The following is a 288,358-nucleotide window of genomic DNA, read 5'->3' as shown; positions in this document are numbered from 1 at the left end:
AACTACGATGACCCCTGTTGTTTATGGACGCCAGGAGGGGCGTTTCCCACTTATCGTTGTGCGCGGCCATGGGCCCAGCCTGTTGGGTCGGGACTGGTTGCGCCATTTGCGGTTACAATGGCAATACATCCTCCAAACAGCTTCAGGAGGGTTGACTGAGATGCTAGGACGATACCCAGATGTATTCCAGCCCGGTTTGGGGAAAATAAAAGGGGCCGTAGCTCGTATCCAAGTCGAACCAGGAGCCACGCCGCGCTATTTTCGGGCGCGCCCGTTGCCTTACGCCTTGCTCGAGAAGGTAGAAGGGGAGCTCACTCGTTTGGAAACTTTGGGTATTATCAGGCCTGTCCCTTTCGCTGACTGGGCAGCACCAATTGTACCTGTAATGAAGCCAGATGCCACAGTTCGCTTGTGCGGCGACTATAAACTTACAGTGAATATGGCTTCCCGACTCGACTGATATCGAATGCCTCGCATAGAGGATCTCTACACAAAGCTTGCAGGTGGACTCTCGTTCACAAAATTAGATATGAGTCACGCCTACCTACAGTTGGAGCTGGACCCTGCCTCCCGACCATATGTAACGATTAATACACATCGGGGCCTGTATGAATATACACGTTTGCCCTTTGGAGTATCCTCTGCCTGCGCTATTTTTCAATGCGTTATGGAGGACATTTTGAGAGGTTTACCGTGTGTCGCTGTCTACTTAGATGACGTTTTGGTCACAGGGACGTCGGAGCAGGAACATTTGGAAAATCTGGAGGCTGTCCTTAGACGCTTTTCGGAGGCTGGAATCCGTTTATGTCGCACAAAGTGTGTCTTTCAGGCGCACCTGGGTTATCGGGTGGACCGCGCAGGTTTGCACCCCGTTGCAGAGAAGGTGCGCGCGATTCAACAGGCCCCCGCCCCGACTGACACTTCACATCTTCGTTCTTTTCTCGGCCTCGTAAACTATTGCGGGAAGTTCCTCCCCAATCTGACAACTACGCTGGCCCCATTGCATCTTCTGCTAAAGAAAAATCACACCTGAGTTTGGGGTCAGCCGCAAGAAACCGCATTCCGGCGGGTAAAACGACAATTGTCGTCGTCTGGGTTACTAACCCACTATGATCCTGGAAAGCTTTTTCTCGTCACATGTGATGCATCCCCGTATGGTATTGGGGCCGTCCTGTCCCATAAGATGGAGAATGGGGCCGAGTGGCCGATAGCTCTCGCCTCCTGCACATTGACTGCAGCGGGAAAAAAGTATGCGCAGATCGAGAAGGAGGGCCTGGCAGTGGTCTTTGCGGTGAAACGTTTCCACCAGTACGTGTACGGCCGCCATTTCACGATCGTGACTAATCATAAGCCTCTGCTGGGACTTTTCAGAGAGGAAAAGCCAATACCGCCCATTGCTTCCGCACGGATCCAGCGCTGGGCTTTGTTGCTCGCTGCATACGAGTCTTCTCTGGAACACAAACCAGGTACGCAGATAGCAAATGCCGACGCACTGAGCCGATTGCCTTTATCGACCGGCCCCATGTCGACCCCCACGACCGGTGAGGTAGTTGCAACCCTAAATTTTATGGACACCTTGCCTGTCACTGCATCACAGATCCCTGAGTGGACCCAGTCGGAGCCAGTCCTGTCAAAGGTTCGACACATAGTCCTGTATGGTGGGCAGCATAGACAGCTCCCAGGCGAGTTGCGGGCATTTTCCTCCAAGCTGTCAGAATTCAGCGTGGAAGACGGCATCCTCTTGTGGGGGACGCGTGTGATTGTCCCGGAAAAAGGACAGGAGTTGATACTAAGAGACTTGCACAATGGGCATCCAGCTGTGACCAAAATGAAAATGTTGGCCCGGAGTTATGTTTGGTGGCCAGGCCTCGACGCCGACATTGAGAAGGTGGCCCAAAACTGCTCCATTTGTCAGGAGCATCAGAAGCTTCCTCCGGCCACGCCCCTACATCACTGGGAATGGCCAGGGCGGCCTTGGGCGCGCTTGCATGCGGATTACGCCGGCCCTTTTCAAGGATCCATGTTCCTTTTATTAATCGACGCCCAGTCTAAATGGCTAGAGGTGCATAAGATGCAGGGGACAACGTCCTGCACAACAATTGAGAAGATGCGTTTGTCTTTTAGTACGCATGGCCTCCCCGAGGTACTGGTCACGGATAACGGCACTCCATTCACCAGTGAGGAGTTTGCGAGGTTCATGAAGATGAATGGCATATGCAATATCCGCACTGCCCCTTACCACCCGGCTTCAAATTGGTTGGCGGAACGCGCAGTGCAGACATTCAAACGAGGCCTAAAGAAGCAGTCTTCCGGGTCAATGGACATGAGACTGGCTCGCTTTTTGTTTTCGGAGAGGACCACCCACCATGCGGTGACTGGGGTAGCTCCCGCAGAACTCCTAATGGGCTGGAGACTTCACACCCGCCTTAGTATGGTTTTCCCGGACATTGGCGCAAAAGTACGCCGCACACAAGAACGGCAGGGACAGGGTTTTTCTCGGCATCGGCCGATTCGGCAGTTTGTGCCCGGTGACCCGGTGTTCGTTCACAATTTTGCTGGTGGTGCCCAGTGGGTCCCTGGCATAATCGTTCGCCAAACGGGCCCTCTATCTTACCAGGTGCAAGCCCAGGGTCGTCTCCAGCGCAAACATGTAGACTACGTTCGGTCCAGAAGACTATCCCGCCCAAAGATTCCCCGTCCCCGGATCTCATTTCTACAGCCGCAGAGACCAGAGACAAGGGAAAGTAGTCCTCACAATCTTCCTCTGGTGCCTCACTCGAAGCCTGCGCAGGTCGTTACAGAACCGTGTGGAGATAGAGACGCCGAGATGACAGAGGCAGCAGACTCTGACTCCGAGATGGAGACACAGGACGCAGCAGAGGGGGAATCCTCGAGCCCACAGGCCGTGGATGCACAACCGTTAAGCCGTTCATCACGAGAGTGCCGGTCTCCGTCTCGTTACACGCCGCCCGATCCAGCGCCGCGTGCAAATGGTGTCCGGCATGCGGCAAAACGAGTCCGACGCCCTCCTTCGCCAGGGTCTTCGGTGGATTCCTTGGACTTTGGGGGGGAGGGATGTTATAACCTGCCTGCTTACCATTGGCTGGGGACTAATGACAATCCCACAATCCTGTGGGAGTATGAGCTTCCCCAATGAGGTGGGCGGAGAAATCATTAGCAGACTCCTAGTATAAATAAAGCTGGCCAGTTTGGAACCAGCAGGAAGGACTAAGCAGCAAGCGAGGTTGCAGCTGCTGTTGTATATATATATATGTTATTGTAATAAATGTTATTTCTTTGTATCCTTGAAACTCGTGCTGGATTCTTCGTGGCCCTCACAAAAACTACCTTAAATTGTATCAGGCTAAACCTGGCACACGATGAGGAGGTATTAAACCTGCTTAGGGCATCCGCCTACAGACCCACCTCTATCTCTCCTCCTAGCTCGTCCTCCCACTTGCCCTTAAGCTCCTCCACCGGAGTTTCCTCCGCCTCCGAAAGCTCCTGGTTAATATCTGAAACCTTCCCCTCTCCCACCCAGGTACTGGAAACTACTCTATCCTGTATCCCCCGTGGCGGCAGCAGCGGAAAGGCCAGAACCTGTTTTCTCAGGAAGTCTCGCACCTGCAAATACCTAAAACCATTCCCTGCTGGCAATTAAAATTTATCCTCCAAAGTTTCCAAGCTGGGAAAGCTCCCATCTATAAATAGATCACCCATCCTTCTAATTCATACCCTCTGCCAACTCCGGAACCCACCATGTAGCCTACCCGGTACAAACATGTGGTTGTTATAAATCGGGGTCCAAATCGACACTCCCTCCACTCTCTTATATCTCCTCCACTGCCCCCAGATCCTCAGAGCTGCCACTACCACCGGACTTGTGGCGTATCGGTCCGGCGAGAACGGCAGAGGTGCCGATATCAGTGCTCCCAAACTTGTGTATTTACATGACGCCATCTCCATCCGCTCCCATGCCTCCCCCTCTCCCACGACCCACTTCCTAATCATGGCTATATTAGCCGCCCAGTAGTAGTTCCAGAAGTTTGGCAGCGCCAACCCACCCTCCCACCGACTGCGCTCCAGCAACACTTTCTTCACTCACGGGGTTTTACTCGCGCACACAAACCCCAAAATAATCTTATTCACCCGCTTGATGAAGGCCTTAGGGATGAAGATGGGGAGGCACGGAAAGACAAACAGAAATCTGCGGAGGACCATCATTTTCACGGTCTGTACCCTCCCCGCCAGTGATAGCGGGAGCATGTCCCATCTCTTAAAGTCACCTTCCATTTGTTCTTCCAACCAGGATAGGTTTAACTTGTGCAGTGCCTCCCATTCCCGGGCCACCTGGATTCCCAGATATTGAAAGCTCTTCCCTACCATTCCAAGCGGCAGCTCTCCCAGTCTCTTCTCCTGTCCTCTCGCTTTTCCCCATGTTCAATTTATACCCCGAAGATTCGCATTACTTCCCCCATCCCCTCCAGCGGGTGTGAAATGTACAAGACCAGGTCATCTGCGTAGAACGAGACCCGGTGCTCCACCCCACCCCGAACCAGCCCTTTCCAGTTCCTAGAAGCTCTTAACGCCAATGGCTCTAAGGCCCGAGCAAACAGTAACGGGGAGAGGGGGCACCCTTGCCTCGTCCCTCGGTGTAGTTTAAAATACCCCAACCTCAGCCGGTTCGTATGCACACTCGCTACTGGTGCCTGATAGAGCAACCGCACCCAGTCAATGAAGCCCTCACCAAACCCAAACCTTCCCAGCGCCTCCCACAGGTAATCCCACTCCACCCGATCAAAAGCCTTCTCCGCATCCACCGCTACCACCACCTCCACCTCCTCTCATTCTGAGGGCATCATAATAACTTTTAGAAACCTTTCAACATTGGCCTTGAGTTGCCTGCCCTTTACAAATCCCGTCTGGTCTTCCCCCATCACCCCCAGGACACAGTCCTCTATCCTTGTGGCCAGTATCTTAGCCAGCAGTTTGGCATCCACATTCAGTAGAGAAATTGGCCTGTATTGCTCCGACTGCTTTCCCTGTGGTCAACAGCCCAAACTCAGGCTGTAACCTTCACCGCTCCCTCAGTAGCCCCGCGGCTGGGGCCTCCGAGTATCTCCTGTCCACCTGGAGTATCTCCTCCACTAACCTGTCCCACTCAGCCCGTTCCGCCTTTTTTCTGTGGGCCCGTATCGAGATTAATTCCCCTCTGACCACTGCCTTCAAAGCTTCCCAGACCGGAGCTGCAGAGAGCTTCCCCGTATTATTTGTTTCCAGGTGGTTCTGGATGGACTTGTTAACCCGCCCACAGCTCGCTTCGTCCGCCAACAACCCCACATTCATTCTCCAAAACGTTGCCCTCTCTCTACACTAGCCGGTAGATCCACCCAATGTGGGGCATGATCCAACACTGCGATTGCCGAGTACTCAGTGTCCACCACCTTCGGTATTAGCGCCCTACTCAGAACAAAAAAGTCGGTGCGAGAGTATACCTTGTGGACATGTGACTCCTTCGTCCTCGGTCTTGCAAACCTCCACGGGTCTACTCCCCCCATCTGTTCCATAAAACCCTTCAATTTCTTTGCTGCAGCCGGCCTCCTCCCTGTCCTGCATTTTGACCGGACCAATTCCGGCTCAATGACTGTATTGAAGTCCCCTCCCATGATCAGGTTATGTGATTCTAAGTCTGGGATCTTACCTAACACCCGCCTCATAAATTCCACGTCATCCCAATTCGGAGCATATATGTTCACAAGTACCACTCGCACCCCCTCCAGCTTCCCGCTCACCATTATGTACCTACCCCCCCTTGTCTGACACGATTCTCCCTGCCTCGAATGCCACTTGTTTGCTGATCAAGATCGCTACTCCCCTGGTCTTTGAGTCCAGTCCTGAGTGGAACACTTGGCTAACCCACCCCTTTCTCAATCTCGTCTGGTCTGTAACCTTCAGGTGTGTCTCTTGCAGCATTGCCACGTCCGCCTTCAGCCCCCTCAAATGTGCAAACACGCGAGCCCTCTTGACCGGCCCATTCAGTTCTCTAACGTTCCATGTGATCAGACTGGTCGGGGGGGGGGGTGTTCTAACCGCCCTCCCTCCCACTGCCGACTAGCCATCACCCTTTTAAGGCCAGCCTCGAGATCGTGTCCCCACTCGGGCAGTCGCCGTTCCTCACCTCCCATTTGTCCACTAGCAACAGTTCCTCCCCTGTCAGCAAAGCAGCTCCCCCCCTCCCCTCTGAGCAACAACACTAGAAACCCAATCCCCCAAGTCAAGCTCCAGCTTAACACCTGCTCGCCCCCCACGGAGCTTCCGAGTCAGCTGACCCATGCTGACTTGATAGCGCCCTGCCCTGGCACCAAGCAGTCTGTCTCCCTATTGTTCTCTCCCCTCTCCCCCCACATGAATAAACATTTTAAAAGCATCACATTCCCCAGTAAACAAACATCAGAAAGAAAATAGTGAAGAAATAGTCACTTTAGAAAAATAATCACCCAAAAGGCAGAACAAATTCAAAGCCCATTCCTCCCTCTAACCAGCTCCCTGCAAGACAAAGCAACCTTTACCCATCCACACAGCCCCTTATTTCACATAGCGCTACTCAATTTTATACAATCCAGCACAACAAATCGCCACCACAGTACTTCTCCAAGGCTTCAGTGTCTTTTAATTCGCCTCCAGCTTAATTCCTTCAATAAAAGTCCATACTTCATCTGGTGTTTCAAAGTAGAAGTCCCGTTCCTCATGTGTGACCCACAGATGGGCTGGGTACAGCTTCCCGAACTTCACCCCCTTCTTAAAGAAGATCGTTTTTGCCCGATTGAACCCAGCTTGCCTCTTGGTCAAATCCGCCCCCAGGTCCTGATAGATGTGCAACTCACAGTTCTCCCACTTGCTGCTCCGTTCTTTCTTGGCCCATCCTTTTTAAAAAAGTTTTTAAAGTTTTCTTTTCAGAGTTCTGTTTTTGCAAAAGTTATTTTTTCCTTCCTTCTCCCTCACTCACACAGGTCAAGAGAGAGAGAGAGTGGCTTCTGGTCCGGAATCCCTCTTTGTTCCTGCCTCGTGGTGGTCGCCGCCGGGGGGGGGGGGGGGGGGGGGGGGTCGGACAGTCCCTGCTTCGTTCCCCACTGCTGTCCCCGCTGCTCGGTCCGGGCTGCCACTCGTCGCACCCTGCGCTCTCCTGCTGTCTTTTTTCACTTTTCTCACCCAAAACAAGTTCACCTGAGAAGAATTTTATAAAAGAGGGAAAAATAAAGTGGGAAAGGAGAGAAGGGAGGGGAGAAGAAAAAGGGAAGTGGGGGGGGGAGAAAAAGGGGGGGGGGAAATGCCAGAAGGGAGTCAAAGCAGAGGGAGAAGGGGCACCAAAGGCAGACGGGGCAATGGGCGGGCCAGTTCAGATGAGCCAATCAGCGAGCAAAGCGGCAGAACGGAAGTATCGCCGCATCAAGAAGAGCTGGGCAGACAGGTGCAGTCCCCCCGGGACCAGGGGGAAGCTGGAACTGGAAGGCAGCCTTTGCTGATGCGCTGAGGGAACATCAGCAGGTAAACAAGGCAGAGGCTAGGGCAGACATAGAGGGCGCAGTGCAGGCAGCAATGGCCAAGGTCCTGGCAGAGATGCAGCAGGCCCTGGGCAGAGCAGAGGAGAAATTGGACGCCGAAGGGAAGAAACTGGAAGCCCAAGAGGCGACCATTAAGGAGCTGGAGAAAGCGGCGACTGACATGAACGACCGAATCACGGCCCTGGAGAAGGAGGTGGTGAGACTGGGCAGAACACAAGGGAGCCTGAAGGGCAGCATGGACGACCAGGAAAACCGCTCGAGGAGGCAAAATGTCAGGATAGTGGGCTTACCAGAGGGGATCGAGGGTAGAAACCCCACGGCATACGTGGCCGTGATGCTGGGCAACTTTAGTGGGGGAAAAAACCTTTCCCAGCCCACCAGAAATGGACAGAGCACACCGGTCGCTGCGCCCGAAGCCCAAAGCAGGGGAACACCCGAGAGCAGTTATAGCTAAACTGCACCGGTACCAAGATAGGGAAACAATCCGACGCTGGGCCAGGAAAAACAGAATCTGCAAATGGGAAGGACATGCCATTAGGATTTACGGGGACATTGGGGCAGACCTAGCCAGGAGACGGGCCGAGTTCAATAGAGCAAACGTAGCTCTTCACAAGAGCAACGTGCGTTTTGGTATGCTGTACCCAGCGAAACTCTGGGTCACATACCAAGAAAGAGAATATTTCTTTAGAGCCCCTGCTGAAGCAAACAAGTTTGTCGAGGAACACGGGCTGGAAAACCACCAGCGAAGGTAGCAATGAGGGGCCCCTGGCAGGCGCCAACTGGGGGGAGGGAGGGGTGAGGCAACGCCAGGCCCCCCCGCCCCCGCCACGGCGAGCGCACCCTGAACAAAGACCAAACCACTGCCCAAGGGACCGCTTCAGGTGGGAGGCCAGGCCCCAGAACGAGAGAACAAGAGTAGCGGAGAAGGGAGAGCAAGCAAGAGGAGTGCAGGGTAGGATAGGGGAAGAGCGGGCAGAAAACCGTAGAGGCCGGGCAGGGGAGAAGCGAGACAGTAACTCCCGAGAGGGGGGCCACCATACTAGCGGGAAAGCTAGCGCCGGGGGCATGCAACAAAGCAGGGCCGCAGCGCGCCCCCAACAGGGGTGAAGGCGCCAGGCTGGAGGGGGGGGGGACCACTCAACAGAGACAGGAGAGCAAACTGGGACAGGAACAGGGGAAAGAGGGACAAAGGGGGGGTACAAGGGAGAGGGGGGAAAGGGGAGAGACTGGGAGGGGGGGGACACAGGGAAGGAGAGACCGGGAGGGGCGACACAGGGAAGGAGGGACAAACAGGGATGGAAAAGGAATTGGGCTACAAAGTGCCACAACCAAGGGCTCGAAACAAGGAATCGCTGCAAGCTCCCACCCAGTACGGTCTCTGGTCGAAGGGAGACCCCAGAGTGCAGGGGACTACCCGCATGGCGGACGCACAGTGGGCGGCCATGTCGGGTGCCCCCGGGACAAAGGGAAACCCCGGAGCGCAGGGACCCGGCCGCATGGAGAGAGCAGTGACAACGGCCATCCTGGACGGCCCCCTAACAAAGGGAAACCCCGGAGGGCAGGGGCGCGTCCACCAGGTAAGTATAGTTAATCCCACAGGAGCGAGGGGGCAGAACCTCCCCACCAGGATAGTCACCTGGAACGTAAGGGGACTCAACGGCCCAGTGAAGAGATCCAGAGTCCACACCTACCGAAGAAATATGAGGGCCGACATAGTCTTCCTCCAAGAGACACACCTGAGAGAGCAGGACCGACTGCCGGTAAGAAAGGGCTGGGTGGGACAAACCTACCATTCCTGCTATGGAACAAGGGCCGGGGGTGTGGAGATATTGATCGGCAAGAGGACGATGTTTAGGGCGACAAAGACGGTTACGGACCCAGGGGGTTGGTATGTCATGGTCAGCGAGGCCCTGGATGGGGCACCGGTAGTACTGGTTCACGTGTACGCACCCAACTGGGACGACACGAGCTTCATCAAGAAGACCATGGCAAAAATCCCTGACATAGAGACGCATCGACTAATCATGGGTGGGGGGGGGGGGACTTCAACTGTGTACAGGATCCAAAGACAGACAGATCAAACCCCAAAACGGGGAAATCCTCAAGCATGGCAAGGGAACTCAGTCACTTTATGGAAGAGATGGGAGCGGTGAACTCCTGGAGGTTCGCCCACCCAGGGGAGAAGGAGTTCTCCTTCTTCTCCCCAGTACACAACGTATACACCAGAATTGACTTCTTTGTGGTAGGGAAAACGGTGCTTCCGGGGATAGATAAGGTGGGATACTCCGCAATTGTGATATCAGACCACGCTCCACACTACATGGACGTGAGGCTGGAGACGGGCAGGGCCCAACGCCCCACATGGAGGTTGGATGTCGCCCTACTAGCGGACAAGGCCTTCAACGAAAGGTTATCACTGGCCATTGCAGAGTACACAGAGAACAACCAGAACGGGGAGGTCTCACCCTCCACATTCTGGGAAGCACTAAAGGCCGTACTAAGAGGGGAAATCATCGCTTTCAAAGTGCAAAGGGATAGGGAGGAAAGGGTGACGAGGCAGCAGCTGGTTGACTCCATACTGGAGGTAGACCATAAATACTCCGAGGCCCCGACCATGGAGCTCCTGGCGGAGAGGAAAGAGCTACAAAGGAACTTTGACCTGCTCTCCACCAGGAAAGCAGTGCACCAACTCCGCCAGGCACGTGGGACCCTATACGAACACGGAGCCAAAGCCAGCCGCCTGTTGGCACGCCAGCTGAGAAAGCAGGCAGCCAGCAGAGAAATTGCACAAACCAGGGATACCAGAGGCACGCTAGAAACAGAACCAGAAAAGATCAACAAAACCTTCAAGGCCTTCTATCAAGGGCTGTACAACTCAGAGCCCCCAATGGGGGAGTCTGGGATGCAACGGTTCCTTGATGGACTGGACATTCCAGTTGTGGGGGAGGGCAAAAAGCAGGGCCTGGAAGCACCACTAGCACTGGGAGAGATCATGGACAGCATTAGCTCCATGCAGGCGGGGAAGGTGCCGGGACCCGACGGGTTCCCGGCGGACTTCTACAAACAATTTGCAACAGCACTGGCCCCACACCTGCAGGAGATGTTCACAGACTCACTAGCGAGGGGCACACTGCCGCCCACGGTAGCAGAGGCCTCAATCTCGCTGATACCTAAGAAAGACAAAGACCCAACGGAATGTGGGTCATACAGACCCATCTCACTGCTGAATGCAGACGCCAAAATACTGGCCAAAATCCTAGCTAAAAGGTTAGAAGACTGTGTACCAGAGGTGGTCGCAGAGGACCAGACGGACTTTGTCAAAGGTAGGCAGCTTACCTCGAGCATCAGGCGCCTGCTGAACGTGATAATGACCCCCTCCAGGGAGAGAACACCAGAGGTGATCGTCTCCCTAGACGCAGAAAAGGCTTTTGACAGGGTCGAATGGAAATACCTCATAGAGGTACTGGAGCGGTTCGGGCTTGGAACAGGGTTCACCTCCTGCGTAAAGCTCTTATACAACGCTCCCATGGCGAGCGTACGGACCAACAATACCAACTCCCGATACTTCCAGCTGCACAGGGGCAGATGCCCAATGTCCCCGCTGCTGTTCGCTCCAGCGATCGAACCACTAGCAATCACGCTCAGAGCAGCAAAAAGCTGGAGGGGGATCTGAAGGGGAGGCAGAGAGCACAGAGTCTCACTCTATGCCGATGACCTGCTCCTCTTCATTTCGGATCCACAAAGCAGCATGGACGGAATCAGCGCGCTCCTGAAAGTGTTTGGCGCCTTCTCGGGCTACAAACTCAACATGAGCAAAAGCGAGATCTTCCCGGTACACCCACAAGTGTGTGTTGGGTGGGTGGGTCGGGGGGGGGGGGGGGGGGGTGGTGCAGCCCTAACGGGACTGCCGCTTAAACAAGCCCCACACAAATTCCGCTACCTGAAGATCCAAATATCCCATGACTGGAAAGGGATCCACAAATGGAACCTCACCAGTCTGACAGAGGAAATAAAAAGATGGAACACACTCCCACTCTCCCTCGCGGGGAGAGTCCAGACGATCAAAATGAACGTGCTGCCCAGGTACCTCTTCCTATTCAGATCCATCCCGATCTACATCCCCAAGGCCGTTTTCAAAGCACTCGACAAACTAATCATGGCGTTCGTATGGGGGGGGGGGGGGGGGGGGGGGGGAGAATGCTAGGATCCTAAAGAAGGTCTTACAAAAAACAAAATCAAGGGGAGGGCTAGCCCTCCCAAACCTACAACTTTACCGCTGGGCTGCGATGGCCGAGCGGATAAGGGGATGGATCAAGGAGCCAGAAGCCGAATGGGTGCGCGCGGAGTGGGCCTCCTGCAGGGGAACCTCCCTCTGGGCCCTCACCACGGTGGTGCTCCCATCCCCATCCCCACCCAAAAAACACTCCAGCAGCCCGGTGGTCATAGCCACCCTCCAGTCCTGGAACCAACTACGGCAACAATTTGGCCTGACCAGAATGTCGGGTAAAGCTCCCATCTGCAACAACCATAGGTTCACACCAGCGCTGACTGACGCCACCTTCAAAAGGTGAGGACAGGACAGAGGGACACTGACAGTCAGGGACCTATACACGGACGACAGGATCGCAACACTGGGCGAACTGACAGAGAAATTCCAGCTAGCCTGGGGGAACAAGCTAAGGCACCTGCAACTAAAAAACTTCCTACGAAAGAAGACAGGGACATACCCACAACCACCACGACAGACACTACTGGAAGAGTTACTGGACGCAAGCATACTAGATAAAGGAAACTGTAGTGACATGTATGACCGACTGGAAGAAGGGGCCGACACCGTATTGGACGCAACAAGAATGAAGTGGGAGGAGGACCTGGGGATCGAAATAGGGTGGGGACTCTGGAGCGAAGCACTGCATAGGGTCAACTCCACCTCCACGTGCGCAAGGCTCAGCCTGACGCAACTAAACGTGGTACATCGAACCCACTTAACAAGAACCCGTATGAGTAGGGTCTTCCCAGAGGTAAAGGACAGATGTGAACGGTGCTAAGGAGGCCCAGCCAACCATACTCACATGTTCTGGTCCTGCCCCAGACTTGTGGAGTACTGGACAGCCTTCTTCGAGGCAATGTCCAAGGTGGTGGGGGCGAGGGTGGAGCCATGCCAAACGTGGCGGTCTTCGGGGTTTCAGACCAGCCAGATCTATTCCTGGGGAGGAGGGCGGACGCCCTTGCCTTTGCCTCCCTGATCGCCCGCTGTAGAATCCTGTTCGGCTGGCGGTCAGCAGCACCACCCAAAGCTGCAGACTGGCTGTCCGACCTCTCGGAATCTCTCCAAATGGAGAAAATCAAATTCACCATCCGAAGGTCAGACGACTGTGGTGATGTGCATCACTGTAAATACATGTAAGCTAGCCAGACACTAGAGGGAGCACCAGAAGCATCACACACACACTCAACCAATAGATGAGTTAGATAGGAGGCGACCAATGGACATTCACGATACACAAGGAGGTGACACGACCACAGGGGGGCATTACATCAACCCATATATAAAGGACACCGCACACATGATCTGCCCTTTGGCCAGTGGAGACAGTCAGTGAGGAGAGGCACAGGGTTGATTCAATATTACACCCACCACGTGGAAGACAGCAGCTGGTTTGTCAGTTTAGGTAGCTATAATAGGATTAGCAGTAGTGTCAAACTCAAGTTATAAAAGTGTACATAGTGTAAATAAATGTGTTGAAGTTATCTACTCGTCTCGACCTTCCTTTGACAAATGCAACACAAGGAAGCCTTTTATGTTACAAAGGAAACATAACAAAACAACGACGGCTTCCACAGAACGTGGGAGCCATTCACCCAATTGTTCCGAGACCTGTTTGTGGTCAACAAACAAGCAGAAGAATAGCCAGGTAGCCAAGAATCAGGGGAGAGTAGCCAAAGCTTGAGAGGGAGAGGTAGACCGGGAGAGCGGGGGGGTGGGGGGGGGGGGGGGGGGACAGCTAAATCTAAGAGGAAGGAGAGGCGAGCCACAGGGGGGGGGGGCAAGAGCAGGGAGACGAGGGGTAGAAGGAAGAGACGGAACAATAGAGGAGAGCCAGAAAGGGGGGGGGGGGGGACAGGCAGGAAAACGTTAACAAACTTAACGTCCCCATGAACGGAGAAAACGGGTAAGACGGGAGGGTCGCAGAAGCGGAAGTGCGCAGAAGCGGAATGAGACGACAACGGCAGCGAACTCCGTCTGGGAGAAGCAAGGGACGACAACACCACGAACAGATGCCTACTTATGTGTGTAAATAATTTTGCCAAGTGTACAGAGCTGCTGCTGTTGAGCGGGGGCATAATACCGTCCAATGGCTTCTCAGGGAAAATTAAAACGTCAGCAGCAGCAGCGACCAAGTGGCAAAAATTAGTGGGAGACTAGAGGACTGGGAAGTCTTTAGGGGACAACAGAAAGCTACTAAAAAAGCTATAAAGAAGAGGAAGGTAGACTATGAAAGTAAACTGGCTCAGAACATAAAAGCAGATAGTAAAAGCTTCTACAAATATATAAGACAAAAAAGAGTGGCTAAGGTAAATATTGTTCCTTTGGAAGATGAGAAGGGAGATTTAATAATAGGAGACGGGGAAATGGCTGAGGAGCTGAACAGGTTTTTTGGGTCAGTCTTCACAGTGGAAGACACAAATAACATGCCAGTGACTGATGGAAATAAAGATATGATAGGTGAGGACCTTGAGATGATTGTAATCACTCAGGAGGCAGTATTGGGCAAGCTAATGGGGCTAAAGGTAGACAAGTCTCCTGGCCCTGATGGGATGCATCCCAGAGTGTTAAAAGAGATGGCTAGGGAAATTGTAAACGCACTAGTGATAATTTATCAAAATTCACTAGACTCTGGGGTGGTCCCAGAGGATTGGAAAGTAGCAAACGTGACACCACTGTTTAAAAAAGGAGGTCGGCAGAAAGCGGGTAATTATAGGCCGGTAAGCTTAACTTCGGTTGTAGGGAAAATGCTGGAATCTATCATGAAGGAGGAAATAGCGAGGCACCTGGAGGGAAATTGTCCCATTGGGCAGACGCAGCATGGGTTCATAAAGGGTAGGTCGTGTCTGACTAATTTGGTAGAATCTTTTGAGGACGTTACCAGTGCAGTAGATAACGGGGAGCCAATGGATGTGGTATATCTGGATTTCCAGAAAGCTTTTGACAAGGTGCCACACAAAAGGTTGCTGCATAAACTAAAGATGCATGGCATTGAGGGTAAAGTGGTAGCATGGGTAGAGGATTGGTTAACTAACAGATAGCAGAGAGTGGGGATAAATGGGTGTTTCTCTGGTTGGCAACCTGTAACTAGTGGGGTCCCTCAAGGATCAGTGTTGAGCCTGCAGTTGTTCACAATTTACATAGATGATTTGGACCAAGTGCAATGTGGCAAAGTTTGCAGACGACACTAAGATGAAATGAAATGAAATGAAAATCGCTTATTGACACAAGTCGGCTTCAATGAAGTTACTGTGAAAAGCCCCTAGTCGCCACATTCCGGCACCTGTACGGGGAGGCTGTTACGGGAATTGAACCGTGCTGCTGGCCTGCCTTGGTCTGCTTTCAAAGCCAGCGATTTAGAGTAGTAAAGCAAAAAGTGCAGAGGATACCGGAAGTCTGCAGAAGGATTTAGATAGGTTAGGTGAATGGGCTAGGGTCTGGCAGATGGAACTCAATGTTGCCAAGTGTGAGGCTATCCATTTTGGGAGGAATAACAGCAGAATGGATTATTATTTAAATGGTAAGATGTTAAAACATGCTGCTGTGCAGAGGGACCTGGGTGTGCTGGTGCACGAGTCGCAAAAATTTGGTGTGCAGGTGCAACAGTTGATTAAGAAGGCTAATCGAGTTTTGTCTTTCCTTGCTAGAGGGATGGAGTTCAAGACTAGGGAGGTTATGCTGCAATTGTATAAGGTGTTGGTGAGGCCACATCTGGAGTATTGTGTTCAGTTTTGGTCTCCTTACCTGAGAAAGGACATATTGGCACTGGAGGGAGTGCAGAGGAGATTCACTAGGTTGATCCCAGAGTTGAGGGGATTAGATTATGACGAGAGGTTGAGTAGACTGGGACTGTACTCATTGGAGTTTAGAAGGATGCGGAGGAATCTTATTGAAACATATAAAATTATGAAGGGAATAGATAGGATAGATGCGGGCAGGTTGTTTCCACTGGTCGGGGAAAGCAGAACTAGGGGGCATAGCCTCAAAATAAGGGGAAGTAGGTTTAGGACCGAGTTTAGGAGGAATTTCTTCACCCAAAGGGTTGTGAATCTCTGGAATTCCTTGCCCAGTGAAGCAGTTGAGGCTCCTTCTTTAAATGTTTTTAAGAAAAAGATAGATACCTTTCTAAAGAATAAAGGGATTCGGGGATATGGTGTAAGGGCCGGAGAGTGGAGCTGAGTCCACAAAGATCAGCCATGATCTCATTGAATGGCGGAGCAGGCTCGAGGGGCCAGATGGCCTACTCCTGTTCCTAGTTCTTATGTTCTTATGACCCATAAGGGAGTGGGGGTGAGTGCTCCGTTGGGCGGGTGTGGGAAGACTGAGGTGCGTGGGGTCACGTCTAGTCAATTGCTATTGTATATTCTCTTTTTGCACTATGTTAATGTTCACTCTATTTTGCTGTGTTCGGATTATTACTATTTATTATGAAAAACTTTGCAAAACTTTAATTTTAAAAATATTTTTTAAAAAAAAGAAGGTGCCAGATGGATTTAAAGAATTTACTAGTGTGGGTAAAGTTTACTCATGTGTATCAGGAGGAGCAGGTAAAGAAGTCACAATTTAAGAGATACAGGGGCTCGTCAATTTTTAATGATAAGAGATGAGGAATTATGTAGTTTGGGAAGAATGTTGCCAGAAAAGGTGGTGATATGTTGAATTCAGTGTGATAGGAGTAGCGTTCCATTGTACAAGGTAAGGTTGGAAAGTCCAGTGAAGTGTGGTGAAGTGGTAGTAGGAGTAATAGATAAACTATCTTGTCCAGCAATACAGTTTATCTTGGGTAATGATAAGCTGGATCGCAGGTGGGAGTGATGCTGACTGTGGTTGATAAGCCAGTGGAAAATCAGTCAACTGAAGGGTTGAAGGACGAATATCCTGGGATTTTGCCGGATTGTGTAGTCACAAGGTTGCAAAGTCACAGGTTAAGACAAGAGGAGAAATCAAAGAGTGAAGATGAAGTTGAAGTGCAATTATCAGAAATGATTTTTGATCAGATGGTTGAAAAAGAACAAGAACAGGTGGAGGATGAGGCGGATATTTTTAATTCGGGAAAATTGGCGGAGTTAAAACAGAAAGATGTAGAAATAAAACGGATATATCCGAAAGCATATACGGAAGAGGAATCTGAGAGTATACCAGAGTGTTATTACCGTAAAAATGATGTCTTGATGAGAAAATGGAGATCTGTACATATGCAGGCGGATGAAAAGTGGGAGGCGTTCATCAAGTAGTATTGCCGATAGGGTATAGAAAGGAAGTGTTGCGAGTTGCACATGAGGTACCAGTGGGAGGTCATTTGGGAAAACTCAAGCTAAAATCCAGAAACATTTTTATTGGCCTGGACTACATAAAGATGTAGTTAAATTTTGTCAATCATGCCACACATGTCAAGTGATAGAGAAACCTCAAGCAGTGATAAAACCAGTGCCCTTAATACCCATTCCAGCATTTGAGGAACCTTTAACAAGGGTCCTAATCGATTGTGTAGGACCGCTTCCTAAAACAAAAAGTGGGAATCAATATCTTTTGACTGTAATGGATGTGTCTACTAGGTTTCCAGAGGCCATTCCAGTACGTAATATTACAGCTAAAGATTGTGGAGGAGTTACTTAAATTCTTTACTAGATATGGACTACCCACAGAAATTCAATCTGATGACTTCCGGGTGCGGCGATGACCAGCTGAGTCGCACGTTTCGGCAGCTCCCGGTGGAACGGACTTTTGGGCTCTTGATAGGAGCCCCAACGGCAATTTTAACGGCTGAAAACACCGTGCGGTAAACCAGAAGGGTGTTCCCCCTGGACACGGATGGAAAAAGGAGAGGAAAGTGGCCGGATTGCAGCGGATCCTTTGGAACAACGGCAAGGAAGGCAAGCAGAAACCAAGATGGCGTCGGAAGGTGGCAGTTTCATATGGGGCCCTGAACAACAAGAGTTTTTGAAACGCTGCATGGAGGAGATAAAAAAGGAAATGAAGAAAGAGTTGTTGGCCCCGATATTACAGGCGATTGAAGGGCTGAAAGAGGAACAAAAGACCCAGGAGCAGGAGCTTCGGGTCGTGAAGGCGAAAGCAGCAGAGAATGAAAACGATATACAGGGCCTGGTGGTGAAGTCGGAGATACAGGAGGCACACCAGAAACGATCTGTGGAGAGGTTGGAGGCACTGGAAAACAACGCAAGGAGGAACAACTTGAGGATTCTTGGCCTTCCTGAAGGTGTGGAGGGGGCGGACGTCGGGGCATATGTGAGCACGATGCTGCACTCGTTAATGGGAGTGGAGGCCCCGACGGGTCCGTTGGAGGTGGAGGGAGCATACCGAGTTATGGTGCGAGGATCGAGAGCAGGAGAAGCTCCCAGAGCCATAGTGGTGAGATTTCTCCGTTTTAAGGATAGAGAAATGGTCCTTAGATGGGCGAAGAAAACTCGGTGTAGTAAATGGGAGAACGCGGTGATCCGCGTCTATCAAGATTGGAGTGCGGAGGTGGCGAGAAGGAGGGCGAGCTTTAATCGGGCCAAAGCGGTACTTCACAAAAAAAAAAGATAAAGTTTGGAATGCTGCAACTGGCAAGACTGTGGGTCACATATCAAGGGAGGCACCACTACTTTGAGACGGCGGATGAAGCGTGGACTTTTATTGTAGAAGAAAAATTGGAATGATTGGACTACGAAAATGAACGTTTGGACAAAGTGGTGGGACGAGTGGGGGGGGGGGCGAAGAGGGATTGTATGATTAATCCTGCGGTATGGTAACTTTTCTTTCTCCCACAGGTGGTGATGGGGGGAGGTGGGGAGGGAGAGGAGATGGGGCGTTGGCCATGGGAGGCGAGGCCGAGGGAGAGGCGCGGGCTTGGTTCCCGCGCTATGATAATTATGGCGGGAATAGAGAAGCAGGAAGGAGGGGGCGCCGCACGGGGCGAGCCGTGATCACGGGGGGAAGCCGAGGTCAGCCAGAGTTTGCTGACTTCTGGGAGCAACATGGGGGGAGTAATTACGCTAGCGGGGGGTCTAGCGGGGGGGGGGGGAGGGGGGAGTTACTGGGTTGCTGCTGCTGGGGAAAGGGGGGAGTGGGTACGGGAAAGGATGGGCGGGGGGGCACCGTCTGGGAGAAATACAGCTGCGTGGGAACTGGGCTAGAAGCTGGAAAAAGATGATGGCTAACCGGCAGGGGGGGGGGGGGGGGGGTGGGAAGCCCCCCAACTCGGCTGATCACGTGGAACGTGAGGGGGCTTAACGGGCCGATAAAGAGGGCACGAGTACTCGCACACCTTAAGAAACTTAAAGCAGATGTGGTCATGTTACAGGAAACGCACCTGAAACTGATAGATCAGGTTAGGTTGCGCAAAGGATGGGTAGGGCAGGTGTTCCATTCGGGGCTGGATGCGAAAAACAGGGGGGTGGCTATATTAGTGGGGAAGCGGGTAATGTTCGAGGCAAAGACTATAGTGGCGGATAACGGGGGCAGATACGTGATGGTGAGTGGCAAAGTACAGGGAGAGATGGTGGTGTTGGTAAACGTGTATGCCCCGAATTGGGACGATGCCAATTTTATGAGGCGAATGCTAGGACGCATCCCAGACCTAGAGACCGGAAAGCTGATAATGGGGGGAGGCTTCAACACGGTGTTGGAACCAAGGCTGGATAGGTCGAAGTCCAGGACTGGTAGGAGGCCGGCAGCAGCCAAGGTGCTTAAGGATTTTATGGAGCAGATGGGAGGGGTGGACTCGTGGAGATTCAGTAGACCGAGGAGTAAGGAGTTCTCGTTTTTCTCCTATGTCCATAAAGTCTATTCACGCATAGACTTTTTTGTGTTGGGTAGGGCATTGATCCCGAGGGTGAGGGGAACGGAATATACGGCTATAGCCATTTCGGATCATGCCCCACACTGGGTAGACTTGGAGATAGGGGAGGAAACAAGAGGGCGTCCACCCTGGAGAATGGACATGGGACTAATGGCGGATGAGGGGGTGTGCTTAAGGGTGAGGGGATGCATTGAAAAGTACTTGGAACTCAATGACAATGGGGAGGTTCAGGTGGGAGTGGTGTGGGAGGCGTTGAAGGCGGTGGTTAGGGGGGAGCTGATATCAATAAGGACACATAAAGGGAAGCAGGAGAGTAAGGAACGGGAGCGGTTGCTGCAAGAACTTTTGAGGGTGGACAGACAGTATGCGGAAGCACCGGAGGAGGGACTGTATAGGGAAAGGCAAAGGCTGCATGTGGAATTTGACTTGCTGACCACAGGCACTGCAGAGGCACAGTGGAGGAAGGCGCAGGGTGTACAGTATGAATATGGAGAGAAGGCGAGCAGACTGCTGGCACACCAATTGAGGAAAAGGGGAGCAGCGAGGGAAATAGGGGGGGTGAGAGACGAAGATGGAGAGACGGAGCGGGGAGCGGAGAGAGTGAATGAAGTGTTTAAGACATTTTATAAAAAATTGTATGAAGCTCAACCCCCGGATGGGAGGGAGAGAATGATGGAGTTTTTGGATCGGCTGGAAATTCCCAAGGTGGAAGAGCAGGAAAGGATGGGATTGGGAGCACAGATCACGGTAGAAGAAGTGGTGAAAGGAATTAGGAACATGCAGACGGGAAAGGCCCCGGGACCGGACGGATTCCCATTTGAATTTTACAGAAAATATTTGGACTTGCTCGCCCCGCTACTGACGAGGACCTTTAACGAGGCAAAGGAAAGGGGACAACTACCCCCGACTATGTCAGAAGCAACGATATCGCTTCTTTTAAAGAAGGAAAAGGATCCGCTACAATGCGGGTCCTACAGACCAATCTCCCTCCTCAATGTAGATGCCAAGGTCTTGGCCAAGGAAAAAAAAAAAAGAAAAAAAAAAAAAAAGAAATTCAATCTGATCAAGGAACGAATTGTACTTCAAAGTTATTCAAATAAGTTATGGATAGCTTAGGAATAAAACAATTTAAATCAACTGCTTACCATCCAGAATCGCAAGGAGCGTCAGAAAGGTGGCATCAGACATTAAAGACAATGTTGAGGTCGTATTGTCAAGATTATTCGTATTGTTTGCAATTAGGGATGCACCTAATGAGTCTACCAAATTTAGTCCTTTTGAACTAATTTTTGGGCATGAGGTAAGAGGACCACTTAAATTGATTATGGAAAAATTGGTGGGTGAGAAATCGGAAATTACACTATTGGATTACGTGTCAAATTTTAGGGAATGATTAAATAGAGCAGGTGAATTGGCTAGACAACATCTAAAAGTTGCACCAAATGTGGTGAACCGGGTAGCGGACAAGAAATCCAAAGTTCGTAGTTTTGCCAGTGGGGATAAAGTTTTAGTGTTGTTACCAGTGTAGGGGAGCCTTTAAAAGCTAGGTTTTGTGGACCGTAACAGATTGAAAGGAAATTAAGTGAGGTGAATTATGTGGTAAACACACCAGATAGAAGGAAGACTTACCGAGTGTGTCATGTGAATATGCTTAAAAGGTACTTTGAAAGGGAAGGAGAGAAAAAGGAGGTTTTAATGATTCTAACTCAACGTGACGAAACAGATCCAGATGACTGTGAATTTGACATACCTCAAATTAAATTGGAAAATGAGGATGTTCTTAACAATTGGGATGAATTGTTAAGTTACCTTCCAGAGGAAAAACGCACTGACCTGAAAGAGTTATTGATATCACATGGGCAAGTTTGTAGAGATAAATTGGGAAGTACTAAAATGGTTATACATGATGTAGATGTGGGAAATACTGTTCCTATCAAACAACATCCATATAGACTTATCCTTTAAAATTGGCACAGGTTAACAGAGAGATTGAGGGAGTGCTGAAGAATGGCATAACTGAAGTCGGTTGCAGCCAATGGAGCTCACCCATAGTGATGGTACCTAAACCAGACGGTACCCAACGGTTGTGTGTGGACTATCGAAAGGTGAATGCAGTTACAAGAATGGACTCTTATCCTATCCCACGTTTGGAGGAAGTGGGACAATCCGCTTTTATTTCCAAATTGGATTTACTGAAAGGTTACTGGCAAGTCCCTTTATCTGAAAGGGCAAAAGAGATTTCAGCTTTTGTGACTCCAGATGGTATATACCAGTTCAAAGTTATGCCATTTGGCATGAAAAACGCCCCAGCAACATTTCAACGGTTAACTAATACAGTCGTTTCTGGATTACCCAATTGTGCGTTATACATTGACGATCTGGTAGTTTTCAGCCAGACATGGAAAGAACATTTAAAACACCTGATGGAGTTATTCGATCGACTTCAGGAGGCTGGTTTGGTGATAAAACTAGCCAAAAGTGAATTTGGAAAAGCCCAAGTCACTTTCCTTGGCCATACAATCGGACAGGGTCGACTGGCCCCACGGGATGTGAAAACGAACGTTATTGGTGAGTTTCCGATACCCTCGACACGATGGGAAATATCGCAATTTCTTGGTATGAGTGGATTTTACCAGAAATTTGTACCAAATTTTAGCAGTGTGGTTGTTCCACTGATGGACTTGTTCAAGAAGCGTAACAAATTCCAGTTGACAGCGGAGTATCAACAGGCAATTGACGGCCTGAAGGCTGTGTTAACCACTGCTCCTGTGTTAGTCATCCCAAATTATACCAAATCTTTCAAAGTGGCTGTTGATGCGAGTGATGTGGGTGTAGGTGCGGTGCTTCTACAAGTCAACGATGAAGGGCTAGAGCGGCCTGTTGGTTATTTTTCAAAGAAATTGAATTCTCACCAGAAAAAGTATTCGACGATTGAGAAGGAGACTTTGAGTTTGGTGCTGGCTTTTCAACATTTTCACATTTATGTGACCAGCAATCCATCTGACACCATTATACATATGGATCATAATCCTTTGACGTTTTTGGAGCGATTCCGGAATAACAATGCAAGGCTGTTTCGCTGGAGTTTGTTGTTACAGCCATTTCATTTAAAAATAGTACATGTGGCAGGGCGGGAAAATGTGATAGCCGATGCTTTGTCACGAATATGATGAATCAAAAAGGATTTTGGTTGGAGGAAGAAGAACAAAGAAAAATGGACTATATTATTATACCTGTTTGCGTGTGTTGTTTTCTTTAAATGAAAATGTATATTTACTGTGTGCATTTCTTCGTGGATGGTGCAAAAGTGAAAAATGAAACCATCTTGAAGTTGATGGTTTATTTTTTTTTCTTGGGGGGAGGTGTCATATCAATCTGGGAAGCAACTAATGTGCAGCCAGCACAGATGGTTTTATATCACACATGTTACAGGTGTTGAAAAACAGACCAAACCAGCACTGAAAAGAATGGGAAACCTGCATCTCAATAGCGCCTTTCATGACTTGAGGACATCCCAAATCATTTTGTAGCCAATGAAATACTTTTAATATGCGGCCCCTTTTTGTGTTGTGGAATACATGGGAGGCAGTTTGAGCACAGCAAACTCTCACAAACATAAGCAATGAAATAAAGTGATCAGATAATCAGTTTCACGTTCAAGTTGAAGAATAAATAGTGGTCAGGTCACCAGGAGAAGTGTCCCATTCTTCTTCGCAAAGTACCGTTATATCTTTTAACTGCACCCGAGAAGGCAGGCTGGGCCTTGGTGTAATGGCTCAGCTGAAAGATGGTACCTCCAACAGTTGCGTTGTGCAGGTTGGTGTTTTGACATGTTTCACAGTCGAGAATAAGAGTTGTGATGACTTTGTTGATACCTGGCCAGTAGACTGTTTGTCTCACTTTTCATTTGCATTTTTCTATGCCTAGATGACTTTCATGTAGAAGGTCGTAGAATCATGGGTCTAAGTGAAATGAAATGAAAATGAAATGAAAATCGCTTATTGTCACGAGTAGGCTTCAATGAAGTTACTGTGAAAAGCCCCTAGTCGCCACATTCCGGCGCCTGTTCAGGGAGGCTGGTACGGGAATTGAACTGTGCTGCTGGTCTGCCTTGGTCTGCTTTAAAAGCCAGCGATTTAGCCCAGTGAGACATAGGAATCACTATGCAATCGAGTCGGAGTAATAATCCATCAAGAACTGTGAGTTCAGCTTGTATGTTTCTATATTTGGAACTATGTCCTTTCGGCCAACCATTGTTTAAATGGTCTATGACACGTTGCAACATCGAATCTTTGTTGGTAACATCACGGATGACTTTAAGTTTGTTGTCTGAGACAGGTAAAGTTTCAGCTCGAAGCTGCACTTGAGCTTCTAGATGCTGAATAAATTCTGGTGGTCGTTCTTCTGAGTTGACAGAGCGAGATAACGCGTCAGCAATTATCAATTCCTTGCCTGGAGTATATACAAGTAGGATGGGAATAGAGGGATACGGACCACATAGGTGTAGAAGATTTTAGTTGAGATGGGCAGCATGGTCGGCGCAGGCTTGGAGGGCCGAAGGGCCTGTTCCTGTGCTGTACTTTTCTTTGTTCGTTGTTCTTTGTTCTTTGTTCTTTGTTCCTTTGTTCTTTGAAAACCATATCTACCTAACTTCATAAGGAAACGCTGTAACCTTGGTGTCATGTCATTCAAATCCTTCAGAATGATGAGAACAAGTGGTCGGTGATCAGTCCCGACCCTGAATGTAGGTAGGCCACATACATAGTCGTGAAACTTGAGAATTCCAGTTAGGACACCTAAACATTCCTTTTCTATCTGGGCATACCTTTGTTCAGTAGGTGCCATTGCTCTTGAAGCATAAGCAACTGGTGTCCACAAAGAATTGTCATCTCTTTGTAGAAGAATTGCTCCAATTCCACTTTGACTTGCATCCGTTGAGATTTTTGTTTCTCTGTCGGGGTCAAGGAAAGAAAGAATAGGTGCAGTAGCCAATTGTGACTTCAGATCGTTTTTGAAGATTCTTTTTGATGATGTCAGTCCATGAAAATGTGGTAGACTTTTTGATGAGATGTCGTAGTTCTGGACGAGAGGATAGGAATAAACTTTCCAAAAAAGTTAACAACTCCTAGGAATCTCAACACAGCTTTCTTGTCCTCTGGGACTGTCATTTTCTGTATGGCAGCAATCTTGTCGTCGCCAGGTCGTTCACCATGTAGCAAAATTTGATCTCCCAGGAACTTTAAAATTGAGATACCAAAATTACATTTGGCTCTGTTCAATTTTAAACCAAAGTTATATACTCATTGGAAGACTTTCAACAGCCTTGCATTGTGCTCTTCACGTGTAGATGACCAGACAATGATATCATCCACGGAAACTCGTACTCCTTCAATACCTTCAGTCATTTGTTCCATCACTCGAGGAAATATCTTCTCCGATGCTGAAATAATACCAAACGGCATTCTGTTGAAACAATATCGACCAAACGGTGTGTTCAAAGTACACAATTTCTTGCCTGTGTGATGTAACTGCATTTGCCAAAATCCTCTGGAGGCATCCAGTTTGGAAAAAATGTTAGCTTCGCCATCTCACTGGGGATTTCTTCACGCTTGGGTATTGGGTAGTTCTCTCGCCTAATATCTTTATTAAGATCTTCTGGATTGATGCATGTCATTAATTCCCCAGAAGGTTTCTTTACACACACCATTGAACTGACCCAGTCAATCGGTGCTGTTATTTTGGATATTATGCCAAGATTTTGCATATGTGCAAGTTCTTGCTTTAATCTTTCACAAAGCGATGCAGGTACTCATTGCGGAGGGTGTACCAGCATGGGCAGCACGGTAGCACAAGTGATTAGCATTGTGGCTTCACAGCGCCAAAGGTCCCAGGTTCGATTCCCTGCTGGGTCACTGTCTGTGCGGAGTCTGCACGTTCTCCCCGTGTCTGCGTGGGTTTCCTCCGGGTACTCTGGTTTCCTCCCACAATCCAAAGACGTGCAGGTTAGGTGGATTGGCCATGATAAATTGCCCTTAGTGACCAAAAAACGTTAGGAGGAGTTATTGGGTTACGGGGTTAGGGTAGAAGTGAGGGCTTAAGTGGGTCGGTGCAGTCTCGATGGGCCGAATGGCTTCCTTCTGCACTGTATGTTCTATGTATGTAACCACTGGTTTGGCATCTGGCTTCAATTGAATTTTATATTGAGAGGGAAGAGTACCCATGCCTTCAAAGACGTGAGAAGCGATCAAGAATTCCTTGTATGTCTTACCGAAGAATCGCCGGGGGGGTGCCGCTGCCAACGGCCCCCGACCGGCGCGATGCAATTCCCGCCTCCGCCGAAAAACCGGTGCCGGAGAATCTGGCAGCCGGCGTCGGGGCGGGATTCACGCCGTTCCCCGGCGATTCTCCGTCCCAGCGGGGGGTCGGAGAATCCCGCCCCCTATCTCTGATCAGATTTTTGGCCATCTCTTCATTGTCAAATTTTGTTTGATTTCGGCCCTGTGAAATGTGATTTGCCACATTGAAAGCGGTATATAAATGCAAGTTGTTGTCACTAAACAATTTCTGCTGAATATAAATTAATTGCATTAAGTTTACAATATTTCCTGCTCGCTGTGTAACCTTTACACTGTGTCCTCTTGCCTGAAGTTGTGCAGACATCTATTCGATAAAACAAGAGAGCAATTTGCTGAATTACAGGTTCTGCAGCATTGAGATTCCATGCAAGTTCCATTTACCAGCTACCATGGGGCATGTCAGAGGGCTCAGCCAGTCATCTCCGGTCAGATGCTAGATCAGCACAAAAATAAACTTGTGCTTTGTGTATTTGCTCCCCTGAATGATTTCATTTATCAGCTTGGAGAAAGTGCAACTTGCTGCAGCGTTAACAAGTATTACATTAAATCTTGTCCAGGAATTAAGATACCTTTTGTAACCACTGCATTCATATCCCAATGTAGTATTCCATCCCAAACAGCATTGTAAACAACAGCACTTGCATTTATATAACAACTTGTCACGTAGTAAAATGTCCCAAGATACTTCTCATCACTTATCAGACAAAATGTGACGGTGGAAATTTGTCACTTAAGTACATATTAGGACAGTTAAGCATGAAGCTTGCTGAAAAAGATAGGTTTTAAGGCACGTTATAAAGGAGTGGAGAGGTAGGTAGTATAGTATAGAACATAGAACATAGAACATACAGTGCAGAAGGAGGCCATCGAGTCTGTACCGACCCACTTAAGCCCTCACTTCCACCCCAGCCCGTATCTTCAAAGACTGGCAACCACCAAGTAGATTAATGATTAAAGTTTATTAAGGCAAATAACTATTTACAGAGTGTGAGATAAAGACTACTGTATTCCCTGACTCCTATCTCCTAACAGGAAAACCCTTGCTCAGGATTCGCGCACTCCAGCCCGATTGGCCCTTCGGGTCACATGACCCTCCGAGAACTCACCCCCTTCAAGGCGAACACTACCACATCTCTCCCTCTATACGTCCCTGATCGAAACATTACAACAACAACTACTTACAATATTATGCAACAAATGGATTTCAGTGCGGTAACTGATAGTGTAAGTCAGTTCGGAGACTTCCTGATCCTTTGGGAGCATTGTAAGTCACCAGCGGCTGCTACCACAGTAGTGGTAACTTTGGTGTGAACCTCAATGGGTTGACTCTCGGCTTGCCATTGTGTATCCGTGCAGACAATCTTCCGAGTTCCCCCTGGAACATTATTGGGCTCTTCCTCGGAGTAGCTTGCTGTCACATTACTTTCATCCGTAGCAATATCACTGACAGGCATACTGTCCCACTGGATCAGTGTGTAATTCTCTCCTTCTCAAATGTCCTGATGTTTCTTCACCTTTTTCCTTGGACATCTATCTCGCACAACACTGGACCTGCTCTCGCTATGACCGTTCCAAGGATCCAATTTGGATATGTGGTAGCGTGGCCTCTTTAAGGAGGCTGGTTTGGCTGACCAGCTGACTGGCTCAGGGTTAACCGTGCAGGAGCATGCAAACCCCGGCCAATAGTGAGTTAGCACACAGCCCTGGGAGTAGGGGCCCAGGCAGTGTGGACCCCAGAGCCAAAGAGACCAAACCCATCCTATTGTGTCTGTACCTGTATATAACCCAGCCTTTGCCTTTTATTAATAAACCACGTTGTTACTACTGGAAACCTTCAGACTGTTACTCGAGCCACCACAGACCAGCAACAAAATTCTTCACATAGACCAAGTCGTCCACCTCAAATGTTCTCTCAGGTTTTCTCAAGACGTGATACTTCTTCTGTGCATTCTACCTCCACCCTCCCTGCCAAATATCAGATCCAACCGTGTTCTAATGAGTCTGCCCATCAGCAACGCAGGAGGTGTAATGCCTGTTGGGACATGAGGTATTGTTCCATAGGCGATCAGGGAACAGGCCAGTTTGGTTTGTAGTGAGGTTGATGACTGTTTCTTCATGGCGGCTTTGAATGTTTGGACGGCTCTCTCAGCTAGTCCATTTGAAGCAGGGTGGTAGGGAGTGGTTCTATATTGAACGTTTGTGGTTCTCATGAAATATTGGAACTCTTCACTCGTAAAAGTAGTCGCATTATCTGAGACCAGCACCTCGGGCAACCCGTGGGTGGCGAATGTTTGTCGCAATTTTTCCACCATTGCTGATGAGGTCGTGGACTTCATTTCTTGTATGCCCAATCACTTGGAGGCAACATCTATGATGAGCAAGAACAGGGAGTCTATGAACGGGCCCGCAAAATCGCTGTGTTGTCGCACCCGTGGTTGACCTGATCCGAGGGTCGACTAAGGCCGCAGACCGACAGTTTTGCTGCCTTTGACACTGGTTGCATTGTTTGACCAGATTCTCTATGTCATTATCCATCCCGGGCCACCACACATAAATAACAATGTGTGAGCATTTTCTTCTTTGTCATCCCAGAATGGACACAGCTCTTCAATAATAGCTATCCAGTGGGAGTGGGAATGACCACCCCTGCTCCACATAATAATACGCCGCCTTCACAATTTAACTCGTCTTTTCTTATCTGATAGAGTTGGAACTTCTCAGACCTGTTATCATGATGCCAGCTGTGGAAGACCATGTGCTTGACTCGAGATGTTGCGCCAAGTCTGGCAACGTTTTGAGAATGTTTAAAGAAAGAACGATTTCCTATGGTACTGGCGGAGGTGGTTTACTTTCGGGTAGGGGAAGGCAGCTCAAAACGGCCATGTTTGAAATGTGTGTGCCCGGCCTATGTTGAAATGTATACTCATAGGCCGCCAACGATAGAGCCCAGCGTTGGACCCTAGCTGAAGCTATGGGGGAAATGGCCTTATGATCCCCAAGTAGGCCCTACAGGAGTTTGTGGTCATTAACTCCTATGAAATGTTGTCCATAGACATATTTGTCGTGTTGGGTGTTCCGAGACACAAACGAACCAACACGGTTGTAGATGGTACAACTCTGTTTTATTATTCTGTACAATAATAACTATTAACTTCTGGCTGTGATTCGTACTTCACCAGCTAACCTGTGGACCCAGCCCGAGCACAATCTTAGTGAGGCACTCAGCACATGGTGTATGTCTGAGTGGCACGCTGTGAGCTCTGTGCTCTGAGCTATCTCCTGTTAGAATGAGCGGGAACTTTATCGGCATCCGGACGCACCCCTGACCGGGATATGTGGTCCCCCAGAAACTTTAGCTCAGTTTGGCCAAAAGAACACTTGGCTCGGTTGAGGCGCAGGCCGTGATCTTGTATCCGTGCAAAGACACGCTGGAGATGACTGATGTACTCCTGTGGTGTGGTGGACCAGGTGATGACGTCGTCAACATAGATGCGCACCCCTTCGATGCCCTCCATCATCTGTTCCATGATGCGATGAAACACCTCGGATGCCGAGATGATGCCAAACGGCATCCTATTGTAGCAGTATCTGCCAAAGGGAGTGTTGAAGGTATACAGCTTCCTGCTGGACTGATCCAGTTGAATCTGCCAAATACCCTTTGAGGCATCAAGCTTGGTAAAAATTCTAGCCCGGGCCATTTCGCTCGTGATTTCTTCCCGTTTGGGGTATGGGGTAGTGTTCCCTCCTGATGTTATTGTTCAGGTCTTTCGGGTCGATGCAGATCCGGAGCTCTCCAGAGGGCTTTTTTACGTACACCATGGAGCTGATCCATGGCGTTGGCTCCGTGACCCGGGAAAGCACTCCCTGGTCCTGCAGATCCTGTAGCTGCTGCTTGAGGCGGTCTTTGAGTGGTGCTGGGACTCTACGAGGTGCGTGAATGACCGGGGTGGTGTCTGGTTTGAGCCGTACTCTGTAAGTGTAGGGCAGGGTGCCCATGCCCTCGAAAACCTCCTGGTTGTGGGCGAGGAACGAGTGGAGCTGCGCCCTAAAGTCTGCATCCGGGAAATCGGACGTGCCTTCTGGAGACAGAGCGTGTACCCGCTGAACAAGGTGGAGGATCTTGCACTCCTGTGCGCCTAACAGAGAGTCCTTCGAGGATCCAACTATCTCAAAAGACAGTGTGGCTGTGTATGAATTGTGTGCAACTTCAAGCTGGCAGGATCCCATGGCTGGGATAACATTACCGTTGTAATCAACCAGCTGACAGTGGGATGGCCGAATCGATGGTTTGACCTTCAAGGTGTAGAAGGCTGACCATGCAATGAGATTGGCGGAGGCACCAGTGTCTAAGCGGAACGTGATTGGTGATCGGTTGACCGTTAGGGTGGCACACCATTCATCGCCCGGATTAATGCTGTGCACTGGCATCGGCTGGTGGGTCCTACTTGGGGGCATCCGGTTCCTGTCTATTACCGCAATGCGGAAGGGTTCCCGGTCATCGGTGTCACCGGTCTGCACGTCGTCAGGGTATGACTCAGTGTATGTGGGCTGAATGGCCCGCACGTCCCTGCAAGGCTGGCAGAATTGCTGAGGGTTGGTGGGTTGAGCTGCTCGACAGCAGGCAGCGTAGTGGCCCATCCTGCCACAGCGGAGGAATTGTCGCGTTCTAGCTGGACATTGCCGCTTTAAGTGTGCGGAACCACAGTTGCCGCACATCGTGATGTCATGGCGTTCGTTGCGCCACCTCACGTGCGCGGTGCGGTCCTGCATAGAGCGCGCCTGCGCATCATGTCCCTCTGCGTTGACGTCCCCTCTTTTGGCGCGTACAAACGAGAGAGGCCTCAGAAAGCGCGCACAATGGCCACCCTCGTCCAGGCCGCGGGCCGGGAGGAACTCGATTGATTGGACCCGCTCGGCCTCGTCGGACCCCTGCCGTGCCGATTCGGCCGCCTGGAATTGGGAGTACCGGCTGGTCGCGTTTTCGTGGAGGCCGCAGGTTTCGATGGCGGTGGCTAGGGTGAGGCGCTTTATTTTGAGGAGCAGCTGGTGTAGGGTGTCCGAGGTGACCCCAAAAACTATCTGATCCCGAATCATGGAGACGGAGGTGGCCTCATAGCCGCAGGACTGCGCGAGGATACGGAGGTGTGTCAGATAAGATTGAAAAGGCTCATCCTTACCCTGCAGGCGCTGCTGGAAGAGGTACCTAGATCAACTTAATATAGATCATAGAATTTACAGTACAGAAGGAGGCCATTTGGCCCATCGAGTCTGCACTGGCTCTTGGAAAGAGCACCCAACCCAAGCCCACACCTCCACCCTATCCCCATTAGCCAGTAACCCCACCCAACACGAAGGTCAATTTTGGACACTAAGGACAATTTATCATGGCCAATCCACCTAACCCGCACATCTTTGGACTGTGGGAGGAAACCGGAGCACCCGGTGGAAACCCATGCACACACGGGGAGAACGTGCAGACTCCGCACAGACAGTGACCCAAGCCGGGAATCGAACCTGGGACCCTGGAGCTGTGAAGCAATTGTGCTAACCACAATGCTACCGTGCTGCCCCTGTACCTCTCGAAGCTCTCATTAACTTCCACGCTGAAGTGTTCCTCAAATTTTAGAAGACCGTCTTGTACTTCGTCTTGTCCTCGCCTTCCGCGAATGCCAGGGAGTTGTAGATGTGGGTGGCGTGTTGCCCTGCCGTGGAAAGGAGGAGGGCGATCTTCCTGGTGTCCGATGCATTCTCCCTGTCTGTGGCTTCTAGGAAGAGCTGGAAGCGCTGTTTAAACAGCTTCCAGTTGACGCCGAGATTTCCAGCGATTTGGAAATGGTGTCCATGGCGCAGGATGGTGGATCTCTGAAGAGGTGCAGGTAGGTCTCACAGTCGCTGGCGAGTTTCCAGTCCTGGTATCATGTCATGTTGGGTGTTCCAATACACAAACAAACCAACACGATTGTAGATGGTACAACTCTGTTTATTATTCTGTACAATAATAACTATTAACTTCTGGCTGTGGTTCGTACTTCACCAGCTAACCTGTGGACCCAGCCCTAGCTCAATCTTAGTGAGGCACTCAGCACATGGTGTATGTCTGAGTGGCATGCTGTGAGCTCTGAGCTATCTCCTGTTAGAATGAGCGGGAACTGTGGTTGTTCCCTGTTTTATAGTGCGTGTCCATCAACCTGTCCATCAGTGTGTGTGTGATTGCACCATGATATGTTAATGTGGATATCATGACAATATTAATAAAACTTTTTTACTCCAAAGATTATGGCTAGTCCCTCTTTTTCGATTTATGAGTAAGCTTGTTCTGCCAGAATCCTCAAGGCACAGGCAATAAGACCTTCTGCAGCATCTTCCATCTTGTGCACTAAATTTGCTCCGATTCCAGAAGGAGACCCATCACAGGTAAGAATGATCTCTTTTGAAGGGTCCAAATGAACCAGAAGACTGGATGACTGAAAAGCTAGTTTGATGTGTTCAAAGGTGCCTTTCTGATGCTCTCTCCAATACCACCTCTGGTGTGTCGGGGTGCCAACACTGTAGACAGATTGTGAATAAACCTTTCATAATAATTCACCATTCCTAAAAAGGATTTCAACTCTGACATATTTTGGGGGGTCGATGCTTCCTTAATTGATTTTATTGTCTCCTCCGTAGGAGCCCTTTGGCGTCTACCCTAAATCCAAAGTGTGATAACCCACATGAGGATCATGAAGAATCACTCATTGATCTACAAGTTTCCATGGTAATGGGCTGAGGCCCATCCAGCTTTATCAAGCCTTTTAAATATCGCTGCAGGCCCTGACTGGGAGATCCTGTCAGTTCCGGGCTGGGACACGAGTGTTATATGCGGAGGATGTGGCTTTATCCTTGAGTTAAAATAAATTTGGTTTCATCATTATCTTCGCATCTCCTGGATTACTACACTAAGTATGAGCTAGGAACGTACATTTTTCTCTTTTCAGCCTTCTTAAAAACTTTTTTGAGATTTTCTAGGTGCTACTTATCAGATGCTCCTGTAATCAGTACATCATCTCAAGAGACAACCACCTTGGATTGGTCCTGTAGTAACTTTTAACATGCGTTGGAAAATCACACATGCTGATGAGATTCTGATGGGTAGTCGAGTATACTTGAATAGGCCTTTGTTGGTATTTGTAGTGATAAATTCTCGAGAAGCCTTGTCTAATTCCAATTGCTGGTACACATGACTTGTAGTAAGTTTAGTGTAAGTTAAACCTTCTGTTAATTTAATGTTTAAATCTTCAATTCTTGGTATTGGGCATCGATCCAATTTTACCACCTGATTCACAGTTAATTTGTAGTCTCCATGTATCCTCATGGTTTCATCTGATTTATCCACTGGTATGATGGGATCTGGCTGTTCAGGCTTGGTGATGCCTAATTCTTTTAGCCGCTCGAGTTCAGATTTAACCTCCTCATATAAGGCATAGGGCACGGGTCAGGCTCTGTAAAACTTGGGTGTGGCCTCAGGATCCACATAAATCTTTGCTTTCAGGCCCTGTTTCTTGCCTAACTCGTCTTGGACAACCTTGTGGTATTTTTTTAAGACATCATAAAAGCCTCCTTCATACATTTTGAAAATTTCTCGCCAATTTAATCTAATTTGGCAAAACCAATCTTGGCCTACCAGACTTGGTTCTTGGCCCCTCACTATTATTAGAGGCAGGTTAGCTGACTGGTGCCAATAACGCACATGTATTATGGTTGTTCCCAGGATCCTTAAAGCTTCCCTAGTATGCATGGCTAGCCTGGTCGTCGTCCATCTTCACTTCAGGGGCTAGATTCCACCTTGTAAATAACAATACATTTGCTCGCCTACAATTGTAGCAGAAGTCCCCCAGTGTCCACCTTCATTCTTAGTGGCTGAACATTTGCCATTAACACAATTGTAATTACAAAGAACAAAGAACAAAGAAAAGTACAGCAAAGGTACAGGCCCTTCGACCCTCCAAGCCTGCGCTGACCCTGCTGCCCTTTCGAGCCTAAAACCTACATTTCAGATGTCCCTAACCCTCCATTCCCATCTTATTCATGTATTTGTCAAGATGCCCCTTAAACGTCACTATCGTACCTGCTACCACCACCTCCTCCGGCAGCGAATTCCAGGCGCCCACTACCCTCTGTGGAAAAAACTTCCCTCGTGCACCTCCTCCAAACTTTGCCCCTCGCACCTTAAACCTATGTCCCTAAGCAATTGACTCTTCCACCCTGGGAAGAAGCTTCTGACTATCCACTCTGTCTATGCCCCTCATAATTTTGTAGACCTCTATCAAGTCACCCCTCAACCTCCATCATTCCAGTGAGAACAAATCCAATTGATCCAACCTCTCCTCATAGCTAATGCCCTCCATACCAGGCAACATTCTGGTAAATCTCTTCTGCATCCTCTCCAAAACCTCCACATCCTTCTGGTAGTGTGGCAACCAGAATTGAACACTATACTCAAGTGTGGCCTAACTAAGGTTCTATACAGCTGCAGCATGACTTGCCAATTTTTATACTCAATGCACTATATGATCCTTCCTTTTAAAAACAAAAATATTTTATTAAGGCATGTATAATTTTAACAATTTTCAAGAGGAAAAAAACCAACAAAAACAACTAACACCCACCCAACCAACAACCAAACCCAGCCAACGTGGCTTACACACATAGTTCCCCAATCCCGCTTTCCCACTAACTAATTCCTACCTCAACCAGCCCCCCATGCCTCCCTCTTTCCCTTTACCCCCGCCTTTTATCTGCTGTCAGCGTAATTTCCCCAAAGAAGTCGATACCTCCGGGCGAACCCTAGCATTAATCCTCTCAGGGCAGACTTGACCTTCAAAAGCCTGAGAAACCCGGCCATGTCACTGACCCATACCCCAGATTTCAGGGGTTCCAAGTCCATCCACGCCAATAAGATCCGACTCCGGGCTACCAGGGAGGCAAAGGCCAAAACGTCAGCCTCTCTCGCCCCCTGGACTCCTGGGTCTTCCGACACACCAAACATCACCACCTCTGGACACGGAACCACCTGTGCCTTCAATACTGTGGACATGACATCGACAAATTCTTGCCAAAATCCCCTAAGCTTCGGACATGCCCAAAACATGTGGACATAATTTGCGAGCCCTCCCGTACACTGCCCACACCTATCCTCCATCCCTTCAAAGAAACTGCTCATACGGGCCACAGTCATATGTGCCCTGTGAACCACCTTGGAATTGTATCAGGCTAAGCCTGGCACACAGCGACGTGGTGACCTTACTCAGGGTGTCCTCCCACAGCCCCGCATCTAACTCCTTAGCCCAGTAGTAGTTCCTGAAATTCAGTAGGGTCAACCAGCACGGGCCCCAGCACACTGAAAACCTTTTATAGAACTCCACTGGGTACCCTCCGGCCCTGGGGCCTTGCCCAACTGCATCACCTCCAGCCCCTTCACCACTTCAAACAGCCTAATTGGGTCCCATTGGCCCTCCACCTGCTCTTCATCCACCCTCCGAAACTCCAATCCCACCAAAAACCGCCTCATCCCCTCCACCCCGGCTGGGGGCTCCGACTCGTGTAACCTGCTGTACAAGTCCCTAAACAACCCGTTCACCCCCACCGGGTCCAAGATCGTATTCCCCCTTCTGTTGTTCATTTTCCCAATCTTCCTCGCCGCATCCCATTTCCTTAACTGGTATGCTAGAATCATGCTAGCCTTCTCCCCCTATTCATACACCGTCCCTCTCGCCTTTTCCAACTGCTCCACCGCCTTCCCTGTAGATAGCAACCCAAACACCATCTTCAGCTTCTGCCGCTCCTTCAACAACCCCATCTCCGGGGCCTCTGAGTAGCTCCTGTCTACCTGGAGAATCTCCCTCACTAATCTATCCATCTCTGCCCGCTCCGCCTTCTCCCTATGTGCCCATATCGAGATAAACTCCCCTCTCACCACTGCCTGCAATGCCTCCCATACCGGAGCCGCCGAAACCTCCTCTACATACGTCCAAATGGCCTCCCTCACCCGCACACACACCTCCTCCTCCGCTAATATTCCTATATCTAACCTCCAGTGCGGGCGCTGGCCCGCCTCCTTACTCACCAGTAAGTCCACCCAGTGCGGGGCATGATCCGACACCACTGTCGCCGAGTACTCAATGCCCACCCCCCCTGCCAACAACGTCCTATCCATAATTGAAAAGTCAATTTGGGAGTACACTTTGTGTACATGGGAAAAGAATGAGTACTCTTTCGCTCTCGGCCAACCAAACCTCCACAGATCCACCCACCCCATCTGTTCCATAAACCCCTTTAGTTCCTTCACAGTCGCCAACACCCTCCCTGTCCTCGAACACGACCGATCCAGCCTTGGATCTATAACCGTATTAAAATCCCCCCCTTATAATCAGCCGATGCGAGTCCAGATCAGGGATCTTCCCCAATACCCGCCTCATGAACTCTACGTCATCCCAGTTCGGTGCATAAATGTTCACCAGCATCACTGGCATCCCCTCCAGCTTCCCGCTCACCATAACGTAGTTGTCCCCCCGAGTCCACCACTATACTTCCCACTTCAAACATCATCCGCTTATTAATCAGAATCGCCACTCCCCTTGTTTTGGAATCTAGCCCTGAATGGAATACTGCCCTACCCACCCTTTCCTAAGCCTAGTCTGATCCACCAACCTCAGGTGCATCTCCTGTATCATTGTCACGTCCGCCTTTAAGCTTTTCAGATGTGCGAACACATGGGCCCTCTTGACTGGCCCATTCAACCCTCTCACATTCCATGTGATCAGCCTCACCATGTCACCCTTCAGCAACCCCTCCCCGGTCAGCCGTCTTCTACCCCCCTCCCTTCCCTCCCTACCACATGACAAAATAACAATCCCAACCACCATCAACACACTAACAACCTGCTCATCCCCCACTGCGCTTCAGTGAACCAGCCCGCTCAGCTAGCCCTCACCCATGGCACCTAGCATCCTACCCCCAGTTAATTCCCCTTCCCCCCGCTCAACCATCCTCCCAGGGCAAACTTTACAATCCCCACCCAATACATAGAAAGAGCAACCCACAATCCCCCATCAAAAATAAACAAACGCAAAACAAATCAATGGCCCCAAGCACAGTGCAAAAGTAGTTCATACATTAAACATAGAACATAAGAACATAAGAACTAGGAGCAGGAGTAGGCCATCTGGCCCCCCGAGCCTGCTCCACCATTCAATGAGATCATGGCTGATCTTTTGTGGACTCAGCTTCATTTCCGGCCCATAACCCATAACCCTTAATCCCTTTATTCTTCAAAAAACTATCTATCTTTATCTTAAAAACATTTAATGAAGGAGCCTCTACTGCTTCACTGGGCAAGGAATTCCATAAATTCACAACCCTTTGGGTGAAGAAGTTCCTCCTAAACTCAGTCCTAAATCTACTTCCCCTTATTTTGAGGCTATGCCCCCTAGTTCTGCTTTCACCTGCCAGTGGAAACAACCTGCCCGCATCTATCCTATCTATTCCCTTCATAATTTCTAATGTTTCTATAAGATCCCCCCTCATCCTTCTAAATTCCAACGAGTACAGTCCCAGTCTACTCAACCTCTCCTCATAATCCAACCCCTTCAGCTCTGGGATTAACCTAGTGAATCTCCTCTGCACACCCTCCAGTGCCAGTACGTCCTTTCTCAAGTAAGGAGACCAAAACTGAACACAGTATTCCAGGTGTGGCCTCACTAACACCTTATACAATTGCAGCATAACCTCCCTAGTCTTAAACTCCATCCCTCTAGCAATGAAGGACAAAATTCCATTTGCCTTCTTAATCACCTGTTGCACCTGTAAACCAACTTTTTGCGACTCATGCACTCGCGCACCCAGGTCTCTCTGCACAGCAGCATGTTTTAATATTTTATCATTTAAATAATAATTCCTTTTGCTGTTATTCCTACCAAAATGGATAACCTCACATTTGTCAACATTGTATTCCACCTGCCAGACCCTAGTCCATTCACTTAGCCTATCCAAATCCCTCTGCAGACTTCCAGTATCCTCTGCACTTTTTGCTTTACCACTCATCTTAGTGTCGTCAGCAAACTTGGACACATTGCCCTTGGTCCCCAACTCCAAATCATGTATGTAAATTGTGAACAATTGTGGGCCCAACACTAACCCCTGAGGGACACCACTAGCTACTGATTGCCAACCAGAGAAACACCCATTAATCCCCACTCTTTGCTTTCTATTAATTAACCAATCCTCTATCCATGCTACTACTTTCCCCTTAATGCCATGCATCTTTGTCTTATGCAGCAACCTTTTGTGTGGCACCTTTTCAAAGGCTTTCTGGAAATCCAGATATACCACATCCATTGGCTCCCCGTTATCTACCGCACTGGTAATGTCCTCAAAAAATTCCACTCAATTAGTTAGGCACGACCTGCCCTTTATGAACCCATGCTGCCTCTGCCCAATGGGACAATTTCCATCCAGATGCCTCGCTATTTCTTCCTTGATGATAGATTCCAGCATCTTCCCTACTACCAAAGTTAAGCTCACTGGCCTATAATTACCTGCTTTCTGCCTACCTCCTTTTTTAAACAGTGGTGTCACGTTTGCTAATTTCCAATCCGCCGGGACCACCCCAGAATCTAGTGAATTTTGGTAAATTATCACTAGTGCATTTGCAATTTCCCTAGCCATCTCTTTTAGCACTCTGGGATGCATTCCATCAGGGCCAGGAGACTTATCTACCTTTAGCCGCATTAGCTTGCCCATCACTACCTCCTGAATGATAACAACCATCTCAAGGTCCTCACCTGTCATAGCCTCATTTCCATCAGTCACTGGCATGTTATTTGTGTCTTCCACTGTGAAGACCAGCCCAAAAAACCTGTTCAGTTCCTCAGCCATTTCCTCATCTCCCATTATTAAATCTCCCTTCTCTTCCTCTAGAGGACCAATATTTACCTTAGCCACTCTTTATGGTTTTATATATTTGTAGAAACTTTTACTATCTGTTTTTATATTCTGAGCAAGTTTACTCTCATAATCTATCTTACTCTTCTTTATAGCTTTTTTAGTAGCTTTCTGTTGCCCCCTAAAGATTTCCCAGTCCTCTAGTCTCCCACTAATCTTTGCTACTTTGTATGCTTTTTCCTTCAATTTGATACTCTCCCTTATTTCCTTAGATATCCACGGTCGATTTTCCCTCTTTCTACCGCCTTTCCTTTTTGTTGGTATAAACCTTTGCTGAGCACTGTGAAAAATCGCTTGGAAGGTTCTCCACTGTTCCTCAACTGTTTCACCATAAAGTCTTTGTTCCCAGTCTACCTTAGCTAGTTCTTCTCTCATCCCATTGTAATCTCCTTTGTTTAAGCACAAAACACTAGTGTTTGATTTTACCTTCTCACCCTCCATCTGTATTTTAAATTCCCCCATACTGTGATCGCTCCTTCCGAGAGGATCCCTAACTATGAGATCATGAATCAATTCTGTCTCATTACACAGGACCAGATCTAGGACCGCTTGTTCCCTCATAGGTTCCATTACATACTGCTCTAGGAAACTATCGCGGATACATTCTGTAAACTCTTCCTCAAGGCTACCTTGACTGACCTGGTTAAACCAATCAACATGTAGATTAAAATCCCCCATGATAACTGCTGTACTATTTCTACATACTTCAGTTATTTCTTTGTTTATTGCCTGCCCCACCGTAATGTTGCTATTTGGTGGCCTATAGACTACTCCTATCAGTGACTTTTTCGCCTTACTATTCCTGATTTCTACCCAAATGGATTCAACCTTATCCTCTATAGCACCGATGTCATCCCTTACTATTGCCCGGATGTCATCCTTAAATAACAGAGCTACACCACCTCCCTTACCATCCACTCTGTCCTTCCGAAAGGTTTGATACCCTCGGATATTTAACTCCCAGTCGTGACCATCCTTTAACCATGTTTCAGTATTGGCCACTAAATCATAGTCATTCACGATGATTTGAGCCATCAACTCATTTACCTTATTCCGAATACTGCGAGCATTCAGGTAAAGTACACTTATGTTGACTTTTTTTTAACCTCTGTTCTGAATCTTAACAGCTCGATCAGTAACCTCTCCTAAGTTATATTTCCTCTTAACTTTTCTCCTAATTTTCCTTGTCGTTGAACCCATATCTTCATATAACAACCTGCCGCGTCACTTACCATTAATGTTTTTACTTCCCATTTTATTCCTTTTAGTATTACTGGTCCTATTCACTGAGCTCCCCTCAGTCACTGTACCTTGTACTGTCGCCCTTTTTGATTTTTGACTATGGCTTCTCTGCCTTACACTTTCCCCCTTACTGCCTTTTGTTTCTGTCCCTGTTTTACTACCTTCCAACTTCCCGCATCGGTTCCCATCCCCCTGCCACATTAGTTTAAACTCTCCCCTCAGCTCTAGCAAACACCCCTCCTAAGACATTGGTTCCAGTCCTGCCCAGGTGCAGACCGTCCGGTTTGTACTGGTCCCACCTCCCCCAGAACCGGTTCTAATGCCCCAGGAATTTGAATCCCTCCCTCTTGCACCATCTCTCGAGCCACGCATTCATCCTATCTATCCTGACATTCCTACTCTGACTAGCTCATGGCACTGGTAGCAATCCTGAGATTACTACCTTTGAGGTCCTACTTTTAATTTAACTCCTAACTCCCTGAATTCAGCTTGTAGGACTCGTCCCGTTTTTTTACCTATATCGTTGGTGCCTAGACAGCTGGCTTTCACCTGCGGTGTGACCAACTCGCTAAACGTGCTATCCACGACATCCTCAGAATGGCGGACGCTCCAAAATGAGTCCATCCGCAGCTCCAGAGCCATCAAGCGGTCTAACAGGAGCTCCAACTGGACACACTTCTTGCACGTGAAGGAACATACAGTGCAGAAGGAGGCCATTCGGCCCATCGAGTCTGCACCGACCCACTTAAGCACTATCCCCGTAACCCAATAACCCCTCCTAACCTTTTTGGTCACGAAGGGCAATTTAGCATGGCCAATCCACCTAACCTGCACGTCTTTGGACTGTGGGAGGAAACCGGAGCACCCGGAGGAAACCCACGCAGACACGGGGAGAACGTGCAGACTCCGCACAGGCAGTAACCCAGCGGGGAATCAATCCTGCGACCCTGGCACTGTGAAATCACAGTGCTAATCACTTGTGATACCGTGCTGCCCGGCAGACAAACCAGAAGAAAAACAAAATACCATGCCGAACTTCACCCCCTTCTTAAAGAGGGCCGGCTTCACCTTGTTGACGTTCGCCCTCCTTTTGGCCAGCTCTGCACCCAGGTCCTGATAGGCACGCAGCTCGCTGCCTTCCCATGTACAGCGCCTCGTCTGCCTGACCCACGTCAAAATCTGTTCCTCATCCAGGAACCGGTGCAGTTGCACCTCCATCGCCCTCGGTGGCTCGTTCCCTTGCGGTTTCCTCATTAGCGCTCTGTCCACCTTCAGGGGCTGAACAAATGCCCCTTCGCCCAGTAGTTTTCGAACATCTGCACCACATATGCGCCAGCATCCGCTCCCTCACTGCCCTCCGGCAGGTCCACGATCCTCAAGTTCTGCCTGCACGATCTAGTCTCCAGATCCTCCACATTCTCCTACAGCCTCCTTTGTTGATTTACCATCAATCCCATCTCCTCAGCCATCGAGGCAAGCTGCTCCTCGTGCTCCCCCACCGTCTCCTCCACCTTCTGGCCCTGGGCCTCTAACCACATCTCCATGCGGTCGATCCCCGCCTTTATCGGATCCACCACCCTAGCCAGGTCCTCCAAGTTCACCTTCCTCTGCTGGGCAAAATTCTTATGGAGGAAGCTGATCCGTCGACCACTGTGCCGGCCAGCTTGGACCCTGACCCTCCGCCATCTTCCACTGTGTTGCACGCTCCTCACCAGCTTTCAACAATTGTTCCCTTTTTAGACCACTTCTGATCCACGAATCCATACACCGGTGGGACACTCAGTTTTTCCACACCTCCTGCACTTTTTACAATCACTCAGCTCCTCCGTTAGCTGGGGAAAAGGTCCAAAAAGGACCACCACGAGAGGGAGCCACCAAATGTGCGACCACTCCCACCATGGCTGCCACCGGAAGTCTGTCGTATGCCTTCTTGACTACTTTCTCCACCGGCCTTGACACTTTCAGTGACCTGTGGACCTGTACGCCCAGATCCCTCTGCCTGTCAATTCCCTTAAGGGTTCTGCCATTTAAGGGGAAATTTAGCGTGGCCGATTCAGCTACCCTGCACATCTTTGGGTTGTGGGCGTGAGGCCCACGCAGACACGGGGAGAATGTGCAAACTCCACATGGACAGTGACCTGGGCTGGGATCGAACCCGGGACCTCAGCGCCGTGAGGCAGCAGTGCTCAAAGAGATTGAGGGAGGTGCAGAGGTTGAGGGAGATGCAGAGGTTGAGGGAGGGGCAGATGTTGAGGGAGGTGCAGAGGTTGAGGGGGATTCAGAGGTCGAGGGGGATTCAGAGGTTGAAGGAAGTGCAGAGGTTAAGGGAGGTGCAGAGGTTGAGGGGGATTCAGAGGTTGAGGGAGGTGCAGAGGTTGAGGGGGATTCAGAGGTTGAGGGGGATTCAGAGGTTGAAGGAAGTGCAGAGGTTGAGGGAGGTGTAGAGGTTGAGGGCGATTCAGAGGTGGAGGGAGAGGCAGAGATTGAGGGAAGTGCAGAGATTGAGGGAGATTCAGAGGTTCAGGGAGGTGCAGAGGGTGACGGAGGTGTGGACGTTGAGGGAGACTCAGAGGTTCAGGGAGGTTCAGAGGTTGAGGGAGGTGCAGAGGTTGAGGGATGAGCAGAGGTTGACGGAAGTGCAGAGATTGAGGGAAATTCAGAGTTTGAGGGAGGTGCAGAGGTTGAGGGAGGTGTGGAGGTTGAGGAAATTAAGAGTTTGAGGGAGATGCAGAGGTATAGGGAGATTCAGAGGTTGGGGGAAATGCTGAGGTTGAAGGAGGGGCAGAGGTTGAGGGAGGGGCAGAGGTTTGGGGAGGGGCAGAGGTTGAGGTAGGGGCAGAGGTTGAGGGAGATTCAGAGGCTGAGGCGGGACAGAGGTTGAGGGAGGTGCAAAGATTGAGGGAAGTGCAGAGGTTGAGGTAGATGCTGAGGTTGAGAGAGGTGCAATAGTTGAGGGATATGGGGAAGTTTAGGGAGATGCTGAGATTGAGGGAGGTGCAGTGGGTGAGCGAGGGAAAGAGATTGAGGGAGATGCAGAAGTTGAGGGGGATTCAGAGGCTGAGGTAGATGCAGAGGTTGAGGGAGAGGCAGAGATTGAGGGAAGTGCAGAGATTGAGGGAGATTCCAAGGTTGAGGGAGGTACAGAGGGTGACGGAGGTGCAGGGGTTGAGGGAGGTGAAGAGGTTGAGGGAAATGGGAAGGTTTAGGGAAATGCCGAGGTTGAGGGAGGAGCAGAGGTTGAGGGAGGTGCAGTGGTGGAGCGAGCTGCTGAGGTTGAGGGGCGTGCAGTGTTCGAGGGAGATGGGGAGGTTGAGGGAGGTGCTGAGGTTGAGGGAGGTGCTGAGGTTGAGGGAGATGGGGAGGTAGAAGGAGGCATAAATATCCTGGCCGCGAGGTTTGCTAGTGTCACATGGGAGGGTTTAAAGTATTATGGCAGGGGGGTGGGCATGGGAGCAATAGGTCAGAAGGTGAGAGCATTGAGGGAGAACTAGGGAATAGGGACAGTGTGGCTCTGAGGCAGAGCAGACAGGGAGAAGTTGCTGAACACAGCGGGTCTGGTGGCCTGAAGTGCATATGTTTTAATGCAAGAAGTATTACGGGTAAGGCAGATGAACTTAGAGCTTGGATTAGTACTTGGAACTATGATGTTGTTGCCATTACAGAGATCTGGTTGAGGGAAGGGCAGGATTGGCAGCTAAACGTTCCAGGATTTAGATGTTTCAGGCGGGATAGAGGGAGATGTAAAAGGAGTGGCGGAGTTGCGCTACTGGTTAGGGAGGATATCACATCTGTACTATGGGAGGACACCTCAGAGGGCAGTGAGTCTATATGGGTAGAGATCAGGAATAAGAAGGGTGCAGTCACAATGTTGGGGGTTTACTACAGGCCTCCCAACAGCCAGCGGGAGATAGAGGAGTAGATAGGTAGACAGATTTTGGAAAAGAGTAAAAACAACAGGGTTGTGGTGATGGGAGACTTCAATTTCCCCAATATTGACTTGGACTCACTTAGTGCCAGGGGCTTAGACGGGGCAGAGTTTGTAAGGAGCATCCAGGAATGCTTCTTAAAACAATATGTAGACAACTAGGGAAGGGGCGGTACTGGACCTGGTATTGGGGAATGAGCCCGGCCAGGTGGTAGAAGTTTCAGTAGGGGAGCATTTCGGGAACAGTGACCACAATTCAGTAAGTTTTAAAGTGCTGGTGGACAAGGATAAGAGTGGTCCTAGGGTGAATGTGCTAAATTGGGGGAAGGCTAATTATAACAATATTAGGCGGGAACTGAAGAACCTAGATTGGGGGCGGATGTTTGAGGACAAATCAACATCTGACATGTGGGAGGCTTTCAAGTGTCAGTTGAAAGGAATTCAGGACCGGCATGTTCCTGTGAGGAAGAAGGATAAATACGGCAATTTTCGGGAACCTTGGATAACGAGAGATATTGTAGGCCTTGTCAAAAGAAAAAGGAGACATTTGTCAGGGCTAAAAGGCTGGGAACAGACGAAGCCTGTGTGGAATATAAGGAAAGTAGGAAGGAACTTAAGCAAGGAGTCAGGAGGGCTAGAAGGGGTCACGAAAAGTCATTGGCAAATAGGATTAAGGAAAATCCCAAGAGTTTTTACACGTACATAAAAAGCAAGAGGGTAGCCAGGGAAAGGGTTGGCCCACTGAAGGATAGGCAAGGGAATCTATGTGTGGAGCCAGAGGAAATGGGCGAGGTACTAAATGAATACTTTGCATCAAAGAGAAGGAATTGGTCGATGTTGAGTCTGGAGAAGGGTGTGTAGATAGTCTGGGTCACATTGAGATCCAAAAAGACGAGATGTTGGGTGTCTTAAAAAATATTACGGTAGATAAGTCCCCAGGGCCTGATGGGATCTACCCCAGAATACTGAAGCAGGCTGGAGAGGAAATTGCTGAGGCCTTGACAGAAATATTTGGATCCTCACTGTCTTTAGGTGATGTCCCGGAGGACTGGAGAATAGCCAATGTTGTTCCTCTGTTTAAGAAGGGTAGCAAGGATAATCCAGGGAACTACAGGTCGGTGAGCCTTACTTCAGTGGTAGGGAAATTACTGGAGAGAATTCTTCGAGACAGGATCTACTCCCATTTGGAAGCCAATGGACGTATTAGTGAGAGGCAGCATGGTTTTGTGAAGGGGAGGTCGTGTCTCACTAACTTGATAGAGTTTTTCGAGGAGGTCACAAAGATGATTGATGCAGGTAGGGCAGTGGATGTTGTCTATATGGACTTCAGTAAGGCCTTTGACAAGGTCCCTCATGGTAGACTAGTACAAAAGGTGAAGTCACACGGGATCAGGGGTGAGCTGGCAAGGTGGATACAGAACTGACTAGGTCATAGAAGGCAGAGAGTAGCAATGGAAGGATGCTTTTCTAATTGGAGGGCTGTGACCAGTGGTGTTCCGCAGGGATCAGTGCTGGGACCTTTGCTGTTTGTAGTATATTTCAATAATTTGGAGGAAAATGTAACTGGTCTGATTAGTAAGTTTGCAGACGACACAAAGGTTGGTGGAATTTCGGATAGCGATGAGGACTGTCAGAGGATACAGCAGGGTTTAGATTGTTTGGAGACTTGGGCGGAGAGATGGCAGATGGAGTTTAATCCGGACAAATGTGAGGTAATGCATTTTGGAAGGTCTAATGCAGGTAGGGAATATACAGTGAATGGTAGAACCCTCAAGAGTATTGAAAGTCAGAGAGATCTAGGTGTACAGGTCCACAGGTCACTGAAAGGGGCAACACAGGTGGAGAAGGTAGTCAAGAAGGCATACGGCATGCTTGCCTTCATTGGCCGGGGCATTGAGCATAAGAATCGGCAAGTCATGTTGCAGCTGTATAGAACCTTAGTTAGGCCACACTTTGAGTATAGTGTTCAATTCTGGTCGCCACACTACCAGAAGGATGTGGAGGCTTTAGAGAAGGTGCAGAAGAGATTTACCAGAATGTTGCCTATTATTAGCTATGAGGATCGGTTGAATAAACTCGGTTTGTTCTCACTGGAACGACGGAGGTTGAGGGGCGACCTGATAGAGGTCTACAAAATTATGAGGGGCATAGACAGAGTGGATAGTCAGAGGCTATTCCCCAGGGTAGAGGGGTCAATTACTAGGGGGCATAGGTTTAAGGTGAGAGGGGCAAGGTTTAGAGTAGATGTACGAGGCAAGTTTTTTACACAGAGGGTAGTGGGTGCCTGGAACTCGCTACCGGACGAGGTGGTGGAAGCAGGGACGATAGTGACATTTAAGGGGCATCTTGACAAATACATGAATAGGATGGGAATAGAGGGATATGGACCCAGGAAGTATAGAAGATTGTAGTTTAGCCGGGCAGCATGGTCGGCACGGGCTTGGAGGGCCAAAGGGCCTGTTCCCGTGCTGTACATTTCTTTGTTCTTTGAGGTGCTGAGGTTGAAGGAGGTGCTGAGGTTGAGGGAGGTGCTGAGGTTGAGGGAGGTGCTGAGGTTGAGGAGGTGCTGAGGTTGAGGGAGGTGCAGAGGTTGGTGGAGATTCAGAAGTTGAGGGAGGTGCAGAGGTTGATGGAGATTCAGAGGTTGAGGGAGATGGGGAGGTTGAGGGAGGTGCAGTGGTTGAGGGAGATGGGGAGGTTTAGGGAGGTGCAGTTGTTGAGGGAGATGGGGAGGTTTAGGGAGATGCTGATGTTGAAGGAGGTGCTGAGGTTGAGGGAGATTCAGAGTTTGAGGGAGGTGCTGAGGTTGAGGGAGATTCAGAGGTTGAGGGAGGTGCAGAGGCTTAGGGAGAGAATTCAAGAGCTTAGGACTTTGGCACCTGTTACCTCTAGAGCTACATTTTGTTTTTTACCTGTTCGATCAATATCCCCTTTTGACTTGTCCAACTATCCTTTCTGTCATTCAGTCTCACCTGCATTCTAAGCCTCTCACAGATGTTCCCCTTCTTTGTTTCCTCCATTCTGTCACATTCCCTTTCGACTGTTTCTGCGCTGCTTCATGTTCCCGCCTGGACAGGGAAACATTTATTAATTTCATTCCAATTTCCACCTCGCTATCACCTTCACATGTTCCATCTCTGACACTTTCCATTCCTTTCCTGACCTCACTATTTCCATTTCTGGGGATAGCCTGTCCACTAGTATCCATTACAAGCTCACTGACTCCCATGCTACGTCGACACCAGCTCTCCACACCCCACATCCTGTAAGGACTCCATCCCATTCTCCCAGTTCCTTCACATCTGTCGCATCTGTTCCGATGTTGCCATTTTCCAAACAGGTGCTGCTGACATGTCTTCCTTCTTTCTTAATTGTGGTTTCCCACAGTCTGAGATCAACAGGGTTCTCAACCATGTCCAAACCATCTCCCTCACCTCTGCAGAATAACAGGAAGACTGAGTACTGGGCTAATGGTCAGATTCTTGGCAGTGTGGATAAGCAGAGAGATCTCGGTGTTCATGTACATAGATCCCTGAAAGTTGCCACCCAGGTTGAGAGGGTTGTTAAGAAGGCGTACGGTGTGTTAGCTTTTATTGGTAGAGGGATTGAGTTTAAGAGCCATGAGGTCATATTGCAGCTGTACAAAACTCTGGTGCGGCCACATTTGGAGTATTGCATGCAATTCTGGTCGCCACATTATAGGAAGGATGTGGAAGCATTGGAAAGGGTGCAGAGGAGATTTACCAGAATGTTGCCCGGTATGGAGGGAAGATCTTGGGCGAAATTCTCCCCCAACGGCGCGATGTCTGCCGACTGGCGCCCAAAACGGCGCCAATCAGACGGGCATCGCGCCGCCCCAAAGGTGCGGAATGCTCCGCATCTTTGGGGGCCGAGCCCCAACATTGAGGGGCTAGGCCGACGCCGGAGGGATTTCCGCCCCGCCAGCTGGCGGAAACGGCGTTTGTTGCCCCGCCAGCTGGCGCGGAAATGACATCCCTGGGCGGCGCATGCGCGGGAGTGTCAGCGGCCGCTGACAGTTTCCCGCGCATGCGCAGTGGAGGGAGTCTCTTCCGCCTCCGCCATGGTGGAGATAGTGGCGAATGGCGGAAGGCAAAGAGTGCCCCCACGGCACAGGCCCGCCCGCGGATTGGTGGGCCCCGATCGCGGGCCAGGCCACCGTGGGGGCAGCCCCCCGGGGTCAGATCGCCCCGCGCCCCCCCCAGGACCCCGGAGACCACCCACGCCGCCTTGTCCCGCCGGTAAATACCTACTTTAATTTACACCGGCGGGACAGGCAATTTCTCGGCGGGACTTCGGCCCATCCAGGCCGGAGAATTGAGCGGGGGGGCCTGCCAACTGGCGCGGCGCGATTCCCGCCCCCGCCCAATCTCCGGTACCGGAGACTTCGGCAACCGGCGGGGGCGGGATTCACGGCGGCCAACGGCCATTCTCCGACCCGCGGCGGGGTCGGAGAATGACGCCCCTTATGAGGAAAGGCTGAGGGACTTGAGGCTGTTTTCGTTAGAGAGAAGAAGGTTAAGAGGTGACTTAATTGAGGCATACAAGATGATCCGAGGATTAGATAGGGTGGACAGTGAGAGCCTTTTTCCTTGGATGGTGACGTCTAGCACAAGGGGACATACCTTTAAATTGAGGGGAGATAGATACAGGACAGATGTCAGAGGTAGGTTCTTTACTCAGAGAGTAGTAAGGGTGTGGAATGCCCTGCCTGCAACAGTAGTGGACTCGCCAACACTAAGGACATCCAAATGGTCATTGGATAGACATCTGGACAATAAGGGAATAGTGTAGATGGGCTTTAGAGCGGTTTCACAGGTCGGCGCAACATCGATGGCCGAAGGGCCTGTACTGCGCTGTCATGTTCTATGTTCTATGTTCTCCCAGAACCAGGATAGGGTCCCCCTTGTCCTCACATTTCACCCCACCATCCTCCGCATTCAAAGAATCATCCTCCAGCAGTTCAGCCAACTCCAACATGATGCCACCACTAAACACATCTTCCCCTCACTCCCCCTGTCAGCATTCCGCAGAGACTGTTCCCGCCGGGATACCCTGGTCCACTCCTCCATCGCCCCAACACCTCATCCCCTTCCCACAGCACCTTCCCATGCAATCGCAGAATGTGTAACACCTGCCCGTTTACCTCCTGCCTGCTCATCATCCCAGGGCCTGAACATTCTTTTCAGGTGAGGCAGCGCTTCACGTGCACCTCCGTCAATCTGGTCTATTGCATTGGCTACTCCTAATGCTGTCTACTCTACATTGGAGAGACTAAACGCAGACTAGGTGACCGCTTTGTGGAACACCTCTGGTCCGTCTGCAAGCAGGATCCAGACCTTCCTGTCACTTGCTATTTCGATTCACCGTCCTGTCCTCGCCCCCATGTCTGTTCTTGCCCTGATGCAATGTTCCAGTGAAGCCCAGCGCAAAATGGAGGAACAGCAACTCATCTTCCGATCAGGCACGGTATAGCCTTCCGGACTTAACATTGTGTCCAACAACTTCCAGCTGTGAACTCTCTCCTCCACCTTCACCACATTTTGTTTCATTTTCATTTCTTCCATCGATTCGGTTTTGCCTCACAATTGCCCCCCCTCCAGTGTAAGGCAGTCTGACACATGCAGCCGAGGGGTGGGTAGCTGGTGGTTTCAGTGATGGCAACCGAATGGTGCCGGCATGTGGTGCAGGTTGGGGATTCGGACACCCGCCGGGTAGGGGGGTGTTATGGGTATGTAGGACAGGCGTTGGTGCCGGGGCACAGTGCTGCCGACTCACCTTGAGGAGATTGTGGTTTCTTACGGCACTGTTAGTCGGTTCAGATGGTGTTCCTCATGGCTCTTACATCCTCTGCCACCTGCGCCCAGGCACAGCGAATGGCAGTGGCTGGCAGCCTCCTTCTCGGGCCAGGGTACAGGGCCGACCGCCTCTCCTCCACTATGTCCAGGGGGGTCTCAAGCTCGGCATTCGTGAATCTTGGGGCCGCGTGTCTTACTGCCACCTTGTTGGCTGGGATGTTTTGTGTGGCAAGTAAAGTGTGTATATGCGGCTGCAGCTTGTCAGCCTCCTGAGTGTTAATCCCGATCCCAGCGAATTCCGCACCGTTTCTCATTGGAATAGATTGTGTTCCACGTGGTGCCGGTGCGAGCCCCTTAACAGCCGCTGAATCCGTCCAGGTGCGGCACCAATTTTGCTGTCATGGAAGTCCACGAATCCTGCCCTAGCAGCAATACTTAGGGCTGGGACTTCCGGTTGCGGCTATGCAGAGCTAAGCCGCACGATTCGGCAGCTCCCGCTACCACGGACGTTCGGGCTCGCTAGAGGAGCCCCAACGGAACCTTTTTTTGATGCAACCCGTGGGGAAGGGAAGAGAGAGGTCCCCCTCCAACTTCTATGAAACGGACCAGAAGTGCAACGGCCAAAAAAGCGGCACTGGAGCAACGGGAGAAGCGAGGGAAAAAAAACAAAATGGCGGCGGCCAGGGACAAAGGGGAGCTGCAGGAGTTCATCAAGCGCTGCTTCGAGGAGCAGCGCGAGGAGATGCGCAAGGAGATGCTGGCACCTATGCTTTCGGCAATTGAAGGACTCGGGATCACCCAGAAGGCCCACGAAGTTAAGATCCAGGAGGTACAGAAAAGAGTCAGTCAGAACGAGGACGAGCTCGCGGGCCTGGCGGTGAGAGTGGAGCAGAACGAGGCACTACACAAGAGGTGAGCGGGAAGACTCGAAGACCTGGAGAACAGGTCGAGGAGAAAGAATCTGCGGATCCTGGGTCTCCCTGAAGGAGTGGAGGGGGCCGATGCCGGGGCATACTCGAGCACGATGCTCGAGGCGATGATGGGCACGAAGGCCCCTTCGAGGCCGCTGGAGTTGGACGGGGCACATCGGGTGCTGGTGAGGAAGCCCCAGGCAAATGAGCCGCCAAGGGCGATGGTGGTGAGGTTTCACCGGTTCATGGACAGAGAGTGGGTCCTGAAATGAGCCAAGAAGGAGCGGAGCAGTAAGTGGGACAATGCAGAGATCCGAATATACCCGGACTGGAGCACGGAGGTTGCAAAGCGGAGAGCGGGTTTCAACCGGGCCAAAGCGGCATTGTACCGGAAAGAAGTGAAATTCGGAATGCTGCAGCCAGTGCGACTGTGGGTCACATACAAGGGCCAACACTATTACTTCGAAACGCCTGAAGAGGCGTGGACCTTTATACAAACCGAAAAGTTGGGGGGGGTGAGAGCCCCTCCAATCCGGATGATAACTTGGAACGTGAGGGGCCTGAATGGGCCGGTGAAAAGGGCTCGAGTGTTCGCGCACTTAAAGGGACTGAAGGCGGACGTGGTCATGCTCCAAGAGACACACCTGAAGGTGGCGGACCAGGTCAGGTTAAGAAAGGGATGGGTAGGACAGGTATTCCACTCGGGACTGGACGCGAAGAATAGAGGGGTGGCAATATTGGTGGGAAAGCGGGTGTCATTTGAGGCCAAGACTATTGTAGTGGACAATGGAGGGCGATATGTAATGGTGAGCGGTAGGCTGCAAGGGACGTGGGTGATGTTGGTAAACGTATACGCCCCGAACTGGGATGATGCAGGATTCATGAAGCGCATGTTGGGGCGCATTCCGGACCTGGAGATAGGAGGCCTGATAATGGGAGGGGACTTCAATACAGTGTTGGATCCAGCACTGGACCGCTCCAAATCAAGGACTGGAAAAAGGCGGGCAGCGGCCAAGGTACTTAGGGGGTTTATGGATCAGATGGGGGGAGTGGACCCATGGCGGTTTGCAAGGCCGCAGGCCAGGGAATTTTCTTTCTTCGCCCATGTACACAAGCCTACTCCCGGATAGATTGTTTTGTTCTGGGTAGGGTGCTCATCCCGAGGGTGGAGGGGACGGAGTATTCGGCCATAGCCATTTCGGACCATACCCCGCACTGGGTGGAACTGGAGCTGGGAGAGGAGAGGGACCAACGCCCGTTGTGGCGGCTGGATGTGGGACTGCTGGCGGACGAGGTGGTGTGTGGGAAGGTGAGGGGGTGTCTCGAAAGGTACTTGGAGGCCAACGACAACGGGGAGGTGCGGGTGGGGGTGGTATGGGAGGCTTTGAAGGCGGTGATCAGTGGAGTGCTAATCTCCATTAGGGCTCATCGGGAGAAGACATAGGGTATGGAAAGGGAGAGGTTAGTGGGGGAGATTTTGAGAGTGGACAGGAGATACGCAGAGGCCCCGGAGGAAAGATTACTTTAGGAAAGACGACGGCTCCAGATGGAGTTTGACCTGTTGACCACAGGGAAGGCGGAGGCACAGTGGAGGAAAGCGCATGGGGCGACCTACGAGTATGGGGAAAAGGCTAGTCGGATGCTGGCACACCAGCTCCGTAAGAGGATGGCAGCGAGGGAAATAGGGGGATTCAAAGATGGAAGGGGAGCCACGGTTCGGAGGGCGACGAAAATAAACGAGGTATTTAAGGCCTTTTATGAAGAGCTGTACAGATCCCAGCCCCCATCGGGGGAAGAGGAGATGAGACGATTCCTAGATCAACTGAGATTCCCGAGGGTGGAGGAGCAAGAGGTGGCTGGTTTGGGGGCACCAATTGGGTTGGAGGAGCTGAGCAAAGGTTTGGGGAGTATGCAGGCGGGGAAGGCCCCGGGACCGGACGGATTCCCGGTGGAGTTCTACAGGAAGTACGTAGACCTGTTGGCCCCGCTACTGGTGAGGACCTTTAATGAGGCAAGAGAGGAGGGGACCCTGCCCCCGACAATGTCGGAAGCGAAAATTTCTTTGATCCGAAAGCGGGACAAGGACCCACTGCAATGTGGATTGTACAGGCCGATCTCGATCCTCAATGTGGATGCGAAGTTGCTGGCAAAAGTGCTGGCCACGAGGATCGAGGACTGTGTCCCGGGGGTGATCCATGAAGACCAGACAGGATTCGTAAAGGGCAGGCAATCAAACACTAACGTGCAGCGGCTCTTAAACGTGACAATGATGCCATCGGAGGAGGGAGAGGCGGAGATAGTGGCAGCTATGGACGTGGAGAAGGCCTTTGACCGAGTCGAGTGGGAGTACCTCTGGGAGGTGCTGCATAGGTTTGGGTTCGGGGGAAGGTTTATCAGTTGGGTTACGCTCCTTTACAGAGCCCCGATGGCGAGTGTAGTGACGAACTGGCGGAGGTCGGAGTATTTTCGACTGGACCGGGGGACGAGTAACCCTGTCCCCCCTGTTGTTCGCATTGGCGATTGAACCCTTGGCCATGTCATTGAGGGAGTCTAATAAATGGAGGGGGGTGGTCCGAGGGGGAGAAGAGCATCGGGTGTCGCTATATGCGGATGACCTGTTGCTGCACGTGGCGGATCCAATGGAGGGGATGGTGGAGGTCATGCAGACTCTAAGGGAGTTTGGGGAGTTTTCAGGCCATAAGCTCAATGTAGGGAAGAGTGAGCTCTTTGTATTACAGGCAGGGGACCAAGAAAGAGGGATGGGGACCTACCGCTGAGGAGGGCGGAGGGGAGCTTTCGGTATCTGGGGATCCAGATAGCCAGGAGTAGGGGGACCCTACATAAACTGAATCTGACGAGGTTGGTGGAGCAAATGGAGGAGGATTTCAAAAGATGGGACATGTTACCGCTCTCGCTGGCGGGTAGAGTGCAGTCGGTCAAAATGGTCCTCCTTCCGAGGTTTCTGCTTGTGTTTCAGTGCCTTCCCATCGTGATCACTAAGGCCTTTTTTAAGAGAGTAGGTAGGAGTATTATGGCGTTTGTGTGGGCGAATAAGACCCCGAGACTAAGGAGAGGGTTCCTGGAACGCAGTAGGGACCGAGGGGGGTTGGCGCTGCCAAACCTGGGGAGCTACTACTGGGCAGCAAATGTGGTGATGATCCGCAAGTAGGTTATGGAGGGAGAGGGGGCGGCATGGAAGAGGATGGAGATGGCGTCCTGTAAAGGAACGAGCCTGGGGGCGTTGGTGACGGCACCGCTGCCGCTCTCGCCGACAAAGTATACCACGAGCCCGGTGGTGGCGGCAACGCTAAGGATCTGGGGCCAGTGGAGACGGCACCGGGGTGCAATGGAAGCATCGGTGTGGTCCTCGATCAGGGGTAACCACCGGTTTGTCCCGGGGAAGATGGACGGGGGGGTTCCAGAGCTGGCATCGGGCGGGGATTGGAAGAATGGGGGACCTGTTCATCGACGGGACGTTTGCGAACCTAGGGGCACTGGAGGAGAAGTTCGAGTTACACCCGGGAAATGCCTTTAGATATATGCAGGTGAGGGCTTTTGTGAGGCGACAGGTGAGGGAATTCCCATTGCTCCCGGCACAAGAAGTTCAAGATGGGGTGATCTTGGGTGTATGGGTCGGGGAGGGCAAGGTGTCAGAAATACACCAGGAGTTGAAAGAAGAGGGGGAAGCGCTGGTAGAAGAGTTGAAGGGTAAATGGGAGGAGGAGCTGGGGGAGGAGATCGAGGAAGGTCTGTGGGCTGATGCCCTAGGTAGGGTTAATTCCTCCTCCTCGTGTGCCAGGCTCAGCCTGATACAATTTAAAGTGGTGCACATAGCGCACTTGACAGGGGCGAGGTTGAGTAGTTTCTTTGGGATGGAGGACAGATGTGGAAGGTGCTCAGGGAGCCCGGCAAACCATGTCCATATGTTTTGGTCATGCCGGGCACTGGAGGGGTTCTGGAGGGGAGTTGCGGGAATAGTACCTCAGGTGGTGAAAGTCCGGGTCAAGCCAAGCTGTGGGCTAGCAATATTTGGAGTAGTGGACGAACCGGGAGTGCAGGAGGCGAAAGAGGCCGGCATTCTGGCCTTTGCGTCCCTAGTAACCCGGCGAAGGATCTTGCTAATGTGGAAGGAGGCGAAGCCCCCCAGCGTGGAGGCCTGGATAAATGATATGGCAGGGTTTATCAAGTTGGAGAGGATAAAGTTTGCCTTGCGAGGGTCTGCGCAGGGGTTCTACAGGCGGTGGCAACCGTTCCTAGACTATCTCGCGGAGCGTTAGAGGAAGGTCGGTCAGCAGCAGCAGCAACCTGCGGGGGGGGGGACGGGGGACGGGGACGGGGGGGACGTCCTGGGAGGGTGGGGGGGGGGGGAAGGGGGGACTGCCTGGGAGGATGGATGAGCAAGAGATAACATGAAGGGTTGGGGAAACTGGCACGTACGGGAGAGGGCCAGTGTACAAAGCTGTGTAAATATATCATTTTGCCATGTATATATCTTGCTCTGCGCGGCTTCTCGTTCTTTTTGTTACGGGGGGGGTTATTGTTTGTAAGGGAGAAAAATTGTGTTAAAAAACTTTAATAAATATACTTTTAAAAAAAAATACTTAGGGCTGGATTCTCCGTGGGAAAATGCCGAAATCGCGAAACGCGATCGGCCAGAGAATCGGCTCCGACTCCAGAATCGGGCCCGACTCTGGTTTCATGCCGAATCGGCGTTTGCGGACTCCCAAAATTGCCGAAGTCGATGCGCCCGCCGCGCGGCCCGAAAGTACAGTATGCACTTCATTCTCCGGGGCCTCAGCGATTCTGTGCATCGGATGGGCCTAATTCCCGACGGCGTGTTTCTAATGTGGTAGAGAAAATCGTGAACCTGTTGTGCTGGCTGAGGGGGCTGAGAGAGGAGGTAGGAGATGGCGTGGGGGGACTGCGGATCCAGGATCGGACACCGGCCTGATTTCTGTGGGGAGGGGGGAGGGGACAGGCCAACCAGCCGGGGAGCCCCCGATAGGACAGGGGCGGTGCCCTGGCACTGACCGCCATTACGGCGGCCGTCTTGCTGGCCACCCATCCCGGCCCCTGGGTGGACGCAGAAAAAACGGCCGTATGTGTGGGTGCCCTTGCCCCGCACCCACCCCACATAACCGGCGACACCCACTGGGGGACCATCTAGGGCCACGTCGACGGAAGCCCCCAGTGAGGGCAGTGCCATCAAATGGTGCTCCTGGCAGCAGAGACAGGCTCCAGGCTTGGGGGCACTGATGGGGACGGGGTGCGGGGGTGGGGGTGATGCGGGGCACTGATGGGGACGGGGTGCGGGGGTGGGGGTGATGCGGGGCACTGATGGGGACGGGGTGCGCGGGTGGGGGTGATGCGTGACGGGGGCATGCGGAGACAACCGGGGCCACCGTGCAGCTCATGGTACCTGATTGTGCGCAGGTTTATATGCCATGATGACATGTTTTCCCATCACCCCTTGCAGGTAATCATGGCATTCGGTCATCAACCAGCGATGTTGGCTGCCGTGGCGGCGACGGCTGCCCTGCATGCAGCCCTTTGGCAGCATGAGGGGGGGCGGCTCAGAGAGAAGGCGGAGGCTGCAGAAAGGAACGGGCTGCAGAGGGACAGGTGGCAGCCGCTCAGGTTGGAGGGCTGGCCATCCAACAGGACGAGGAGGAGGTGCAGGTGGTGCCAAGGAGACAACGGATGAAGACACGTGTCTACCGCGACCACATGTCCTTTGAGGACCTTAAGGACCAGGAATGCAGGAGGAGACTGCAGATTAGCAGAGGGACAGTGAGACACATCTGCCGCATGATTCACATCTGGCACCGCATGGGAATGGTGGAGGACACCCGCGACCAGTGGCCGTCAAAGTGACGGTGACCCTCAACTTCTGCGTGATGGGGTCTTTCCAATCGCCGAGTGGGGACCTGTCTGGCATCTCCAAGACATCGGCGCACAGGTGCATCCTTGCCGTCACGGGCGTCCTGTATGCCCTGGCGGACCGGTACATCTAGTCCCCAGTGGACCACACCCACCAGGATGCCCAGACAGCAGGCTTCACTGCCATCGCCGGGATGCCCCGGGTCCAGGGGGTAATCGATGGGGTGCATGTCACCTTATGGCCTCCGGTGGATAACAGGCCGATGTTCACGAACAGGAAGGGGTACCACTCCATGAACGTTCAGGCGCTCTGTGACCATCAGATGCGGATCCTGCACGTTTGCTCCCGGTACCCGGGCAGTGTACATGACTCATTCATATTGGCACAATCGGTGATCCCCGACATGTTCGAAGGACACACCCCGTGACTCCCCCCCCTTAGCTGCGGGGCTGGTTGCTGGCCGACAGGGGTTACCTTTTGTGGCCGTGGCTGATGATGCCTATGCGGAGGCCACAGACCACCGCGGAGATCCGCTACAATGACGCCCATACAGTGACCAGGGGTGTGGCCGAGAGGTACTTCGGGGTCCTGAAGACGTGCTTCAGGTGCCTGGACCGCTCTCTAGTACGAAGCCAGGAGGGTCGGCCGCATCGTGGTACTCTGCTGCATCCTCCACAATATAGCTCAGCAGAGGGGCGATGTGCTGGAGGAGGATGAGGAGGAGGGCAGGCCTCGTCAGACGAGCAGGATGAGGGTGAGGAGGACCTGGGGGCTGGCCAGGCACTGGAGGCGCACAACGGAACCGCTAGGGCCAGCGCGCATGGGACACATTAATCGGGGCACGTTTCACCAACTAGGCGGGAGGGGGATTGCTGGGCAGTGGCACGGACATCACAATACCACACCCCCTCACAACCAGACACCCTCACCTCCCACACCACCGAACACCCTCACCTCCCACACCACCGAACACCCTCACCTCCCACACCACCGAACACCCTCACCTCCCACACCACAAACACCCTCACCTCCCACACCACCGAACACCCTCATCTCCCACAGCACAAACACCCTCACCTTCCACACCACCGAACACCCTCACCTCCCACACCACCGACCCGCTCACCTCCCACACCACAAACACCCTCATCTCCCACACCACAAACACCCTCACATCACACACCACCGAACACCCTCACCTCCCACACCACAAACACCCTCACATCACACACCACCGAACACCCTCACCTCCCACACCACTGAACACCCTCACCTCCCACACCACCGACCCGCTCACCTCCCACACCACAAACACCCTCACCTCCCACACCACCGAACACCCTCATCTCCCACACCACAAACACCCTCATCTCCCACACCACCGAACACCCTCGTCTCCCACACCACAAACACCCTCACCTCCCACACCACCGAACACCCTCATCTCCCACACCATCCAACACCCTCACCTCCCACACCACCGAACATCGTCACCTCCCACACCACAAACACCCTCATCTCCCACACCACAAACACCCACACCTCCCACACCACAAACACCCTCACCTCCCACACCACCGAACACCCTCATCTCCCACACCACAAGCACCCTCACATCACACACCACAAACACCTTCAACTCCCACACCACAAACACCCTCATCTTCCACACCACAAACACTCTCACATCCCACACCACCGAACACCCTCATCTCCCACACCACAAACACCCTCACCTCCCACACCACCGAACATCGTCACCTCCCACACCACCGAACACCCTCATCTCCCACACCAGAAGCACCCTCACCTCCCACACCACCGAACACCCTCATCTCCCACACCACAAACACCCTCACCTCCCACACCACCGAACACCCTCATCTCCCACACCACAAACACCCTCACCTCCCACAACACCGAACATCGTCACCTCCCACACCACTAACACCCTCACCTCCCACACCACCGAGCACCCTCACCTCCCACACCACCGAACACCCTCACCTCCCACACCACCGAACACCCTCACCTCCCACACCACCGAACACCCTCACCTCCCACACCACCGAACACCCTCACCTCCCACACCACCGAACACCCTCACCTCCCACACCACCGAACACCCTCACCTCCCACACCACCGAACACCCTCACCTCCCACACCACAAACACCCTCACCTCCCACACCACCGAACACCCTCATCTCCCACACCACAAACACCCTCACCTCCCACAACACCGAACATCGTCACCTCCCACACCACCGAACACCCTCACCTCCCACACCACCGAACACCCTCATCTCCCACACCACCAACACCCTCACCTCCCACACCACCGAACACCCTCACCTCCCACACCACCGAACACCCTCACCTCCCACACCACCGAACACCGTCACCTCCTACACCACCGAACACCCTCATCTCCCACACCACAAACACCCTCACCTCCCACACCACCGAACAGCCTCATCTCCCACACCACAAACACCCTCACCTCCCACACCACCGAACACCCACATCTCCCACACCAACGAACATCGTCACCTCCCACACCACCGAACACCCTCATCTCCCACACCACCAACACCCTCATCTCCCACACCACCAACACCCTCACCTCCCACACCACCGAACACCCTCACCTCCCACACCACCGAACACCCTCACCTCCCACACCACCGAACATCGTCACCTCCCACACCACCGAACACCCTCATCTCCCACACCACAAACACCCTCACCTCCCACACCACCGAACACCCTCACCTCCCACACCACAAACACCCTCACCTCCCACACCACCGAACACCCTCATCTCCCACACCACAAACACCCTCACCTCCCACACCACCGAACACCCTCATCTCCCACACCACAAACACCCTCACCTCCCACACCACCGAACACCCTCATCTCCCACACCACCGAACACCCTCACCTCCCACACCACCGAACACCCTCACCTCCCACACCACAAACACCCTCACCTCCCACACCACAAACACCCTCACCTCCCACACCACCGAACACCCTCATCTCCCACACCACCGAACACCCTCACCTCCCACACCATCGACCATCCTCACCTCCCACACCACATACACCCTCACCTCCCACACCACCAAACACCCTCACCTCCCACACCACAAACACCCTCACCTCCCACACCACAAACACCCTCACCTCCCACACCACAAACACCCTCACCTCCCACACCACAAACACCCTCACCTCCCACACCACAAACACCCTCACCTCCCACACCACAAACACGCTCACCTCCCACACCACCGAACACCCTCACCTCCCACACCACCGAACACCCTCACCTCCCACACCACAAACACCCTCACCTCCCACACCACAAACACCCTCACCTCCCACACCACAAACACCCTCACCTCCCACACCACCAACACCCTCACCTCCCACACCACCGAACACCCTCACCTCCCACACCACAAACACCCTCACCTCCCACACTACAAACACCCTCACCTCCCACACCACCGAACACCCTCACCTCCCACACCACAAACACCCTCACCTCCCACACCACCGAACACCCTCACCTCCCACACCACCGAACACCCTCACCTCCCACACCGCAAACACCCTCATCTCCCACACCACCGAACACCCTCACCTCCCACACCACCGAACATCGTCACCTCCCACACCACCGAACACCCTCATCTCCCACACCAGAAACACCCTCATCTCCCACACCACCGAACACCCTCATCTCCCACACCACAAACACCCTCACCTCCCACATCACAAACACCCTCACGTCCAACACCATCCAACACCCTCACCTCCCACACCACAAACACCCTCATCTCCCACACCATCCTACACCCTCACCTCCCACACCACAAACACCCTCACCTCCCACACCACCAACACCCTCACCTCCCACACCACCGAACACCCTCACCTCCCACACCACAAACACCCTCACCTCCCACACTACAAACACCCTCACCTCCCACACCACCGAACACCCTCACCTCCCACACCACAAACACCCTCACCTCCCACACCACCGAACACCCTCACCTCCCCCACCACAAACACGCTCACCTCCCACACCACCGAACACCCTCACCTCCCACACCACCGAACACCCTCACCTCCCACACCACAAACACCCTCACCTCCCACACCACCGAACACCCTCACCTCCCACACCACCGAACACCCTCACCTCCCACACCGCAAACACCCTCATCTCCCACACCACCGAACACCCTCACCTCCCACACCACCGAACATCGTCACCTCCCACACCACCGAACACCCTCATCTCCCACACCAGAAACACCCTCATCTCCCACACCACCGAACACCCTCATCTCCCACACCATCCTACACCCTCACCTCCCACACCACAAACACCCTCACCTCCCACACCACCAACACCCTCACCTCCCACACCACCGAACACCCTCACCTCCCACACCACAAACACCCTCACCTCCCACACTACAAACACCCTCACCTCCCACACCACCGAACACCCTCACCTCCCACACCACAAACACCCTCACCTCCCACACCACCGAACACCCTCACCTCCCCCACCACAAACACGCTCACCTCCCACACCACCGAACACCCTCACCTCCCACACCACCGAACACCCTCACCTCCCACACCACAAACACCCTCACCTCCCACACCACCGAACACCCTCACCTCCCACACCACCGAACACCCTCACCTCCCACACCGCAAACACCCTCATCTCCCACACCACCGAACACCCTCACCTCCCACACCACCGAACATCGTCACCTCCCACACCACCGAACACCCTCATCTCCCACACCAGAAACACCCTCATCTCCCACACCACCGAACACCCTCATCTCCCACACCACAAACACCCTCACCTCCCACATCACAAACACCCTCACGTCCAACACCATCCAACACCCTCACCTCCCACACCACAAACACCCTCATCTCCCACACCATCCAACACCCTCACCTCCCACACCACCAAAACACACGCATGCGTTATATATACCTGCGGCACGATGAGCCGGGGGCACTGGGTTGGCAGTGACAGCAGGTCTGGTCCATCGGATGGAGGATGATGACAGCCCACTCTGCGATGAGCTCCATGATCAACATCGTTAGACAATGTCTGGCTCATGCCCACCTGGGTGATCTCTGCATGTGAGCTGGCCAGTCAATCACACAGCCTTGTCGAATAGCTGGGGAGGGGGTTCTGGGGACTGTCGGGGGGTGGGTGGGGGGGAGGGGGATAGAGGAGTTACACGGCCTCACCGTTCACCACTCCCACTCCCAGTGGCCAGCACTGACCGCCCCACCCCCACACCCATCAGACAGAGCACCAAGGCTGGTTTTAACGGTGTGAACATGTGTTTATTCTGTACAATAACATACAGTCTGTGCCCTAGTCCCTATATCTAAGCTGTGCCCTGCACTGGTGCCAACTCAACTGGTGTCTAACTTTCTGACCTTACGGGCCCTACCACTACGCCTCTGTGGTTCCCCAGGCGGTACAGCAGCAGTGGAGGTGGCCTGCTGTGACTCCTGCCCTGCGACAAGGGTCCCCGTTGGCACACGTCTCCTGGGACGACCCGACCTGGATGGGCTTGGCTGCTCCTCAGGCGTCCTGGGTGGCATGGTGCCGCTCTTTTCTGCCCGCTGCCCACCAGATTCAGCGGGGGGGGTTCAGGTGGACATTTGTCGTGAGGACCCGCAACCAGGCAGGGGGTCTCACTTTGTCGCGCGCTGACGACCTCCGTGTCAGTGACCTCCCTCTCCTCCGGGCCGCCGACCACGTCCAATGCCCTCTGCTCTGCCATGGTTTGGGGTCGCAGGTCTGGTGGACCCCCTCCGGTCTTCTCCCGCTCCTGGCGGTTGTGCGTGGCCTTGTCCTGGGGGGTGGGGGGGCAAAGACAAACAACGACAGTGTTAGACAGTGCGGCAATGACCACTTTGCGGCCATGTTGGAGGTCGGTGGCGCTGCGACGCTTGTGTGAGGGAGGTGGAGAATGCCTTATGTCCAGCCGCGGCGGTGTGTCAATCCATTCCCAAAGTTGGCGTTCCTTGTTACGCTAGTGTGGTGAATGTATTACTGCTACCATTCACCATTGTATTGCATTACATTGTATTGTATTATGTTGATGCCCTTGTAGGCTCCGCCTATGGCTCCGCCCCCTCGGGGGAGGTATATAGATCTGCAGCCTGTAGGCGACACTCAGTACAGGGAAGTTGCAGGCAGGCACAGATCTAGCTGATTAAAACCACTGTTCACTTCTCCTCAACGTCTCTTGTGAATTGGTGGTCGCATCAGCTAGCCCCTTGGGAGCGGTTGAATTGCTGCAGCTGTGGACATGATTTCGCTGTCGTGAAACTCCACAGTTTTCATGTCAGCATCAACACTTCGTCTCCAGAATGGAGAATCCAGCCCTTAGTCTCAGGAATGGAGAATTCCGTTGCTAATCTCTCAAACGGAGAATCCAGTTCCTTGTGTCACGCAACAAACTTTTTAATGATTATATTTCAATGTTAATCTGCATTCTGAAGAACAGGTGATGTGTAATATATCCTCTGACTATACCTAATGGTTAATTAAAAATGTATCAGACGTGGCTCAATAGGTAGCTCTCTTACCTCTGAGTTATGGTCTCAAGCTCCACTCTAGAAATTTGTGTGTAAAATTACAGCTGACATTCCGGTGCGGTACTGTGGGAGTTCAGCACAATCTGCTGTTTTTTTTGGATGAGACATTAAATTAAGGCCCCTCTGCGTTTTTGGGTGGCTGCATAAAATCCTGCAACATAGTTTTGAAAAAACAACATTTTATTAAGGCATTTATGATTTTATAACAACAAATACAAATGTAAACATAACTCAGTAAATAAAACTCCCACAACCAAGAACCATACCCAGCCCACATGGCTTATACACACAATTCCCCTCCTCCTCCTCTCGTTGATCTCGCCTAAACTAAACTAAACTAACTCCTCCCTACCCCCGGCCCATTCCCTAACCCTCGCCCCCCCCCCCCGTTGTATCTGCTAACAGTTTATTGTCCCCGAAGAAGTCGATAAACGGCTGCCACCTCCAGAAGAACCCTTACGTTGGTCCTCTTAGGGAAAATTTGATTTTCTCAAGCCTGAGAAACCCTGCCATGTCGCTAACCCATACCCCCATTTCGGGGGCTCCGAGTCCCTCCATGCCAATAAGATCCGCCTCCGCCTCAAGGAGGCAAAAGCCAAAATGTCAACCTCTCTCGTCCCCTGGACTCTCGGGTCTTCCAACACTCCAAAAATCGCCACCTCTGGACTCGGTGCCACCCTTGTCTTTAACACCGTGGACATGACGTCTGCAAATCCCTGCCAGAATCCCTGAGCTTCGGACATGCCCAAAACATGTGGACATGGTTTGCAGGCCCTCCCGCACACCGCCCACACTTATCCTCCACCCCTTCAAAGAACCTGCTCATCCAGGCCACTGCCATGTGTGCCCTGTGGACCACCTTAAATTGTATCAGGCTGAGCCTGGCACATGATGTGGATGTGTTGACTCTACTCAGAGCATCCTCCCACAGATCTGCCTCTAGCTCCTTACCCAGCTCACCCCCCACTTATGCTTAACCTAACATATCTGGGTTCCCTCCCACTCCATGAGCTCTTAAAAAATTTCAGAGACCTTCCCCTCCCACACTCCCGTTTTTGAAACTACCTTGTCCTGTATCGGAAAGGTCGAAACCTGCCTTTGTACAAAGTCCCTCACCTGCAGATAGCTAAACCCATTCCCTCCCGGCAGTTCGTAGTCCTCCCCCAAATCCTCCAAACATGGGAAGCACCCATCAATGAATAGGTCCCCCAGCCTCTCAATCCCTGCTCTCTGCCACCTCCGAAACCCCCCATCCAACCTCCTTGGGAGAAACCGGTGGTTCCCACAAATTGGAGCCCACACCGACGCTCCCTCCACTCCCATATGTCTCCGCCACTCTCTCAGTGTTGCCACTACCACCGGGCTTGTGGAGTACCGCGCCGGTGAGAATGGCAGAGGCGCCATTACCAGTGCCCCTCAGCTTGTGCCCCTACATGATGCCGCCTCCACCAACTCTCATACCTACCCCGCCCTTATTACCCACTTGCTAATCATGGCTATAATTGCCACTCAGTAGGAATTCCTAATGTTCGGTAAGGCCAGCACCCCCCCCCCCCCCATTCGGCTCCGCTCCAACAGCACCTTCCTTACTTCCTTAAGGGTTTTACCCGCCCACACAAACCCAGAGATCACCGCATTAACCAGCTTAAAAAAAGCTTTCGGGATAAAAATAGGGGGACACTGGAAAATAAACAAAAATCTCGGGAGAACCGTCATCTATATGGTCTGTACCCTCCCCGCCAGTGACAACGGGAGCATGTCCCACCTCCAAAAGTCCTCCTTCATTTGCTCAACTAAATGGGCCAGATTTAATTTATGTAGCTGCTCCCATCCCCGTGCCACCTGGATTCCCAAGTATCGAAAACTCCCTCCCACCACTTTAAACAGCAACTCCCCCAGTCACCACTCCTGCCCCCTCGCCTGGATCACAAAAACCTGGCTCTTACCCATGTTCGATTCGTACCCCGAGAACCAGACAAATTCCCCTAAGATCCACATAATCTCTCCCACCCCTCCTAATGGATCAGAAATATACAGTAGTAGGCCTTCTGCATATAATGAGACCCTGTGCTCCACCCCCCCCCCCCCCCCGCCTCCCCCGGACTAGCCCCTTCCAGTCCTTTGACCCACTCAGTGCTAAAGCAAACGGTTCTATGGCCAAAGCAAACAACAGTGGGGAGAATGGACATCCCTGCCTTGTTCACCGATGCAGTCTAAAATACTCCGAGCTCCCTCGGTTCGTCCGCACACTCGCCACCGGTGCTTGGTACAGCAACTGAACCCAGTCCACAAAACCCTGCCCAAACCCAAACCGCCCCAGGACCTCCCACAAATAATTCCACTCCACCCGGTCAAAAGCCTTTTCCGCATCCATAGCGACCACTACCTCCACCTCCCTACCCTCGGAGGGCATCATGATAGCATTCAGGAGCCTTCTAATGTTGGCCGTTAACTGCCTTCCTTTGACAAATCCCATCTGGTCTTCCCCTATCTCCCCAGGGACACAATCCTCTATTCTTAAAGCCAAAATCTTGGCCAGCAATTTGGCATCTGCATTCAGTAGGGAGATTGGCCTGTATGACCCACATTGTTCTGGGTCCTTTTCCCTCTTCAGAATCAAGGAGATCAAAGGCTGTGACATTGTTGGGGATTGTAATGGAAGGACACCTCGCTCTCTAGCCTCATTAAATGCCCCAAACTCGACTGATCCAGCCTCGGATCTATAACCGTATTAAAGTCTCCCCCCCATGATCAGCCGATGCGAGTCCAGATCCGGAATCTTCCCTAACACCTGCCTCATGAACTCCCAGTTTGGTGCATAAATGTTCCCACCCACCATAACACATCTACCCCTTGAGTCCAGCACTATGCTCCCCACTTCAAATGACACCCCCTTATTGATCAAAATTGCTACCCCCCTTGCCCCGAATGAAACACATGCCCCACCCATCTCTTCCTCAGCCTCGTCTGATCCACCAGCCTCGGGTGTGTCTCCTGTAGCGTTGTCACGTCCGCCTTTAAACTCTTCCGATGCGTGAACACGCGAGCCCTCTTGACCGGCCCATTCAGCTTTCTCATGCTCCATGTGATCAGTCTGGTCGGGCCCCCCCCCCTACCGATTAACCATAAACCTTCTTAGGCCAGCCTCCAGTCTGCGTCCTGCGCCTCTTCAAGCCCGCCCCTATGTGCCCACCATCATCGATCCCCATTCTGTCGCCAAACGCCAGTCCCTCCCCTGTCAGCAGATCAATGCCCCCTTCCCTCTCTCTCCCCTCCATAACAAAAGAACAATCCCAACCCTCTTCAACAAACTTATCACCAGCTCGCCTCCCCACTGCGCTTCCCTGAGCTAACCCGCCCAGCTAGCCTGGTAGCCCCCACCCATGGCGTCAAGCATCCTACGCCCCACTGGTCCCCTTCCCTTCCGCTCGACCAACTTATGTACATACGCGAACATTACAATCCCCAACAAACACAAAAAAGAAAATTCCACCCCCTGTCCCCAATGAAGAACAAAGTTAACCCGCAAATAAAACTGAGCAATGGCCAAACTTACATTCAAAACCAGAAGAAAAAGAAGTTTAACAGCAGTTCAAAAACACAACTACTTGCCCCGAAGTTCAATGTCCTCCATTAGCTGCCAGTCCCTTGTCCCTGACAAAGTTCATCGCCTCTTGTGATGATCCGAAATAAAGTTCCTGGCTCTCATTAGTGACCCACAAACAAGCTGGGTACAGCATGCTGAACTTCACCCCCTTCTTAAAGAGGGTCGATTTCACTTTATTAAAACTTGCCCTTCTTTCGGCCAGTTCCGCACCCAGGTCCTGATAGACATGCAGCTCATTGCCTTCCCACAAGCAGCTCCTCGTCTGCCTGGCCCAACTCAAGATCTGTTCCTGGTCTAGGAACCGGTGCATTCATACCGTCATCGCCCTCGTCGGCTCGTTCCTTAGCAGCTTCCTCATCAGTGCCCCTGTCCATCGCCAAGGGCTGAGCAAACGCACCTTCTCCCAGAAACATGTGCACCTGCATCCGATCCCTCACTTGCCCCCCGGCAGGCTGACAATCCTCAGATTCTGCCGGTGGGATCTATTCTCCAGATCCTCCACCTTATCCTGCAGCCTCTTATGGTGGTCCTTCATCAGCCCCATCTCCACTGCCAACGTGGCTAGCTAATCGTTGTGCTCAGCCACTGCCTCTTCCACCTTCTGGATCGCCTGGCCCTGGGTTTCCCGTCTCTGCTCCATACGATCAAACCCCGTCTTTATCGGATCCACCACCCTGGCCAGGTCTTCCAGATATTCCTTTCTATGCAGAGCAAATTTCTCATGGAGAAAGGCCACAAGTTGTTCGGTTGATCACTGGGTTGGCAGTTTCGGTCCCTGACCTTCTGCCATATTCCCCTGTGTCGCAGGTTCCACTCCCGTCTTCGACTAACATTCTCTTCTTTTCAGATCATTTCTGGTCCACGAATCCATACACTGGTGGGGAATCCGCCTCTTCTACTTCATCAGCCCCTTGTTTAATCGATCAAATTCACCGTAAATCGGAGGAAAAGGGCCAAAAAGTCCACCATGAGCGGGAGATACCAAATGTGCAACCACTCACACCATGGTCACCACTGGAAGTTCCAGTTTCTTTTTTGAATAATAATCTTTATTGTCACAAGTAGTTAACATTAACACTGCAATGAATTTACTGTGAAAAGACCCTCGTCGCCACATTCCGGCACCTGTTCGGGTCACAGAGAAGAGAAGGTAAGTTCTCCCTTGGCTGGTGGCCAATATTTATCCCTCAGCCAACACCTCGAAAACAAGTAATCTGGTTATTTTCGATGTGTTGTTTGTGGGACCCTTGCCGTTATGGAGTGTTACAGTAAGCATCTTCCTCTTTGATTATGTATACGGATGTCTTTAGCATGCGCAAGTGACACCATCAATGGCAACGGCTTGCGCAGGTTTTAGTATTGCCATGAGAAGCTTGTATATAGTCGTGCATAGCTGCTGCTGGTTTCTGAATCCATGCTGTACTGTTATTTCAATATTTTTGTAAGTAAAGACTGAACTTTCACAACTCATTCAACTGCCTTTTTGTGGTCCAGTTCCCTCACTTGACATCTGCAAATTGCCTGCCCGATTTTCCACATTACAATAGTGACTGCACTTCAGATAGCACTTTATTGGCTGTAAAGTGCTTTGGGACATTGTGAGGTTTTGAAAGGAGCTACAGAAATGCAAGTCTTGCCTTTTTCAGTCCTTAATCCGTTTAGCTTCAACACCCACCGGCAATAATTTGTTCCATATTTTACCAACAGCTTGCAGGGGAAAAAAATAGCAACTGAACACATGCTTTAACATACTGGACAGGAAGATAGTTGCGTTAAATCCAAAGAATGATGTGCAATAAAAGAATCCCGATGCAGTTGTCAAAGAGTTACAGATTATCTCCTTATTTCATGGTCAAAAGATCTGCACATGCACAATAAAAGAAAATCCAAAGTTACACAGGAGCTTTTCGCTGGAGAGGCGCGCTTCACATATTGGTCTGGCATTCATCAATTTTAGCTTGGCATTGACATTTTACTAACCATTATCTTTCGCACAACAACAGGGAATGCGTGAAAGTTCAAGTTCACGGGTTGTGGTTTTTATGACATGATTTTTTTTTAAACCACGTTAAAGAAATCCAGTTTTATGCATTGCAATTACTGAAGCACATCAAGTGGTTATAGCAGGGAATTCATCATCTTCACGAGGAGTCACTTTCACTTGTATATAAAAGATGTGGCGGATATTCCAAATACAATTTACAGCTGGATAACCATTATTTTATATTTACGATACCCAGGAAATTAATTTGATTTTCACCGTAAACCCTGAAGATATTTTGATTAAAGAGGTGTAACTTTCTGAAAAATGTTTAACAATTCCTTTTCTGTGTGCCAATGTATTAGTGTTTAAAACAATATGGATAGGTATAACTCTTCCAGCTTTTCCATTCTTTGGGCCGAATAAGACACTCGCAAAACAGGAGTGATTTCCGCATTGGAAAAGGTGATATTGGATGTAATGCAGTCGGGCAGCGTTTCTGTCATCCTCACGCCAGTTTTGAGTCATACGGTAGATGGGGCGGGATTCTGTGATCATGAGGCTAAGTGTTGACGGCGTCGGAAACTCTGTCGCGTTTTCGACAGCGTCAACACGGCCTCAGGATCAGCAATTCTGGCCCCTATAGGGGGCCCGCACGGCACTGGAGCGGTTGACGCCGTCAACTGGGCGCCGCGGGATCCGCGCATGCGCAGTGGCACCGGCGCCAACGCGTGCATGCGCAGTGGCTCCCTTCAACGCGCTGGCCCTGACGCAACATGGCGGAGGGCTACAGGGGCCGGCATGGAAGAAAGGAGGCCCCCAGCCAGAGAGGCTGGCCCGCCGAGGCCTCCCCCGGGGTCGGACCCCCCCTTCCCCCCCACAGGCTGCCCCCCGACCCTTCCATGCCGGGTTCCCACCAGCTGAGAGCAGGTGTGGACGGTGCTGGCGGGACTGGGCTTTTTTACGACAGCTGCATGGCCCATCCCGGGCCGAGAATTGGCGCGGGGGGGGGGGTGGCATTTAGAGCGGCCCCCAACCGGCGCCGCGCCAATGGCGCCGATTCTCCGCAGATTCGTGCCGGTTGTGGGGAATCTCCGGCCCCAGGCTGAGAGAATCCCGTCCATGATGTGGTAAAATTCAGAACCCGCGCTATGCTGATCTCCATCAAAGGTGTCATTGAGGTTGTTCATAACTGCTGTCCTGTTCTATGAAGGCAATGATACGTTTTTTGAGCCAGAATCACACCATGTGGGGAATCCGTTTTACCATGGTATTTTTATATTCGAGGGGTGACACCCCTTTACCGGGGAAATTCATATTCCCCGGAGGGCACAGGAAACTGATGGTTCCTATCCCGTGAGCTCGCTGGGGTTATAACAGAACCCATTCACTTCAGTTATACCAATGGTATTATTGTGTCAGTTAGCAATGTTAGAAACTGGGGAAACATTTGTGCCTTCACAAACAACTTTTGTTGATTGGCCCTGTGGACTTATTTAGACTGAAATCTAATGGTAGTTGTTTCATCAAATCACATCAATAGCTTTAAATTCCAGCTCCGTAGTTTAACGGCACCATTGGTGCTATTTTGGTATCAAAATAGAGTCTGCGTTCCCTGTGCATGTTTCCAGCACTATTTGCAGCAAACACCATCTTGGTGAGGGCATTACATGGGTGTTAGGAGGGGATCTGCAGAATAGGTAGATTGTGATACCAGTCACTGCGAAATTGATTTGATGCCAGACCGGCCATTTAACACCCTCTCTGAAATAGGCACATTTGATGTGTATTTAGTGGCAGGAAGGACTCCTCCCCATGCTACTTAAAGGGATCAGCTGTTATACCAGGGGCAAGTTTCTCCCTTTCCCAGCGGCGATTTCGTAAACAGCCATCGGGCGAAGAATCCACTTATACGACTGGATCGGGGGCGGCGCCTGTTTTACGCAGGTTACGCATGCTCCGCCCCCTCTGAAACTGCGTCATCGCGGGACGCGCCGCACGCTGTTGGGACGGCCTCAGGACGTCACCTGAAGGTCCTACCCTGTTGCTCCACACCCGATGGGCTGAGTTCACGACCGCGCAGTTCACTCATGGTCCCAGCTGCACAGGAACCTGGTACGGTGGCTGCGGACTGTGCCCAGCGCCGCCACAGTCGGGCGGGAGCCGTGTTGCTGGCCAGGAGGGGGGGGGGGGTGCTTCCGTGAGGGCTGGGGGGACTGCTGGGGGTGGCCAGGGGGTGTCGAGGGTGGAACTATTGGCAGGTCGGGTCGGTGGCTTGAGTCGCGAAAGTTGGTCGGTGAGGGTCACGAAGATTGGCTAGCATGGATTCCGAGGATCAGCTGGTTGGCAAAAGTGGGTTCCAGAGGAAAAAGTTTGAAAAATTCTCTGTTATACCCCTGCTAGCCAGTTGGTGAAGGAAGAAACGTGTAAAGATGCACTTTCACAGACTTCATTAATGAACACAAAGAACAAAGAACAATACAGCACAGGAACAGGCCCTTCGGCCCTCCAAGCCTGTACCGGTCATGATACCACCCTTGGCCAAAACCCTCAGCACTTCCTAGTGCCGTATCCCACTATACCCATGCTATCCATGTATTTGTCGAGATGCCTGTTGAACACTGTTAATGTATCTGCTTTCACAACCTCCCCTGGCAACGCGTTCCAGGAACTCACCACCTTCTGTGTAAAAAACCTGTCTCGTACACCTCCTCTAAACTTTGCCCACGAACCTAAGCCTATGCCCTCTGGTGACTGACCCCTCCACCCTGGGAAAGAGTGCCTGCCCATCCACTCTATCCATGCCCTTCATAATCTTGTAGACCTCTATCAGATCGCTCCTCATCTCTGTCGTTCTAATGAAAACAGTCCAAGTCTATTCAGCCTCTCCACATAGCTAACACCCTCCAGACCAGGCAACATCCCGGTAAATCTCCTCTGCACCCTCTCCAAAGCCTCCACATCCTTCTGGTAGTGTGGCGACCAGAATTGTGCGCAATATTCCAAGTGCGACACTGCCAAGGTTCTATAAACTGTAGCATGACTTGCCAGTTTTTATACCCGATGCCCCGTCCAATGAAGGCAAGCATTCCGTTTGCTTTCTTGACTACCTTGTCCACTTGTGTTGCCACTTTCAAAGACCTGTGGACCTGTACACCCAGATCGCTCCGACTTTCTATATTCCTCAGAGTTTTGCCATTTACTATATATTTTCCCTCTATGTTAGACCTACCAAAATGCATTACCTCACATTTATCTGGATTAAACGCCATTTGTCATATCTCTGCCCAAGTCTCCAACCTATCTATGTCCTGTTGTATCCTCTGACACTCCTCAACACTATCTGCCACGCCACCAACTTTGGTGTCATCTGCGAACTTACTAATCAGACCAGCTACACAGGCGCTGGAATGTGGCGACTAGGGGCTTTTCACAGTAACTTCATTGAAGCCTACTTGTGACAATAAAGTGATTATTATTATTAGTCGTAGTACATTTTCCTCCAAATCATTTATGTATACTACAAACAACAGAAGCCCCAGCATTATTTATCACTAAGAAGAGTACAGCTGCCTCCTGGCTATAGCTAACTTCCAAAATGTCTCTATGTCTAGGAGCCTCTCTCACCATGGGGATGATTCCACACTCTGAGTCCCCATTAGTCACATAGGTCATGTGACCCTTACTCTGCTGTGTAGCCCTTAAAGGGACAATCGCCACAAAATCAAAGCCGGTCTTTAATTGAGAAAGATTTATTCACACAGTTAAACAATACAGGTATCTCCACTCAACTCTTGTCACAGTCAGCGTTTCTTTGTACTCTTACAAAATAAAACAAAAATCAATAAATTAAACGAGAGGGGTGACAGTCCCTGGTGGAGAACTGTAACTAAAGCAAAACTGTAACTTTAACCAAACAAAAATGCCCTTTCCAGGAGTGATGATACACCCCAGCCCCAAAGGTGCCCACCGGTCACGGAAGAATGTTTATTTATATGTGCTCGAGTAACCGGCCAACCAATGTCTTCCAGCGGTCTCTACTGAACCTCAATTAATACATTTTACATTGTCAGCTACTTTCAGAGCTCTGGGTTTTCTGGTGGTGGTGTGTCACAGTTCACTCAGGAGTCCACACTAATTACATGCATGTTGACGTCTGGAGCTATGGACAGTGATGGGGAGGCTGCAACTTCCTTCCCATCACACGGCTGACCAGGAATCTCTCCCACTCTTACCATCTGCCATCAATGTTTGTTGGGCAGATTTGCAGACTGGCTCAGCAGTAGGGTCACATCAACTACACCACAAGAGCTCCTCATGGGCTTTCTACTGCTGTTTAAAGTTGGTGAAGTTGATGGGGGTGTGAAGCTGCATACGGAGGAGGTCATGGTTCTGACATTAGGGGTTCTGATCTTCTCACTTGGTCTTAGGCATGGATACTGCAGTTTATATTCCCCCTTTGGCTGTAGCATGAAAGGTAGACTGGGCAGGGGTAGAACAGAGAAGGACAAGCTGCTCACAGAGGGACAAGGAAGAGGATATCCTCAAAGAGCATTTCTTTTTCCCCAACTTAAGCCAGGAACAATGTGCTTATCACTTTAATTTTATAAAGGAAGCACTCACAGATATCACAGAATCCCTACAGTGCAGAAGGAGGCCATTCAGCCCATCAAGTCTGCACCGACCCTCTGAAAGAGCACACCATCCAAGCCCACTTCCCCACCCTATCCCAATAACCAAACCTACACATTCTGGACGCTAAGGGGCTATTTAGAATGGTCAATCCACCTAATCTGCTCATCTTCGGTCTGAGGGAGGAAACCGGAGGAAACCCACGCAGACACGGGGAGAAAGTACAAACTCCACACAGACAGTCACCTGAGGCTTGAATTGAACCCGGGCCCCTGGAGCTGTGAGGCAGCAGTGCTAACCACTGTGCCACCGTGCCACCCCATATCTGTCACCTCGTGCAAGTAGAGCTCAGAGAAAGGCAAGGGTGGTGCTGCCTGTGGCTGAGAAGATGACTGAGGCCATGAAGTTTTAATTTTAGGATCCATCCAGGCTGGAGCAAGCACCATCTTTAACATAACCCACTTTGCAGACCTCGGCTGGATAAGGGAGGTGACGAACACTCCTTATGCCAGGAGAGATAAGTATAGTGTTGTTTCCTCTGACCAGAGAGAAGTAGGCAGAGCATGCACATGCCTTTGCCAGGATAACAGAGTTCACCATGGGGCAAGGAAGCATCGACTGCACATACATGAAGTGTTGGGTACTCTGATAGACAGACAAACCAACACGGTTGCGAATGGTACAACGCAGTTTTATTTCAATGAACTATTAACATATTAAACTCTGGTATTCAGCACAGGTTGAACCTCTGAGTAGCTGGCAATGAGGTCTGTGCCCTGAGCCCTCTCCTGCTCGAGTGCCCAAGAGGTGTCGTGTTCCCTGCTTTGTACTGTGTATGCTCTTGTCCGTGATTGGATGTCGTGTTTTGTGTGTTGATTGGTCCGTTGATCTGTCCATCAGTATGTATATATGCATGTGCTGTGATGTTCACCTGAATATCATGACATCCCTTCTTTTTTACAGGATTATGTGCCTACGTGTTTATAAATAGAGATGTGTACTGAGTGCAGCTGGATGTGTGTGTGCAATATCTACAGCATGTACATGTGGCTTAACTATATACAAGGTGCGATGTCGGGTGTGACATAACAACGAGGTTGTACCATAACAAAGAACGGGGAAATGTTGAACGATAAAACAAATTCCTGTAACGATAAGAACATAAACATATTAACAAAGTGGTTGCATGAGTTCAATGTATAAACAGTCTCATAAGTCCAGTCTAGTAGCTGGGCGACGAATTCGGGTTGACCGCCTCAAGAGTAGGTCTGGAATCACCGGCTGAGGAACGGGCCTGGCCACGGGCGACGACGGAAGGGGCATGGTGGCAGGCAGCTCCACAAAGTCGAAATCAGGAACAACGGGAGGGCACGGTGTCGGTGTAAGGCCTCGTAGTGAGCGTGGAAGCAGGCGAAGAACCCGGCGATTGCGCCTACGAACGGATCCATCAGGCATGCGAACCAGGAACGAGCGGGGAGCCATGCGTCGGAGAACTTCGGCAGGTGCTGACCAGCCACCTTCTGGTAGGTGGATGCGGACCTCGTCTCCAGGGGCCAGAGCGGGAAGATCAGTTGCCCGTGTGTCATATGACCTCTTCTGGCGACCGCGCTGCAGTTGCATCCTGTGCAGTACCGGAGCATGGTCGATTGTGGGCGCCAGAATGGAAGGCACAGTGGTCCTGAGGGCGCGACCCATCAACAGCTGGGCTGGTGAGAGACCAGTGGCTAGTGGGGCCGAGCGATAGGCCAGCAGGGCGAGGCAGAAATCCGATCCGGCAGCAGCAGCCTTGCAGAGGAGCCGCTTTACAATGTGAACGCCCTTCTCCGCCTTTCCGTTGGACTGGGGGTGCAGAGGGCTGGACGTCACGTGTGTGAAGCCATACGAGGCAGCAAACGATGACCATTCCTGGCTGGCGAAACAGGGCCCATTGTCCGACATGACAGTCATCGGAATGCCGTGGCGAGCGAAGGTGTCTTTGCAGGCCCTGATGACAGTGGACGACGTCAAACCGTGCAGGCGTATGACCTCTGGGTAGTTGGAGAAGTAGTCAATGGCGATGACATAGTCCCTGCCGAGCGCGTGAAAGACGTCCACACCCACCTTCGCCCAAGGGCACGTCACCAGCTCATGGGGCAGAAGCGTTTCAGGAGGTTGTGCCGGCTGAAACATTTGGCAGGTTGGGCAGTTGAGCACCATATTGGCAATGTCAACACTGATGCCCGGCCAGTATACCGCCTCTCGGGCCCTCCTTCTGCACTTCTCGACCCCCAGATGGCCTTCATGTAGTTGGTCGAGAACCAGCTTGTGCATGCTGTGCGGAATCACAATCCGGTTCAGCTTCAGAAGGACCCATCAAAGTCGTCTCGGACATTGTAGAACTGCGGGCACTGCCCTTTGAGCCACCCTCCCGTCATGTGGCGCATCACACGTTGTAGAAGGGGGTCGGCCACAGTCTCTCGGCGAATACGGGCCAGACTGGAGTCGTCAGCTGGCAGATTTGCCGATGTGAAGGCCCCCTGCGCCTCGACCTGACATATGAACCCCTCCGAATCTGGCGGCGTGCTCACTGCTCTCGATAGGGCATCCGCGATGATAAGGTCCTTCCCTAGGGTGTAGACCAGTTGGAAGTCATACCTCCTGAGTTTAAGTAGGATGCGCTGGAGGCGAGGGGTCATCTCGTTCAGGTCCTTGTTTATGATGCTGACCAGGGGGCGGTGGTCAGTTTCAACAGTGAACCGGAGAAGACCATACACATAATCATGGAACTTGTCTCAATCGGTTAGCAAGCCCAGACACTCCTTTGCGATCTGCGCGTAGCGCTGCTCTGCGGGGGTCATGGCCCGCGAGGCATAGGCGACCGGGGCCCATGACGCAGTGTCATCCCGCTGCAGGAGCACTGCCCCAATGCCGGACTGGCTGGCATCAGTCGAGATTTTAGTGGCACGAGACGTGTCGAAAAACGCCAGTACCGGTGCAGTGGTGAGCTTGAGTTTGAGCTCCTCCCATTCCTGGTGGTGTGTGTGCTGCCACTGGAACTCCGTGGACTTTTTGACTAGGTGGTGCAGAGCTGTCGTGTGGGAGGCAAGGTTGGGAATGAACTTCCCCAGGAAGTTGACCATGCCTAGGAAGCGTAGCACTGCTTTCTTGTCTGCCGGCTGGGGCATGGCTGTGATGGCGCTCACCTTGTCTGCATCCGGACGGACACCTGACCGGGAAATGTGGTCCCCCAGGAACTTCAGCTCGGTTTGGCCGAAAGAACACTTGGCTCGGTTGAGGCGCATGCCGTTTTCACGTATGCGTGCAAAGACGCGTTGGAGACGATAGATGTGCTCCTGTGGTGTGGTGGACCAGATGATGACGTCGTCCACGTAGACGCGCACCCCTTCGATGCCTTCCATCATCTGCTCCATGATCCTATGAAAGACCTCGGATGCCGAGATGATGCCAAATGGCATTTGGTTGTAGCAGAACCTGCCGAAAGGGGTGTTGAAAGTGCACAGCTTTCGGCTGGACGGATCCAGTTGGATCTGCCAAAAGCCTTTAGAGGAATCCAGTTTGGTAAATATTTTCGCCTGGGCCATTTCACTCGTGATCTCTTCCCGTTTGGATATGGGGTAATGTTCCCTCATAATATTGTTCTTGAGGTCTTTTGGGTCAATACAGATGCGAGCTCGCCGGAGGGCTTCTTGACACACACCATGGAGCTGACCCACGGCGTGGGCTCCGTGACCCTGGATAGGACCCCTTGGTCCTGGAGATCCTGCAGCTGCTGCTTGAGGAGGTCTTTGAGTGGCGCAGGGACCCTGCGAGGTGCGTGAATGACCGGGGTGGCGTCTGGTTTGAGCCGAATTCTATAGGTGTATGGCAGTGTTCCCATGCCCTCGAATGCCTCCTGGTTGTGGGCGAGGAGCGATTGGAGCTGTGCGTTAAACTCTGCATCCGGGAAGTCAGACGTTCCGTCTGGAGAGAGAGAGTGGACTCGTTGCACGAGGTGGAGAGCCTTGCATGCCTGTGCGCCCAGCAGGGAGTCCTTCGATGAGCCGACTATCTCGAATGAGAGTGTGGCCGTGTGTGTGTTGTGTGTCACCTGGAGCTGGCAGGATCCCATAGCCGGGATAACGTTCCCGTTGTAGTCAACCATCCTGCACCAGGACGGCCGAATTGGTGGTCTGACCTTCATGGCGTAGAAGGCTGACCATGCTATGAGGTTGGCGGAGGCGCCAGTGTCCAGGCGGAAAGTTATCGGTGATTGGTTGACCGTCAGGGTGGCACACCATTCATCACCCGGATTGATCGTGTTAACTCGGTTCCCATCAATGACTACAACCCGGAAGGCGTCTCGGTTATCTGTGTCACCGGTCTGGATGTCGTCTGGGCAAGATTCGTAATGGGGAGGCTGAATGGTCCGCACGTCCCTGCGAGGTTGTCGGAGTTGTGGAAGATTGACAGGTTGAGCTGCTCGACAGTAAGCAGCGTAGTGGCCCACCTTGCCACAGCGTAGGCATTGTCGGGTTCTTGCGGGACATTGCCGCTTTAAATGTGCAGCTCCACAGTTGCCGCACGTCGTGATGTCATGACCTTCTTTGCGCCACTGCGCACGCGCAGTTCGGTCTTGCGTCGGGCGCGCCTGCGCATCACCTCCCTCAGTGTTGCCGTAAGTTTTGGCGCGCACAAGCGCGGGAGGCCCCGAAAAGCGCGCAAAATGGCCGACGTCTTCCGGGCCGGGAGGAACTCGATCGCCTGGACCCGTTCGGCCTCGTGGGGTACCTGGCTCGCCGATCCGGCCGTGTAGGACCCCCGCCGCGAAATCGCGCTCGGCACAGGGACGGAGAATGTGGCGTCAGATCCGTGATCGGGTCCGACGCCTTCCCGCGATTCTCCATGGACCGGAGAATCGTTGCTAGTCGCACGAGCACGGTCGACGCAGCGCCGGTCGGGGGGGCGATTCTCTACCAGGAGCTGGCCGAGTTCCCACCGGCGTGGTTCTAACATGTTTCCACCCGGCGGGCACTCGGAGTGGCGGCTGCCGTGGCCGCCCTGGTGGGGGGCGGGGGGAGATCCGTCACAGGAGGGGTCCTCCGTGACGTCCAGGGCTCCGATTGGGGCCACCGATCTGCTGGCGCGCGTGATCTGCGGGGGGGGGGGGGGGGCCTATATTGTTGGGGCTGGCTTGCTGTGTGGGTCCGCATGGTTCGCCGGGCTGCTGCCTCAGGCGGCCGCATCGCACATGCGCGGACCCGTGGCCGGAAGTGTAGGGCCTCGTATCGGCAGCCGGAGCTGCGTTGAGCACTCAGGCGCCCTGCTGGCCCCCTTCAGCTAAGTGAATCGCTGGGCCAAACGGCCCATTGACGCCGTCGTGAAACGCTCCGGTTAGCCACCATTTCGGAGAATCCCGGCCAGAGACTTTCTTCACATCCCTCTTTCCCGTCTGTGTTTGATTGTCTTGTGTGTGTGTAGAGGGTGGGGTGAATTAAAGAAGGGGGGGTAAGGAATTAGATAATAGTTAAGCAGTTGTATTTGCTGCCTGTTTCATTATAGTTGTTGTTCTTAATATAAATTAAATGTCTTTACATTTACAAACTTGGTGACTGTAATTATTGGACAGCGAAAGACCATGGGCGAGATTCTCCACTCCCGCGCCGGTTGGGAGAATCGCCTGGTCTGCCAAAATTTCCCGGGACGCCGGTCCGATGCCCTCCTGCGATTCTCCCAAGCGGCGGGAACAGCCTGGTCGAGTTCCGCGGGCCGCAGAATCGCTGGAGACCCCCAAAATGGCGATTCTCCGGCACCCCCGCTATTCGCAGGCCCGTATGGGCCGAACGGCCAGGCCAAAACGGCGGGTTCCCCCCGGCGCCATCCACACCTGGTCACGCTGCTGCGTGAACGCTGGGGGGGGGGCCTGCGGGGGGAGGGGGGATCCTGCACTGGGAGGTACCTCAAATGTGGGGTGGCCCGCAATCGGTGCCCACGGATCGTCGGGCCATCCTCTCTGAAAGAGGACCTCCTTCCTTCCACGGCCCCGCAAGATCCGTCCGCCATCTTCTTGCGGGGCGGACTTAGAGAGGACGGCAACCATGCATGCGCGGATGACGCCCGTTATGCAGCGCTGGCCGCGTCATCTATGCAGCGCCGCCTTTACGCAGGCGACAAGGCCTGGCGCGTGTAGATGACGTGGCCCCGATCCTAGCCCATTGTCAGGGCCTGAATCGGTCAGGACCGGGGCCGTTTCGCGCCGTCGTGAACCTCGACGGCGTTCAAGACGGCGCGGCTACTTCGGCGCGGGAGTGGAGAATCCCGCCCCAGGGACTTTGGATATTTTCGAAGAACATAGAACATACAGTGCAGAAGGAGGCCATTCGGCTCATCGAGTCTGCACCGACCCACTTAATCCCTTACTTCCACCCTATCCCTGTAACCCAATAACCCCTCCTAACTTTTTTGGGTCACTAAGGGCAATTTATCATGGCCAATCCACCTAACCTGCACGTCTTTGGACTGTGGGAAGAAACCGGAGCACCCGGAGGAAACCCACGCACACACGGGGAGAACGTGCAGACTCCGCACAGACAGTGACCCAGCGGGGAATCGAACCTGGGACCCTGGCACTGTGAAACCACAGTGCTATCCACTTGTGCTACCGTGCTGCCCAATTAATTGTCAATTTCAATTGTGTTGCGACTCCAGGTCAAGTGGGGCTGGAACTGACCTTGCACTAATCCAGAGGGTTGTAACAATTCATTGTGGTCAGCTACTTGCCGTACAATCCCACCTTCATGCAGACACAACCCTTGCCAGTGGGGATAAGGTGAGCAGCTAAAGAGAGGAAAAAGAGGACAAGTGGGAGGAAGGGATGAGGAAACCAACACGTTGCTTTTTGAGCCAGGGTGTCCATGATTGTTTCATCAATCTATGGTTTCAGTAAACACAACCCAAGTCCCCATTCTACAGCAGTTACATACGTTCCCTTCCCGATGTTAGTGACCGTCACCGTGTCGAGGCTGAAATAAAACCAGCACAAAATAAGATTCCAAACCACTTTTATCGAAGAGACTATCCAATATTCCGTACAAAATTCAAATAATGACCATGGTGCAGGTGCCTTCGCCTGGTCCAGTGCTCCTATTCAGAGCTACTCCAGTGACTGCTGCAATGTTGTAAGAACCTGTTGGTCTTTATAATAATAATAATCCTTTATTGTCACAAGTATGAAGTTACTGTGAAAAGCCCCTAGTCGCCACAATCCAGCGCCGATTCGGGTAAGCTGGTACGGGAATTGAAAACGCACTGCTGGCCTTGTTCTGCATCGCAAACCAGCTGTCGAGCCCACTGAGCTAATCCAGCCCATAAGGAGACGACAGGTAGGTTTGGAGGACAGCCTAGACTAGATCTGAGCCTAGAGGGCCTGGACTTGGACTTTCCCATCTCATAAGTGCTAGCACTTTGGACTGGTGGGCCAACAGACAACAACAACAGCAGGGGCACTGGTGGAATGGCAGTGGTAGGAGCACAAATATTGTCACCCTCAGATAGGCCAACAGGTTTGTGTTCGTAAGGAGCCATTGAAGTTCCCCAAGACAGTGTCTCAGCAATTCTAATAATCTGCTGGAGCACAGATTGCTCTGAGGGCCTGCAATCCCTTTTGAGCACTGGTAGCGGAGGCCATGATTGCATTGTACAAAATGCACTTGCACAGCAACAGATTTAGTGGTGCCTCACTCTGAGCTTCCACTGGCGCAATCAGTCATTATGTGACTTTGACCTGGACTACAATGGAAGCAGAGACATTGGCCCCTAAATAATTGAGTCCCCAAGTATTCGCATGGAGTTGGTTGTGTCCTGGAAGTGATGGGCTCCGAGTTCTTTGCCAAGTTCGAGCCTGACTCTTCCATGCTCTTTGTGGCAGGCCTGACAATGCACAGAGCATCTCTGTGTGCATGCCCAGCAGCTTTTTCTTTCAGCTCAGCCTCAATGAAATCCTCATCTGAATCCCGTGCGACTGAACCCATGTGTGTCAGCTTGCACCCTGGGGATTGGCACCTGTGAAACCCTTTCTTCCTGCCTTGGCTGCAGGACACTCCTGCCCAATGACTCATGTTATGGGTCAGGGTTTAGAGAACCCCAAAGTGTATCATGGAGTTCACCTGACCCACAACTTTTACCAGATTGTGGTATGGGGAGCACACGGCCCACTCTACAGGTGTGGTACAGCAGAAATGGAAAAGTATTTTTTAAAGCAAAATAATGTTTATTCTATGAACTCAAGTTAACCTTTTTAAAACATACAGTGAACATCCTAGCAACTATTAATTCAAATACAACCCCCAAAGAATACAACACTAAGTAATCCTTAAGCTGTCCTTTTAACATCCATAAGACTTACAAAAAAAACCCTTTAAACAGAAGCACATCTGGTTAAAGTCGCTACTCAGAGCAGTTATTTGTTTTAAATCACCAAACAAAGAACAAAGAACAAAGAAATGTACAGCACAGGAACAGGCCCTTCGGCCCTCCAAGCCCGTGCCGACCATACTGCCCGACTAAACTACAATCTTCTACACTTCCTGGGTCCGTATCCTTCTATTCCCATCCTATTCATATATTTGTCAAGATGCCCCTTAAATGTCCCTATCGTCCCTGCTTCCACTACCTCCTCCGGTAGCGAGTTCCAGGCACCCACTACCCTCTGCGTAAAAAACTTGCCTCGTACATCTACTCTAAACCTTGCCCCTCTCACCTTAAACCTATGCCCCCTAGTAATTGACCCCTCTACCCTGGGGAAAAGCCTCTGACTATCCACTCTGTCTATGCCCCTCATAATTTTGTATACCTCTATCAGGTCGCCCCTCAACCTCCTTCGTTCCAGTGAGAACAAACCGAGTTTATTCAATCGCTCCTCATAGCTTATGCCCTCCATACCAGGCAACATTCTGGTAAATCTCTTCTGCACCCTCTCTAAAGCCTCCACATCCTTCTGGTAGTGTGGCGACCAGAATGGAACACTATACTCCAAGTGTGGCCTAACTAAGGTTCTATACAGCTACAACATGACTTGCCAATTCTTATACTCAATGCCCCGGCCAATGAAGGCAAGCATGCCGTATGCCTTCTTGACTACCTTCTCCACCTGTGTTGCCCCTTTCAATGACCTGTGGACCTGTACTCCTAGATCTCTTTGACTTTCAATACTCTTGAGCGTTCTACCATTCACTGTATATTCCCTACCTGCATTAGCCCTTCCAAAATGCATTACCTCACATTTGTCCGGATTAAACTCCATCTGCCATCTCTCCGCCCAAGTCTCCAGACAATCTAAATCCTGCTGTATCCTCAGACAGTCCTCATCGCTATCCGCAATTCCACCAACCTTTGTGTCGTCTGCAAACTTACTAATCAGACCAGTTACATTTTCCTCCAAATCATTTATATATACTACAAACAGCAAAGGTCCCAACACTGATCCCTGTGGAACACCACTGGTCACAGCCCCCCAATTAGAAAAGCATCCCTCCATTGCTACCCTCTGCCTTCTATGGCCTAGCCAGTTCTGTATCCACCTTGCCAGTTCACCCCTGATCCCGTGTGACTTCACCTTTTGTACTAGTCTACCATGAGGGACCTTGTCAAAGGCTTAACTGAAGTCCATATAGACAACATCTACTGCCCTACCTGCATCAATAATCTTAGTGACCTCCTTGAAAAACTCTATCAAGTTAGTGAGACACGACCTCCCCTTCACAAAACCGTGCTGCCTCTCACTAATACGTCCATTTGCTTCCAAATGGGAGTAGATCCTGTCTCGAAGAATTCTCTCCAGTAATTTCCCTACCACTGAAGTAAGGCTCACCGGCCTGTAGTTCCCGGGATTATCCTTGCTACCCTTCTTAAACAGAGGAACAACATTGGCTATTCTCCAGTCCTCCGGGACATCCCCTGAAGACAGCGAGGATCCAAAGATTTCTGTCAAGGCCTCAGCAATTTCCTCTCCAGCCTCCTTCAGTATTCTGGGGTAGATCCCATCAGGCCCTGGGGACTTATCTACCTTAATATTTTTTAAGACACCCAACACCTCGTCTTTTTGGATCACAATGTGACCCAGGCTATCTACACCCACTTCTCCAGACTCAACATCTACCAATTCCTTCTCTTTGGTGAATACTGATGCAAAGTATTCATTTAGTACCTCGCCCATTTCCTCTGGCTCCGCACATAGATTCCCTTGCCTATCCTTCAGTGGGCCAACCCTTTCCCTGGCTACCCTCTTGCTTTTTATGTACGTGTAAAAAGCCTTGGGATTTTCCTTAACCCTATTTGCCAATGACTTTTCATGACCCCTTCTAGCCCTCCTGACTCCTTTCTTAAGTTCCTTCCTACTTTCCTTATATGCCACACAGGCTTCGTCTGTTCCCAGCCTTTTAGCCCTGACAAATGCCTCCTTTTTCTTTTTGACGAGGCCTACAATATCACTCGTCATCCAAGGTTCCCGAAAATTGCCGTATTTATCGTTCTTCCTCACAGGAACATGCCTGTCCTGTATTCCTTTCAACTGACACTTGAAAGCCTCCCACATGTCAGATGTTGATTTGCCCTCAAACATCCGCCCCCAATCTATGTTCTTCAGTTCTCGCCTAATATTGTTATAATTAGCCTTCCCCCAATTTAGCACATTCATCCTCGGACCACTCTTATCCTTGTCCACCAGTACTTTAAAACTTACTGAATTGTGGTCACTGTTACCAAAATGCTCCCCTACTGAAACATCTACCACCTGGCCGGGCTCATTCCCCAATACCAGGTCCAGTACCGCCCCTTCCCTAGTTGGACTGTTTACATATTGTTTTAAGAAGCCCTCCTGGATGGTTTACAGTTTTTAGATTACAGAGAGAGAGACTAATACCCCTTGTGGCTGTGACTGCAGCTATCCAGCTCTGAAAACGAAACTAAAACACACCCTGCAGCAAACAGCCTAAAACGAAAGTAAAAAACTGACAGACAGCCCAGCTCCACTCACACTCTGACATCACTGATAAACATCCATTTCTTAAAGGTACATTTCTTAAACACCCATTTCTTAAAGGTACTCTCACATGACACTCACCATGTGCAATTTCCGACTCTACACTATCCTCTAAAGAATGCATAGTGGCGGTACCTAGGCTGGTGGCTGCAATTGTGAAATTGCGTCATGGTGTTGCAGCACCATCAGTTTTTTCTTCCTCTTGGGTTTCATGCTCCTGCGATGCTGCTTGATCAGGTGGCACAGCCTGAAAAGCGAAATGCACAATAGTAGGACTGTGGAGCGGGTGGCACGAGGTGCATGATTACTCTTCCTGCAGCTTGTAAATCAGGAGAGATTGTGGGATGAAGTGGAATGTGTGACAAGGCAGTGTGCCGCCTACAGCACAATGAACAGGCTGGGTTAATAGTGATGGGCCATTAATCCCCACAGCATTTTCTGGCCATGCCCAATATTGCCCCTAAAACTTTAATGTACCATGACCTCTGCATGAATTTATGGGGCATTAAATTGGTTAGCATGTTTATAAATCTACCGGATATATTCTGCCATCAATAAATACATAGATGAGTGAATTTCAAGAGTTTGGAGATTTGTAAAATTAAAGTTATAGGATGTTATCTTCCCGAGATCTGGGAACTAAATCTTTACAAGCTTTTCAAATCTTTAAATTAATTGGTTTAATCTCTCCTGCGAAAACGTATAGTGCAATTTTAGAATATGCGGAAACCCCCCATTGTAGCGGGTGGCAAAAAACTTGATCACTAGAGCAAAGCAAAGGCTAGGTTTTAGTTATGATCATGGGCAGTGTCTTTTTATTACACACTGAACCAAATAGTGCAGCTCTTGCCAGAGCAAAAGACAAAAGTTTGTTCTGCATCAGGCTGCAGTTTAAAGTCATTTTCACTTCCACTTCATGGCAGGTGCCCATTATTTTGCTTCATTTATGCGAGAGATAGCTTTCCTGTCTGCATTTGACAGCCAGACATTCATTCTGCTGATACTCAGTACGTTAGCAGCTGCGATGAGGCAAACAGCAACACAGGGGGATAGGAAGTCTGATCAGCACCTTCCTGATGTTTGCCAACAAATATTACAATTAAAACCAGCTTAAATTGCATACTGTAGTGAGAATATTCACACAGCTAATGTTCATTACAAAGTAAACATGCAGACAGACACTCAATATCTTTCCAGCTATAAATTAAAATGAAAGAGTAAAGAAAAGTTAAAGTTCAGCATGAATTTATTTTTATTAATCACCCGTGTTGTGATCCATTATATTTGCCAGTGTCTAGAATAAATGGCTGACTATATTAATGATGGCTATTATATATTGTGTCTTTGCCTGAATTTCTATGGGCATGCACCTTAAATGCAATGAAACACCCCAAAGCCCTGCACAGGAGTGATTGCCATAGAAAATTTGATACAGCCATATAAAGAGATTTTCGGCTTGCTTAGGCAAAAGGGTACATTTCATAAGAACATAAGAACATAAGAACTAGGAGCAGGAGTAGGCCATCTGGCCCCTCGAGCCTGTTCCGCCATTCAATGAGATCATGGCTGATCTTTTGTGGACTCAGCTCCACTTTCCGGCCCGAACACCATAACCCTTAATCCCTTTATTCTTCAAAAAATGATCTATCTTTATCTTAAAAACATTTAATGAAGGAGCCTCTACTGCTTCACTGGGCAAGGAATTCCATAGATTCACAACCCTTTGGGTGAAGAAGTTCCTCCTAAACTCAGTCCTAAATCTACTTCCCCTTATTTTGAGGCTATGCCCCCTAGTTCTGCTTTCACCCGCCAGTGGAAACAACCTGCCCGCATCTATCCTATCTATTCCCTTCATAATCTTATATGTTTCTATAAGATCCCCCCTCATCCTTCTAAATTCCAACGAGTACAGTCCCAGTCTACTCAACCTCTCCTCGTAATCCAACCCCTTCAGCTCTGGGATTAACCTAGTGAATCTCCTCTGCACACCCTCCAGTGCCAGTACGTCCTTTCTCAAGTAAGGAGACCAAAACTGAACACAATACTCCAGGTGTGGCCTCACTAACACCTTATACAATTGCAGCATAACCTCCCTAGTCTTAAACTCCATCCCTCTAGCAATGAAGGACAAAATTCCATTTGCCTTCTTAATCACCTGTTGCACCTGAAAACCAACTTTCTGCGACTCATGCACTAGCACACCCAGGTCTCTCTGCACAGCAGCATGTTTTAATTTTTTATCATTTAAATAATAATCCCTTTTGCCGTTATTCTTCCCAAAATGGATAACCTCACATTTGTCAACATTGTATTCCATCTGCCAGACCCTAGCCCATTCACTTAGCCTGTCCAAATCCCTTTGCAGACTTCCAGTATCCTCTGCACTTTTTGCTTTACCACTTATCTTAGTGTCGTCTGCAAACTTGGACACATTGCCCTTGGTCCCCAACTCCAAATCATCTATGTAAATTGTGAACAGTTGTGGGCCCAACACTGATCCCTGAGGGACACCACTAGCTACTGATTGCCAACCAGAGAAACACCCATTAATCCCCACTCTTTGCTTTCTATTAATTAACCAATCCTCTATCCATGCTCCTACTTTCCCCTTAATGCCATGCATCTTTATCTTATGCAACAACCTTTTGTGTGGCACCTTGTCACTCCACTTCATGGAGTGGTTTAAGGGAGCAGAAGGAGGTGGAGGCAGAGGAAAGTTAATGGAAGAATTTCGAGAGCTTGGGGCCTCGGCAGCTGAAGCCCCGGATGCCCCCCACACCCCCACTGAACAGTGCAGAGGAGGAAATTGGGATGCGCACACGAGCTCTGAGAGTTGCAGGGCTGGAGGAGGTGTTTTTTAATTTGCTCACGGGATGTGAATATCACTGGCTGGACCAGCATTCACTGCCCATCGCTGACGGCATTTAAGAGTCAACCACTTTGCTGTGGGTCTGGAGTCACATGTAGGCCAGACCAGGGAAGGATGACAAATTTCCTTCCCTAAGCCAGAAGGGTTTTTACAACAACCGACAATGGTTTTATGCGCATCATTAGACTTTTAATGCCACGTATTTTATTGAATTCAAATGACACCACCTGCCTTGGTGGGATTCGAACTCGGGGCGATAGAACATTATCCTGGGATTACTAGTCCAGCGACAATGCCACTACGCCACTGCCTCCCCTACAGATGTACAAACCTTACATAAGAATAGCTGGTGCTTGAATGCCGATTGCAAGGCAGTAAGATGCTGAAGAGATTTAGGTGACATCAATAACAACAAGAGCAAATCTCCAGTGATTCATATAACTATCTGAACCCTGGCATCATTTTTCACCACATACTCAAGTTTCACCTCAGCAACTTCCCAGAGTTGTTTTCTTCGTGAGACCTCGATTATCAACAGAAATCTTCGCCGTAATGTTGGCAGATTTCCCAGGCTGCTCTGCCTCATGACAGGAAGAAAGATCTGCTCATTATATTAGAACATTGCACAATACCTGCAGTTTGGTTAGCTGATTGTTACAGGGAGAGCAATAAAACACTCCCTTTCGCACCTCTCTGCTTTCCATAACTCCTCATGAAAGCATTTAGCTCCTGCTTCTGGTCTTCAAGTCCCCCTGCAGACATTTGAGCATAAGAATCCAGGCTGACACTCGCAGTGCAGTACTGAGGGGAGTGCTGCACTTTTGGAGGTGCCTGGACATTAAATTGAAGCACCACGTCCTTGTTTGGGTGGATCTTAAAGATCTATGGCGCCCGGGGAAGGCACCGGGACCCGACGGGTTCCTGGCGGACTTCTACAAAAAATTTGTACCAGTCCTGGCCCCATACCAAAGGGGCATGTTCGCAGACTCAATAGCAAGGGCACCCTGCCCCCCACGCTAGCACAGGCCACATTCTCACTGATACCCAAAAAAGATAAAGACCTGACAGAATGTGGATCATACAGACCCATTTCACTGCTGAACGTGGATGCGGAAATACTCGCAAACGTCCTGGCCAAAAGGCTACATTTTCCAAATGTACCAAAGGTGGTCGCAGAGGACCAAACGGGCTTTGTCAAGGGTAGGCAGCTCACAGCAGACATCAGGCGGCTGCTGAATGTGATAATGCCACCCCCCCCCCCCACCCCCCCGGAGAGAGAACACCAGAGGTGATTGTGATAGTCACCACTGTTGTATTATATTGTATATACTGCACTGCATACGAGGGTATTATGGTAAAGCCCCTGTACTACAGGTCCGGGGGCAGATCCCTGCCTGCTGGCTCCGCCCAGTAGGCGGGGTATAAATGTGTGTGCTCTCCGAACTGCAGCCATTTCAGCAGCAGCTGTAGGAGGCCACACATCTCTGTGTAATAAAGCCTCGATTACTCTCTACTCTCGTCTCGTCGTAATTGATAGTGCATCAATTTATTACACAGAGATTTTACAAAGATGGATCTCCGCATCAAGCCGGATCGCCTGCAGCTGCATTCTCAAGCAGACAACGCCAAAAAGGACTTTGCACATTGGCAAGCTTGCTTTGAAGCATACATTGGATCAGCGACAGACCCAATCCCAGAAGCACAGAAGTTCCAGATTCTATACACGCGGCTGAGCTCCGATGTCTTTCCCCTCATCTGGGACGCGCCTACCTACGCAGAGGCCATGGCACTACTGAAGGAGAACTACGCTCAGCAGACCAACAAGATCTACGCCAGGCACCTCCTGTCCACGCGGCACCAAATTCCCGGTGAGTCTGTGGAAGATTTCTGGCGTGCTCTGCTCGCCCTGGTGAGAGACTATGATTGCCAGGCCATTTCGGCCGCTGAACATTCTAACCTGCTAATGAGAGACGTGTTCATTATGGGCATATGGTCAGCCTACATCTGCCAGCGCCTCTTAGAAGGGGCTATGCTTGACCTCACGGCGACCAAGAAACTAGCGCTCTTGCTCACAGTCGCCTCACGCAACGTACAGGGCACAAGCGGGAACCCCATTGTGGACCCTTCCGCGACCGTCCCCAACCAACCCCATGCCTGCGCGCGCGGCAGCCAACCAACCCCGGGGGACTCAAGTGCTACTTCTGCGGACAGACAAAACACCCCCGGCAGCGCTGCCCGGCGCGGAGCGCGCTCTGCAAGGCCTGCGGCAAGAAAGGACATTTCGCTGCAGTGTGCCAGGCCCGCTCAATCGCCGCTATTGTCCCTGCACCCTCCGCATGTGGCCAGTGGGCGCCGTCATCTTCCTCGCCTCAGAACACATGCGGCCCGTGGGCGCCACCATCTTGCTCCCCTCACAACACGTGCGGCCCGTGGGCGCTGCCATCTTCCCCGCCTCAGGACCCCTGCCGCACCTCATCGGGCCGCTCATCGCCTGCAACCGCCGATGACCAGCCGCGTCTCACCTCCGTCACGATCGACCAGTCCCGACTGCACAACCACGCGACCACGTCGACAAAGGTGAAGGTCGACGGGCATGAGATCTCCTGCCTTCTGGACTCCGGGAGCACTGAGAGCTTCATCCACCCCGATACGGTAAGGCGCTGCTCCCTCGCGGTACACCCCATTACCCAAAGAATCTCCCTGGCCTCCGGATCCCACTCCGTGGCGATCCGGGGGCACTGCATCGCCACCCTCACCGTCCAGGGCGTAGAGTTCAGTGGCTTCCGGCTCTACGTCCTCCCCAACCTCTGCGTTGCCTTGCTACTCGGCCTGGACTTCCAGTGCAACTTCCAGAGCCTAACCCTGAAATTCGGCGGGCCCCTACCACCCCTTACTGTATGCGGCCTCACGACCCTTAAGGTCGATCCGCCTTCTCTGTTTGCAAACCTCACCCCGAATTGCAAACCCGTCGCCACCAGGAGCAGACGGTACAGCACCCAGGACAGGACCTTCATCAGGTCTGAGGTCCGGCGGCTGCTGCGAGAAGGTTTCATCGAGGCCAGCAACAGCCCCTGGAGAGCCCAAGTGCTGGTGGTGAAAACGGAGGAGAAAAACAGGATGGTCGTTGACTACAGTCAGACCATCAATCGGTACATGCAGCTCGACGCGTACACCGTCCCACGCATATCTGATATGGTCAATCAGATTGCACAGTACCGGGTCTTCTCGACAGTGGACCTGAAATCTGCCTACCATCAACTCCCCATTTGCAAGGCCTGTACACCGCGTTTGAAGCAGACGGCCGCCTTTACCATTACCTTAGGGTTCCCTTTGGCGTCACTAACGGGGTCTAGGTCTTCCAACGGGAGATGGACCGAATGGTTGACTGGTACGGACTGCGGGCCACTTTCCCGTACCTGGATGATGTGACCATCTGCGGCCATGACCAGCAGGACCACGACGCTAACCTTTCCAAATTTCTCCACACCACCAAACTCCTCAACCTAACCAACAACAAGGAGAAGTGCGTGTTCAGCACGAACCGATTAGCCATCCTCGGCTATGTGGTTCAGAACGGAATTCTAGGGCCCGACCCTGATCGCATGCACCCCCTCATGGATCTCCCCTTTCCCCACTGCCCCAAGGCCCTCAAACGATGCCTGGGGTTCTTTTCGTACTAAGCCCATTGGGGTCCCTAACTATGCGGACAAGGCCCGCCCACTCATCCACTCCACCAGTTTCCCACTGACGGCCGAGGCTCACCAGGCCTTCAACTGTATCAAGGCCGATATCGCCAAGGCCGTGACGCACGCAGTCGATGAGACGCTCCCCGTCCAAGTCGAGAGCGATGCATCAGACGTCGCTCTGGCCGCCATCCTCAACCAGGCAGGCAGGCTCGTGGCATTATTTTCCCGCACCCTCCATGTCTCCGAAATTTGGCACTCCTCCGTCGAAAAGGAGGCCCAAGCTATCGTTGAAGCAGTGCGGCACTGGAGGCAGGAGATTCACTCTCCTCACAGACCAACGGTCGGTTGCCTTCATGTTTAACAACACACAGCGGGGTAAGATCAAAAGTAATAAGATCTTGCGGTGGAGGATCGAGCTCTCCACCTTTAATTACGAGATTTTGTATCGCCCCGGTTAGCTCAACGAGCCACCCGATGCCCTGTCCCGAGGTACATGTGCCAGCGCACAAGTGGACCGACTCCGGACCCTGCACGACGATCTCTGTCACCCAGGGGTCACCCGCTTTTATCACTTTATTAAGGCCCGCAATCTGCCCTACTCCATCGAGGAAGTCAGGGCTGTCACCAGAGACTGCCAGGTCTGTGCGAAGTGTAAACCGCACTTCTACCGGACAGACCGTGCATGCCTGGTGAAGGCCTCCCGCCCCTTTGAACGCCTCAGCGTAGACTTCAAAGGGCCTCTCCCCTCCACCGACCGCAACACGTGTATTTTCTCATTGTGGTCGACGAATATTCCAGATTCCCCTTCGCCGTCCCATGCCCCGATATGACGTCTGCCACCGTTATCAAAGCCCTCAACACCATCTTCGCTCTGTTCGGTTTCCCCGCCTACGTCCACAGCGATCGGGGATCCTCATTTATGAGCAATGAGCTGCGCCAGTACCTGCTCAACAGGGGCATTGCCTCGAGCAGGACGACCAGCTACAACCCCCGGGGAAACGGGCAGGTGGAGCGGGAGAATGGGACGGTTTGGAGGGCCGTCCAGCTGGCCCAACGGTCCAGAAATCTCCCGGCCTCCCGCTGGCAGGAGGTCCTCCCCGATGCACTTCACTCCATTCGGTCACTCCTGTGCACGGCAACTAACGAAACCCCCCATGAACGTCTCTTTGTCTTCCCCAGGAAGTCCACCTCCGGGGTTTCGCTCCCAACATGGCTGGCAGCTCCAGGACCCGTTCTCCTCCGTAGACACGTGCGACTCCACAAGGCAGACCCGATGGTTGAGAGGGTACAGCTACTCCAGGCAAACCCGCAGTACGCCTACGTAGCATACCCCGATGGCGCCAAGACACAGACTCCCTCAGGGACTTGGCACCAGCTGGGTCCCCACAACCCCCCCCCCCCCCTCCCTCTGCCCTGGTGCCACGCTCCCTTCCCCCAGCGCACCCCACCACAGCCCCCACTCCAGGACAATCCGCCCTCCCCTTGGTCCCACCCGGGGATGAAGAGGATGTCGACACGCTCCCGGAGTCACCGACGACCGAGCCGCGCCTGACTCGTCACCAGCACTGCGGCGCTCTCAACTATGGATCAAGGCGCCCGACCGTCTAAATTTGTAACCTTCTCTGAAATTTTAATAACAACCTGTATGTAAATAGTTTTCCACCACCCCCGCTGGACTCATTTTTAACAGGGGGTGAATGTGGTAGTCACCACTGTTGTATTATATTGTATATACTGCACTGCATACGAGGGTATTACGGGAAGGCCCCTGCACTACAGGTACGGGGGTAGATCCCTGCCTGCTGGCTCAGCCCAGTAGGTGGAATATAAATGTGTGTGCTCTCCGAACTGCAGCCATTTTGGCAGCTGCTGTAGGAGGCCACACATCTCTGTGTAATAAAGCCCCGATTACTCTCTACTCTCACCTCGTCGTAATTGATAGTGCATCAGTGACCATCTCCCTGGACGCAGAAAAGGCCTTCGACAGAGTCAAATGGAACTACCTCCTCGAGGTACTGGAATGGTTTGGGCTAGGAGCAGGATTCACCGCCTGGGTGAGGCTCCTGTACAACACTCCCAAAGCGAGTGTCCGAACTAACACCACCAGCTCTGAATACTTCCAGCTACAGCGAGGAACAAGACAGGGCTGCCCCCTGTCTCCACTCTTGTTCGCGCTAGCGATCGAACCCCTGGCGATAGCCCTGCAGGACGTGAAAAGCTGGAAGGGAATCCGGAGAGGAGACAGAGAGCACAGAGTCTCACTCTTTGCAGATGACCTGCTCCTCTATGTCTCGAAGCCACAGGAGGGACTGAAGGCAATACTGCAAATCCTGAAAGGGTTTGGAACCTTCTCAGGCTACAAACTTAACCTGGGCAAAAGCGAGACATTCCCAGTGAACCCAAAAGGGGGAGGGACAGAGCTGGAGGGGCTCCCATTCAAAACAGCCCAGAACAGATTCCGTTACCTGGGAATCCAGATAGCCAGAAACTGGATACAGATCCACAAGTGGAACCTGACCAGCCTGATGGAATAAGTAAGAAAAGACCTTCAACGGTGAGGCTCACTCCCACTCTCACTGGCGGGAAGAGTGCAGACGATCAAGATGAACGTACTGCCAAGGTTCCTCTTCCTATTTAGATCCATTCCGATCTTCATCCCTGAGGCCTTTTTCCAAAACATAGACAGTCCAATCTGGGAGGCTAGAAGTACAATTGGCACAGGGAAATGATTGGTGTGGTGTGGAAGTTAAGGTGAGACACAATGTCGGGGCAGCGATGAGAGAGTTTTGCTTTGTTATAATCTACTTCCTTGTCAACAGAGTGAAGCATTAAAAAGGACCTGTGTTCAGGCATGGACAAAACCGGAGCAGATAATTCATGGAGCAAACTCAAATCCATTCATAAATCTAGAACTTCTGGAACATCTGGTGGAAGTAAAGAAGCCAGAAAATCGAGAGGAAAACCTTTGCTGCGAAGTGAGTGTGAATTAGTTCAGGGGCTAATTTGGGGGATTCATCCATAAGTAAGAAGGAAATTCTCTTGCCAACAAATTTGAGTGATTCATTTATCGACTTGTCTCAGGACTGTATTAACAAATGTACAAATCCTTGGCTTGTAGAAGTATTAATCGCACAGAGACAGGCCAAAAGTCCACCTCAGCCTCCTCCCAACTCTTTTCATTGAACCCCATCAATATATTCCTCTATTCCTCTCTCCCTTCTGTTCTTATCTACCTATGTTATTCGTCTCAATTAAAAAAAAATAATCTTTATTGTCACAAGTAGGCTTAGATTAACACTGCAATGAAGTTACAGTGAAAAGTCCCGAGTTGACACATTCCGGCTCCTGTTTGGGTACACTGAGGGAGAATTCAGAATGTCCAAATTACCTAATCGCTCCCTGTGGTTGTGAGTTTTTTAATCTCACTAATCTCAGGGTGAAGAAGTTTCTCCTGAATTCCCTAATGGATTCATTAGTTGAGTTAGGAAGGAACATAGAAAATAGGAGCAGGAGTAGGCCATTCGGCCCCTCAAGTCTGATCTACCATTCGCTGTGATCATGGTTACTCCCACTCTCTTCTCATAACCCTTGGCACCATTAATGTCTGGAAAACTACCTGTTTTCTTCTTAAATATATTCAATGTCTTGGCCTCCACAGACTTCTGTGGAAGAGAATTCCACTAGTTCACCACCCGCTGAGTGAAGATATTTCTACTCATCTCAGTCCAAAATGGCCTACCCCATATCCTGAGTCTGAGCCCTTGTTCTAGACCCCCAGCCAGAGGAAACATCATCCCTGAGTCCAGTCTGTCCAACCCTGTCAGAAATTTATATGTTTCAATGAGAACCCTTCTCATTCTTCGAACTTTCAGTGCATATAGGAACGGTCAACCCACCTCTCCTCATAGAAATCAAAAGAAATCATTTCAGTGGGGCAAGGACAGACTGAAAGGATGGGCCCACTGATAATTTGTTTGTGGAATTTGGGAGGGGGATAGAAGACGGCTGTCCTGATTTGGGGGATTACAAGGTTAGAGGCTATGGAAGGAAGACCTCCAGAGGAGATGACTGTCAGTGACTGTTGGAGAAACGATGGCTTGATCTTTAGTGATGAGGTTACGGTCTGCGGGATGTAAGAAGAGGTGTCAAAGATTTGACACTCAGCTTCGGCAAGGTATATGTTGGTTCATCAAACAAAAATCTCCATTCTGGAGATACCAGCTTCCACTCCAGAGTTCCTGACATGCCTTCCAGGAGGACCACCTATGCCGTAAGAAGGTTAATGACCTCCACCGGGCTGCACAGGTGAGTTGGCACCGGACCCCAAACCCCCCTCCCCACAAGTATACGCATGGTACTGTCCCCCCCCAGCACCGTTCCGTGGTCTAGCCCACCCATGTCCAGCAGTGTTGCTCATACCTTTCCCCCCCGCAAACTCCCCATTCCCTGCCCCCAATCAGGCCATCACCCCAACCCTCCCACCCCCATATGGGCCATCTCCCCAACTGCCCCCCTCCCGATACAGGCCATCGCTCCAATCCCCCCTGACCCTCACCCCCTCAGCACCGAATCCACCCTCTCGATGATCGACGCATGCGGCTAACGATGTATTCTCTGTGTCCCTGCAGGCGAAGTTGGCCCACAATAGATGGGAGAGGGCCCAGACGGGCTGTGGGATGATGGACATCAGCATCCCCACCCCCTATAAGGGCCCTGGAGGTCGCGGAGGTGGTCGAGGTCAGATCTGTAACCAACGTAGAGGTTGGCGTATGACACAGAGATGAGGATCCACCAGCCCCCACCCAGAGGACTTGTCACGAGTGTGTTATTAATGCCATATAGACTGAGCCAACCTTCCAACTGACCACATGTCCATTCTCCTGCAGAATCTCCATCCAACGGCGCCAGCCCATCCAGTTGGTCCCCCCCCCCCCCGCGCCCCCCAGCCTGCCTCCCATGAGAACACCTCAGAGGAGAGCTCCGAGGATGCCATCGACAAAGTGTCACAGCTGTCATCCCCACCCTCCACCACACCTTGGTGGTGGACAGGCTTTTGGAGCACAATCTGGTGAGCACCAGACTGTTGCAGATGCACATCGGGTGGAGGCAGGAACGCCAAGGGGAGACAGCAGTCGGAGGTCTGCTGGCCCCCAGGGCCCAGCTGGGTCCCAGTCAGATGCTGGCCCTTTGGACCAGGTTTACTGGGAGTTGATGCAGATGCTAGGGTGCGGCTGGGATATCCAGAGGGGGATGTCAGCAACCCTCCAGCAGGACCATAGCCGATTGGAGGAGTCCCAGAGGCTACAGCTACAGGAGATATTGCTGGCAATGCATGGCACTTAGGCCAACACTGCTCGGGCCGCGATTGCAGTGGAGAGCCTGGTGCATGACATCGGCACCATGAGTGGAGGTGTCCGAGGCATGGCTCAGTCAGTGACCTCCATGGCTGGGTGCCTCTACAGTGTGTCCCAGTCGCTGGGGGACGTGACCCAGTACTAGGTGGACCTTGATGAGGTACTGCGGAGCATGTCCCAGTCTCAGGTGGGCATTGCCGAGGCTCTCCAGAGCACTTCCCGGTCGCTAGGGGAGGCCTCTCAGTCCCATGTAGGGATAATCAAGGCGCTGCAGAGCATGTCCCAGTCACTGAGGCACGTGTCCCTGGCGCAGGTGGGCATTGTCAGGGTGCTCCAGAGCATTTCCCAGTCTCAGAGGAGCATCGGCAAGAATGTAAACGTTGTGCTGCACACATTGGGGAGCCTCCAGGGCTGGTAGAGCCAGATAGTGCAGGGTCAGCCAGGGCTCGATCCAGCCACTCCTTCGTCCCGAGGTGAACTCCAGGGCTCTATGGGTACTGACCGGGAGGAGGGGGTGCTAGCTGCCAACCTGGACCCACCCTATGGAGTGGCGACAATGGCCACCGGCTCCCCCGAGACCCACCCCACTGACGACGGCGCCTCTCGGAGTGAGCAACCGGAACAGGGTGGCACGGCGGGGTATGTGCTGCTGACAAGTGCTCCGGCCCCAGAGCCCCCAGAGGATGCCCACCAGCGGCACCGAAGGCCACTAGACGTAGTAGACAGAAGGCTGCCTCCACCTCTGATGTGCATCCTGGGGACCACAGCTAGACGCAGCGGTAAGGCGAAGAAGGCTAAGCAGGTCGAGGATCACTGAGTGGGCACGGGGGCCAGGGGTGGGGGGAGGATGATAGGGATGGGGCCGAACTCTGTGCTCTTGGCCTGGGATCAAGAATTCAGGCCTAATTCTGTTTCTCTCTCTGTGCAGCTTTACCTGCTGCCTGAGCATTCCCTGAGTTTTCTACTTTCCTTTCAGATTTACAGCACCTGAATTAAACCCTTTCACAATGTAGTCAGGGAGCACAGAGAAGATGGGATGGCAAGACGTTGTATAAGTTAGGATCTGGGCCAGATAGTTTGAATGAGCTGAAGGTTGTGAAGGGCAGAAGGAGGGGGACCGGCCAGGAATGCATTGGAATAGTCAAGTCTAGAAGTACCAGTGCAGCACGGTGGCGCAGTGGGTTAGCACTGCTGCCTCACGGTGCCGAGGTCGCATGTTCGATCCCGGCTCTGGGTCACTGTCCTTGTGGAGTTTGCACATTCTCCCCGTGTTTGCGTGGGTTTCGCCCCCACAACCCAAAGATGTGCAGGGTAGGTGGATTGCACACGCTAAATTGCCCCTTAATTGGAAAAAAATGAATTGGATACTCTAAATCTATTTTTTTTAAAGTCTAGAAGTACCGAAGGCATAAATGAGGGTTTCAGCAGCCAATGAGCTGAGGCATGAGCAGAATCAGGTGGTGTTACGGAGCTGAAAATGGCTGACCTTAGTGTCGGCGTTGACACGAGGTAGCAGGATCATCTCAAAGTCAGATCTAACTACAATTGAGCACAGTCTAATTCTGCCTCAAGGAGCACTACCTGTGTCAGTTAAGGTCAACTCAGGTTTATGCCACAGGCACCCTTCAGGCTTAAGCAGTCGGCATCAGTGACATCTCCTGCTCCACCGCTCTATCCAGGGAAAGAACCGAAGCACCTGCACTACATCTTCTTCCCAAGGCAGAACAAAGCAGGCCAGAGAGCAGACAGTACATGAAGGAGCCACTGTGCGTCAGTGATGGAAAGGGTAGATACCGAGATCAAGGAATGTCAGGAAAGATGGCAGGCAGGTCAGCCCATCTGATCACAGCCCGCACAATGGCACGTCCAGCGCAATGAGGGATTTAAATCAGTGCAGCAGAGTAGCTGACTCAGAATTCTGATGTGAGCCCTCAGTGTCATTGTTTAACAGCAGGGAGAGAGAGAGAGAGAGAGAGAGTGAGGGAGAGAGAGCCATGCTAACAATGCTTTGATGGCTTTAGAGCCGCCACTTTTATTTCCAAATTCCACAATACTGAGATGGCACAATAACTTCAAATAAATCATTAATTCAAAAAGGCTTTGGACTCCAGAGAAGAGGCTGGAAATGTTTAACAGTCATTAATTGAAGACTAATAACATTCTCAACACTTTAATCATACAAAGAAAATCAAAATATTCTTTGTCTGCCTCCAAGCTGAACAAAATTTGTTGTGGGATCCCAGTGTGACCTCAGGTCAGGTAATCTCAAAAACACGAAAAACAGAATTGAAAATCAAACAGTTGTTCAATTTTAACTTTGATCCAAAGAATTCATGGTGTGAATTCATGCTCAGAGATGCATACAATAATGCACGGGCTAGATTCTCCATTCCTGAATGTTGACGCGGGCACAGGATTCATGGAATTCCACGACAGCCAAACTGGCGCCGCACCTGGACCAATTCAGCGACCGTTAAGGGGCTAACACCGTCACCATGTGGAACACAATCAATTCCAATGAGAAATGGTGCCGGATTCGCGGGTTCGTGATTGACACTCAGGAGGCTGACAAGCTGCAGCTGCATATACACACTTCAGTCCCCACACACAACATCCCAGCTAACAAGATGGCAGTGAGGAGAGCGGCCCCATGATTCACCAACGCTGAGCTGCAGAGCCTCCTGGACGCGGTTGAGGAGAGGCTGGTGACCCTGTACCCACCCGCCATTCGCTGTGCCTGGGCGCACGGGGCAGAGGCAGTCAGTGCCACGAGCAACACTGGATAAAAGCAAATTACTGCGGATGCTGGAATCTGAAACCAAAACAGAAAATGCTGGAAAATCTCAGCAGGTCTGACAGCATCTGTAGGTAGAGAAAAGAGCGAACGTTTCAAATCCAGGTGTCCTTGTGTCAAAGCTAAAAGGCAGAGAGAATGTTTTTGAATGCGTGCGGAGAAGACTTGCAAATCATTCAATAGCTTTCGTACTGACCTTAAGTTGAAAGTGCAGACGTGCAACTTCGCGACTCTGAAATCCTCCATGGTTAAAGATCAAATTGTTTTTGGATTGCATGATACTAAGGTGCGAGAGCATCTTTTACGAGAAAATGAGTTTCAATTAGAAAATGCCATAAAAATTTGCCATGCTAGCTGATGCGCGATCAATTACACTCAAGACGAAGTGATTTCATAACTGAAGGCTTTAATCTACCAGAACTTGTTCCCCAGCAGCTTCGATACAGAAAGTGAAGGCTGCTGGGTCGGCACCATCTCTTATACTCCACCTGTCAGGGAGGAGCTACTTAACAACTGCCAATGGTAGACTCCTGGGTCTAACCAATGGTCATCAGTCTCTTAGGTACCGCAATAGCTGGTACTACCACACTCGCCAACTAGCTATGCAACATGTTAATACGTTTAATGTAAGAAGTTTTGCCATGAATATTGCAAGCGATGCAGCCGCCATTGGTTTCATGACTCACTTAGAAATGTGGGGCGGGATTCTCCGACCTCCCGCGCGACGCTGCTCCGACGCCGGGACGCCATGTCTGCGGGCGGTATGGGGGAGGCCACCGGGTGTGGGGGCGGGGTGGTCCCACACATCCGCTGCCGGGGCTGGGGGGGGGGGGGCACACATCCGGGGATGGGGGTGGGGGTGGGGGGGTGGTCCCACACAGCCGGGGGTAGGGGTGCCCACACATCCGGGGGTGGGGGGGGTCCCACACATCCGGGGGTGGGGAAGGAGCGGTGGGGGCGACAAAGGCTGTGGGCGGCCACGGCCCGCCATGGCAGGGCGGATCCAACGGCCAGACCCCATGACGGCAGACACGCGGCTGTCCACACAACTCGTTCGCTGTCACGGCGCAGGCGGCCCGGCCGTCCTGACGTGTGCCAGACCCCTCCACACCCCCCCACCAAACAGGCGGCACCCACCAGCGGGTAGGTCCAGGGCGGCACACATGGCAGTGAGGGCAGTGCCACCAGACTGTGGCCCTGGCAGGGGGGACGGCCGACAGGTCTCAGGGCACCGAGGGGGCAGGGGTGGCGCGCATGCTGGCAACTGGGCCGGCCATGTAGCCCATGGCACCTGGTTGTGGAGGGGGGGTTTTCCAATGCTGAAACCCTGTCTACTCCCACCCCTTACAGATAGTACAATGTTCAGCCATCTCCCAGCGTTGTTGGCAGCCATGGCGGGGGCTGCTGCCCTGCATGGGGCCCAGTGGGAGCTGGAGCACGGGCGTGAGGGGGAGGTGGCAGAGCCTGTTGTAGAGCAGCAGGCTGCAGTGGGGCACGTGCAGGCCAACCAGGCCGCAGTACCGCGCGCCCGAGAGGCGCAGGAGGAGCATCACGACGTGCGGGAGCCGCAGTACGGGGATGCCGAGGGGGAGGAGGAGGAGGAGGAGGTGGAGGAGGAGGAGGAGGGGGTGCCACGGCCACGGAGGTGTCCGATGCGACAACGTGTCTACCGGCCCCACATGTCCTTCGAGGACCTCCCGGACAGGGCGTGCAGGAGGAGACTCCGGCTGGGCCGGGAGACCGTCGCCCACATCTGCCACCTGATGGCACACCTGGCACCACGTGGGACCGGGGGTGGACATGCCTGATGACGCCTAAATGGAGGCCATAGACCGACGCGGAGCGCCACTCCAATGATGCCCATGCAGCGACCAGGACTGCATTTATACATTTTCCAGCTCCTCAATTACAGCTCCTCTTCCAGCTCCGCTCCTCATTTCTGTCCCAAGCCTTCTACCTTCACGAATGCCTTAGCCGCCTCCACCGTTTCGAAATAAAAATCTTTGGTGTTGTACGTAACCCTCAGCTTTGCCGGGTATACCATACCAAATCGCAATCCCTTGTTGTACAGTGCCGTCTTCAATCGGCCGAACGCCACTCGTCTCTTCGCCAACTCCACCGTCAAGTCCTGATAGATCCGAACTCCAGCACCGTCCCACTGCACCTCGTGCTTCTGCTTCGCCCAGCTTAACACCTTCTCCTTATGGAAGCAGATAATTACTGCTCTCGGCGGCTCATTCACCTTGGGCTTCGGCCTTAACGACCTCGGTCCAGTTCGTAGCAGAAGGGGTCTCCACCCTCCCCCATCAACTCCGCCAGCATCTTAGCAAAGTACTCTGTTGGCCATGAGCCCTCTGCACCTTCAGACAAGCCCACAAACCTCAGATTGTGCCGCCCTAGAGCGGTTCTCCATGTCCTCAAGCATTGCTCGGAGCCCTCTGTTGACTTCCACCACCGTCTGCAGCTTGTCCCCCATCGAGGTGAGGAAGCATTGTGCTGCCACATGGTCTCGTCCACTTCCTTCATCTTTTCACCCTGTTCTCTCACCTCGGCCGATGTCTTTGCCTCAGCTACCCTCACCGGGGCAATTGCCTCCTCCACCAATGACTTCAATGCAACCGCCATCTCCTTCCTCAACACCTCCATGTGCTTCCAAACTGCTTCTCCAGCTCGACAGCCATCACTTTGGTCATCTTTTCCACCGTAAGTGGTGCCACCAATGCTGTCTGGCATCTGCCATCTTGTCAGCCTTTTTGCTGGTCCTCTCATTTGACGGTGAACCCAGGTTTCCTCCCTTCCCAGCTGCTATTCGCATCCTTTAACGACTTTTGTTCTTTCTTCTTTCTTCAATTCTAAAATAAATAAATAAATATTATTTTTTTCCAAAATCAAAAAATCGCTTCCCCCGGGACCTGACTTCAAACTTCTCAAAAATCCATTTTCAGCGGGAGCCACCCGATGTGCTCTCCTCCCCCTCTACATCGCGTCCTGGATTCGGGCCTGCCACCTCGACTGCCTCGCCTCGTGTCAAGCTCTGCCCCCGCTGCTCACTTCGGACTCGATGCCCCCGCTCCGGCCGCCGGACACTCCCGCGGGGCTCCTCACCGGCTCCAAGCCGGCCCGACCCGGCGCTCGTCCCTCAGGCCCCAAAGGCCAAAGAAATTCGAAGAGAAAGAACAACTGGGAAACCTCCGAAAATGTCTGAAATATTGCGGACCAGCGGGAGCCTCTTCTCGACGTGGCCACTCGGCTCGCGAGCGCCACCGGAAGTCATCGTGAAAAAGAAGAATAACGACCTCAGGATTTGTATGGATCCCAAGGATTTAAACGCAAACATTAAAAGGGAGCATTATCAAACTCCAAAGAGGGAGGAGATCACAAGTGAGATGTCTTGTGCAAATTTTTTACCAAACTCTATGCATCGCAGGGATTCTGGCAGTTTAAGTTTGATAAAGCAGGTATCAAGTTCTGCACATTCAACATTCCTTTTGGCAGATATTGCTTGATTCGCATGACCTTTGGCATTATATCTGCGTCCGGGATATTCCACTGAACTATGGGACATTTCATTGAGGGGATCCAGGTCTATGTAAACGACATTATGCCATGGGGTTCCACCTTAGAGGAACACAATGACAGACTGATCAGGTGTCACAAAGCATCAGGCAGAATGGGCTGAGGCTCAATAAGGCCAAATGCCAGTTTTGACTACAGGAGATTACATTCCTCGGCAACAAGCTTTCTGTTCACAGAATAGAGCCAGATAAAATGAAGATTAATGCCATACTAAACACAGATAAAGTAGGAGTACTACGAGTAATGGGCATGATCAATTTCATAGGGAAGCATTGTGGAAGCATGTGGGCAGCACGGTAGCATTGTGGATAGCACAATTGCTTCACAGCTCCACGGTCCCAGGTTCGATTCCGGCTTGGGTCACTGTCTGTGCGGAGTCTGCACATCCTCCCCGTGTGTGCGTGGGTTTCCTCCGGGTGCTCCGGTTTCCTCCCACAGTCCAAAGATGTGCAGGTTAGGTGGATTGGCCATGATAAATTGCCCTTAGTGTCCAAAAAATTGCCCTTAGTGTTGGGTGGGGTTACTGGGTTATGGGGATAGGGTGGAGGTGCTGACCTTGGGTAGGGTGCTCTTTCCAAGAGCCGGTGCAGACTCGATGGGCCGAATGGCCTCCTTCTGCACTGTAAATTCTATGAAAAAAAAAAAATTCTATGAAGTTTATTCCCAATCTCTCAGCCAAAACAGGGAAGTGAATGATTTCACTTGGGCAGAGCATCATGAGCAGGAGTGGCTCCAGCTAAAGAAAGCTCTTACACCCACAGCCGTGCTGATGTCCTTTGATCCAACAAGAAACATAAAAAATATCTCCTGACGCATCTAAAGTTGATATAGGTGCAGTCTTGTTGCAACAAGATGATGGAAACAATTGGAAACCTGTGGCATGTGCTTCACGGTCAATGATGGAGTCTGAGTGCAGATATACACAGATTGAAAAAGACTGCCTAGGACTGGTAGTTGGCTTGGAAATATTCCATATATATATGGCCTACTTATATTTACAGTTGAGACGGATCATCGGCCACTGGTTGTAATCATTAAAAAGAATCTCAACAAAATGTCTTCACGAATACAGCATCTCATGATGAAGCTTCAAAGATACAACTTTAAGTTGATGTACACACCTGGCAAACATAGTGGTCGCAGATATGTTATCCAGAGCTCCAACAGCACACAATGTCAGCTTTACTGGAGAAGATGTACAGGCTCACTTAGAGATGATCACTGATGCACTGCCAGTATCAGACCCAAAGTCGAAACAAATTGTCAAAGAGACAGCAAAAGATGAGATGTTGCAGATGGTAATACAAAACCTTAAAAATTGTTGGCCGAAAGTTTCATGCACAAAATATCATGAAATCAGATCTGAGCTAAGTGTAGTAAAGGGGCTACCATTAAGGCAAGAAAGAATTGTGATTCCGCAGTCTCTACGGAGCGATTTGCTGAAACAAATTCAGGAGGGTCACCTCGGGATTGAGAAGTGCAAATGGAGAGCCAGAGATATTTTCTATTGGCCTGGTATAAACAAGGATGTACAAGACATGATAGAGAAATGTGAAACATGTCAAAAGTATCACCATGGCAAGCGAAAGAACCAATGAACATAGCTGAAATACCATCAGCTCCGTGGCAAAAAGTTGTAACGGATTTATTCTACCTCAATGGCAAGGAATATCTGATAGTTGTTGACTATTATTCGAATTTTCCAGAAGTAGCCCTTCTGTCAAGCTCCTCGGCAAGTTGTGTCACAATGCATACAATGTCGACGTTTGCAAGGCATATCATATCTAAAAGTGCGGTGAGTGATAATGACCCATGTTTTAATTGCAAAGAATGGCAAGAGTTTGTGATGCAGTATGATTTTGAACACATTACTTCAAGTCCATTATACCCACAATCAAATGGTAAAGCGGAGAAGGGAGTTCAAATAATAAAGCAGCTATTAAAAAAGGCTATGAACAGCAAAACTGATCCGTATCTAGCTTTACTGAGTTATAGAACATTCACCTTTAAGCTGTCACCTGCAGAGTTTCTGATGAATTGCAAGCTACATACCACATTGCCACTCCACACAAAAACAAGGCAAAACGAAAAGTGAAGACGTAAGCTGGAACCTCAGAAGATGACAGATGACAGGCCTCTCTGCATAAACCGAAAGGAGTTAGAACATAGAACATACAGTGCAGAAGGAAGCCATTCAGCCCATTGAGTCTGCACCGACCCACTTTAAGCCCTCACTTCCACCCTATCTCCATAACTCAACAACTCCTCCTAACCTTTTTTGGACAGTAAGGGCAATTTAGCATGGCCAATCCAACTAACCTGCACATCTTTGGACTGTGGGAGGAAACCAGAGCTCCCGGAGGAAACCCACGGAGACACGGGGAGAACGTTTCCTTCCACAAGTCCTGAAAGACATGCTTGGACATCCTGAATTCTCCCTTAGTGTAACCGAACAGGCACCGGAGTGTGGCGACTAGGGGATTTTCACAGTAACCTCATTGCAGTGCTAATGTGAGCCTACTTGTGACAATAATTAAGATTATTATTATTTCCAGGTGGTTCCAGGTACGCCATGATCTGGCAGAAATGTTGCATGCCCGGTCCGGCAGGTCCTTGAATGACAGGTGCTGCCAGAACACATGAGGCCTCATGTGGTGCCTCGTTTGCTCCTCCTCCTCCTCGGCCTGTTGGGCAGCTGGCTCCCCATCCTCACCAGCTGCCTCCTGTTCCTCTGGGGCACGCTCCTCTGCTGCAGCTTCCTCCTCCTCCAGCAGTGCCAGCTCGTACAGCTGCAGGGCATCCCCCAGGGCTGCGGTGACTAGCAGGAAGGCCACCATCGCTGGTTGAATTCCAATATCCATTATCTGCAGGGGGTGAAAGGCCGACATGTTGGCATGGTGGCCCCGATTGGCACTGCTGGCTCTATCCCCGCATGCTCTCCCCATCTCTGCACCCCTGGCCCCGTCGGTGCCTGGCACCCTGAGAGCCTCTGGCGCCCATCCCTGATATCAGGGGTACCATCAGCTGGTGCGGTCCTTTCCAGCACTGGCCCCTGCCCGGTGCCCCCGTAGGGGGCTACAATGGCCATTGTTTTTGAGTGGGCCGCATGATACCCCGCCGGCAGGTGGTGGCCGGTTGGAGGTTTGGGGGTGTGGCGGAGGGTGGGGTGCAGGGGTGGGAGCTGGGGTGCAGGAGTGGAGGCACCCAAAAGGTCAGCATCACTCTGCAGAACCAAGGGCCAAGGTGGGTGGTTAGGGGGATGCACAGCAAGATGGGTGCCTTGCAGTCCGCTGTAATGGTGATCCGTGGCTGGGTACCATCCCTGTCCCGTGGGGGTGGGGGTGGGGGTGGGGGGGGGTCACCCCGCTCATTCGGCCCGTTCCCCCGTCACCTCACCCCCCCGGCCCTGGCAGGGCCCACCCCACCCCGACCAGCCCAGCCAGTGTCTGGGCAGCAGCCCACAGTCGCACCTCCCTGAGCCCTGCCTTCTCTCTCTTTCCCTCAGCTGTCACGATGCCGGTTTCACAATATTTAAAAGCACAGTGAACCGCGCCGTCGGGAATTCAGCCCATCGGAGGCCCCGGAGAATACCGGGTCAGGCCCGTTAATGATATGTAAACGATTCTCCGCCCAATCGCGTTTCTCGATTTCAGTGTCGGCCGCCGGAGAATCCCGTCCCATATCTTGAAACCTTGATCCTCAATTTACCTTCAGAAGATTTATTTTTTATTTGAGAGTCATAGAGTCATAGAGCGCAGAAAGGGCCCTTCGGCCAATCAAGTCTACGCCGGTCACAAACAACCACCTAACTATTCTAATCCCATTTCCCAGCACTTAACCCATAGCCTTGTGCTTTGGCATCGCAAGTGCACATCTAAATACTTCTTAAATGTTATGAGGGTCTCTGTCTCCACCACCCTTTCAGGCATCGAATTCCAAACTCCCACCACCCTCTGGGGAAAAATATTTTTCCTCACATCCCCTCTCAACCTCCTTCCCCTTACCTTAAAACTATGCCCCCTGGTCATTGAGCCCTCCACCAAGGGGAAAAGTTCCTTCCTGTCTACTCTATCTATGTCCCTTATAATTTTAGACATCTCAATTATGTCCCCCCTCAGTATCCTCTGGTCCAAGGAAAACAATTCACATCTATCTAACCTCTCTTCATAACTAAAACTCTCCAGCCCAGGCAACATCTTGGTAAATCGCCTCTGCACCCTTTCCAATGCTATCACATCCCTCCCAAAATGTGGATTCCAGAACTGCACACAACACTCTAGCTGCGGCCTAACTAACGTTTCTCCCTTGTCGCCCCTGAAGGTGATGTGGAGCACGAAAGATGGTTGCCATGGGTAACATGTGGCCTTCAGCACCTTACCGGTGTGATTATTTGTCATGTTAAAGTCATGTAGCATGTCTGATTATAACTTGGGTCTCTCCGGTAGAAAGCGGGGCAGGTAGCAAGGTTAAATCCGCAGCACAGCACTTGTTGACCCCAATATGTTAGCAACCCTGCCAGCTTATTTTCAGAGGCCCTACTCACACGTAAACCAGAGTTCTGTGACAAAAATAGGACACCTCGTTACCATTTTCGGACTGAATTAAGCAGAGCTGTTGTGCACCTTAACCCAAGAAAAGTAAGTTCTCAATTATTTTTGTGGAACCTGGAGAGGCAGAAGTGCTGCTTGGGACCCCTCCCTCCCAGAATGTTATGACGGCAGCTTTCAGAACAATCATCTCACATTTTTCTATTCTTTTAGGCAATGTTGCTGGCTCGGCCAGTGTTTATTACCCATCATTAATTGCCCTAGAGCAGGTGGTGGTGAGATGCCTTCTTGAGCTGCTGCAGTCCGTGAGGTGTAGGTACACCCACAGCGCTGTTAGGGAAGGAGTTCCAGGATTTTGACCCAGTGACAGTGAAAGAACGGGCAAAGTATTTCCAAGCCAGGATAGTGAATGGCCTGGAGGAGACCTTGTAGGTGATGGTGTTCCAATGCACTTGTCCTTCCAGGTGGTGGAAGCCACAGGTTGGGAAGTTGCAGTCGAAGGAGCCTCAGTGAAGATTTCCTCCCATTTGCACCCCGCCACCTTTTTTACAGCAAGTGGTGAGGATGTGGAATTCACTTCCAGGGATAGTGGTTGAAATGGGAACTGTGTCAACATTCAAGATCAGGTTGAATCGGTGAATGAAGGGAAAGGGGTTCACAAGAAGTGAGAACAGGGTAAGTAAATGTGATTAAGATGATTTACTCACTGATTGGTTGGACAGTTGGGCCATGTCTATGTATTTCTATGCACAAAATGTTATGATTCCAGTTGATGTTCTAACTGGACGGGAACACTGGCTCAAAAGACTAACTTTTAACTTTTTTTATAGAACGGGGATGAACAGAGTCACAGGACCATTAATTAGTTTTAACAAGGACAAAAGTTATTAAACATGAAAAGTTGAATTATTATACAATACATCTTCATAATACTCTTTTACGCACCCCCCCCCCCCCCCCACCACCACTTAGTTTCCCAATTACACACAGGTTTTAGGCTTAACACAGATTACAAATTACACCTTAATCTACACCGGTCTCATTAAGACAAAGTCCCTTTTATGCACACAAAATGACTGTGAGCAAACACACTCTCTACTGTGAACCCCAAGTGAATGTTTGTAGATGTTTCCTCAGAGATCTCACTCGATGATTGTCACATGCGAGTTTCCAAATTCCACTCCCAAAATCGTGCTTTAAAATCTTGTCTCATAATTAAACTGTTTGCATTCCAAAATCCAGACCAGGTGTTCCAAATGACACTTTTTAAACAACATGTCCGCTCCATGTTTAACAGAAAATCCAGTCCAGGATTTTACACCAACCCCTTTAGTGTTTCTTTGACTGTTGTGCAAACTGCTCACAATTATTCTAACTCTCGATTCCCAGACTGTATTAAAATGATATCAAAACATTCCATTTACCTATGAAGCCTACTGTCCCACTTTCAATCTAGTTACTGCAATTTTCTCTTTAACTTTGTTTACTCTTCCTTGAATTCTTCTGAACAATACTTTGGTCTCTGTTCTCTTAACTTCAGTCATTTTCACACCTGAGAGAGCAGGACCGACTGCGGGTAAGAAAGGGTTGGGTAGGGCAGACCTATCACTCCTGCTATGGGACGAGGGCCAGGGGGGTGGCAATACTGATCGGCAAGAAGACAATGTTTAGGGCGACGAAGACGGTTACGGATCCAGGGGGACGGTACATCATGGTCAGTGGGGGCCTGGATGGGGCACCGGTAGTACTAGTTAACGTGTACGCCCCCAACTGGGACAATACAAGCTTCATCAAAAAGACCATGGCAGAAATCCCCGACACAGCGACGCACCGATTAATCATGTGTCGACTAATCACCGACTTCAACTGTGTACAGGACCCAATGACTGACAGATCAAGCTCGAAAACCGGGAAAACTTCAAGCATGGCAAGGGAACTCAGTCACTTTATGGAGCAGATGGGAGTGGTGAACCCCTGGAGGTTCACCCACCCAGGGGAGAAGGAGTTCCCCTCCTTCTCCCCAGTGCACAACGTATCCACCAGAATTGACTTCTTTGTGGTGGGGAAAACGGTGCTTCCGGGGATAGACAAGGTGGAATACTCCGCAATTGTGGTATCCAACCAAGCTCCACACTATATGGACGTGAGGCTGGAGACGGGCAGGGCCCAACGCCCCACATGGCGGTTGGACATTGCTTGACTAGCAGACAAGGCCTTCAACAAAAAGATATCACTGGCCATAGCAGAGTACACGGAGAACAACCAAAATGGGGAGGTCTCACCCTCCACATTCTGGGAAGCGCTAAAGGCCGTAGTAAGAGAGGAAATTATTGCTTTCAAAGCTCGAAGAGGTAGGGCGGAAAGGGCGGCTAGGCAGCAGCTAGTCGACTCCATACTGGAGGTAGACCGTAAATACTCCGAGGCACAACCGTAGAGCTCCTGGTGGAGAGGAAAGAGCTACAAAGGAACTTTGATCTGCTCTCCACCAGGAAAGCAATGCACCAACTCCGCCAGGCACGGGGGACCCTATACGAACACGGAGACAAAGCCAGCCGCCTGTTGGCACACCAGCTGAGAAAACAGGTAGACACCAGAGAAATTGCACAAATCAGGGATACTAGAGGCACATTAGAAACAGAACCAGAAAAGATCAACAAAACCTTCAAGGCCTTCTACCAAGGGCTGTACACCTCAGAGCCCCCAATGGGGGAGTCTGGGATGAAACGGCTCCTTGATGGACTGGACATACCAGTCGTGGGGGAGAGCAGAAAACAGGGCCTGGAAGCAGCACTAGCACTGGGAGAGATCATGGACAGCATTAGCTCCATGCAGGCGGGGAAGGTGCCGGGACCAGACGGATTCCCGGCAGACATCTACAAACAATTTGCGACAGCACTGGCCCCGCATCTGCGAGAGATGTTCACAGACTCGCTAGCCAGGGGCATACTGCCACCTACGCTAGCACAGGCCTCAATTTTGCTGATACCTAAGAAAGATAATGATCCAACGGAATGTGGGTCATACAGACCCATCTCACTGCTGAATGCAGACGCCAAAATACTGGCCAAAATCCTAGCTAAAAGGCTAGAAGACTGTGTACCAGAGGTGGTGGCAGAGGACCAGATGGGTTTTGTCAAAGGTAGGCAGCTAACCTTGAACATCAGGTACCTGCTGAACATGATAATGACCCCCTCCAGGGAGAGAACACCAGAGGTGATCGTCTCCCTAGACGCAGAAAAGGCTTTCGACAGGGTCGAATGGAAATACCTCATAGAGGTACTGGAGTGGTTCGGGCTTGGAACAGGGTTCACCTCCTGGGTAAAGCTCCTATACAACGCTCCCATGGCGAGCGTACGGACCAACAATACCAACTCCCGATACTTCCAGCTGCACAGGGGCACCAGACAAGGATGCCCACTGTTCCCGCTGCTGTTCGCTCCAGCGATCGAGCCACTAGCAATTGCTCTCAGAGCAGCAAAAAGCTGGAGGGGGATCCAAAGGGACGGCAGAGAGCACAGAGTCTCACTCTATGCAGATGACCTGCTCCTCTACATTTCAGATCCACAGAGCAGCATGGATGGAATCAGCGCGCTCCTGAAAGAGTTTGGCGCCTTCTCGGGCTACAAACTCAACATGAGCAAAAGCGAGATCTTCCCGGGACTGCCGTTTTAACAAGCCCGACACAAATTCCGCTACCTGGGGATCCAAATAGCCCATGACTGGAAAGGGATCCACAAATGGAACCTCACCAGACTGACAGAGGAAGTAAAAAAGGACCTGCAAAGATGGAACGTACTCCCACTCTCCCTCGCGGGGAGAGTCCAGACGATCAAAATGAACGTGCTGCCCAGGTACCTCTTCTTATTCAGATCCATCCCGATCTACATCCCCAAGGCCTTTTTCAAAGCACTATACAAACTAATCATGGCGTACATATGGGGGGGGGGAGGGGGGGAAGAATGTTAGGATCCCAAAGACGGTCTTACAAAAAACAAAATCAAGGGGAGGGCTAGCCCTCCCAAACCTACAATTCTACCACTGGGCGGCGACGGCCGAGTGAATAAGGGGATGGATCAAGGAGCCAGAAGCCGAGTGGGTGCGCGCGGAAGAGGCCTCCTGCATGGGGACATCCCTCCGGGCCCTCGCCACGGCAGCACTCCCATCCCCACCCAAAAATCATTCCGATAGCCACCATCCAATCCTGGAACCAACTACGGCAGCAATTTGGCCTGACCAAAATGTCGGGTAAAGCTCCCATCTGCAACAACCATAGGTTCACGCCAGCGCTGACTGATGCCACCTTCAAAAGGTAGGGACAGGACGGAGGGCTACTGACAGTCAGGGACCTATACACGGGCGGCAGCGTCGCAACAATGGACGAACTGACAGAGAAATTCCAGCTAGCCAGGGGGAACGAGCTAAGGTACATGCAACTCAAAAACTTTCTACGAAAGGAGACAAGGACGTATCCACAACCACCACGACAGACACTACTGGAAGAGTTACTGAACGCAGGCATCCTAGATAAAGGGAACCGTAGCGACATGTATGACCGACTGGTAGAAGGGGCCGACACCGTACTGGACGCAACAAGAAAGAAGTGGGAGGAGGACCTGGGGATTGAAATAGGGTGGGGACTCTGGAGCGAAGCACTGCATAGGGTCAACTCCACTTCCACGTGCGCAAGGCTCAGCCTGACACAACTAAAAGTGGTACATAGAGCCCACTTAACAAGAACCCGTATGAGTAGGTTCTTCCCGGAGGTGGAGGATAGATGTGAACGGTGCCAAGGAGGCCCGGCCAACCACGCCCACATGTTCTGGTCTTGCCCCAGACTTGTGGAGTACTGGACAGCCTTCTTTGAGGCAATGTCCAAAGTGGTGGGGATGAGGGTGGAGCCATGCCCGAAAGTGGCGGTCTTCGGGGTATCAGACCAGCCAGATCTATTCCTGGGGAGGAAGGCAAATGCCCTTGCCTTTGCCTCCCTGATCGCCCGCCGCAGAATCCTGTTTGGCTGGCGGTCAGCAGCACCACCCAAAGCTGCAGACTGGCTGTCCGACCTCTCGGAATCTCTCCAAATGAAGAAAATCAAATTCGCCACCCGAGGGTCAGACGACGGCTTCCACAGAACGTGGGAGCCATTCACCCAATTGTTCCGAGACCTGTTTGTGGCCAACAAACAAGCAGAAGAATAGCCAGGTAGCCAAGAATCAGTGGAAAGTAGCCGAGGCGAGGGAAGGAGGGATAGACCGGGGGCGGGGGTTGTATAGCAGCTAAACCTAAGAGAAAAGAAAGGCGAACCACAGGAGAAGGGGAAGGGGAGGGGAGGGGGTGGTAGAGGGAGGAGACAGGGAACAATAGAGGAGAACTGTGAGGTGGGGGGGAGGCAAGGGAATGACAGCCGGAAGGAGGACACAGGAAACAATAACAAACTTGGCATCTACAGGAGCAGAGAACAAGGAAAATCTGGGACGAACGGCTGAAGCGGAGGCGATCGCGAGACGACAATGGCAACGAAAACCGTCCGGGATAAGCAAGCGACAACACCAACACCAGATCCATTAGCGTATTGCCCTCTGTAATTGTTCTGTATTTGTTTCCCCGGCACCCAAATGTATATGTACCCCCCAGTTCCCCCCCCCCACAAACAGATGCCTACTTATGTGCTAAAAACAATACTACCAATTGTACAGAGCTGCTGTTGTCGAGCTAGCACATCATACCCTACCAGATATTTTATTGTACCTTCTTAAAAAAAATTGTGCGTGTTCCCTTCTCTTCTATGTATATATATATATCTATATGTATTCTATTTTGTGTACATAATGGTAAATATACTTTATTCAAAAACCCAATAAAAAACATTTTTTAAAAACTTCAGTCATCTTGAGAAATTCTTTCAGTCCCAATTCCCTGGTTATCTGGATTGTATCTTGTTCCTTAGGAAGCTTGAATATTTTTTTAATTTGTTCATGGGATGTGGGCATCTCAGGCTGGGCTAGCATTTATTGCTCATCCCTAATTGCCCTTGAGGGGGCAGATAAGAGTCAACCACATTGCTGTGGGTCTGGAGTCACATGTAGGCCAAACCAGGTAAGAATGGCAGATTTCCTTCCTTAAAGAACATTAGTGAACTAAATGTTTTTTTTACAACAACCAACAATGATTCCATGGTCATCATTAGACTTTTAACTCTAGATTTTTATTGAAATCAAATTTCACCATCTTGATTTGAAACTGGATCCCCAGAGCATTACGCTTGGTCTCTGGTTTTCTACTCCAGTGACAATATCACTATGCCACCACCTCCCCATGCAGCTCCCTTGTCCTGTGCAGCTTCCCGTGGCCAAGTTGAGAGCTGTTCACTCCCCAGTGTCCTGTCTCCAACTGCAATCAAATTAGCTAAACTAAAATTTGAAAGCTTCTCGATCCTACAAGGGCCTAGTTGCTAAGTAACACTGGCATACCTCTGCTAGTCTATTTACTCTTCATGCCGTAACCCTGTCTAAGCACAATAGAACACAGTTGGAACTTAGCCAACCCCCACAGATACAAACACCTTTTTCCAGCAAGAATCTAACTAAAGGTTTTACTCTTCCAGGCACAGGAACATTACATTGATTGAACCTACTTAAAACGATACCTTATTTCTAATGTTTACCAATGCAAATATAAATCCCTTAAAACTTTGTGTTCCAAACAAAAGACAAGGCTGATGAAACAGTAAGGAGAAAAATGTCCTAACTGGGATTTTTCATTGTTTTGTAGCGCATTTCTTCAAGGTCAACAGACGATTTATGCTATCATATCTGCTTGCTAACTGGATTGTATATCTGTAGCTCGACTGGGGTGGGATTGTACTGGGCATAATCTTTGGAATAACTGCATTAAATGAACCAGTTCACTGGCATCACATTGTTGATACAAAAGCAAGTGGAAAGGTAAATAGACCTGATGCCGCTTGGTGTACAGTCATGCAAAGCCAAGCGCTAATTCCACAGTATTTATGGCTCTGTGTACATAAATACAGCAGCTCATAATTCAGTGACAGCCCATTCATGACTGCTGCAGAATTTGCATAGCTCATCTTCCCTTTGGCGGAATTAGTGAATACCAGCAATAAAAGACACAAAAAATTAAATCACAGTAACTACAGGGATTAAATTAATCTTCCATCCTGAGATAAAATGCATAAATTGCAAACACATCACAGTATAAAGACAGGCTTGCATTTATATATATCATTTTCATGACCTCAGGACATCCAGTTTTGCAGACAAACAAGTACTTTCTGAAGTATAGTTTTGATATTTTGTGATGTCGGAAATGTGGCAGCCAATTTGCAAATGACAGGGTCCAACAAACGTGATAATGAGCAAATAATTTGTTTCAGTGATGTTAATTGAAAGATAAATCTTGGCCAGAACACTAGGGAGAACTATACAATTATTCTTTGAAAAAATGGCACAGGGTCTTTTGCATACATCTGAAAGGGGTGATGTGGTGCCTCATCCAAGTGACAGCACCTCCAACAGTGCAGTATTCCCTCATACCTTTCCTGGATTGCCACCTTTCTGTGGTGGAGCGGCTTGAATGAACTGTTGATCCTGAGAGCAATGCTGTTGGGTGTCTTAAACTCCTGGCAGGGTCACCCATCACGGTAAGGTCGTAACGGAGGAAACAGACAAGGCACAATCCAAAACGAGTCCTCACCGGTAGATCAGATGGAAGATACTTGTATGGTATCAACCAATGTGATGGCGGATGAAAGCTACAGCAGGAGGGAGATCCCCAGTCGGCGAGGTTTCCTTGCCACTGGAACTGGATCTACCCTCTGTCAAGGACCATCGGCAGGATTCTCTGTCGGCTGACGCAGAATCAGGAAACGCAATTGGGCAGACAATCGGTTGCAACACCAAAATCGTTGCGGGCGCCGATTTCACGCCAAATTGCCATTGTCCATCTGATTAGCAGCTGCGTCAATGCGTTCCACTCTGCACATACAGTAAATTCAATGATCGAAACACTGTTGGCATATCATTAACAGGCCTCACCCGGCATTCTCCGGGGCCTCCTCGGAATTCCAGTAGGAATTCCTACAGGGAGGAATTCCCGATGGCGAGGTTCACTTGTGCTTGTAAAAAGCGAGAAACAGGTGCCATGTCTGATAAGGGGGAGAGAGGAGGTAGGACACGGAAAGTCTCTAACCTGGGCTGCCGGTCCTGACGATGGCCGTGCTTGGCTCTGTCAGGGTCGGGAGGCGGGTTTTATGGGGGGATGGGCCATGGGGCCAGGGTGACCCCCATGGGACTGGGGCAGTGTCCAGGCACGCACCTCCATTGCCGCAGCCTGCGAGGCAGCCATCTTGCCGCGCACCCCACCTTGGCCCCTGCAGAGTTCCACCAGCCGTATGGGCGCCGCCCAACACCTCAGCCCCCATTCTCCCACTCCAACACACCCGCACACCATACCACCCCCCCAAACAGGCCGCCACCCAGCAGTGGGGCATCACACAGCTCACCCAAGGGCAACGCTCACAGTAGCCCTACGGGGGGGGACCGGACAGGGGCTGCGGAGCATACCGCAGGCATGGGTAATGCCAGCCGACAGTACCCCTGGTGGCAGGGATGAGCGCCAGGGCCAGAGTCCCCAGAGTGCCGGGCACCAATGTGGCTAGGTGTGCACGGATGGGAAGGGGGACAGGCGGGGCAGAGTTCGCAGTGCCAACCAATGCCACCATGTAGCCCGGTGGACCTGGTTGGGCATGGGGGTACGCACCAGAAGACAATAAGAGCAGAATTAGGCCACTCGGACCATCAAGTTTGCTCCGCCATTCAATCATGGTTGATATTTTTCTCATCCCCATTCTCCTGCCTTCTTCCTATAATCTCTGATCCCTTATTAATCAAAAACCTATCTATCTCTGTCTTTAAGATACTCAGTGATTTGGCCTCCATAGACTTCTGTGGCAAAGAATTCCACAGATTCACCACCCTCTGGCTGAAGAAATTCCTCCTCATCTCTGTTTTAAAGGATCGTCCTTTTAGTCTGAGATGGTGTCCTCTAGAACATAGAACATTACAGCGCAGTCCAGGCCCTTCGGCCCTTGATGTTGCGCCGACCTGTGAAATCACTCTAAAGCCCATCTACACTATTCCCTTATCATCCATATGTTTATCCAATGACCATTTAAATGCCCTTAATGTTGGCGAGTCCACTACTGTTGCAGGCAGGGCATTCCACGCCCTTACTACTCTCTGAGTAAAGAACCTACCTCTGACATCTGTCCTTTATCTATCTCCCCTCAATTTAAAGCCATGTCCCCTCATGCTAGCCATCACCATCTGAGGAAAAAGGCTCTCACTGTCCACCCTATCTAATCTTCTGATCATCTTGTATGCCTCAATTAAGTCACCTCTTAACCTTCTTCTCTCCAACGAAAACAGCCTGAAGTCCCTCAGCCTTTCCTCATAAGATCTTCCCTCCATACCAGGCAACATCCTGGTAAATCTCCTCTGCACCCTTTCCAATGCTTCCACATCCTTCCTATAATGCGGCGACCAGAACTGCACGCAATACTCCAAATGCGGCCGCACCAGAGTTTTGTACAACTGCAACATGACCTCATGGCTCCGGAACTCAATCCCTCTACCAATAAAAGGTAACACACCGTACGCCTTCTTAGCAACCCTATCAACCTGGGTGGCAGCTTTCAGGGATCTATGTACATGGACACAGATCTCTCTGCTCATCCACACTACCAAGAATCTTACCATTAGCCCAGTACGCTGTATTCCTGTTACTCCTTCCAAAATGAATCACCTCACACTTTTCTGCATTAAACTCCATTTGCCACCTCTCAGCCCAGTTTTGCAGCTTATCTATGTCCCTCTGTAACCTGCAACATCCTTCCGCACTGTCCACAACTCCACTGACTTTAGTGTCATCTGCACATTTACTCACCCACCCTTCTACGCCCTCCTCCAGGTCATTTATAAAAATGACAAACAGCAGTGACCCCTAAACAGATCCTTGTGGTACACCACTAGTAACTGAACTCCAGGCTGAACATTTCCCATCAACCACCACCCTCTGTCTTCTTGCAGTTCGCCATTTTTTGATCCAAACTGCTAAATCACCCTGAATCCCATGCCTCCGTATTTTCCACAATAGCCTACCGTGGGGAACCTTTTCAAATGCTTTACTGAAATCCATATACACCACATCAACTGCTTTACCCTCATCCATCTGTTTGGTCACCTTCTCAAAGAACTCAATAAGATTTGTGAGGCACGACCTACCCTTCACAAAACCATGTTGACTATCGCTAATCAAATTATTCCTTTCTAGATGATTATAAATCCTATCTCTTAGGAACCTTTCCAATACTTTGCCCACAACAGAAGTAAGGCTCACTGGTCTATAGTTACCGGGGTTGTCTCTACTCCCCTTCTTGAACAAGGGGACAACATTTGCTGTCCTCCAGTCTTCTGGCACTATTCCTGTAGACAATGATGACATAAAGATCAAAGCCAAAGGTTCAGCAATCTCCTCCCTAGCTTCCCAGAGAATCCTAGGATAAATCCCATCTGGCCCAGGGGATCCGGTCCAGAATTGCTAACACCTCCGCCTTATGAACCTCAAGCCCGTCTAGTCTAGTAGCCTGTATCTCAGTATTCTCCTCGACAACAATGTCTTTTTCCTGTGTGAATCCTGACAAAAAATATTCATTTAGCACCTCTCCTATCTCCTCGGACTCCACGCACAACTTCCCACTGCTGTCCTTGACTGGCCCTACTCTTACCCTAGTCATTCTTTTATTCCTGACATATCTATAGAAAGCTTTAGGGTTATCCTTGATCCTACCTGCCAAAGACTTCTCATGTCCCCTCCTGGCTCTTCTTAGCTCTCTCTTTAGGTCCTTCCTAGTTAATTTTTTTTTTGTGAAATTTTTTTATTCTCCTCCTTTTTCACATTTTCTCCCACATTTACATCCATCAACAATAAACAATAATCAGCAAGATATGTTCTGCCAGGCTCCGATGGCCGCAGCCCCTCCCCTCACCTCACTCCCGTTCACTGGCCGGCTTAAACCGGCCAGCATGGAGGCCCCCGCCCGGGTCCCTTTCCCACTTGCCCGGCCCTAGGAAAGCCCAGAGAACCACTTTTAGCACACAAACCCCGCATATCCACCTACACCCCAAAGAACCCTCATTTCGAGTGAAAGTCCCATCCCTTCCCTTGTCCAAATATATACCACCTTGGCTCCTTTAGTCTCTACACCCGCCGCAGTGATACAAAAAAGAAGAAAATACAGTCATGGGGTTACATCGGCTCATGGCCATTCCTCAATTTGTCAGTTCTGCCACAGTCCTTCTGCTTTCGCAAACTCCTCCGCTGCTTCCGCCGTTCCAAAATAAAAGTCCTTGAGCTTGTAAGTCACCCTCAGCTTCGCTGGATATACAATGCCGCACCGCACCTTGCTAATGTACAGTGCCCTCTTCACCCGGTTGAAGGCAGCCCGCCTCCTTGCCAGCTCCACCATAAAGTCCTGGTATACACGTATACCAGCTCCAGCCCACTGCACCACCCGCTTCTGCTTGGCCCAGCTCAGGACCTTCTCCTTCACACTGTACCTACGGAAGCACAGAGTCACGACCCTTGGCGGCTCACTCGCCTTTGGTACAGGCCTCCACGACCGATGAGCCCGATCCAGTTCGTATCGGGAGGATCCTCCCCCTCCCCCAATAGTTTTGCCAGCATCGCGGCAAAATACTCAGTCGGCTTCGGTCCTTCAACTCCTTCGGGCAGCCCCACAATCCTCAAATTCTGTCGCCTGGATCTGTTTTCCAGGTCTTCCATTTTTCCTCGCAGATCCTTGTTAGTGTCCATCACCTTCCGCATCTCTTTCCCCATCGAGGCAAGTTGATCACCGTGCTGCAATAACGTCTCCTCCACTTCCTTCAGCGCCTCCCCTTGCTCTCGCACCTCCGCCACTGCGCTCGCCACCTCCGTCCTCACCGGGGAAACCGCCTCCTCCACCAGCACACTCAAAACCTCCCTCATCTCCTTCCTCACTGTCTCCATGCATTTCGCAATCTGCGCCAACTGTTTTTCAAATTCTGCAGCCATCACCTTAGTTATTTCTTCAGCCGTAAGCAATGCGGCCTTCCCTGGTGCTCCAGCCTTCATTTTCCTTGGTGACCCCGCGGTGACCTTTCCACTCCCCGACGGACCTTCAGCTGGTTTTTTTTCGGCCGTTTTTATGCTCACCCGCGACATTTTTCTTTGTTTTTTTTCTCCTCCTGTGTCTTCACTGTGCCTCCTCCGTGCCTTCTCTATGCTTCTGCCGCCTCCGTGGACCCTGGGACCGGGCTTAAAGCCCCAGAAATGCCGTTCCCGAACGGGAGCCCTCCATTGTGTGGCCGCCTCCCGCCCGCCGTCACCGGAAGTCCCTTCCTAGCTAACTTATAACTCTCGAGCGCCCTAACTGAACCTTCACGTCTCATCTTTACATCAGCCTCCTTCTTCCTCTTGACATGTGATTCAACTACTTTAGTAAACCACGGTTGCCTCGCTCGACCACTTCCTCCCTGCCTGACAGGTACATACTTATCAAGGACACGCAGTAGCTGTTCCTTGAACAAACTCCACATTTCAATTGTGCCCATCCCCTGCAGTTTCATTCCCCATCCTATGCATCCTAAGTCTTGCCTCATCGCATCATAATTGCCTTTCCCCCAGCTATAACTCTTGCCCTGCGGTATATACCTATCCCTTTCCATCGCTAAAGTAAACATAACCGAATTGTGGTCACTATCACCAAAGTGCTCACCTACCTCCAAATCTAACACCTGGCCCAGTACCAAATGCAATGTGGCCTCACCTCTTGTTGGCCTATCTACATACTGTGTCAGGAAACCCTCCTGCACACATTGGACAAAAATGGACCCATCTAAAGTACTCAAACTATAGCCTTTCCAGTCAATATTTGGAAAGTTAAAGTCCCCGATAACAACTACCCTGTTACTTTCGCTTCTGTCCAGAATCATCTTTGCAATCCTTTCCTCTACATCTCTGGAACTCTTCGGAGGCCTATAGAAAACTCCCTTTCCTGTTTCTAACCTCAGCCCATACTACCTCAGTAGACGAGTCCTCATCAAACGTCCTTTCTGCCACCGTAATACTGTCCTTGACTAACAATGCCACCCCTCCCCCTCTTTTACCACCTTCCCTGAGTTTACTGAAATATCTAAACCCCGGAACCTGCAACAACCATTCCTGTCCCTGCTCTATCCATGTCTCCGAAATGGCCACAATATCAACCCATGCTGCAAGTTCATCCACCTTATTCCGGATGCTCCTGGCATTGAAGTAGACACACTTTAAACCACCTTCCTGCCTGCCTCTGGTTCTAGTTTTTCCAACAACTGGAAACATCTTCTCCACATCCACTCTATCCAGGCCTCGCAGTATCCTGTAAGTTTCAATAAGATCCCCCCTCATCCTTCTAAACTCCAACGAGTACAGACCCAGAGTCCTCAACCGTTCCTCATATGACAAGCTCTTCATTCCAGGGATCATTCTTGTGAACCTCCTCTGGACCCTTTCCAAGGCCAGCACATCCTTCCTTAGATACAGGGCCCAAAACTGCTCACAATGCTCCAAATGCTAACATCCACCATGGTAACATGTCGGCCTTTCACCCCCTAAAGACAATGGATATTGGAATTCAACCAGCAATGATGGGTTTCCTGCGAATCGCCGCAGCCCTGGGGGATACACTGGAGCTGTACAAGCTGGAGCTGCTTGAGGAGGAGGAAGCTGCAGCAGCGGAGCCTGCTCGAGAGGAACAGGAGGCAGCCGCTGAGGATGCAGACCCGGCTGCCCAATAGGCCGAGGCAGAGGAGGAGGTGCAAAGGAGGTGCCTCAGTGTGACATATCTGTCAGATCATGGCGTACCTGGCACCGCGGGGGAATGGAGGAGGGCACCTGCTCCCGGTGGCCGTCAAGGTGATGGTCGCCCTGAACCTCTATGCAAGGGGTCCTTTCAGGCATCGAGTGGGGACCCTGTCCGGGATCTCAAATAGCTTGGTGCACAGGTGTACCTGTGCCATCACGGAGGCCCGATATGTCCAGTTAGTCCAATACACCCATTTCAATGTGAACCTAGCCCACCAGGATGCCCAGGCAGCAGGATTCGCCGCCCTCACCGAGATGTCCAGGGGGTGATCGATGGGATGCATGTTGCCCCACGAGCACAAGATGACAGGCCGCTCTGCGCAAACTGAAAGGGGTTCCACTTAATGAACGTGCAGCTGGTGTGTGACCATCAGATGCACATCATGCACGTCTGTATCCTGTGGGGGAAAGTGGGGTTACGGAGTTGGACGATCAGCCATGGTCATAATGAATGGCGGAGTGAGCTTGAAGTGCGAAAGGCCTCCTGCTTCTATTTTTTCTATGTTTCTTTACCTGGACAGCTTGTTTCTTTAGCTTGGCACACTCGACGGTTCCTGACCTGTTTGAGGCACAGCCCCGGCTGGGGGCTTGACTCCTGAGCGATAGAGGTTATCCGTTGAGGCCGTGGCTGATGGCACCTATCCGGAGGCCACAGACAGCCGCAGAGACCCGCTACAGTGACACTCATGCTGCGACCAGGGGTGATCAAGCGGTGCTTCGGCATCCAGAAGCTGCGGTTCAGATGCCTGGACTGCTCTGAAGGGGCCCTCCAGTATGGCACTGGTAGGGTCGCCCGCATCATGGCGGCCTGCTGCATCCTCCACAACATCGCGCAAGCAGAGGGGCGACGTGCTGGAGGAGGCGAATGAACACCTGCTGTCGTCCGAGAAGGATGATGCGCTGGAGGGTGAGGACCGGCAGGACATGGCGCCCTGGCAGGCATGAAAGGCCGCACAACGTGTGCATCAGGGCCAACTCTGTTCGGATATCATCTGTGTTTCCTTTTAAAGCCCGTCCTGATCAAACGTCTTGGGGTAGCTGCTACAAAGTCACTGCACCCTATGGAATTTCTGTTTAAATTGTTGTTTTTGGATACTGGAAAAACTCCCCCTGTTCTGATGGGCTGGTCCAAAAACATCCCCTTTAGGTTCTAAGGCAGAATCTGTGATAGTGTTTGATTGACTTGGCAAGCAGCCAGTTGGTGTGTGAGGAATTTTTAATCTTCTCCTATCGGGGTCTGTGGTTGGTGAAACCAGTCAGAAACCTTCAGGAAAGATACCATGTCTTCTGGAGAGTGCCATCTTTTGTTCAGATGTGTGGAAAGCTGGCGAACAAGGACACCGAAGACTTCCTCTCTCCTTCTCTCTCTGTGCTGGATGATTTTAAGAATCATTATAGCCAAATCTGTGAAGACCTTCCTGTTTAAAGGAGCTCAGACAGCCTTCAGGACTGGCAAAGAGATCTTGGGCTGGATTCTCCGCACCCGACGCTGCAATCGTGGCCAGCGCCGGGGCGGAGAATCCAGTTTGTCGCCAAAATCCAGCTTGCCGCTGGTTCGGCGGTTCACCGGGCACTAAAACGTGGCGTCACCGGGGAGGACTGCTGGGAGCCATTGCCAGAGACCGGCTCCGACATTCTCCACCCCCGACCCGCCGAATTCCCGAGGGCGTGGAACTAACCTGATATTGCCGGTTGAGAAACTCGCGTGGCGGCTTCGGACTCAGTCCGTGGCTGCCCTGGTCGGGAGGTCGGGGTGTCTTATAGGGGGTCGGGGAATGATTGTGCGGGGTTTGAGGGTCGGGCGTGCGGCGGATCGGGGGGTCTCTTTCTTGGGTCTGGCTCCACGGTCCGAGTCCGCCATGGAGCGTGGAGCAGCCGCTGGAGGTCGCCGCCGTGTGCATGTGCAGCCTCTGACCCGGAAGTGCGGGGACCCGTATCTGCAGCAAAAACTGCGAGATTTACTCCAAGTCCTTGCTAGCCCCCTGCAGGACTATGAATTCGTGTCACTTTTTTCCAGGATTTTCAGGAGTAAAACTCCACTGTTTTGATGCCGGCTTGGGGACATAGTCCCAATAATGGAGAATCCAGCCCCTTGATTGTGATAGTTTTCCCAAAGGTCACTCACCTTTGAACTGTGTGTCAGGGGCTGGGAAGAGCTGAAAAATTGTACAACACCATCTGGTGACCGGCAGCGAGAACTGCACTGATCTGAACACCCCGGACCTAACTCCGTCTGGTGGCCGACGGGCCGAATCGCACCGACATGGAATTCTTGGGTGAAACACCATCTGGTGGTCGAAGGACGGAATTGCGCCACCCCAAACCTCTTGAATAAATCTATTTCCCAAAGGCTGCAACCACAGTAGGTCTGCCTGGCTGGGCCCAAGGCCCAGAAACAAAAGTCTCATCGGGCCCACAAATCGAGCTCCCAGGCCCACAGGCCCCGCAACGCGGCTGCACGCCGGCTGCCAGGCCCCCTTCTGACGCGTCGTCAGCCTCGTGCGAGTCATGGGGGTGGCCATCTTGGCAGCGGCCATCTTCAAAATCCGAGACGTGCGACCAACGGCGGCGGCCATTTTGTGACTCCGGGCGGACATTTTGTGAGTCCGACTCGGCTGAGGACTCTGACTACCCGCAAGTGGGAGCGATCACCCTCAACCAATCATGGCCGAAGCACCTGCGGAAACCATGATGCAGGTCCAAATCAATGGGCGCGACACTCCCTGCCTCTTCTACTCCGGGAGCACGGAGAGCTTTATCCACCCAGAAATGGTAAGGCGCTGCTCCTATCCCGCCTTCCAAACTATCGCCCTCGCCTCCAGGTCCCACTCGGTCCAAATCACGGGGTATTGTGTCGCGAACCTCGCGATCCAGGGCGGCGAATACGCCCGTTTCAAACTTTATATCCTCCCTCACCTCTGCGCCCCCCTGCTGCTTGGTCTGGACTTTCAGTGTAGCCACCGAAGCCTGACACTGAAGTTTGGCAGACCACTGCCCCCCATCACGGTATGTAGCCTGGCAACACTTAAAGTTGCACCACCCCCCCTCTTCGCGAACCTCACCCCTGACTGTAAGCCCGTCGCCACCAGGAGTCAGTGGTAAGTGCCCAAGATATGACTTTTATCAAGTCAGAGGTTCAGCGGTTGCTGAAAGAAGGGCTCATTGAGGCTAGCAACAGCCCCTGGAGAGCACAAGTATTGGTGGTCCGGACTGGGGAAAAGAAACGGATGGTGGTGGACTATAGTCAAACCATAAACCATTTTACGCAGCTCGATGCGTACCCACTTCCCCGCATAGCAGAAATGGTTAACCAGATCGCCCAGTACCGGGTATTCTCCACGGTTGACCTAAAATCCGCCTACCATCAGCTCCCTATCTGCCCGGAGGATCGGCTCTACACGGCCTTTGAAGCAGCCGGTCGGCTTTTTCACTTCCTCAGGATCCCTTTTGGCATCACAAATGGGGTCTCCATTTTTCAAAGGGCGATGAACCAAATGGTGGACCAGTACGGCTTACGGGCTACTTACCCATACTTGGACAATGTCACCTGATGTGTTAGGCAGGTCGGTTCGGTGTGGACTGTACTTGATGCAGCGATGCGAGAAACAGACCTCGAACACTGTAGAAGATCCAACACGGTTTTATTGAACAATAGAACTAACCTACATATTTAACTGTGGGTCGACACTAAACTGAACTGACTGGAGACCTTGTAGTAGCCTGACCAGACTCACTAGCTACCGCAAGGTGTTTGCACTGTGGTATCTCGTGGACTCTGACTGTCTCAGTGGCTGGGTCCAGAGAGAGCGGGAAACCTAGTGCCCTCTGGCTTTAAAGTGGTGGTGTCCTGTCTGGTGATTGGCTGCACTGTGCTGTGTGCTTACTGGTCATCCTGTGTGTCAATCACTGTCTGTCTGCATCTCATTATGTACATGCGTGGATATTATGACATCTCCCCCCTTTTTAAAAAATAAATACTGAGGTGTGGATGCTTATATATATACCTGACTATATACAGAAAGATGTCTAAACGAACGTATATACATAGGAAGGTTGCGATAGTACAGATACATGGCAAACAAAATGATAGTTACAGAGGTCCAATTGGTGAAGTCACAAAAATGTACAAAAGCTCAGTCTGTAGATTTAGTCTGTGTGGTGGGTGATGAATTCTTGTTGATCGCCGCAGAGGCGGATTAGGAGCCGCCTGCGCTTGGAGAGGTGGGATCGCTGGAATCGCGGTGGGTGCGTGGACCGGCAGGATTGCTGGTAGATCGGTGGCCTCGTAGTAGGGTACGTCCGGAGGAGACATCGTAGGTGGCGGGGCACGCCGGTCAGGTATCGGGCGTGGAACTCTCCGCAGTGCCCGTCTGTTGCGCCGTAGCAGGGAGCCATCAGCCATGCGGACAAGGAATGATCTTGGGGCCACTTGTTTGAGAACAACAGCTGCGGCTGTCCAGCCGCCCTCAGGCAACTGTACGCGAACATGATCAGTTGGGGCCAGCGCGGGCAGATCCGTGGCATGGGCATCGAATGTGGCTTTCTGTTGGGCTCGTGACTGCTGCATTTTCTGTAGGATCGTGAGGTGGTCAAGGTCGGAACGTGGATGGCTGGAACTGTGGTCCTCAGAGTGCGATTCATGAGCATCTGGGCTGGGGACAATCCAGTGGACAGTGGAGTCGCCCTGTATGCCAGCATCGCCAGTGTAGCACACAATGACTTACGAGAGACGGGGGTTGCTGAGCTGCTGGGGACAAGCATCGCTTAATAAATTGTAGCGCACAATGACTTACGAGAGACGAGAAGTGATGAACTCGATCCACGCTTTATTAAGCGATGCTTGTCCCCAGCAGCTCAGCAACAGAATGAAGCTGCAGGGAGAAGCTCGGGTTCTTATACTCCGCCTTCAGGGCGGAGCCAGAAGTCGACAGCCAACCAGGACCCGGGATCTGTCAGCCAATAGCATCTCGGCTTCACAGTCCCACATGACCCCTAATATATACCACCACAGCCAGGTTAAAATCGGAGCCTGAATCTGCAGCTTTGCACAGCATGCGCTTTACAATGTGGACCCCTTTTTCAGCCTTCCTGTTTGACTGCGGGTAGTGGGGACTGGAGATAACGTGACGGAAGTTGTAGGACTGTGTGAAGTCAGACCATTCCTGGCTGTAAAAGCAAGGACCGTTGTCGCTCATTACCGTGAGTGGTATCCCATGCCTGGCGAACGTTTCTTTGCAGGCTTTGATTACCGCCTTCGACGTGAGGTCGGACAGTTTCACTACTTCTGGGTAACTGGAGAAGTAGTCGACCAGGAGAACGTAGTCATGCCCCTTGATGTGTAAAAGGTCTACACGGCTTTGGACCACGGAGAGGTCACAATCTTGTGCTGCTGCAACGTTTCTTTGGGTTGAGCTGGCTGAAACTTCTGACAGGTAGGGCAATTGAGGACTGTGTTGGCAATGTCCTGGCTGATGCCCGGCCAATAGACCGCCTCCCGAACTCTGCGTCGGCATTTCTCAACCCCAAGGTGACCCTCATGGAGTTGGCCCAGCACCACAGCCCGCATGCTCTGAGGAATTACGATCCTGTCGAGTTTCAGAAGGATTCCCTCCACCACCGTCAGGTCGTCTTTTACGTTATAGAACTGGGGACATTGTCCCTTCTGGCAGCCATTGCTGAGGTGCTGCATCACACGCTGCAGCAGAGGATCCTTGGCTGTCTCCTTACGAATTTGGACCACCCGTTTGTCGGAGGCCGGAAGGTTTGAGGCACACAACTGCACTTGGGCTTCTATGTGGCAGATGAAGTCACTTTGTTCATGAGGTGTGGTAATGGACCTGGACAGGGTACCTGCAACGATCAGCTCTTTACCTGGCGTGTAGACCAGTTCGAAGTCGTAGCGGCGTAGCTTTAGAAGAATACGCTGTAACCGAGGTGTCATGTCATTTAAATCCTTCTGGATTATGTGGACTAGAGGCCTGTGGTCCGTCTCTACCGTGAATTTCGGCAGGCCATAAACATAGTTGTGGAACTCGACTATCTCTGTTAGGAGGCCCAGACACTCCTTGTCAATCTGAGCGTACCATTGCCCAGTGGGCGTCATGGCCCTGGAGGCATACACCACTGGAGCCCAGGACACGGAGTCATCCTGCTGAAGGAGCACCGCCCCAATGCCGTCCTGGCTTGCATCAGTTGATATCTTGGTTTCCTTGGTTGGGTCGAAGAACGCTAGGACTGGGGCTGTCGTGAGTTTTGCTTTCAGCTCACGCCATTCCTCTTCATGCGTGGGTTGCCACTGGAATTCCGTCGACTTTTTGACGAGATGGCAGAGGACCGTGGTGTCGGATGCCACATTGTGAATGAATTTCCCGAGGAAGTTGATCATTCCGAGCAAGCGGAGGACCACCTTTTTGTCCTCCGGGGTCTTCATGGCGTTGATCGCCGAGACCTTGTCGGCATCTGGCCGTACGCCCTGCTGCGAGATGTAGTCACCTCGGAATTTGATCTCCGATTGACCAAATGAGGAGTTGGCCCTGTTGAGCTGAAGACCATGTTCATGAATTCTTAGGAATACCTTCTTGAGGCGAGCGATGTGTTCCTGGGGCGTTGTGGACCAGATAATGACATTATCAACATTCACTCGCACCCCCTCGATGCCCTCTATCATCTGTTCCATGATGCAATGAAATACTTCGGAGGCAGATATGATCCCAAAAGGCATCCGGTTGTAGCAGTAGCGACCGAACGGGGTGTTGAACGTGCACAGTTTGCGACTGGACGTGTCCAGCTATATTTGCCAAAAACCCTTGGAGGCGTCGAGCTTAGTAAAGAATTTGGCATGAGGCATCTCACTGGTCAACTCTTCACGTTTTGGTATCGGGTAATGCTCCCTCATGATGTTTCGGTTTAGATCCTTAGGGTCAATGCAAATGTGAAGCTCCCCTGACGGCTTCTTGACGCAGACCATGGAGCTGACCCAGTCTGTGGGCTCTGTGACCTTCGATATGATGCCCTGGTCTTGGAGGTCCTGTAATTGCTTCTTCAGACGATCTTTGAGGGGCGCTGGCACTCGGCGAGCTGCATGAATTACAGGGGTGGCGTTTGGCTTGAGCAGGATTTTATATCGGTATGGGAGCGTGCCCATTCCGTCGAACACGCTGTGGTACTGCGTGATGATGTCATCTATGTCGGCTTGCAAGTTACCATCAGGCGAGGCCGTCGCCGGTGATGATGACATGGTGTGGACGCGCTGAACCAGGTTCGGGAGCTTGCAGGCTCTAGCACCGAGCAGGGATGCTCTGTCAGGCCCGACGATTTCAAACCGCAGCGTTGCCTTGATCACCTTGTTGGATACCGCTAGTTGACACGAGCCACTGGCAGCTATGGCACTGCCATTGTAGTCAAGGAGTTGGCAGGCCGATGGAATAATGTTTGGTCTGGCGCGGATGGTGTCGAGGTCGGATTTTGAGATGAGGTTCGCCGATGCGCCGGTGTCCAGTTTGAACCGGATGCGGGCCTTGTTAACTGTGAGGACAGCACACCACCCGTCGTTGGGATCCACACTGAGGATTGATAGACGTTGCGCCGTTGTGATGGAAGGCAGCGCATGTGTAGTTATGATGCCCACCCGGTGCGGGGACTTGAGACACTCAGCATCAGGGTCTGTTGGGCTGTCGGGATCGGAATCTGGCATGCCTTGTTGTATTGAGCGGACACTTCTGCGCCGCAGCTGGGATCGCTGGCTGCTGAGCGGTGGAGCAGATCTGCAAAGGGCTGCATAGTGGCCAAGCTTGCCACACTGTAGACACCGCCGTCCTTTTGCCAGACATTGCCGCTTTAAATGCGCGGAGCCACAATTCAGACACGTCATGACGCTGACGTCAGCGCGTTCCGTGCACCATCGCGCATGCGCAGTGTGGTCGGTCGACGTATGCACCTGCGCAGTCGGGTTGTCGGGCTCGTCGTCCACTCGGTCGTGGCGTGCATGTGCAGGGACCCGGGAGAAGCGCGCGAAATGGCCACTTTCCTCGATGCTCAGGCCCTGCATTTGTGCAATGGCCTGCACCTGTTCTGCCTCGTGGTAGGCCAGCTTTGCAGTTTCTGCCGCCCTGATGTGGGAGTAACGATTCTTGGCATGCTTATGGACAACGCATGTCTCGGTAGCGACAGAGAGGGTCAACTGTTTGACTTACAGGAGCTGCTGCCGAAGGGAGTCGGAGTGTACCCCGAAAACGATCTGATCCCGGATCATGGAATCAGCCGTCGAGTCATAGTTACATGACTGCGCTAGGATGGCGGAGATGGGTGATGAAGGACTGAAAAGGTTCATCCTTACCCTGAAGCCTCTGCTGGAAAATTCTGTTTTGAATTTCATTTTGTCTTCACCGTCAGCGAACATGAGGGAGTTGTAGATGTGGATGGTGTGGTTCCCCGCGGTGGAGAGAAATGGCGCGATCTTCCTGGCATCCGATGCTGCTTTGAGGTCGGAGGCCTCGATGTACCAGAAGAACTTTTACTTGAAGATTTTCCAATTGGCGCCGAGGTTGCCGGCGATGCGGAGCTGCGGAGGAGGCTGGATGTTTTACATGTCACCAGATGGCTGCTTGCTGGTCAATGCTGATTCACTCGAGGTAGGTCCGTCAATTTTCAGTATCACTCCGTGGTATCATGATGTGTTAGGCAGGTCGGTTCGGTGTGGACTGCACTTGATGCAGCGATGCGAGAAACAGACCTCGAACACTGTAGAAGATCCAACACGGTTTTATTGAACAATAGAACTAACCTACATATTTAACTGTGGGTCGACACTAAACTGAACTGACTGGAGACCTTGTATTAGCCTGACCAGACTTACTAGCTACCGCATGGTGTTTGCACTGTGCTAGCTCGTGGACTCTGACTGTCTCAGTGGCTGGGTCCCGAGAGAGCGGGAAACCTAGTGCCCTCTGGCTTTATAGTGGTGGTGTCCTGTCTGGTGATTGGCTGCACTGTGCTGTGTGCTTACTGGTCATCCTGTGTGTCAATCACTGCCTGTCTGCACTTCATTATATACATGTGTGGATATTATGACATCACCATCTGCGGCCATGTCCAGCAGGACCACAATGCAAACCTAAAAAAGTTCCTCCAGTGTGCCCGGGCCCTCAATCTAACGTACAACAAAGAGAAATGCATTTTCCACACAACCCGACTAGCCATCCTCGGCTACATCATGGAAAACGGGGTCCTAGACCCAGACCCTGACCTCATGCGCCCCCTTAAGGAACTTCCCCTTCCCCGTAGCGTCAAAGCACTTAAACGGTGCTTAGGGCTCTTTTCCTATTATGCCCAGTGGGTCCCCAGATATGCGGACAAAGCCCGACCACTCATTAAGACCACGGTTTTTCCCCTCACGGCTGAGGCCTGGTCGGCCTTCAGTCGTATCAAGGTGGATATCATCAAGGCCGCCATGCACGCGGTGGACGAAACCATCCCCTTTCAGGTAGAAAGCGATGCATCAAACGTCGCCCTGGCTGCTACCCTCAACCAGGCAGGCAGGCCAGTAGCAATTTTCTCCCGTACCCTCACCGCCTCGGATATTCGGCACTCTGCAGTCGAGAAGGAGGCACAAACCATTGTGGAGGCTGTGCGGCACTGGAGGCACTACCTAGCCGGTAGGAGGTTCACCCTCGTCACCAACCAACGGTGGGTAGCCTTTGTGTTTGATAACGCACAACGGGGCAAAATACAAAATGATAAAATTTTGAGGTGGAGGATCAAACTCTCCACCTACACGTACGATATTACAAGCACAACGAGTCCCCAGATGCCCTGTGCCGCAGCACATGCGCCAACGCGCAGAAAGAGTGTCTGATCGCCATCCACGATGACCTCTGTCACCCGGGGGTCACCCGGCTTGCTCATTTTATCAAGTCCCGCAATCTACCTTACTTCACCGAGGAGATCAAGGCCATGACCAAGGCTTGCCAGATCTGTGCGGAGTGCAAACCGCACTTCTATCGACCAGACAAGGCTCGCCTGCTGAAAGCCTCTGGGCCCTTTGAGCGACTAAGCGTGGACTTCAAAGGGCCCCTCCCGTCCACCAACCGCAACTCCTACTTTCTCACTGTCATCGACGAATTCTCCCGCTTCCCATTCGCCGTTCCCTGTCCCGACATGACCTCACCCACCGTAATCCAAGGCACTGTACAGCATCTTCACCCTGTTTGGTTTCCCCGCTTATATCCACAGTGACTGGGGTACATCGTTCATGAGCGATGAGCTGCGTCAGTATCTGCTCAACAAGGGCATCGCCTCGAAGAGAACGACCAGCTATAACCCGCGGGGAAAGGGGCAGGTGGAGAGGGAGAAGGTGACAGTTTGGAAGGCTGTCCTTCTAGTCCTATGGTCAAGTCTTCCAACCACCTGCTGGCAGGAGGCCCTACCCGATGCCCTACACTCCATTAGGTCGCTCCTCTGCACGGCCACGAACGAGACCCTTCACAACCGTTTGTTTGTCTTTCCCAGGAAGTACACCTCTGGGGTCTCGCTTCCACCTTGGCTGACGACTCCGGGACCAGTTCTACTCCGGAGGCACGCGAGGAGCCATAAGATGGACCCTCTAGTCGAGAGGGTCCAGCTGCTGCATGCGAACCCCCAATACGCCTACGTCGAGCACCTCGATGGAAGGCAAGACACAGTTTCCCTGCGAAACCTGGTACCCGCTGGCTCTCCCACCGTCGCCCCCCCCCCTCTACAGACGCTCCCCTCCCCACACCGTCTACTGGCACCAACAGCGCCCCCCCTCTAGCCCCCCTCACCCCCCCCCCCCCCCCCCCCCCCCACCGCCGGCGCCGGCACCAATCACCCTAGTTACCCCAGATACACCGTGCTCCACCACGGGCAAAGGCTCAGACCACCGTGCTCCTGGATATACCCCCACTGAAGACGCCCGTGTCCACCGCACCACCGCCAGAGCTGAGAAGGTCAACAAGGACAATCAGACCACCCAAAAGATTGGACATGTAATTCCACTTCACCCCCAACGGACTCTGTGTTTTCTTTTAAAACAGGGGTGAATGTGATGAATGGTTACTGCACCTTTAATGTAATGATCCCTTTAAGACAGGGTTTGGAACCCTGGTGGACTCTACCTCCGGCTCCACCCCCCAGGGAGCCATATATAAGATAATGTCCAGTGGGCAGTGTGCAGTGAGCACACTTCTCGGTAGCTGACTGGTTCTCTGCTAATTAAAGCCTTTGTATTACCAATCATCTCTCTCGAGTTGTAATTGAGGGTATCCCACCGCTGTTACTGCCAATCCAGGGTCCGCACCCCATAGTGTGGCAGGTATGTATCACGGAGGGAGTTGCAGGTGGGAGGGTCGCTGGGATGGGGGAGAATGAGAGGGAGTGGGGGGTGGGATGCCGTGTCTGTGCCCCTGGCCAGTCTTCCCCCCTCGTTGGTGAACCTCGAGGTGATCAGAGCGTCCCGTGCACATTGGCCCTGGCGCACACGTCCTGCGGACCCCTGGGCTTGCCTGGGCCTTATATCCTGCCCATGCTCCCCCTCCCCCACATCCTCCTCATTGGACAAGGCCTGGTGTCCCTCATCCTCCTCCTCCTCCAGCACACGGTGGCCCCGGTTGGCACTGCAGGCTCATACCCCGTATGTCCCCACCTCCATCTCCACACCCCTGGCCCTGACGTTGCCCAGCATCGTGGGGGCCTCTGGCCCTTGCGCCCATCCCTGCTGCCAGGGGTACTGTCGACTGGTGCTGCCATTGCCTGCGGTATGCTCCGTGGCAACCTCCCGCCGCCCCGTAGGTATAGTGGACCTTGCCCTTGGGTGAGCTATGTGATGCCCTGCTGACAAGTGGTGGCCGGGTGGAGGGCTATGGTGGAGTGTGGGGTGCGGCTGTGTGTTGGGGTGGGGGGTGGGGCACTCCATACACCCATATCTCTTTGCAGAACCAGGGGTCAAGGTGGGCGGTCAGTGGGGTTCGCAGCAAGATGGCTGCCTTGCAGGCGGTGGCAATAGCGGTCAATGCCTGGATACGGCCCTAGTCCCGTGGGGGTCACCCCGGCCGCATGGCCCATTCCCTAGTCATACCCCCCTCTCCCACAGCCCTGGTAGGCCCCCACCCCCATCCCAGCCAGCCCAGCCGGTGTCCGGCCTGGCAGCCCATGGTCACGCCTCTCCTTGTCTACCCCCCTCTCTCTCCCTCATCAGCCACCATGTTGGTTTCACAATTTTTAAAAGCACCGCGGCATTGGGAACTCGGCCCGTCGGAGACGGAGCATCGTGGAGAACACCGGGTCAAACCAGCTGATTATATGCAAACGATGTTTACTGTACTTGCGTTCCAGAAAGCATTGACTTTGCTGTTGAGGTGACGGAGAATTGCGATTTGGCGTCAAATCGGTGCCCGCCACGATTTCCGCATCGGAACCGATTCTCCCCCAGAATGCATTTCCCGATTTTGGCGTCGGCTAACGGAGAATCCCGTGCTCAATATTTATAGCTCCCAGTTTTGGTTTGCCCCACAAGTGGAAACATCATTTCTAAGTCTGCCCTATTAAACCCCTTCATAAACATGTCTGTGCATTCGCCCCTCTCCTTTCTCTTTCAGTGCAGGAGGGAGCCGCTTGCTCTTTAATCTTTCCTGATAGCTGTAACCTCTCAATTCTGCATTATCCTTCATCCCCATTGCCTCCATATCCTTCTTAAATTATGGAAACCAGAACTGTTCACAATAACCAAAATGTGGTTAATCCAGGCTGACAAGTGAGTGCAGATGATCTGATCATTCTGTCCTTGCTGTTTGTGGGAGCTTGTCACAAGCGGATTGGCTGTTGTGCAACCTATGGTGATTGCAGGGCACACGTACTTCTTTCGTGGCATCCTGGAGGCATGGGGGTGCTACATGTCCACAGGAAGTGGTTCAGATGATTTCAAAAGTGTGATGAACGGTTACTGCCTTATCATCATGTAAGGTGATGTCCCCTTTAAGACCGGGCTTGGAACCCTGGGGACTCCGCCTCTGGCTCCGCCCATCTGTGAGCCATATATAAAGGGCTGCCTCATGGGCTGTGTAGCAGTCAGCACTTGTCTCAGCTCTAACATAGTTCTTAGTCTAATAAAGCCTTCTTTACAGTTTAATCTCTAAGCTTCGTTATTGAGGGTACCTCAAAAAGAAAGCTGGATGAGAACCCGAGAGAAAAGGGAGTATAAAGATCTACTCGGAGGCTGGAATGAGGTAAACGAGACGGGAGAAGGACTTGAGTGGAACGTGAACACCAGCCGTCGTCTGTTTCTATGTGGTGTATCCTATGTATTTCCACTATTTTAAATGCAAACTTTCTTCTGTTTGTATAGTTTTCACGGTGACACACCTGTGTCTTACAACCTTTTCCTCACTAGTTCATGCAAGCACTCTCTTCTTCTGGTCAATTCTGACATCCTATCCCCTAACTCCCACCCCCTCCCATCCCATCACCACCCCACCCCCACCCCCTGACCACCCTGCTCCGAACATCAGCGCCGCTGCTAGACCGGGGCTGCTTTTCATCTATGATAACGTGGAGAAACGTGCAAGAGGAAATTAAATTGCCCAATGCTCGCTATTACTTGTAGTGCGAAACATAAAGTACAATTGTTCCACATCAGGTGCAGCTCTGCAGGATTTAGCTCCTGTGCATCCCAATGGAAAACCAGGAGCATCGTCTCATCATTTACAGCTCCATACCATGATAAATTTATAGAAATATAAATAATGTAATATTGGAAACATAAAAATGTTCTTTTTAATGTACCTCTGGCTGTCTATAAATTTGCATTCTTTCCCACAATCGTTCCCATGACAACCTGGCAGCCACCAATTCACAAGCATGGTCCAGCAATAATTAATATGCTATTTCTTTTGCCATTTGCTTATTGCTATTCAATATCTCGGCATTTAAAGGGCTTTTGTGTGTTTTGCTTTGGATTCCGTCAATGAACTGCCAGATCTCTCCAGAAGGGAATTCTCAGAGTTGTTACCACAGTCGTTTCCTATCAAAGTCTTTAATGAGCTTCCAGTACTGACGCTCTGGAGGGCGAGGCTTCCTTGGGCCTTGCTTTTCCTTGGTAGCTAGCTTTACCCTCAGTCATGAGGTGCCAGTAGCTCTTAAAGGGCCAACGCTCTTGACTCAGTTTTGAAATGGGAGGCTGTGGGTCCAAGTTCTACTACGGCACTTAATCTAGGTTGATGTTACCTATTGAGTTAAATGCAAAATTAAGGGCCGCATGTCTACCTCCTTAGCTGCATGTAAGTGATCCCATGGTAGTATTTTGACAGGAGTTCTCACTGTTGTCCTGATTCAATATTTATCCCTCACCCTACATCTTAAAAAAAAGATTATTTCATTTCTGTTTGCGGGATCTTGCTATGCACAGGTTGGTTGCTATTTTCCTACATTACATATGTTGAAAGTACTCTACAGGCTGCCAATACTTTCAAACTTTTTGCGAGAAGCGCTAGATGACTGCAAGTTTTCCTTTCAATAATTTATTTATATCTAAGCAACAGGTTCAATATGAACAAACAAAAAACCATTGTTTGAGAATAAGGCTACGTGACCTCCACAGATACAAACTTCCCTGGTAATGGGGCAGGGCTTCCCCTTTAATAAGGGAAGCCCTAACAGTATAAAAACCCTGACCTGGATGCAGATAGAGGAGGGTGACCCATCAGGAAACAGTGGGCTAAACAGCTGGCTTGTAATGCGGAACAAGGCCAGCAGCGCGGGTTCAATTCCCGTACCGGCCTCCCCGAACAGGCGCTGGAATGTGGCAACTAGGGGCTTTTCACAGTAACTTCATTGAAGCCTACTTGTTACAATAAGCAATTATTATTATTATTATTGTTGTTAATAAAAGAGTATCGAACTTCTGGTGGTGGCTATGAGGGAGTAAGTTGCACATTTGGTGGCTCTTGATCCGGTCGGACTTTTGGACCTTTTCCCTGACTTTTTTGTACTTTTGAGCGCTGGATCTGAAGGCATAGGCACTCAGGCACTGACTCCAGATATAGGTGTATGGAATTAAGAAGCAGAAAGAATGGTAAACAGTTGAAGAAGTGGGCAAACAAGGGCAGTGGAGAAGCTGCTGCTGAGGACAATATGGCCGATGTCCGGACCCCGGTGCAGACAGCCCAGCCAACAACGGAGCATCTGCTGAAGGTCATCCAAGAGGGCTTCACCGCGCTGAAACGGGACAGTTTAGACCCGATCCAGAAATCAATCGAGCGCCTGGAGCATGTGGTGAACCACTGTAATAGGAGATGTAAGGTAGGTCCTGCACTACAGGTTCGCCGGTAGCTCCTGCCGGCTGGCTCCGCCCAGGGAGAACTGTATAAATATGCATGACCTCCAGTGCCCAGCCATTTCGCCAGCTGCAGCAGGAGGCCACACATCTGACTGTAATAAAGCCACAGTTGTACCCAACTTTAGTCTTTGTGCAATTGATCGTGCATCAATTTATTACAGTCAGATTTTCCACAGAATGGATATCCGAATTAAGCCCGATCGCCTGCAGCTGGATCCACAGTCGCCCGACGCCAGGAAAGACTTTGAAATGAAATTAAAATCGCTTATTGTCACAAGTAGACTTCAATGAAGTTACTGTGAAAAGCCCCTAGTCGCCACATTCCGGTGCCTGTTCAGGGAGGCTGGTACGGGAATTGAACCGTCCTGCTGGCCTGCCTTGGTCTGCTTTCAAAGCCAGTGATTTAACCCAGTGTGCTGAACCAGCCCCTGGTTTACTCACTGGCTAGCATGATTTGAGGCCTACATCAACGCGGCGGACCCCGCGCCAACGGAGGCTCAGAAGATAAACATCCTGTACTCCAGACGGAGCTCCAGCGTGTTCCCGTTGATCCAAGACGCCATGCATTACACAAAAGCAATGGAACTCCTCAAGGAACACTACGCGCAGAAGGCGAACACGCTCTTTGCCAGGCATGTACTCGCCACCCGCTCGCAGCTACCTGGTGAATCCATCAAAGACTTCTGGCGGGCCCTAATTCCACTCGTCCGGGACTGTGACTGTCAGGCCGTTACGGCCGCCGAACACGCGAATCTCCTCATGCGCGATGCCTTCGTGACGGGGATTGCATCAGATTGCATCCAAGAACGATTACTGGAAGAGGCCACGCTCGAACTGGCGGAGCAAAAACCTTGGTGCTCTCCATGACGGTCGCATCCCGTAACGTACAATCGTACCCCTTCCGCCGTGCTGCCCACCTTTCTACTCCTTCCTACCCCTCCTGGTCCCCACCGACGACATCCTCAGCCGGGGCCCTGCCTTCCCAATACGCCTGCGCCGCACGCCGATCCGCGCACCCTAGGGGTCCCCGCTGCTACTTCTGCGGTCAGCAGAAGCACCCCCGCCAACACTGCCCGTCCCGCACTGCAGTTTGTAAAGCCTGCAGTAAAAGGGCCACTTCGTGGCTGTGTGCCAGGCCCGCGCAGTCGCCCCCTCCCCCACGCCAGATGCACAATGGAAGCCACCATCCTGTCCCCTTTCGGCCACGTGCGCCCCATGGGTACCGCCACCTTGTCCCAATCCCGTAATGTGCGCACCATGGGTGCCGCCATCATGTCCCGACCCCGCAATGTGCGCACCATTGGCACCGCCATCTTGTCCCCCACAGGGTCTCCGGATATCCCGACATCGGAACTGCACTCGCTCGCCACCCGAAGCATCCGATGGCTACCCGCAGCTTGCTTTGATGACGCTGGACCAATCTCGCCCGCACAACCTGGCCACTGCGTCGACGACGGTTAAAATCAACGGCCACGCGACCTCGTGCCTGCTGGACTCCGGGAGCACCGAAAGCTTCGTTCACCCAGATACGGTAAGGCGCTGCTCCCTCGTGGTCCACCCTGCCAATCAAAGGATCTCCCTAGCCTCCGGATCCCACTCCGTCCTGATCCGAGGCTTTTGTACAGTCACCCTCACGGTCCAGGGCATAGAATTTAGTATCTTCCGCCTCTATGTCCTTCCTAATCTCTGCGCTGCAGTCCTGTTGGGCCAGGACTTCCAATGCAACCTCCAGAGCCTCGCCCTCAAATTCGGCGGGCCCTTGCCCCCCCACCTTACCGTTTGCGGCCTCACAACCCTCAAGGTCGATCCTCCCTCCGTTTTTGCCAATCTAACTGTGGATTGCAAGCCCGTTTCCACTAGGAGCAGACAGTACAGCACCCAGGACCTTCATCAGGCCCGAAGTCCAGCGGCTGCTTAAGGAGGGTATTATCGAGGCCAGCAACAGCCCCTGGAGAGCCCAAGTGGTAGTGGTTAAAACTGAGGAGAAACACAGGATGGTCGTGGACTACAGCCAGACCATCAATCGGTACACGCAGCTCGACGCGTACCCCCTCCCACGCATATCTGATATGGTCAATCAGATTGCGCAGTACCGGGTCTTCTCAACAATTGACCTGAAATCCGCCTACCACCAGCTCCCTATCCGGAAGTCGGACCGGCCATACACTGCCTTCGAGGCGGACGGTCACCTCTACCACTTCCTTAGTGTCATGATATTCAGGTAAACATCATAGTACAAACATACATACATACATACTGATGGACAGATCAATGGACCAATCAACACACACAACACCACAGCCAATCACAAGCAAGAACATACACAGTACAAAACAGGGAACACGACACTTCCTGGGGATTCCAGCAGGAGACAGCTCAGGGCACAGAGCTCACAGCAAGCCACTCCGACATCCACCATGTGCTGAGTGCCGCTCCAAGATAGTATTAGGAATAGGTCCACAGATTCTAGGGTTATGATCGAACCTCAGTAACCAGTTTACCACTGTAAATAAATGTTAGTAATAAAACTGAGTTGTACCATTCGCAACCGTGTTGGTTCGTCTGTGTAGCAGAGTACCCAACACATCACTTAGGGTCCCTTTCGGTGTCACAAATGGGGTCTCGGTCTTCCAAAGAGAGATGGACCGAATGGTCGACCAGTACGGTTTGCGGGCCACCTTTCCATACTTAGATAACGTCACCATCTGCGGCCATGACCAGCAGGACCACGCTGCCAACCTTGATAAATTTCTCCGCACTGCCACTCTTCTCAACCTGACCTACAACAAAGAGAAGTGTGTGTTCAGTACGACCCGGTTAGCCATTCTCGGCTATATAGTCCAAAACGGACTTCTCGGGCCCAACCCCGACCACATGTGCCCCCTCATGGAACTTCCCTTCCCCCCACTGCCCCAAGGCCCTCAAACGCTGCCTGGGGTTCTTTTCCTACTACGCTCAGTGGGTCCCAAACTGTGCGGACAAGGCCCGCCCACTCATCCAGTCCACCCAATTCCCCCTCGCTGCCGAGGCACAACACGCTTTCGCTCGTATCAGAGCAGACATCGCCAAGGCCGGGATGCGCGCAGTGGACGAGTCACTGCCTTTCCAAGTAGAAAACGACGCTTCAGACGTCGCCCTTGCCGTCACTCTAAACCAGGCAGGCAGACCTGTGGCATTCTTGTCTCGCACCCTTCATGCCTCTGAAATTCGACACTCATCCGTCGAAAAGGAGGCCCAAGCTATCGTTGAAGCTGTGCAGCATTGGAGGAGGTTCATTGGGTGGATAAATACGGCCATAGACTAAATAGCTGTTTTCAATGCTGTAAATTCCGTATCATTCGATACAGTCTTTCTACACAAACCTGAATCAAATCTTAATTTTAGCCTACTTATCTTGATTAAGATGCAAATCAATGAAAAGTATTCAATATTCAGTGTTGTTTTACTGGTCTCCTCTAAGTCATAGAACCATAGAATTTACAGTGCAGAAGGAGGCCATTTGGCCCATCGGGTCTGCACTGGCCCTTGGAAAGAGCACCCTACTTAATCCTGTGCCTCAACCCTATCCCCGTAATGCAGAAACTTCTCCGAACATTTTGGACACTAAGGGGCAGTTTAGCATGGCCAATCCACCTAACCTGCACATCTTTGGATTGTGGGAGGAAACCGGAGCACCAGGAGGAAACCCAAGCAGACACAGGGCGCCCTTAAGTGATGAAGTTCAGCTGATATCCCTGCTGATAGGTCTATTTGAAACTCCAGCTTGCATATGACCCTGCATGATTAAACATCGCATCATAGGCCACAATGTAGATTTCAAAAAGACGAAGATGGTCACTTTCCTCTTATCGCACTTCTTTTCCCATGACTCTGGACCTCATCCACTCCCATCTCCCGCTATCTATCCCACATGTGATCATTCTGTGTGATCTCTGCCCATCAATCTCATTTAATTGATTTAATTCTCACCGAACCTGCTGCCCCCTCATGTCACCGTCATCATTCAACTTCGAGCAGCATTTCCAATCGATTTTCCAATACCAGTCAGTATTGCGCAGAAACAAAGGGAGGGGTTTTCTGACCCTTCATGCTGGCAGAATCTAATGGCGAGTCGCCATCGCTGGTGAAAAACCCTGCCGCGGGATGGGGGGGTGGGGGGGGGGGGGGTGCAGAAAATCCCAGCCGAAGACTTGCATTTATATGGCGCCTTCCACAATCTTGGTAAGTGATAAAGCACTTCACAGCTAATTAGGAACTTTTGAGGTGTGGTCACTGTTATATTGTAAGAAACAATGGCAGCCAATTTGCACAGGGCAAGGTCCCACAAACTGCAGTGAAATAAAAGGCCAAAATTGTGGGGTAATTCTTCCCACCCCGCCAGTCACCTAATCGACATGGACGGGATGGGAACTTTGATGGACCATTGAAAGGGTCCATTGACTTTCTTATCTCGGGCTGGACACCAGTGGAAAGTCCCACCCAATCTGATTTAGTGATGTTGGTTGAATGATACATGTTTATCAGAGTACAGGAGAACACTCCCCTACACATCTTCAACATGGTGCCGTGGGACCACATACATTGGCCATGGTTTGATGTCTCATCTGAAAGCAGGCATCTTCGACAGTGCCAGAAGTTGGTTTATGGGGCTATTTCGGACGGTTTACGGGGCTATTTTGGAAGAGGAGAAGATGCCGCTGGAAGGGATCAAGGCAAAGTTGGAGGAAGAGTTGGGAGAGTGTATGGAGGAGGGGTTCTGGTGTGAGGTGCTCAGGCGGGTGAACGTCTCCACCTCGTGTGCGAGGTTGGGGCTGATACAGCTGAAGGTGATGTATAGAGCACACCTTATAAGGGCAAGGATGATCCGGCTCTTTGAGGGGGTAGAATATGTGGGTGAACGTTGCGGGGGAGGCCCCGCAAACCACGTTCATATGTTTTAGTCCTGTCCAATGTTGGAGGATTACTGGAAGGAGGGTTTTAGGGTAATCTCTAAAGTGTTGCATGTGAAACTGGACCCGGGCCCTCGAGAGGCCATATTCGGGGTGTTGGACCAGCTAGGGTTGGAAACGGGCGCGGAAGCAGATGTTCTAGCCTTCGCCTCGTTGATCGCCCGATGGCGGATCCTGTTAGGGTGGAAATCAACCTCTCCACCCAGTGCCCTGGCGTGGCGGGGGGGACCTGCTGGAATTCTTAATGCTTGAAAAGGTCAAATTTGAACTGCGGGGAAGGATGGAGGGGTTCTACAATTCATGGGCGTTATTCATTATGCACTTTCGAGAATTGGATTACATCGAATATTAGTGGGTGGGGAGCGTGGCTGGGAAGGTTGGGGGGGAGGGGGACTGTATGTGTTAATGGTGACTATGGGTGATTCCTGATTCCTTTTTGTCATTTGTTGATGTCATTTGTTGATGTTAACATGCGGGCCAATGTTTGGGGGTTTGGTGGGAGGATGGGAATGCTATTATTGACATGGGGATTGACATTGCATTCGTTACTGATTATTGTTTATTGTGAGTGTAGATTTTGGAGAAAATGTGGAAAAAAGAAGAGTCTAAAAATATATATTTTTTAAAAACTGTGCTGAAGTGTTGGTCTGGATTATGGGTTCAAGTCTCTGACTGAGAAACTACAGTGTTAAGGACAGAACAACAGCTGACAGATAAATCTAAGTAGCACCATTGCCAACAGTTGTCCAATTTATTCTTTTGGCAGAAATTACAAATACTAAAAAGGGTCAGAGAAGGACAAGATGAAGTAGAAAAGCACTGGTTTTATTTATTACTCAAGTTTGCAACTTCGCTGTTGAAAGATGCTCGCAATAGTCAATCATTGAGCTGGCAGGAACAGTTCTGCGCCATTTTGGGCTGCATTACCAGAGGATCACCCTGAAATGGTCTCCTTCATGGCACCATCCAGGACAAAGCTTCAGGCTTGGTTGGCAGCCCATCAACTCTCTCCACCACCAGCTCATCAAGACTGCACAGTGTCCTCTCTCAACCCGTCAACTCACCAAGGTTTCTTCAACAACACCTCCCAAACCCAGGACCAACATCACCTAGAAAGCAGATGCATTGGAACACCTTTGCCTCCAAATGTCCCTCCAAATTACGCACCACCCCAGCTTGGATATATTTTCAAAGTGGATCAAAATCCTGGAACTACCCACTGAGCTTCATTGTGGATTCACTTGCAATGCAGTTATTTAAGAAAGGGTTATGACCACCTTGTCAAGGATAACTAAGACAATAACCGCTGGCCTTGCTGACAACACTCGTATTTCAAGAACTGTTTTTAACTTAACTTTCATTATTTAGTAAAGGATAGTCGACACCATAAAATACACCACTGCTGGTCAGGGGCTATATCACACTAGAAGATACAGCGATGAATATGAGATCTCTTTCAGTATAAATTAAACCATCGTGTTTGGCGCTCACCAGAACCTACGTGCCATTGACTCCGTCAAGAACTCTGGCTACTCAACTGGATTGAGCCCTTCTTTGCAACGCCTCTATATCCAGTCAGCACACCTCCATTGGATTAATCGGCAAGACAATCTTCTTCTTTCACCAAATTGTTGCCCTTTTAAAAAAAGTTTTCACAGGATGTTTGCATTGCTGGCTAGGCCAGCATTTATTGTCCATCCTTAATTGCCTTTGAGAAGTCAGTGGTGAGCTGCCTTCTGGGACCACTGCAGTCCATGTGGTGTAGTTAGACCCACTGTGCTGTTCGGGAGGGAGTTTCAGGATTTTGACCCAGTGACATTGACGGGATGGTGATATATTTCCAAGTCAGGATGGTGAATGACTTGGAGGGAGCTTCCAGGTGGTGGTATTCCCAGGTATCTGCTGCCCTTGTCCTTCTAGAAGGTAGTGGTCATGGGTTTGGAATGTGCTGCCTATAGAGCCTTGGTGAATTCTTGCTGTGCATCTTGTAGCTGGTACAAATGGCTGCTACTGTGCGTCGATAGTGGAGGGAGCACAGGGCGTCAATGAAGCAGACTGCTTTGCCTTGGATGGTGTCAAGCTTCTTGAGTGTTGATGGAGCTGCACTCATCAAGGCAAGTGGACAGTATTTAATCACATGCCTGACTTGTGCCTTGTAGATGGTGGATGGGCTTTGGGGAGTTAGGAGATGAGTTACTCGCCGCAGAATTCCTAGTCTTTGACCTGCTTTGGTAGCGATAGTATTTATATGGCGAATCCAGTTCAGCTTCCGGTCATTGGTAACCTCCCAGGGTGTTGATAGTGGGGGATTTAGCAATGGTAATGCTATTAAATTGCTTCTCTATCGGAGGAGTTGTGAATGGTGCTAAATATTGTGTAATGATCAGCGAACATCCCTATTTCTGTCTTATGTTGGAGGGTAGGTCACTGATGAAGCAATTGAAGATGTTTGGGTCTTGGACACTAGCCTGAGGAACTCCTGTTGTGATGTCCTGGGACTGAGATGATCGACTTCCAACCACCACAACCATTTTCTTTGTGCCAGGTATGACTCCAACCAGCGGAGAGTTTTCCCCCTGATTCCCATTGACTCCAGTTTAGCTAGGGCTTCTTGATGCCATACTCGGTCAAATGCTGCCTTGATGTCAGCTCTTTTGTCCATGTTTGAACCAAGGCTCTAATGAGGTCAGGGACTGAGTGGCCGTGGCAGAACCCAAACTAAGCTTGGATGATGAAACTGCCACCCATACCTTTCTCATCTCAAATGTTTTGTTTGGTCATCTCCCCTCATTCCCCTTCCATTCCAATGTAAATTTCAGCTGAACCATAACTTTGAGCATTCCTGGTAAATATACTGCACGACCATCATTCCAACGATCCCCCAGTTCCATTGTCTCACTGTTGCCCAGTTAATGGACACCTTCAATGTAAATCCCTTCCAATTTCTTCACTCTTATCTCAGTAACTGGGCCTTTGTGTCAGGGTAACTGATCCATTGTAGCTTTTGCTGAGCCATTCTGCATTTGTTCTCTGGGACCCTCTCCTCAAATAGTTTTGCCATGCCACCTCTTCAGAAATCCCCCTTAATCCCTGCACCTCTCACTTGAGGCTGGCTTCCTAACCACATGCTCAATGCCTACCGCTCCTCTTGTCAAATGCTGCGAAACATTTTGTTACACGTGGAGTGCAAGCTCTAATGTTATCCTGTGAGGTTTGTGGGATATCAGGTTGTGTGCTAAATAAAAATGGGAGGAGATTTTGTGTTTTCCATCATTATAATGGGGGAAAGGTGTGCACTCCAGCATGGAGGTTTCCGGATTTATTTTTAAGACTTAATTAAGAATTCTCTCTTAGGCCGTTCGTTTGCTTTGGTGGTTTTTTTATCCCCCTATTTTTTGCAAGCACTCAGTACAAAAACAATAGAACAGATTCCATAGCCTTTTTGCTTATGTGATGTGATTAGCAGGAAAGTCCATGAATCAAACTTGATGGAGTGTTGCGAGCAGATGCACAAATATCTGTCAAGGAAGCCTGCCTTCATTGTGTTTCAGGACGCTGCTGCAGTACTGCAACTGTTATTGCGAGCAAACCTTTTATGTTCCAGTTTCCAGATTTGATATGCAGATTTGCACATTTCATTGTGCGTACAATTTAAATTGGTTAATCTTGCTGCTAACACAGGGTAAATCACATCACTATTGGGTGCATCCTGCTCATCACACATTAAGGGTGTCAGCCTTGGTTTAGTGGGTGGCACTGTGATCTTTGAGTCAGAGGATTTTGGTTGCAAATATAGATTCAAGCACAAAATCTAACTTTACATTCCCACTGCAATACTGAGGGATGCTGCACAGTCAGAGGTGTTATCTTTTAGATGGGCCGGTAAGCCTAAGCCCTACCTACACCCTCCATAAACAACAACACGGCACTATTTAAAGAAAAATTTCCCCGGTGTCCTGTTCAATATTTATCTCTCAACCAGTATCACCAATGCAGATTATCTGGTCGTTATTGCATTGCTGTTTGTGGGAGCTTGCAGTATACAAATGAACTGCTGTGGTTTGTACATTACATCTCAAAAATATTTCATTGGTTGTAAAATGCATTGGGATGTCCGTGAGGTTGTGAAAGGCATTTAAATGCCAATTCTGTTTTTCTGAAAAGCCAGAGTTTTTTTATGACAGTATTCCATCACACTCCTGATTTGTGCCTTGCGGACACTTGCGGAGTCAGCAAGTGGGTAACTCCCATAGAATTTTCAGTCTCAAACCTTAAAGGGTCGCTCCCAAAAGACTCCTGGTCAATGGTAGCATCCAGAAATCCATAGAATCCCTACAGTGTAGAAGGAGGTCATTTGGCCCATCAAGACTGCACCGACCCTCCGAAAGAGCACCCTACCTAGACCCCTCCCGTGCCTCATCCCCGCAACCCCACCTAACCTGCACATCTTTGGACACTAAAGGGCAATTTAGCATGGCCAATCCACCTAACCTGCAGATCTTTGGACCGTGGGAGGAAACCGGAGCACCCGCAGGAAACCCAAGCAGACACGGGGAGAAGGTGCGGCTGTCTCCAAGCCCAGAATTGAACCCAGGTCCATGGCACTGTGAGGCTGCAGTGCTGACCACTGTGCTACCATGCCACCCAGAATGTTGATTTTCGGCTATTTAGCAATGTTAGTGCTGTTTAACATTAAGGGTTAGATTCTCTCTTGTTCGCGATGGTCATTGCCTGGCTATTGTGTGATGTGCTTGTTACTTATCAAGCCAAGCTTGAATCTTGTCCAGGTCTTGCTGCATGTGGGCATAGGCTGTTTCAGTACCTGAGGGGCTGTAAATGATGCTGCATGCTGTGCTATCATCAACAAGTATCTCCACTTCTGACCTAATGTTGTGGGAAAGCCATTTATGAAGCAACTGAAGATGGTTGGGCCAAGGTCACTACCCTGAGGAACCCTTGCAGTTATGCCCTGAGGCTGAGATGATTGACCTCAAACCACCACAATCTTCCTTTGTGCCAGGTATGACTCCAACTAGTGGAGAGTTTTCCCCCTGATTCCCATTGACTTTAATTTTGCTGGATGCCACATTTGGTCAAATGCTGCCTTGATGTTATTGTCAGTCACTCTTGCCTCACCGCTGGGTTCGCTTCTTTTGTCTATATTTGGACCAAGGTTGCAATGAGGTCTTGAGCAGAATGGCCTTAGTAGAACCAAAATTGAGCATCTCGGCCTTTTGGCTAAGGTGAGCGTGAGGTCAGGTGTAATGCCTGGATCTGGTATGTCTCTCTTGTGGGGGCCATGAATTGGATTCAATTTGAATTGTTTTTTGGAGCAGGCAAGGTAGCTGGATTAGGAGTTCGCCCCTGTCCACACTCTGAGCTCTTGCTTTGTAACTCTGATAAAGTAATTTAAAAATGTATTTTTTAAAAGTACCAAAATTGAGCATTGATGAGTGTTAGTGATGCTTGATAGCACTGTCAACAACACTTCCCATCACTTTGCTGATGATTGAGATTAGACTGATGGATGACAGTAGACCAGGTCAGATGTAGTCCTGCTTTCTGTAGACAGGACATTCTGTAGACGGGGCAATTTTCCGCATTGTTGGGCAGCGTCCTATGCTGCACTGAATGAGTTGCCGATAGGAGCACAGTTAGTTCTGGGGCTCAAGTCTTCAGCACTACAGCTGGGATGTTTTGGGGGCCTTTGCTGTTTCCAGTGCCTTCTGGTATTTCTCGATATCACGAGGAGTGAGTTGCATTATCCAAAGACTGGCATCTGTGGTGAAGACATCAGGAGGAGGCAGAGATGAATCATCTGCTTGCCATTTCTGGCAGAAGATAGTTGCAAGTGCTTAAGCCTTGTCTTTTGCACTGACATAGAGCCATACCATAGAACTATAGAATTCCTACAGTGCAGAAGGAAGCCATTTGGCCCATTGAGTCTGCACCGACCCTGTGAAAGAGCCCCACACTTTGCCCTTAACCCAATCTAACATTTTGTACACCAGGGACAATTTAACATAGCTAATCCACGAACCAGCACATCTTTGGGCTGTGGGAGGAAACCGGAGCACTCGGAGGAAACCCACACAGGCACAGGGAGAACGTGCAAACTCCACATAGGCAGTCACCCAAGGTCGGAATTGAACCTGGGTCCCTGGCACTGTGAGGCAGCAGTGCCGTGCCGTGATATGTTGGCCGGAATTCTCCGGCCACTTGCTGGCGACGGGATTCCCTGGTCCCACCTGCAGTGCACCCCTGCCCGTAGGTTTCCCGACCATGTGGGGTGGTTTCAATGGGAATTCCTATTGATAGTAGTGGGAGCGGAGAATCCCGCCACCAGTGAACAGCGCGCTGCCTCACGCTGCTGAGAATCATGTGGCTGGGGGGGCTGGAGAATCCTGCCCGCTTGGTTTCTCAGTCAGTAAGGAAGGGGATATTTGTGAAGCCTCCTCCTCCAGTTGATTGTGTAATTAACCACCACTATTCACAACTGGATGTGACAAGACTAGAGAGGTTTGGTCTGGTGAGAGTGGAGGTCGTTTGAGAATCACAAAGCTGAGAATGATAGATTATGATAGGGAAATGTATTAAAGGATATGGAACCTGGGATGGTAAATGGAAGTAAGATAGAAATCAACTATGATAACTGAATGTTGGAACAATCTCAAGGGGCTGAATGTCCTCCTCCTAGTTCTGTGTTGTCAAGTGTTGATCCTTCCATCATGTAGGATCTTAATCTCTTAACCTAATTCTTAAAGACCCCATGATTCCTTGTGAAAATTTCCTCTACACTTCAACAGATCTTGCTACAACGGTACAGGGTGTTGGTAAGGCCGCACCCACTACATACAGATTTGGTCTCCATGTTTAAGGAAATATATATTCACACTGGTGGCAGTTCATGGAAGGGTTACTAGTTTGGGATGTAAGGGTTATTTTATGAGGAAAGTTTGAGTAGGTTAGGCCTACATACATTAGTTTAAAAGAATGCGAGGTGATCTTATAGAAATATATAACATTCTGAGGGATGTAAAAGGGTAATAGCTGAGAAGGTGATTTGCCTCATGGAGATCCAGGCAACGGGGTCATAGTTCCAAAATAAGAGGTCCCCCATTTAAGATGGAGATGAGGAGGAATTTTATCTTCCAGACAGTCATTAATTTTTTGAATTCTCAACCCCAGAGAGCCGTGGACACTGGGTCATTGAATATATTCAACGCTGAGATAGACAGTTGTTATTACCCCTATGAGACCCATGGGGTCGGCCCGATTAATCTCCCTGTGAGCCTTATCTTTTCTTGACAAATATATGAATAGGATGGGAATAGAAGGATACGGACCCAGGAAGTGTAGAAGATTGTAGTTTAGTCGGGCAGTATGGTCGGCACGGGCTTGGAGGGCCGAAGGGCCTGTTCCTGTGCTGTACATTTCTTTGTTCTTTGTTCTTTGAGCCTCGGGGAGTACGAGCTCCCCGCCGAAGGGTGGAGGACCATCAGTGGGCTCGTTGATTCATCGCCATAAAAGCTGGCTCTGGTAGGAGCCAGACTGCAGAAATGGCCCGACTGGGACTGTTACTTGTAAATACTTTCCTTTTGGAAGTCAACCATTTTTTTGACTCTCTGTTCCGGACTCCTCTATTACTAGCAAAACAGGTTTCAGAAACATGGGAGAGTAGAGGGTAATGGGGAACAGGGAGGAAAGTAGAGTTAAAGCCACTGTCAGATTACCCATGACCTTAATGAATGGCAGAGCAGGTTCGAGCGGCCAAGTGGACGAGTTCTGCTCCTATTTCTTATGTTCTTATTCAAGGCACCAATCTGAGGGGATGGCTGGTTTGTACAGTTTCTGTATTTGCTTTCATCAATTTTGACTGTAGCCCGGCCTGCAGGTTTAGACTCTCAGCCAGAGAATTACATGGAGTATTTAGTAGAAATTAGAAAAGGCTTTTCAATAACTGAAGTAGAGAAAGAGGAGCTAAACTTAATCAAACCAGATTGTCATGTTTTCCTGTGTGATTCTCGATTCTCTCTGTGAATGAAGGCTCCTGTGATGTATGGAGGAATTTCAGATGTATTGTATTATAGGTATTTGGTGCAGTAAGGGTTAAAAACCTGGGGTAGTGTGTGACTGCTGCAGTCACAATTTTAACAGAAATTCTGGTTTGAAAGACAACAAAGATTTTGGGAGCCAGAAGTGCAATTGAAGCCTCATAAAAAGCTTGGGCTAATGGAATGTTGTTCGGATTAAGGAAATTCCCTGTGGAGTTAATTAGATTTCAGCCTGGTAAGATGATGTAATTACTGGGATGAGCCACAGATTCAGGCATTTTGCAGAAAAGCAGATTTTAGTTTGAGTGTTAGTTGGAGATGTGAGCAGAAGTCAAGCATTTCAGGTCAGTTAAAAGGTATGTCTGTAGCTAAATTAGCTGTTTATTTCCAGGCAGTTCAGAGGAGTGGGATTAGAAGAAGCTTTTGATGAAATACAGCCAGAGTTTCTGCATGGTTCTGACAGCATTCAGATCTTTTCTTTAAAGCAGTGTCAAAAGATTTTTCTTTCTCAAAGGACATCTCTGTAAAGCAGGTATTGCTGAGGGCTAACTGTATTTAACAGTGGATTTAGAGCTGAGATGGCTTTTCTTGCTGTTTGAGTGGGAATAAAGGTAGCAGTTAAGGGTCACTGTATTCACTGTATTAAGTGGCATTGTTTGATGGATAATTGTAAGCTATTTTCTGCTGTGATTAAAGATATTTTAAAACTGTGTTAATAATTAGGTTTGTTTTAATATATCAAATCCCTATTTCTTCATGCAATCACTCCTGGAGCAAAGTATCCTTTCCTCAGTCATACAAAATTAAAATAAAAGATTGGGGTTTCTGTCCAGAATCCTAGCCATGATTGGGGGTCTGGTCCGGGATTGTAATAGGCCTGACTTATATGTGCTGCATCCCTCTCACTGACAGGGTAGCCACTATTTTCGCATGATATATGTTTTTGCTATCCAACCAAAGTCCCAATCCATTCACAACACTGCATCAGTGTGGTGGCTTGAAACATACACTGGAGGCTCCCCATAGTTAACAAAGGGGTTTATTGATGAAAGGCAGAGGCAGTTAAGTAACAGGCACAGGACACTATACAACAAGTCTTAACACTTCAGCTCCCTGGTCCACCCTGCCCTAGGTTCTGCTCCCAGGGCCCTGCGCAACCTCACTTCAAGCCAGGGTTCGTGCATTCCCATGCAATTGGCACCGAGCTCGTTACATAGTCCTGGAAACCCGCCCCCTTAAAAGGGCTGTCCTCCCACTGATAGCTCTCAGCAATACCTGCTTTACAGAGATATTTGAAAAACTACAACAATTACATCAGCCAAGCCCAGGAACCAATTTAATAATAACATTAGTGAGAGAATTCCAAACAACACACCATAGTACTGGCAGTGTTCTTGCAATGATACCATATATGCTTGCTGATCTACTTTGGCTACTTGTCGACCAACACCTTGACTTTAAACTTGCTCCCCCTTGTTCACATAATTTAACAGCCACACCCCCGTTACCTCTATAACTTCCTGCAGCCCTACACCCCTCTGAGATCTCTGGTTTCTTCCAACTCTCATCTTTCGTGTATTTTTTTCATTCCATCACTTGTGGGCATGCCCTCAGTCCTAAATTCTGGAATTGCCTCTCTGCTCCTTCAAACCTTCCTTTTTTAGTAAGATTTTGGCCACCTCTTATGTGGCCCGTTGTTAAATATTGTCTGGTAAGTCTCCTGTGAAGTGCTTTGTGATATTTTAATCTGTTAAAAGAGCTGTATTGATGCAAGTTGTTGTTCTTAGGACAGACCAAAAACTCTGAATGTGTCAGTTTTATAACCCTCACCCACTACATCCTAGGGAAAGGTAATAAATCTGGGGTTAAAATTGCCATGTGCACTATTACGAATGAATGCCTTTACTAACACAAGGCAAGATTCGGTTTCCCTGCGGGATCTGGCACCCGTTGGTTCCCCTACTGATGCTCCCCCCCTCGACCAATGGTCCCCCTTGCACCCCCACAACGCCTGTCGCAACCAACTGCGCCCCCCCTCGCGCCTCCCCCTCCTTCCTCCACGCCGGCGATGTCACCGCCACCCCCAGCTACCCTCCCTCCCCCCCCCCCCCCAACCACCACCCCCAGCTACCCTCCCTACTCCCCAACCCCCGACCACTGTGCTCCCGGATGTACCCTCATCGAAGACGTCCGTGTCCGCCGTACCACCGCCTGAGCTGAGAAAGTCGACAAGGACGATCAAGCCTCCAAAGAGAATGGACATGTAATCGCACTTCACCCCCGACGGACTATACTGCACTATACTGCCACAGACATTAGTCTGTGCTTACAATCCTCTGTCCTGTTAAGGCTACAAAATACAGCAGATGATAATTCCAGACTATCAGACTGGTGGCAAGGGAAGCCTCCAGGTTGGCAGGCGTTAGAGAAATTTGGGATCCTGGTTAGCGGAAACCAGCGTAAAATGAATGCCTTCCTCTCCCTTTTTCTCTTTACTTTTGTCATTGTGAGATGTGGGCCGAATTCTCCGGCCATTTGCTGGTGGCGTGATTCTCTGGTCCCCCTTGCAGAACACCCCCACACGGGGGTTTCACGGTAGCGTAGGGTGGTTTCAATGGGAATTCCCATTGACAGCCGTGGGAACAGCGAATTTCGTCACCAGTGAACAGTGTGCCGCCTCCCACTGCCGAGAAACACGCGGCTGGGAGGCCAGCGAATGCAGCCCCATGATGTCTGGAGAATGAAACACATACACTAAGCACAGAATCATATTATTTGGTACTTCCAATTGAAAGGTGTCCCTCTCAACAATCTATACAACTTCACTATTTCCCCCCCCCCCCTCATTCCTATACTTAGAGGCCTCCCACCCATAATCAGAACGTTCACTTCTGCCCAACATAGACCTATTCCTATGTTATTGTCTAAGTCTGAATAAAGATTGTAGACTTCCAGTTAACACAAATACTTTATTCAGCAGGTTCGTTCTGTTTCCAGAGCTTAACTAGATATAATACAGTCAAGAGGTATGACCAGTGAAGCTAAGGTAAACTGCCTATGCTGAGCTGTCTCTGTCTGCTGCTGCTGCTCACTAGCCCTGTGCTTCTGAAAGAGGCGGATCCTACCTTGGGCTGGACCCTTTATACCCGTCTCTGATGCTGCCCTCTAGTGATGCTGTGGCTGTTACATCTGTCTGCAGTCCCTGGTGTATGTGCAGATGTATGTACAGATGTACAGATCACTACATTCCCCCCCCTTTTATTGGACATGTTTTCTAGACTGGCCTCAAGAAAACTGTACATAACAAGTGATGAGAATATGCAAATCTACACACTGTGAAATGATAAAAGTAATACAGAAACAATTAACTGTGTTGTGAGTCCATCGTGAGAAATGTTCATATTCGTCTTGTGCATGTGTTGAAGTGTCGTTACAAATCTAGCCGGTCGGGTGCCTTACGGCTTCTGCTGGAGCGTCTTAACGGCGGTAGTAGGGATGATGGTTTGATGTCATCAAGAGTACTGTCTGGCGTTGTGTGGCGAGGAACGTCCTGTGGACAAATGGACTCGGTCAAGTACAGTGTGGGAAATACTGGCGTTGTAGATCGAATCTCTAATAGATCCCGGCGGTTACGGTGAAGAAGTACTCCCGCAGAAGATTTGACAATGTTGGACCGCGATGCCTCCTGCCTGATCGCCGTAGCTGACTCAGACCATCCGCCTTCTGGGTCCCTGATTCTGATGGCATCACCTATTGTCAGTGGCTTGAGTGGGATTGCATGTTGATCGTAGTATCGTTTTTGTTTGGAGCATAGTGCCAGTATGTCATTGAGAATCAGTGCATTGCTGGGGTCTCGGAATTGCTTTGCCGGTAGGGTTATCCGGATGTCTCTGCCGAAGAGCATTTGCGCCGGCGACAGTCCAGAGCTCAATGGGGCTGCTCGGTACGATAACAGAGCGAGGTTGATGGCGGAACGTGACTCGGCTGCTTTGCTGATGAGTCGTTTAATGATGTGGACACTTTTCCCCCAGTTCCATTTGATTGCGGGTAGCAATTCTGTGTCACACCATTGTCTGACCTCGACTTTTTCCTGTGTTTGTGGTATTGATTCTGGATGTCAACGTTCGTGAAAGCTGTTTTGCTTGTTTGTTCTGGAGCAGATGTGAATTTGTGAGATTCTTTATCATGCCATGGCATGTTTGTAGTCTTGTCATTGTTTCGCAGTGTGCTGTGGCATTATCCTTCACGTGCAGAGTTGTACCATGTTGTACAGGTCGTTGTTTCATTGTTGTTTTTTCTGTCGTTTCTATCTTTGTTGTTTTCGTTGGCGTTCTTGTTGTTGTCATTCTTGGTGTTCTTTTTGTCGTGCTTGTTGATTCTGTTTTCGTTGTTTTCGCTTTTATTCTTGTTCTTTTTCTTGTCGTGCTTGTTGTTTCTGGGATGCTTCTTGTTGCTTTTGTCGTTCTTGTTGCGCTGCATATTGTTTTTGTGTTGCTGTTGTTGTTCTTGTTTCTGCTGTGCTTCTTGCGGTTTTTGTTGTTCTTGTTGCGCTCAAAGAGTGTGCCATGTGGATGATTTGAGTCATTGTCACAGTTATTGGTGTCAGTGTCCTTTGTGGTATCTGCTGCATTGAGCGTGTCTTCTTGAGAATTGTGATAATGATCTGATGTTGCATTGATGTTGGTGACATCAGTCATTTGTGGTGGATTCGATTCCTCTTCTAGAGTCATTTCTGGTTCACTTGAATCATCATTGAGTTCTAGGTGCTCCTCTTTTGGAATCATTTCAGGTTCATTTGAATCATCTGTGATCACTTTGTGCTCCTTTTCTGGAGTCAAAATCTCAAGATTTCAATTGACGTGGTCTCTCTGGACTCATGGGTGGCCGTCCTCTGATTATTGAGTCCTTCTGTGCAGACGAGCTGAGGTATGTCAGTCTCGCTGTGATCCTGCACATCCTGTATGGGAATTGTGATTTCTTCGCCACTTGTCTCACATACAGTGGGTAGACATTCAGTGTCTTCATCTGGTGGCTCAAATAAGCTTGTCTACAAAATTATGAGGGACATAGACAGAGTGGATAGACAGAGGCTTTTCCTCAGGATAGAGGGGTCAATTACTAGGGGGCATAGGTTTAAGGTGCGAGGGGCAAGGTTTAGAGTAGATGTCTGAGGCAGTGGGTGCCTGGAATTCGCTGCCGGAGGAGGTGGTGGAAGCAGGGATGATAGTGACATTTAAGGGGCATCTTGACAAATACATGAATAGGATGGGAATAGAGGGATACAGACCCAGGAAGTGTAGAAGATTTTGCTTTAGTCAGGCAGCATGGTCAGCACGGGCTTGGAGGGCCGAAGGGCCTGTTCTGTGCTGTACATTTCTTTGTTCTTTGTTAAGCTTGATGGATCTTCATGGTCTTGTACATGCATGGCGTTCGCTATGGAGTATTTGCTTGCTTCTATTTTTGATTTTGTCACCGAGCTGTCTGTGGAGGCTTGCGTCACACTTTTTGTGGAGGCTTGCATCGCTCTCTTTGTGGAGTCATTCATCGCTCTATCTGTGGAGTCGTGCAGTGTTCTCACTGTAGAGTCGATCTGTGGTCTCTCAACTGAGTCTTTCTGTGCTCTCTGTGTGGCGTCGTCTTTGTCTTGGGTATTGCTGTCATCCCATGTATCGACGATCTGCCATGGCACCATGGTATTGGATTCATCAACCATGAGAAGAGTCGTATTGAGCTTTTCAACCGTGTTGCTGATGCTGTGATCAGGATCTCAGAATAACTCAGCCATGTCTGAGCAGTATTGTGTGTATTGTTCGATAGACAAATCATCACTTTTTGTTTCGGAGTTGTGATCGTTCTCTTCATGTTCAATGAACAAATCATCTTCTTCTGTGGAAGCTGGGACCCTCCGTGGTGCGTGGACCACTCTCTGTTTCTTGGCATCAGGCCGCAGCATAATCCTGCACTCACGAGTCGGGATGTCATATGCTGGGCTGAAGATTCCCCAATCCGAAGAACTCATCGTCGGGATTTCACGGTACAACCTCTAGTTGTGGTTCAGATTTGATACTGGGGTAGCCATCTCCCAAGATGAAATCTTCATCTCAGTCGTAGTCTACAAGGACCATATCATCTTCTCGGGCGGTGCTAACTGCTTGTTCCAGGGTGTTGTGAAAGTTATTTTCAACTGCTGGTGTAAGTTCGGGCATTGTTCTGTCTTTTGAGGCAAGAAAATTGGGTTTTGCAGCTTTAAATTTCTTTTTGTTCATTTTCGTGCATTTCCCTTTTCAGTGGGCGTGGTCCTGGTCCTCTGACAGCATGACGCTCGTGACATCATGCGTAGGACTCGATTGCCCATGCGCACTCCGAGTTTCCTGTACTGTGTGCTTTTTTCGAAACTGCGCATGTGCGGCTCCTTTCTCAAGATGGCTGCCGCTCAGAACCTCCGTCTTCCTCCACCACGCTGCCTCCGCCTCGTGGTGAGTGTTCACGCCATTTTCACTGATTTTGTTTTCTAAATGGTGATTCTGTGTTTGTAGAGACTTGAAGTATTGATTTTGTTTTTGTTCATAAGCAAGGCAATTTTGAATAGCGATTTCGAGAGTTAGATACTTATTTTGTGAAAGTTCATCCCTCAGATTTTTATCAGATAGTCCAGAAATTAATTGATGCATTATCACAGGATCTCTGAAATCAGCATAATCACAGCCTTGTGGTATTAACTTGAGATTTGTAATAAAATCAAAGATGGGCCCTCCGTTTCTCTGACAAGAGTTAAATCTTTCCAGCATCTCACCAGCCTGACTGTTACAGCGTTCATCAAATTTCTTTGAGTATAACTTCTAATTTGGTGTTTTCCTCGCCTTCTAAGTAATTAAAGCAATTATAGATTTATCTAGCTTCATGCCCTCCTGTTGAGAGTAGTAGGGCTATTTTTGTTGCATCAGAGGCAGTGCTTAAATCATTAGCTGTGATAAATATTTGGAACAGCTGTTCAAACATTTTCCAGTTGTAACTTAAATTAATTCCAGCTGCCATGGAGTTCCAACAAGTTCCATCAAATCAGTTAGTCGTCAAGGATCCATTTGCTGCGAAGTCTTCCACAATCAAATCCGGTTTAAGTTTTTCTTCTCATGCTGGTGTCTAGCCAGCTTTGTGAAATAACTCCTGGTATCATATGTTATTCTCTAAGTCTGAATAAAGATTGTTGACTTCCAGTTAACACAAATACTTTATTCAGTAGGTTTGTCCTGTTTCCAGAGCTTAACTAGATATAATACAGTCAGGAGGTATGACCAGTGAAGCTAAGGTAAACTGCCTATGCTGAGCTGTCTCTGTCTGCTGCTGCTGCTCACTAGCCCTGTGCTTCTGATAGAGGCGGATCCTACCTTGGGCTGGACCCTTTATACCCGTCTCTGATGCTGCCCTCTAGTGATGCTGTGGCTGTTACATCTGTCTGCAGTCCTTGGTGTATGTGCAGATGTATGTACAGATGTACAGATCACTACAATTTCCACAAGGAACAGTGGATTCCGGGAGCTCACACCGTGTGGTGGGTTTGCTGTCAGCTTTGACTCACTTGGGAGCCACTCTCATCGCCCAGCTGGGGGGTTCCCACTCCAGACACTCATCACAATATCTAGACTGATGATAGCCCAGTGTAGTTGGGAGCCTGTTTAGCTCAGTTGGCTAGACAGCTGGTTTGTGATGCAAAGGAAGACCAGCAGTGGGTTTAATTCCCTTACCACTTCTCAACCTTGACCCACACCTGAGGTGTGGTGATTCTCAGTTTGAATCACTACCAGTCAGCTCTCCCTCTCTAAAGGGAAAGCAGCACCTATGGTCATTTGGGACTATGGCGACTTTACTTTACTGAGAGAGAGCTGCCCTGTTGGAGGTGCCATGCATTTAAAAGATGAGGCCTTGTCTGCCATTGTTAATCGGTATGGAAGATCAAATGAGGCCGTTTTGAGGAAGAGCAGGATCAACCTCCCCTCCCCTCCCCTCCCTTTTAAAAAAATAAATAAAAATATTTTTTATTGCCAATTCTCATATTTATAAACAGTTGTGTGTGTATATACATCACATTTTTCTTACCCGCGTTAATTTACTTTATTGTAGGGTGGCGCAGTGGTCCCAGGTACGATCCCGGCTCTGGGTCACTGTCCGTGTGGAGTTTGCACATTCTCCTCGTGTTTGCGTGGGTTTTAGCCCCACAACCCAAAGATGTGCAGGGTAGGTGGATTGGACATGCTAAATTGCCCCTTAATTGATAAAAAATGACTTGGGTACTCTAAATTTATTTTTTTTAAATTTACTTTATTGTACAGAAGAGGTTTATTTTGTCTTTCGTTTAATTGGTCCTATATACATTTTGCCGTCCTCTGGATCGGTCTATGGTCCCTCCCCCCCCTCCTGTTTCTCCCCCCCCCCCCGCCCTCCCTTGCATACTCCTCCTGTCCCTCCCCTGCTCCCCCCCCCCCCCGTGTTCTGACCAACCTTTATGCCTCAGCCACCGTACTCAGAACAAATCTGGTGATTATCACAATGCTTCTGGGATCGTACTGTGTGCAAATTGGCAGCTGCATTTCCTACATTACAACAGGAGCACTTCAAAAACAGAGCTCCCAGCAGCGACCCAGGTGCTGATGGGCAGGTTGACGGGCTTCATCACCTCCGGGCTCCAGAGACAGAGGGAGGAGATGAGGAGAGACCTCCTGACAGCCGCCGAGGCGGCAGTTGGAGCCGCAATGGCCCCCATGAGGGAGGCAATGGACAATATGGAGCAGAGGTTAGAGGCCCAGGAGACCACAACAAGGGACCTGGAAAAAGTCGCCATGGACCAAGGGAACCGGATCGTAGCACTCAAGGCCAAGGTACCGAGCCTGGTCAAGACCCAGAAGGGGCTGAAGGACAAAGCCGACGACCAGGGGAACCAATCACGTCGGCAGTATCTGAGAATCTTGGGGCTGGCAGAGTTAACGGAGGGGAGAAACCTCACGGAATATAGAGCAGCGAGTACGGGACGCTGGTCGGTGAGGAGGGCTTCACCAGGCCCCAGGAGGTAGACTGCGCCCACAGGTTGCTTTAGCAGCGGCCCAGGGCTGAGGACTACAGCAGGTGATAATCGTAAAGCTCCACAGATACCAGGACAAAGAGTGGTTCCTGAGGTGGGCGAAGAGCGCAAAAGGGTGCAAGTGGGAGGACATTCCATCCGTTGTACCAGGACATTGATGGTAACCTGGCCAAGCACCGGGCAGAATTCAAAGGTGCTAAATCTGTGCTGTACAAAAGTGGGGTGCGGTTTGGCATGCAATACCCTACCAAGCTATGGGTCACATATCAGGGTAAAAAACATTTCTTTAAGATCCCAGAAGAAGCCAACATATTTGTCCAGAAAAATAGACTGGGTAGGTAACGATAGGGGCAGAGGCCAGAACGCGTGCTGCAAGAGGTCAAGTGGGGCAGGGGTGAACACAGACAGAAGCATGGAGAGTGCGGGTGTAGGGGGGAGAGAGGTAGTCGGGGGTTAAATAGGGGAACCTGACTGTTAGGGGAGCCACTACACTAATGAGCAGGCTGGCGTACGGGAGTATAGCAAAGGAGGAGGCCGCTGCACGCCTCCCGGGAGGGAGGGAGCACTTGGCAGAGGGGAAAGGAAAGACAGAGCTTCAGGGGAAACGAAGGGCGAAAAGGGGAAGATCAGGGAGGCAGAGAAGGGGTAAAGCCAAGTGGGGAGGGGGGAACTAGGAGGGGGGAGCACAAGGTTAGGGGTGTACAGGGGAAGAAACAGAGGGGGTAGAGGAGGGGGGGGGTGGTTAGAGCGCTGGTTGCAACAGGTCGCACTGCAAAATGAGGAAGTAGTTGGTGGCCATCTTGAATGGCCCATGATCAAGGGCAGGCCCAGACGAACAGGGCCAGGCCCACAAGATGAGTATGGTTGACCCCACAGGACCGGCCCCCACCCCCCAATCTGGATTATAACATGGCACTCAACAGGCCAGTGAAGAGATCCACAGTTCTCGCCCATCTCAAGAGTCTGAGGGTGGATGTAGCCTTCCTACAGGAGACACACCGAAGAGAGAGAGACCGATTACGAGTAAGGAAGGGTGAGACAAACGCTTAATTCATGTTTCGACACCAGTACGATAGGGGTGACCATATTAGTTAGCAGGACAGGGGTGGCTCGGTGGCAGAGTGGTTAGCACTGCTGCCTCACAGCGGTAAGGACCTGGGTTCGATCCCGGCCCCGGGTCACTGTGGAGTTTGCACATTCTCCTTGTGTCTGTGTGGGTCTCATCCCCACAACCCAAAGATGTGCAGGGTAAGTGGATTTACCATGCTATTTTGCCCCTTAATTGGAAAAAGCAATTGGGTATTCTAAATTTTTTTTTTTAAAAAGCAGGACAATTTCATTCACGGTGGCGAGCACAATGATGGACCCGGGGTTGGGGGGGTGGGGGAGGTTACGTTACGGTCAGTGGTACCCCGGAAGGGGCTCCGGTAGCCTTGGTAAACATATACAGAATATGTCATAAAATGATGGCTGAAATCCCTGACCATGGGGAAGGGTCTCTAACTGTGTACAGGACCCACCAATGGACAGGTCCATCTCCAGGACTGGAACCGTGTCAGGTAGCCTTTGATCGAGTAGAATGGATGTACCTCATGAAGGTATTTGAATGGTTTGGGTTTGGAGCAGGGTTCACCATGGGTGAAGCTCCTGTACAGCGCTCGTACAGCGAGTATATGGACAAATGCACCAGCTCCAATTACTTTCAACTGTACAGGGGAACGAGGCAGGTGTGCCCACTAACCTCGCTCCTATTTGCACTGGCAATTGAACCACTGGTCGTCATCCTTAGATCGGCTGAGTGGTGGACAGGCAAACGGAGAGGGGGCAGAGAGCACAGAGTCTCGCTCTAAGCGGATGCCTTGCTCCTCTATGTGTCGAATCTCCTAGCCGGCATGGGAAAGATAACAAGACTCCTCAGGGAGTTTGGTGCTTTCCCAGGTTACAAACTCAACCTGGGAAAGAACAAATTCTTCCCGGTGAACCCCCAAAAGGGAGGAACGGAGCTGGAAGAACTACCATTTAAAGTGACCCAAATGAAGTTCAGGTCCCTGGGTATCCAAGTGTCCCACATCTGGAGGTGGCTCCACAAATGGAACCTGGCCAGCCTGGTGGAGAAGCTGAGAGGAACCTGCAAAGATTGGACTCACTCCCTCTTCCGCTAGCGAGAAGAGTACAGAAGATTAAAATGAACGTGTTGCCCAGGTTCCTCTTCGTATTCAGATCACTCCCGATCTTCATCCCCAAATCCTTCTTCACTAGGATCGACAAGTTCATCATGGCCTTCGTCTGGGGGGGCTGGGGGTGGAGGGTCCCCTAGGGTACGCGAGACCATCTTACAATGAAGGGTGACACGTGGGAGGCCTGGCCCTCCCAAACCTCCTATACTACTACTGGGCAACAAATGCGGAGAGGGGAGGGGGTGGCCAAAGAAACTGGAGGTGGACTGGATCCGAATGGAAGTGGCCTCCTGCATGAGGCATCTTTTGTGGTGCAGGCCACCGCTCCGCTCCCAGCCCCCTCCCACACACACTCTACCAACCCAGTGATAGGGCCACACGAAGGAGATGGAATCAGTTCAGGCGCCATTTCAAGCTTGGCGAGATGTCTATTTCATTTTGTTTCATTTATAGAGGCCCCCATCTTCAACAACGATAGATTTGTACCTTTGAGGATAGACACCACATTTGAGACATTGAGGGAGAAAAGAGGGTCATTGAGAGTGAAGGACATGTAAGTGGACGATAGATGGGCGACACTGGGGTATCTCTCGGAGAGACTCCAACCACTGAAAGAGAACGAGCTCAGGTACCTGCAGCTGTGCAACATTTTCCACAAGGAGACAAAAGCGTTCCCCCGGAGACCCAGACACACATTTCTGGACACAATGGTAGGGCTGGACTGGCTCTGGAATGACAAATGTGGCGACATTTACAGATGACTCAAGGAAAAGGTCAGGACCCCACTGGACAAGACAAGATGGAAATAGGAGGAGGAGCTGGTGTTGCTAACTTGCTGTTGTCTCTTAATTTGGCGCTGTTTAATTACATTTGCTCGAGTCGCCAGGTATCTTTCGACACTGCCACAAGGTTCAAAACCGAATACTGATCAAAGACTCGATACACCAGTTAGTAAGTTCAAAAGCAATGCTCATTTATTTACACACAGTCAAATCTACTCATGCATAAACTCTACAACCTAAACTACCACTATTACTAAAAGCCTACACTTAGCTTCGGGCGCCCACTCAGTCAGAGGAACAATGGCCGTTGCTCGGTTCTGAGGCTGCTGGGTTGATCTGTTTACAGAATAGCAACTAGGGGCGTCTGTCTCGTAGCGTGCGTTGACTTGGAACTTACTTGGTCTGGCGTAGCTGCTAGGCAGGTCTCTCCTCGCTGAGAGCCAAGGCCGAGAGAGATCCTCTCTTGGGGGGTCCTTTTTACACCCCAAAAGGGCTTTGTGTGCTTTTGGGTGGGCCTTGAACTTGGCCCCAATTAATTGGGCCATTCCCCAATTTACCTTATCGATTTTCCTCCAAAAGAGGGGTGGGTTCCCTGGTTGCTGGGCGTGTCCTAGGTGGCCGTTGGTTTGCTTTGTTTTAGTCTCCTCTGGCGCCGGGATGTCTGGCTTAGCATTGTTTACCTAAATGTTGCCTTTTGTTCCCGGGGATGGCTCACGAGTATGTAGATGGCTTAGCAGTACCGGTCCTGTCTGAGAGCTATGGCTCTAATCAACAGACAGACCTTGCACCTGCTTGCTTTTTCGGTATTGTCCAATTTTCCCTGCATTCTTTGCAAGTGTCCATTTTGTAATCGGGACGTGGCCATCCCAGATGGCTACACTGGGCATGATGATAGGGGGAGGTCTCTGGATCGAGGCACTGCACAGAATGAACTCTACCTCATCTTGCGCCGGGCTAAGTTTGATGCAGATCAAGGTGGTGCACAGAGCGCACCTTACTAAGACATGAATGTGTGGGTTCTTCCCAGAGGTGGAGGATAGGTGTGAGCGGTGTCAGGGGAGTCTGGCCAACCACACCCATGTGTTCTGGTGCTGCCCCAGACCAGGGAGTTCAGGACTGCCTTTTTCTAGGCCATGCCCAAGATGGTGGGGTCGAGATGGAGCAGTGCCCATCTGTGGCTATCTTCGGGGTGTCAGTGTCTCCAGAGCTCTGGACAGGGAAGGGGGCGGATGCCCTGGCCTTCACCTCACTGATCAACAGGTGGGAGACCTCTGCCAAGCTGGAAGTCAGAAACACCACCGAGGGCCTCGGAGTGGCTCTCAGGCCCGGCCGAGTTTCTGCAAATAGAAAAAATAAAATTCTCGATAATGGGGTCCGAGGAGAAATTCATTGACATGCGGAAGAAGTTCATAAATCGCTTTACAGACCTGTTCGCAACTGGCAACTTACTGGGGGCGGGGCGGGGTGGGGCGGGAGGGGTGTGGAATAGATAGGAAAAATGGGGGGGTAGGAACAGGGGGTAGAAAGTGGGGGGCAGGGAACACAGCCTGGATGAAAGGGAGCTTGCATATAGCAGCGAAGGAACAGGGAGGCCATTCGCAGGAGGGGACACAGATCCCTCCCACACAGGCCAAACCTGGAGGACAGACCTGTCTAACCTCCCCCGAGAACTCCAGGGAGGAACAGGATTTCCCTCCTCAGCAAAACAAATGTAATTGTAATGATAGTTATTAATTATGAACGATGTAAAGAGTCCTTGCATTATAAATACATATGTAAATTTGTGTGTAACATGTATCACTAAATGTTAAGAGTCCTGATAAGAACATTTCTAAAAAAAACTACAAGATACACACTAATGTAAATCAAGTAGGGAAATGATAGAACTGGGACCACTGTCACAGATGCCGGGACAGCCTGTGGTACCAGTATTGATGTTGTTACTGTGTTGATTATTATTGTCGCTTCGCTTGTTTCAAAGTTTGGATATTAAGTGTAAAATGGCAACAAAAAATACTTTTCAGAAAAAGAAATACATCCACACAACAGTTTATTATATATGCGCAATTCATGTTCAAGTCTCCTGCAGTTTTTTTGTCCATTAACCTTAGTGGATGTAAAATTGTGGGGAATGCAAATGAAATGGGGTCAAGGCTCCATACCTTGGGTCCCTATTCTTAGCGTTTACTCTGGTTGGTCACACTCTTGCGGTAGTGCGCATAGGGAGGTGAGCGCAAGTTCAGTTTTGATTCAAGCAGGCTTTGAGGTTTTTAACATAACTAGATAAGATTCCACACAGGAGGTTAGTGAGCAAAATTACAGCACAAGGTACAGAAGTCCAGAAGATGGCGCCGGAGCGAGGCGACTCTCTGCGAGCTCTCCCCAACAGATCCACTTTTTACTTAACTTATACTCATTCTAATCTTTTAAAATTTAATTCTAAGACTCCCTATTATGTATTTTCTTTTCTTCCCTTTTCCTCCTCTGTACTGAATGATCTGTTGAGCTGCTCGCAGAAAAATACTTTTCACTGTACCTCGGTACACGTGACAATAAACAAATCCAATCCAATCCAATCCACAAGGGAATATAATGACAGGAATCGAGGATTGATTAACAAACAGAAAACAGCAAGTAGGAATAGATAGGTCATTCTCTAGTTGGCAGGCTGTGACTAGTGGAATACCGCACAAATCAGTGCTTGGGCTCCAGCTATTGGCAATCTATATTAATGATTTGGATGTGTCACATTTACTGGTGACATAAACTAAGTAGAATGTAAATTGTGAGGAGTATGCTAGGAGGTTTCAAGGGATTCAGCCAGACTTAGAGAGTGGACAAATACATTGCAGATGGAATTTTACGTGGAAAACTGTAACGTTATCAAATTTGGTGGAAAAACAGATTTAAAAACGAGTGAATGATGACACGGCTATGAAAGAGGTCACGAGGCGGGAGTTATCCCCGAGAGCCTGAAAAGAGCACAAGTGTTGAAATATCTGCAGAGTTAGTGAATAAATTACCTTGTTGAAACTCCTTGTTGTCAGTGATTCAGGGAACACACAACATTTACATGGTGTCAGAGGTTGGCAAAAATGGTGCAATGACTTCACCACATCGATTCACTTGCCTTTGAAGAAAGTATTGCAGAGAGTTGGTAAAAGTTCCAAAAGGAGTTATATTTACTGCGGTGCTGCACTCTCTGACAAGTCAAAAAAAGTACAGGCCTTTGCCCTATTAAATCCCGTGGGCCCTTAGGCCATTGAAAATTTTGAGTTGTTTGTTTTCCAGACAGAGGAGGAAAAAGAAAACCTTGGGATTATCAGGATATAATCCGTGTCATGAATCTTCCTGAACATCACAAAGGAGACCCCCACCCGATTGGCCACGCGCCCGACCCTCAAACCCCACACATTAATTCCCCGGCTGCATGTAAGGCTCCCCCAGCCTCCGATCTGCCCGCCCCCGACCAGGGCGGCCATGGACTGAGTCACGCGAGCATCCTGACCGGCACTAGCAGGTTAGCTCCATGCCGTTGGGAACTCGGCCGGTCGGGGGCTGAACCGGCCTCTGGCAATGGCCCCTGCCGGCGGGGCACACCCCGGTGACGCCGATTTTCGATGCCCGGCGAATCGCCGAACCAGCGCCGGTCCCGATTACAGCGTCAAACTGGACTCTTCGCTCCCGCCGCCGGCCGCGATTTCGGTGTCTGGGTGCGAAGAATCCAGCCCAGCATATATATGTTTGGGAAGATCAATGAGATATACATATGTTAATGTATCGTCAAGGACGCTGATAGGACCAGACTGCGAAATACACAGAAGGCATAATCAAAGAGGAAAAAATGTATAATTGGCTGGACAATCAGAAGCCAGACAGGCCAGTTAACATCTATCAGGCTCAAGAAGCAGAATGTGCATGGCTGCAATGCATGCTGCTAAAGTTGCAACATTACAAATTCAGCGTTGCTTACAAATGTGGCAAGGCGTTGTACTTGGCTGATGCGCTCACCAAATCAGACCAATCGTGAGGAAACCAAAGACATTATGGCAATAGAGGTGCTATCCTCTCGTCCAAACAGACCTTACAAATGGACATCACATGCAGGCATCTGCACAACATAATCATGAGAGGCTGGCCAGAGTTTCTAACCCAAGGCAGCTTCCCCATGAGTTCTGCATATTTGTTGCTGTCAGACATGAACGAACCATACAGGAAGGACTGATACTGCGTGGACAGTGATTTGTCATTCCTACTGCCCTTCAGAGGTACTGCACATAACTGCACCAGGGGTACCTGAGGCTGGAAACATCCAGATGCAAGGCCAAGGGACTACTGCTCTGGCCTTCCATGTATGCAGATATGGAAATGGAAATCTCAGATGAACACCATGGATTGCACTTAAGCCGCAACAAGAAACGGAACGGTTGCATTTGTACGAGGTCCCAGACCTTTCACTTCTTCGAGTAGAATGGTAAACAATATTTAGTCTTAATTCATATTCTCGGTAGTTTGAACTCGACGACCGGCCAAGCTTTGACAAAGGGTCATCTGGACTCGAAACTTTAGCTCTTTTCTCTCCCGACAGATGCTGCCAAACCTGCTGAGATTTTCCAGCATTTTCTCTTTTGTATGACGAGTAACAACAGTCCTCATCAAGCTTAAGAAACCCTTCGACACACATGGCAGCTCACAGAGACTCATGGCCGACAATGCTCACCAATTCGTCTCCACTCAGTTTTGCAACTTTGCCCACACATGGGATTATGCTAGGTTTATCACCAAACCCGTCTCCTGAAGTCGATCGAATAACTCCATCAGATGTTTTAAATATTCTTTCCATGTCTGGGTGAAAATTACATGTTCGTCGAAGCATACTGCACAATTGGGTAATCCTGAAACGACTTTGTTAGTTAACCATTGAGATGTGGCTGGGACGTTTTTCATGCCAAATGGCATAACTTTGAATTGGTATATACCACCTGGAGTCACAAAAGCTGAAATCTCCTTTGCCCTTTTGGATAAAGGGACCTGCCAGTAACCTTTAAGTAAATCCAGTTTGGAAATAAAAGCTGATTGTCCTACTTTCTCAATGCAATCCGTCAAACGTGGGATAGGAGAAGAGTCCATTCTTGTAACTGCATTAACCTTTCTATAGTCCACACACAACCATTGGGTACTGTCCGGTTTAGGTACCATCACTATGTGTGAGCTCCATTGGCTGCAACCCACTTCAATTATGCCATTTGTATGCATACTCTCAATCTCTTTGTTAGCCTGCACCATTTTAAAGGGTTAAGTCTGTATGGATGTTGTTTGATTGGAACAGCATTTCCCACTTCTACATCATGTATAGCCATTTTAGTACTCACCAATTTATCTCCACAAACTTGCCCATGTGATAGCAATAATTCTTTCAGGTCAGTTTGTTTTTCCTCTGGAAGGTAACTCAACAATTTATCCCAATTTTTAAGAACATCCTCGTTTTCCAATTTAATTTGAGGTATGTCAAATTCACAGTCATCTGGACTTGGTTTGTCACTTTGAGTTAGGATCATTAAAACCTCCTCCTTTTTCTCTCCTTCCCTTTCAAAGTACCTTTTAAGCATATTCACATGACACACTCGGTGAGTTTTCCTTCTATCCGGCGTTTTTACCACATAATTCACCTCACTTAATTTCCTTTCAATCTGATAAGGTCCACAAAAACTTTCTTTTAAAGGTTCACCTATCGCTGGTAACAATACTAAAACTTTATCTCCACCGTCAAAACTACGAACTTTGGATTTCTACCCGTTTATTCACATTTTGTGCAACTTTTAAATGTTGTCTTGCCAATTCACCTGCTCTATTTAATCATTCCCTAAAATTTGACACGTAATCTAATAATGTAATTTCTGATTTCTCACTCACCAATTTTTCCTTAATCAATTTAAGTGGTCCTCTTACCTCATGACCAAAAATTAGTTCAAAAGGACTAAATTTGGTTGACTCATTGGGTGCATCCTTAATTGCAAACAGTACGAATGGAATTCCTTTATCCCAATCATCTGGATAATCGTGACAATAAGCCCTCAACATTGTCTTTAATGTCTGATGCCATCTTTCTAACACTCCCTGCGATTCTGGATGGTACGCAATTGATTTAAATTGTTTTATTCCTAAGCTATCCATAACTTTTTTGAATAACCTTGAGGTAAAATTTGATCCTTAATCCGATTGTATTTCTGTGGGTAGTCCATATCTTGTAAAGAATTTAAGTAACTCCTCCACAATCTTTTTAGTTGTAATATTACGTACTGGAATGGCCACTGGAAACCGAGTAGAACATCCATTATAGTCAAAAGATATTGATTCCCACTTTTCATTTTAGGCTGTACAATCTTTTGCACCTCCTTCGCTTCACTTGGGCTTTCCTTTACCACTTTAACAAACCCCACTGTCTTATCCTGTTTTACCACATCAGCCTTCCCAGTGCTTTTCTTCAACCACCAACACTGTGACTTTACATGGCCTAGTTTATTACAATGGAAACATTTGAAATTTTTCATGTCTCTTCCACCCTCTTGGATTTCTTTTTTAATCTGAGGTACACTCTCCTTATTATCTCCCATCAGATCACCTTTACCTTTACCACTTGAATATTTCTCATGTCCCCAGTTTCTATCCCTCACCGGCTGAAACTGATGTCAGAAACCAAGCATCGATTTATGAACTAATTCATAATTATCTGCCATTTCTGCTGCTAATCTCACAGTTTTAACCCTCTGCTCTCCCACAGGAGTTGTCACTACATCAGGAATTGAATTTTGAAACTCCTCCAAAAGTATTTCTCTGAGAGCTTCATACGTTTGGTCTATTTTCAAAGCCCTTCTCCACCAATCAAAATTACTCTGTTTGATCCTTTCAAACTCCATGTATGTTTGACCAAATTCTTTCCTTAAATTTCTAAACCTTTGTCTGTAGGCTTCAGGCACTAGTTCATATGCACCAAAGATGGATTTTTTCGCCTCCTCATATGTGCCAGATAACTCCTCCGGTAGTGATGCAAACACTTCACTAGCCCCACCTACCAGCTTTGTTTGAATCAGCAATACCCACATGTCCTGTGGCCATTTCATTTGTTTAGCTACCTTATCAAATGAAATGAAAAAGGCTTCTACCTCCTTCTCATCAAACCTTGGCAATGCTTGGACATATTTAAATAGATCCCCACCAAGCCTTCGACTATGACGCACTTTCTCACTATCCTCATCATAGAATCATAGAATTTACAGTACAGAAGGAGGCCATTCGGCCCATCGAGTCTGCACTGGCTCTTGGAAAGAGCACCCTACCCAGGCCCACATCTCCACCCTATCCCCATAACCCAGTAAGCCCACACAACACTAAGGGCAATTTAGCATGGCCTATCCACCTAACCTGCACATCTTTGGACTGTGGGAGGAAACCGGAGCACCCGGAGGAAACCCACACACAGGGAGAACATGCAGACTCTGCATAGACAGTGCCCCAAGCTGGGAATCGAACCTGGGACCCTGGAGCTGTGAAGCAATTGTGCTAACCACTATGCTACCGTGCTGCCCAGATGTCCTGTAGCCATTTCATTTGTTTAGCTACCTTTCCAAATGAAATGAAAAAGGCTTCTACCTCCTTCTCATCAAACCTGGGCAATGTTTGGGCATATTTAAATAGATCCCCACCACGCCTTTGACTATGACACTCTTTCTCACTGTCCTCATCACTATCATCCAACTGTACGTTTCCCTTTACGCCTGACAATTTTAACTGACTGTCATGTTTCATGGCCATTTTCTAAGTTCAAACTCTCTCTCTTTATCTTTTTCCCTGATCTGTATCTCACTTTCTCTTCCTTTTTCCTCTCTATGTCTTTCATATTCCTCTCACGTACCATTTGTTTAATTTGTAACTGAATTTTTGCCATTTCCAATGAGTCAAACTGTATCTCAGGCAACTTTAAATGCTTAGCCACCTCAATAATGACCTCATCTTTTCGCATTTTGTGAGGTAATGTTAACTGCAATGTTTTTGCCAAATCTAACAGTCTGCTTTTAGTCTCTGTCCGTAAGGTACTGCGTGTGACCGTCTCCACCCCCAGAGCCTCTGAAAGAGCCATTGTCCACAACACCCTACCTACTTAAACTAAAATACTACACCTGAAAAGCAACCACAATATGCTCACTCCTCACTGTCTTTAAGTTCACTAAGCCACTCCAATAGTTAGACTGTTATCCCGGATGAGCCCCCAATTTGTTATGGGCCATGAAGAAACCTTTCACATCTTTTGTCCTCTCTGGGGACTGCCATTAACACTCTTTACCCTTGGTTTCTGTGGCCATTAGCACCCGGTTTCCCTGGGTTTCTGTGGCTATGACTCATCTTTCATTCTCACTCCACGGTATAAATATTTCCCACTTTCTCTGTCTTTGACAAAGTGTCATTGGACTCGAAATGTTAGCTCTTTTCTCTCCCTATAGATGCTGCCTGATGCACGATCAATTACTCAAAGGCGAGAGTAAGATGGAATCGAGGCTTTATTACACTGAGATGTGTGGCCTCCTACAGCAGCTGACGAAATGGCTGCTGTACTGGGAGCACACATATTTATACTCCGCCTACTGGGCGGAGGCAGCAGGCAGGGATCTACCCCCGTACTTGTAGTACAGGGGCCTTACCGTAAAGCACCTATATCAACAGACTATATATACAATATATACATCAGTGGTGACTACCACATTCACCCCCTGTTAACAAAAATGAGTCCAGCGGAGGTGGTGGAGAACTATATACAGAAAGTTGTGTTTTAAAAGTACAGATAATATTACAAATTCAGGCGGTCCGGTGCCTTGATCTGTCGTTGAGAGCGCCGCAGTGCTGATGGCGACTTCCGGCGGCAGCTTGGTCTTCGGTGACTCCGGGAACGTGTCGAAATCCTCTTCATCCCTGGGTGTGGGCAAGGGGAGGACGGATTGTCCCGGAGCAGGGGCTGCGGTGGGGTGCGCCGGGGGAGGGGAGGGTGGCGCCGGGGCAGGAGGGGTGTGTGTGTGGAAACAGCTGGTGCCAGGTTCCTGAGGGAGACTGTGTCTTGGCGGTCGTCGGGGTACGCTACGTAGGCGTACTGCGGGTTAGCGTGAAGTAGCTGTACCCTCTCAACCAACGGGTCCGCCTTGTGGAGTCGAAAGTGTCTACGGAGGAGAACGGGTCCTGGAGCTGCCAGCCATGTCAGGAGTGAAACCCCGGAGGTGGACTTCCTGGGGAAGGCAAAGAGACGTTCATGGGGGGTTTCACTAGTCACGGTGCACAGGAGCGACCGAATGGAGTGAAGTGCGTCGGGGAGGACCTCCTGCCAGCGGGAGGCCGGGAGATTTCTGGACCGTAGGGCCAGCTGGACGGCCCTCCAGACCGTCCCATTCTCCCTCTCCACCTGCCCGCTTCCCCTGGGGTTGTAGCTGGTCGTCCTGCTCAAGGCAATGCCCCTGTTGAGCAGGTACTGCCGCAGCTCATCGCTCGTAAATGAAGATCCCCGGTCGCTGTGGACGTAGGCGAGGAAGCCGAACAGAGCAAAGATGGTGTTGAGGGCTTTGATGACGGTGGCAGACGTCATGTCGGGGCATGGGATGGCAAAGGGGAATCGGGAATATTCATCGACCACAGTGAGAAAGTACGTGTTGCGGTCGGTGGAGGGGAGGGGCCCTTTGAAGTCCACGCTGAGGCGTTCAAAGGGGTGGAAGGCCTTCACCAGACGCGCACGGTCTGGCCGGTAGAAGTGCGGTTTACACTCCGCGCAGACCTGGCAGTCTCTGGTGATCGCCCGGACTTCCTCGATGGAGTAGGGCAGGTTGCGGGCCTTAATGAAATGGTAAAAATGTGTGACCCCTGGGTGACAGAGGTTGTCGTGCAGGATCCAGAGTCGGTCCACTTGTGCGCTGGCACATGTGCCTCGGGATAGAGCATTGGGGGGCTTGTTGAGCTTACCGGGGCGTTACAAAATCTCGTAATTGTAGGTGGAGAGCTCGATCCTCCACCTCAAGATTTTATCGTTTCTGATCTTGCCCCGCTGTGTGTTATTAAACATGAAGGCAACCGACCGTTGGTCAGTGAGGAGAGTGAATCTCCTGCCGGCCAGGTAATGCCTCCAGTACCACACAGCTTCAACGATGGCTTGGGCCTCTTTTCCGACGGAAGAGTGCCGAATTTCGGAGGCATGGAGGGTGCGGGCAAAGAATGCCACGGGCCTGCCTGCCTGGTTGAGGGTGGCGGCCAGAGCGAAGTCTGATGCATCACTCTCGACTTGGACGGGGAGCGTCTCGTCGATCGCATGCATCGAGGGCTTGGCGATGCTGGCCTTGATACAGTTAAAGGCCTGGTGAGCCTTGGCCGTCAGAGGAAGAACAGTGGATTGAATGAGTGGGCGGGCCTTGTCCGCAAAGTTTGTGACCCACTGGGCGTAATACAAAAAGAACCCCAGGCCGTTTGAGGGCCTTGGGGCAGTGGGGGAGGGGGAGTTCCATGAGGGGGCGATGCGATCGGGGTCAGGCCCCAGAACTTCGTTCTGGACCACATAGCCCAGGATGGCTAAGCGGTTCATGCTGAACACGCACTTCTCCTTGTTATACGTGAGGTTGAGGAGAGTGGCGGTGTGGAGAAATTTGGCAAGGTGGGTGTCATGGTCCTGCTGATTGTGGCCGCAGATGGTGACATTGTCCATGTACGGGAAAGTGGCCCGCAGTCTGTACCGGTCAACAATTCTGTCCATCTCCCGTTGGAAGATCGAGACCGCGTTGCTGACTTCGAAGAGAACCCTGAGAAAGTGGTAAAGGTGGCCGTCTGCCTCGAACGCTGTGTATTGGCGGTCCGCCTTGCGGATGGGGAGCTGGTGGTAAGCAGATTTCAGGTCTACTGTTGAGAAGACACGGTGCTGTACAATCTGATTGATCATAACAGATATGCGTGGGAGGGGGTACGCGTCGAGCTGCGTGTACCGATTGATGGTCTGACTGTAGTCAACGACCATTCTGTTTTCTCCCCAGTTTTGAACACTACCAATTTGGCTCTCCAGGGGCTGTTGCTGGCCTCGATATGCCTTCCCGAAGCAGCAGCTGGATGTCAGACCTGATGAAGGTCCTGTCCTGGGCGCTGTACCATCTGCTCCTGGTGGCGACTGGTTTGCAATCCGGGGTTAGGTTTGCAAAAAGGGAAGGTGGGTCGACCTTAAGGGTCGCGAGGCCGCACACAGTAAGGGGTGGTAGGGGCCCGCCGAATTTCAGGGTTAGACTCTGGAGGTTGCACTGGAAGTCCAGGCCGAGTAGCAAGGCAGCGCAGAGTTTGGGGAGGACTTAGAGGTGGAAGCCGCTGAACTCCATGCCCTGGACAGTGAGAGTGGCGATGTAGTGCCCCCGGATCACCACGGAGTGGGACCCGGAGGTCAGGGAGATTCTCTGGTTAGCGGGGTGTACCGCGAGGGAGCAGTGCCTTACCGTATCAGGGTGAATGAAGCTCTCAGTACTCCCGGAGTCCAGCAGGCAGGAGATTTTGTGCCCGTTGACCTTCACTTTAGCTGAAGCAGTCGCGAGGTTGTGTGGTCGAGACTGGTCAATCGTGACCGAGGCGAGAAGCGGCTGAACGTTGGCGGTTGCAGGCGATGAGCGGCCGGATGAGGTGCTCGACGGGCATGGGTCCTGAGTCGGGTAAGATGGTGGCGCCCACGGGCCGCACGTGTCGTGGGGAAAGCAAGATGGCGGCGCCCATTGGTCCTGGGATGAACAAGATGGCGGCGCCCACGGGCCGCACGTGTTGCGAGTCAAGCAAGGTGGCAGCGTCCACTGGCCGCATGTGGTCCTCGGAGGGGAAGATTGTGGCGCCCACTGGCTGCACGTGGGGACTGCCGGGACAATAGCGGCGATTGAGCGGGCCTGACACACTGTAGTGAAATGTCCCTTCTTGCCACAGGCCTTGTAGAGGGCGCTCCGCATCGGCCAGTGCTGTTGGGGGTGTTTTGACTGCCCACAGGAGTAGCATTTGGGTCCCCCGGGGTTGGTTGGCTGCCAGGCGGCACAGGCGTGGGATTGGCTGAGGGCGGTCGCTGATGGGGTCCACGATGGGGCAGCCGTCTACGGAGTCCACGATGCACTGGGGGTGTGGGCCGCGCGGTCGGGGGCATAGGCCTAAATGTTGCGTGATGCAACCATAAGTGAAAGCGCTAGATTTTTTGTCGCTGCGAGGTCGGGTGTGGCCCCCTCTAAGAGACGCTGGCGGATGTAGTTAGAACCTATGCCTGTAACAAATGCGTCTCTCATTAGCAAACCCGAGTGTTCCGTGGCCAAAATGGCCTGACAGTCACAGTCTCTAACCAGGGGGAGCAGGGCGCGCCAGAAATCTTCCACCGACTCACCGGGAAATTGACGCTGTGTGGAGAGGAGGTGCCTGGCGTAGAGTGTGTTAGTCCGCTGAGCGTAGCTTTCCTTCAGTAGCGTCATGGCCTCTGCGTAGGTCAGTGCGTCCTGGACAAGTGGAAAGACGTTGGAGCTCAGCCGCGTGTAAAGGATCTGGAGCTTCTGTGCTGGAATTCCGTCTGCCGCAGACCCGATGTACGCTTCGAAACAGGCTAGCCAATGTTCAACGTCCTTTTTGCCGTTGTCTGCTTGCGGATGCAGCTGCAGGCGATCCGGCTTGATGCAGAGATCCATCTTCTGAAAAACTCAGTGTAATAAATTGATGCACGATCAATTACACAAAGACGAGAGTGGGATGTAATCAAGGCTTTATTGCACAGAGATGTGTCGCCTCCTACAGCAGCTGACGAAATGGTTGCTGTACTGGGAGCACACATATTTATACTCTGCCTACTGGGTGGAGCCAGCAGGCAGGGATCTACCCCCGTACCTGTAGTACAGGGGCCTCACCGTAAAGCACCTATATCAACATCCTATATATACAATATATACATCAATGGTGACTACCACACTGCCAGACTTGCTGAGATTTTCCAGCATTTTCTTTTTAGGTTCAGGTATTCAACCTTGCGCATTTCATGCGGCAGTTCCAGGAACCTTGGGAAACTGTGGAAGGTCAGTGCCATTCAAAACATTTTTGAAGATCTGCAGAATATGCAAGTATTAGAAGCCGACAAGTTTAACATCAATATATTTATAACAGGAGCATTTCTACAACAGAATTTCAACATTGACAAACATATAGCAGAGACCTCCAACTAAATGTGAACAGTGATAAATATATACCAGGAACCCTGGATTCCCCAGAATGATACGAAGGCTAAAAAGGTTCAGAACAGGTTGAATAGATTCTGGATGCGATTCTCCAGCCACGTTGTGCTCTCGCTTAAGCGCAACGCAGCTGGAGAATCTTGGCAGTAGCTTCCAGCGAGCCTTCCAAGATTTTCCAAAGTCCCGGGAGACGTTGGAGTCAGAACACCGCCCAAATGGGCGTGATCAAACGTTGCTCCCGGATGTAGGTCATAAACCTACCTACGACCTACCTGCACAGGATCCACTGGCTTCCTTTGATTCTTCGGCCTCCCCAGGGAGGCTGCAGCTGGGCGCCAATTAGTGCAGGAATGGCACCTGGGGGCCTCCATGGCCATCGGAGACCCCTAGGCGTTCAGGGTAAGATGGCTCCCTGGCCTCCCCCCGGGAATGCAGGCACATTGGCACTGCCCAACAGGAACCTTGGCACTGCCACCCTGGTACTGCCAAGGTGCCCAGATGGCGCTGTCAAGCCAAAAGGAGCACTATCTAGGTGCCAGGGTGGTAGTTCACGGGTGCCCGACTGCCAGGGTGGCACTACCAAGGGCCAAGGGGTGAGGAGGTCATGCCATGAAATGAGGCTGGTTGCATCTCAAACAGTTTGGCGCCTTACACGGATCTCGAATTTGGCCTTTCCAGCTATTCAGCGGCCTCGTTTCGCTTGAGCAAGAGAGTAACGAGGCCGCAAGATCGCGCTCAAACTATTTCCTCTGGTGGGGGTGTCCAGAACAAGCGGGTATAATCTTAGAGCCATGCTGTTCCGGGGTGCTGTTGGGAAGCACTCCTTCACACAAAGGGGAGCGGAAATCTGGAATTCTCCTCTCCCCCAAAGAGCTGTGGAGACTCTGGGCGCGATCCACCAGCCATGTTGCACTCTCACTTGAGCGCGAAGCAGCCGGTGATTGCCGGGAGAGCCTTCTCAGTGGTTTCTCGACAGTCGTCACGCCTTGCAGGATTCAGCCAAGTCCCGCGAGGCATTTGAACCTGAAACACGCCCACAAGGGGCGTCACCAAACAGCACATGCCGAAGCCAGGGCATACATCGGGCTCCTTCGATTCTCCAGCCTCCCCAGAGAAGCCGCAGCCGGGCACCGTTCAGCACTGGTCTACATAAACGTGCACCAGGTGGAACGGCACCCAGGGTTCTCCTGGGCCATTGGAAACCCCTGGGTGGTCAGGGTCAGTGCAGGGTGGCTCCCTGGCCCTCCCCCTGGAACATGGCACTACCAAGGTGTATGGGTAGCACTGCCAAGCTGGCAGGAGTATATCCTGAGTGCCGTGGTGGCAGTGCAACGGTGCCCAAGTGCCAGGGTGGCCATGCCCATGAAAGGAGGGTGAGTGGGGTTTTGAAGGCTTTGGGTGTGCAGTGCAGGTATGTTTGGATTTGGATTTTGTTTATTGTCACGTGTACTGAGGTACAGTGAAAAGTATTTTTCTGCGAGCAGCTCAACAGATCATTAAGTACATGAAAAGAAAATACATAATCGTGCAACACAAAGTAAACAATGTAAATACATAACACCGGCATCAGGTGAAGCATACAGAGGTGTAGTGTTAATCAGGTCAGTCTAGGGGCTCTGGGAGTTTCGAAGGGTGATGGGTGGGGCTCCTAGAAGGGAAGGGGTGCTGTTAGGGGGGTTGGGGGTGCCTGAAGAGGGGGGAACCCCAGGGACCCCATAGCGGGGTGACCTCACTTGGGGATGTGAGGTAGTGCCTGATATGTTTAGGGGTGGGGGGTGAAATTGCCCATGGGTGGGGGTGTGGGAGACCCACAAGCTCACATAGAGATCAGGGCACTCTTTCAGAATGGCCCCTTGATCGCTGGGTTCAGCTCCCCAGTGCTAAAAAAAAATTCTCTATGTGTGGGCTGAACCAGTGAGAAATTCCCCAGGGCTCAAAAAGTGACTTAAGTTAAATTACGGTGGGAAACTCCCTGAATAAACCGCCACAAATTAACTTCGCACTTTTTGGGGAGAATCGCGCCCTCGGGGTCAAATGAAAATTTCAAAAGTCAGAATGGTAGATTTTTTGCGAGGTAAGGGTATTAAAGAACTTGAAACCAAAAGCTGGTGAACGGTGTTAAGATTCAGGTCAACCATAAACTAACTGAATGGCAGGAGAGGGGCGAGGGGCCTCCTCTTATTCCTATCTTCCTGAAAGAACCACGAACAGATGTGTGATGGTGATGGTGGGGGGTGCAGAGTGAGCCAGGCAGATGCAGGAAGAGAAGGTGCACAGGGGAAGACCCAGAAAGAAGTCATAGAGTCATAGAATCCCAACAATATAGAAGGAGACCATCTGGAACATCGAGTCTGCACCAACCCCCTCCAAAAACGCACCCAACCTCGGCCCGATCCTTGCAATCCCACCTAACCTTTGGACACTAAGGGGCAATCGATCATGGCCAATCCAACTAACCTGCACATCTTTGGACTGAGAGGAAACTGGAGCACCCGGAGGAAACCCACGCAGAGACGGGGAGAACGAGCAAATTCCGCACAGTCGTCCATGGCCGTAATTGAACCCGGGTCCCTGGCACTGTGAGGCAGCAGAGCTAACCACTGTGCCACCGTGCCACCCATAATTGCCGAAAATCAGATTCGAAATACTCAACTCTTTCAGCCGAGCTTGTAAATCTCAGGGGCGGAATTCTCCATTTGCTGACGGCCAAATTGTGAAACGCGATTGTGTGGCGAATAGGTTTCAACGCCAAAACTGCGGCGGAGACAGAGGAGTCAATGCATACCGGAACGCACGTACAGTGGATACCATTTGTACGTCATTAGCATGCCTGACCCAGTATTCTCCGGGGCCTTTGCGATTCTCCTCCTCTGATGGGCCGAGTTCCCAACAGTGCGGTTCACTTGTGCTTTTAAAAATCCTGAAACCGGCGTGGCAGCTGCTGAGGGAGAGACAGGGGGTACGGAAAGTGTACAACATCGGTATAGTTTGCTGACAGTTGTGCCGCTGGCCGGAGGGCTTCTGCCAGGGCTGGGGTTGTAGCGGGGTGTGGTCAGAAGGTGGGCTGCGGGGTCTGGGTTGACGTGAAAATAACACCATTGCAGCAGACGGCAAGGCGGCCTTGCAGCTGCGCATCCCGTTGACAGTCCACTGTGAACTTAGGGCCACGGGTCATATAGCTGTGCCCTCTGGCCCCAGCCGACCCATCAGCTGTATGGGTGCGCTCCAGTGCATCCTGTTGGCTGGGATGAGTGTGTGTGGGGTTTGTAATGTGTATATGTGGCTGCAGCTTGTCAGGCTCCCGAGTTTCAATCATGGACCCGGCGAATCCCGCACTGTACTCCATTGGAATCGGTTGTGTTCCACGTGGTGGCAGTGCTAGCCCCTCCACAGTAACGGAATCAGTCCAGCTGCGGCACCAGTTTTGCTGTTGTGGAAGTCCACGTATTCTGCGTCAACACTTAGCCTCAGGAAGGGAGAATCCCGCCGCAGGTCTGTGGCACTGCTGTGTCAATGAATTTAAGTGCACGCTTCCAGTGGCGGCTGAAATGTCACTGGCAATTTAAAATATGATTTTGGGACATGTGAGGTACCTGCACTATAATTTCTTAATACATGGCAGTTGAATAATATGGAACTCATGTTTTCTGAAAGGAAAATTGGCGTCACGCTGACTGACTCGGAATCTCATTTCAATAAAGTAAAATTACAATCGGTAATTTTAAAATTCTGATCCAGTAAATGACAAACTGAGGCAAGTCTGGACATACCAGCAGTGGTTAACGGTACCGCTCTGCTAAATTATATATCTAATACTTAATTTTCTAGTTGTTTAGATTAGCAATGTCAGAATTGTTAAAATGCATCTTTCACAAGCAAGAGCGCCCCCTGCTGTACTGGTGTGATTTTATTTTGATGCCTGTATGAAACAGGATATTGGATAGCTCAGTTAGCTGGACGGCTGCTTCATGGTGTGAACCAACAGTATAGGTTCAATTCCCATACTGGCTAAGGTTATTCATGAAGTCTCAACCTTGCCCCTGGCCTCAGGTGTGGCAAACCTCCGGTTACATCACCGCTAGGCCTTAAAGGAGAGAGCAACCTCTGTGACTGTGGTGATGTTTGCATTTATATCAGGACCCTGGGATGGGGTAGGCCGTTCAGGCTTGATCCACCATTCAATTTTCTTCAGCGATCACTTGCTAACAAGTATGACTGTCCATCCACCTAAGAAACTTGGCATTACAGTTCTGTGGGTTCTCAAGTGGCTGATGTGCCTGATCCTAGAGCTGCATCTTTGACCGCACACTCGGGAGGTGGGACTGGTCCTTGGACCCTAGGGGTGGGATTCTCCATCCCGTTTTCTGGTGCGGTGTGCCCCCATCAGCAGCTAGCCAATGGGGGGGGGGGGGGGAGGGGGCTCCCTCATGCTGTTGGGGATTTGGGAGGATTCTTTTTACAACGCATTCCTGTGATCTCGACTGCACTATCTTAAAGGTTATGTTATGGGCCAGGGTTTAGAAAACTCCAAAGTATATCATGGAGTTCACCTGACCGACAACTGTTTATTGATTTTGGTTACGATGAGCACAAGGGCCTGCCTTTCAGATGTTATTCAACAGAGGCCTTCAGCACTTTTAATCAAAAACAATGTTTATTCTACAAATTCAGTTAACATTTTTATAAACACACACAGGAAGCATTTTTATCAACTACAAATATAAATACCCCACACAGCTGCAGTAATCTATATATCACCCTCAATACATTTCCCTTCAGCTGTTCCAATTTAATAACAAGATCCCATAAACCAGTATCTCCTTTTCAAAGGTGTAGCCCAGCCCACAGCGCTCAAGACCTTGTATTGATGCTCTTGTTTTCTTTTCAAAACAGCAGGTTTGAATTCCATCCAAAAAACAGTTATCACTTTTAAATTATCAAGTGATCTGGAGACACCTTTTAACATGCAGAGAGAGAGAGAGAGAGACAAGCCAAGACTTCTCTGTCTGAATCCAGCTTCCAAATGTGAAAACAAAAGCAGAAAAACTCAGAGCTACACAGCAGCTTCCAGCTCATAAATGAAAGTAAAACCCAGAGCCACAGCCCAGCTCCACTCACACAATGACATCACTGAAGCCATTTGATAAGACAAAACATTTCTAAAAGGGACACTCCCATGACAGTTGGTAAAAGTTTAGCACACTGGGCTAAATCGCTGGCTTTTAAAGCAGACCAAGGCAGGCCAGCAGCACGGTTCGATTCCCATACCAGCCTCCCCGAACAGGCGCCGGAATGTGGCAACTAGGGGCTTTTCACAGTAACTTCATTTGAAGCCTACTTGTGACAATAAGCGATTTTCATTTCATAAAAGCAGGTTCAATAGTCACTTTTGAAAGGGAAAGTTTATAAAGGAGAGGGCTACAGGAAGGAACTGTGGCTTGGGATGAATTGGATAGGTCTATCAAAGAGCCAGAAAAGCAGGATGGGCGAAGGTCTCCTTCTATGCTGTGTGATTCTATCTGGAATGAATGCTTTGGAAAGCATTACATTGGTCATTCCACTAGTTGTTAATTTTAGTAAGAACAATGTAGATGTGAGTAAAAAGAGCGATGTAAAGTCTGGTGACATCAGTCATGGGCTATTCCCTCTGTTGCTATGGTTGCAACTGTTGTTTTCAGAGTCAATGCCTACTGTGACCAGGATGGCAATGTCTTGAGTGCCAACTGATTGTTCCTGTGTTTTGTACGGCACTTTACTTTCTCCCTCGGTACTGCCATGTTTTGTGACTGATCAATAGCCCTATTTGTCAAGCAACTAGTAGTCTCTTACATTTTGTCTCTCTGGCAAAGACACTTTGGGAATGCAAGACTTGCCAGATCAACACAACTTGTTGTCAGCAGACACCTAGAACTGGCTGTTACTCATGGTCGGAAGGACACCAGATTTCCTGGGTCATATAACCGAGAACTAGTGCCTTAGGTTGATGCTTCTTCAGAACACTCGACAAGTATTCTTTGTTGGTGGTGTAGTGGTAATTTCACTGGACTAGTAATCCTGGAGGCCCTGGCTGCTACTCTGGGGACATGGGTTCAAATCCCATCATGGCAGTTGATGCAGTTTAAATTGAAATTAATCAAATTTGGGATTGAAAACTAATCGCAATTATGGTAACTGCAAAACTATCATTGATAGTTGTAAAAAAACATCTGATTCACGCCAAAGGAATTCTGCTGGCCTGGCCTACATCTGACTCCAGGCCCACAGTAAGGTGGTTGACTCTTAACTACCCTCTGAAATGACCCAGCAAGCCACTCAATATGATGGTAATTAGGGATGGGCAACAAATACCACTCTACCCAGCGACGCTCATATCCCATCAATGAACTTTTTAAAAGTTGCAATGTTACTATCTATAATCAGGTAGAGCATGTTTACCCTTAAAGCAGCACGATGGCGCAATGGGTTAGCCTTGCTGCCTCACGGCACCGAGATCCCAGGTTTGATCCCGGCTCTGGGTCACTGTCCATGTGGAGTTTGCACATTCTCCCCGTGTCTGTGGGTTTTGCCCCCACAACCCAAAGATATGCAGGGTAGGTGGATTGGCCACGCTAAATTGCCTCTAAAATTGGAAAAAAAATAATTGGGTACGCTAAATTTTTATTTTTTTAAACGAGCCCGTTTACCCTTTAAACCATGCGGGAAGGTAAACTAAAAGCGGGTTTTAGCCAGTGGAAGGAAATGACCATGGCAAAAATTATCCCCATCTGAACTCATTCCAGCCGGTGTTCATCAGCCTACATTGACTCCTAGTGCACCAGCTTGTACGTTTTTCTTATGAGTTTGTTTGGTGTCTCATTGATGAGATCTTGAGGCTTGTAGACTTAAACATGAACACTTTATTGGTAGTCTTTAACCATGTGCAGATCCCAGTTACTGCCATGTATGATGTTACTCCCATGCAAGTTGTTTCTTTCTAACCTGTCCTTCTATCGCCATGTGACTCTATGCATCATACCATTATCCAGTCCCATGTTAACTATGCCAAACACCTTTACATTACAATAGCATGCAGGCACACGCAACAACATGAATTATAAAATTCCCATACTAATTTTTGAATTCTTCCATAGCCTCACCCCTCCACATATCTGTGACTTCCTCCAGCCCTGCAATCTCTGCAAAATTTGCATTCCTCCACTCTGGCGACTTGCACAACCCCAACTTCCTCAGCAGAGAAAAGAAGCTGCTTGACCACAGCCAGTTGCAGGAGGGCGATGGTCTCCAGTTGAAGAGACATGTGCAACAGCCACCTGAGCATTCTGGGAGATTTGTTCTGTGCGTGGATAGGAGGAAGTGGAATCATTGGAACAGGTGGTGCTGGATTTTAGGAACTCTCCAAAAAATTGAGGAAAGTGCCTGGAGCTGGTCATTCAAAGTTACTACTCAGCAAAGGTGGGGTTGGGGGGGGGGGGGGGGGGGCGGGGAGGCGTGCAACAGGAACACTCTGGGAGCTGGGAGCAACTGTGTACTGTCTGCTACAAGGGCTGTAATTCTGTGCAGAATGCAATTAGTACACAAGGAGATGTTCCCCTCTGTAATTTTAGGTGTCTAGAAAAATAAAAATGTTTAGTCAATTTTAGTACAATTAAGAATCTGTAGCAGCGATAAAGTATTGAGTATTCCTGCCTGACCCCATCCACCTCATGCATCTCTAAAAATGGATGAGCAACAGAGGAAGGTTAAACCTTGAGGCATAAGGGCTCAATGAGAAAAGGAAAAGCACAGATGGTCAGAAATAAATTGTCCTGAAACATGCTGTGAGTTGCAAGTAATGTTTTTTCTTCAGACCTGAGCATAGCTGGTCCTCCTCTCCCCCTTGCATTGTGAGTCCGGATCAAAAGCCATTTTAACCTGAGGATCTCCAGTATGGATTCTACCTAACGCTCTGCCATTTGAAAGCTTTTAATGTAACCCTTCTACCTGACTGTTGTTTCCATTGTTTAATTCCAACTATTATGCAAATGCTGAAAAAAATGAGCCATTTTTGTCAAAGTGTTTCATCTTTCACTCATCAGACTACTCTGCAAGAACACAAATCCAAGAGAGACAATTTTGTATGAGAAGAGATTTCAAACAATGCTTTGCAGCGAACTGTCAGTCACCATCAACTGGTGTATTTTCCGTGGCAATGCCTCTACCAATCAGAGTCCACTTTCCAACCAATCAGCACTCTCTTCTCACACATTTGTCTCCCTTGGATTTGTATTCTTGCAAAATATCCTGATGAGTACAAGAAGAAAAGCTTTGACAAAATGTCTCTTTTTTTCCAGCAACACTCAAGTTCTGTGCTACCAAATGACTGTTTGTATTTTACAATTGATCGCATATTGATTTGTATTTCCTGTTATCAACCAAGTCAGAAAATAACAGAAAATAGAAGCCGTGGTGCTAAGCACATTGCGGCTGGACTGGCTTTTTGAAAGAGCTAATTTAGGCTAATTCTCTTTCATCTTTCACTTGCAGCACGGTGGCACAGTGGTTAGCACTGTTGCTTCACAGCTCCAGGGACCCAGGTTCGATTCCCGGCTTGGGTCACTGTCTGTGCGGAGTCTGCACATCCTCCCCGTGTCTGCGTGGGTTTCCTCCGGGTGCTCCGGTTTCCTCCCACAAGTCGAAAGATGGGCAGGTTAGGTGGATTGGCCATGATAAATTGCCCTTAGTGTCCAAAAAGGTTAGGTGGGGTTACTGGGTTAGGGGAGAGGGTGGATGGTGATCTTTCCAAGGGCTGGTGCAGACTCGATAGGCCGAATGGCCTCCTTTTGCACTATAGATTCTATGATTGTTCCCATTCTTTGACACGAGTGCAATGCTCTGTGGTGTACCTGGCAGCCCACCACAATCAAACCCACGGAGAGCTGCATTGTCCGACAGCAACCATGAGCCATGGCAACTGAGGAATAAAAAACAGCAGCAGGTCCACCAGAACAATGAACTACTAAGGTCTTTATACACATAGAACCACAACTTGAAACAATAGTTTGCTACGTTCAGTTGGCTGGACAGCTGGTTTGTGATGCAAAGCGAGGCCAACAACGTGGGTTCAATTCCCGTACCGGCTGAAGTTATTCATGAAGGCCGTGTCTTCTCAACCTTGCCCCTTACCCTGAGATGTGGTGACCCTCAGGCTAAATCACCACTCATCAACTCTCCCACTCAAAGGGGAAAGCAGCCTATGGTCATCTGGGACTATGTCAACTTTTACTTTACTTATGTTATGATCAAAAGGGGAGGCTGCTGAAGTGACAAGACCTCCTTTTCTTGAACTTCAATTTTTCTTCATGCAGGTGCTGACCTGCGAATTTGCTAAGCATCTACAAATAAGAGAGAAAGTGCCCAGTCCAATTAAGAAAAATATCCACTGTAACATTCAGCAAAATAAGTAAGAAAGGATTTGTTTTTCAAAGCCTCAGAGCACTCCACTTTTCACCGAATGAAGGACTTTGTAAAAAGGTGTCACTGATGTAATATAGGAAATGTGACAGCCAATTTATACACAGGAAGTTCATGGAATCATCGAAGTCTATGGTCCAACGAGGTCCAGCTAGCCTGTTGCACAACAACCAGCTAATCTTCTGTTTTGGATCCTGGTGGAAGGACAGCTATCGGTAAGGATCCCAGGGAGAATTCTCCGCCTCTTCCTGCAACAGTGTTGTAGCATCTTTTACATTGACCAGAGAGAGCCGTTGATCTTGGTTCAGTGTCTTCCCTGGATGATGGCTCCTCAGTAGTGCATTGGGAATATTAGCCCCAATGAAATGCTCGGGTTCCTGCTGCAGGATTTGAACCGACGACCGTCTGACCCAGACAAGAGTGCTAGCCACTGAGCCAGGGCTGACGCAAGGATTTAATCTTTAACTCGCCACGACAAATGGACAGATCAGGTGGGCTGAGCAATGGCAAATGGATTCAACGTGGAAAAATGTGAGGTAATGCACTTGGGAAGGGCCAACAAGGCAAAGGTTTACACTATGAATGGCAGCACCCTGGAAAACGCAGGTTAGGCCACAACTGGAGTACAGTTCTTGTCACCCCATTATAGGAATGATGTGACTGCAATGGAGATCTGTAGAGAGATTTATCAGAATGCTACCTGAGCTAGGTGGTCTTGGCTATGGGAAAGATTGGATAGGCTGGGGCTGTTTTCCTTCAACTAGCGAAGGTGGAGAGGGGATCTGATAGAGGTGTATAAGATTATGAGGGACACAGATAGGGTGTACAGGAAGGCATTTGTTCCATTAGTAGAAGGGTCAATAACCAAGGGGCTCAGATTTAAGGGAAGAGGTAGAAGACGGAGAGCAGAGTTGAGGAGAAACCTTTCCACCCAGAGGATGGTTGGAGTTCGGAACTCACTGCCTGAAAGGGTGGTAGAGTCAGAAACGCTTGTAACAGTTAAGAAGCATTTAGATATTCACTTGCACTACCATAACCTTGGCTAAGGACCAAGCGCTGGAGAATGGGATTTGTGTAGTCAGATCTTTGTAGATCAGTGTAGACACAATGTGCCGAATGGTCTCCTTCAGTGCTGTAAACATCAATAAATCTATGAATTTTTAAAATGTGCGCATATGCATGCGATATACAGGACTCTTTATTGCATGATTTTACTTATAGCCCATGAGGAAATGAATAAACAATTTCAAATCATCTGAAACATTTAGAAATTGGTGTCTTGGCCAGCAGTGGTATAGCAGAGGGCCTCTCCTGAGGGAGTTGCTCCCACTCTCCTCTGAAGCCCCTTGTTTAGGGAAGTTAACCCAGGGCCATTTGTACACCCCAGCTTGCTTCAGTTAACCTGCTCATGCCTCCATGTCCCAGAAGTGATTTGCAGTGGCTTAAAACATTCAAGCCTGGAGCAGGAATAGACAACGACCCTCATTTGACTCACCATTTCCAGAGGGCCCACAAGTTATTCTATATGTAGTACCATACCTATGCAATCATTATATTAACTTCATTCCATCTGTTTGCTTACTCCCTCTAATTAAAACAATTAAATATTTTTTTTAAAACAATATTTTTGCTAATACATTTGTGTTTGATGCAGATTACGGCAAACGGATTCTGTTGGGACCATATGGTTTGACAGCGGACCATATGGCAGTAAAGTGTTTGGAATGAAGCAGCAATGCTTAGCAAAAGACTCTTAAAAAGCAATTAAAATGTTCCAACTGAATGGGACTCATTTTTCAATGCGTACAGCAGTTTGCAAACTTCCTTGTGTTACAGCATCTTAACAAATAGCTGCAATTTTCAGTAAATTAGTATTTTTAATTCAAGGTATTGATGAATTATCTTGAGATTCGCAGCGCAAGGGGCCAGTGCACGTTTACTTTGAGGTGTGACATCTACTTTTAAATTCATACCCTCCAGTCATTTTTATCTCAGCCCCCACTCTATTTGTTAGCCTGATCAATTTTTTTAATACCAAAGCTGCTGTGGTCTCTGTGGTACAAAAGAAAGCGCAGATAATTATTTACAGGAATGATATCAGAACCAGTGGTTATAAATATCAGGAAAGACGGGATAGCAAAAATATTTTATTTTTCTGCAAAAGTGAAGGACACGAGGTGCGGGATTCTGTGCAAATCGTCGGGGCGGGAATAAACGGCACAAACCCTGGCGGGAACCACTCCGGCGTCGAGCCGCCCCAAAGGTACGGAATCCTGCGCACCTTCGGGGACTAGGACGGTGCCGGAGTGGTTTGCGCCACGCCGGCCGGTGGGAAGGGGCTTGGCGCCACACCAACCGGCGCCGAAGGGCCTCCGCCGGCCTGCGCAAGTTGGCGCATGTGCGGGAGCACCAGCATTAGCTGGCGTCATCCCCGCGCATGCGCAGGGGGGGTTCATCTCCGCGTCGGCCATCGCGGATCGGCACAAGTCTGACGCGGAGGAATAGAGTGCCCCCACGGCACAGGCCCGCCCGCGGATCGGTGGGCCCCTATCGCGGGCCAGGCCACCATGGGGGCACCTCCCGGGGCCAGATCGCCCCGTGCCCCTCTGAGGACCCCGGAGGCCACCCACGGAGCTGGGTCCCGCCGGTAGGGACTAACTTTGATTTATGCCGGCGAGACCCTCGTTAAACGGGCGGGACTTCGGCCCATCGCGGCCCGGAGAATTTGGGCGGCCCCGGGGCCCATTGAGTCACGCCGGTCCCCGCCATTCTCCGAAGCAGGTGGCGCGATTCACGTCGGGGCGATTTTTGGGGGGCTGGAGAATTCGGAGGATGACGGGGGCAGGATTCACGCCGACCCCCGGCGATTCTCCGACCCGGTGGGGGGTCGGAGAATCACGCCCAAGGTGTCCGATAGAGGTCTTCAAAATTATGAAGGGATTTGATCGGGTAGAAACAGAAAACTTGTTTCCCCTTATGAGAGTGACCAAACCGAGGGATCATAAATATCTGGGCCAGAATTCTCCAGCTGTTGTGATTCACAGCATACCCCCATCCAAGAGTTTCCCGGTCACTTGGGGGGCTTCAATGGGTACTCCGATTGACAAGCGGTGGAAAGAGAGAATCCCGCTGCCAGTGAACAGCGTGCCACCGAGGAACATACGGCTGGGAGAACCGAGGTTCCCGCCCAAGATTGTCACTCATAAAACCACTATGAAATTCAAGAGAAACGTCTGTGCCCAGAGGTTTAGAAGTCACTGCCCTATGGAGCAGTTGAGGTGATGAGCACGGTTTAGCTCAGTTGGCTGGACAGTTGGTTCATGATGCAGAGTGAGGCCAACAGCGTGGATTCACTTGGGGAGCCGGTTAATTCCCGGGAGGCTGTTAGATTGGGCTTCCAATCTCACTAATGAAATGGAGATTGCTCTTAATTGGTGTCAATTGGCGCCTCGTCATGTCTGGGCGAGACCCGGAACCCGCCACCGGGAGCGGGTCAGTTAGATCACGAACTGATTCGTGCCCGGCGCGGCTCCCGGTTTCCCGCGATTTAACTGCGTGGCTGGATCCGTGCCTGGCACAATGCCGCCGTTAAATCATGCCCTAAATAAGGATACTTGGTTTCCACGGACAGGAGGGTTGGCAACCAGAGGAAACAGACTTAAGGTACAGGTAAATGGTAAAAGAACCAGATATGAGATGAGAAGAATATCTTTACACGGCGAGTTGTTGTGATCCGGAATGCACCTGCCTGAGGGGGTGGTGGGAACGGATTCAATTGTAACTTTCCAAAGTGGATTAAGATATATTTTTGAAAAGGGGAAAAGAAAATTGCTCGGCTATTGAGAAGGGGGGGGGGCGGTGGATCAGATGAACAGCTCTTTCAGAGAGCTGGCACATCACAATGGGCCATCAGTGTCAGATAGCAAACAAGAAATGCAATGAGTAATTCAGGAGCAGCTTCCTCACCCAGAGAGTGCTGAGAATATGGAAATCGCTGCCGCTGGAAGTACGTGTGATGAATTGTGCAGGTGCATCGACAGGGAAGCTGGATAGCATGTGAAGGAGAAAGGAATAGAGCAGTAATGGGCAACCTGTGCTAGTGAGTGAGCCGCATGAGTGGCCCTCTTTAATTTCAGTGGGCCACAAGATTGAAATCGGGTTTGTTCACTAACCATGATCCATGAATAAGATTAAATAGATTGAATACACGCCAAATATTTCATAACAAGTTAGAGAACACGCTACATCTTTTTTATATTAATAGAACTTCCGGTGGTGGCCATGGAGCGAGAGGTCGCTTATTTGGTAGCTCCCATTCGTGGTGGACCTTTGGGACCATTTCCCCCCGACTTATGGTGGATTTCATCGGTAAAATTGGAGACTGGTGAGGTAGAGGAGAAGAATCCCCCACCAGTTTATGGAGTCATGGAGCAGAAGTGGTCTGAACAGGAGAGATTGTTGGGCAAAGAAGGGAATGGAGTCTGCAGCATAGGAAAACATGGCAGAGGCTCAGGGACTGGGATTGCCAGCCATGTGGTCATTGAGCTTCGCCAAGCAAAAACAAGAGTACCTGGACCTGATTAAGACAGGGACAAATACATGAATAGGATGGGAATAGAGGGATACGGACCCTGGAAGTGTAGAAGATTTTAGTTTAGACGGGCAGCATGGTCGGCGCAGGCTTGGAGGGCCGAATGGCCTGTTCCTGTGCTGTACTTTTCTTTGTTCTTTGATCGGGTGGAGCAGAGATTGGAAGTCCAGGGCCAGGCGATCCAGAAGGTGGAAGAGGCGGTTGCTGAGCACGAGGACCAGCTAACCGCGATGGCGGCGGAAATGGGGCTGATGAGGGACCACCTTAAAAGGCTGCAAGAGAAGGCGGAGGGTCTGGAGAACAGGTCGCGCAGGCAGAATTTGAGGATCGTTGGCCTCCTGGAGGATAGCGAGGGATCGGACGTAGGCGCATACGTGGTGCGTATGTTCGAGAAGCTGCTGGGCGAAGGTGCGTTTACTCGTCCCTTGGAAGTAGACAGGGTGCACAGACGCTTATGAGGAAGCCCCGGATGAATGAGCTGCCGAGGGCAATGGTAGTATGAATGCACCGGTTTCTGGATAAGAAACTGATCTTGAGGTGGGCCAGGCAGACGAGGAACTGTAAATGGGAAAATAACGAGCTGCGCATTTACCAGGACTTGGGTGTGGATGTGGCCAAAAGAAGGGCGAGTTTCAACAAAGTTAAATTGTCCCTCTTCAAGAAGGGGGTGAAGTTCGACATGTACCCAGCTTGTTTGTGGGTCACTTACGAGGGCCAAAAACTTTATTTCGGATCGCCGGGTGAGGCGATGAACTTTGTTAAGGACAGGGGACTGGCAGGTGATGGAGGCCATTGAACTTGGGGGTGAGTAATTCTGTGCCTATGCTGCTACATTTATTTTCTTTTGGGCTGTGTATGTAGTGTTTTTGTACCAATTTTGGGGCCATTGCTCAGTTTTGCATGCAGTTTAGCTTTGTTCTTGTGGGGGATGGAGGGTGGAATTTTCTTCTTTGTGTTTGTTGCCGATTGTTATGTTTTGCATATGTATGTTCGAGCGGGTGGGAGGGAGGGGCTACCAGGCTAGCTGGGCAGGCTAGCTCATGGAAGCGCAGTGGGGGTGAGCAGGTGTCTAGTTTTATATGGGATGTGGGTTGGGAGGGGGGGAATTGTTCTGCTGACCGGGGAGGGACTGGCGTTGGGAGACAAATTGGAGGTCAAGAATGGTGGGCACCCGAGAGCGGGCCTGAGGAGACGCGGGGCACGAGCTGGAGGCTGGCCTAAGAAGAAAGGTGACGGTTGATCAGCGGGGGAGAGGGGGGTCCCCCCCCCCCCCCCCCCCCCCCCCCCCACTGAACCAGGCTGATCACATGATCTCATGGAACGTGAGAAGGCTGAATGGGCCGGTCAAGAGGGCTCGCGTATTCGCACATTTGAAGAGGTTGAAGGTGGACGTGGCAATTTTACAAGAGACACACCTGAGGGTAGTGGATCAGACTAGGCTGAGGAAGGGGTGGGTCGGACAGGTATTTCATTCGGGGCTAGGGGGGGTAGCGATCCTGGTCAACAAGCGGGTGTCATTTGAGGTAGGGAATATAGTGGCGAACTCAGGAGGTAGGTATGTCATGGCGAGTGGGAAGCTGGAGGGGATGCCGGTGGTATTAGCGAATATTTAAGCACCAAACTGGGACGATGTGGAGTTTATGAGGCGGGTGTTAGGGAAGATTCAGACCTGGACTCGCATAAGCTGATCATGGCGGGGGGGGACTTCAATACAGTTATAGATCCGAGGCTGGTCGAGTTCGAGGACAGGGAGGGTGCCAGCCGTGGGCAAGGAGCTAAAGGAGTTATGGAGCAGATGGGGGGTGCAGACCTGTGGAGGTTCGGACGGCCAAGAGCGAAGGAGTTTTCTTTTTTCTCCCATGTACACAAAGTGTACTCCCGGGTTGATTTTTTCATTTCAAACAGGGCTTTGCTGGGCGGGGGTGATGAATGCCGAGTATTCGGCGATTGTTGTGTTGGACCATGCCCCACACTGGGTGGATTTACGGGTGAGCAAGGAGGGGGGCCAGCGACCGCAATGGAGATTGGATGTAGGACTGTTAGCGGATGAGGAAGTATGCGGGCGGGTGAGGGAGGCCATCCAAAATTATTTGGAGATAAATGACACAGGGGAGGTTCCGGCAGCAACGGTATGGGAGGCATGAAGGCAGTGGTTAGGGAGGAGCTAATTTTGATACAGGCTCATAGGGAGAAGGCGGAACGGGTTGAGATGGATAGGCTGATTAGGGAGATACTCCAGGTAGATAGAAGGTACTCGGAAGCTCCGGAGGCGGGGCTGTTGAAGGAGCAGTAGAAGCTGCAGATGGAGTTTGGTCTGATATCCACAGGGAAGGCAGTGGGGCAGTTAAGGAAGGCGAGAGGGGTGGTATATGAGTATGGGGAGAAGGCCAGTAGGATGCTAGCGCACTAGCTAAGGAAAAGGGAGGTGGCCAGGGAGATAGGAAGAGTGAAGGACAGAGGGGGGATCACGGTCTTGGGCCCAACGGGGGTGAATGGGGTGTTCAAGGAATTTTACAGTCGGTTGTATGAGTCGGAACCTCCAGCTGGGGTGGAGGGGATGAGAGCAGCTTTTGGAAGGGTTGAGTTTCTGAAGATGGAGGAAGTGTTGGTGTAGGGGTTGGAAGCCCCGATCAGGATTGTAGAAGTAATAGAGGGATTGGAGGCCATGCAGTTGGTCAAGGCCCCGGGACCAGACAGCTACCCAGTGGAATTTAACAAGACATTTTCTGGGATGCTGGGTCCGCTGCTGGTAAGGGCATTTAATGAGGCTAGGGAGCTGGGTGTTCTTCCCCTGACAATGTCACAGGCTTCGATCTCATTGACCCTGAAGGGGGAGAAGGATCCAGAGTAATGTGGGTCATACAGACCAATCTACCTACTAAATGTTGACGCCAAATCGCTGGCCGAAATTTTGGCCTCAAGGTTAGGGGGTGGTAGGGGGAAGACCAGACGGGTTTGTTAAGGGCAGGCAGCTAATGGCCAACATTAGAAGGATCCTAAATGTGATCATGATGCCCTCTGAGGGGAGGGAGGTGGAGGTAATGGTCGCTATGGACACGGAGAAGGCCTTCGACTGTGTGGAATGGAATTATTTGTGGGAGGTCCTTGGACAGTTTGGGTTTGGGCAGGGCTTTATTGACTGGGTTTGGTTGCTATACCAGGCACCTGTGTCGAGTGTACGGACGAACCGGGTGAGTTCGGACTACTTTAGGCTGCACCAGGGGACAAGGTAGGGATGTCCCCTCTCCCCCACTGTTGTTTGCCTTGGTTTAAACAGCTATTGACGATGGCGCTGAGAGCGTGAAAGGACTGGAAGGGGCTAGTCCGGGAGGGGGGGTGCGGTGGAGCACAGGGTCCTGTTATATGCAGACGACCTACTCCCATATATTTCTGACCCGTTTGGGGGGGATGGGGAGATTATGCGGATCTTTGGGGAATTTGGCCGGTTCTCGGGCTACAAATTGAACACGGGGAAGAGCGAGGTTTTGTGATCCAGGTGAGGGGGCAGGAGAGGAGACTGGGGAAGTTGCTGTTTAATGTGGTGGGAGGGAGCTTTCGCTATTTGGGAATCCAGGTGGCATGGGGATGGGAGTAGTTGCATAAATTAAATCTGGCCCAGTTAGTTGAACAAGCGAAGGAGGACTTTTGGAGGTGGGACATGCTCCCGTTGTCACTGGCGGGGAGGATACAGACCATATAGATGACGGTTCTTCCAAGATTTTTGTTTATTTTCTAGTGTCTCCCTATTTTTATACCAAAGTCCTTTTTTAAGCGGCTGAATAGGGTGATCTCTGGGTTTGTGTGGGGGGTAAAACCCCGAGAGTAAGGAAAGTGCTGCTGGAGTGGAGCCGAGTGGGGGAGGGTTGGCACTGCCGAACTTTAGGAACTGTTACTGGCCGGCAAATATAGCCATGATTAGGAAGTGGGTAGTGGGGGAGGGCTCAGTGTGGGAGCGGGGAGAGGCGGCCCTCATGTAAAGGCACAAGTTTGGGGGCATTGGTAACGGCTCCTCTGCCATTCTCGCTGGCCCGGTACTCCACAAGCCCGGTGGTAGTGGCTGCCCTGATAGTTTGGGGGCAGTGGCGGAAGCATAGGGGAGTGGAGGGAGCATCGGTGTGGCCTCCAATTTGTGGTAATCACCGGTTTGTCCCGGGGAGGTTAGATGGGGTTTCGGAGATGGTAGAGAGCAGGGATTGAGAGGCTGGGGGATATATTTATTGATGGGAGCTATCCCTGTTTGCAGGATCTGGAAGAGGAGTATGAAATGCCGGGTGGGAATGAGTTTCGCTATCTGCATGTAAGGGATTTTGCGCGAAGGGAGGTTTCGACTGTTTCACTTCTACCGCCACAGGGGATACAGGACAAGGTAGTTTCTAGAACGGTGGTGGGGGAGGGGAAGGTATCGGAAATCTATAAAGAACTTATGGAGTGGGAGGAAACCCAGATAGGTGAGTAAAGCATAAATGGGAAGTTGAGTTGGGTAAGGAGGTAGAGGCGGGTCTGTGGGATGATACTTGAGCAGAGTCAACACATCCTCATCATGTGCCAGACTCAGCCTGATACAATTCAAGGCGGTTTACTGGGAGCACATGACAGTGGCCCGGATGAGCAGGTTTTTTGGGGTGGAGGACAGGTGTGTGAGGTGTGCAGGTGGGCCTGCAAACCATGTCCACATGTTTTGGGCATGTCCGAAGCTCAGGGATTCTGGCAGGGATTTGCCGATGTCATGTCCACGGTGCTAAAAACAAGGGTGGCACCGAGTCCAGAGATGGCGATCTTTGGAGTGTCGGGAGACCCAGGAGTCCAGGGGGCGAGAGAGGCTGACGTTTTGGCCTTTGCCTCCTTGGCAGCCTGGAGACGGATATTACCAGTGTGGAGGGACTCGAAGGCCCCAAAATCAGGGGCTTGGGTCAGCAAACTGGTTGGGTTTTCTTAGACTTGAGAAAATTAAGTTCGCCCTGAGAGGATCAACGTTAGGGTTCATTCGGAGGTGGCAGCCTTTTATCGACCTCTTTGGAGAAAACTAAACTGTCAGCAGATTCAATTCAATAAGGGGTAGGAGGGGGGACCCTGATTGGATTATTTGCCTTTAGATAGCACGCACCATGTATGTGCTTTGTTGCACACAGCTAATTGGCATGTGTGTGCACATGTGTGTGATTGTGTTCGTGCCTGCTGTGCACATATGTCTGTGTTTATGTGCGAACGCATGAACTAGGAGCAGAAGTAGATCCCTCGGGCCTGCTCCACTTTGATAAAAATCAGCCCATCGAGTCTTTGCCGACCCTTTGAAAGAGCACCTTACCTAGGCCCATGCCCCATCCTATCCCTGTAACCTAGCAATCCCACCTAACCTTTTGGACACTAAGGGGCAATTTCAGCATGACCAATCCACTTGGACTGTGGGAGGAAACTGGAGCTCCCTGGGGAAACTCACACGGATACAGGGAGAAAGTGCAAACTCCACACAGAGGGTCACCCAAGGCCGGGTTCCTGACACTGTGATGTGACCATCAATTCACTCAAAGACACAAGTAGAAGTAAACCGTGGTTTTAATCAGCTTAGAACAGTGCCTGCCTGCGACTGGTACAATACTGTGAACCGCCTACAGGTCAACTGCTCTTTATACTTCCTTTCAAGGGGAGGAGCCATGGCGGAGCCCGTACATGCCCCAACATATCCCCCTGTGGGTGAAGCCACACAATGGCCCATAGGTGGAGCCCACAAGTTCAACAACATAACATAGCTGTAACACAATGGCAGAACATGATACTAATACACTGGTGAATTACTAGTACTATACATTCACCACACACTGTGAGGCAACAGTGCTAACCACTGTGCCACCGTGCTGCCCCTATCCTGGGTGATCTGATTGTGACCCAAACTCCACTTTCCTGTCTGTCCCCTAAGCCCTTGATTGTCAATCAAAAATCTAACAAGAGCTTGATTGTATTGAACAACCCAGCCTCCATTGCTCTCTGGGGGAGGGACCTCCACAGACTAATGACCCTCTGAGAGAAAACACATTTGCCTCTTCTCAGTTTTAAGTGATGTGGAGATGCCGGCATTGGACTGGGGTGGGCACAGTAAGAAGTCTTGCATCACTAGCTTTCGGAGCACAGCTTCTTCCTCAGGTGAGTCTCACCTGAGGAAGGAGCTGCGCTCCGAAAGCTAGCGATTCGAAACAAACCTGTTGGACTTTAACCTTGTGTTGTAAGACTTCTTACTCAGTTTTAAATGACAGATCCCTAATTTTTAAACGGTGTCCACTAGTTCTAGTCTGTTCCACAAGTGGAGCAATCCTTTCAGCACCCACCCTGTCAAGTCCCCTCAGGATCTTAAAAATTTCAATAAGATCACCTCTCACTCTTCCAAACTCCAATGGGTACAGGCCCAACCTGCTCAACCTTCCCTCATCTGATAACCCCTTCATCCCAGGAATCCGACGTGTGAACTTTCTCTGAACTGCTTCGAATGCTTTTATTTGGGAAGGAGAGTACATCTGCACGCAGAGAGTGGAATTTTTCAATTTCTTTTGCAGGGTTTTGCAGCAGCAGGAAAAGCGATGTTGAAGCCGCCTGCCCCAATGGCGGCTTTCTCTGCCGTATTGTCGGGCACTTCGCTTAAAATGGTGGAGGGGGCAAGTCCCGCAATTTACCGCTGGCAGGGTGGGTTCTGACAGAGCCTTCCCTGCCAGCAACCTCGCCTATTAAAGATTGGGGTACCCTTTTTAAAGGCCGCCCTGATACAAAAAGGGAAAAGCTGAACATCACCCACCCTCGAACATACCCCCACCCAGAACAACACCCCCAGAGCACACATCCCCAGAACATCTCCCCCCCCCCCCCCCCCCCCCCCACCCCCCCCCCACCCCCCCGCCCACTGAATCTGGTGATGGGGATGTGCTGAGTAGTCACACATCAGGTGGCTCTCCTCCTACAAACCCGAAAATAGGCTCTTTCGCCCGGAATAGCCCGCTCACAACAGGGAACAAAAACATCCCGTTCCTCACCAACATCAGCGTGAAGGAGATGCTGAACAACGGCCACTCCAGAAGCCGCGTAGAAACAAGAGGTGGCAAAGCTCCAGGAGAAGCAAATGGCTGAGCCGGCGGATGCATATGACGCGAAACTCGTGCCTCGCCAGAGCGAGAAGGACCGACCCGCCCCCGCACAAGGAGCACTCCCCCACCACCCCACCAGATGTAGTTGGAGAGAACTGAGAGAACACTGAGACGAGACGAAAACCGATATCCAGGCTGCGGTCATGGTGACAGTCGCGGAGGCTCTGGCGACAATGCGGAGAGGCAATTGGAAGCGCAGAAAAGCACCATAATCGAGTTAGAGAAGGCCTCAACAGACCAGGGCAACCAGATTCCCTAGGATACCCAAAAAGTGCGGCAGAGAACGAGAGCCATAGGGAGCCTAGCCTCCCAAACCTGCAATATTACCACTGTGCGGAAACTGCGTAGAGGGTAAAGGGGTGGATAAAAAAGCCAGAAGCCGAGTGGATGCGAATGGAGGAGGGCTTCTGCACGGGGACCTCCATTCAGGCTCTTGCCACAGCTGCGCTCCTATCCCTACCGAATAAACACTCAACGGGCCCAGTGGTGACTGCAACGCTCCAGTCGTGGAACCAGTCGTGGAAGATGAAGTGTGAAGTTTCGGTTGGGGCGATGGATAGTTACAAGGTAGCGAGGAAGGATCTAAAGAGAGAGCTAAGACGAGCAAGGAGGGGACATGAGAAGTATTTGGCAGGAAGGATCAAGGAAAACCCAAAAGCTTTCTATAGGTATGTCAGGAATAAGCGAATGACTAGGGAAAGAGTAGGACCAGTCAAGGACAGGGATGGGAAATTGTGTGTGGAGTCTGAAGAGATAGGCGAGATACTAAATGAATATTTTTCGTCAGTATTCACTCAGGAAAAAGATAATGTTGTGGAGGAGAATGCTGAGCCCCAGGCTAATAGAATAGATGGCATTGAGGTACGTAGGGAAGAGGTGTTGGCAATTCTGGACAGGCTGAAAATAGATAAGTCCCCGGGACCTGATGGGATTTATCCTAGGATTCTATGGGAGGCCAGGGAAGAGATTGCTGGACCTTTGGCTTTGATTTTTATGTCATCATTGGCTACAGGAATAGTGCCAGAGGACTGGAGGACAGCAAATGTGGTCCCTTTGTTCAAAAAGGGGAGCAGAGACAACCCCGGCAACTATAGACCGGTGAGCCTCACGTCTGTAGTGGGTAAAGTCTTGGAGGGGATTATAAGGGACAAGATTTATAATCATCTAGATAGGAATGATATGATCAGGGATAGTCAGCATGGCTTTGTGAAGGGTAGGTCATGCCTCACAAACCTTATTGAGTTCTTTGAGAAGGTGACTGAACAGGTAGACGAGGGTAGAGCAGTTGATGTGGTGTATATGGATTTCAGCAAAGCGTTTGATAAGGTTCCCCACGGTAGGCTATTGCAAAAAATACGGAGGCTGGGGATTAAGGGTGATTTAGAGATGTGGATCAGAAATTGGCTAGCTGAAAGAAGACAGAGGGTGGTGGTTGATGGGAAATGTTCAGAATGGAGTACAGTCACAAGTGGAGTACCACAAGGATCTGTTCTGGGGCCGTTGCTGTTTGTCATTTTTATCAATGACCTAGAGGAAGGCACAGAAGGGTGGGTGAGTAAATTTGCAGATGATACTAAAGTCGGTGGTGTTGTCGATAGTGTGGAAGGATGTAGCAGGTTACAGAGGGATATAGATAAGCTGCAGAGCTGGGCTGAGAGGTGGCAAATGGAGTTTAATGTAGAGAAGTGTGAGGTGATTCACTTTGGAAGGAATAACAGGAATGCGGAATATTTGGCTAATGGTAAAGTTCTTGAAAGTGTGGCTGAGCAGAGGGATCTAGGTGTCCATGTACATAGATCCCTGAAAGTTGCCACCCAGGTTGATAGGGTTGTGAAGAAGGCCTATGGAGTGTTGGCCTTTATTGGTAGAGGGATTGAGTTCCGGAGTCGGGAGGTCATGTTGCAGCTGTACAGAACTCTGGTCCGGCCGCATTTGGAGTATTGCGTACAGTTCTGGTCACCGCATTATAGGAAGGACGTGGAGGCTTTGGAGCGGGTGCAGAGGAGATTTACCAGGATGTTGCCTGGTATGGAGGGAAAATCTTATGAGGAAAGGCTGACGGACTTGAGGTTGTTTTCGTTGGAGAGAAGAAGGTTAAGAGGAGACTTAATAGAGGCATACAAAATGATCAGGGGGTTGGATAGGGTGGACAGTGAGAGCCTTCTCCCGCGGATGGATATGGCTGGCACGAGGGGACATAACTTTAAACTGAGGGGTAATAGATATAGGACAGAGGTCAGAGGTAGGTTCTTTACGCAAAGAGTAGTGAGGCCGTGGAATGCCCTACCTGCTACAGTAGTGAACTCGCCAACATTGAGGGCATTTAAAAGTTTATTGGATAAACATATGGATGATAATGGCATAGTGTAGGTTAGATGGCTTTTGTTTCGGTGCAACATCGTGGGCCGAAGGGCCTGTACTGCGCTGTATTGTTCTATGTTCTATGTTCTATGTTCTAACTGCGACAGCATTTCAGACTAACCAAAATGTCCGTTAAGGTCCCCATCCACAATAACCATAGTGACAATGCACACCACCTTTAAAAGGTGGAGGCAAGACTGTGGAGGACACTGACAGTTAGGGACTTCTACACAGACAGCAGACTGGCAACACCCAAAGAACTAACAGAGAAGTTCCAGCCGATAGGGGGGAATGAGCTAAGATATAAACGTCTTACGTAGGGAAATGAGGGCATACCCACAACCACCGCAACAATCGTTAGAGTACTGTCATGGATGTTTAAGCAATATACCTTTAAGAAAACAGTGATGTCAGAGAGTGGGTGGAGCTGGGCTTTAGATCAGCCATTTTGCAGTTTTAAGTGTCAGTTTGAAAAAGTAGCTTGTGTGTGTCTGTGTGTTTCCAGAGAGCTGCAGTTTGTTTGAAAAGAGCTTGGGAGTGTCCGTGTTTGCAGTGAGCTGGATCTCTGCCATGAAAGACTATCTCTGGATCATTTGGGTGATTTAAACTCATAATAGTAAAGCCTTTAACCTGATGTGATTCTGTTTAAAGGTGTTAAGTCTCTTGGAAGTTTGAAGGAACATTTTGAGGAATTATTTACTGTTGCAATATTTTCTGAGTTATCTTTGAAGTAATGGGTGTTAAGAGATCCAATGTTTATTTAAGATGTTAAGTTGAGTTCATGGAATAGACAGTGTTTTTTGTTTAAAAACCTACTTGTCCATAATTGTAATCCCACACCTAGGGACAAGCCGTGTGCTCGGAAAAGCAACAAATACATTAAAGGGAGAGGTTGGTTGAACTCCATGATACATTTTGGGGTTCTGAAAACACCTCCCCCATAACAATTGGGGGCTCGAGGGGGATAAAAGTCTATCTATTGGATTGGCTTTTGTGAACTTAAAGACAGTGAAGGATTGTTGCTTTGCCGGTGTGGTATTTTAGTTTAAGTGGGGAGAGTGTTGTGAACAATGGCTCTTTCAGAGGCTCAGAAGTTTTTGGGGGTGGAGAATGTCACACGTGGTACCTTACGGACAGAAATGAAAAGCAGACTGTTAGATTTGGCAAGAACATTGCAGTTAACATTACCTGACAAAATGCAAAAAAATGAGGTAATTATGGCGGTGGTTAAGCATTTAAAGTTGCCTGAGATAGAGTTTGTCTCATTGGAAATGGCAAAAATTCAGTTGCAAATTAAACAAATGGAACATGGGAAAGAATTAAAGCGGCTTGACTACGAGAGTGAGAGAGAAGAAAAAGAAAGAGAAAGAGAGAGAGAGGAAAAAGAAAAGGAGAGAGAAGAAAGGAGAAAAGAAAGAACAGCCCTAGCAGAACAAAAAGAAAAAGAAAGGGCGATACAGATCAGGGAAAAAGATAAAGAGAGGGAGTTTGAACTTCAGAAAATGGTCATGAAACATGACAATCAGTTAAAATTGGCAGACGTAAAGGGAAACGTACAGTTGGATGATAGTGATGAGGATAGTGAGAAAGAGTGTCATAGTCGAAGGCTTGGTGGGAATCTATTTAAATATGTCCAAGCATTGCCAAGGGTTGACAAGAAGGAATTGGAAGCCTTTTTCATTTCATTTGAGAAGGTAGCTAAACAAATGAAATGGCCACAGGACATGTGGGTGTTACTGATTCAAACAAAGCTGGTAGGTAGAGCTAGTGAAGTGTTTGCATCACTACCGGAGGAGGTATCTGGAACGTATGAGGAGGTGAAAAAATCCATCTTAAGTGCATATGAGCTAGTGCCTGAAGCTTACAGACAAAGGTTTAGAAATTTAAGGAAAGAATTTGGTCAAACATACATGGAGTTTGAAAGGCTCAAACAGAGTAATTTTGATAGGTGGATAAGGACTTTGAAAATAGACCAAACGTATGAAGCTCTCAGAGAAATTATACTTTTGGAGGAGTTTAAGAACAGAGGGTTAAAACTGCGAGATTAGCAGCAGAAATGGCAGATGATTATGAATTAGTTCAGAAATCAAAGATTGGTTTCCGACATCAGTTTCAGCTGGTGAGGGATAGAAACTGGGGACATGAGAAATACTCAAGTGGTAAAGGTAAAGGTGATCTGATGGGAGACAATAAAGAGAGTGTACCTCAGATTAAAAATAAATCCAGGAGGGTGGAAGAGACATGAAAAGTTTCAAATGTTTTCACTGTAATAAACTAGGCCATGTAAAGTCACAGTTTTGGTGGTTGAAGAAAAGCACTGGGAAGGCTGATGTGGTAAAACAGGATAAAACAGTGGGGTTTGTTAGAGTGGTAAAGGAAAGCCCATGGAGGTGCAAACGATTGTACAGCCTGTTCGAGAAGTAATTGTTAAGAAGGTGCCAGATCTCTTTAAAGAATTTACTTGTGTGGGTAAAGTTTGCTCATGTGTATCAGGAGGAGCAGGTAAAGAAGTCACAAATTTAAGAGATTCAGGGGCTAGTCAATCTTTAATGGTAAGAGATGAGGAATTATGTAGTTTGGGAAGTACTGCGCTGTAATGTTCTATGTTCTGTAGTGTAGATGGGCTTTAGAGTGGTTTCACAGGTCGGCGCAACATCGAGGGCCGAAGGGCCTGTACTGCGCTGTAATGTTCTATGTTCTATGTTCTATGAATGTTGCCAGAAAAGGTGGTGATATAGAACATAGAACATAGAACAATACAGCGCAGTACAGGCCCTTCGGCCCACGATGTTGCACCGAAACAAAAGCCATCTAACCTACACTATGCCATTATCATCCATATGTTTATCCAATAAACTTTTAAATGCCCTCAATGTTGGCGAGTTCACTACTGTAGCAGGTAGGGCATTCCACGGCCTCACTACTCTTTGCGTAAAGAACCTACCTCTGACCTCTGTCCTATATCTATTACCCCCCCATATGTGGAATTCAGGGTGAGAGGAGTAGCGTTCCATTATATAAGGTAAGGTTGGAAAGTCCAGTGAAGAGTGGTGAAGTGGTAGTAGGAGTAATAGATAAATTATCTTGTCCAGGAATACAGTTTATCTTGGGTAATGATATAGCTGGATCGCAGGTGGGAGTGATGCCTACTGTGGTTGATAAGCCAGTGGAAAATCAGTCAACTGAAGCGTTGAAGGACGAATATCCTGGGATTTTTCTGGATTGTGTAGTAACAAGGTCGCAAAGTCACAGGTTAAGACAAGAGGAGGAATCAAAGAGTGAAGATGAAGTTGAAGTGCAATTATCAGAAACGATTAAAAAAAAAAAATTTTTAAAATATATTTATTCAAATTTTTCAACAGATTTTCAACAAACCCCCCCCCCCCAACAAAAAGAAAGAAACAGGAACACAAAATCAAAAATTATACAAAAATTATACAATGGATTTCCCCCATATACAATAACCCCCCATATGACATTTAAAAGCACCAATAGGGAAGCATCCCCACCCACCCAAATGTGCCCCCAAAAGAACCCCCCCGCCCCTGAGCTGCTGCTGCTGCTGACCTCCTCCTAATGCTCCGCGAGATAGTCTAGGAACGGTTGCCACCGCCTGAGGAACCCCTGCGCAGACCCTCGCAAGGCAAACTTTGTCCTCTCCAGCTTGATGAACCCTGCCATGTCATTGATCCAAGCTTCCACACTAGGGGGCTTTGCACCTTTCCACAACAGCAAAATCCTCCGCCGGGCTACCAGGGACGCAAAGGCCAGAATACCAGCCTCTTTCGCCTCCTGCACTCCCGGCTCATCCATTACCCCAAATAATGCAAACCCCCAGCTCGGCTTGACCCGGGCTTTCACCACCTTGGACATAGTCCTCGCAAAACCCATCCAGTGCCGGGCACGACCAGAACATATGGACGTGATTTGCCGGGCTTCCCGAGCACCCCCCACACCTGTCCTCCACCCCAAAGAACCTACTCAACCTCGCCCCTGTCATATGCGCTCTGTGAGTAACTTTGAACTGTATTAGGCTGAGCCTGGCGCAAGAGGAGGAAGAATTAACCCTACTCAGAGCATCAGCCCACAGACCCTCATCTATCTCCTCCCCAAGCTCCTCCTCCCACTTGCCCTTTAACTCCTCCACTGAGGCCTCCTCCTCTTCCTTCAGCTCCTGGTAAATCACCAAAACTTTGCCTTCTCCAACCCATACACCCGAAATCACCCTGTCCTGAATCCCCTGTGCCGGAAGCAGCGGCAATTCCCTCACCTGCCGCCTCACAAATGCCCTCACTTGCATGTACCTGAAAGCGTTTCCCGGGAGTAGCCCAAACCTCTCCTCCAGCGCCCCTAGGCTCGCAAACGTCCCATCGATGAACAGGTCCCCCATTCTTCTAATCCCTGCCCGATGCCAGCTCCAAAACCCCCCATCCATCCTTCCCGGGACGAACCGATGATTCTCCCGAATCGGGGACCAAACCGAGGCTTCCACCTCGCCCCTGTGTCTCCTCCACTGCCCCCAGATCTTCAACGTCGCCGCCACCACCGGACTCGTGGTTTACCTTGTCGGCGAGAGCGGCAGCGGTGCCGTCGCCAGCGCCCTCAGGCTCGTGCCCACACAGGACGCCATCTCTAACCTCTTCCACGCCACCCCCTCTCCCTCCATTACCCACTTACGGATCATCGCCACATTGGCTGCCCAATAATAGCTGCACAAATTCGGCAGCGCCCCCATAACAGTACTTACTTGACGTGGACATCTTGGGGAAGGGGAACTGCGGTGACCTGTACGAATGGCTACTGGGAAGGACAAAAACACAACTGAACGAGACGAGAGAAAAATGGGGGAGGACTTAGGGTCACATGCGCAAGGCTAAGCCTAATGCAGCTGAAAATGGTACACAGAGCTCACTTAACGAGAACCCGAATGAGCAGGTTCTTCCGAGAGGTGGAGGATAGAGGCGAACATTGCCATGGAGGCCCGGCCAACCACGCCCAATGTTCGGTCTTGCCCCAGACTTGTCGGGTTCTGGACAGCCTTCTTTGAGGCAATGTCCAAGGCGGTGGAGATGAGGGTGGAGCTCTGCTCGAGAGTGGCAGTCTTCGGGGTATCAGAACAGCCAGATCTCTTCATGGGGAGGAGGGCTGGTGCCCTTGCCTTTGCCTCCCTGATCAGCTGCCTAGGCTCCTGCTCAGCTGGCAGTCAGCAGCACCGGACCCACAGCTGCAGACTGGCTGTCTGACCTGTCGGAATTTCTCTAGATGGAGAAAATTTAATTTGCCATCCGAGGGTCGGGAGAGGGCTTCCACAAAACATGGGAGCCATTTACTCGGTTGTTCCAAGCCCTGTTTGCAGGGGGGGGGTGGGGGGGGGGGGGGATTGGTGGGTGGGGGGGTGCACGAAGACACATGGAACCCAACCAGGCTCAGCAAATAACAAAATACACGGCGTCACGCCAACCAAACAGGAGCAAGATTTGGGAGCTGAAGAGGGCACGGCAGATGATCAGGAGGGTAGAGGGGTCAAGAAGAAAAGGGGGAGAGGGTCCCGGCTGGAAATTTGCACCTACTGGAGAACGCAAAACAAGAAGCCACAACTGATGTAAATAACAAAAGACATCCGATGTATATATATTTTTTCCCTTCTTTTTTTCTTTTCTGCTGTTTTCAATGTATGTTCACGATTACCTTTGTTTTGTAAAACATAAAACATCCTTAATAAAAACATCTTTAAAAACAAAGAACACCTCCCCAGAACACCTCTCCTGAACACCCCCCCCCCCCCCCCCCACAGCAACCCTCCCCTCCCCCCCATGCAGAATTCACCCCCACCAAACCCCACTCCCCAAGCATCACCCTGACACTGCAGCTAGGTGCCAGTGTCAGGGGACAGTGCCCGGTTATGGCCCTCTCCCCCTGAGTGATGCATTCACTCTGGCAGGTGCACAGCGTGAGAGATGTGGCATGAATGGATAATGTAATGGGGGCACGAGAGAGATTATCAGGTATAGAAGCCGAATAAGCAGATCCTGACATTGAACGTTGTGATTCCCGGTAGTCACTGACGGAGGGCAGGGACAGTTACATCATGCCTTTACTTCAGTGTGAAACACAATTTGGGCGTCTCACAAGATTTTTCACTCCCGTCGCTGATACTGCCCCATGAAAATACAAGCGTAAAATCCTTCCCCAGTAATCCCAGATGTGCTCTCATTAAGGTCCTGTGCAGCTGTAGCAATATTTCCCTACTTTCATTCTCAATTCCCCCTGCAATAAATATTCCGTTTGCCTTTCTAATAATTTGCTGCATGTGGTAGTCTGTGTTAGGAGGATTACGGTACCTAGTAATGCCGGAATACCATTGGTGGAGAATATACTTGTTCCATTGGATAAGCTTGCATGTTAGCTCCACCTTGCAAGGCGGGGCATAAGAGGCCGTGCTGCCCCAGCAGCTTCCTTCTGTACCTGCGCTGCTGGGGGAAATATCTAGCGTATTAAAGCCTTCAATTGTCTCCAATCTCGTGTCTGAGGTTATTGATTGTGCATCACTGCATTTGCTGATTAACTTTCTGTGATCCATGTATGAGGACACCCAGATCCGTGTGTATGTTTTATTTGTGTGTGTGCACATGATCACAACTTCAGTATCTAGTGCATAGCAAGCACAATTTGATTACTTTACACTCGAAATGATGGCTCCTGGTATCAGTCAGACAAATCCTGACGAATAAGGGAGAGTTTCCACCCACATTAACACAGGCCTTAATTTCACTTAATCGTTTTTTAAAATATTTTTATTGAGTTTTTTGTGGTGGACAAAACAAGGATAAGCATGGATGAGCATTAGGAGACAGAGGATAAAGAAAAATATTTATATGTTGGTCGGTTTCAGTTATTGACTGAATACGTCGTCGTTTTTCTTGTATTATTTACAGTGGTGGTTACAATTTCCTGTTTTTCGTTCCCCAGTAGTTTGCGATTCTGGCTATTTCCCCTGTTCCCCCCCTCTTAGCCTTCCTTGCCCTGCCCCCCTCCACGCCACTTGGTCATTTATCTTGCCTGCTTCCTCATCTGTACTTGTAACCTGCTCCAGTTATGTTGGTATGATACTGCTTTGGGTGAAGCAACCGGTGCGCTCAGTCGATTTCTGGTGGGTTGGGGAAGCTGGCCCTTCCTACCAGGTTACCCAGCATTTGGGCCACATAGTCCGTGGGGTTCCTACCTCCGATCTCCTCCGGCAGGCCCATCATCCGCAGGTTTTGATGCCTCGACCAGTTCCCCTGGTCTTGGATCTTCCATTTCAAATTCCCCTGTGTCGCAACCAGCCTTGCCACCTCCTTCTCCAGGGCGATGATCCAGTCGCTCTGGTCTGTTGCAGCTTTTTCCTGCTCTTTGATCATTGCCTCCTGGGCTTGCAGTTGCCTTTCCGCCTTATCTAGGGCCACCTGCATGGTCGCCAGAACTTCGGAAACAGCACCCTGCACCGCAGCTTGAATGTCCGACTTCCGGATGCTCTCTCAATTCTCTTGAGAGAAACATCCTCCACCCATCCCCTGGTGCGGGGGGGAGATTCCTTGCGCGGCGGGTCGGTCCCTCTTGCTCTGGTGAGGCCCAAGTTTCGCTGCCTCATGCGTCGGCCGGCTCGGTCGTTTATCTGTCCAGGCTTTCTCTGCTCCTGGTTTCCACAGGTCCTCTGGAATAGCTGCTGTTGCCATTTTCTTCCTCTTGTCATGTTGTGGCAGTGGTATGGGCTGTTTTTTTGGTGTCAGTGGGCTTTTTCGGGCAAAAAGTGCCTATTTTTCAGGTTCGCGGGAAGAGAGCCACCTGATGTGAATCTTCTCAACACATCCCCGTCACAGGAAGTCGATTTCACTTATTCTAAAGAAAGATAAAGATCCGGAGGACTGTGGATCCTATTGACCAATTTTGTTTCAAAATGTGGATGCGAGGTTGTTGGCCAAGATCTCAGCGATACACCTGGAAAATCAGTTACATGGGGTGATAGCGCAAGATCAGACAGGGTTTGTAAGGGACGGCAGTTATCGTCAAATATCTGGAGATTTTAAAATATGGTTATGGCGCCTCTGTCGGGCCGGGAAACGGAGGTAATAATATCTATGGACGCTGAAAAGGCCTTCTGTCGGGTTGAGTGGGAGTACATTTTCAAAATATTAGGATGGTTTAATCTTGGGCCAGGGTTTGTTGGCTGCATTGGACTGTTATATAGAGCCCCCACAGATAATGTGCATGCAAACACCATCAGTTTGGGTTATTTTAGCTTGCAACAAGGAACAAGGCAGGGATGTCCATTGGTCCTGATGCTCTTCACACTGGCAATTGAGCCACTGGCAATGGTGCTGAGGGCATAGACAGAGTGGAGAGGAATTGAGAGGGGAAGGGTGGAGCATCAGGTCTCCCAGTATGCAGAAGACTTGCTGTTTCAGTATAGATCAGTTTTTGGAGTTACTGGGGAAATGTGGCTCATTCTCGGGATATAAGCTTAATGTGGGAATGAACGAGGTATTCCCGGTCAATGCACAGATATAGGGGAGGGATTTGGAGATGCCACCTTTTCAGCTGGTTGGAACAAGGTCTTGGTATTTAGGAATCCGGATAGCTCATAACTGGGTACAGCTACATAAATTAAACCTGACTAGTTTTACAGATAGGATGAGGGAAGACTTTTGTGTTGGGTGTTCTGGTCTACAAACAGGTCAACACGGCTGGAGATGGTGTAACTCTATTTTATTAACAACTCAACTGTAATAACATACTGTAAGCTTGGGTACGTGCATTACCAGCTTATCTGTGGACCCTGTCCTATCACTATCTAGGTGAGGCACTCAGCACATGGTGAATGTCTGAGAGGCAGGCTGTGAGCTCTGTGCTCTGAGCTGGCTGCTGCTAGAAGGGCCGGGAACTCTGGTGTCCCCTGTCTTTATAGTGCGTGTGCTCTCACTGTTGATTGGCTGCCATGTTGTGTATGCTGGTTGGTCCTACTGTATATCCATCAGTGTGTCAGTGTGTGTGTGATTGCACCATGATATGCTGATGTATATCATAACAAAGACTTCAAGAGGTGGAATGTTCTACCGCTGTCTCTGGCAGGACGGATCCAGACCGTGAAGATGCCGGTCCTCCCAAAGTTTCTGTTAGTCTTCCAAAACCTCCCGATCTTCTTGCCTGAATCTGTTTTTGTGAGGGTGAACAGGATGATCTTGAACTTTATATGGACAGGGAACCTACCTGGGACTCGGAAGGTGTTTTTGGAGTGGGACAGTCAGTCGTCTGTTTTGGCTTTACCAAATTTGCTAATTTTGTTTTTGAAATATTTTCATTGGTATTTTCAGTTTTTACACAGTTGCACTTTATGCTTAATATTTACAGTACGTGTGGTTCTTATATACATAGAATTTACAGTACAGAAGGAGGCCATTCGGCCCATCGAGTCTGCACCGGCTCTTGGAAAGAGCACCCAAGGTCAATACCTCCACCATATCCCCATAACCAAGTAACCCCATCCTACCCTTAGGGCAATTTTGGACACTAAGGGCAATTTATCATGGCCAATCTACCTAACCTGCACATCTTTGGACTGTGGGAGGAAACCGGAGCACCCGGAGGAAACCCACGCACACACGGGGAGGATGTGCAGACTCCGCACAGACAGTGACCCAAGCCGGAATCGAACCTGGGACCCTGGAGCTGTGAAGTAATTGTGCTATCCACAATGCTACCGTGCTGCCCCGGTCTTCTGTATCTTCTACTATACTTCTTGTTATCTTTTACCTTGGTGCGATTTCACCCCCCTCCTTTCCCTGCCCCCTCCCCGCCGGCACTTCCTTGGTATATCCTTCCTTTTCGTTCACGGTGTACTGTCCCCTGGCTGCTGCTCTCCCCTTTCCCCCCCTTCTTTCCTTTGTGCATTCTGCTGTGTTTCTCTGTGCTGTTCCCCTCAGTCACCCCCCCCCCCCGCCCGAGTTCGCTCCTTTCTTCGTCCCCCCCACCCCCTGCCAGAGTTGTGTGTTCCTGTCTCTTCTCCCATCCCTCACTTTTTCCTCCAGTTAATGTTGGCTTCGAACAGGCCGACGAATTGTCCCCATGCTTTGAGGAAGCCTTCCTCTGACCCTTGGATGTTATATTTGTCTTCTCTGTAATAAGTCCACGGAGGCAGAAGTCCCTTCACCAGAATTCCTTTTATTTACAAACCCAGCAGCTGAACAACGAGGTGCATTCAGCTTGCTGTCTACACCGGGAGTACAGAGGATCTTACACTCCCTGTTATGTACACGGAAAGGTGTTCCCTGATTGGGCCATAATCAGGGAACTCGTATTCAAATTGGCCAATCTCAAAGGCCTGGTCTAATTCATTACATTCTCCAAGTGGAGAAATTCCGAGAGGTCAGCGAGCCAGTCTGCAGCTGTGGGTGGTGCTGCCGATCGCCAGCCGAGCAGGATTCTCCGGCGTGCGGTTAGGGAAGCGAAAGCAAGGGCGTTGGCCCCCTTCCCCATGTGCAGCTCTGGCTGCTCTGATACCCTGAAGATTGTCACCCTTGGGCATGTTACAATCGGTGAGCACCGCACTGCTACTGATGCGCATCAAGTGGAGGCAGGAACCCCCAGGCAAGACAGCAGTCGGAGGGCTGCTGGATCCCAGAACCCAGCTGGGTCCCAGCCTGATGCTGAGTCTCTGGTACAAAGTTACCCAGAGCTGATGGAGACATTAGGGGGCAGCCGGGACATTCAGAGGGAGATGTCAGCGACACTCCAGCAGGTCCATAGCCGATTGGAGGAGTCCCAGAGCCTAAAGGCGCAGGAGATTTCACCAGCAAAGCATTGCACCAAGGCCAACACGGCTAGGGTGGCGACCGCAGTGGACAGCCTGGTGCACGACCTCGGCACCATTAGTGGAGGTGTCCAAGACGCGGCACAGTCAGTGACGGACATGGCTGAGGGTCTCAGCAGAATGTCTGACTCGCTGGGGGACGTGACCCAGTACCAGAATGACCTTGGTGAGGTGCTATGGGACATGTCCCGCTCTTAGAAGGGAATGGCTGAGGCGATGCCAACGTTGTCCCATCGTAGGTGGGCATTGCCGAGGCGTTGCAGAGCATGGCCCAATCACTGAGGAGCATCGCTGAGGGCGTCGATACGATGGCGCAGACATCGGGGAGCCGCCAGAGCTGGCAGAGCCAAATGGTGAGGGGTAGCCGAAGCTTGAACCAGATGCCCCTCTGTCCCGAGGTGAACCCCAAAGCCCTATGGGACCGGAGCGGGACGAAAGGACGCTGGGTGCCAACCCGGACCCGTCTCATGGAGTGGGGATGGAGGCCATCAGCTCCCCCGAATTCCACCCCTCCGATGAGGCCGCATCTCGAAGTCAGCACACGCGACAGAGCGACAGGGCGACATGGCTGTGCATGTGCCACCGACAAGTGAGCCGGGGCCCTATGGCCCCAGAGTCCCCAGAGGATGGCCGCCAGGGACATCAAAGGCCAAGGGATGTGGTAAGCAGGCTGCCTCCACCTCAGATGTGCATCCTGGGGACACAGATAGCCGTAGAGGTAGAGCTAGGAGGGTAAAACACATCACTGAGGGCACCGGGGGAGGGAGTAGAGCGTGGGGAGGGGAAGGTAGGGGCTGACGGGAGTGAGGGGTTGGCGGGGAGAGTGGGGTGGCACCATCCGGAGAGTGGGGCATTGTTGGACACCTGTGAAACATTAAAATCTCTTCACCACAAGTAGTATGATGCTTCTGTCACTTTCTTCTGCAATGCAGCCCGACCTCCAAACCCGTGCCCATCTCTCCAGGTACCTCCCCCTCCCCGTTGCACTCACCCACCCTCCAGCTGTGGACATGACCCCGGGGCTATGTCCCATCCCCTGGGAGATTGGATGTTGGCTGCTGCATGTGTGGTGTTGCCTCCCACAGTGTCCAGGCATCACGGTCTGATTGGGATGCTAGGCAATGACTCCCACATGCTACATGGCACACCTACCCACGGAAATCCACTTGGGTTGTGTAAAGTCCTCACTTAACCATGATTGCGCGCCCTCGGCAGTTGGTAGGATTATGGGTGGTTGGTGGGGCAGATGGGCAGGGGGTAGGGTTGAGCCCGGAATGGGTACACACAATCCAGGGGTTGGCATGCTAGTGCCGTGTGCGGTTGCCCCCGCCACTGCGCCTCTCCCCTCCCCCCTTCGCACGGCAGCACACCGCTGCGGAGGGTGCCCGCCCCCCCAGCCAAGCGCTGGGGAGGCAAGCCCAGCACCACCGGGCGCTTTGCCTGAGAGCAAAGATGGCTACTCACCTCCTTGGCTCCCTGATGCACGATCAGTTACACAAAGATGAGAGTAGGATGTAATCGAGGCTTTATTGCACTGAGATGTGTGGCCTCCGACAGCAGCTGGCGAAATGGCTGCTGTACTGGGAGCACACATATTTATACTCCGCCTACTGGGCGGAACCAGCAGGCAGGGATCTACCCCCGTACCTGTAGTACAGGGGCCTCACCGTAAAGCACCTATATCAACATCCTATATATACAATATATACATCAGTGGTGGCTACCACATTCACCCCCTGTTAAAAAATGAGTCCAGCGGAGGTGGTGGAGAACTATATTCAGAAAGTTGTGTTTTAAAAGTACAGATAATATTACAAATTCAGGCGGTCCGGTGCCTTGATCTGTCGTTGAGAGCGACGCAGTGCTGGTGGCGACTTCCGGCGGCAGCTTGGTCTTCGGTGACTCCGGGAGCGTGCAAAATCCTCTTCATCCCCGGGTGTGAGCAAGGGGAGGATCGATTGTCCCGGAGCCGGGGCTGCGGTGGGGTGCGCGGGGGGTGGGGGGAGGGTGGCGCCGGGTCGGAGGGGGGGTTGTGTGTGGAACCAGCTGGTACCAGGTCTCTGAGGGAGACTGTGTCTTGGCGGCCGTCGGGGTACGCTACGTAGGCGTACTGCGGGTTAGCGTGAAGTAGCTGTACCCTCTCAACCAACGGGTCCGCCTTGTGGAGTCGAAAGTGTCTACGGAGGAGAACGGGTCCTGGAGCTGCAAGCCATGTCGGGAGCGAAACCCCGGAAGTGGACTCCCTAGGGAAGGCAAAGAGACATTCATGGGGGGTTTCATTAGTCATGGGGTGCACAGGAGCGATCAAATGGAATGAAGTGCGTCAGGGAGAACCTCCTGCCAGCGGGAGGCTGGGAGATCTCTGGACTATAGGGCCAGCTGGTCGGCCCTCCAGACCGTCCCATTCTCCCGCTCCACCTGACCGTTTCCCCTGAGGTTGTAGCTGGTCATCCTCCCCTGTTGAGCAGGTCCCGGTGCAGCTCGTCGCTCATGAATGAGGATTCCCGGTCGCTGTGGACGTAGGCGGGGAAGCAGAACAGAATGAAGATGGTGTTGAGGGCTTTGATGACGGTGGCAGCGTCATGTCGGGGCATGGGACGGCAAAGGGGAATCGGGAATATTCATCGACCACACTGAGAAAGTACGTGTTGCGGTCGGTGGAGGGGAGGGGCCCTTTGAAGTCCACGCTGAGGCGTTCAAAGGGGCGGGAGGCCTCCACCAGGCGCGCACGGTCTGGCCGGTAGAAGTGCGGTTTACACTCCGTGCAGACCTGGCAGTCTCTGGTGATCGCCCGGACTTCCTCGTTGGAGTAGGGCAGGTTGCGGGCCTTGATGAAATGGTAAAAATGGGTGACTCCTGGGTGACAGAGGAAACTGTCGGCGGCCGCTGACGCTCCTGCGCATGCGCCGGGAAACTGTCAGCGGCCGCTGACGCTCCCGCGCATGCGCCGCATTTCCGCGCCAGCTGGCGGGCAACAAACTCCATTTCCGCCAGCTGGCGGGGCGGAAATCCCTCCGGCGTCGGCCTAGCTCCTCAATGTTGGGGCTAGGCCGCCAAAGATGCGGAGCATTCCGCACCTTTGGGCCGGCGCGATGCCCGTCTGATTGGCGCCGTCTTTGGCGCCAGTCGGCAGACATCCCGCCGTTGGGGGAGAATTTCGCCCCTTGATTCTGGATTCTCCTGGTTGGTGATCAGACCTTCCTGGGCCTCCTTGACAATCTCTCTTCTTTATCTGTTGGTTTTCTCCCGGTTGTTTTGCGGTTCTCCTCGGCTTTCGTGTTCAGTCCTTCCCATGACCGAGATCACCCTGCGAGCTGAGAGTGAGTTTGAGGCTGGGAGCGATTCAGGATGTATATCACCTTTCTAACAGCCTTGCTGATCACATTACATTATTCTAAAGTATTTTCTTCTGCTCCTGATCGCAATACCCTTTCTGTCCACGTGATTCCACATCGAGTACTCATAATATCAGGAGAGGGCCTTTATGTTAACGTGACCTTGGTTTGCCAGCTTACTGGCAGGGAGGTTTCCTGTTAATTATTCTGGGGCATTCCAGCCTTTCATTCCCTTATCTTTTAAGCATTGTATTTTCTTGTATTCTTAAATGTTTCAAGTTATTCAAAATTAAGCTTCTGACAATTCCAATCAATTGCTTGCTAAATTAATTAACTTCTATTAAAGGACATAAAACTCATTCTCTTTATATAACTTAAAACTTAACTTTTCGAAAACTTTCTCTGACTAAAGATATCTGGTTACAGCATGAACTGCTTCCTTATCTCAAGGCCTGTGTGATAATGGCTGTCTGCCTTCTAAAGAACCTGGGCGAAATTCTCCCGAAATGGCGCGATGTCCGCCGACTGGCGCCCAAAACGGCGCCAATCAGACGGGCATCACGCCGCCCCAAAGGTGCGGAATGCTCCGCATCTTTGGGGGCCGAGCCCCAACATTGAGGGGCTAGGCCGACGCTGGAGGCCTTTGTTGCCCCGCCAGCTGGCGCGGAAAATACATCCCCGGGCGGCGCATGCGCGGGAGCGTCAGCGGCCGCCGACAGTTTCCCGCGCATGCGCAGTGGAGGGAGTCTCTTCCGCCTCCGCCATGGTGGAAACCGTGGCGGAGGCGGAAGGGAAAGAGTGCCCCCACGGCATAGGCCCGCCCGCGGATCGGTGGGCCCCGATCGCGGGCCAGGCCACCGTGGGGGCACCCCCCGGGGCCAGATTGCCCCGCGCCTCCCCCAGGACCCCGGAGCCCACCCACGCCGCCTTGTCCCGCCGTTCAAAAGGTGGTTTAATCCACGCCGGCGGGACAGGCAATTTATCGGCGGGACTTCGGCCCATCCGGGCCGGAGAATCGAGCGGGGGGGCCCGCCAACCGGCGCGGCCCGATTCCCGTCCCCGCCGAATATCCGGTACCGGAGACTTCGGCAACCGGCGGGGGCGGAATTCACGGCAGCCCCCGCCGATTCTCCAACCCGGCGGGGGGTCGGAGAATGACGCCCAAGCCTTTGTCTGCAGTTAACCCTTCAAGGGCCTTCTGCTATTTCATTTTAGTATTTCATTACATTTACTTTTATGGGATCTTTTCTGTTACTTTGCTTTTTCTCATGTTCCTTGGGTTTTATCATCAGACCTTCATGTTTCAAATGACATCTTTGCATTTTCATTAACAGCGGTCGCTGATGGGGTCCACGATGGGGCGGACGTCTGCGGAGTCCACGATGCACAGGGGGGTGGGCCGCGCGGTCGGGGGCATAGGCCTGAATATTGCGTGATGCGACCGTAAGTGAAAGCGCTAGGTTTTTGGTCGCCGCGAGGTTGAGCGTGGCCCCCTCTAAGAGACGCTGGCGGATGTAGTGAGAACCTATGCCCGTAACAAATGCGTCTTTCATTAGCAAATTCGAGTGTTCCGTGGCCGAAATGGCCTGACAGTCACAGTCTCTAACCAGAGGGAGCAGAGCGCGCCAGAAATCTTCCACCGACTCACCGGGAAATTGACGCTGTGTGGAGAGGAGGTGCCTGGCGTAGAGTGTGTTAGTCCGCTGAGTGTAGTTTTCCTTCAGTAGAGCCATGGTCTCTGCGTAGGTCAGCGCGTCCTGGACAAGTGGAAAGACGTTGGAGCTCAGCCGCGTGTAAAGGATCTGGAGCTTCTGTGCTTCTGGAATTCCGTCTGGCGCAGACCCGATGTACATTTCAAAACAGGCTAGCCAATGTTCAACATCCTTTTTGGCGTTGTCTGCTTGCGGATGCAGCTGCAGGAAATCCGGCATAGAGCAAGGAAGCCCAGGACGGGCGACCGACCGAGGGCCTTGGTAGTTCGCTTTCACCGGCTTGCTGACAGGGATCGTGTGCTGCGATGGGCCAAGGCCAAGGAGAGGAGCAGCAGATGGGAGAACTGCGAGGTGCACATCTACCAGGACATGGGAACGGAGCTGGCCAAGAGGCGTGCAGGATTCATCAAGGTAAAGGCAGCCCTCTACAAAAAGCAGGTGAGGTTTGGAATGCTGTATCCTGCGAAGCTTTGGGTTACATTTGAGGAACTCCAGCACTACTTCGAGACACCAGAACAGGTTTGGGCCTTTATTAAAGAGAAGAAGCTGGACTTGAACTAATGGGCACTTAGTTTTTTCAGTGCTGTAGAGTGGCGGCGGTCTGTTAACCTCGCTTGCTTTGACTAGGAATGGACTTTTATTAAAAGAAGAAGCTGGACTTGAACTAAAGGACTCTGGGCTCACAGAGCTTTTGTGTGGCGGCGGTCTGTTATATTATCCTGCACTGTAATGTTTTATCTAAGATTGTTTTCAGCCTGGACAGAAAGCGGGGGCTAGAGCCACATTAGTTTAGTTGAACACGTGGGGCATGGGCAAACAGAGCTGATAGGGGAAGTGCCTTTTTAATATGTTTATTCTTTCCCACTGTTCGTTTTCAATATGTTAAGGCTTTTGTATACGGCCTTCTTTTTTCTCTGTAAATGTAACAAATCTGTTTTAAATAAAAAATTAAATAAACAAAACAAAAAATGCGCATGGACCCGTGCACAACCAGGTGCCATGGGCTACATGGTGGCCCCAGTTGGCTCCACGCGCCCCAGCCATGCATGCCCCCCACCCCGCCACGCCGGTGACCCCGCTCCTGGCGCTCGTTCTAGCTGCCATGGCCACCGTATGATGGCTCTGCCCTCACTGGGGGCTGCCGTCAGTGTGGCTCTGGGTGGTCCCCCGGTGAGTGTCGCTGGTTGAGCGGGATGGCCGGGAAGGGGGGCGCGACCTTCCCATACAGCCGTTAATCCTGCGTTCACCCAGGGGCCAAGGTGAGTGGCCAACAAGATGGCCGAGGTAATGGGGCTCGGTGCATGGGCACCTTCCTGTCATGCCGGGGGCTCCCAACTGCTCGGCCTATTCCCCCCCCTTCGCTTTCCCCTCCACCGACCCTGGCAGGGCCCCTGCCCACAGAACGCACAGCCGGTGTCCGTTTCGGGAGCCCGCGGTGTCCCCCCCACGCCAACTCCTACCTCTTCCCACCGCCGCATCAGCCAACATGCTGGCTTCACAATTCTTTATACATAGTTAGAACCATGCCATCGGGACTTCACCACATCTGGGCCACAGAATCGCTCAGGCCCCCGGAGAATCGGTCGTCGGGGCACCTAATGCGATTCTCCGGGCCCCGCGGTGGGTGCCGCGATTCCGTCGTGTTGGGGGGTCCGGGGAATCGGGGATCGGCACAAAACGAGCGTCAAAGCCGATTTCGGTGTCGGAGCCGATTCTCCGGACGATCGCATTTTGCAACTTTGGCACAGAGCTGCTGAGAATGGTAATTTTTGCTGTCTAGTTACCAGTAGCTATTTATCAATGCCTTTCTCAAATTGGGTTGAAGCTTCTTCGAGGCGGATCTCTATCTTTATGCCAGCTTCCTGTCTTTCACAATGCTTTTCACGGGTAAGCCAAGATGGCCACTGTCATCATGTGATTGAGTCACTTTCCACAACACTTCAAACAGCCTTTCTCCCACCTGTGCTTCGCAGCTTTTGTTCCGGCCAAGGCAACAGTTACAATCTTCCCAATGAGGCATCAACAAAACCGTCATTATTTCCTGGATGAGACTGCAGTGAAGCATAATTAAAATTAAGACTCGTCTTTTGTTCTCTCAGAAGAGGAATCCCAGTCTGAAATCCACAATTCTCTCTGGTAGCTTGGGCCCCATTTTGAAAGTCTTTAAATTCAGTTCAAGGAATTTTTGAAAATATAGCCTTTAAAACAGCATTCTAGAAACTTGTAATATCCCAACAGTACACCATAACACCATGAATGAAAAATGCAAGCCCTGAAATGATATTTGTAACCAGTTATGAAATTAAAGGAAGGATTTTGCAAAAGCAGAACCAGTAATAATCATTGTCTAAAATGACTTAGTGCTCAATAACACCAATAGTATAATGAAAATTCAGGTGCGCTTTGTAGATATTTTTGTCCTATTATGGATTCCTTTAACTGTGCAGGATAGATAGTGGTTATACCTCAATAGAATGTGGTAGATTGGTTAAAATGTTATGCTGATTTATTGATATACTAAGCAGTGAGGATTGGCCAAAGGTTAAGGAGTATAAAAAAATGTAATTACATAGAAATATGCATAGAAAATATAAGCAGGAGTAAGCCATTCGGCCCTTCGAGCCTGCCCCCCATCCATTATGATTGTGCCTGATCATCAAGTTCAACACCTTTATTTCCTTCCCCCCCCACCCCAGTCTTTACCCTAAGACCTATACTTAACTCCTTCTTGAAGTTCCACAACATTTTGGCCTCAACTACTTTTTGTGATCGTGAATTCCACCGGTTAACCACTCTTTGGGTGAAGATATTTCTCCTCACCTCAGTCCTCAAAGGTTTACCCCTTATCCTCAACTATGATCCTTAGTTCTGTATTCCCCACTATCGGGAACATTATTTCTGAATCTGCCCTGTCTAATCTTGTAAGAATTTTATAAGTTTCTATGAGATCCCTGTCATGATATCCACATCAGCATTTCATGGTGCAATCACACACACACTGATGGACAGGTAGTTGGACCAACCAGCACACACATAACATCGCAGCCAATCACCAGTGAGAGCACACGCACTATAAAACAGGGAACACCACAGTTCCCGCTCATTCTACCAGGAGATAGCTCAGAGCACAGAGCTCACAGCGCGCCACTCAGACATACACCATGTGCTGAGTGCCTCACTAAGATAGTGATAGGGCTGGGTCCACAGGTTAGCTGGTGAAGCATGAACCCAAGCCAGCAGTTAGTAGTTGTCGTGTTTAAGACAATAAAACAGAGTTGTATCATCTACAGCCGTGTTGGATCATTTGTGCATCGGAACACCCAACAGGACAATCCCCCTTCACCCTTCTAAGCTCCAATGAATATAGTCCTAATCGACTTAGTCTTACCTCATACGACAGTCCCGCCATCCCAGGAACCAGCCTGGGAAACCTTTGCTGCACTCCGTCCATTGTAAGAACATCCTTCCTCAGATAAGGACACAAAGACTGCACACAAAATTCAAGGTGTGGCTTCACCAATGCCCTATACAATTGTAGTAAAACATCCCTATTCCTATTCTCAAATTCTCTCGCTATGAAGGCCAACATACCATTTGCCTTCTTTACTGCCTGCTATTCCTGCGCATTTACTTTCAATGATTGATGCACAGGGACATCAAGGTCTCTCTCAATTTATAAATTGTTTTAGGTTTGGCGATGGCAAGATGCTGAGTAATTAAAGAGAGTTATAATCGCATGTGAAATAGCTGGAGTTATGGTGCTGATGTAATCTCTGGTGAGATACTTATGCTGTTGGTAAAGCGTCTACGAAAAAACACAAGTGAACCTCAACATTGAGCATTTGGAAGGTTTAGGGTTTCAAATTACCAAACCATTCTAATTTTTTAAAACTCGAAGGTCCAAATGTTTAATATCTAACACTAGGGTCCTCAGTTGTGCTTGAACTACAAGGTGCTACTCATATTTATGAATCACGTAGAATTTATTGAACAAGGTTTTACACATACTTAACAACATGTAGTGAAGACAGCATAGAAGCTTCTTATCCCTCAAGATCTCAGGAAATATTGGTGTTGTCAGCACAGGTGATGTCTCCTTTCACTGTCTTTGAAGTGATTTTGAACTGTGACCAGAAGAGTCAGTCCCCAGAAGCCAGGGTAACACTGTGCCGACAGGAATTATGATTTCACAACTTTAACCCATCAGTTTCTGTTTATTCAGCACTTCCTTTTTTGGAGATGGTCCAAATTCACCACTCCTATTGTCTATCGGATGCAAATCACCTTGTGCCACCCACCATAGCAACCCCTGCTTCATGGATTCATAAATTGAGGCACAGCTCTGTTCCTTATTTTTTTCAGAAGTTTTTATTCCATCACAAACAAATGCACATTTCCATCCAGATACAGAGAAGGCATAAAGAAAATCACATTCTCTTGTCAACAGATTTTAACCCAAATCCCAGACTAAAACTATTAAAATCAAGAATTAGGACCACTTTCTACCACAGTGTCAATTAAAGCAAGGCATGGTTTGTTTAAACATGGTGACATCTTACATTCACAATGTTTTAGCCATTTATTCAAACTGATTTTTAAAAAAACATCGAATTGTATTGTGGCCATTAAGACAGTATACATTTGTTTCAACTCAAGACGCAAAGGAACTCCGTCATAAAACAGTAAACCGGGCAGCACGGTGGCGCAGTGGTTAGCACTGCTGCCTCACGGTATCGAGGTCCGAGGTTCGATCCCAGCTCTGGGTCACTGTCCATGTGGAGTTTGCACATTCTCCCCGTGTTTACGTGGGTTTCGCCCCCACAACCCAAAGATGTGCAGGGTAGGTGGATTGGTCACGCTAAACTGCCCCTTATTTGGAAAAATGAATTGGGTACTCGAAATTTTTTTTAAAACAGTAAACCGATTTTGTTTCTTCACAAACAACTGCTCTCCTGTTTCCCAACTACCTTGACAGTTAGTTATCTGGCATAAATTCAAACTGATCCTTTTTAAAAGTAGTGCAGGAATAAATTCCAAATACATTACAGATTCTAAAATTGAGCACAATTTTCAAAGTCTTAGATATGATCATTATTTTTGGAAAGTCAGTTGGTCTGCAGTGTAGCCAGACAGGATATTTTTGTAGCTCCCTAATAAAAGCAAAGCCCTCATTCTATAATCCACCAGGATGCTGATTGGAGTCTGGTTTAAGTGGAGCCCATCCCAATAGAACAGCGCCCTCTTTCCTTATTACTGGTGCCAGTGCCCCCCCACCCCACCATCTGAGCCATGCATTTAATTCTCTAATCTGCTTGACCATGTGCCAATCGGTACGTGGCTCAGGTAACAATCGATCTTGAAGATTCTCCATTTTAACCTGAATCCTAACTCTTCAACCTCTCTCACAGAATATCATTCTCGTTTCTACCAAGGCCATTGGTTCCCATATGGACTACAATGAATGGATTCTCCTGCTCCTCCTCCCACTCTCCAACCACAAGGAGATACTCTGAACCAGGGCAATGCAACAGACAACACAACCTTCAGAAACCCCTGACATGTCATCTACCATCCTACCCCCTCCAAGTGAACTGTCCCTTATCACTACCACATTTCTCTTCACTCCCCCCCCCCCCCCCCCCCCCCACTTGAAAGGACATCCTGCACCATCGTGCTATGATCAGTTTGCTCATTCCCTGGCAATCCTTGTTCTCTCCCACAAAAGTAATAAGTACCTTGCACCTGTTGAATAAAATCAAGAACCAAGGCTCCTCTGTTACGACATCCTGGATTCCAATACCTGCTTGTTTTGTAATTACATCCTCCACTCCCTGACTCCTGACCAGCTCTAAGATTCTACATAACCTAAAGGGAGTGATTGCCTCCTGGGACGAAATGTCCAGGTTAACTTTTCCCTCCTACAATGATGACCCACAATGTCCCAGTTTGGAATTGTTATGTATTGTAACCAACGTCCTTCTGCACAGTGTGTCACTTGATGCGTGGTGACATCACCAGAGGCACTTGGGAGGTTTCCCTTCTCTTTCACCTAGGACTGTGAGCCAGTAACACCTCTGCAATAAACTCTGACAACTGGTTAAGTCCTATGGTGTGGCAACCTAGTTATCCTTTATCTTCTATATACAGTGTAAAGATAAACCTAGCGAAGAGGATGCTTATCCAGTAAAATAGTCAGAAGAAATATCTCAGACTTAGACCTCGAGTCAAGGATTGATTTTCAGGAGACCACTCCACCATCGATTGAAGTGCCGTAAATCTGGCCATTGGAAATGGGTGTTTGGCCTTTGATAAGGGTGTACATTAATTTTTTAATTAATATTAAATACTCTGACCTTTTCAATTTTTTTTACACTCGACCATGAGCCGAGAGCGCTCAGAGATTTGGAAGCGGGAAATGAAAAAATAATTTTGGCAACATGTCGACGGTAAAACTAGTCAATTAAAACAATTGGTGGACTCAAAACCTCCTAGAAAATGAGCATAGTAAAGAAGCAAAGGTTGTAAAAAAGGTTGTAAAAAAGAACGTTACTTATCAAAACTGGGGTGTCTTTTCAAGCTGTGCATAACCGAGATTAAGCAGAATTACAGCTGAAATCTTCTGATTTTAAAACAAATTGGTGCTCGTAAAATGTCACAGTCCAACCAAGAAAGGTGGCATGGTAGCACAGTGGTTAGCACTGTTGCTTCATAGCACCGAGAACACGGTTTTGATTCCCGGCTTCGGTCATTGGCTCTGCGGAGTCTGTACGTTCTCCTCGTGTCTGCGTGGGTTTCCTCCGGGTGCTCCAGTTTCCTCTCACAAGTCCTGAAAGACGTGCTTATTACGTGAAATTGACATTCTGATTTCTCCCTCCATGTACCCAAACAGGCGGCGAAGTGTGGCGACTAGGGGCTTTTCACAGTAACTTCATTGCAGTGTTAATAAAAGCCTACTTGTGACACTAACAAAGATTATTTTTATTAGAAAGAATGATTTTAAAGAAACAACAAAAGAAATAATACAAATTAAATTGGAAGAGAAAGAATTTAGAGGGGTGGAATAGTTAAAGAAAGTACTACAACTTAAGAACTCGGGTAACTGTGATGCTGGGAAAAGGTGCCGCTATGGAATCATTCAATGAGAATGAGGAAAAGCGGAATTCTATGAAGAGAGGTTTCAATACTAGCTCACTGAAAACAGGATACCGGTTGAAATTAAAGTAACAACTTTCTTGAGTATAATAGGATGGAAAACCATCACCCTATTACAAACTCTTATCCTTCCTATAAAGCCTGGTGCAATAAGGTTGTTTTCCTTGGAGCACAGAAGGCTGGTGGGGGGACGAGATTGAGATGTATAAAATTATAGGAAGCAACTTTTCCCATTAGTGAAGGGGTCAATAACCAGGGGGCATAGATTTAAGGTAGCGGGAAGGAGGTTTAGAGGGGATTTGAGGAAAACCTTTTACCCAGAGGGTGGTGTGAATACTCACTGCCTGAAAGGATGGTGGAGGCGGTGTGGCCATCAAAAATCGCCGCCCGTAAAGATCGATGGGAAATTTTGCCAAGCCTGAGCACAGGCTGCAGCCTGCAAATATACAAACGCTGCAGCTCAGACTTATGCAGAAGCTAACACAGGAGAAAGGCCATTAAAAGGTCTTCCCAGGACAATGGGCTCCAGGTAGAAACTGACAATAAGTGGCAGACTCAGCGGCGCCTGCTTTCCTTATTTGGGAAGACTTACGTGCCTCGGACACTAACGGCCATGGCCGACCAGGACCCGCCCAGCCATCAAGGTGTCCGCCCCCAATTGGTCATGATCGATCAGGGTGATCGAGATCCGATCGTTCCATTGGACCTTCACCTGGGACTGCCCAAAAGAGCACAAAAGCTACGAGGATAAAAGGTGCTATGTAGCCCACCACTCGCTCTCTCAACTGCTGCCTTCCAGACTACAGCTTTGGCAGCCAACAACAACGGAGAACCCATCACCAGCCAAGAGAAGACCATCCACGCCATCTACAGAGGGACCAGAACAGAGGACATAGACAACCAGCTACAAGAACTCCAGCACTGCCAGACTACCAGATCCCAGATACGGCCATATCTGTTTTGTACTTGCCAGTCACCTGGAGGTTAAGTTAAGGTCGTTTTAGTGTATTAGTTTATAGTCCAATGTGCATGAACGTTTGATTGATTAGTATTAACCTTGTGGGTGTATTAATAAACTATTATTGTGTTGAGTAACTTGTGTGATCATTTGTCCACCGTATACGGGTTAAACACACACTATGGTTTAGAAGGCACAACTGCAGGGACCCTCACAACATTTAAATAGTATTTAGATTAGCACTTGAAACACCATAGCAAACAAGGCTAGGGACCAAGTGCTGGAAAATGGGATTAGAATAGATAAGTGCTTGATGGCTGGCTTGTACTCGATGGGCCGAAGGGCCTCTTTCTGTGCTGTAAAACTCTATGACTTTAACTAGTAATTGATTTAGTAGGGTAGTTGCAAGTTAGCTTAGAAACAAAAAAAAACAATGACCACCTACTCCTTCAGGGCATTGACAACACATTGGTCCATGATTATATTTGGTGAAGTACTACAGTAATTCTGCCATTGCCGTCTGCAACACAACTGACCGAGGGATTCACTCACTCTGACCACCTGCCGCCACTTGTACTAGAAGGATTTATGGGCACATTATGTGGCTATCGATTCTTGAAGTGGGATTTGAACACAGAACATCTGGTCCAAAAGTAAGGACACTACCACTTCACCACAAGACCCGTACACCAACTATGGGCGGTAAAACAAATAGAATAAAAGGTAGCACCTCCTAACCACTCTTAGAACAAATTCCTAACTTGGAGTCCACAAAGCACTCTATTGCCTCATTAAACAACGCAGTAGCAAACATTGCTCACGAACAAAGAACAAAGAAAAGTACAGCACAGGAACAGGCTCTTCGGCCCTCCAAGCCCGTGCTGACCATGCTGCCCGACTAAACTACAATCTTCTACACTTCCTGGGTCTTACATAGAGAAGTTATATTCTTTTAAAAGAAAGGGAGGGGTGGTACTACAAACCTTAAGTCAAAATGTCATTTCCGGGGCAATGATGTACCCCAGCCCAATGATGTACCCCAGCCCAATGATGTACCCCAGCCCCTGTGGTACCCACCAGCCATGGCAGGCCTTAATTGGCTATACTATTTTGGACAACCAATTGAACTAAACTAACAAATTAAGGGACAAAATAAAAGAGCAACCCCTTAAAGGAGCACTGCATCAAATAATGACACATTGTGAAGGAAACTTAAAACGTCAAAACAAACGGTGATTAAAAGGGTTGATAAAACACCGCAGCCTCCACGATGCTCACTGGACATGGAAGGCCTCAATCGTGCCAGCGTAATAGATAGGTTACGATGCACGCTCAGTTACAACTGCAAAGTGAGCATCTTGCTACAGTAATTAAGATTTATTTAGGCAGACACTTATGGCTGATTGAAAGCTTGCCACCAATGCCACTGACAGGCAGTTTCTGTTAACTCGATATCTGAACAGGTTTGCAATTTCTTTTGCGTTTTAAAGTTCTCAGTCAAACTCTAAATATTAATCTAAATTAAAGCTTCAGAAATACTTACCCGAGAGATCCCTTTTGCATCAAATTCCTGCCTTTAGTACTCGGTTTACAAAATTCTCAGCCCCCTGGTTACTCTGTGTCAGACAAGCATTAATCGGGTAATAAGAAGCAGGGAGAAAAACAATAAATTGTCTCAGAGTTGCACAGAGAATTAGGTCATCCTATTTGCCAAAGGTGAAGTAAGCATCTTGTCAAAAGATATAGGTGTGGTTGAGAGTATAAAAGGTTAATGGAAGAGATTAATGCATTGTGTGAAATCTTTATAAAGTATTAGCGGGCGGCAACATGTTCTGATATAAAGGTATGGGAATATTTTAATTCCATATTTTGTTGATCTCGTAACCAGACTTAGTCCTTCTATAATAATACATGTTAATTACAATAGGCTTATTATAGAAAAGCACGTGGGAACTGAACTTGGTGCACCAGCAAAGTTTCTGGCTGATAATGGAGGGGAATCTAGATTGTGATATTCTGAACCATCGTTCCTTTGAAGGCCTCCAATTGCTCAATTACTGTTTGGCTGAGCAACATTTCATTCCAGACGACCTGGACTGGTCCTTTTTCCAATTCATAAAATTCACCTCTCTCCAGTTAAGTATTTTTACGTTATTATGTTCCTTGTCCTTATCCATAAATATTTGGCTGTGGAGGTTCAGTACGTTAGCGATCAAGATCAATAGGTTTTTTAGATGTTAACGATATCAAGGGATATGAGGATAATGTGGGAAAGTGGCATCGAGGTCGATCAGCCGTGATCCAGTTGAATGGCAGAGCAGGCTCGAGGGGCTGAATGCAGTACCAGGTTCTATTTCCTATGGTCCATGGTCTCGCCTGCTCTATCTCTGTAACCCCTTCTCGACACTCCGAGATATTTGTTTCTTTTACACGATTTTTAAAAAAATGTATTTTATTGCAAGTATGTATCAAAACAGGTTACTGTGAACAAACACCCCGGGAAACATGCTTCCCTACAATCAACTATACAGTCTGTACAGATTTTTCCCCTTTTTCACCTCCCCTCCCCCGCGACGAACAGCCCCTCAAACACGGTCACAAGCATCCCCCATCTTTCCTCAAACCCCTCTGAACAGCCCCTTAACTCATACTTTATCGTCTCTAACTGCAGGAAGTCGTAAAAGTCACCCAACCAAGCTGCTACCCCCTGTGGCGATGCCGATCGCCACTCCAGTAAAATTCACCACCGTGCAATCAGAGAGGCGAAGGCCACGACATCGGCCTTCCTCCTCTCCATGAGCTCCGGCTTCTCTGAAACCCCAAATATTGCCACCAAAGTGTCCGGGTCCACCTCCTCCTCCACTATCCTGGTTAAAACTATGAACACTTCCGCCCAGAACCTTCCCAATTTTTCACAACCCCAAAACATGTGCGTGTGATTTGCTGGCCCCGCCCACATCTCTCACACTCATCTGCCACCTCCTGAAAGAACCAACTCATTCTGGCCCCAGTCAGAATGCACCCTGTGCACCACCTTGAACTGTATCAGGCTCATCCTTGCACAAGAGGAGGTCCCGTTTACCCTTCGCAGTGCCTCACTCCATATTCCCCAATTGATCGACCCTCCCAACTCCGCTTCCCATTTCTCCTTGATCTTCACCACCCGCTCACCTCCCTCCTCCCCCAGCCACCTGTATATATCCCCAATTCTTTCCTCCCCTTTCACATCCAGGAGCAGCAGTTGCTCCAGCAGGATGTATCCCGGCAACCTAGCGAACCCCCTCCAGACCTTTCGCGCAAAGTCCCTAACCGGCAGATACCTGAACTCACTCCCCCTCGGCAGCTCTACCCGCTCCCTTAGCTCCTCCAGACTGCTGAACCCTTCCTCCAAATACAAATCCGTCACCTTGACTAGCCCCACTTCCTTCCACCTCCTGTATACACTATCCATCCCCCCCGGCTCAAACCCATGATTCTCCCACAGCGGCGTTAGCACCGACATCCCTTCCATCCTAAAATGCCTCCTCAACTGATTCCATATCTTCACCGTGGACTGCACCATTGGGCTCCTTGAATACCTGCTCGAAGCCATTGGCAATGCTGCCATCACCATAGGCCTCAAACTAGACCCCTTAAAAGATTCCTTCTCCATCCTAACCCACTCTACCCCTTCTCCTTCCAACCACCGCCGCACCTTGTCCACATTCGCCGCCAAATAATAATGATGCAAGTTCGGCAACTGTCAACCCCCTCCTGCTGCGTCTGCCTCTATAGCAGAGTCCTCCCTACCCTCGGCACCTTCCCCACCCATACAAAGTCAGAAATGATCGTGTCCACTTTCCAAATAAAGGCCTTTGGTAAAAAGATCGGGAGAGCTAGAAAGATATACAAGAACCTCGACAGAATATTAATTTTCACCACTTGGCCCCTCCCTGCCAGCAGTAAGTGCAGCGTATTCCACCTCTTAAGATCCTCCCCAGCCTCCTCCACCTGCTTCATTAAGTTCCACTTACGGAGGCCCGTCCATTCTCTCGCTACCTGAATCCCCAAATACCGAAAACTATCCCTCGCTACGGTAAATGGTATCCCCCCAAATTAGCCCGCTGTGCCAGCTCATTCACCGTGAATACCTCGCTTTTCCCTACATTTAGCTTGTGCGAAGGTGGCCGTACTAAAGGAGCGCTGTCGAAGGTGGCCGTACTAAAGGAGCATTGTCGAAGGTGGCCATCTAAAGGAGCGCGGTCGAAGGTGGCCGTACTAAAGTAGCACTGTCGAAGGTGGCCGTACTAAAGTAGCACTGACGAAGGTGGCCATACTAAAGGATCGCTGGCGAAGGTGGCCGTACTAAAGGAGCGCTGTCGAAGGTGGCCTTACTAAAGGAGCACTGTCGAAGGTGACCGTACTGAAGGAGCACTGTCGAAGGTGGCCGTACGAAAGGAGCACTGTCGAAGGTGGCCGTACTAAAGGAGCGCTGTCGAAGGTGGCCGTACTAAAGGAGCGCTATCGAAGGTGGCCGTACTAAAGGAGCACTGTCGAAGGTGGCCGTACTGAAGGAGCGATGTCGAAGGTGGCCGTACTCGAGGAGCACGGTCGAAGGAGGCCGTACTAAAGGAGCGCTGTAGAAGGTGGCCGTACTAAAGGAGCGATATCGAAGGTGGCCGTACTAAAGTAGCGCTGTTGAAGGTGGCCGTACTAAAGGACCGCTGTCTAAGGTGGCCATACTAAAGGAGTACTGTCGAAGGTGGCCGTACTCGAGGAGCACGGTCGAAGGTGGCCATACTAAAGGAGCGCTGTCGAAGGTGGCCGTACTAAAGGAGTACTGTCGAAGGTGGCCGTACTAAAGGAGCGCTGTCGAAGGTGGCCGTACTAAAGGAGCGCTGTCGAAGGTGGCCGTACTAAAGGAGCGCTGTCGAAGGTCGCCGTACGAAAGGAGCACTGTCGAAGGTGGCCGTACTAAAGGAGCGCTGTCGAAGGTGGCCGTACTAAAGGAGCGCTATCGAAGGTGGCCGTACTAAAGGAGCGCTGTCGAAGGTGGCCGTACTAAAGGAGCGCTGTCGAAGGTGGCCGTACTAAAGGAGCACTGTCGAAGGTGGGCGTACAAAAGGAGCGATGTCGAAGATGGTCCTTCTAAAGGAGCGCTGTCGAAGGTGGACGTACTAAAGGAGCGATGTCGAAGGTGGCCGTACTAAAGGAGCGCTGTCGAAGGTGGCCGTACTAAAGGAGCGCTGTCGAAGGTGGGCGTACTAAAGGAGCTCTGTCGAAGGTGGCCGTACTAAAGGAGCGCTATCGAAGGTGGCCGTATTAAAGGAGCGCTGTCGATGATGGCCGTACTAAAGGAGCGCTGTCGAAGGTGGCCGTACTAAAGGAGCGCTGTCGAAGGTGGCCGTACTAAAGGAGCGCTGTCGAAGGTGGCCGTACTAAAGGAGCGCTGTCGAAGGTGGGTGTACTAAAGGAGCTCTGTCGAAGGTGGCCGTACTAAAGGAGCGCTATCGAAGGTGGCCGTATTAAAGGAGCGCTGTCGATGATGGCCGTACTAAAGGAGCGCTGTCGAAGGTGGCCGTACTAAAGGAGCGCTGTCGAAGGTGGCCGTACTAAAGGAGCGCTGTCGAAGGTGGCCGTACTAAAGGAGCACTGTCGAAGGTGGCCATACTAAAGGAGCACTGTCGAAGGTGGCCGTACTAAAGGAGCACTGTCGAAGGTGGCCGTACTAAAGGAGCGCTGTCGAAGGTGGCCGTACTAAAAGAGCACTGTCGAAGGTGGCCGTACTAAAGGAGCGCTGTCGAAGGTGGCCGTACTGAAGGAGCACTGTGGAAGGTTGCCGTACTAAAGGATCACTGTCGAAGGTGGCCGTACTAAAGGAGCGCTGTCGAAGGTGGCCGTACAGAAGGATCGCTGTCCAAGGTGGCCGTACTAAAGGAGCGCTGTCGAAGGAGGCCGTACTAAAGGAGCGCTGTCGAAGGTGGCCGTACAGAAGGATCGCTGTCAAAGGTGGCCGTACTAAAGGAGCGCAGTCGAAGGTGGCCGTACTAAAGGAGCGCTGTCGAAGGTGGCCGTACTAAAGGAGCGCTGTCGAAGGAGGCCGTACTAAAGGAGCAGTGACGAAGGTGGCCGTACTGAAGGAGCACTGTCGAAGGTGGCCATATAGAAGGATCGCTGTCGAAGGTGGGCGTACTAAAGGAGCGCTGTCAAAGGTGGCCGTACTAAAGGAGCACTGTCGAAGGTGGCCGTACTAAAGGAGCACTGTCGAAGGTGGCTATACTAAAGGAGCGCTGTCGAAGGTGGCCGTACTAAAGGAGCGCTGTCGAAGATGGCCGTACTAAAGGAGCACTGTCGAAGATGGCCGTACTAAAGGAGCGCTGTCGAAGGAGGCCGTACTAAAGGAGCACTGTCGAAGGTGGCCGTACTAAAGGAGCGCTGTCGAAGGTGGCCGTACTAAAGGAGCACTGTCGAAGGTGGCCGTACTAAAGGAGCACTGTCGAAGGTGGCCGTACTGAAGGAGCACTGTCGAAGGTGGGCGTACTAAAGGAGCGCTGTCGAAGGTGGCCGTACAGAAGGATCGCTGTCAAAGGTGGCCGTACTAAAGGAGCGCTGTCGAAGGTGGCCGTACAGAAGGATCGCTGTCAAAGGTGGCCGTGCAGAAGGAGCGCTGTCGAAGGTGGCCGTGCTAAAGGAGCGCTGTCGAAGGTCGCCGTACAGAAGGATCACTGTCAAAGGTGGCCGTGCAGAAGGAGCGCCGTCGAAGGTGGCCGTGCTAAAGGAGCGCGGTCGAAGGTGGCCGTGCTAAAGGAGCGCTGTCGAAGGTCGCCGTACAGAAGGATCGCTGTCAAAGGTGGCCGTACTAAAGGAGCGCTGTCGAAGGTGGCCGTACAGAAGGATCGCTGTCAAAGGTGGCCGTGCAGAAGGAGCGCTGTCGAAGGTGGCCGTGCTAAAGGAGCGCTGTCGAAGGTCGCCGTACAGAAGGATCACTGTCAAAGGTGGCCGTGCAGAAGGAGCGCTGTCGAAGGTGGCCGTGCTAAAGGAGCGCGGTCGAAGGTGGCCGTACTACAGGAGCGCGGTCGAAGGTGGCCGTGCTAAAGGAGTGTTGTCGAAGGTCGCCGTACTAAAGGAGCACTGTCAAAGGTGGCCGTACTAAAGGAGTGCGGTTGAAGGTGGCCGTACAGAAGGATCGCTGTCAAAGGTGGCCGTACAGAAGGAGCGCTGTCGAAGGTGGCCGTACTAAAGGAGCGCTGTCGAAGGTGGCCGTACAGAAGGATCGCTGTTGAAGGTGGCCGTACTAAAGGAGCGCTGTCGAAGGGAACTGTACTAAAGGAGCACTGTCGAAGGTGGGCGTACAAAAGGAGCGATGTCGAAGATGGTCCTTCTAAAGGAGCGCTGTCGAAGGTGGACGTACTAAAGGAGCGATGTCGAAGGTGGCCGTACTAAAGGAGCGCTGTCGAAGGTGGCCGTACTAAAGGAGCGCTGTCGAAGGTGGGCGTACTAAAGGAGCTCTGTCGAAGGTGGCCATACTAAAGGAGCGCTATCGAAGGTGGCCGTACTAAAGGAGCGCTGTCGATGATGGCCGTACTAAAGGAGCGCTGTCGAAGGTGGCCGTACTAAAGGAGCGCTGTCGAAGGTGGCCGTACTAAAGGAGCGCTGTCGAAGGTGGCCGTACTAAAGGAGCACTGTCGAAGTTGGCCGTACTAAAGGAGCACTGTCGAAGGTGGCCATACTAAAGGAGCACTGTCGAAGGTGGCCGTACTAAAGGAGCACTGTCGAAGGTGGCCGTACTAAAGGAGCACTGTCGAAGGTGGCCGTACTAAAGGAGCGCTGTCGAAGGTGGCCGTACTAAAAGAGCACTGTCGAAGGTGGCCGTACTAAAGGAGCGCTGTCGAAGGTGGCCGTACTGAAGGAGCACTGTGGAAGGTGGCCGTACTAAAGGATCACTGTCGAAGGTGGCCGTACTAAAGGAGCGCTGTCGAAGGTGGCCGTACAGAAGGATCGCTGTCAAAGGTGGCCGTACTAAAGGAGCGCTGTCGAAGGAGGCCGTACTAAAGGAGCGCTGTCGAAGGTGGCCGTACAGAAGGATCGCTGTCAAAGGTGGCCGTACTAAAGGAGCGCAGTCGAAGGTGGCCGTACTAAAGGAGCGCTGTCGAAGGTGGCCGTACTAAAGGAGCGCTGTCGAAGGAGGCCGTACTAAAGGAGCAGTGACGAAGGTGGCCGTGCAGAAGGATCGCTGTCAAAGGTGGCCGTACTAAAGGAGCGCAGTCGAAGGTGGCCGTACTAAAGGAGCGCTGTCGAAGGTGGCCGTGCAGAAGGATCGCTGTCAAAGGTGGCCGTACTAAAGGAGCGCAGTCGAAGGTGGCCGTACTAAAGGAGCGCTGTCGAAGGTGGCCGTACTAAAGGAGCGCTGTCGAAGGAGGCCGTACTAAAGGAGCAGTGACGAAGGTGGCCGTACTGAAGGAGCACTGTCGAAGGTGGCCATATAGAAGGATCGCTGTCGAAGGTGGGCGTACTAAAGGAGCGCTGTCAAAGGTGGCCGTACTAAAGGAGCACTGTCGAAGGTGGCCGTACTAAAGGAGCGCTGTCGAAGGTGGCCGTACTAAAGGAGCACTGTCGAAGGTGGCCGTACTAAAGGAGCGCTGTCGAAGATGGCCGTACTAAAGGAGCACTGTCGAAGATGGCCGTACTAAAGGAGCGCTGTCGAAGATGGCCGTACTAAAGGAGCACTGTCGAAGGTGGCCGTACTAAAGGAGCACTGTCGAAGGTGGCCGTACTGAAGGAGCGCTGTCGAAGGTGGCTATACTAAAGGAGCACTGTCGAAGGTGGCCGTACTAAAGGAGCGCTGTCGAAGATGGCCGTACTAAAGGAGCACTGTCGAAGGTGGCCATACTAAAGGAGCGCTGTCGAAGGTGGCTATACTAAAGGAGCACTGTCGAAGGTGGCCGTACTAAAGGAGCGCTGTCGAAGATGGCCGTACTAAAGGAGCACTGTCGAAGATGGCCGTACTAAAGGAGCGCTGTCGAAGATGGCCGTACTAAAGGAGCACTGTCGACGGTGGCCGTACTAAAGGAGCACTGTCGAAGGTGGCCGTACTGAAGGAGCACTGTCGAAGGTGGGCGTACTAAAGGAGCGCTGTCGAAGGTGGCCGTACAGAAGGATCGCTGTCAAAGGTGGCCGTACTAAAGGAGCGCTGTCGAAGGTGGCCGTACAGAAGGATCGCTGTCAAAGGTGGCCGTGCAGAAGGAGCGCTGTCGAAGGTGGCCGTGCTAAAGGAGCGCTGTCGAAGGTCGCCGTACAGAAGGATCGCTGTCAAAGGTGGCCGTGCTAAAGGAGCGCTGTCGAAGGTGGCCGTACAGAAGGATCGCTGTCAAAGGTCGCCGTACAGAAGGAGCGCTGTCGAAGGTGGCCGTGCTAAAGGAGCGCGGTCAAAGGTGGCCGTGCTAAAGGAGCGCTGTCGAAGGTCGCCGTACAGAAGGATCGCTGTCAAAGGTGGCCGTACTAAAGGAGCGCTGTCGAAGGTGGCCGTACAGAAGGATCGCTGTCAAAGGTGGCCGTGCAGAAGGAGCGCTGTCGAAGGTGGCCGTGCTAAAGGAGCGCTGTCGAAGGTCGCCGTACAGAAGGATCACTGTCAAAGGTGGCCGTGCAGAAGGAGCGCTGTCGAAGGTGGCCGTGCTAAAGGAGCGCGGTCGAAGGTGGCCGTACTACAGGAGCGCGGTCGAAGGTGGCCGTGCTAAAGGAGTGTTGTCGAAGGTCGCCGTACTAAAGGAGCGCTGTCGAAGGTGGCCGTGCAGAAGGAGCGCGGTTGAAGGTGGCCGTACAGAAGGATCGCTGTCAAAGGTGGCCGTACTAAAGGAGCGCGGTTGAAGGTGGCCGTGCTAAAGGAGCACTGTCGAAGGTGGCCGTACAGAAGGAGCGCTGTCGAAGGTGGCCGTACTAAAGGAGCGCTGTCGAAGGTGGCCGTACAGAAGGATCGCTGTTGAAGGTCGCAGTACTAAAGGAGCGCTGTCGAAGGTGGCCGTACAGAAGGAGCGCTGTCGAAGGTGGCCGTACTAAAGGAGCGCTGTCGAAGGTGGCCGTACTAAAGGAGCACTGTCGAAGGTGGCCGTACTAAAGGAGCACTGTCGAAGGTGGCCGTACTAAAGGAGCGCTGTCGAAGGTGGCCGTACAGAAGGAGCACTGTCGAAGGTGGCCGTACGAAAGGAGCGCTGTCGAAGGTGGCCGAACTAAAGGAGCACTGTCGAAGGTGGCCGTACTAAAGGAACGCTGTCGAAGGTGGGCGTACAAAAGGAGCGATGTCGAACGTGGCCGTACTAAAGGAGCACTGTCGAAAGTCGCCGTACTCGAGGAGCACTGTCGAAGGTGGCCGTACTAAAGGAGCGCTGTCGAAGGTGGCCGTACTAAAGGAGCGCTGTCGAAGGTGGCCGTACTAAAGGAGGGCTGTCGAAGGGAACTGTACTAAAGGAGCACTGTCGAAGGTGGCCGTACTAAAGGAGCACTGTCGAAGGTGGCCGTACTAAAGGAGCGCTGTCGAAGGTGGCCGTACTAAAGGAGCGCTGTCGAAGGTGGCCTTACTAAAGGAGCGCTGTCGAAGGTGGCTGCACTAAAGGAGCGTTGTCGAAGGTGGCCGTACTCGAGGAGCGCTGTCGAAGGTGGCCGTACTAAATCTGCGCTGTCGAAGGTGGCCGTACTCGAGGAGCGCTGTCGAAGGTGGACGTACTCGAGGAGCACTGTCGAAGGTGGCCGCACTAAATCAGCGCTGTCGAAGGTGGCCGTACTCGAGGAGCGCTGTCGAAGGTGGCCGTACTCGAGGAGCGCTGTCGAAGGTGGCCGTACGAATGGAGCGCTGTCGAACGTGGCCGTACTCGAGGAGCGCTGTCGAAGGTGGCCGTACTCGAGGAGCGCTGTCGAAGGTGGCCGTACGAATGGAGCGTTGTCGAAGGTGGCCGTACTCGAGGAGCGCTGTCGAAGGTGGCCGCACTAAATCAGCGCTGTCGAAGGTGGCCGTACTCGAGGAGCGCTGTCGAAGGTGGCCGTACTCGAGGAGCGCTGTCGAAGGTGGCCGTACTCGAGGAGCACTGTCGAAGGTGGCCGCACTAAATCAGCGCTGTCGAAGGTGGCCGTACTCGAGGAGCGGTGTCGAAGGTGGCCGTACTCGAGGAGCACTGTCGAAGGTGGCCGTACACGAGGAGCGCTGTCGAAGGTGGCCGCACTAAAGGAGCGCTGTCGAAGGTGGCCGTACGCGAGGAGCGCTGTCGAAGGTGACCGGACTAAAGGAGCGCTGTCGAAGGTGGCCGTACTCGAGGAGCACTGTCAAAGGTGGCCGTACTAAAGGAGCGCTGTCGAAGGTGGCCGTACTAAAGGAGCGCTGTCGAAGGGAGCTGTACTAAAGGAGCGCTGTCGAAGGTGGCCGTACTAAAGGAGCACTGTTGAAGGTGGCCGTACTAAAGGAGCGCTGTCGAAGGGAGCTGTACTAAAGGAGCGCTGTCGAAGGTGGCCGTACTAAAGGAGCGCTGTCGAATGTCGTCGTACTAATGGAGCGCTATCGAAGGTGGCCGTACTAAAGGAGCGCTGTTGAAGGTGGCCGTACTAAAGGAGCGCTGTCGAAGGTGGCCGTACTAAAGGAGCGCTGTCGAAGGTGGCCGTACTAAAGGAACACTGTCGAAGGTGGCCGTACTAAAGGGGCGCTGTCGAAGGTGGCTGTACTCGAGGAGCACTGTCGAAGGTGGCCGTACTAACAGAGCGCTTTCGAAGGGAGCTGTACTAAAGGAGCGCTGTCGAAGGTGGCCGTACTAAAGGAGCGCTGTCGAAGGGAGCTGGACTAAAGGAGCGCTGTCGCAGGTGGCCGTACTAAAGGAGCGCTGTCGAAGGTCGCCGTACTAAAGGAGCGCTATCGAAGGTGGCCGTACGAAAGGAGCGCTGTCGAAGGTGGCCGTACTAAAGGAGCGCTGTCGAAGGTGGCCGTACTAAAGGAGCGCTGTCGAAGGTGGCCGTACTAAAGGAGCACTGTCGAAGGTGGCCGTACTAAAGGAGCGCTGTCGAAGGTGGCCGTACTAAAGGAGCGCTGTCGAAGGTGGCCGTACTAAAGGAGGGCTGTCGAAGGGAGCTGTACTAAAGGAGCGCTATCGAAGGTGGCCGTACTAAAGGAGCACTGTCGAAGGTGGCCGTACGAAAGGAGCGCTGTTGAAGGTGGCCGTACTAAAGGAGCACTGTCGAAGGTGGCCTTACTAAAGGAGCACTGTCGAAGGTGGCCGTACTAAAGGAGCGCTGTCGAAGGGAACTGTACTAAAGGAGCGCTGTCGAAGGTGGCTGTACTAAAGGAGCACTGTCGAAGGTGGCCGTACTAAAGGAGCGCTGTCGAAGGTGGCCGTACTAAAGGAGCGCTGTTGAAGGGAGCTGTACTAAAGGAGCGTTGTCGAAGGTGGCCGTACTAAAGGAGCGCTGTCGAAGGTGGCTGTACTAAAGGAGCGCTGTCGAAGGTCGCCGTACTAAAGGAGCGCTGTCGAAGGTGGCCGTACTAAAGGAGCGCTGTCGAAGGTGGCCGTACTAAAGGAGCGCTGTCGAAGGGAGCTGTACTAAAGGAGCGCTGTCGAAGGTGGGCCTACTAAAGGAGCGCTCTCGAAGGTGGCCATACTAAAGGAGCGCTGTCGAAGGTGGCCGTACTAAAGGAGCGCTGTCGAAGGAGGCCGTACTAAAGGAGCACTGTCGAAGGTGGCCGTACTAAAGGAGCGCTGTCGAAGGGAACTGTACTAAAGGAGCGCTGTCGAAGGTGGCCGTACTAAAGGAGCGCTGTCGAAGGTGGCCGTACTAAAGGAGCGCTGTCGAAGGTGGCCGTACTAAAGGAGCGCTGTCGAAGGGAGCTGTACTAAAGGAGCGTTGTCGAAGGTGGCCGTACTAAAGGAGCGCTGTCGAAGGTGGCTGTACTAAAGGAGCGCTGTCGACGGTCGCCGTACTAAAGGAGCGCTGTCGAAGGTGGCCGTACTAAAGGAGCGCTGTCGAAGGTGGCCGTACTAAAGGAGCGCTGTCGAAGGTGGCCATACTAAAGGAGCGCTGTCGAAGGTGGCCGTACTAAAGGAGCACTGTCGAAGGTGGCCGTACTAAAGGAGCGCTGTCGAAGGGAACTGTACTAAAGGAGCGCTGTCGAAGGTGGCTGTACTAAAGGAGCACTGTCGAAGGTGGCCGTACTAAAGGAGCGCTATCGAAGGTGGCCGTACAAAAGGAGCGCTGTCGAAGGTGGCCGTACTAAAGGAGCGCTGTCGAAGGTGGCCGTACTAAAGGAGCGCTGTCGAAGGTGGCCGTACTAAAGGAGCGCTGTCGAAGGTGGCCGTACTAAAGGAGCGCTGTCGAAGGTGGCCGTACTAAAGGAGTGCTGTCGAAGGTGGCCGTACTCGAGGAGCGCTGTCGAAGGTGGCCGTACTAAAGGAGCGCTGTCGAAGGGAGCTGTACTAAAGGAGCGCTGTCGAAGGTGGCCGTACACGAGGAGCGCTGTCGAAGGTGGCCGTACTAAAGGAGCGCTGCCGAAGGTGGCCGTACTAAAGGAGCACTGTCGAAGGTGGCCATACTAAAGGAGCACTGTCGAAGGTGGCTGTACTAAAGGAGCGCTGTCGAAGGTGGCCGTACTAAAGGAGCGCTGTCGAAGGTGGCCGTACTAAAGGAGCGCTGTCGAAGGTGGCTGTACTAAAGGAGCGCTGTCGAAGGTGGCCGTACTAAAGGAGCGCTGTCGAAGGGAGCTGTACTAAAGGAGCGCTGTCGAAGGTGGCCCTACTAAAGGAGCGCTGTCGAAGGTCGCCGTACTAAAGGAGCGCTATCGAAGGTGGCCGTACTAAAGGAGCGCTGTCGAAGGTGGCCTTACTAAAGGAGCACTGTCGAAGGTGTCCGTACTAAAGGAGCGCTGTCGAAGGTGGCCCTACTAAAGGAGCACTGTCAAAGGTGGCCGTACTAAAGGAGCGCTGTCGAAGGTGGCCGTACAAAAGGAGCGCTGTCGAAGGTGGCCCTACTAAAGGAGCGCTGTCGAAGGTGGCCGTACTAAAGGAGCGCTGTCGAAGGTGGCCGTACTAAAGGAGCGCTGTCGAAGGTGGCCCTACTAAAGGAGCGCTGTCGAAGGTGGCCGTACTAAAGGAGCGCTGTCGAAGGTGGCCGTACTAAAGGAGCGCTGTCGAAGGTGGCCGTACTAAAGGAGCGCTGTCGAAGGTGGCCGTACTAAAGGAGCACTGTCGAACGGAACTGTACTAAAGGAGCACTGTCGAAGGTGGCCGTACTAAAGGAGCGCTGTCAAAGGTGGCCGTACTAAAGGAACGCTGTCGAAGGTGGGCGTACTAAAGGAGCGCTGTCGAAGGTGGCCGTACTAAAGGAGCGCTGTCGAAGGTGGCCGTACTAAAGGAGCGCTGTCGAAGGTGGCCGTACTAAAGGAGCGCTGTCAAAGGGCGCCGCACTAAAGGAGCGCTGTCGAAGGTGGGCGTACTAAAGAAGCGCTGTCGAAGGTGGCCGTTCTAAAGGAGCGCTGTCGAAGGTGGCCGTACTAAAGGAGCGCTGTCGAAGGTGGCCGTACTAAAGGAGCGCTGTCGAAGGTGGCCGTACTAAAGGAGCACTGTCGAAGGGAACTGTACTAAAGGAGCACTGTCGAAGGTGGCCGTACTAAAGGAGCGATGTCGAAGGTGGCCGTACTAAAGGAGCGCTGTCGAAGGGAACTGTACTGAAGGAGCACTGTCGAAGGTGGCCGTACTAAAGGAGCGCTGTCGAAGGTGGCCGTACTAAAGGAGCGCTGTCGAAGGTGGCCGTACTAAAGGAGCGCTGTCGAAGGTGGCCGTACTAAAGGAGCACTGTCGAAGGGAACTGTACTAAAGGAGCACTGTCGAAGGTGGCCGTACTAAAGGAGCGATGTCGAAGGTGGCCGTACTAAAGGAGCGCTGTCGAAGGGAACTGTACTGAAGGAGCACTGTCGAAGGTGGCCGTACTAAAGGAGCGCTGTCGAAGGTGGCCGTACTAAAGGAGCGCTGTCGAAGGTGGCCGTACTAAAGGAGCGCTGTCGAAGGTGGCCGTACTAAAGGAGCGTTGTCGAAGGTGGCCGTACTAAAGGAGCACTGTCGAAGGGAACTGTACTAAATGAGCGCTGTCGAAGGTGGCCGTACTAAAGGAGCGATGTCGAAGGTGGCCGTACTAAAGGAGCGCTGTCGAAGGTGGCCGTACTAAAGGAGCGCTGTCGAAGGGAACTGGACTAAAGGAGCGATGTCGAAGGTGGCCGTACTAAAGGAGCGCTGTCGAAGGTGGCCGTACTAAAGGAGCGCTGTCGAAGGGAGCTGTACTAAAGGAGCGCTGTCGAAGGTGGCCGTACTAAAGGAGCGCTGTCGAAGGTGGCCGTACTAAAGGAGCACTGTCGAACGGAACTGTACTAAAGGAGCACTGTCGAAGGTGGCCGTACTAAAGGAGCGCTGTCAAAGGTGGCCGTACTAAAGGAACGCTGTCGAAGGTGGGCGTACTAAAGGAGCGCTGTCGAAGGTGGCCGTACTAAAGGAGCGCTGTCGAAGGTGGCCGTACTAAAGGAGCGCTGTCGAAGTTGGCCGTACTAAAGGAGCGCTGTCGAAGGTGGCCGTACTAAAGGAGCGCTGTCGAAGGTGGCCGTACTAAAGGAGCGCTGTCGAAGGTGGCCGTACTAAAGGAGCGCTGTCAAAGGGCGCCGCACTAAAGGAGCGCTGTCGAAGGTGGGCGTACTAAAGAAGCGCTGTCGAAGGTGGCCGTACTAAAGGAGCGCTGTCGAAGGTGGCCGTACTAAAGGAGCGCTGTCGAAGGTGGCCGTACTAAAGGAGCGCTGTCGAAGGTGGCCGTACTAAAGGAGGGCTGTCGAAGGTGGCCGTGCTAAAGGAGCGCTGTTGAAGGTGGCCGTACTAAAGGAGCACTGTCGAAGGGAACTGTACTAAAGGAGCACTGTCGAAGGTGGCCGTACTAAAGGAGCGATGTCGAAGGTGGCCGTACTAAAGGAGCGCTGTCGAAGGGAACTGTACTGAAGGAGCACTGTCGAAGGTGGCCGCACTAAAGGAGCGCTGTCGAAGGTGGCCGTACTAAAGGAGCGCTGTCGAAGGTGGCCGTACTAAAGGAGCGCTGTCGAAGGTGGCCGTACTAAAGGAGCGTTGTCGAAGGTGGCCGTACTAAAGGAGCACTGTCGAAGGGAACTGTACTAAAGGAGCGCTGTCGAAGGTGGCCGTACTAAAGGAGCGATGTCGAAGGTGGCCGTACTAAAGGAGCGCTGTCGAAGGTGGCCAGACTAAAGGAGCGCTGTCGAAGGGAACTGGACTAAAGGAGCGATGTCGAAGGTGGCCGTACTAAAGGAGCGCTGTCGAAGGTGGCCGTACTAAAGGAGCGCTGTCGAAGGGAGCTGTACTAAAGGAGCGCTGTCGAAGGTGGCCGTACTAAAGGAGCGCTGTCGAAGGGAACTGTACTAAAGGAGCACTGTCGAAGGTGGCCATACTAAAGGAGCGCTGTCGAAGGGAACTGTACTAAAGGGGCGCTGTCGAAGGTGGCCGTACTAAAGGAGCGCTGTCGAAGGTGGCCGTACTAAAGGAGCGCTGTCGAAGGTGGCCGTATTAAAGGAACGCAGTCGAAGGTGGCCGCACTAACGGAGCGCTGTCGAAGGTGGCCGTACTAAAGGAGCGCTGTCGAAGGTGGCCGTACTAAAGGAGCGCTGTCGAAGGTGGCCGTATTAAAGGAACGCTGTCGAAGGTGGCCGCACTAACGGAGCGCTGTCGAAGGTGGCCGTTCTAAAGGAGCGCTGTCGAAGGTGGCCGTACTAAAGGAGCGCTGTCGAAGGTGGCCGTATTAAAGGAACGCTGTCGAAGGTGGCCGCATTAACGGAGCGCTGTCGAAGGTGGCCGTACTAAAGGAGCGCTGTCGAAGGTGGCCGTACTAAAGGAGCGCTGTCGAAGGGAACTGGACTAAAGGAGCGATGTCGAAGGTGGCCGTACTAAAGGAGCGCTGTCGAAGGTGGCCGTACTAAAGGAGCGCTGTCGAAGGTGGCCGTACTAAAGGAGCGCTGTCGAAGGGAGCTGTACTAAAGGAGCGCTGTCGAAGGTGGCCGTACTAAAGGAGCGCTGTCGAAGGTGGCCGTACTAAAGGAGCACTGTCGAACGGAACTGTACTAAAGGAGCACTGTCGAAGGTGGCCGTACTAAAGGAGCGCTGTCAAAGGTGGCCGTACTAAAGTAGCGCTGTCGAAGGTGGCCGTACTAAAGGAGCGTTGTCGAAGGTGGCCGTACTAAAGGAGCACTGTCGAAGGGAACTGTACTAAAGGAGCGCTGTCGAAGGTGGCCGTACTAAAGGAGCGATGTCGAAGGTGGCCGTACTAAAGGAGCGCTGTCGAAGGTGGCCGTACTAAAGGAGCGCTGTCGAAGGTGGCCAGACTAAAGGAGCGCTGTCGAAGGGAACTGGACTAAAGGAGCGATGTCGAAGGTGGCCGTACTAAAGGAGCGCTGTCGAAGGGAGCTGTACTAAAGGAGCGCTGTCGAAGGTGGCCGTACTAAAGGAGCGCTGTCGAAGGGAACTGTACTAAAGGAGCACTGTCGAAGGAGGCCGTACTAAAGGAGCGCTGTCGAAGGTGGCCGTACTAAAGGAGCACTGTCGAAGGTGGCCGTACTAAAGAAGCGCTGTCGAAGGGAACTGTACTAAAGGGCGCTGTCGAAGGTGGCCGTACTAAAGGAGCGCTGTCGAAGGTGGCCGTACTAAAGGAGCACTGTCGAAGGTGGCCGTACTAAAGGAGCGCTGTCGAAGGTGGCCGTACTAAAGGAGCGCTGTCGAAGGTGGCCGTATTAAAGGAACGCTGTCGAAGGTGGCCGCACTAAAGGAGCGCTGTCGAAGGTGGCCGTACTAAAGGAGCGCAGCCGAAGGTGGCCGTACGTAAGGAGCGCTGTCGAAGGTGGCCGTACTAAAGGAGCGCTGTCGAAGGTGGCCGTACTCGAGGGGCGCTGTCGAAGGTGGCCGTACTAAAGGAGCGCTGTCGAAGGTGGCCGTACTAAAGGAGCGCTGTCGAAGGGAACTGTATTAAAGGAGCACTGTCGAAGGTGGCCGTACTAAAGGAGCGCTGTCGAAGGTGGCCGTACTAAAGGAGCACTGTCGAAGGTGGCCGTACTAAAGGAGCACTGTCGAAGGTGGCCGTACTAAAGGAGCGCTGTCAAAGGTGTCCGTACTAAAGGAACGCTGTCGAAGGTGGCCGCACTAAGGGAGCGCTGTCGAAGGTGGCCGTACTAAAGGAGCACTGTCGAAGGGAACTGTACTAAAGGAGCACTGTCGAAGGTGTCCGTACTAAAGGAGCGCTGTCGAAGGTGGCCGTACTAAAGGAGCGCTGTCGAAGGTGGCCGTACTAAAGGAGCACTGTCGAACGGAACTGTACTAAAGGAGCACTGTCGAAGGTGGCCGTACTAAAGGAGCGCTGTCAAAGGTGGCCGTACTAAAGTAGCGCTGTCGAAGGTGGCCGTACTAAAGGAGCGTTGTCGAAGGTGGCCGTACTAAAGGAGCACTGTCGAAGGAGGCCGTACTAAAGGAGCGCTGTCGAAGGTGGCCGTACTAAAGGAGCACTGTCGAAGGTGGCCGTACTAAAGAAGCGCTGTCGAAGGGAACTGTACTAAAGGGCGCTGTCGAAGGTGGCCGTACTAAAGGAGCGCTGTCGAAGGTGGCCGTACTAAAGGAGCACTGTCGAAGGTGGCCGTACTAAAGGAGCGCTGTCGAAGGTGGCCGTACTAAAGGAGCGCTGTCGAAGGTGGCCGTATTAAAGGAACGCTGTCGAAGGTGGCCGCACTAAAGGAGCGCTGTCGAAGGTGGCCGTACTAAAGGAGCGCAGCCGAAGGTGGCCGTACGTAAGGAGCGCTGTCGAAGGTGGCCGTACTAAAGGAGCGCTGTCGAAGGTGGCCGTACTCGAGGGGCGCTGTCGAAGGTGGCCGTACTAAAGGAGCGCTGTCGAAGGTGGCCGTACTAAAGGAGCGCTGTCGAAGGGAACTGTATTAAAGGAGCACTGTCGAAGGTGGCCGTACTAAAGGAGCGCTGTCGAAGGTGGCCGTACTAAAGGAGCACTGTCGAAGGTGGCCGTACTAAAGGAGCACTGTCGAAGGTGGCCGTACTAAAGGAGCGCTGTCAAAGGTGTCCGTACTAAAGGAACGCTGTCGAAGGTGGCCGCACTAAGGGAGCGCTGTCGAAGGTGGCCGTACTAAAGGAGCACTGTCGAAGGGAACTGTACTAAAGGAGCACTGTCGAAGGTGTCCGTACTAAAGGAGCGCTGTCGAAGGTGGCCGTACTAAAGGAGCGCTGTCGAAGGTGGCCGTACTAAAGGAGCGCTGTCGAATGTGGCCGTACTAAAGGAGCGCTGTCGAAGGGAACTGTACTAAAGGAGCACTGTCGAAGGTAGCCGTACTAAAGGAGCACTGTCGAATGTGGCCGTGCTAAAGGAGCGCTGTCGAAGGGAACTGTACTAAAGGAGCGCTGTCGAAGGGAACTGTACTAAAGGAGCACTGTCGAAGGTGGCCGTACTAAAGGAGCGCTGTCGAATGTGGCCGTACTAAAGGAGCGCTGTCGAAGGGAACTGTACTAAAGGAGCACTGTCGAAGGTGGCCGTACTAAAGGAGCGCTGTCGAAGGTGGCCGTACTAAAGGAGCACTGTCGAAGGTGGCCGTACTAAAGGAGCACTGTCAAAGGTGGCCGTACTAAAGGAGCACTGTCAAAGGTGGCCGTACTAAAGGAGCGCTGTCGAAGGTGGCCGCACTAAAGGAGCGCTGTCGAAGGTGGCCGTACTAAAGGAGCGCTGTCGAAGGTGGCCGCACTAAAGGAGTGCTGTTGAAGGTGGCCGCACTAAAGGAGCGCTGTCGAAGGTGGCCGTACTAAAGGAGCGCTGTCGAAGGTGGCCGCACTAAAGGAGTGCTGTCGAAGGTGGCCGCACTAAAGGACCGCTATCGAAGGTGGCCGTACAAAAGGAGCGCTGTCGAAGGTGGCCGTACTAAAGGAGCGCTGTCGAAGGTGGCCGTACTAAAGGAGCGCTGTCGAAGGTGGCCGTACTAAAGGAGCGCTGTCGAAGGTGGCCGTACTAAAGGAGCGCTGTCGAAGGTGGCCGTACTAAAGGAGCGCTGTCGAAGGTGGCCGTACTAAAGGAGCGCTGTCGAAGGTGGCCGCACTAAAGGAGCGCTGTCGAAGGTGGCCGCACTAAAGGAGTGCTGTCGAAGGTGGCCGCACTAAAGGACCGCTGTCGAAGGTGGCCGTACAAAAGGAGCGCTGTCGAAGGTGGCCGTACTAAAGGAGCGCTGTCGAAGGTGGCCGTACTAAAGGAGCGCTGTCGAAGGTGGCCGTACTAAAGGAGCGCTGTCGAAGGTGTCCCTACGAAAGGAGCACTGTCGAAGGTGGCCGTACGTAAGGAGCACTGTCGAAGGTGGCCGTACTAAAGGAGTGCTGTCGAAGGTGGCCGTGCTAAAGGAGCGCTGTCGAAGGTGCCGTTCTAAAGGAGCGTTGTCGAAGGTGGCCGTACTAAAGGAGCACTGTCGAAGGTGGCCGTACTAAAGGAGCACTGTCAAAGGTGGCCGTACTAAAGGAGCGCTGTCGAAGGTGGCCGCACTAAAGGAGCGCTGTCGAAGGTGGCCACACTAAAGGAGCGCTGTCGAAGGTGGCCGTACTAAAGGAGCGCTGTCGAAGGTGGCCGTACTAAAGGAGTGCTGTCGAAGGTGGCCGTACTAAAGGAGCGCTGTCGAAGGTGGCCGTTCTAAAGGAGTGCTGTCGAAGGTGGCCGTTCTAAAGGAGCGCTGTCGAAGGTGGCCGTACTAAAGGAGCGCTGTCGAAGGTGGCCGTACGTAAGGAGCACTGTCGAAGGTGGCCGTACTAAAGGAGCGCTGTCGAAGGTGGCCGTGCTAATGGAGCGCTGTCGAAGGTGGCCGTACGTAAGGAGCACTGTCGAAGGTGGCCGTACTAAAGGAGCGCTGTCGAAGGTGGCCGTACTAAAGGAGCGCTGTCGAAGGTGCCGTTCTAAAGGAGTGCTGTCGAAGGTGGCCGTTCTAAAGGAGCGCTGTCGAAGGTGGCCGTACTAAAGGAGCGCGGTCAAAGGTGGCCGTACGTAAGGAGCACTGTCGAAGGTGGCCGTACGTAAGGAGCACTGTCGAAGGTGGCCGTAATCGAGGAGAGCGGTCGAAGGTTGCCGTGCTAAAGGAGCGCTGTCGAAGGTGGCCGTACTCGAGGAGCGCTGTCGAAGGTTGCCATGCTAAAGGAGCGCTGTCGAAGGTGGCCGTACTCGAGGAGCGCTGTCGAAGGTGGCCGTACTCGAGGAGCGCTGTCGAAGGTTGCCATGCTAAAGGAGCGCTGTCGAAGGTGGCCGTACTCGAGGAGCGCTGTCGAAGGTGGCCGTACTAACAAAGCGCTGTCGAAGGTGGCCGTACTAGAGGAGCGCTGTCGAAGGTGGCCGTACTCGAGGAGCGCTGTTGAAGGTGGCCGTACTCGAGGAGCGCTGTCGAAGGTGGCCATGATAAAGGAGCGCTGTGGAAGGTGGCCGTACACGAGGAGCGCTGCCGAAGGTGGCCGTACTGGAGGAGCGCTGCCGAAGGTGGCTGTACTCGAGGAGCGCTGTCGAAGGTGGCCGTGCTAAAGGAGCACTGTCGAAGGTGGCCGTACTAAAGGAGCGCTGTCGAAGGTGGCCGTACTCGAGGAGCGCTGCCGAAGGTGGCTGTACTCGAGGAGCGCTGTCGAAGGTGGCCGTACGGGAGGAGCGCTGTCGAAGGTGGCCGCACTAAAGGAGCGCTGTCGAAGGTGGCCGTACTAAAGTAGAGCAGTCGAAGGTGGCTGTACTCGAGGAGCGCTGTCGAAGGTGCCCGTATTAAAGGAGCGCTGTCGAAGGTGGCCATGCTAAAGGAGCACTGTCGAAGGTGGCCGTACTCGAGGAGCGCTGTTGAAGGTGGCCGTACTAACAAAGCGCTGTCGAAGGTGGCCGTACTAGAGGAGCGCTGTCGAAGGTGGCCGTACTCGAGGAGCGCTGTTGAAGGTGGCCGTACTCGAGGAGCGCTGTCGAAGGTGGCCATGATAAAGGAGCGCTGTGGAAGGTGGCCGTACACGAGGAGCGCTGCCGAAGGTGGCCGTACTGGAGGAGCGCTGCCGAAGGTGGCTGTACTCGAGGAGCGCTGTCGAAGGTGGCCGTGCTAAAGGAGCACTGTCGAAGGTGGCCGTACTAAAGGAGCGCTGTCGAAGGTGGCCGTACTCGAGGAGCGCTGCCGAAGGTGGCTGTACTCGAGGAGCGCTGTCGAAGGTGGCCGTACGGGAGGAGCGCTGTCGAAGGTGGCCGCACTAAAGGAGCGCTGTCGAAGGTGGCCGTACTCGAGGAGCGCTGCCGAAGGTGGCTGTACTCGAGGAGCGCTGTCGAAGGTGGCCGTACTGGAGGAGCGCTGTCGAAGGTGGCCGCGCTAAAGGAGCACTGTCAAAGAGGCCGTACTAAAGGAGCGCTGTCGAAGGTGGCCGTGCTAAAGGAGCGCTGTCGAATGTGGCCGTACTAAAGGAGCGCTGTCGAAGGTGGCCGTACTAAAGGAGCGCTGTCGAAGGTGGCCGTACTAAAGGAGCGCTGTCGAAGGTGGCCGTACTAAAGGAGCGCTGTCGAAGGTGGCCGTACTAAAGGAGCGCTGTCGAAGGTGGCCGTACTAAAGGAGCGCTGTCGAAGGTGGCCGTACTAAAGGAGCGCTGTCGAAGGTGGCCGTACTAAAGGAGCGCTGTCGAAGGTGGCCGTACTAAAGGAGCGCTGTCGAAGGTGGCCGTACTAATGGAGCGCTGTCGAAGGTGGCCGTACTAAAGGAGCGCTGTCGAAGGTGGCCGTACCAAAGGAGCGCTGTCTAAGGAGGCCGTACTAACGGAGCGCTGTCGAAGGTGGCCGGACTAAAGGAGCGCTGTCGAAGGTGGCCCTACTAAAGGAGCACTGTCGAAGGGAACTGTACTAAAGTAGCGCTTTCGAAGGTGGCCGTACTAAAGGAGCGCTGTCAAAGGTGGCCGTACTAAAGGAACGCTGTCGAAGGTGGCCGTCCTAAAGGAGCGCTGTCGAAGGTGGCTGTACTAAAGGAGCACTGTCGAAGGGAACTGTACTAAAGGAGCGCTTTCGAAGGTGGCCGTACTAAAGGAGCGCTGTCAAAGGTGGCCGTACTAAAGGAACGCTGTCTAAGGTGGCCGCACTAAAGGAGCACTGTCGAAGGTGGCCGTACTAAAGGAGCGCTGTCGAAAGTGGCCGTACTAAAGGAGCACTGTCGAAGGTGGCCGTACTAAAGGGGCACTGTCGAAGGTGGCTGTACTAAAGGAGCGCTGTCGAAGGTGGCCATACTAAAGGAGCACTGTCGAAGGGAACTGGACTAAAGGAGCGCTGTCGAAGGTGGCTGTACTAAAGGAGCACTGTCGAAGGTGGCTGTACTAAAGGAGCGCTGTCGAAGGTGGCCGTACTAAAGGAGCACTGTCGAAGGTGGCTGTACTAAAGGAGCGCTGTGGAAGGTGGCCGTACCCGAGGAGCGCTGTCGAAGGTGGCCGTAATAAAGGAGCACTGTCGAAGGTGGCCGTACTAAAGGAGCGCTGTCGAAGGGAGCTGTACTAAAGGAGCGCTGTCGAAGGTGGCCGTACTAAAGGAGCGCTGTCGAAGGTGGCTGTACTAAAGGAGCGCTGTCGAAGGTGGCCGTACTAAAGGAGCGCTGTCGAAGGTGGCCCTACTAAAGGAGCGCTGTCGAAGGTCACCGTACTAAAGGAGCGCTGTCGAAGGTGGCCGTACTAAAGGAGCGCTGTCGAAGGTGGCCGTACTAACGGAGCGCTGTCGAAGGTGGCCCTACTAACGGAGCGCTGTCGAAGGTGGCCGTACTAAAGGAGCGCTGTCGAAGGGAGCTGTACTAAAGGAGCACTGTCGAAGGTGGCCGTACTAAAGGAGCGCTGTCGAAGGTGGCCGTACTAAAGGAGCACTGTCGAAGGTGGCCGTACTAAAGGAGCGCTGTCAAAGGTGTCCGTACTAAAGGAACGCTGTCGAAGGTGGCCGCACTAAAGGAGCGCTGTCGAAGGTGGCCGTACTAAAGGAACGCTGTCGAAGGTGGCCGTACTAAAGGAGCGCTGTCGAAGGTGGCCGTACTAAAGGAGCGCTGTCGAAGGTGGCCGTACTAAAGGAGCACTGTCGAAGGTGGCCGTACTAAAGGAGCACTGTCGAAGGTGGCCGTACTAAAGGAGCGCTGTCAAAGGTGTCCGTACTAAAGGAACGCTGTCGAAGGTGGCCGCACTAAAGGAGCGCTGTCGAAGGTGGCCGTACTAAAGGAACGCTGTTGAAGGTGGCCGTACAAAAGGAGCGCTGTCGAAGGTGGCCGTAATAAAGGAGCGCTGTCGAAGGTGGCCGTACTAAAGGAGCGCTGTCGAAGGTGGCCGTACTAAAGGAGCGCTGTCGAAGGTGGCCGTACTAAAGGAGCGCTGTCGAAGGTGGCCGAGCTAAAGGAGTGCTGTCGAAGGTGCCGTTCTAAAGGAGCACAGTCGAAGGTGGCCGTACTAAAGGAGCACTGTCGACGGTGGCCGTACTAAAGGAGCACTGTCAAAGGTGGCCGTACTAAAGGAGCGCTGTCGAAGGTGGCCGCACTAAAGGAGCGCTGTCGAAGGTGGCCGTACTAAAGTAGCGCTGTCGAAGGTGGCCGTACTAAAGGAGCGTTGTCGAAGGTGGCCGTACTAAAGGAGCACTGTCGAAGGAGGCCGTACTAAAGGAGCGCTGTCGAAGGTGGCCGTACTAAAGGAGCACTGTCGAAGGTGGCCGTACTAAAGAAGCGCTGTCGAAGGGAACTGTACTAAAGGGCGCTGTCGAAGGTGGCCGTACTAAAGGAGCGCTGTCGAAGGTGGCCGTACTAAAGGAGCACTGTCGAAGGTGGCCGTACTAAAGGAGCGCTGTCGAAGGTGGCCGTACTAAAGGAGCGCTGTCGAAGGTGGCCGTATTAAAGGAACGCTGTCGAAGGTGGCCGCACTAAAGGAGCGCTGTCGAAGGTGGCCGTACTAAAGGAGCGCAGCCGAAGGTGGCCGTACGTAAGGAGCGCTGTCGAAGGTGGCCGTACTAAAGGAGCGCTGTCGAAGGTGGCCGTACTCGAGGGGCGCTGTCGAAGGTGGCCGTACTAAAGGAGCGCTGTCGAAGGTGGCCGTACTAAAGGAGCGCTGTCGAAGGGAACTGTATTAAAGGAGCACTGTCGAAGGTGGCCGTACTAAAGGAGCGCTGTCGAAGGTGGCCGTACTAAAGGAGCACTGTCGAAGGTGGCCGTACTAAAGGAGCACTGTCGAAGGTGGCCGTACTAAAGGAGCGCTGTCAAAGGTGTCCGTACTAAAGGAACGCTGTCGAAGGTGGCCGCACTAAGGGAGCGCTGTCGAAGGTGGCCGTACTAAAGGAGCACTGTCGAAGGGAACTGTACTAAAGGAGCACTGTCGAAGGTGTCCGTACTAAAGGAGCGCTGTCGAAGGTGGCCGTACTAAAGGAGCGCTGTCGAAGGTGGCCGTACTAAAGGAGCGCTGTCGAATGTGGCCGTACTAAAGGAGCGCTGTCGAAGGGAACTGTACTAAAGGAGCACTGTCGAAGGTAGCCGTACTAAAGGAGCACTGTCGAATGTGGCCGTACTAAAGGAGCGCTGTCGAAGGGAACTGTACTAAAGGAGCGCTGTCGAAGGGAACTGTACTAAAGGAGCACTGTCGAAGGTGGCCGTACTAAAGGAGCGCTGTCGAATGTGGCCGTACTAAAGGAGCGCTGTCGAAGGGAACTGTACTAAAGGAGCACTGTCGAAGGTGGCCGTACTAAAGGAGCGCTGTCGAAGGTGGCCGTACTAAAGGAGCACTGTCGAAGGTGGCCGTACTAAAGGAGCACTGTCAAAGGTGGCCGTACTAAAGGAGCACTGTCAAAGGTGGCCGTACTAAAGGAGCGCTGTCGAAGGTGGCCGCACTAAAGGAGCGCTGTCGAAGGTGGCCGTACTAAAGGAGCGCTGTCGAAGGTGGCCGCACTAAAGGAGTGCTGTTGAAGGTGGCCGCACTAAAGGAGCGCTGTCGAAGGTGGCCGTACTAAAGGAGCGCTGTCGAAGGTGGCCGCACTAAAGGAGTGCTGTCGAAGGTGGCCGCACTAAAGGACCGCTATCGAAGGTGGCCGTACAAAAGGAGCGCTGTCGAAGGTGGCCGTACTAAAGGAGCGCTGTCGAAGGTGGCCGTACTAAAGGAGCGCTGTCGAAGGTGGCCGTACTAAAGGAGCGCTGTCGAAGGTGGCCGTACTAAAGGAGCGCTGTCGAAGGTGGCCGTACTAAAGGAGCGCTGTCGAAGGTGGCCGTACTAAAGGAGCGCTGTCGAAGGTGGCCGCACTAAAGGAGCGCTGTCGAAGGTGGCCGCACTAAAGGAGTGCTGTCGAAGGTGGCCGCACTAAAGGACCGCTGTCGAAGGTGGCCGTACAAAAGGAGCGCTGTCGAAGGTTGCCGTACTAAAGGAGCGCTGTCGAAGGTGGCCGTACTAAAGGAGCGCTGTCGAAGGTGGCCGTACTAAAGGAGCGCTGTCGAAGGTGTCCCTACGAAAGGAGCACTGTCGAAGGTGGCCGTACGTAAGGAGCACTGTCGAAGGTGGCCGTACTAAAGGAGTGCTGTCGAAGGTGGCCGTGCTAAAGGAGCGCTGTCGAAGGTGCCGTTCTAAAGGAGCGTTGTCGAAGGTGGCCGTACTAAAGGAGCACTGTCGAAGGTGGCCGTACTAAAGGAGCACTGTCAAAGGTGGCCGTACTAAAGGAGCGCTGTCGAAGGTGGCCGCACTAAAGGAGCGCTGTCGAAGGTGGCCACACTAAAGGAGCGCTGTCGAAGGTGGCCGTACTAAAGGAGCGCTGTCGAAGGTGGCCGTACTAAAGGAGCGCTGTCGAAGGTGGCCGTACTAAAGGAGCGCTGTCGAAGGTGGCCGTACTAAAGGAGCACTGTCAAAGGTGGCCGTATTAAAGGAGCACTGTCGAAGGTGGCCATGCTAAAGGAGCGCTGTCGAAGGTGGCCGTACGTAAGGAGCACTGTCGAAGTTGGCCGTACTAAAGGAGCGCTGTCGAAGGTGGCCGTGCTAATGGAGCGCTGTCGAAGGTGGCCGTACGTAAGGAGCACTGTCGAAGGTGGCCGTACTAAAGGAGCGCTGTCGAAGGTGGCCGTACTAAAGGAGTGGTGTCGAAGGTGCCGTTCTAAAGGAGTGCTGTCGAAGGTGGCCGTTCTAAAGGAGTGCTGTCGAAGGTGGCCGTTCTAAAGGAGCGCTGTCGAAGGTGGCCGTACTAAAGGAGCGCTGTCGAAGGTGGCCGTACGTAAGGAGCACTGTCGAAGGTGGCCGTACTAAAGGAGCGCTGTCGAAGGTGGCCGTGCTAATGGAGCGCTGTCGAAGGTGGCCGTACGTAAGGAGCACTGTCGAAGGTGGCCGTACTAAAGGAGCGCTGTCGAAGGTGGCCGTACTAAAGGAGCGCTGTCGAAGGTGCCGTTCTAAAGGAGTGCTGTCGAAGGTGGCCGTTCTAAAGGAGCGCTGTCGAAGGTGGCCGTACTAAAGGAGCGCGGTCAAAGGTGGCCGTACGTAAGGAGCACTGTCGAAGGTGGCCGTACGTAAGGAGCACTGTCGAAGGTGGCCGTAATCGAGGAGAGCGGTCGAAGGTTGCCGTGCTAAAGGAGCGCTGTCGAAGGTGGCCGTACTCGAGGAGCGCTGTCGAAGGTTGCCATGCTAAAGGAGCGCTGTCGAAGGTGGCCGTACTCGAGGAGCGCTGTCGAAGGTGGCCGTACTCGAGGAGCGCTGTCGAAGGTTGCCATGCTAAAGGAGCGCTGTCGAAGGTGGCCGTACTCGAGGAGCGCTGTCGAAGGTGGCCGTACTAACAAAGCGCTGTCGAAGGTGGCCGTACTAGAGGAGCGCTGTCGAAGGTGGCCGTACTCGAGGAGCGCTGTTGAAGGTGGCCGTACTCGAGGAGCGCTGTCGAAGGTGGCCATGATAAAGGAGCGCTGTGGAAGGTGGCCGTACACGAGGAGCGCTGCCGAAGGTGGCCGTACTGGAGGAGCGCTGCCGAAGGTGGCTGTACTCGAGGAGCGCTGTCGAAGGTGGCCGTGCTAAAGGAGCACTGTCGAAGGTGGCCGTACTAAAGGAGCGCTGTCGAAGGTGGCCGTACTCGAGGAGCGCTGCCGAAGGTGGCTGTACTCGAGGAGCGCTGTCGAAGGTGGCCGTACGGGAGGAGCGCTGTCGAAGGTGGCCGCACTAAAGGAGCGCTGTCGAAGGTGGCCGTACTAAAGTAGAGCAGTCGAAGGTGGCTGTACTCGAGGAGCGCTGTCGAAGGTGCCCGTATTAAAGGAGCGCTGTCGAAGGTGGCCATGCTAAAGGAGCACTGTCGAAGGTGGCCGTACTCGAGGAGCGCTGTTGAAGGTGGCCGTACTAACAAAGCGCTGTCGAAGGTGGCCGTACTAGAGGAGCGCTGTCGAAGGTGGCCGTACTCGAGGAGCGCTGTTGAAGGTGGCCGTACTCGAGGAGCGCTGTCGAAGGTGGCCATGATAAAGGAGCGCTGTGGAAGGTGGCCGTACACGAGGAGCGCTGCCGAAGGTGGCCGTACTGGAGGAGCGCTGCCGAAGGTGGCTGTACTCGAGGAGCGCTGTCGAAGGTGGCCGTGCTAAAGGAGCACTGTCGAAGGTGGCCGTACTAAAGGAGCGCTGTCGAAGGTGGCCGTACTCGAGGAGCGCTGCCGAAGGTGGCTGTACTCGAGGAGCGCTGTCGAAGGTGGCCGTACGGGAGGAGCGCTGTCGAAGGTGGCCGCACTAAAGGAGCGCTGTCGAAGGTGGCCGTACTCGAGGAGCGCTGCCGAAGGTGGCTGTACTCGAGGAGCGCTGTCGAAGGTGGCCGTACTGGAGGAGCGCTGTCGAAGGTGGCCGCGCTAAAGGAGCACTGTCAAAGAGGCCGTACTAAAGGAGCGCTGTCGAAGGTGGCCGTGCTAAAGGAGCGCTGTCGAATGTGGCCGTACTAAAGGAGCGCTGTCGAAGGTGGCCGTACTAAAGGAGCGCTGTCGAAGGTGGCCGTACTAAAGGAGCGCTGTCGAAGGTGGCCGTACTAAAGGAGCGCTGTCGAAGGTGGCCGTACTAAAGGAGCGCTGTCGAAGGTGGCCGTACTAAAGGAGCGCTGTCGAAGGTGGCCGTACTAAAGGAGCGCTGTCGAAGGTGGCCGTACTAAAGGAGCGCTGTCGAAGGTGGCCGTACTAAAGGAGCGCTGTCGAAGGTGGCCGTACTAAAGGAGCGCTGTCGAAGGTGGCCGTACTAAAGGAGCGCTGTCGAAGGTGGCCGTACCAAAGGAGCGCTGTCTAAGGAGGCCGTACTAACGGAGCGCTGTCGAAGGTGGCCGGACTAAAGGAGCGCTGTCGAAGGTGGCCCTACTAAAGGAGCACTGTCGAAGGGAACTGTACTAAAGTAGCGCTTTCGAAGGTGGCCGTACTAAAGGAGCGCTGTCAAAGGTGGCCGTACTAAAGGAACGCTGTCGAAGGTGGCCGTCCTAAAGGAGCGCTGTCGAAGGTGGCTGTACTAAAGGAGCACTGTCGAAGGGAACTGTACTAAAGGAGCGCTTTCGAAGGTGGCCGTACTAAAGGAGCGCTGTCAAAGGTGGCCGTACTAAAGGAACGCTGTCTAAGGTGGCCGCACTAAAGGAGCACTGTCGAAGGTGGCCGTACTAAAGGAGCGCTGTCGAAAGTGGCCGTACTAAAGGAGCACTGTCGAAGGTGGCCGTACTAAAGGGGCACTGTCGAAGGTGGCTGTACTAAAGGAGCGCTGTCGAAGGTGGCCATACTAAAGGAGCACTGTCGAAGGGAACTGGACTAAAGGAGCGCTGTCGAAGGTGGCTGTACTAAAGGAGCACTGTCGAAGGTGGCTGTACTAAAGGAGCGCTGTCGAAGGTGGCCGTACTAAAGGAGCACTGTCGAAGGTGGCTGTACTAAAGGAGCGCTGTGGAAGGTGGCCGTACCCGAGGAGCGCTGTCGAAGGTGGCCGTAATAAAGGAGCACTGTCGAAGGTGGCCGTACTAAAGGAGCGCTGTCGAAGGGAGCTGTACTAAAGGAGCGCTGTCGAAGGTGGCCGTACTAAAGGAGCGCTGTCGAAGGTGGCTGTACTAAAGGAGCGCTGTCGAAGGTGGCCGTACTAAAGGAGCGCTGTCGAAGGTGGCCCTACTAAAGGAGCGCTGTCGAAGGTCACCGTACTAAAGGAGCGCTGTCGAAGGTGGCCGTACTAAAGGAGCGCTGTCGAAGGTGGCCGTACTAACGGAGCGCTGTCGAAGGTGGCCCTACTAACGGAGCGCTGTCGAAGGTGGCCGTACTAAAGGAGCGCTGTCGAAGGGAGCTGTACTAAAGGAGCACTGTCGAAGGTGGCCGTACTAAAGGAGCGCTGTCGAAGGTGGCCGTACTAAAGGAGCACTGTCGAAGGTGGCCGTACTAAAGGAGCGCTGTCAAAGGTGTCCGTACTAAAGGAACGCTGTCGAAGGTGGCTGCACTAAAGGAGCGCTGTCGAAGGTGGCCGTACTAAAGGAACGCTGTCGAAGGTGGCCGTACTAAAGGAGCGCTGTCGAAGGTGGCCGTACTAAAGGAGCGCTGTCGAAGGTGGCCGTACTAAAGGAGCACTGTCGAAGGTGGCCGTACTAAAGGAGCACTGTCGAAGGTGGCCGTACTAAAGGAGCGCTGTCAAAGGTGTCCGTACTAAAGGAACGCTGTCGAAGGTGGCCGCACTAAAGGAGCGCTGTCGAAGGTGGCCGTACTAAAGGAACGCTGTTGAAGGTGGCCGTACAAAAGGAGCGCTGTCGAAGGTGGCCGTAATAAAGGAGCGCTGTCGAAGGTGGCCGTACTAAAGGAGCGCTGTCGAAGGTGGCCGTACTAAAGGAGCGCTGTCGAAGGTGGCCGTACTAAAGGAGCGCTGTCGAAGGTGGCCGAGCTAAAGGAGTGCTGTCGAAGGTGCCGTTCTAAAGGAGCACAGTCGAAGGTGGCCGTACTAAAGGAGCACTGTCGACGGTGGCCGTACTAAAGGAGCACTGTCAAAGGTGGCCGTACTAAAGGAGCGCTGTCGAAGGTGGCCGCACTAAAGGAGCGCTGTCGAAGGTGGCCGCACTAAAGGAGCGCTGTCGAAGGTGGCCGTACTAAAGGAGCGCTGTCGAAGGTGGCCGTACTAAAGGAGCGCTGTCGAAGGTGGCCGTACTAAAGGAGCGCTGTCGAAGGTGGCCGTACTAAAGGAGCGCTGTCGAAGGTGTCCCTACGAAAGGAGCACTGTCGAAGGTGGCCGTACTAAAGGAGCGCTGTCGAAGGTGGCCATACTAAAGGAGCGCTGTCGAAGGTGGCCGTACGTAAGGAGCACTGTCGAAGGTGGCCGTGCTAAAGGAGCGCTGTCGAAGGTGGCCGTACTAATAGAGCGCAGTCAAAGGTGGCCGTACGTAAGGAGCACTGTCGAAGGTGGCCGTACGTAAGGAGCACTGTCGAAGGTGGCCGTAATCGAGGAGAGCGGTCGAAGGTTGCCATGCTAAAGGAGCGCTATCGAAGGTGGCCGTACTCGAGGAGCGCTGTCGAAGGTTGCCATGCTAAAGGAGCGCTGTCGAAGGTGGCCGTACTCGAGGAGCGCTGTCGAAGGTGGCCGTACTAACAAAGCGCTGTCGAAGGTGGCCGTACTAGAGGAGCGCTGCCGAAGGTGGCCGTACTGGAGGAGCGCTGCCGAAGGTGGCTGTACTCGAGGAGCGCTGTCGAAGGTGGCCGTGCTAAAGGAGCATTGTCGAAGGTGGCCGTACTAAAGGAGCGCTGTCGAAGGTGGCCGTACTCGAGGAGCGCTGCCGAAGGTGGCTGTACTCGAGGAGCGCTGTCGAAGGTGGCCGTACGGGAGGAGCGCTGTCGAAGGTGGCCGCACTAAAGGAGCGCTGTCGAAGGTGGCCGTACTAAAGTAGAGCTGTCGAAGGTGGCTGTACTCGAGGAGCGCTGTCGAAGGTGCCCGTATTAAAGGAGCGCTGTCGAAGGTGGCCATGCTAAAGGAGCGCTGTCGAAGGTGGCCGTACTCGAGGAGCGCTGCCGAAGGTGGCTGTACTCGAGGAGCGCTGTCGAAGGTGGCCGTACTGGAGGAGCGCTGTCGAAGGTGGCCGCGCTAAAGGAGCACTGTCAAAGAGGCCGTACTAAAGGAGCGCTGTCGAAGGTGGCCGTGCTAAAGGAGCGCTGTCGAATGTGGCCGTACTAAAGGAGCGCTGTCGAAGGTGGCCGTACTAAAGGAGCGCTGTCGAAGGTGGCCGTACTAAAGGAGCGCTGTCGAAGGTGGCCGTACTAAAGGAGCGCTGTCGAAGGTGGCCGTACTAAAGGAGCGCTGTCGAAGGTGGCCGTACTAAAGGAGCGCTGTCGAAGGTGGCCGTACTAAAGGAGCGCTGTCGAAGGTGGCCGTACCAAAGGAGCGCTGTCTAAGGAGGCCGTACTAACGGAGCGCTGTCGAAGGTGGCCGGACTAAAGGAGCGCTGTCGAAGGTGGCCCTACTAAAGGAGCACTGTCGAAGGGAACTGTACTAAAGTAGCGCTTTCGAAGGTGGCCGTACTAAAGGAGCGCTGTCAAAGGTGGCCGTACTAAAGGAACGCTGTCGAAGGTGGCCGTCCTAAAGGAGCGCTGTCGAAGGTGGCTGTACTAAAGGAGCACTGTCGAAGGGAACTGTACTAAAGGAGCGCTTTCGAAGGTGGCCGTACTAAAGGAGCGCTGTCAAAGGTGGCCGTACTAAAGGAACGCTGTCTAAGGTGGCCGCACTAAAGGAGCACTGTCGAAGGTGGCCGTACTAAAGGAGCGCTGTCGAAGGTGGCCGTACTAAAGGAGCACTGTCGAAAGTGGCCGTACTAAAGGGGCGCTGTCGAAGGTGGCCGTACTAAAGGAGCACTGTCGAAGGTGGCCGTACTAAAGGAGCGCTGTCGAAGGTGGCCATACTAAAGGAGCACTGTCGAAGGTGGCTGTACTAAAGGAGCACTGTCGAAGGTGGCTGTACTAAAGGAGCGCTGTGGAAGGTGGCCGTACCCGAGGAGCGCTGTCGAAGGTGGCCGTACTAAAGGAGCGCTGTCGAAGGGAGCTGTACTAAAGGAGCGCTGTCGAAGGTGGCCGTACTAAAGGAGCGCTGTCGAAGGTGGCTGTACTAAAGGAGCGCTGTCGAAGGTGGCCGTACTAAAGGAGCGCTGTCGAAGGTGGCCGTACTAAAGGAGCGCTGTCGAAGGTGTCCCTACGAAAGGAGCACTGTCGAAGGTGGCCGTACGTAAGGAGCACTGTCGAAGGTGGCCGTACTAAAGGAGCGCTGTCGAAGGTGCCGTTCTAAAGGAGCGCTGTCGAAGGTGTCCCTACGAAAGGAGCACTGTCGAAGGTGGCCGTACGTAAGGAGCACTGTCGAAGGTGGCCGTACTAAAGGAGCGCTGTCGAAGGTGGCCGTGCTAAAGGAGCGCTGTCGAAGGTGCCGTTCTAAAAGAGCGCTGTCGAAGGTGGCCGTACTAAAGGAGCACTGTCGAAGGTGGCCGTACTAAAGGAGCACTGTCAAAGGTGGCCGTACTAAAGGAGCGCTGTCGAAGGTGGCCGCACTAAAGGAGCGCTGTCGAAGGTGGCCGCACTAAAGGAGCGCTGTCGAAGGTGGCCGTACTAAAGGAGCGCTGTCGAAGGTGGCCGTACTAAAGGAGCGCTGTCGAAGGTGGCCGTACTAAAGGAGCGCTGTCGAAGGTGGCCGTACTAAAGGAGCGCTGTCGAAGGTGTCCCTACGAAAGGAGCACTGTCGAAGGTGGCCGTACTAAAGGAGCGCTGTCGAAGGTGGCCATACTAAAGGAGCGCTGTCGAAGGTGGCCGTACGTAAGGAGCACTGTCGAAGGTGGCCGTACTCGAGGAGCGCTGTCGAAGGTTGCCATGCTAAAGGAGCGCTGTCGAAGGTGGCCGTACGTAAGGAGCGCTGTCGAAGGTGGCCGTACTCGAGGAGCGCTGTCGAAGGTGGCCGTACTAACAAAGCGCTGTCGAAGGTGGCCGTACTAGAGGAGCGCTGTCGAAGGTGGTCGTACTCGAGGAGCGCTGTTGAAGGTGGCCGTACTCGAGGAGCGCTGTCGAAGGTGGCCATGATAAAGGAGCGCCGTGGAAGGTGGCCATGCTAAAGGAGCGCTGTGGAAGGTGGCCGTACACGAGGAGCGCTGCCGAATGTGGCCGTACTGGAGGAGCGCTGCCGAAGGTGGCTGTACTCGAGGAGCGCTGTCGAAGGTGGCCGTGCTAAAGGAGCATTGTCGAAGGTGGCCGTACTAAAGGAGCGCTGTCGAAGGTGGCCGTACTCGAGGAGCGCTGCCGAAGGTGGCTGTACTCGAGGAGCGCTGTCGAAGGTGGCCGTACGGGAGGAGCGCTGTCGAAGGTGGCCGCACTGAAGGAGCGCTGTCGAAGGTGGCCGTACTAAAGTAGAGCTGTCGAAGGTGGCTGTACTCGAGGAGCGCTGTCGAAGGTGCCCGTATTAAAGGAGCGCTGTCGAAGGTGGCCATGCTAAAGGAGCGCTGTCGAAGGTGGCCGTACTCGAGGAGCGCTGCCGAAGGTGGCTGTACTCGAGGAGCGCTGTCGAAGGTGGCCGTACTGGAGGAGCGCTGTCGAAGGTGGCCGCGCTAAAGGAGCACTGTCAAAGAGGCCGTACTAAAGGAGCGCTGTCGAAGGTGGCCGTGCTAAAGGAGCGCTGTCGAATGTGGCCGTACTAAAGGAGCGTTGTCGAAGGTGGCCGTACTAAAGGAGCGCTGTCGAAGGTGGCCGTACTAAAGGAGCGCTGTCGAAGGTGGCCGTACTAAAGGAGCGCTGTCGAAGGTGGCCGTACTAAAGGAGCGCTGTCGAAGGTGGCCGTACTAAAGGAGCGCTGTCGAAGGTGGCCGTACTAAAGGAGCGCTGTCGAAGGTGGCCGTACTAAAGGAGCGCTGTCGAAGGTGGCCGTACTAAAGGAGCGCTGTCGAAGGTGGCCGTACTAAAGGAGCGCTGTCGAAGGTGGCCGTACTAAAGGAGCGCTGTCGAAGGTGGCCGTACCAAAGGAGCGCTGTCTAAGGAGGCCGTACTAACGGAGCGCTGTCGAAGGTGGCCGGACTAAAGGAGCGCTGTCGAAGGTGGCCCTACTAAAGGAGCACTGTCGAAGGGAACTGTACTAAAGTAGCGCTTTCGAAGGTGGCCGTACTAAAGGAGCGCTGTCAAAGGTGGCCGTACTAAAGGAACGCTGTCGAAGGTGGCCGTCCTAAAGGAGCGCTGTCGAAGGTGGCTGTACTAAAGGAGCACTGTCGAAGGGAACTGTACTAAAGGAGCGCTTTCGAAGGTGGCCGTACTAAAGGAGCGCTGTCAAAGGTGGCCGTACTAAAGGAACGCTGTCTAAGGTGGCCGCACTAAAGGAGCACTGTCGAAGGTGGCCGTACTAAAGGAGCGCTGTCGAAGGTGGCCGTACTAAAGGAGCACTGTCGAAAGTGGCCGTACTAAAGGGGCGCTGTCGAAGGGAACTGTACTAAAGGAGCACTGTCGAAGGTGACCGTACTAAAGGAGCGCTGTCGAAGGTGGCCATACTAAAGGAGCGCTGTCGAAGGTGGCCGTACTAAAGGAGCACTGTCGAAGGTGGCCGTACTAAAGGAGCGCTGTCGAAGGTGGCCATACTAAAGGAGCACTGTCGAAGGTGGCTGTACTAAAGGAGCACTGTCGAAGGTGGCTGTACTAAAGGAGCGCTGTCGAAGGGAGCTGTACTAAAGGAGCGCTGTCGAAGGTGGCCGTACTAAAGGAGCGCTGTCGAAGGTGGCTGTACTAAAGGAGCGCTGTCGAAGGTGGCCGTACTAAAGGAGCGCTGTCGAAGGTGGCCGTACTAAAGGAGCGCTGTCGAAGGTGGCCCTACGAAAGGAGCGGTCGAAGGTCACCGTACTAAAGGAGCGCTATCGAAGGTGGCCGTACTAAAGGAGCGCTGTCGAAGGTGGCCGTACTAACGGAGCGCTGTCGAAGGTGGCCCTACTAACGGAGCGCTGTCGAAGGTGGCCGTACTAAAGGAGCGCTGTCGAAGGGAGCTGTACTAAAGGAGCGCTGTCGAAGGTGTCCGTACTAAATGAGCGCTGTTGAAGGTGGCCCTACTAAAGGAGCACTGTCAAAGGTGGCCGTACTAAAGGAGCGCTGTCGAAGGTGGCCGTACAAAAGGAGCACTGTCGAAGGTGGCCGTACTAAAGGAGCGCTGTCGAAGGTGGCCCTACTAAAGGAGCGCTGTCGAAGGTGGCCGTACTAAAGGAGCGCTGTCGAAGGTGGCCGTACTAAAGGAGCGCTGTCGAAGGTGGCCGTACTAAAGGAGCGCTGTCGACGGTGGCCGTACTAAAGGAGCGCTGTCGAAGGTGGCCGTACTAAAGGAGCGCTGTCGAAGGTGGCCGTACTAAAGGAGCGTTGTCGAAGGTGGCCGTACTAAAGGAACGCTGTCGAAGGTGGCCGCACTAAAGGAGCGCTGTCGAAGGTGGGCGTACTAAAGGAGCGCTGTCAAAGGTGGCCGTACTAAAGGAACGCTGTCGAAGGTGGCCGCACTAAAGGAGCGCTGTCGAAGGTGGGCGTACTAAAGGAGCACTGTCGAAGGTGGCCGTACTAAAGGAGCGCTGTCGAAGGTGGCCGTACTAAAGGAGCGCTGTCGAAGGTGGCCGTACTAAAGGAGCGCTGTCGAAGGTGGCCGTACTAAAGGAGCGCTGTCGAAGGTGGCCGTACTAAAGGAGCGCTGTCGAAGGTGGCCGTACTAAAGGAGCGCTGTCGAAGGTGGCCGTACTAAAGGAGCGCTGTCGAAGGTGGCCGTACTAAAGGAGCACTGTCGAAGGGGACTGTACTAAAGGAGCGCTGTCGAAGGTGGCCGTACTAAAGGAGCGATGTCGAAGGTGGCCGTACTAAAGGAGCGCTGTCGAAGGTGGCCGTACTAAAGGAGCGCTGTCGAAGGTGGCCGTCCCAAAGGAGCGCTGTCGAAGGGAACTGTACTAAAGGAGCGATGTCGAAGGTGGCCGTACTAAAGGAGCGCTGTCGAAGGTGGCCGTACTAAAGGAGCGCTGTCGAAGGTGGCCGTACTAAAAGAGCGCTGTCGAAGGTGGCCGTACTAAAGGAGCACTGTCGAAGGTGCCCGTACTAAAGAAGCGCTGTCGAAGGTGGCCATACTAAAGGAGCGCTGTCGAAGGGAACTGTACTAAAGGAGCGATGTCGAAGGTGGCCGTACTAAAGGAGCGCTGTCGAAGGTGGCCGTACTAAAGGAGCGATGTCGAAGGTGGCCGTACTAAAGGAGCGCTGTCGAAGGTGGCCGTACAAAGGAGCACTGTCGAAGGGAACTGTACTAAAGGAGCGCTGTCGAAGGTGGCCGTACTAAAGGAGCGATGTCGAAGGTGGCCGTACTAAAGGAGCGCTGTCGAACGTGGCCGTACTAAAGGAACGCTGTCGAAGCTGGCCACACTAAAGGTGCGCTTTCGAAGGTGGTCGTACTAAAGGAGCGCTGGCGAAGGTGGCCGTACTAAAGGAGCGCTGTCGAACGTGGCCGTACTAAAGGAGCGCTGTCGAAGGTGGCCGTACTAAAGGAGCGCTGTCGAAGGTGGCCATACTAAAGGAGCGCTGTCGAAGGGAACTGTACTAAAGGAGCGATGTCGAAGGTGGCCGTACTAAAGGAGCGCTGTCGAAGGGAGCTGTACTAAAGGAGCGCTGTCGAAGGTGGCCGTACTAAAGGAGCACTGTCGAAGGTGGCCGTACTAAAGGAGCACTGTTGAAGGTGGCCGTACTAAACGAGCACTGTCGAAGGTGGCCGTACTAAAGGAGCGCTGTCGAAGGTGGCCGTACTAAAGGAACGCTGTCGAAGCTGGCCACACTAAAGGTGCGCTTTCGAAGGTGGCCGTACTAAAGGAGCGCTGGCGAAGGTGGCCGTACGTAAGGAGCACTGTCGAAGGTGGCCGGACTAAAGGAGCGCTGTTGAAGGTGGCCGTACTCGAGGAGCGCTGTCGAAGGTGGCCGTGCTAAAGGAGCGCTGTCGAAGGTGGCCGTACTCGAGGAGCGCTGTCGAAGGTGGCCGTACTAAAGGAGCGCTGTCGAAGGTGGCCGTACTAAAGGAGCGCTGTCGAAGGGAACTGTACTAAAGGAGGACTGTCGAAGGTGGCCGTACTAAAGGAGCGCTGTCGAAGGTAGCCGTACTAAAGGAGCACTGTCGAAGGTGGCCGTACTAAAGGAGCACTGTCGAAGGTGGCCGTACTAAAGGAGCGCTGTCAAAGGTGTCCGTACTAAAGGAACGCTGTCGAAGGTGGCCGTACTAAAGGAACGCTGTCGAAGGTGGCCGCACTAAGGGAGCGCTGTCGAAGGTGGCCGTACTAAAGGAGCACTGTCGAAGGGAACTGTACTAAAGGAGCACTGTCGAAGGTGGCCGTACTAAAGGAGCGCTGTCGAAGGTGGCCGTACTAAAGGAGCGCTGTCGAATGTGGCCGTACTAAAGGAGCGCTGTCGAAGGGAACTGTACTAAAGGAGCGCTGTCGAAGGTGGCCGTACTAAAGGTGCGCTGTCGAAGGTGGCCGTACTAAAGGAGCGCTGTCGAAGGTGGCCGTACTGAAGGAGCGCTGTCGAAGTTGTCCCTACGAAAGGAGCACTGTCGAAGGTGGCCGTACGTAAGGAGCACTGTCGAAGGTGGCCGTACTAAAGGAGCGCTGTCGAAGGTGGCCATACTAAAGGAGCGCTGTCGAAGGTGGCCGTACTAAAGGAGCGCTGTCGAAGGTGTCCCTACGAAAGGAGCACTGTCGAAGGTGGCCGTACGTAAGGAGCACTGTCGAAGGTGGCCGTACTAAAGGAGCGCTGTCGAAGGTGGCCATACTAAAGGAGCGCTGTCGAAGGTGGCCGTGCTAAAGGAGAGCTGTCGAAGGTGCCGTTCTAAAGGAGTGCTGTCGAAGGTGGCCGTTCTAAAGGAGCGCTGTCGGAGGTGGCCGTACTAAAGGAGCGCGGTCAAAGGTGGCCGTATGTAAGGAGCACTGTCGAAGGTGGCCGTAATCGAGGAGAGCGGTCGAAGGTTGCCATTCTAAAGGAGCGCTGTCGAAGGTGGCCGTACTCGAGGAGCGCTGTCGAAGGTTGCCATGCTAAAGGAGCGCTGTCGAAGGTGGCCGCACTCGAGGAGCGCTGTCGAAGGTGGCCGTACTAACAAAGCGCTGTCGAAGGTGGCCGTACTAGAGGAGCGCTGTCGAAGGTGGCCGTACTAAAGGAGCGCTGTGGAAGGTGGCCGTACTAGAGGAGCGCTGTCGAAGGTGGCCGTACTCGAGGAGCGCTGTCGAAGTTGGCCGTACTCGAGGAGCGCTGTCGAAGGTGGCCATGCTAAAAGAGCGCCGTGGAAGGTGGCCATGCTAAAGGAGCGCTGTGGAAGGTGGCCGTACACGAGGAGCGCTGCCGAAGGTGGCCGTACTGGAGGAGCGCTGCCGAAGGTGGCTGTACTCGAGGAGCGCTGTCGAAGGTGGCCGTGCTAAAGGAGCATTGTCGAAGGTGGCCGTACTAAAGGAGCGCTGTCGAAGGTGGCCGTACTCGAGGAGCGCTGCCGAAGGTGGCCGTACTCGAGGAGCGCTGTCGAAGGTGGCCGTACGGGAGGAGCGCTGTCGAAGGTGGCCGCACTAAAGGAGCGCTGTCGAAGGTGGCTGTACTCGAGGAGCGCTGTAGAAGGTGCCCGTATTAAAGGAGCGCTATCGAAGGTGACCGTGCTAAAGGAGCGCTGTCAAAGGATGCCGTACTAAAGGAGCGCTGTCGAAGGTGGCCGTGCTAAAGGAGCGCTGTCGAATGTGGCCGTACTAAAGGAGCGCTGTCGAAGGTGGCCGTACTAAAGGAGCGCTGTCGAAGGTGGCCGTACTAAAGGAGCGCTGTCGAAGGTGGCCGTACTAAAGGAGCGCTGTCGAAGGTGGCCGTACTAAAGGAGCGCTGTCGAAGGAGGCCGTACTAAAGGAGCGCTGTCGAAGGTGGCCGTACTAAAGGAGCGCTGTCGAAGGTGGCCGTACTAAAGGAGCGCTGTCGAAGGTGGCCGTACTAAAGGAGCGCTGTCGAAGGTGGCTGTACTAAAGGAGCGCTGTCGAAGGTGGCCGTACTAAAGGAGCGCTGTCGAAGGTGGCCGTACTAAAGGAGCGCTGTCTAAGGAGGCCGTACTAACGGAGCGCTGTCGAAGGTGGCCGGACTAAAGGAGCGCTGTCGAAGGTGGCCCTACTAAAGGAGCACTGTCGAAGGGAACTGTACTAAAGTAGCCCTTTCGTAGGTGGCCGTACTAAAGGAGCGCTGTCAAAGGTGGCCGTACACGAGGAGCGCTGTCGGAGGTGGCCCTACTAAAGGAGCACTGTCAAAGGTGGCCGTACTAAAGGAGCGCTGTCGAAGGTGGCCGTACTAAAGGAGCACTGTCGAAGGTGGCCGTACTAAAGGAGCGCTGTCGAAGGTGGCCGTACTAAAGGAGCGCTGTCGAAGGTGGCCGTACTAAAGGAGCGCTGTCGAAGGTGGCCGTACTAAAGGAGCGCTGTCAAAGGTGGCCGTACTAAAGGAGCGCTGTCGAAGGTGGCCGTACTAAAGGAGCGCTGTCGAAGGTGGCCGTACTAAAGGAGCGCTGTCGAAGGTGGCCGTACTAAAGGAGCGCTGTCGAAGGTGGCCGTACTAAAGGAGCGCTGTCGAAGGTGGCCGTACTAAAGGAGCACTGTCGAAGCGGACTGTACTAAAGGAGCGCTGTCGAAGGTGGCCGTACTAAAGGAGCGATGTCGAAGGTGGCCGTACTAAAGGAGCGCTGTCGAAGGTGGCCGTACTAAAGGAGCGCTGTCGAAGGTGGCCGTACTAAAGGAGCACTGTCGAAGGTGGCCGTACTAAAGGAGCGCTGTCGAAGGTGGCCGTACTAAAGGAGCGCTGTCGAAGGTGGCCATACTAAAGGAGCGCTGTCGAAGGGAACTGTACTAAAGGAGCGATGTCGAAGGTGGCCGTACTAAAGGAGCGCTGTCGAAGGTGGCCGTACTAAAGGAGCGCTGTCGAAGGTGGCCGTACTAAAGGAGCGCTGTCGAAGGTGGCCGTACTAAAGGAGCACTGTCGAAGGTGGCCGTACTGAAGGAGCGCTGTCGAAGGTGGCCGTACTAAAGGAGCGCTGTCGAAGGGAACTGTACTAAAGGAGCGATGTCGAAGGTGGCCGTACTAAAGGAGCGCTGTCGAAGGTGGCCGTACTAAAGGAGCGCTGTCGAAGGTGGCCGTACTAAAGGAGCGCTGTCGAAGGTGGCCATACTAAAGGAGCGCTGTCGAAGGGAACTGTACTAAAGGAGCGATGTCGAAGGTGGCCGTACTAAAGGAGCGCTGTCGAAGGTGGCCGTACTAAAGGAGCGCTGTCGAAGGTGGCCGTACTAAAGGAGCGCTGTCGAAGGTGGCCGTACTAAAGGAGCACTGTCGAAGGGAACTGTACTAAAGGAGCGCTGTCGAAGGTGGCCGTACTAAAGGAGCGATGTCGAAGGTGGCCGTACTAAAGCAGCGCTGTCGAAGGTGGCCGTACTAAAGGAGCACTGTCGAAGGGAACTGTACTAAAGGAGCGCTGTCGAAGGTGGCCGTACTAAAGGAGCGCTGTCGAAGGTGGCCGTACTAAAGGAGCGCTGTCGAAGGTGGCCGTACTAAAGGAGCGCTGTCGAAGGTGGCCATACTAAAGGAGCGCTGTCGAAGGGAACTGTACTAAAGGAGCGATGTCGAAGGTGGCCGTACTAAAGGAGCGCTGTCGAAGGTGGCCGTACTAAAGGAGCGCTGTCGAAGGGAGCTGTACTAAAGGAGCGCTGTCGAAGGTGGCTGTACTAAAGGAGCACTGTCGAAGGTGGCCGTACTAAAGGAGCACTGTTGAAGGTGGCCGTACTAAAGGAGCACTGTCGAAGGTGGCCGTACTAAAGGAGCGCTGTCGAAGGTGGCCGTACTAAAGGAACGCTGTCGAAGCTGGCCGCACTAAAGGAGCGCTGTCGAAGGTGGCCGTACTAAAGGAGCGCTGCCGAAGGTGGCTGTACGTAAGGAGCACTGTCGAAGGTGGCCGTACTAAAGGAGCGCTGTTGAAGGTGGCCGTACTCGAGGAGCGCTGTCGAAGGTGGCCGTACTAAAGGAGCGCTGTCGAAGGTGGCCGTACTCGAGGAGCGCTGTCGAAGGTGGCCGTACTAAAGGAGCGCTGTCGAAGGTGGCCGTACTAAAGGAGCGCTGTCGAAGGGAACTGTACTAAAGGAGCACTGTCGAATGTGGCCGTACTAAAGGAGCACTGTCGAAGGTGGCCGTACTAAAGGAGCGCTGTCGAATGTGGCCGTACTAAAGGAGCGCTGTCGAAGGGAACTGTACTAAAGGAGCACTGTCGAAGGTAGCCGTACTAAAGGAGCGCTGTCGAAGGTGGCCGTACTAAAGGAGCACTGTCGAAGGTGGCCGTACTAAAGGAGCACTGTCGAAGGTGGCCGTACTAAAGGAGCGCTGTCGAAGGTGGCCGCACTAAAGGAGCGCTGTCGAAGGTGGCCGTATTAAAGGAGCGCTGTCGAAGGTGGCCGTACTAAAGGAGCGCTGTCGAAGGTGGCCGTACTAAAGGTGCGCTGTCGAAGGTGGCCGTACTAAAGGAGCGCTGTCGAAGGTGGCCGTACTAAAGGAGCGCTGTCGAAGGTGTCCCTACGAAAGGAGCACTGTCGAAGGTGGCCGTACGTAAGGAGCAATGTCGAAGGTGGCCGTACTAAAGGAGCGCTGTCGAAGGTGGCCATACTAAAGGAGCGCTGTCGAAGGTGGCCGTACTAAAGGAGCGCTGTCGAAGGTGTCCCTACGAAAGGAGCACTGTCGAAGGTGGCCGTACTAAAGGAGCGCTGTCGAAGGTGGCCGTACTAAAGGAGCGCTGTCAAAGGTGTCCGTACTAAAGGAACGCTGTCGAAGGGAACTGTACTAAAGGAGCACTGTCGAAGGTGGCCGTACTAAAGGAGCGCTGTCGAAGGTGGCCGTACTAAAGGAGCGCTGTCGAAGGTGGCCGTACTAAAGGAGCGCTGTCGAATGTGGCCGTACTAAAGGAGCGCTGTCGAAGGGAACTGTACTAAAGGAGCACTGTCGAAGGTAGCCGTACTAAAGGAGCGCTGTCGAAGGTGGCCGTACTAAAGGAGCACTGTCGAAGGTGGCCGTACTAAAGGAGCACTGTCAAAGGTGGCCGTACTAAAGGAGCGCTGTCGAAGGTGGACGCACTAAAGGAGCGCTGTCGAAGGTGGCCGTATTAAAGGAGCGCTGTCGAAGGTGGCCGTACTAAAGGAGCGCTGTCGAAGGTGGCCGTACTAAAGGTGCGCTGTCGAAGGTGGCCGTACTAAAGGAGCGCTGTCGAAGGTGGCCGTACTAAAGGAGCGCTGTCGAAGGTGTCCCTACGAAAGGAGCACTGTCGAAGGTGGCCGTACGTAAGGAGCACTGTCGAAGGTGGCCGTACTAAAGGAGCGCTGTCGAAGGTGGCCATACTAAAGGAGCGCTGTCGAAGGTGGCCGTGCTAAAGGAGAGCTGTCGAAGGTGCCGTTCTAAAGGAGTGCTGTCGAAGGTGGCCGCACTAAGGGAGCGCTGTCGAAGGTGGCCGTACTAAAGGAGCGCTGTCGAAGGTGTCCGCACTAAAGGAGCGCTGTCGAAGGTGGCCGTATTAAAGGAGCGCTGTCGAAGGTGGCCGTACTAAAGGAGCGCTGTCGAAGGTGGCCGTACTAAAGGTGCGCTGTCGAAGGTGGCCGTACTAAAGGAGCGCTGTCGAAGGTGGCCGTACTAAAGGAGCGCTGTCGAAGGTGTCCCTACGAAAGGAGCACTGTCGAAGGTGGCCGTACGTAAGGAGCAATGTCGAAGGTGGCCGTACTAAAGGAGCGCTGTCGAAGGTGGCCATACTAAAGGAGCGCTGTCGAAGGTGGCCGTACTAAAGGAGCGCTGTCGAAGGTGTCCCTACGAAAGGAGCACTGTCGAAGGTGGCCGTACTAAAGGAGCGCTGTCGAAGGTGGCCGTACTAAAGGAGCGCTGTCAAAGGTGTCCGTACTAAAGGAACGCTGTCGAAGGGAACTGTACTAAAGGAGCACTGTCGAAGGTGGCCGTACTAAAGGAGCGCTGTCGAAGGTGGCCGTACTAAAGGAGCGCTGTCGAAGGTGGCCGTACTAAAGGAGCGCTGTCGAATGTGGCCGTACTAAAGGAGCGCTGTCCAAGGGAACTGTACTAAAGGAGCACTGTCGAAGGTAGCCGTACTAAAGGAGCGCTGTCGAAGGTGGCCGTACTAAAGGAGCACTGTCGAAGGTGGCCGTACTAAAGGAGCACTGTCAAAGGTGGCCGTACTAAAGGAGCACTGTCGAAGGTGGCCGCACTAAAGGAGCGCTGTCGAAGGTGGCCGTATTAAAGGAGCGCTGTCGAAGGTGGCCGTACTAAAGGAGCGCTGTCGAAGGTGGCCGTACTAAAGGTGCGCTGTCGAAGGTGGCCGTACTAAAGGAGCGCTGTAGAAGGTGGCCGTACTAAAGGAGCGCTGTCGAAGGTGTCCCTACGAAAGGAGCACTGTCGAAGGTGGCCGTACGTAAGGAGCACTGTCGAAGGTGGCCGTACTAAAGGAGCGCTGTCGAAGGTGGCCATACTAAAGGAGCGCTGTCGAAGGTGGCCGTACTAAAGGAGCGCTGTCGAAGGTGGCCGTACTAAAGGAGCGCTGTCGAAGGTGTCCCTACGAAAGGAGCACTGTCGAAGGTGGCCGTACGTAAGGAGCACTGTCGAAGGTGGCCGTACTAAAGGAGCGCTGTCGAAGGTGGCCATACTAAAGGAGCGCTGTCGAAGGTGGCCGTGCTAAAGGAGAGCTGTCGAAGGTGCCGTTCTAAAGGAGTGCTGTCGAAGGTGGCCGCACTAAGGGAGCGCTGTCGAAGGTGGCCGTACTAAAGGAGCGCTGTCGAAGGTGTCCGCACTAAAGGAGCGCTGTCGAAGGTGGCCGTATTAAAGGAGCGCTGTCGAAGGTGGCCGTACTAAAGGAGCGCTGTCGAAGGTGGCCGTACTAAAGGTGCGCTGTCGAAGGTGGCCGTACTAAAGGAGCGCTGTCGAAGGTGGCCGTACTAAAGGAGCGCTGTCGAAGGTGTCCCTACGAAAGGAGCACTGTCGAAGGTGGCCGTACGTAAGGAGCAATGTCGAAGGTGGCCGTACTAAAGGAGCGCTGTCGAAGGTGGCCATACTAAAGGAGCGCTGTCGAAGGTGGCCGTACTAAAGGAGCGCTGTCGAAGGTGTCCCTACGAAAGGAGCACTGTCGAAGGTGGCCGTACTAAAGGAGCGCTGTCGAAGGTGGCCGTACTAAAGGAGCGCTGTCAAAGGTGTCCGTACTAAAGGAACGCTGTCGAAGGGAACTGTACTAAAGGAGCACTGTCGAAGGTGGCCGTACTAAAGGAGCGCTGTCGAAGGTGGCCGTACTAAAGGAGCGCTGTCGAAGGTGGCCGTACTAAAGGAGCGCTGTCGAATGTGGCCGTACTAAAGGAGCGCTGTCCAAGGGAACTGTACTAAAGGAGCACTGTCGAAGGTAGCCGTACTAAAGGAGCGCTGTCGAAGGTGGCCGTACTAAAGGAGCACTGTCGAAGGTGGCCGTACTAAAGGAGCACTGTCAAAGGTGGCCGTACTAAAGGAGCACTGTCGAAGGTGGCCGCACTAAAGGAGCGCTGTCGAAGGTGGCCGTATTAAAGGAGCGCTGTCGAAGGTGGCCGTACTAAAGGAGCGCTGTCGAAGGTGGCCGTACTAAAGGTGCGCTGTCGAAGGTGGCCGTACTAAAGGAGCGCTGTAGAAGGTGGCCGTACTAAAGGAGCGCTGTCGAAGGTGTCCCTACGAAAGGAGCACTGTCGAAGGTGGCCGTACGTAAGGAGCACTGTCGAAGGTGGCCGTACTAAAGGAGCGCTGTCGAAGGTGGCCATACTAAAGGAGCGCTGTCGAAGGTGGCCGTACTAAAGGAGCGCTGTCGAAGGTGGCCGTACTAAAGGAACGCTGTCGAAGGTGTCCCTACGAAAGGAGCACTGTCGAAGGTGGCCGTACGTAAGGAGCACTGTCGAAGGTGGCCGTAGTAAAGGAGCGCTGTCGAAGGTGGCCATACTAAAGGAGCGCTGTCGAAGGTGGCCGTGCTAAAGGAGAGCTGTCGAAGGTGCCGTTCTAAAGGAGTGCTGTCGAAGGTGGCCGCACTAAGGGAGCGCTGTCGAAGGTGGCCGTACTAAAGGAGCGCTGTCGAAGGTGGCCGTTCTAAAGGAGCGCTGTCGGAGGTGGCCGTACTAAAGGAGCGCGGTCAAAGGTGGCCGTACGTAAGGAGCACTGTCGAAGGTGGCCGTAATCGAGGAGAGCGGTGGAAGGTTGCCATGCTAAAGGAGCGCTGTCGAAGGTGGCCGTATTCGAGGAGCGCTGTCGAAGGTTGCCATGCTAAAGGAGCGCTGTCGAAGGTGGCCGTACTCGAGGAGCGCTGTCGAAGGTGGCCGTACTAACAAAGCGCTGTCGAAGGTGGCCGTACTAGAGGAGCGCTGTCGAAGGTGGCCGTACTCGAGGAGCGCTGTCGAAGGTGGCCGTACTCGAGGAGCGCTGTCGAAGGTGGCCATGCTAAAGGAGCGCCGTGGAAGGTGGCCATGCTAAAGGAGCGCTGTGGAAGGTGGCCGTACACGAGGAGCGCTGCCGAAGGTGGCCGTACTCGAGGAGCGCTGCCGAAGGTGGCTGTACTCGAGGAGCGCTGTCGAAGGTGGCCGTACGGGAGGAGCGCTGTCGAAGGTGGCCACACTAAAGGAGCACTGTCGAAGGTGGCCGTACTAAAGTAGAGCTATCGAAGGTGGCTGTACTCGAGGAGCGCTGTCGAAGGTGCCCGTATTAAAGGAGCGCTGTCGAAGGTGGCCATGCTAAAGGAGCGCTGTCGAAGGTGGCCGTACTCGAGGAGCGCTGCCGAAGGTTGCTGTACTCGAGGAGCGCTGTCGAAGGTGGCCGTACTGGAGGAGCGCTGTCGAAGGTGGCCGCACTAAAGGAGCGCTGTCGAAGTTGGCCGTACTAAAGTAGAGCTGTCGAAGGTGGCTGTACTCGAGGAGCGCTGTAGAAGGTGCCCGTATTAAAGGAGCGCTATCGAAGGTGACCGTGCTAAAGGAGCGCTGTCGAAGGAGGCCGTACTAAAGGAGCGCTGTCGAAGGTGGCCGTGCTAAAGGAGCGCTGTCGAATGTGGCCGTACTAAAGGAGCGTTGTCGAAGGTGGCCGTACTAAAGGAGCGCTGTCGAAGGTGGCCGTACTAAAGGAGCGCTGTCGAAGGTGGCCGTACTAAAGGAGCGCTGTCGAAGGTGGCCGTACTAAAGGAGCGCTGTCGAAGGTGGCCGTACTAAAGGAGCGCTGTCGAAGGTGGCCGTACTAAAGGAGCGCTGTCGAAGGTGGCCGTACTAAAGGAGCGCTGTCGAAGGTGGCCGTACTAAAGGAGCGCTGTCGAAGGTGGCTGTACTAAAGGAGCGCTGTCGAAGGTGGCCGTACTAAAGGAGCGCTGTCGAAGGTGGCCGTACTAAAGGAGCGCTGTCTAAGGAGGCCGTACTAACGGAGCGCTGTCGAAGGTGGCCGGACTAAAGGAGCGCTGTCAAAGGTGGCCCTACTAAAGGAGCACTGTCGAAGGGAACTGTACTAAAGTAGCGCTTTCGAAGGTGGCCGTACTAAAGGAGCGCTGTCAAAGGTGGCCGTACTAAAGGAGCGCTGTCGAAGGTGGCCATACTAAAGGTGCGCTGTCGAAGGTGGCCGTGCTAAAGGAGCGCTGTCGAAGGTGCCGTTCTAAAGGAGTGCTGTCGAAGGTGGCCGTTCTAAAGGAGCGCTGTCGAAGGTGGCCGTACTCGAGGAGCGCTGTCGAAGGTGGCCGTACTAACAAAGCGCTGTCGAAGGTGGCCGTACTAGAGGAGCGCTGTCGAAGGTGGCCGTACTCGAGGAGCGCTGTCGAAGGTGGCCGTACTCGAGGAGCGCTGTCGAAGGTGGCCATGCTAAAGGAGCGCCGTGGAAGGTGGCCATGCTAAAGGAGCGCTGTGGAAGGTGGCCGTACACGAGGAGCGCTGCCGAAGGTGGCCGTACTCGAGGAGCGCTGCCGAAGGTGGCTGTACTCGAGGAGCGCTGTCGAAGGTGGCCGTACGGGAGGAGCGCTGTCGAAGGTGGCCACACTAAAGGAGCACTGTCGAAGGTGGCCGTACTAAAGTAGAGCTATCGAAGGTGGCTGTACTCGAGGAGCGCTGTCGAAGGTGCCCGTATTAAAGGAGCGCTGTCGAAGGTGGCCATGCTAAAGGAGCGCTGTCGAAGGTGGCCGTACTCGAGGAGCGCTGCTGAAGGTTGCTGTACTCGAGGAGCGCTGTCGAAGGTGGCCGTACTGGAGGAGCGCTGTCGAAGGTGGCCGCACTAAAGGAGCGCTGTCGAAGTTGGCCGTACTAAAGTAGAGCTGTCGAAGGTGGCTGTACTCGAGGAGCGCTGTAGAAGGTGCCCGTATTAAAGGAGCGCTATCGAAGGTGACCGTGCTAAAGGAGCGCTGTCGAAGGAGGCCGTACTAAAGGAGCGCTGTCGAAGGTGGCCGTGCTAAAGGAGCGCTGTCGAATGTGGCCGTACTAAAGGAGCGTTGTCGAAGGTGGCCGTACTAAAGGAGCGCTGTCGAAGGTGGCCGTACTAAAGGAGCGCTGTCGAAGGTGGCCGTACTAAAGGAGCGCTGTCGAAGGTGGCCGTACTAAAGGAGCGCTGTCGAAGGTGGCCGTACTAAAGGAGCGCTGTCGAAGGTGGCCGTACTAAAGGAGCGCTGTCGAAGGTGGCCGTACTAAAGGAGCGCTGTCGAAGGTGGCCGTACTAAAGGAGCGCTGTCGAAGGTGGCTGTACTAAAGGAGCGCTGTCGAAGGTGGCCGTACTAAAGGAGCGCTGTCGAAGGTGGCCGTACTAAAGGAGCGCTGTCTAAGGAGGCCGTACTAACGGAGCGCTGTCGAAGGTGGCCGGACTAAAGGAGCGCTGTCAAAGGTGGCCCTACTAAAGGAGCACTGTCGAAGGGAACTGTACTAAAGTAGCGCTTTCGAAGGTGGCCGTACTAAAGGAGCGCTGTCAAAGGTGGCCGTACTAAAGGAGCGCTGTCGAAGGTGGCCATACTAAAGGTGCGCTGTCGAAGGTGGCCGTGCTAAAGGAGCGCTGTCGAAGGTGCCGTTCTAAAGGAGTGCTGTCGAAGGTGGCCGTTCTAAAGGAGCGCTGTCGGAGGTGGCCGTACTAAAGGAGCGCGGTCAAAGGTGGCCGTACGTAAGGAGCACTGTCGAAGGTGGCCGTAATCGAGGAGAGCGGTCGAAGGTTGCCATGCTAAAGGAGCGCTGTCGAAGGTGGCCGTACTCGAGGAGCGCTGTCGAAGGTTGCCATGCTAAAGGAGTGCTGTCGAAGGTGGCCGTACTCGAGGAGCGCTGTCGAAGGTGGCCGTACTAACAAAGCGCTGTCGAAGGTGGCCGTACTAGAGGAGCGCTGTCGAAGGTGGCCGTACTCGAGGAGCGCTGTCGAAGGTGGCCGTACTCGAGGAGCGCTGTCGAAGGTGGCCATGCTAAAGGAGCGCCGTGGAAGGTGGCCATGCTAAAGGAGCGCTGTGGAAGGTGGCCGTACACGAGGAGCGCTGCCGAAGGTGGCCGTACTGGAGGAGCGCTGCCGAAGGTGGCTGTACTCGAGGAGCGCTGTCGAAGGTGGCCGTGCTAAAGGAGCATTGTCGAAGGTGGCCGTACTAAAGGAGCGCTGTCGAAGGTGGCCGTACTCGAGGAGCGCTGCCGAAGGTGGCTGTACTCGAGGAGCGCTGTCGAAGGTGGCCGCACTAAAGGAGCGCTGTCGAAGTTGGCCGTACTAAAGTAGAGCTGTCGAAGGTGGCTGTACTCGAGGAGCGCTGTCGAAGGTGCCCGTATTAAAGGAGCGCTGTCGAAGGTGACCGTGCTAAAGGAGCGCCGTCAAAGGAGGCCGTACGAAAGGAGCGCTGTCGAAGGTGGCCGTGCTAAAGGAGCGCTGTCGAATGTGGCCGTACTAAAGGAGAGCTGTCGAAGGTGGCCGTACTAAAGGAGCGCTGTCGAAGGTGGCCGTACTAAAGGAGCGCTGTCGAAGGTGGCCGTACTAAAGGAGCGCTGTCGAAGGTGGCCGTACTAAAGGAGCGCTGTCGAAGGTGGCCGTACTAAAGGAGCGCTGTCGAAGGTGGCCGTACTAAAGGAGCGCTGTCGAAGGTGGCCGTACTAAAGGAGCGCTGTCGAAGGTGGCTGTACTAAAGGAGCGCTGTCGAAGGTGGCCGTACTAAAGGAGCGCTGTCGAAGGTGGCCGTACTAAAGGAGCGCTGTCTAAGGAGGCCGTACTAACGGAGCGCTGTCGAAGGTGGCCGGACTAAAGGAGCGCTGTCGAAGGTGGCCCTACTAAAGGAGCGCTGTCGAAGGGAACTGTACTAAAGTAGCGCTTTCGAAGGTGGCCGTACTAAAGGAGCGCTGTCAAAGGTGGCCGTACTAAAGGAACGCTGTCGAAGGTGGCTGTACTAAAGGAGCACTGTCGAAGGGAACTGTACTAAAGGAGCGCTTTCGAAGGTGGCCGTACTAAAGGAGCGCTGTCAAAGGTGGCCGTACTAAAGGAACGCTGTCTAAGGTGGCCGCACTAAAGGAGCACTGTCGAAGGTGGCCGTACTAAAGGAGCGCTTTCGAAGGTGGCCGTACTAAAGGAGCACTGTCGAAGGTGGCCGTACGAAAGGGGCGCTGTCGAAGGGAACTGTACTAAAGGAGCACTGTCGAAGGTGACCGTACTAAAGGAGCGCTGTCGAAGGTGGCCGTACTAAAGGAGCGCTGTCGAACGTGGCCGTACTAAAGGAGCACTGTCGAAGGTGGCCGTACTAAAGGAGCGCTGTCGAAGGTGGCCATACTAAAGGAGCACTGTCGAAGGTGGCCGTACTAAAGGAGCACTGTCGAAGGTGGCCGTACTAAAGGAGCGCTGTGGAAGGTGGCCGTACCCGAGGAGCGCTGTCGAAGGTTGCCGTACTAAAGGAGCACTGTCGAAGGTGGCCGTACTAAAGGAGCGCTGTCGAAGGTGGCCGTACTAAAGGAGCGCTGTCGAAGGTGGCCGTACTAAAGGAGCGTTGTCGAAGGTGGCCGTACTCGAGGAGCGATGTCGAAGGTGGCCATACTAAAGGAGCGCAGTCGAAGGTGGCCGTACTAAAGGAGCGCTGTCGAAGGTGGCCGTACAGAAGGATCGCTGTCAAAGGTGGCCGTACTAAAGGAGCACTGTCAATGGTGGCCGTACAGAAGGATCGCTGTCAAAGGTGGCCTACTAAAGGAGCACTGTCAAAGGTGGCCGTACTAAAGGAGCACTGTCGAAGGTGGCCGTACTAAAGGAGCACTGTCGAAGGTGGCCGTACTAAAGGAGCGCTGTCGAAGGTGGCCGTACTAAAGGAGCACTTTCGAAGGTGGCCGTACTAAAGGAGCGCTGTCGAAGGTGGCCGTACTAAAGGAGCGCTGTCGAAGGTGGCCGTACTCGAGGAGCGATGTCGAAGGTGGCCATACTAAAGGAGCGCAGTCGAAGGTGGCCGTACTAAAGGAGCGCTGTCGAAGGTGGCCGTACAGAAGGATCGCTGTCAAAGGTGGCCGTACTAAAGGAGCACTGTCAAAGGTGGCCGTACAGAAGGATCGCTGTCAAAGGTGGCCTACTAAAGGAGCACTGTCAAAGGTGGCTGTACTAAAGGAGCACTGTCGAAGGTGGCCGTACTAAAGGAGCACTGTCGAAGGTGGCCGTACTAAAGGAGCACTGTCGAAGGTGGCCGTACTAAAGGAGCGCTGTCGAAGGTGGCCGTACGAAAGGAGCGCTGTCGAAGGTGGCCGTACGAAAGGAGCGCTGTCGAAGGTGGCCGTACTAAAGGAGCGCTGTCGAAGGGGACTGTACTAAAGGAGCACTGTCGAAGGTGGCCGTACAAAAGGAGCGATGTCGAAGGTGGCCGTACTAAAGGAGCGCTGTCGAAGGGGACTGTACTAAAGGAGCACTGTCGAAGGTGGCCGTACAAAAGGAGCGATGTCGAAGATGGTCGTACTAAAGGAGCACTGTCGAAGGTGGCCGTACTAAAGGAGCGCTGTCGAAGTTGGCCGTACTAAAGGAGCACTGTCGAAGGTGGCCGTACTAAAGGAGCACTGTCGAAGGTGGCCGTACTAAAGGAGCGCTGTCGAAGGTGGCCGTACTAAAGGAGCGCTGTCGAAGGTGGCCGTACTAAAGGAGCACTGTCGAAGGTGGCCGTACTAAAGGAGCGCTGTCGAAGGTCGCCGTACTAAAGGAGCGCTATCGAAGGTGGCCGTACTAAAGGAGCATTGTCGAAGGTGGCCGTACTAAAGGAACGCGGTCGAAGGTGGCCGTACTAAAGGAGCGCTGTCGAAGGGGACTGTACTGAAGGAGCACTGTCGAAGGTGGCCGTACAAAAGGAGCGATGTCGAAGATGGTCGTACTAAAGGAGCGCTGTCGAAGGTGGCCGTACTAAAGGAGCGCTGTCGAAGTTGGCCGTACTAAAGGAGCACTGTCGAAGGTGGCCGTACTAAAGGAGCACTGTCGAAGGGGACTGTAATAAAGGAGCGCTGTCGAAGGTGGCCGTACTAAAGGAGCGATGTCGAAGGTGGCCGTACTAAAGGAGCGCTGTCGAAGGTGGCCGTACTAAAGGAGCGCTGTCGAAGGTGGCCGTACTAAAGGAGCGCTGTCGAAGGTGGCCGTACTAAAGGAGCGCTGTCGAAGGTGGCCGTACTAAAGGAGCGCTGTCGAAGGTGGCCGTACTAAAGGAGCGCTGTCGAAGGTGGCCGTCCCAAAGGAGCGCTGTCGAAGGGAACTGTACTAAAGGAGCGATGTCGAAGGTGGCCGTACGAAAGGAGCACTGTCGAAGGTGGCCGTACTAAAGGAGCGCTGTCGAAGGTGGCCGTACTAAAGGAGCGCTGCCGAAGGTGGCCGTACGTAAGGAGCACTGTCGAAGGTGGCCGTACTAAAGGAGCGCTGTTGAAGGTGGCCGTACTCGAGGAGCGCTGTCGAAGGTGGCCGTACTAAAGGAGCGCTGTCGAAGGTGGCCGTACTCGAGGAGCGCTGTCGAAGGTGGCCGTACTAAAGGAGCGCTGTCGAAGGTGGCCGTACTAAAGGAGCGCTGTCGAAGGGAACTGTACTAAAGGAGCACTGTCGAAGGTGGCCGTACTAAAGGAGCGCTGTCGAAGGTGGCCGTACTAAAGGAGCACTGTCGAAGGTGGCCGTACTAAAGGAGCACTTTCGAAGGTGGCCGTACTAAAGGAGCGCTGTCAAAGGTGTCCGTACTAAAGGAACGCTGTCGAAGGTGGCCGTACTAAAGGAACGCTGTCGAAGGTGGCCGCACTAAGGGAGCGCTGTCGAAGGTGGCCGTACTAAAGGAGCGATGTCGAAGGTGGCCGTACTAAAGGAGCGCTGTCGAAGGGAACTGTACTAAAGGAGCGCTGTCGAAGGTGGCCGTACTAAAGGAGCGATGTCGAAGGTGGCCGTACTAAAGGAGCGCTGTCGAAGGGAACTGTACTAAAGGAGCACTGTCGAAGGTGGCCGTACTAAAGGAGCGCTGTCGAAGGTGGCCGTACTAAAGGAGCGCTGTCGAAGGTGGCCGTACTAAAGGAGCGCTGTCGAAGGTGGCCGTACTAAAGGAGCACTGTCGAAGGGAACTGTACTAAAGGAGCACTGTCGAAGGTGGCCGTACTAAAGGAGCGCTGTCGAAGGTGGCCGTACTAAAGGAGCGATGTCGAAGGTGGCCGTACTAAAGGAGCGCTGTCGAAGGTGGCCGTACTAAAGGAGCGCTGTCGAAGGTGGCCGTACTAAAGGAGCGCTGTCGAAGGTGGCCATACTAAAGGAGCGCTGTCGAAGGGAACTGTGCTAAAGGAGCGATGTCGAAGGTGGCCGTACTAAAGGAGCGCTGTCGAAGGTGGCCGTACTAAAGGAGCGCTGTCGAAGGTGGCCGTACTAAAGGAGCGCTGTCGAAGGGAGCTGGACTAAAGGAGCGCTGTCGAAGGTGGCCGTACTAAAGGAGCGCTGTCGAAGGTGGCCATACTAAAGGAGCGCTGTCGAAGGGAACTGTACTAATGGAGCGCTGTCGAAGGTGGCCGTACTAAAGGAGCACTGTCGAAGGTGGCCGTACTAAAGGAGCACTGTCGAAGGTGGCCGTACTAAAGGAGCACTGTCGAAGGTGGCCGTACTAAAGGAGCACTGTCGAAGGTGGCCGTACTAAAGGAGCGCTGACGAAGGTGGCCGTACTAAAGGAACGCTGTCGAAGCTGGCCGCACTAAAGGAGCGCTGTCGAAGGTCGCCGTACTAAAGGAGCGCTGCCGAAGGTGGCCGTACGTAAGGAGCACTGTCGAAGGTGGCCGTACTAAAGGAGCGCTGTTGAAGGTGGCCGTACTCGAGGAGCGCTGTCGAAGGTGGCCGCACTAAAGGAGCGCTGTCGAAGGTGGCCGTACTAAAGGAGCGCTGTCGAAGGGAACTGTACTAAAGGAGCGCTGTCGAAGGTGGCCGTACTCGAGGAGCGCTGTCGAAGGTGGCCGTACTAAAGGAGCGCTGTCGAAGGTGGCCGTACTAAAGGAGCGCTGTCGAAGGGAACTGTACTAAAGGAGCACTGTCGAAGGTGGCCGTACTAAAGGAGCGCTGTCGAAGGTGGCCGTACTAAAGGAGCACTGTCGAAGGTGGCCGTACTAAAGGAGCACTGTCGAAGGTGGCCGTACTAAAGGAGCGCTGTCAAAGGTGTCCGTACTAAAGGAACGCTGTCGAAGGTGGCCGTACTGAGGGAGCGCTGTCGAAGGTGGCCGCACTAAGGGAGCGCTGTCGAAGGTGGCCGTACTAAAGGAGCACTGTCGAAGGGAACTGTACTAAAGGAGCACTGTCGAAGGTGGCCGTACTAAACGAGCGCTGTCGAAGGTGGCCATACTAAAGGAGCACTGTCGAAGGTGGCCGTACTAAAGGAGCACTGTCGAAGGTGGCCGTACCCGAGGAGCGCTGTCGAAGGTGGCCGTACTAAAGGAGCGCTGTCGAAGGTGGCCGTACTAAAGGAGCGCTGTCGCAGGTGGCCGTACCAAAAGAGCACTGTCGAAGGTGGCAGTACTAAAGGAGCGCTGTCGAAGGTGGCCGTACTGAGGGAGCGCTGTCGAAGGTGGCCGTACTGAGGGAGCGCTGTCGAAGGTGGCCGTACTAAAGGAGCATTGTCGAAGGTGGCCGTACTAAAGGAGCACTGTCGAAGGTGGCCGTACTAAAGGAGCGCTGTCGAAGGTGGCCGTACTAAAGGAGCGCTGTCGAAGGTGGCCGTACTAAAGGAGCGCTGTCGAAGGTGGCCGTACTAAAGGAGCGTTGTCGAAGGTGGCCGTACTGAGGGAGCGCTGTCGAAGGTGGCCGTACTGAGGGAGCGCTGTCGAAGGTGGCCGTACTAAAGGAGCATTGTCGAAGGTGGCCGTACTAAAGGAGCACTGTCGAAGGTGGCTGTACTCGAGGAGCACTGTCGAAGGTGGCCGTACTAAAGGAGCGTTGTCGAAGGAGGCCGTACTGTGGTAAACTGGTTACTGAGATTCGATCATGACCCTTGAATCTGTGGACCTATTCCTAACACTATCTTGGAGTGGCACTCAGCACATGGTGGATGTCTGAGTGGCTCCCTGTGAGCTCTGTGCCCTGAGCTGGCTCCTGCTGGAATCCTCTGGGAAGTGTCGTGTTCCCTGTTTTATAGTGTGTATGCTCTTGCCTGTGATTGTCTGTGGTGTTGTGTGTGTAATGATTGGTGCGTTGATCTGCCCATCAGTATGTATGTATGTTTGCACCATGATGTTGACCTGAATATCATGACAGTGGCCGTACTAAAGGAGCGCTGTCGAAGGTGGCCGTACAGAAGAAGCACTGTCGAAGGTGGATGCACTAAAGCAGCACTGTCGAAGGTGGTCGTACTAAAGGAGCGCTGTCGAAGGTGGCCGTACTCGAGGATCGCTGTCAAAAGTGGCCATACACGAGGACCGCTGTCGAAAGTGGCCATACACGAGGAGCACTGTCGAGGGTGGCCGTACTAAAGGAGCGCTGTCGAAGGTGGCCGTACACGAGGAGCGCTGTCAAAGGTGGCCGTGCTAAAGGAGCACAGTCGAAGGTGGCCGTGCTAAAGGAGCACTGTCGAAGGTGGCCGTACACGAGGAGCGCTGTCGAAGGTGGCCGTACTAAAGGAGCGCTGTCGAAGGTGGCTGGACTAAAGGAGCGCTGTCGAAGGTGGCCGTACTAAAGGAGCGCTGTCGTAGGTGGCCGTACGAAAGGAGCGCTGTCGAAGGTGGCCGTTCTAAAGGAGTGCTGTCGAAGGTGGCCATTCTAAAGGAGCGCTGTCGAAGGTGGGCGTACTAAAGGAGCACTGTCGAAGGTGGCCGGACTAAAGGAGCGATGTCGAAGGTGGCCGTACTAAAGGAGCGCTGTCGAAGGTGGCCGGACTAAAGGAGCGCGGTCGAAGGTGGCCGTACGTAAGGAGCACTGTCGAAGGTGGCCGTATTCGAGGAGCACTGTCGAAGGTGGCAGTACTAAAGGTTCACTGTCGAAGGTGGCCGTACTAAAGGAGCGCTGTCGAAGGTGGCCGTACGAAAGGAGCACTGTCGAAGGTGGCCGTACTAAAGGAGCGTCGTCGAAGGTGGCCCTACTAAAGGAGCGCCGTCGAAGGTGGCCGTACTAACGGAGCGTCGTCGAAGGTGGCCGTACTAACGGAGCGTCGTCGAAGGTGGCCCTACTAAAGGAGCGATGTCGAAGGTGGCCGTACGTAAGGAGCGCTGTCGAAGGTGGCCGTACTCGAGGAGCACTGTCGAAGGTGGCCGTACTAAAGGAGCGCTGTCGAAGGTGTCCGTACATAAGGAGCGCTGTCGAAGGTGTCCGTACATAAGGAGCACTGTCGAAGGTGGCCGTACTCGAGGAGCACTGTCGAAGGTGGCCGTACTACAGCAGCACTGTCGAAGGTGGCCGTACGAAAGGAGCGCTGTCGAAGGTGTACGTACTAAAGGAGCGCTGTCGAAGGTGGCCGTACTAAAGGAGCGCTGTCGAAGGTGGCCGTACTAAAGGAGCGCTGTCGAAGGTGGCCGTACTAAAGGAGCACTGTCGAAGGTGGCCGTACTAAAGGAGCGCTGTCGAAGGTGGCCGTACAAAAGGAGCGCTGTCGAAGGTTGCCCTACGAAAGGAGCACTGTCGAAGGTGGCCGTACGTAAGGAGCACTGTCGAAGGTGGCCGTACTAAAGGAGCACTGTCGACGGTGGCCGTACTAAAGGAGCGCTGTCGAAGGTGGCCGTACTAAAGGAGCATTGTCGAAGGTGGCCGTACTGAGGGAGCGCTGTCGAAGGTGGCCGTACTGAGGGAGCGCTGTCGAAGGTGGCCGTACTAAAGGAGCATTGTCGAAGGTGGCCGTACTATAGGAGCACTGTCGAAGGTGGCCGTACTAAAGGAGCGCTGTCGAAGGTGGCTGTACTCGAGGAGCACTGTCGAAGGTGGCCGTACTAAAGGAGCGTTGTCGAAGGAGGCCGTACTGAGGGAGCGCTGTCGAAGGTGGCCGTACTCGAGGAGCACTGTCGAAGGTGGCCGTACTAACGGAGCGCTGTCGAAGGTGGCCGTACTAAAGGAGCGCTGTCGAAGGTGGCCGTACTGAGGGAGCGCTGTCGAAGGTGGCCGTACTAAAGGAGCGTTGTCGAAGGAGGCCGTACTGAGGGAGCGCTGTCGAAGGTGGGCGTACTCGAGGAGCACTGTCGAAGGTGGCCGTACTAACGGAGCGCTGTCGAAGGTGGCCGTACTAAAGGAGCGCTGTCGAAGGTGGCCGTACTGAGGGAGCGCTGTCGAAGGTCGCCGTACTAAAGGAGCGCTGTCGAAGGTGGCCGTACTAAAGTAGCGCTGTCGAAGGTGGCCGTACTAAAGGAGCAATGTCGAAAGTGGCCATACTCGAGGAGCGTTGTCGAAGGTGGCCGTACTAAAGGAGCACTGTCGAAGGTGGCCGTACTAAAGGAGCGCTGTCGATGGTGGCCGTACGAAAGGAGCGCTGTCGAAGGTGGCCGTACTAAAGGAGCGCTGTCGAAGGTGGCCGTACTCGAGGAGCATTGTCGAAGGCGGCCGTACTCGAGGAGCGTTGTCGAAGGTGGCCGTACTAAAGGAGCGCTGTCGAAGGTGGCCATACTAAAGGAGCGCTGTCGAAGGTGGCCGTACGAAAGGAGCGCTTTCGAAGGTGGCCGTACTCGAGGAGCGTTGTCGAAGGTGGCCGTACTAAAGGAATGCTGTCGAAGGTGGCCGTACTCGAGGAGCATTGTCGAAGGTGGCCGTACTCGAGGAGCGTTGTCGAAGGTGGCCGTACTAAAGGAGCGCTGTCGAAGGTGGCCGTACTCGAGGAGCATTGTCGAAGGTGGCCGTACTAAAGTAGCGCTGTCGAAGGTGGCCGTACTAAAGGAGCACTGTTGAAGGTGGCCGTACTAAAGGAGCGCTGTCCAAGGTGGCCGTACTAAAGGAGCACTGTCGAAGGTGGCCGTACTGAGGGAGCGCTGTTGAAGGTGCCCGTACTAAAGGAGCGCTGTCGAAGGTGGCCGTACAGAAGGATCGCTGTCAAAGGTGGCCGTACTAAAGGAGCGCTGTCGAAGGTGGCCGTACTAAAGTAGCGCTGTCGAAGGTGGCCGTACGTAAGGAGCACTGTCGAAGGTGGCCGTACTAAAGTAGCGCTGTCGAAGGTGGCCGTACTAAAGGAGCACTGTCGAAGGTGGCCGTACTGAGGGAGTGCTGTCGAAGGTGGCCGTACTAAAGGAGCGCTGTCGAAGGTGGCCGTACTAAAGGAGCGCTGTCGAAGGTGGCCGTACTAAAGTAGCGCTGTCGAAGGTGGCCGTACGAAAGGAGCGCTGTCGAAGGTGGCCCTATGAAAGGAGCACTGTCGAAGGTGGCCGTACGTAAGGAGCACTGTCGAAGATGGCCGTACTAAAGGAGCACTGTCGAAGGTGGCCATTCTAAAGGAGCACTGTCGAAGGTGGCCGTACTAAAGGAGCACTGTCGAAGGTGGCCGTACTAAAGGAGCGCTGTCGAAGGTGGCCGTACGAAAGGAGCGCTGTCGAAGGTGGCCGTACTAAAGGAGCGCTGTCGAAGGTGGCCGTACTAAAGGAGCGTTGTCGAAGGTGGCCTTACTAAAGGAGCACTGTCGAAGGTGGCCGTACTGAGGGAGCGCTGTCGAAGGTGGCCGTACTGAGGGAGCGCTGTCGAAGGTGGTCGTACTAAAGGAGCATTGTCGAAGGTGGCCGTACTAAAGGAGCGCTGTCGAAGGTGGCCGTACTAAAGGAGCGCTGTCGAAGGTGGCCGTACTCGAGGATCGCTGTCAAAAGTGGCCATACACGAGGACCGCTGTCGAAAGTGGCCATACACGAGGAGCACTGTCGAGGGTGGCCGTACTAAAGGAGCGCTGTCGAAGGTGGCCGTACACGAGGAGCGCTGTCAAAGGTGGCCGTGCTAAAGGAGCACAGTCGAAGGTGGCCGTGCTAAAGGAGCACTGTCGAAGGTGGCCGTACACGAGGAGCGCTGTCGAAGGTGGCCGTACTAAAGGAGCGCTGTCGAAGGTGGCTGGACTAAAGGAGCGCTGTCGAAGGTGGCCGTACTAAAGGAGCGCTGTCGTAGGTGGCCGTACGAAAGGAGCGCTGTCGAAGGTGGCCGTTCTAAAGGAGTGCTGTCGAAGGTGGCCATTCTAAAGGAGCGCTGTCGAAGGTGGGCGTACGAAAGGAGCGCTGTCGAAGGTGGCCGTACTAAAGGAGCGCTGTCGAAGGTGGCCGTACTAAAGGAGCGTTGTTGAAGGTGGCCTTACTAAAGGAGCACTGTCGAAGGTGGCCGTACTGAGGGAGCGCTGTCGAAGGTGGCCGTACTGAGGGAGCGCTGTCGAAGGTGGCCGTACTAAAGGAGCATTGTCGAAGGTGGCCGTACTAAAGCAGCACTGTCGAAGGTGGTCGTACTAAAGGAGCGCTGTCGAAGGTGGCCGTACTCGAGGATCGCTGTCAAAAGTGGCCATACACGAGGACCGCTGTCGAAAGTGGCCATACACGAGGAGCACTGTCGAGGGTGGCCGTACTAAAGGAGCGCTGTCGAAGGTGGCCGTACACGAGGAGCGCTGTCAAAGGTGGCCGTGCTAAAGGAGCACAGTCGAAGGTGGCCGTGCTAAAGGAGCACTGTCGAAGGTGGCCGTACACGAGGAGCGCTGTCGAAGGTGGCCGTACTAAAGGAGCGCTGTCGAAGGTGGCTGGACTAAAGGAGCGCTGTCGAAGGTGGCCGTACTAAAGGAGCGCTGTCGTAGGTGGCCGTACGAAAGGAGCGCTGTCGAAGGTGGCCGTTCTAAAGGAGTGCTGTCGAAGGTGGCCATTCTAAAGGAGCGCTGTCGAAGGTGGGCGTACTAAAGGAGCACTGTCGAAGGTGGCCGGACTAAAGGAGCGATGTCGAAGGTGGCCGTACTAAAGGAGCGCTGTCGAAGGTGGCCGGACTAAAGGAGCGCGGTCGAAGGTGGCCGTACGTAAGGAGCACTGTCGAAGGTGGCCGTATTCGAGGAGCACTGTCGAAGGTGGCAGTACTAAAGGTTCACTGTCGAAGGTGGCCGTACTAAAGGAGCGCTGTCGATGGTGGCCGTACGAAAGGAGCGCTGTCGAAGGTGGCCGTACTAAAGGAGCGCTGTCGAAGGTGGCCGTACTCGAGGAGCATTGTCGAAGGCGGCCGTACTCGAGGAGCGTTGTCGAAGGTGGCCGTACTAAAGGAGCGCTGTCGAAGGTGGCCATACTAAAGGAGCGCTGTCGAAGGTGGCCGTACGAAAGGAGCGCTTTCGAAGGTGGCCGTACTCGAGGAGCGTTGTCGAAGGTGGCCGTACTAAAGGAATGCTGTCGAAGGTGGCCGTACTCGAGGAGCATTGTCGAAGGTGGCCGTACTCGAGGAGCGTTGTCGAAGGTGGCCGTACTAAAGGAGCGCTGTCGAAGGTGGCCGTACTCGAGGAGCATTGTCGAAGGTGGCCGTACTAAAGGAGCGCTGTCGAAGGTGGCCGTACTCGAGGAGCATTGTCGAAGGTGGCCGTACTAAAGTAGCGCTGTCGAAGGTGGCCGTACTAAAGGAGCACTGTTGAAGGTGGCCGTACTAAAGGAGCGCTGTCCAAGGTGGCCGTACTAAAGGAGCGCTGTCGAAGGTGGCCGTACAGAAGGATCGCTGTCAAAGGTGGCCGTACTAAAGGAGCGCTGTCGAAGGTGGCCGTACTAAAGTAGCGCTGTCGAAGGTGGCCGTACGTAAGGAGCACTGTCGAAGGTGGCCGTACTAAAGTAGCGCTGTCGAAGGTGGCCGTACTAAAGTAGCACTGTCGAAGGTGGCCGTACTGAGGGAGTGCTGTCGAAGGTGGCCGTACTAAAGGAGCGCTGTCGAAGGTGGCCGTACTAAAGGAGCGCTGTCGAAGGTGGCCGTACTAAAGTAGCGCTGTCGAAGGTGGCCGTACGAAAGGAGCGCTGTCGAAGGTGGCCCTATGAAAGGAGCACTGTCGAAGGTGGCCGTACGTAAGGAGCACTGTCGAAGATGGCCGTACTAAAGGAGCACTGTCGAAGGTGGCCATTCTAAAGGAGCACTGTCGAAGGTGGCCGTACTAAAGGAGCACTGTCGAAGGTGGCCGTACTAAAGGAGCGCTGTCGAAGGTGGCCGTACGAAAGGAGCGCTGTCGAAGGTGGCCGTACTAAAGGAGCGCTGTCGAAGGTGGCCGTACTAAAGGAGCGTTGTCGAAGGTGGCCTTACTAAAGGAGCACTGTCGAAGGTGGCCGTACTGAGGGAGCGCTGTCGAAGGTGGCCGTACTGAGGGAGCGCTGTCGAAGGTGGTCGTACTAAAGGAGCATTGTCGAAGGTGGCCGTACTAAAGGAGCGCTGTCGAAGGTGGCCGTACTAAAGGAGCGCTGTCGAAGGTGGCCGTACTCGAGGATCGCTGTCAAAAGTGGCCATACACGAGGACCGCTGTCGAAAGTGGCCATACACGAGGAGCACTGTCGAGGGTGGCCGTACTAAAGGAGCGCTGTCGAAGGTGGCCGTACACGAGGAGCGCTGTCAAAGGTGGCCGTGCTAAAGGAGCACAGTCGAAGGTGGCCGTGCTAAAGGAGCACTGTCGAAGGTGGCCGTACACGAGGAGCGCTGTCGAAGGTGGCCGTACTAAAGGAGCGCTGTCGAAGGTGGCTGGACTAAAGGAGCGCTGTCGAAGGTGGCCGTACTAAAGGAGCGCTGTCGTAGGTGGCCGTACGAAAGGAGCGCTGTCGAAGGTGGCCGTTCTAAAGGAGTGCTGTCGAAGGTGGCCATTCTAAAGGAGCGCTGTCGAAGGTGGGCGTACGAAAGGAGCGCTGTCGAAGGTGGCCGTACTAAAGGAGCGCTGTCGAAGGTGGCCGTACTAAAGGAGCGTTGTTGAAGGTGGCCTTACTAAAGGAGCACTGTCGAAGGTGGCCGTACTGAGGGAGCGCTGTCGAAGGTGGCCGTACTGAGGGAGCGCTGTCGAAGGTGGCCGTACTAAAGGAGCATTGTCGAAGGTGGCCGTACTAAAGCAGCACTGTCGAAGGTGGTCGTACTAAAGGAGCGCTGTCGAAGGTGGCCGTACTCGAGGATCGCTGTCAAAAGTGGCCATACACGAGGACCGCTGTCGAAAGTGGCCATACACGAGGAGCACTGTCGAGGGTGGCCGTACTAAAGGAGCGCTGTCGAAGGTGGCCGTACACGAGGAGCGCTGTCAAAGGTGGCCGTGCTAAAGGAGCACAGTCGAAGGTGGCCGTGCTAAAGGAGCACTGTCGAAGGTGGCCGTACACGAGGAGCGCTGTCGAAGGTGGCCGTACTAAAGGAGCGCTGTCGAAGGTGGCTGGACTAAAGGAGCGCTGTCGAAGGTGGCCGTACTAAAGGAGCGCTGTCGTAGGTGGCCGTACGAAAGGAGCGCTGTCGAAGGTGGCCGTTCTAAAGGAGTGCTGTCGAAGGTGGCCATTCTAAAGGAGCGCTGTCGAAGGTGGGCGTACTAAAGGAGCACTGTCGAAGGTGGCCGGACTAAAGGAGCGATGTCGAAGGTGGCCGTACTAAAGGAGCGCTGTCGAAGGTGGCCGGACTAAAGGAGCGCGGTCGAAGGTGGCCGTACGTAAGGAGCACTGTCGAAGGTGGCCGTATTCGAGGAGCACTGTCGAAGGTGGCAGTACTAAAGGTTCACTGTCGAAGGTGGCCGTACTAAAGGAGCGCTGTCGAAGGTGGCCGTACGAAAGGAGCACTGTCGAAGGTGGCCGTACTAAAGGAGCGTCGTCGAAGGTGGCCCTACTAAAGGAGCGCCGTCGAAGGTGGCCGTACTAACGGAGCGTCGTCGAAGGTGGCCGTACTAACGGAGCGTCGTCGAAGGTGGCCCTACTAAAGGAGCGATGTCGAAGGTGGCCGTACGTAAGGAGCGCTGTCGAAGGTGGCCGTACTCGAGGAGCACTGTCGAAGGTGGCCGTACTAAAGGAGCGCTGTCGAAGGTGTCCGTACATAAGGAGCGCTGTCGAAGGTGTCCGTACATAAGGAGCACTGTCGAAGGTGGCCGTACTCGAGGAGCACTGTCGAAGGTGGCCGTACTACAGCAGCACTGTCGAAGGTGGCCGTACGAAAGGAGCGCTGTCGAAGGTGTACGTACTAAAGGAGCGCTGTCGAAGGTGGCCGTACTAAAGGAGCGCTGTCGAAGGTGGCCGTACTAAAGGAGCGCTGTCGAAGGTGGCCGTACTAAAGGAGCACTGTCGAAGGTGGCCGTACTAAAGGAGCGCTGTCGAAGGTGGCCGTACAAAAGGAGCGCTGTCGAAGGTTGCCCTACGAAAGGAGCACTGTCGAAGGTGGCCGTACGTAAGGAGCACTGTCGAAGGTGGCCGTACTAAAGGAGCACTGTCGACGGTGGCCGTACTAAAGGAGCGCTGTCGAAGGTGGCCGTACTAAAGGAGCATTGTCGAAGGTGGCCGTACTGAGGGAGCGCTGTCGAAGGTGGCCGTACTGAGGGAGCGCTGTCGAAGGTGGCCGTACTAAAGGAGCATTGTCGAAGGTGGCCGTACTATAGGAGCACTGTCGAAGGTGGCCGTACTAAAGGAGCGCTGTCGAAGGTGGCTGTACTCGAGGAGCACTGTCGAAGGTGGCCGTACTAAAGGAGCGTTGTCGAAGGAGGCCGTACTGAGGGAGCGCTGTCGAAGGTGGCCGTACTCGAGGAGCACTGTCGAAGGTGGCCGTACTAACGGAGCGCTGTCGAAGGTGGCCGTACTAAAGGAGCGCTGTCGAAGGTGGCCGTACTGAGGGAGCGCTGTCGAAGGTGGCCGTACTAAAGGAGCGTTGTCGAAGGAGGCCGTACTGAGGGAGCGCTGTCGAAGGTGGGCGTACTCGAGGAGCACTGTCGAAGGTGGCCGTACTAACGGAGCGCTGTCGAAGGTGGCCGTACTAAAGGAGCGCTGTCGAAGGTGGCCGTACTGAGGGAGCGCTGTCGAAGGTCGCCGTACTAAAGGAGCGCTGTCGAAGGTGGCCGTACTAAAGTAGCGCTGTCGAAGGTGGCCGTACTAAAGGAGCAATGTCGAAAGTGGCCATACTCGAGGAGCGTTGTCGAAGGTGGCCGTACTAAAGGAGCACTGTCGAAGGTGGCCGTACTAAAGGAGCGCTGTCGATGGTGGCCGTACGAAAGGAGCGCTGTCGAAGGTGGCCGTACTAAAGGAGCGCTGTCGAAGGTGGCCGTACTCGAGGAGCATTGTCGAAGGCGGCCGTACTCGAGGAGCGTTGTCGAAGGTGGCCGTACTAAAGGAGCGCTGTCGAAGGTGGCCATACTAAAGGAGCGCTGTCGAAGGTGGCCGTACGAAAGGAGCGCTTTCGAAGGTGGCCGTACTCGAGGAGCGTTGTCGAAGGTGGCCGTACTAAAGGAATGCTGTCGAAGGTGGCCGTACTCGAGGAGCATTGTCGAAGGTGGCCGTACTCGAGGAGCGTTGTCGAAGGTGGCCGTACTAAAGGAGCGCTGTCGAAGGTGGCCGTACTCGAGGAGCATTGTCGAAGGTGGCCGTACTAAAGTAGCGCTGTCGAAGGTGGCCGTACTAAAGGAGCACTGTTGAAGGTGGCCGTACTAAAGGAGCGCTGTCCAAGGTGGCCGTACTAAAGGAGCGCTGTCGAAGGTGGCCGTACTCGAGGAGCATTGTCGAAGGTGGCCGTACTAAAGTAGCGCTGTCGAAGGTGGCCGTACTAAAGGAGCACTGTCGAAGGTGGCCGTACTGAGGGAGCGCTGTTGAAGGTGCCCGTACTAAAGGAGCGCTGTCGAAGGTGGCCGTACAGAAGGATCGCTGTCAAAAGTGGCCGTACTAAAGGAGCGCTGTCGAAGGTGGCCGTACTAAAGTAGCGCTGTCGAAGGTGGCCGTACGTAAGGAGCACTGTCGAAGGTGGCCGTACTAAAGTAGCGCTGTCGAAGGTGGCCGTACTAAAGGAGCACTGTCGAAGGTGGCCGTACGTAAGGAGCACTGTCGAAGGTGGCCGTACTGAGGGAGTGCTGTCGAAGGTGGCCGTACTAAAGGAGCGCTGTCGAAGGTGGCCGTACTAAAGGAGCGCTGTCGAAGGTGGCCGTACTAAAGTAGCGCTGTCGAAGGTGGCCGTACGAAAGGAGCGCTGTCGAAGGTGGCCCTATGAAAGGAGCACTGTCGAAGGTGGCCGTACGTAAGGAGCACTGTCGAAGATGGCCGTACTAAAGGAGCACTGTCGAAGGTGGCCATTCTAAAGGAGCACTGTCGAAGGTGGCCGTACTAAAGGAGCACTGTCGAAGGTGGCCGTACTAAAGGAGCGCTGTCGAAGGTGGCCGTACGAAAGGAGCGCTGTCGAAGGTGGCCGTACTAAAGGAGCGCTGTCGAAGGTGGCCGTACTAAAGAAGCGTTGTCGAAGGTGGCCTTACTAAAGGAGCAC

General features: G+C 51.9%; 1 long non-coding RNA gene across 1 annotated transcript; it reads right to left on the bottom strand.

Annotated features, from left to right (window-relative positions):
• Nucleotides 1-47,117: 47,117 nt before the first annotated feature.
• LOC140395435 (uncharacterized) lies at nucleotides 47,118-224,230 on the bottom strand. The gene is made up of 3 exons (XR_011936193.1): nucleotides 224,133-224,230; nucleotides 63,402-63,561; nucleotides 47,118-47,199 (listed from the first exon to the last, which is right to left on the bottom strand). It is a non-coding gene; the product is annotated as an uncharacterized lncRNA (long non-coding RNA).
• Nucleotides 224,231-288,358: the final 64,128 nt, after the last annotated feature.

The sequence above is a fragment of the Scyliorhinus torazame genome, chromosome 2 (assembly GCF_047496885.1).
Source record: "Scyliorhinus torazame isolate Kashiwa2021f chromosome 2, sScyTor2.1, whole genome shotgun sequence".
Classification (NCBI taxonomy): Eukaryota; Metazoa; Chordata; class Chondrichthyes; order Carcharhiniformes; family Scyliorhinidae; genus Scyliorhinus; species Scyliorhinus torazame.
This window is presented reverse-complemented; position numbering and strand designations above follow the sequence as displayed.